This window comes from Conger conger, chromosome 8 (genome assembly GCF_963514075.1).
Source record: "Conger conger chromosome 8, fConCon1.1, whole genome shotgun sequence".
Taxonomy (NCBI): domain Eukaryota; kingdom Metazoa; phylum Chordata; class Actinopteri; order Anguilliformes; family Congridae; genus Conger; species Conger conger.
In genome coordinates, this window is record NC_083767.1 from 52,170,464 (window position 1) to 52,393,657 (window position 223,194).

Here is a 223,194-nt window from a genome sequence, read left to right on the forward strand (position 1 = left end):
GAACAGATGATGCTACTTATGCTTGCAGGATTGTATTACTGCTATTTATTGCACTGAAATGCTTTTAGCTTCCATTATTCGGAGTGAAATTGTTTGCATTATTACAAAATATTCCTTAGTATTCCACAGTTCATTGAATTATTGTTATCTCTATCTCTGTAATGTCTAAGGAAACTGGCCATGGCTAGTCCAGAGAATTTCACAGACTAAGGCCATCATTCTGGGCTGGTCTTTATCAATAATGAAATGTAATCATTTGTGACCTGCTCTATCAAAATCAGTTGCATTGACCCTAAAATGTATTTTGTTTTGAAAGTTATCTCTCTACTCCAGATATCAAGGGAGTTGTGTCCCGTTTCAATTTGAGTGCCACCATCTTATGTATAAACATTTTCATCTTATGTATAATCCCTTTAAAACAATATTCTTACTCTGAACATTTACTCTTGACATTAAGAGACATACAGACCATGAAAGCAAATACATTAACATGTTCACAAATGCAGCTGATGTGGTTGATCGTGACTGGTGAATGGTGACTGGCTAGCCTCAAAATGACACAACACTTTGTTACCATGTAATCTTCCATTTTAAACATTTAAAACGATGTTTTTTAACTGAATTCAACATGGAGACATACACATCTTGAAAGCCAACACATTAAAGTGGTCGCTAGTGGTCATGAGTGTGACTGCATAGAGACTGATGACTGGTGACAAGCTGGCTAGCCTCCAAACAATGCTCAACTCGGGGGTGTTACTTTCACTTTGACATCTTGCATTTAAAGGCTTAAAAACTAGATTTTTACTCTGAATAAGCCAAGATACTGTATTGTTCAACAAAATTAAGATGAAAGCCTAACAGCCAAAAATGAACATTTTTACATAAACATTGATTTGATAGAGCGTGTCACATATTTTCCTTTACTTCAGAATTTATACAACACTGTGTGTTTGCCAGCTCCTACCTGTACAATGAATGAAACATGCTTTGCAAGAATAATAACCTATGGAACTTGCATATGTTCTTTGAGATCTTTGACAGGCTACATTAGCTGTGATTTGAAATTCCACACACTGTGCAGAGGCCCACAGTTATTAAGAGGTATTCTACCATTTACTATAGGCTGAGCCAGAGACGACAGATCTTGTGTACAGAAGCCACCATGATAATTAAGGAACACTAAAAATAATCCTGGGAGAGAAGCAATAGAGAGAAGTTACCTGCCGCTGACTCAGCCATTTTGTTCTTAAGCTGCTTTGGGGCGCTGAGGTGCTGGGAGAAACTGGGCCTGTGGTAATGAGACCTCACTCCAGCCCGTTTTTATAAGCAGTGAGTATAATTACACTCAGAAAAAATGGTTCCAATAGGAACGCCGTGATATCATAAACGAACTCTATCTAGTTAGGGTCAGGCAAATTGTTCTTTGTCTGAGACATTTCACACTTCACACCTTTGATAGAGGGTTCCATTATGAGGTAAAAAGGGTTCCTCTGTGGAATCAAGTCAAAGAAGCATTTCAGAACCCTTTTTTAAAAGAGTGTAGCATAATATGCAGGATTTTTTTTAGCCCTGCTGTGGTCTAGTGTTTACAATCAGAGATGTCTCCTCCTCTGCTCCATCCTCAATCGTGCCGTCTCTCCTCAGTTTTTTTCGTTCAAATCCGTTTTACAGTTTCACACTGTTTGATAGCTGTCGCCAGCAAGGAAAAGCATTTTGGAGATTGACTGTGACCAGTCAGCTTGTCATTTCACTGCTGTACTTTTCCCTCCTCACCTCCACCATTGCAGTAGCTAACTAGCACCAAATGCTCTGCTGAAACCTGATCACATTGTCCCAAACACATTTTACAAAATCAAATACTGCGAAAGGACCTCAAATTTGGCAAAGTTGCACAAAAACAGAGATTGCCAGTGCATCATATTTATGCCATAACATTTTAGAACGATTTCAAGGTAAAAATCCTGAATCCTAAAAAGAAACACTGACACTGTTCAAGGAAAAGCAGTAGTTTATCCATCATGTTTAGAATATGATGCAGTTATTCATTATTATCGATATTTATGCAAAACCTTTGCTATCTCTTTAAAATATTGGCAAACCATGAACTATACAAAATTATTTGTAATGCAGCTATTCATTTTTTAGAATGTATTACTTACATGCTACATATGTACTTTATGCAAACACACACACACACACACACACACACACACACATCCACACAACGCAGCGAGACCTGTATTTTTTCTTTGTGCTATTTTTGTTATTTTCATCAGCAACATGACTTGCCAGCAAATGGAACAAGAAAATGTTCTGAATACTATTGGTCAGCTTCAAAAAGAAAAAAATACCTGATGATAAATTATTTGGAGTTTGGCCTCAGTAATGGCAGAACTGTGTGATCTCTCATCAAAGGCTCAGTGATTTGCCATTTGTCAGGCTGGTAGGGTCAGAGGGCTGCTTTTTGTTGTTAAACCAGAGCACTCTGCTTATTACAGATTAGGATTCTCTGTCATTGGGGCCTGATTTACTCAGATGCCTGTCTTGGGGCCTGTTGAAAATGCAGTATATTAGTGGGCAGCAGCTGTTGCCAGAGGTGCCTGCCAGGAAATGGATAAGGTGCCAACACACGTTCTACTGGAACAGTGGAACAATGGGGCAACATTGCAGAAATCACTTTTCAAATGATATTAAATTCAAACTTTGCCAGTATTGCCTGGGCATGTTGAATTATCAATACCTATTGCTATATAAATAAAACAAAACAAAAAAATCCTCAGATATTGCTGTGACAACAACCACGATGACCCTTGCTATTTGCCAATTCAATTGTGGCTTAAGGCACTGGATAAATTATAAATGCTATACAGTATAAGGGTGTTTATATATTTTTCTCCATGTAATGTGATATGTATTTATACAGTACAATGTGCAGACAGCAGTTAAGGTACAGCTAATCCATAGCTCTATAAAATACAATTAAGTATTCAATACACAAGGGCAAAAGTCCAATGATTTCTGACTGATTATTCCTTTTTCTGGCAGTAGCCGTTTTTGCTCAGCTCCCTGCTTTTTAACAAATACAGTATACTCTAGATGGAAGGGCATTCAAAGGAAACAGTAATTTTGAGAAAGTCTAAATGGAGAAAATTCCGTCCTGGCAGCTGACTGAAATTCAGAATTTTTTGTCTTTTAGAAAGGGCAAAGCCCTATAAATAATTGCAAAGCCCTATAAAAATGGCAAGCCCTATAGCTTCAGAGAGTATGTCCACCCACACAGTTTTACTTAGTCTTTAGACACCTTTGTTGGAATATTAGAGCCCTGTGTGTGAGCCATTATTTTTAACAGATGTACCATTAGAAAGCTGACAATTGGCTAGGAAGCACTTCCTGTCTTTATTTGAGAATGTTTTGTGGCTGCAGAGTTGCTCTGGATTGCAAATGCAGAACCATGGCTGTGAGCTGACATTTCTGTTTGTGGGTGGGGGCGGATGGGGGGGGGGGGGGGGGTGTTTGGTGGGTTGAGAATTTACAATGTACACCCTGGGGCTTGTGATTGTGTCAGCTTTGATTTCACTATCTGCTGCCATCTTTGTGCTGAATGGCTTATCTGAAGCTAATGGCAACTGCAGACAGGAAAAAGCAATATGGCAAATGTACACATCAGCAAATCTATGCATACTGGGGTATGGTGAATGGGTGTCACAGAGGATGGATGCATTGGTGCTAAATAGCATATTTCTGTATTTTCAGGTATAGAAGACCATAGGTTTAGGGATTGGATGGGCATAGATCTGTGATAGGGCAGAAGCTGAATATGTTCTGCTCATGCTGGAAATGACCTTGCAGTCATATGAATGACATATCACATGTGAAAATATTCCTACAGGAGCCATAAAGCTAGCACCACAGTTAGACTAGTCCCCATCCCCTGTGCTCTTCTCCCTGTGCCCAGTGGCCTTTACACACTGCCTTTAATTAAAGAAGATGAATGGCCGTCAGCCAAACCATGTGTTTGAGAGCAGATTTGCCTCTCTCCCTCTCCGAAAACCACGGCTGTAGGCATGAGAAAGCAAACAATTACTAGTAAAGTCCGATTTCAGTGGACTTCCTGTTACGTTGTGAGGGGCAACATATCATTTCTGAAATCTGAGATCTGAAATCTCAAGAAATTCCCTTTACCTACCTTTGTTACAGTAAAATACCTGGATGCTGAAACGTTTTTCCCATCCAATTGAATCAGGGATGAGAATTGTTTATCCATGTTAGAACAGAACATACAGATAAGCATAGGGGAGGGAACAGAAACGTGCAACATACACTAATATACATCTCAGAGTACAGCTTTGTTTTGGAGAACATAACTGATCTGGGGTGCTTTTGGATACTAAATGGAGATCCAGGTCAGATTCTGTTGAGTCATTAGCATGTTTTATCCAGTTGTTTACAATGAACTCCCAGGACACAGGCTCTGTTGGACCATGATAGAGGCGTGATGGTGGCTCCTCATGGGAGAATTATGGAAATGGAGTGCTGATTAGGATGAGCCTCTCGTTGTGGGATCACTGTAGGGTGACTGAATTGACAAAGTTCCAGGTTAAACCCAGAGGGATAGATAGAGAGGGAAATGGGGAGAGAAAGAGAGAGTGAGAACAAAGGAGTGACAGTAAAAGGAAGAGAGAGAAGGAGTTGGAGACTGAATGAGAAGAAAGAAGGGAAAGTAGCTTAGAGGGTGATAATATACTCTTCTTACTCTAACTGGTGATGGTCACCCAGCTCAGTTTGTCCACCAGCTAGTTAATCAACATGCTCAGAACTGATCAGGTTATTGATCAGGTTACCTTCAGTGGACTGACGAGCTACTTCCTCCTGTTGTTTGATCAGAATGAGTCACCAGTTCCACTTATTTTCCTCCTGGTGTTCAGATGTTTATTTAATGAATCACGGCCACAAAATTCAATTTAGTGAATCATTTCCACTGAGCAATGAGCATGTTGCCTTAAAAAGCCTCAACATGTGTAACATATGAAAACAGAAAAGGTATGATTCTTATGCTGGTAGAAGTCACTGGAAGTAATTTAATATGGTTTAATGGATCATTTGTTTGAATTATTTTTAAATGCTTTCAAGTACTTTTTTTAGTTGAAAGCATCAGAATGATACACTGCACAGTAAGAGACACAATTATCCATTCATAAATCATTGATTTGATTTAGTTACGCACTTGTACCTGTATTCACTCAATCTAAAACCCAATCCTTTGACCTGCGGCAGTAACAGAAAAATATGTCTTCCACAGCTAAATCACAATTCAGTTTTTTCTTTTTAAGTATACTGTAGAAAAGGAAAGTTGTCAATGTAGGTAAGAGACACAGACACAGCTATATTTAGCCAGTGCTCTGAAAGCTTTTCTTTTTATCTTCACAAAGAGAAGAATTGAGACAAGGTCTCCCCATGAGCAGAAGAGCTTTTTTCTGAGCAGTTATTGCACAGAGGGACTAGTAATAATCAATGTGATAATCGATCAGAGGTACATTAATGAGGTTGTTTTGCAGATTCGATTGGTCATTTCTGATCCCAAGTCATTTACATTGCAAATTGACAATGACAGTTCATCTCTGTCAGGCACTGTCAGGCAAAACATTATATTCTGATTTTTACATTTTAACCCTTTATAACATGTACACTTATTGTATACCTTAGCTCCATTTTGAGTCTGTTGAATTACGCAGTTAATATCATTTGGTGCATTAAGTCCAACATTTTGATTCACTGTAAACAAATTGGGTATCAGAATTCATCTTTGACCCACTCTGAAAGCGCATTACTCTAAATTATTTAGTGAAGTAGAAACAAATACGCACTTATAAGAATCAAGTTCTGGGGCAAAATCAATAGACTGCTTTATGTTGGTGAGCTGGAACATAATGAAAGGAGCCTCGCTCCAGGGAATTATACCACTTCTATTCCTGTAGTTCCATTTGCCCAATGCATACTAAATATGGCAGAATTTCTTTGGGTGTATTCTTAAAATACTGTACTTTAACAACCACTTCAGTAGGAATCATGCAATACAAATTATGATTTTTTGAAATGTTGAAATATCAGAGATTCTAATGTTTCATATGTCTACAAATTGGTTGATTAGTATCCTTGTTTTGTGCAGTTATTATTGTAAACCCCATCCATAACAATGTAGTTAAGATAGTTTTACAGTATGACTCAGGATCAATTGCAAATGTTTTTCCAAAGAAAAATAATACAACTCAAATTCCCAAAAAAGCTATTGTGTGGGAAGATTAGCAGATTTATTGAGAGTAAATTACATTTTGCTGGGCACTCAATAATCTAGCTGCTTACAGTATAAATATTATAACTGCCATCAATGCAGAAAGCAACCTTAATAATCTATGATTAACATTGAAAAAGATACATTTGTCTGTCAAAGTGATTCTTTGGAATCAGGCAGAATAACATGAAAATGTCACTTGGTTTTGCTGTTCGTTGTTTTTAGGATTATATTCTTGTCAGCCAAGTGCTCTTGCATATTGACTTTTAAATCCTCACTCTATTAATTAATTCTGAAAAGCAAATTTAAGCAAGTAATTTTTTTTTCTTTTCTGAAACAATATGAGATAGTGGTGGTTAACATCAACAGTGCTTCTTGTATAAGAAAGACATAGCCCTTTCTTAACTACATGCTGTCAAATTTAATGACAATGGCATCAATCTTGAATTAAAAAGAGGCCCCAGACTGCTTGTGGTTTCTTTTGTTTACCTCTGTCCCAGACATTTCCATTCTATGGTTTCTCTCCCATCTAAGCCCTGCTAGTAAACTAGGTTTCCTTCCTCCTAGTGAGGGGAAATAACCATCACTTATAGGGTAATAAAACCGCTCAAAGATAAGGTAGTGGTTATTTTATCACCATTTGATTTGTTGGTCCCTATGCAAGGTGCACTAATGAAAAGGACAGAGACACATTAAAACAACACCTTCTCAACGCACCCCATGGCTATGAAATGTTGTCCATCATTCAGAGATCCATGTGCACTTTGACCAGTATGGCTGGCTGTCACCAGTTCTACAGAGGCACTAGAGCATGCACTGCAGCCTTGAATTGAAAGGTCTGAGCCAGGGTTTTAAAACTCAAGTCCTGGGGGGCTGCGATGTCTGCATGTATTTGTGGTTACCTTTCAACCAGCAGTCAATAAGATTGAGAATAAGATGGATTCTCCAGCCAATCAATGACTTACAGTAAATGAATTACTGCTGCTGAAACACACCTAAACTGAGCAGACACTGAAGTCTTTTATGACTTCTGATACCCGTGGTCTAATCACACTGCATTTTACAGATCACTGCATTTTGTAGAATAGATCACATGCCCAAACACTCGTGTCCTCAAACACGGCAGTTCTTTGAATCATACAGTACAACTGTCTATGAGCTGTTCATTGAAGTAGCACCAGTAATTCAATCATGTCGGGAGATGAAAAGCAAAATGATCAGGGTTAAATCAATATGCGCCACATGTATCTCTCAGAGTTTAATGTATTTGATCAATGCAAATTTTATAATGAATATTGCTGTGTATGCATATTTTTGTGTATGTGCATATCGTCATCCATGTTTCTTTGTTTTATCAAAATCATGCTGCACCAAATCTTAATTTACCATTTGCATATCATTATGTAGATGTATTCTGTGTTATGTATTTTTGTCATAGCAAAGATGAGCAGGATAAATATGAACTGTGAAGTAACATAACCTCAACACAAGTCTGACATCTACTAAAGTGGTATCATGAAATGTAATTAAGCAAAGAACAATTATTTTTCAAGAGATCTAAGATGACCATAATTGAACTCAATTATTGGGAAGTGCAGTATAATTAGCTGAGAAAGGATATCATCATTGCTTCATTATTCCTCATATCACTGTCATTTTAGCGCCCAGAGAAAGCAGGAACATAGAGGTAATGCAGGTCACTCATATTAATGTACTTAGACTCTTTTCCACATTTTCAACCATGCCCAATATCTTTAGCATTCGTTGTTTCGTCAAGATATTAAGGCTGAGCTATATGCTGTCAGTTAATTAGATGCAAACTAGTTGCTAGGTAGTAATAAATCAGTTTATTCCAGAACGTAAAGTGTTTGCCAAGCCTCCACAGTGTGAGCTGTGAGCTAAATGATAATCAAAAACATTTCACTTTACAATATTAATTCTGCTTTGAAATATGGAATAACTGGAACTCTCCCTCCTTGAGCAATGCATCATGCTGCAGGACACCAGGGTATAGTAAGCACTGACCCAGACTCGGTTTCATTCAGCACATCATTCCACTTTAAGCTACTGCATTACTTGAATGTTTCAACCACAAGCTCGAGTTTGATCTCCTGACTTATTGTGGTGTTATAAATTTGTAACAAGTACAAATTCAATTAGCAACATGATGTTTCTTTGCAACCACATGCCCGTAAATGATCAACCATGGTTTGTGGGTTTGAATTCTTGTATACTCAACTTGTGTATTTGAATTCAGAGGTATTGCTGAGAAGAAATAGATAAATTACATTATATTACTGCCTTGTGTCCCTTTTTAAACTTCCATTAACATCCCAAGCCCGCATCCTCACCCATGTGTTAACATATCCAGTGGATGGATGTACTCAATAAATTAGCTAGCGTGTGATGTAGGCTTAAAAAGATCAGTTTGATGCGAAACCACAGAGTTTATGTAGTCAGAAACTGCAGTCAGATATAAGCTGTTGCAAGGAAGACTGCACAGAGCATCCCTTTAGTACCTGGTCAAGGGGTTCAAACTATGGAACTTTAAGTATTGGCTGATTGCTTTGTTACTATGCATTTTATGTTTTTAAGTACACATTCATTATCACAGAGCTCCACATCTGAATTCAATGATCTCACTGTGCATAGAGTGCTTAGGGAACGCACACTGATACAATAAGGTGAAGGATGTGAAGCATGTCAACATCTGGAATACGAATATTGAGAGCTAATCAGACGGAAAATTATGGTCGCTTGGTGAAATCTGGTTCTTGCTGTCTACTGGCAGACCAAGCCCTCTGCAGTAAGCAGAACAGAAGAATAAAAACCACAGCACACTGCAATGTGTTATACGTATTTTCTTGAGTATGCCAGGAGAATAGTACAATGCATCTACAGTACAGTACACAGCTCTGCAGAAATGGTTGGAAGTGGCATAGAATGTAAATTTATCACACAGTTAAGATAGGCAAGATAGGCAGTGCAAGATAGGCAGCCATTTTGTTGCCATAAAATGTAATGTAATTCTGTTGACAATGCAACTGCTTTCTGCTTAATTTACTATAGAATGTGCCTGTTTTGCATTTTGTATAAATGAGTGAAAACATTAAACATAGGTGTACTTCCATAGACTGGCTTATTTCTCCCCCATTTTAATTTTATTAGACTATGATCTAAAATACTGGAGAAATTGACTCTTTGAAAGAAATGCACACCTGTGCTTTAAATATATAATTCTGCCTTTGTGTGGCACTGGTTGTACTGTACCTGTATCATTTAATTTGTTTCTCATTTTCGATGGCCAACACATAGTAAACTCAGCGGAAAATGTATATTTATAAATAAGATTGGGGAAAAACATCTCCAAGAAGTACATACTTGAAATGCTTGTGAGGGATTACACTTGAAATGCTTGATTGTGTGTGATTACTATCAAGCATTAGTCAGTCACACTGATTTGTCATATAGAATATTGTGTTTTTTCCACAAACCAATTTCCTGTGTTTCTCTTGGTTTTTCATCTTGTACTGAGATGCAAATACATGCTTATTCCGTTGAAACATACTGTATTCAACTTTTTGTGTTGCTTCCTACTTTGCAGAAAGAATGGCTTTGTTTGAACTGCCAGACTCAGAGGGCCCTTGCTGGTCAGCTGGGGGACATGCCACCACCAATGCCTGCACCAACAAAGCCGGCGAACCAGCAGCCAGCACCCACCAAGCTTCAAACCTCTCCTACAAAGCAATCAGAACCGCAAATGGCTGAGCCAGTCACCACAGAGCCCAGCCCACCTAAACCTGCACCCGTCGAACAAAATGCAGTGAACACTGAGTCAGCTGCGCCTGCCAGTCCTGCTATGGCCCCTAAGCCTGCCACTTCCTCCCCTGCTAAGGAACCAACAAGGCTGGCCACAAATGATCAGACGCCACCCCAGAAACCTGCGGACATGGCTAGGACGGGTGAAATAACAGAAGGGGCAAAGAAAGCTGAAGCAGTAACCAGGGAGACCATAAAGGAGCCGACAGGCGAAACTGAGGTTAGCTTCGCGGCTGTCATCTTTGAGCACTACTGTATGCATGTTGGAAAATAAAGCTTATGTTATTTTATAGTTTACAGCACTTTTTGTGCATATTTTATGCACTCTAAATGGAGCAATAAAACAGAACATATTGATTTGTACAGAGAACTAGTTTTAAGTTTAATTGCTGCCTGAATATATCCTAATATATTGTTCATTACTCTTTTGCAGGAGAAAGCAGACAATAAATCTGAAATTTCAGTATCATCTGAGGTCATCACAGATTCCCTTGGCGAGACTCCCTCCATCATTCCGAGTGAAAAAAATGAACTATTGAAAGAACCTGTGAAGAAGGATGGAGATGCCCCAGAAACCAGTCCAACAAGTCCCTCTGACTTGGCCAAGTTAGAAAGTACAGTGCTTTCTATATTAGAGGCTCAGAAAAGCACAGACAAGAATGAGAATGCAAGCAACGTCCATGACCAGAAGCAAGACCAACACAGGCCAAAGACACTGCCAATATCAGCAGAATCATTCAGCTCGGAAGAGGGTGAGCTAGAAGATACCAGAGAGGTGGGTAAATCTGCAGTGAAAGATGCTCCCATTGTTACTGCCCCGAAGAAAGAGCGCAAGAAGCTACACGTACTGCCAGAGGGAAGGCAGCGCTATGACTCTGTGGAGGACAGCAGTGAGAGTGAGCCCTCACCTCTCCAGCAGAGGAGAAGGAAAATCAGCGCTGCATCAACCAGCAGTGAGGAATATAAACTGGATAGCCCTGGCTCTGGAGATGAAGAGGACTTTATTAGGAAACAGATCATGGAGATGAGTGCAGATGAGGATGCATCGGAGGATGAGGACAATTACATACGGAAACAGATCAAGGAAGAGGAGGAAAAGCGGGAGCAAGATGACAAGAAAGTTAAATGCAAAAGCACATCTGGGAAAAGCAAGCGACTCCTGAAAAAGAGCAGTGTCAGCCATGAGCTTGAGCCGGAGAGGCGCCATTCATGGCAAGAGAGTGAAGAGCAAGAGTGTGAGGAGAGTTCTGACTCTAAGAATAGGGAAACGAAGAGCCAGGAAGGGGAGGCTCCCTCCATTGATAGCGGAGGGGGACTCCGACGCTTCAAAACAATTGAGCTCAACAACACCACTGCCTCTCCATATAATGCAGGAGCCACAGTACGGCAGGGAACGGAGGAAGGGGAGCTGGAAATGGAGAGCCTCACTGATTCACCTGAAGACAGATCAAGAGGTGAGTCATCCAGTCTGCATGCATCCAGCTTCACCCCTGGAACATCCCCCACCTCAGTGTCCTCATTCGATGAGGACAGTGACAGCAGTCCGAGCCACAAAAGGACAAGTGGAGAGGGCAAGCAACACCGGAAGGCTAGGCACAGACAGCATGGTCAGGTGCTCCCAACTATCGAGGACTCCTCCGAAGAGGAGGAGATGCGAGAGGAGGAGGAACTTCTCAGGGAACAGGAAAAGCAGAGGGAGGTTGATCAACAGCAGGTGAAAAAGAGCTCCAGCAAAAAGTCCAAAAAAGACAAAGAGGAACTTCGGGCACAAAGGAGAAGAGAGCATCCTAAAACACCACCAAGTAATCTTTCCCCCATTGAGGATGCTTCCCCAACAGAGGAGTTGCGGCAAGCAGCAGAGATGGAAGAGCTTCACAAATCATCCTGCTCTGAATATTCCCCAAGTATCGAGTCGGAACCTGAGGGGTTTGAGATCCACCCAGACAAAATCATCGCTGTCCAAAAAGTGTACAAGCTGCCAACATCAGTCTCACTCTACTCTCCAACTGAAGAACAGAATACTGAAATGACCAATGACATGGATAAATCATTAAAAAGTGCAGATGAGGCCTATGAGGAGATGATGCAGAATGTTAAAACTCTTCAAGGTAAGAAGGAAACTGAAGAGCAACTTGAGAAAGAGCCTCTTTATGGTGGCATGCTGATCGAAGACTACATTTATGAGTCATTAGTTGAGAACAAGGTCACTGGAAACTATGTGGCCCAGAAACAAGAATCAAGCAAAATTTCTGTGCAAGAACCTGTGAAGAAACTGAAATCCCCAGACGAGGCCTATGAAGATATGCAGAAAAGGAAAGAAATTATTCTTAAAGAACAGGGACTTCAGCAAACACAACCAGTTAAGACACCATCTCAGCCACAGCAAGATATGGATTTGCCAGCCATCACTTGTAAGCCTACCTATGTGAATATTTCCACAACTCCGCCAACTAAGGATGGGAAACCACTACTGGATGCTGAGGCAGCTTATGAGGAACTAATGAAGCGACAAAGAGTTATTCTGACACCTGGAACAAGCCCAACCCAGCCAGTTCCTGAATTAAATGACATGGTTTTAACCCCCCCTGAAAGCGGTGCAGAAGACAATCAAGAGGGAGGTGTAATAGCTGAAGCTCTTGTTAGGAATAACACACACGACATGACTGTTTCTTTAGACACCTCTTCCAATAGGGCACTCTATCCTATACCAGACTTGAAAATAACCCAGTGTTCCTCCGGAGAAGAAGATGTTGAAGAGGAAGAAAGTATAGCCCAAAAACAGGAAAAGGTGAAACCAACTGAGGCCTCACAAGCTGGCGAGACTGTGATGAAAGAGCAAACATCTGTGGCGAGTAGTCCATCTCCAGTCTCTCCTTCAGCTCCATCTCCAGTTCAGGTTACAGCTCCAGCTGTGGCTCCGGCTCCAGCTCAAGCCGCAGTTGCAGCTTCAACGCCGGTGCCAGTTCAAGTCTCAGCACCAGAGGCAGCACCTGTTCCAATTTCAGTTCCAACTGAAATTGCCCCACCACCCCCTCCACCTCCACCACCATTGCCACCATCAGTCACAACGTCTCCAGCTATTACAGAAACACCACGTGTTTCTGCAGCTTGTGTCTCGAGTTCAGTTTCCACCCCATTGGACTTGACATCCTCACCCTCTGAGACTGCGCAACCTGCAGTTTTGGGTATAGAATCAATGGTAGAGGATCTTAGTAAACCAAGGTCTTCAATACATGAAAATGTTGTGTCAGGACATATTTCTAATATGCCAGCTACAGTTACTCCCCCTCTTTTACCTCTTGTCATGCAGTCTGCACAGGAACCTGTTGTGGCAAGTGATATATCAGTGACAAATATCTGCCCTGTAACTGGAGTTATTAGCCTTAAAACCAGTATTGCAAGTGTTTCCGCTATACCTACTGTACCCCATTATGCTCCTGCTGTTTCCAGCATAGTGTCAACTGCTGTTTCTGCCACTGTCTCTACAACTCATACACATACGTCTGCACCCCCAATACCCCCCAAACCGGCAGTGCTGCTCAGAGGGTCATCTCAGGAAAAGGCAGATATAGATAATGCTGTGCCACCCCCTCCTCCCCCTCCACCTCCACCTCTACCTCCCCCTACCCTGCCTAAGCCAGCTGTTTACCCTAAAAAGCCTTCCATTAGCACCCCACCAATCATACCAGCTGTTGCATCGGTGTCAGCTTCAACAGCTGTGACAGTGATACAAGCAACAATAACAACTCCAGACTCAACATTAAGGAATGCAGCGGCCCCTACTTACAGACACCATGTACCCCCACCCATACCACCAAAACCTGCATCCATCCCAGTAGGTTTAACATTCAGTCACAAACCAGGTGAAAGCGTGAAACCTCCTGTTGCTCCAAAACCTGCAGTGGTCCAACCAGCAAGTCAAGCAATAGCTATGATACAAGCAAGACCTGCACCCCCACCAAGCACAACTACTATGGCCCTGAATCTGAGCACCCCAGTTGAGTATAAGCCGAGTGCAACCTCACCCAGATCACCTTTGTCCCCAAGGTATGGGAACTCATTACATGAGACATATGTGGTCATTACGTTACCATCTGAGCCTGGTACTCCTGTTGAAGGCATTATTACCCAGGCTCCAATAAGTCCAGCTTTGGTTTCCCCAATGCAACATATAGCACAAGCAGCAGTACCACTTGCATATACGCACTATACAAATTCAGTAGAAATACAGGGGACTGATAAGGTAGTTTCAAGCATGAGTCAGATATACTCCTCAATGTCAACCTCAACACAGCCTGTGGTACCTCTGCCTAACCTTGTAGCCCAGGTTGTGACAACAGAAGTCCAAAGGACAACAGTATCTGTAGTTCGAGAAAAGATACCTGTGACACCTCTGGTGCCTGCTACAAGAACAGCCACTGAAGTTGTTACTGTTGCCCAAGGAACTCCAAAAGCACAACCAATACCAAAAGAGAATGGAAAGATCTACTACTCTGGGGATGTTGTTGATCTTCGTACATTGAAACAGGATGCTGAAATGACAGATAAAGGGTTGGATTTGTCTGCAACAGATTCAAGAGGCCACTCCATTTCAGCTGATGCCAGTGGGCATCAGACTAGTGCTGTGCAGTCAGTGGTTGTTAACCTAAGCACAGAAGCAACGCCATTGTCATCTTTGTCAATTGGGACTGATAACATAACCATTGTCACCTGCACAGCCACAATATCCTGTGCAGGCAACAGACCACTCAATCTAGGCCATACCACTTCAATGCCCCTACAGCTCACAACATCTAGATCATTTGAACCAGTTGCCCAGATAGTATATCGACCCATAGATTCACAACCTACAACTAATTTTAATACAGAAGCCCCCATTAATCTTTCCTTTGGAGCCATTACCAGTGCAGACACATCAAGGTCTCCTCTTACTCCAGCTTCCTTATCAGATCACATCAGTGGTCACCTTGCACACAATGAGGCTGGGCTTGCAAGTGCTGTAGACCTGACCACAACAAAGCCCATTCAAACGATGGTTGCTGTTAATGGGTCTAATTCTGCAGTGGTCACCACTGTCGTGGAAGATGATGGCAAACCTGTGGATCTTACTGCTGGGAAACGGGTCGTTTGCTGTGATGTTGTGTACAAGCTTCCTTTTGCTGGGAGCTGTACAACACAGCAGCCCACAACTGCACTACCTGAGGACCGGTTTGGATATAGAGATGATCATTACCAGTACAATCGCTCTGGACCCTACAGCATGAAAGGTTTTGGTGGAATGAAATCCTCTATGTCTGATACTAACTTAGCAGAGGCTGGGTTGTTCTTCTACAAAAGCAAAAATAGTTATGATTATCAAAATGGAGCAACAGAGGGTGCAGTAGACTTGACATCTGGGAAATTATCCACAGGTCAGTATGATTGTGGTGCAACAGATCTTTCATTGAAGTATCATTTTGAATTGCCTCCACTTATTCCTGGTTGATATTATTTCTTTATTTTTGCATTTTGTTTGGTTTTTGCATTTTTGTATCCTTTTGTATTTTGGACAGAAATATGATATACATAATTTGCCAAATATTTTTCTTTTTTTCTCAGTTTTTCCATGCATGCATATTACAATTTTTTTTTTTTCTGTTGCATGGTTCTAATCAGAATTGTGCTTTTTGCATGCTCTCTGACATTCTTTCCTTTGGATGTGCATGACTTTCGATCTACAGTTTTAAAAATGCATTGTTTTTTGAGGACTGAGCTATATGTGAACCTATTATTACAGGTGAAATTATGGACTACTCAAGCAGGGGCACTGGAGCATATCCTTCTATGACTGTTCCCCAATATTCCCAAGCCAGAATAACCCCTGTGGTGGGAACACACTTTGGTACCAATAGCATGTTACGGTCCTCGAATGGGGTTGTGTATTCATCCGTAGCAGCACCTGTTCCCTCCACATATGCCATCACCACCCAGCCAGGATCAATATTTAGTACGACATACAATTCTTTGTCTGGAATGCATACCAGTGACACTATGCCGTCTCTCTCAAGTCTGCAAGACCACCCCCTCCCAAGGTCTTACAGTTTCTTCACCACCACAGCAGCAGAGCAACAAGCAGCAGTAAGCCAGGAAATAGGTTTGTCAAAGGAAGGGCTTTCTCCAGCTTTCACAGAGGCTGTTCCAACAGCAACGACCATGCCTGGCTCATACACAGACGCATCACTGGAGGCAATCGCCGCATCTCTGGAAGCCCTGGCCTCACCGATGGTCCCAGGAACAGATGAAAGCACGCAGCAATATCAGATGGAACGTGAGTTCCTGGAGCTGGAGAAGATGAAGCAGCTACGTCTGGCGGAGGAGTTGGAGTGGGAACGACAGGAGATCCAACGGTTCCGTGAGCAGGAGCAGCTGATAGTTCAGAAGGAGCTGGAAGAGCTACAGACCATGAAGCAGCAGCTCCTCTTCCAGCAGGAGGAGGAGCGCCAGGCCCACCTGATGATGCAGCAGGAGACCTATGCCCAGCAGCAGCTCCAGTTGGAGCAGATCCAGCAGCTCCAACAGCAACTGCAGCAGCAGCTGGAAGAGCAGAAAATGAGGCAGATGTTTCCCTATGATCCACCAACCACTTCTGAGCAGGCCCTGCTAGATGCACATTATGCAGGGGGAGAAGGCAGCCAGTACTGGCCAGAGCAGGATCAAACTGGGGTTCCATCCAACGTTGCTGGCCTTGAGCTTCAACAAAATGCAACCTGGTACACCGTGCCCACTGAGGGTGTTGCCCAGTATATTTCTAATCTGCCAGAGTCTGAAATACCACTCAAAGAGTCGGAAGGGCAGGAACTTGCCATCCACACTGACAGGACACCTGGCCAATATGATGAGCATGGCACTGATGCACTCACCAGAAAAATAGTGGAAAGCGGTGTTCAAACTGATGAGGAGGAGGGGGCTGACAAGGCTTGTATAGGCAGGAGAAAGAGAAACAAGAGGAGTGTCGACTCCAGTGTTCAGACAGACGACGAGGACCAGGATGAATGGGACATCCCCGCCAGGAGTAGGCGCAGGTCTCGTTCCAGCAAGCAGGGGTCCAAGGTGTCCAGCATCGCCATCCAGACTGTGGCTGAGATCTCAGTACAGACGGACCATTCTGGAACTATCAAAAGACCATCAGTCAGAGCTCAAGTTGACACCAAGTTGGAGATTAAACAAATCTCCTCACCAGAGAAAACATATAGAGGAGGTAGCACAAGTTGCCAGACAGAAGTAGGCTCGGGTAAAACATCTCCTCAGAAGGATAAGAGGCGGCCCACTCCCTTAGAGATAGGGCACAGTACACACCTTAAAGCAGACTCCACCCTCCAAGTAGCCCCTTCTCCTCCAAAGTCCCCCAAAGTTCTGTACTCTCCCATCTCACCCTTGTCCCCAAGCAAATCCTTAGAATTTGTTCAGTATGAGAAATCTGTTGGTGACACAATACCGCAGAAAATGCTAACTGCAGAATCATCTAAACCTCCCACAAGTCCACGGACACTGAAAGCCATGCAGCGGTCATTGTCTGATCCCAAGCCACAGAGTCCTACATCAGAGGAGAGGACAGGATCCAATTTCCAGTATTCAGATGGATACTCAGTAAGTTACTTTTTATGAATAAACCAACATAAATAATGGTAGATATGGATGTACTTATGATCAGAAAAGAAATGATTTATTTATTGAAATAAAGTAATTAGAATATATAGAATACATTGGGAAAACATTGCAAACACATTGGTTCCAGTTTATACTTTTGCTTAAAATTTGTTTTGCATGAAATTTAATCCCGGTAGTTGATTTCAAACTTGCATAAATGTACTTTTTTTTTTGAATGAAGCTGGTTCTCTCTGCTGTTTCTAATTTTATGATCACGCCTACCTCCCTTCTGGTTTGACAGACTGAAAGTGTGGAGAGATGTTCTTGTGAAGCTGCAACTTTGCCCGTACAATTACAACACCCAGATATGATGCACAGTCTTCACTGACATCCCTAAAAGCAAAACACCGCTTCTAATTTATTTCCTGCTGCAAGCTTCACTTGAAACATAATTGCATTAGGAAACATAAAATAACATATTAGTATCAGGAACAACTGAAATATGTATGCAACAAATATGTAATCTAACAAACATGTAATATTTGTTAGATTGACTGCATGACAGGTATTGTGTGGCAGATTTTCTGTATAATGACACAAGGCTTCTCTGTGTCATATGTAGGTGTAAAGAGAAGTTTTCAGTAATTTGCCCACAGTGAGAAACAACACATTAACAGGCTGCAAATCATCCTTTCCAGTGTTCCCTGTGTCTCATGCAGCACAAACTTGCATAATTGACTATTTAATAGTTGACTTCAACTTCAAAAATTGACCTCTCCTGCTATGATTTCTTTGGGTTCATCTACAGTCTCATTAAAATGAAAAATCACAGTATTTGGTTTGTTGTGTAAAGTATTCACAGTCCTGTGTTGAATTATTGGTTTAATTAATGTAATTACTTTTATTTGTTTTTTCTTGCATCCTTATCTTTATTCATAGCACCAAAATATTATTTCACAGAGAAATTAATTATATGCTTCACTACAGTAATTTGGGTTAAGGCATTCAATTAGCAAATTCCCGTTAGCGCTCAGATGCATTATGAAAATAAGTCTGTCTGTGCCAATGACTATAATTTAAATTCTTTCTCTTTGTCTGTACCATACAATATACCTGTGTTCATGCCACAGGGAATCATATTATTGAAATATCACTGCTATTTTTCTGTTTTAGTGGGAATATCATCTCAATTTACTGTCCTTGTTAAAAGGACACTGAGAAAAACAAATGCCACTATGTGATAAGAATTTTGATACCAACCCACTCCAGTGATGTAGAAACTAGTTTTCTGCCTGAATGATCGGAGCTTGGAGCAAGCTGTTTCAACATATGAGGTGTAGAAAATGGCGGAGTGAAACCTGCGGGAAATTATGAACTTCCCATGGATCTATAGAGACTGAATACAGTACATTGAATTTACCTTTGTGAAAGTAATATTTGATAGGTATTCTGCATTGCCACAGTTGTGTAAAATGTACATTACCCTCTAAAACTCATTATTTTACAATAGTAGGCTTCTGTTTACAGATATAGGCAGGGCAAACAGACATTATAGTGACAAATTTGTAACTTTGGATTTCTATTCTGAACAGCAAATCACTCCATAATTTAACATGAATATAATTTAACAATTGAACACCTGTTCTTTACTATTAGCACTTTTTGGTTAATGTTTGTATTTCTATTCTTTCCCAGGGCAAAGGCTCACAGAGCAGCACTCCTTCAGGTACTCAGAAGAAAGTGAAACGCACTCTCCCCAACCCGCCACCAGAGGAGGAGTCGGCAGCCAGCCAAACAGGGTACAGCACTGGCTCAGCTCGCCGTCGCCTCTGCAGGAACACCACTATGGCTAGGGCCAAGATCCTACAGGACATTGACAGGGAGCTTGACCTTGTTGAGCGAGAATCCTCTAAGCTTCGAAAGAAGCAGGCTGAGCTTGATGAAGAGGAGAAGGAGATTGATGCCAAGCTGCGGTACCTCGAGATGGGCATCAACCGGAGGAAAGACGCCTTGCTTAAGGAGAGAGAAAAGAGAGAGAGGGCCTACCTGCAGGGCGTGGCAGAGGAGCGGGATTACATGTCCGACAGCGAGGTCAGCAACATTAGAGAGACGAGAGGGAATGGTCACGGACTGGAGCGGCCTAGAACGGCACCGCAGTCTGAATTCAACCAGTTCATCCCCCCACAGACCCAGCCTGAGGCTCAGTATGCCCAGTCAGGGGGTTCTTACACCCAGTATCCATATGCACCTCAGACCCAAGCCACCACCCAGTACCCCCAGCAAACCCTTTACCAGCAGCCCTCCTTATACCATCAGCAGGTCTCTCCATATCAGTCCCAGTCAATCTACTCCTCAGTGCCTAGTCTGTCCTATCCCCAATCCTCCCACCAGCAGTCCCAGCAGCAGAGCTACCAGCACACTTCGCAGATGCTCCTGATGCAGCAGAAAGCCAGGCAGACCACGCTTTCTGACCTGGAACCAAAGATCACTACAAACTATGAGGTCATACGCAGTCAGCCCCTCATGATGGGCTCCTCTTCCACGGATACCTCATATGCCGTCCCCCACCTTGCGGGCAAGTACAGCAGCCTAGACCTGAGGCTGGGCCTGGAGGAGAGGGGCAGCATGGCCAGCAGCCCCATGTCCAGTATATCAGCCGACTCCTTCTACGCCGACATCGACCACCACACACCCAGGAACTATGTCTTAATCGATGACATTGGTGAACTCACCAAAAGCTCTGCGGGGCTGTCATCCAGCTTCACCATTCCAGACAAGGACCTCGCCAAGGCTGACCGGCTCCTACGCGCCGCTGAGGCACGCCGTTCTGCCGAGGTGACAGACTACCTTGCGCCTTTGCAGGCATCTTCTAGGCTCCATTCCTACAACAAGCCAGAGGAGGATGCCATGGAGGAGCCCTATGAGCTGAAGCTGCTGAAACAACAGATCAAGCAGGAGTTCCGAAGGGGAACTGATTCTCTGGACCCTTTAACTGGTCTGCCACACTATTACCCAGGCGAGAGCAGCTACAGACACTTCCCAAAGACCGAGAAATACAGCATCAGCAGGCTGACTCTGGAGAAACAAGCCGCTAAGCAGCTTCCTGCTTCAGTGCTCTACCAGAAACAGGCCAAGCATAAAAAAGCCCTGATGGACCCTAAAATCACCAAATTCTCCCCCATCCAAGAAAGCAAAGATCTAGAACCGGATTACAGTAGCTACCTGGGATCCAGTGTCTCTTCAGTCAGTAGCCTGTCCTCAAGAGCACGGCTACTGCAGGATGAGCTCACATTTGGTTTGAGGAAGAACATCACTGAGCAACAGAAGTACCTGGGTTCTACCCTTGGGGCTAATCTTGCACAATCTCTCAATCTAGGGCAGAGCCTCAATCTGAGCCCAACTTTGCGATCCTCTCTTCAGGATGATACAGCATACCCCAGTGGCAGCAGATCCAGACCCTCTTCAAGGCCTTCCTCCGTTTATGGACTAGACCTCTCCTTAAAAAGAGACTTATCCAGTTCGTCTCTGCGTCTTAAAACAGAAGGAGATGCCTTAGACCCCTCTTTCACAACCCCTTCAGTGAGAACCAAGCCAACAAGTCTGCCCATAAGTCAAAGCAGGGGACGCATCCCAATTGTGGCACAGAACTCAGAGGAGGAGAGTCCCTTGAGTCCAGTCGGTCAGCCTATGGGCATGGCACGGGCCTCGGCCGGTCCCCTCCCACCTATATCGGCCGACTCAAGGGACCAGTTTGGCTCAAGCCACTCCCTCCCTGAAGTACAGCAGCATATGAGAGAGGAGTCCAGAACACGTGGCTATGACCGGGACATAGCCTTCATGATGGATGACTTGCAAGGAGCCATGTCTGATAGTGAAGGTAAATTTGATCTCAGAGTGTTATCACACCACCGCTCTGTGGATTTGCATTTCATGCATGTACCTGGTTGTGTCCATGTCTGTTTACGTAAGCTTTGATTTCTCCTGTTCTCGGTCTTGTTTCCCTTTTCTGTTTATTATGATTAAACCTAAACCTATTTCTTTCTGATTCTTTCTGATTTCATGTTTCCTTGACGCATGCCTTTGTCTGTGTGTGTTTTTCTTTTCTTAAAATTTATATGAAAATTGTTCACATATCGGCTACCAAGCTGTGTTTGCTAAATAAAAACAGAACAATTTACCTTTACATCTTCATAAACTAAAGAACCCAAGTGCCTCTCTCCTAAACTCAAAGTATGCTTAACAGTTGTTCTCATCAGATGGAAAAGGATTTAACGTTCTTCTTCTGAAGTGAGACAGTAATTCTATGCTAAGTTTGCCAAAGATGGAACACTGAAGTCACTCATATTCCACTTCACATTTAATCTAGAAATAAATCCTTTAAAATGTCTTAATTACAGACTGTCCAATCAAAATCTCTTAGTGCAGATACCACTAATGATGAATAAATATAAGCATTACCTTACATGTATTATTCGTGGTTAGCTATGTCCAACAAATGGGCAGTCACAGATCATTTTTGATCGGATTGGATTTTTAAAAGAATGTCATATTGACATTTTTATTTCTACACAATATTGTCATAGAGGACAGGCATTATTGTCATCATAGTATCCATTGCCTTTATGTAACTAGGTCAGCTCTTAAACAGGGTACATATGACCATATGCCATATGACCTGCAACCCTGAATTTCTATATGTATGTATTGCTCCTATATGTTTTTTAGCCTGATGAATTGTTGTCTAGTTTTTGTGATGGTATGTGTTTTTTCACAACTTTTGATAGAGATATTCAGGAATGCAAATATTGTCTTATTTTATTTTAGTGACTGTTTTGTCTTGGGCTAGAATTTCTGAATTGATATGACAATTTACAATTGTAAATATAGTCTTTCATGTGGATGGACAGAGATGTATTTATTTAGGTATTTGCTCTTTCAGATAGTTAATTTGTGTTTAGAATTTTATTGTTCAATGTGAAATTTTCAAACTCATAAACTCCATGCATATTAATATAAATTTCACTAACCCTTTCTGTCTACCGTTTCTAGAAAATGCATGTTGGTGTATGTAATATCAGTGTACATTTCAGTTTTAATAAAACATTCCTTTGCATGGCATTTACCTTTCATAGTGAGTTCTTGTTGATAACTTTGCATGATGCTGTTTGTTGATTGAAAAAAGTCATATTTACTCTTTCTGTTTATTCTTACCATGTATTTTTGAATCTAAAGCAGGGCTGCTGTTAATCTATGTGGATCTGAGCTAAAATAAATGTAGTTTTTATCAAGCACTGAGGCTAACCTGTCAAAACACATTTGACAACTTAATGGAAATGTGATGAAGTGACAAAGCAATAAGCACAGGCACTGAAAAGTAGGATATTCTAGGAAATCTCTCAGGTCCTAATTAATTGCATTTGATTAATTTTGAAAACACAATGCTGTACAAGGACCTGGATTAAATGATAATCCGTCCTTTAGTTTGAATTACAAATAAATGTTTATGTCACTTATGGCTTTATTCTGCACAACATTATTCTTCAAGAGCTTACCAACTAATCTTAAACAAAAAATGACAACTTAGTACTAAAAGTCACATTGCATGGTGGCTTTATTTAATCTGTGTCTGCTGTGAAAATATTTGCAGCCCTACTTTAACTGAGAAAAACAAGAAAATAATGCATACAACTACAGTCAACCTGAAGTTGTGAGTTTGACACCCTGTGGTGTTTGATATTGATACTTGTTGTGGTACGATGTTTGTTTATCACAAAGTTTTTCTTCAAAATCCTAATTTCTTACTTTTTCCCTTTTCTTGTTTTTATCATCTTTAAAGATGATTAAAGTATGACCATCCCATTTTATATGTGTTAATTGAGCATCATTTTGTGTTATTTGTTGTTTTTTGTATTGCTAGCCTTCTGCTGGATTGAAGAGAACTTTTTAATGTTCTCTCGTATGTCACTTAAAGCCCAGTAGATGATATAAAGGATATATAGGATAGGATATTCTAAATTTACTTTGGAACCTGAATCTAAAAATATGTAATTCTCTGCATGCTCTAGATTTGCTTTTAGTTGTTATCTTTAGTGTGTAGGCTCCAGAACAGGATAAATTGCTTTAAAGATTAAAACGTGAAATAACTGTCATATACACTATATAAAAAAGTATTAATTTGCCTTGGTTGCAGCATTAAGTGACTCCCTGGTGACTTTGAGCAGAGATGATCCAAGATACACTCATGAACATATGAAAGACGGTAGAGTATTAGTTATATTTTACACTGGACCATTACCTCTCACATAGACATCATCTACTGGAAAGTTAATACTTCATTATACATGTTGGTATACATTCTCACGGTGGTTAAATGTATAAAGGAGTTCCTCAAGCATTAAGAAGTACACTCACTGAGCACTTTATTAGGTAGACCTGTACGCGAGCTCGTTAATGCAAATATTTAATCAGCCAATCATGTGGCAGCAACTAAATGCATGAAAGCAGGCAGACATGGTCAAGCGGTTCAGCTGTTTCTGACCAAATGTCAGAATGTCCATGGAATGATTTTTAGTGCCAGACAGGGTGGTTTGAGTATCTCAGAAACTGCTGATCTCCTGGGATTTTTACGCAGACATGTCTCTAGAGTTTGCAGAGAATGTTGCGAAAAACAAAAAACATCAAGTGAGCAGCAGTTCTGTAGGCAAAAACGCCTTGTTAATGAGAGAGGCTAGTGGAGAAGGGCCAGTCAAAGCTGACAGGAAGGTACGGCAACTAACCACACATTACAACAGTGGTATGCTGAAGAGCATCTCTGAACACACAACGCGTTAAACCTATTAAGTGGGTAGGCTACAGCAGCAGAAGACCGATAAGTACAAAAATACTAAGTCTAATATATACCTAATAAAATGCTCACTGAATGTATGTTATGTGTTCCGCTATTTATGACTCTATAATTGCACTGTCCCTATGGCCTGAATAATAATAATTTTTACACTCTGCCTATTGGCAATGTAACCCATTTGAAAGACTACTTTCATGAATAAACCTTATACAGGAACGGAAGTAGCATTAAACTCACAGGAATCCTGTTATAGTGTATTTATAAAGTGTTCATAAACAACTGACATGCATATGTGAAAAACAAAACACGGCACATATTCTCACAATGTAGGTCCAAGAAAACAATGTTAATTATTTGTATGCATTACTGGAGTAAATGTCCTTCTTTTGTAGAAATTCATAAATTCATAGTTTCTAAAATATAACTTTGCCACTCAGCAGGAGGCTCCAGCTGGGATACAGAAGGTGAGAGTTACAATAACATCAGAACCCATAAAGCATAAATATACTCCTGCCATACAGTATGTTTCATGGTTTGAACTGCATCTCCGTGGAACATTTTCGACCCATGAGTATCCATAACCATGTGCACCCAAGCAATCCCCAGGGCTCTCTGACATCGCATAACTGATAAATTAATGCATTCCTGTTTTATCACAACAGGACATGTCTGAGCGCAAAATATATTTTAATAATATATGTTTTAAGGTCCCCCCCCCCACCCCCACCGCTGTCCATCTAAGCCATGTTTTCCCTGTTTGACTGATCCTATCATCTTATTAATGGAGGCTAATATAGTGTACGACTCCCTTTCCTTAGCTGAGTCTGTAGGAAAAGAGAAATCACTTAGTAATCCTGGCCAAAGAAACCAAATGCATGCATGTTTAGAGCTAAGCAATTAAATCAACTGGCCTTTTATTTTCACCAGTGTGACAATCTCCAAATCACCACAGGCATATTACACTAATCACAAACATAAAGACCTAATGCTGGCAGAGCATCTGTGCTGCTGATGTCTCACCAAATACCCACTTACAAATAAGTATGGTGTGTTTTGAGACCGCTTATTTAAAGCTTTATAGGCTTATGGTTTGTTACTGCACTGTGCTCCATGATACCAGTTGTAATAAACCTGCAGATTAGACTGCTGTTAACACTTATTTAAATAAAAGACACCCAACTGTAAAACAGATTGGTGCAAAACACATAAAAATGTAAAGTTCTGGAGAAATCCATGAAACATGTTAATTATAGGGAGGTGTTTACAATTTTCCTTCTACTACAGTTGAGAGTTAACATGTAGGCAACAATAGTACTACACCTTGATCAAATTCAAAGATGTCAACTAATAAGTAAGCCTGACTGAATGTTAGTTATCTAACCAAGAAATGCCAACTTTACAAATGCTCTAGGACTATTGTTAAGATAGCTGATAGTTGAAGTTGAATATGACACTAATCACTCAATGAAGGACTATAAAGTAGGCCAAGGCTATTTACTGTAACAAAAGTTGTTACGTTAAAACATCCATGCAGTATATTGTGTGTATTTTAGGTTTTCTTTCAGTTTTTATGAGAAGGTGGTGTGTGACAAATTCAACACACTTACATTTCTTTTGCCTCAAGGACAAATCATTTGTCTTCATTCTGGACGTAATTTATTTTGGCTTTCAGTTATTCATAGATTTTTGTTTTGGGGTGGGACAAAAGGATAGCAAAGATTCCAATGACCCTATGTTCCTACCCTTCCACTACAGTCTGTCTGCATCTCCAGTACTGTCTGAAATCTGTTTTCTATCATGCCTCGGTGTACTTGTCTGTTCCTTGCATGACGTGTTGCATCTGAGTGACTGGTCAGAGCACTGTGCATGTGCAGTCACTTTCAGCGATGTTGTGTGTCATTTCTTTGGCGTGAGTGATTGATTTTTCACCTGATTTTCTGAAGCGTATCATCTGAGACGAGAGGAGACTGACTGGTTCGACAAACCCCGTGAGGCACGGCTGGAAAACGGGCACGGGGTGGACCGCAGACAGGTGATGTGCAATCTGACCTTGTCCTCAAACAGACGTAGTGTAAGGGGCAGTGGTTGTATATAGTCGCAATTTATGACTGGAACAGAAAAATATGTCAATGGATACTGAGCACTAAGCTGTGGGAAAAACTAAATCTCTGTTGCACCACATTATTTGACCTAATGACATTCGCAGTTTGTATATTTCTTGTTTTGCCAGGATTAACTATGGATATCACATTTAGACAAGGAATATTATTACATAGGAATATTTTGTTTCTATTACAAACCACCAAACATAATACATAGTGTCTGTAAAATGAGAATAAAACAAGTAAAACAGAATACTTGCTAATAATCATTTCCCCACTGTTAAGAATAAGTCTCATTGCAGTTATGTGGAATCTGGGCCATCAACTGTGTTTTCTGTGTTCTCATAAATCACACAGCACATAATTGTTGCTAAATTATAGTCCATTAATGTGCTGTAATTTCTGTTGTCTATTTTTTTCCCCAGATTAAATCAATTCACTACCCTTTCCCTCATACCAGAATCAAACTGCTGAGGGATCCAAAAGATCATAGTGTATCAGGTAAAATACATTTACAAACAGGGTTATACTGTATAGTACATTAATATATTGGACATAACTACATACACATATAATGTGGTTCAGCCACAGAAGCAATATGAATTGTGGGATTTGTACACATTTAAAAATCATTCTGTGCAGCACCATAAATCAGAGCACAGGCAGTATTTTTACTGTCCGGGTGCCCTCTAGTATTCCCTATAACGGAAACATTTAAAAATATAAAGAAAGGTTCAGGCTCTGGCAGTGTCATAATGCTTTTGCATTTTAGTCAATACCATATACCGGTATTGTATCTTCTTTCTGTTTCTTGATAGCATTTATTTCTAAACTACATCCATAATGTAGAGGGGGCAGACAACATTTTTCATGGTGTTGCTTGCTTGGGATGGTTGACCAGATTTTTTTTTTTTTTACCACATACAATACCTGTAAGTAAAAAGCAGTGGTATACTGCAGTTGCCTGTTATGACATATTCAGCTTGGATGCAACAATCTTAGCAATCAAGTGTTTAGACCTTGACAGTGATTATACAGTTGTTATGGAGATATGTCATGCAGTCAAGCTGTAGGTAGACAGCATATACTGTAGCTATGGCTATACAATGCAAAGCCCCTACTTCAGTCCTTACAGACATTTACTTGTGTCAGGCAATCTTATCTTAACACACAATACAAATACAAACAAATATACCATACATATCAGAGCTGAGTTCTTCTTCTTTGTCATCTTCTTTCTTCTTCTTTCTTCTTCTTTCTTCTTCCTTCATTTCCTTCTTCTTCTATGAAATGATCAAGATGTTGCAGAGAACAAAGCATGTTATATGGATCTTTGACATGGTGCTGTGTTTCAGGTTTCAGGTTAATTTAGGCTCTAGACATAGGCTTATATTTCTACTACTGCTAATGAGCCATTGATGCCTTATTTCAATTTCAGTTTAATTTCCATGTCAGGTCATTTTACTGAATTAAATCATCCCATGGAGATTGAATCACATCTCAAAGAACTAGACATGTTGTTGTGGAGTCAAAATGCTAAAATTGAATATTATGACATTTCTCATTATGTTTTTTGCAATTTAATTATTGCTTGAGTAGGCTTAGGAGGTACAGGCAATAATTTGGAATTGTACACCATGCCACTCTCTTGTATCTTTCATGCAGGCAATGGGCTGGGTATCAGAGTAGTTGGTGGTAAAGACATTCCTGGGAACAATGGAGACATTGGAGCCTACATTGCAAAAGTTTTACCTGGAGGGGCCGCAGAACTGACCGGAAAGATTGTCGAAGGTAAGCTTTTGAGACTGAAACAGCCATTTCTTTCCATGGGTATGGAAACATCACTGCCCCGTCATGTGAGACATAGCAACCCAGGCGTGTTCATTCTTCCATGGAGAATTCCATCGGGCCAAGGAGACTGTGGTGTCCACTTTGATTAGCAAAGCAAAAGCTAGTTTAATCTGTGCCAGCTCTGGGGCTAGAACATTTTTAAGTGGTTGGATGGGCGGGACTGGGACATGAGCGTCCCCCAGAAAGCATCATTGCGGACTTGGTCTATTGTGCTGGCATGGCAACATCCTTTCAGCTTTAGTTAGTGCCCAGGGTGCAATAAAACAGACCTGGCAGTAGCTGGGGTCAGAGAAGCACACATATGTAATTATAAATGTCTAATAACATGAAAGACATAGCTGGAGAAATAGAATCACTAGTGATACAGGTAATGGCTGTTCTGTTGTGGATCTCCTGATGTTCTTCCACCAGTCATGGTATCTACAATTGAAACAATCACAGCCCCACAGCCACAATTTTTGTACCTTTCAAACATTAATTTTACATTTGCTATCACAAATAGAGATCTATTTATTGCATATTTTAATATTTATTTTCAGCATATATGCTTCTCTAGAGCATATGGTTTACAGTGTTTTTACTGCAATGATGTCATCACACTGTGTATTATAGTGTGAATGCTTTTGTCTAGCATTGCAATCACTCTTGTTCAGAGTAGAAGTCACTGACAGTAAGCAGAATTCACATGTGATTTACAGCTCTCAAGTGATTAAAGTCAACATGCAGTATGCAAAGCTGAAGGTAGAAGCTACCATAAATTACCCAGCATTTCCACAGAAATGGAGTTACTTATATATACTTCAGTACTTATGCAAAATTACTACAGCCACAAATGCCACAAATGCAAAATGCCTCTACAGGAGAAAATATAGCATTAGCATTTGTCTGCCTTTGACTGATGTGATTAATGCTGATGTTTGCAATGCAGAGGAATGTGAGAGTGCCACATTAAAACAGAACCTGCTTTGCATGACAATTTCCTTTATGACAGAGAGAAGGTCTTACTGGCATGTGCACTAAGACAAAAAAAATTAATATTTAAGATACCTGACAGCGTAATATTCTCATTATACAGTCTATGTCGTTAACGTTGGTCCATATTTGACCTAAACCAAGAAACGAAGCAACTTGCCATTGGGTGCTATTAGAATTTAAATAACATTGAGACTGCTAGATAAAGCCTTATGAGATATAAATGCTTCAGGAAAGTTCTCTTAATAAATCACATTTCCAGTCACTGCATTATATGAAGTTTGAAGAATTATAATTATGATTTAGTTTTTAACATCAAAGTAGATCTATGGAATAGAGGCAAATGTGTGATAACCCTTTGTGTTTTAATGGGAGAAAATCTGTTTTCTCCCATTGGCTAGCCTAATTGGATTTAAAGCAGCATTACATTACCACATACCAATGGCAGGAAGCTATGAGATAGCTGTGTTATGATTTTTGAAACATCTCCTTCAGTGCAGATGTCCAGTAAATAGATACTATAGATGACATTGCTTGTTACTGCATGTCCTGATAAATGCATCGTTGTAGTTCAGTGCAACAGGTGAAAATTAGTTGTGCAAGCAGTGCTAAAAACACATTATTTGATTCAGCGGAGACAGAAAATTGGCAGACACACAATGTGTCCTGCCCATTATATAAGCAGAGTATTCTGAAAAGGCAGGCAGCTGCAGCCTGTCACTGGGGAGTCAGGAGAGCCTGCCAGTGATTGGTGGACTGGGAACAGTTTCAGGTGAGGAGGGCAAGGAAAGACCTGAAAGGACCTGCCAGCACGCTCCAATAATGTGTGGAATTAAGATGGCCGCCTCCATGGATGTCCAACAATGCCTGAATAAAACAGTTACGTAGGTTTATCCACAAAAACACCCAGATGAACAATCAGATTAAATAATAAACCTGGTGTGCGTAGGTCACTTGTTGTGGCCATTGTGAAGTTCTGGCTTCTAGCATCCATCAATGTTTTGGATGCGTTTTACATTCTCATGCTGACCGTGGTGGTTTTTTCACATGGATAGTCGACAGTGAGTATAGAAATTTCTCAGGGGTGGGGGCGGGATGGCATAGGCATACATTCATGCGTGCGGAAAGAGGGTAGCGTGATGCGCAGCTTGTGGGCGCAGCGTGATTTAGCGCTGACATATGGCATGGGCGTGTCTGAATCAGATTACTGTTTACGTAGATAGCAGCTCTGTGCGGCCAAGTCCTACAGGAAGTACCCAGGGGGCCTACTGAACCTTTCACGGCATTTCCAGAAAAGCCAAAGCCGGCTTATTTATACAGAATAAAAAAGTTTTTGTTTGTTGTTTTTATATGAGTATTGATAGAAAGCAAGTGTTTTTGTAACATCATCTTTCAGACTCAGATCCCTGGAATGAATCTAATTTGCTGTATTGATCTGTTCTGATACATGGGAGGCCCTGCGACCAGCATTCAGTTCTAGACTAAAGTCATCTGTGGCAGTGGTGTTGCATGCAGGTGATTCAAAATGGGTGTCTCATTGGTGTCCCATTTTTTAGCATGCTGGCTATGAATTATAGGTGCCTCAACAAGGATAGTAAAACAAAGGTGAGGGAAAATGCGGCAAGCACGCTGCATCAGACGTAAAATGAATTTGTTATCTCTTTGAATTTATGACACCATACAGTAGCTGGGGTTACCCATAATTTCTGCTGTGTTTCAGCCAAATCTATGCTCCAGCAGTGCGAAATATACCCCCATATCTTTTACCTCTCCTCCAAAAGCCGTTTGTATCTGTAGTGCCAAAGCTGTTTTCTACTACTGTAAGACTGGAACACATTGATAAAAACCTGCCAGCACCATAGCTTCAAACTAAATAAACAATCTTATTGTTTGTGACTTTTGTCCAAAGTGGGAGACTAAGGTGTTCTATCATAACACTGGGCCAACAAACAAGATGAAGGGTGGCTGAACTTATTTTGTGTGTCAGTGATTTTAGTCAGAAATATTGTGAGCATCTCTCCATCATGTGAACCAAAATATATTCGTAGTATGGTATACTGTACAAGCAGAAGGCAGATTGACTTTCAACTTTCAATAAAGCCTTTTTCTTGCAGTCGTTTGTAACTGGAAATGGCAATTGCAAAAAATAAAAATAAAGAAATAGCTAATAATTACGTGAAAGGCTGTTTTTCAATTGCCTTTACAGATGCACTGTATTGTAGAGCTGACTTTTACAAAAACACTTGAAGTTTTAATACCCTGTAAACATTATAGTTCACAGGACTGTTCACCGCTGGACTGTGATCTTTTGGTTTAAAGAAGTCCTATCTTTGTACTCACACTCTACATCTCTCACACTTTCTCTCACTTTATTTACTCTGTCATATTCCCTGATCCCTCTTTCCAGAGTTTCTGTGATACAGTATAAAGGCCCCATATTTCCAGATTGAAGATACATGTCAGTCTAAACAAGCCATTCCCTTGTCATCCTCAGAAAACAGCAACTAATTTATAGGTTACAAGCTTAAGATTGCTCTTCAAAACTAACTACGTGATAACTTAAACTGAAGCTGTAACATTGTACAGCAACTGTATGCAGTTTGTATGGGACTTTGTATAGCATGTACTTGAGGCATGAGATAGCACTTCTAGCCTTAATACTTAAGTTGTACCAAAAATGCTTAACAACTTGTCTGTAGTTTGGTCTGAAGGACATCTCATTGTTTGTCACAGATTGTGAGTTGCGTCGTAATCAAAAGGCATATTTGAAGACACGCTTTCACTTGTGTAAGTGGTAACTTCCCGGGAGTGTTTTGTTTGCTGTGAAGATTTTTGTTTGTTTGCCTGCTTGTTTTACTGCATGCATTTTGGAGTTTCTGCTCTTTCTGGCAAGCATTCCAATACCCTTCTGAGTAGGCAGAATTTGTATTCAAAGCCATTGGTGGTAATTTGTTAGAAAGGAAAACAACAGGGGCCCTGATTCAAACACAGCTCTGAATAATGACTACAGGAGCATTTGTCTCTTTCCGCTAAGGTAAGTTTAACAATCCGGCCATGAATAAGTGACTGCCCTAAAGAGGGAGGTCGTTTGGAGATGTCAATCACACTGACATAAATACGTAGGACGAGAGCAGAAGGGGAATTTAAAATTTGTGTGTAGAGAGAGCAGCTACTGTCTCTACAGTCTGACCTGCACATCAGAGGTATGCATGTGCTTCAACTGATAATGACTGGACTGGTGACTACAGTGGTAACGCCAGGCAGACCTGGGAATTCTACAATAAATTGAGTAGGATTTCTTCTAGGGAACATCTAAAAGGTGCTTCATCTACAGTTAAGATCTGGAGCTTTCCAGTCAGTCCTAACAGGGTGCATTTCCAAAACAATTAAGAGTGAACCTTACAAGATATGAAAAGTTTGGTTAGAGGCTGTGTGCATTTACTGTATCCCCCACTGGATTAAAAAGGCCAGTGAAAGCTGCCAGATTCTTCAACGTCAACATTATATTCCTCTGCAACGGCTGAGACCTACAGGAAGTAATGGGGTGTGAAAGAGATCGATCAGGCCTGAAACACAATGCAATGGCCTTTTGATTCCGAGGCCCGGGGTGTAACGTGATCGGCACAGCCATCAGGCCAAGGGGAGGAATGACTGAACCCTCTGGCTGTTTTCAGGAATGCAGGTCCTGGAATGGAATGGTATTCCTCTGACTGGTAAAACCTATGAAGAGGTCCAGAGCCTGGTTGGTCAGCAGTGTGGGGAGGCTGAACTGTGTGTCAGACTGTAAGTTACCTCGCACCCCGCGTCTTCCACAATCCCTGCTCGCATTTCCCGAAAGTGTTTTAATGACTGATTTCAGTTTAACCAGAAGAAGCCATTTTCTTCTCAAGTTTACTTCGCTTTAGCATGCGTTTTGTCAAAAAATGTTGCAGTATGAAATGGCCTGTTTGGTCCTGTTTTAGTGTCCCTTTACCAGTTGAAATGCACCTGAGATTGAGTGGAATTGCAAATTTTGTCCAGTGCAATAGAGGGTTTGGCAATAAAAACTTTTGAGGGTGTGTCGACTATCATAGCTGCAATTCTGGTGAGTTGACAGTTTTATCAGTATCTTTATATTGAATCAATCCAATAAGAACAAGTACCATGTTGGTTATTTTGTGTTGATGGCTTTGAAGTTGATTGTGGTATGTTCATGCATCCAGGTACAGTATGACAATACATATATCTGGTACAACATATGGTATAGCAATCGGCACACCTAGCATATTCTTGTTTCTGTGTTAAGCTTAGCATGGGAGCTGCAGTGCATCTCATGGGCTTTCCTGTGCTGTTTCCTCTCTCTTTGGATGTCTCTCTTAAAGGGATTTGAACATGCTGTCGGATTCTGAACACCCTCAGCATTTGGAGCTGCACGACCAGACAAAGCCCGGTAAGTTCTCCCGTAATGCCCTTCTCCCCCGTTATCATCACACACTTGCCCTTGCTCTGGCTCACCGTTAATTAAGGGAGGACTGATAAGATAACAAGTTGGCTCTCTAGTCACACAGCAGCATTAGTGCACCATCAGTCCAGCATAAGCCTGGCACAGGTGAGCTGCCTGCCTGGTTGAGATTGTGCCGTCGTGACGGTGCCGGGCATTGGGGCTGCACGCGTATTTACCACCTTTCATTTCCAGATAAAAGGTGACCTCATTACTTCGTGACAGATACGCTCTACTTGACTGCTCTCGGAAAGGTTGGGATAGATTTGAAGATGGGGAGATTTGGAGGACTTGTTTTAGAACGCTTTTGAAATATGTGAAATATTCACAATCTTAATGGCAGGTTGGCGGGTTTACCTCAGGTGAGATAATGCAGTATAAGGCATGTCGAGGCCTGGGCTGTGTCTTTAGGAGACAAGCAGAGGTCCCCAGGAGTAGACCCTAAACAGCTGGCTGCAGAGCTCCAGAAGGTGTCTCAGCAGCAGACACCCTCCACAGTGCTGTCCGCGTCGGAGAAAGGCCCGCACATCCACTCCGGCACAGCATCGGCCGGCTCCAGCGCCGTGCCCAGCCCCGGCCAACCCGCCTCCCCGTCCGTCAGCAAAAAGAGGCACGGCAGCAAGGTACGAACCCCAGACACTGTCTGCACAGCGAAAAGGAGGAAGCTCACATTTCTGAGATAAAACTGCAGTGACACTCCGGCAAAAACACTGCCAATTCATCCACCCCAATCCATAACTCAGCAGACTGTGTTGGATATTTGCTTACCACCCTTAGACACTTCCAAATCTTACATTTGAATACTGGCAACAGCAGTGATGTGCAATTGCAATTCAAACCTGCAGCCATCCAAAATGTACTTTTAAGCAATTAGCTGGCAAACATGGGGGCATGCAGGCAGTGTAGGTTCAGGCAATGAACAGTACTGATGGTAAGTCAAACAAGGTCACAACCAGTCATAGCAGGCAATAATATTACAACATAAATTTAGATGCCATAGTAGGTGCAAGAGGGCAATAGAGAATGTACATTGTATAGGAAGAGGAATAATAAAGGATATAGTTTATTATAAGAATGGCTAGTAAACCCACGCAAAATGTTGAGTATTAGGTGTTTTAGTCATTTGTGTGTTCAGTGTTACATGAGCAAAAATGCAGTTTAAATATTTCATTCTGCAACACAACATGATTTCCTCTGATTCCAGTTCTTGCCAATTACAAAACTGGAGGTCCAGGACACATTTTCAAATACAAATAATTTACTACAGCATGGTCAGGATTATTATAGTGCCTGTTTTAAGTATATGCTAGAAGTCTCACTTTCCATACTTAATTTATTTGACGGTAATTAGACCTTAAATTGGGGAGGATTACTGCTTCACATGGGTTATTTGTGATTATGTTGGCCAGTATGTTCTCTTACTATAGAGTTCTGTTCTGCATCCAGATATTTGTTGCTATATAGCACAGGTGAGGCAAAATAATCTGTGTACTGTACTTGTCTGTGTGTGGCTGTATGTGTATGTGCATTATGCAATATGTTTTCATTCCCACAAACCTCACATTGCCAATTCATATCCACTGTGTTTTCCTTCATTTCCCCCTGACACTAAATCTTGTTAAGGCGCTGCAACAAATAAAATCAACATTTATTTTCCACAGTTGTCCTGCCACTCAAACTCAAATCCATTTTTCTCTCTACATGTTTCAGTTCAGAAAGCAGTGTTCTCTCTCTCCAACAATACCACCACCTTGATTCATACATATTTCAACACAGTACTTATCTATAAATAGGATTTTATGTTCAGGTCCTTGGTGGGGCTTGTTACAAGACCATCCATTATTTCTTGTATGCTTCAGGTGTGTTTTTGCAATGGCCTATAAATGTTTTGGACATATCATCATTTCTCTTTGCGTCTTTGATCCCCATCTTATTCTGACCTTGCCCTCTGTCTGAAGGTAGTGGGTTTGTCACATACCTCCAGTGCCTCATGGACACATATGCAGGAGCCAGTTGTATACGTCTGGCATTTAGCATTCAAATTTGACTAAAATGGATGTCCCAAAGACACCTGCAGGAAGGAGATAGCACCTCAGCAAATGAATAATGTATGCCCCCTTTTTCATTTCTGAAGAAGAAAATGGGTTTGTAATGGAAGTGTGCAATCATTGCTATCTGATGTATATCTGCTGGTGTCTACTTACCATGTGGCCCCATGAAACACCAGTGGCTTATACCAGAGTCTGATTAGCTCTGTGACCTGGAGTATCCTGTAAAGTCCGAGCAGGACCACTGAGCATATGGCTTTCTCGCTAATCCAGTAATGAAGGATTCTAAGCACTACTGCGGTTTCAGGGCCAAATATTGCATGAGGTGCCACTTTACTAGTGCACTTATCCTTACTTATGCACAGTCCCATAAGATACTATAGGTATACATTTTAATCAGTAGTCTGAAAAGGTTTTCAGTTAGAAATGCTTAGGTAAGCACACACTGTGCTGGATGCTAAATGATCTCTTCCTGCTGTTTTTCAGTCTGCAGAAGCTGTGAAGACTCAGTCACACCCAGTCTCAGGTGAAATACAGGTACAGTACAGTTCACTGACCTCATGTGCTTTAGCACATTCTCAAACAGGATTTCATTTTTTGAATGTGACACTATGGAGTTTTCATTGTGACATATTTTTTACCTATTAAGTAGACTGGTGTAGATGTTAAAGCCCAGGTACAGGTATATCAAATCACACTTTTTCCCCTAAAATTTCAATTCCTCAGCTCCAAATAAATTACGACAAGAATCTTGGAAACCTGATCGTCCATGTGCTGCAAGCAAGAAACCTGCCCCCAAGGGACAACAATGGCTACTCAGACCCTTTCGTTAAAGTTTATCTCCTGCCAGGCAGAGGGTAGGTGTCACCGTGAATAATGGCAAACAGCTCCTTAGATCAGGAGAGGGCTTACTGGGATATACAGGAAATTCTTTCCCATACGTTAAGTCGTGTCCCCATGAGAGTTATTATATAGGTCAGTACTGGCATAAAAGGGTTTACAGCATGAAGAAAGTGAAAATATGAAGAGTGTAATTGCAGTTTTACAGTAAATTTGAAGTTGATCCATGTCTGAGTGATTCAATAGCCTGGGGCTGCATGTGGTTTGTGTTTACTTTGGAAGGTGCTTATGTGGAGACTTGCCAAAAGCATAAGATAAATTATACAGAAAATAAGTTTACCTTCATGAAGGTGGTCATCTATTAAAAGATTTTTTGTTATCCGATAGCATTTTAAATGCGATTATTAACAAATTCAATAACTTGTCGGTTTTATAGTTTGAGAGGGACGAGTGTAATTTTTTCCTCCTTCCAATAGCCAAAAACACGAGGAAGGTCAAGTCTGTAATTCATCTCGCCTGACTGTTGTTCAGTGCTTACTTTTGTTTTCCTGCACACAAAAAGTTATTTTGCCATATTATGACATGTTTACTCTGCACTGTGTTATGAAATATTAATAAGGACTGGCACTTGGAAATACAGTTTAACATTGCTTTCCTTTCATAATGTAATATTTATCACAAAATGTCAGGCTTTTACCCAGAATCATTGCTCTGCAGCAGTTGAATGTCAAGTTAAGCAAACTATTCTTTCATTTATTTTTTGAAGAATGATTTCCTTCATTCTCGAAAACAAAGATATTCTTGTTTACTGTTCTTCATCAATTAAAGACAATTAAAGATTAATTTGATCTTTTCTAAAGGCAATCTCCACCATAACTTTGGCAGGTGTTGCTGCCTTTCAGGAACCAGTCTGTGAGCAAGCTGCAAAATCAATGTCTTCCAATTGCCTTGTAATAGTATCCTCAGTCTCAAAATGGAAAAATCTTTGTTGTTAATGTGATCATGATCAAACTACATTATATCTACCCTCTTTACCTTATTCTATTAAAGGACAATGCCGACAGGAGGGCCTTCAATTTCTGTTTGTCTCGGGCTCCGTTAAGGCTTATAACCCTGGTTTTTATTTCTTGCATGCCCTTCTTTATCTCCTTCTTGCTTCTCTGACTTATTTATTTGTCTAATTTGCATTTGCTGCAAATCATCGGACATATTTCCAGCCAAGTGATGGTTGTCCAGAACGCAAGGTAGTGTGGCGCTTCTCCTCCCTCTTTCGCACTGTGCTTCACATCCCTCAGCATTTCCCCTGCTATCAGTGGGCTTGTCTTCTCCTTGTGTAGCAAGGGAACCGGACCTCACTGCTCTCAAGCATCCTATGATTGTCTAATAGTGAACTCTGGTGCAATGAGAGATTAAAAAGGTCACAGAAGAAGACGTTTCAGTGATAAGGCCGATCACGATTGGTCAGTTGGATGGCGATATCTAACCGTGTAGTATTAGACAATCCCATTGCTTTCATTGCGTGTGCAACTGAAGTTAATATTAGATCTGTAATTCTATATCTCATCTCATTTCACAGTAGATCTGTTGTTTTCTTGGGAAGCTGTTTTCTTCACATATGTGTTCTCTTTGTGTCAGTGGAATGCTCAGACTAATAGCATTTCTTATACCATTTTATTTTCCTTTTTATGTCTGTATGTCGACAGTTCCTGTAAATTGTGATACTTGTATCAATATTTAATTCATTTCACTGCATTAACCTAAGATATAGCGCACTGCGATATGTCAATACAGGTGTGCAAACTTTCTCACGTTACACACCTTAAGAGATGAGGCTAACTGCAACATTTCTGATACATGTCCAGCACATCTGAAGTGCAGACTAGTGTTCCCTGAGTAAACTTTTATCTTCTCTGTTTAATCACAGTGCTGAGAACAAGAGAAGAACAAAGCATGCGCAGAAGAGCTTGAACCCAGAATGGAATCAGACTGTGATTTATAAAAACATCCACCTGGAGCAGGTAGATATTCTGTCACATATCTTTTGCAGAGGCTCTCTTTTTCAGTGATTTCTGACAGAGCAGCTGCATGAGCCAAAAGGCAATGTTCAGTGCAACTGATATCCACGCATTGCATGGCTAGATCAAATTAAAAGCTTCAAAAGAGCCAGGAGTCTGCCCCCTGTGTTCCACACTCATCTAGACGTTCAGGCTCAATCAGCGAGAGCTATGAGATCAAGTGTCATCGTTTCTGCCGAGTTGTTGCCTGTCATTTAAATTGAGTTTTTTGTGTGAGTGTTTTTACCTCAAAGGGATTTCCATGCATCTGTGATACACAGATGTTCAACAATTTCAGAAGAATTTCCCGACAGCATTTGTTTGTCCTATTATGATTTCTTATAGAAGACTCTGCTTTGGTTTGCCTCTACCACAAGGCCAATTAATAACAATCCTGAATGCTATGGCTTAATTTATCCTGAACGGCAGCCAGCAATGTGGACTTGTGGAGCACTTCTTAAGCGTGAAGTAGACATGGGAACTGGGGGAGATTCTTCTGAACATTTCCAGGGGGACACCCATACCCCAAAACAGTTTCCGGGTTGAAATCCTCCCTCAGGTTACCATAATCAATGCCTCAGACATGGCTCAATTTCCCCCAGTGCAAGGGGGACCTTGACCTTGGGAGTTTAAGTGAGGCCTATCAGTTACACTGATGCCTCGGGTGAAAACAATGACATTTTGGTGTTGTCCTTTGAGTCAATGTGAAAGCAGAGGAGAGTACTATTGCCCAAGTTGTTTTCCCTGTTAATTTTAATATGTCTGTAACTCTAGATCAAGAAGAAGACCCTCGAAGTGACAGTGTGGGACTATGACAGATTTTCATCCAATGACTTTCTTGGAGAAGTGAGTATAGACTTGTGGTCAGATTCTTAAATGGAAGGCCGGTTTGCAGTAAGGTCCAGACTTATTTAGTCACAACATCTTTTATTGATACCTAAAAACTAGCAAACCTCAATTTTTTTTATGTCACATTCATGAATGTGCTGTTGTGGTATAGAAAAATAAGCAGTACTAGAGCGATATATATGACCTAAACCTTCCTTTGTCAACCAATTATTTTCACACATGATTCAATTTATACTAGTATGAACAAACACTCTCAACCATATACATATACATAATGTACATGTACATAATGTCTCTCTCACACACACACACACACACACACATAAACACACACTACCTCTCCTCACCATAACAAACCGTTTGTTGCTTCCAGGTACTGATTGACCTGTCGAATACCGTCCAGCTGGACAACGTCCCACGCTGGTTCCCCCTGAAGGAGCAGAGTGAGAGCCAGGAGAGGTCCCACTCCAGCCAGGGCAGCCAGCAGTCCCCCAAGCCCTCTGTCATCAAGAGCCGGAGCCACGGCGTCTTCCCCGACCCCTCCAAGGGTAGGACGTCCTCATGCACTCAGCTCTTAAAAACACCCTACTTTTTCTTTCTTCGTATCATACATCCTAGCTTTTCGCACCATGCGTTTTTTTTTTTTTTTGGTGTGTACTCGTTTTGTTTATTTACGTCAACCCCATGCATACTCTCAGCCCAGAGTGCAGAATGCATCCTTTAGCCGTGGATATCACTGGCTCCATTCAAGGCTCTGCCGTGCAATGAATGAGGCCTGCACTGTAGAAACATGCTCCAGTGCTGAAGGAAATAACAGTGGAGAAGTTCAGGGGTCCTACATGCAGAGCGTACCGCTCAGTAGTGTCCCAACTCATGGCGGTGACACCCACTCCATCTGCACACAGCAAGCAGTGGAGAGAAGACTGCCGCCACTCAGCCTAAGGTGGCCATGTTTGCTTTGGTCAGAGGTTTCCAATTTTGGGTGTGTATTCAGACAGAAAGGGGGAGGGTTGATGAAGGTTAATGGAAAGGCATAGTGCAGAATGGGGGGGGGGGGGTTCTTGGCTTTAGAAAATATTCTATTAACAAAGGAGTGCCTGAAAAAAGTTTGGGATACCCTGTCTTAGGTCATGTCCTTTGTTCAGCAATGGCAGTCTCAAGGGTTTCATTTAGTTGAGGAACAATTGGCCCTTACAAACAAGGACATTGTGGGTGTGTGTAATTGTAAAAGACAACCATAAAAGTCGATGATAGTGGTATATTGCCTTATCTTGCTGTAATTAACTGATATGAAAAGCAGTTATTCCCTCCCACAAAGAACACATCCAAAGGGTATACTATAACAACACAGTGCAATATCTCTAAACGTACCTTCATAATGACTTTATTACTGTAAGTGCCATGTTATTTCCTTTCACAAATATTTCTTATTTAAAAATGGATAAATATAGAAGCTGGTAAGCAAAACTAAGACATGCTAACAATACATAAATAGAGCGCCCAGACTGCAGTGTAGAACAGAATGCAAATGTAAAATGAATATACCTGCAGGTTATTGGGCATAGGCGGTGACGCACAGAATGCGAGAACATGCATATGAATAAATAAAATCACATTTATACATCTACATATTGATACATGAGCATTGTAATTGGTTTGATGTTAAACTTAATGTTAAAGCCAATGACGGACCTGTTGTTTTAGACATGCAGGTGCCCACTATTGAGAAATCTCACAGTAGCCCCGGCAGTTCCAAGTCGTCCTCGGAGGGACACGCGCGCTCTCACGGACCGTCCCGCAGTCAGAGCAAAAGCAGCGTCACTCAGGCGCACCTCGAGGACGCGGGGGTCGCCATAGCAGCGGCCGAAGCAGCCGTTCAGCAGCTCCGCCTCCAACCAAGTAAACCACGCAAATAACTTCCTCAGCATGGCAGCTTCCATGTCATCTGTTGCTCCCCTTTGTTCTTTCGTTCTCGTTTCTTCTATTTATTTCCCCCCGTTCCTCTCTTTTTGGTTTCGCCCTTTGACTCTTGTGAACACTGGTCTGCTCACGGCTTTTTTTTCCCTTGTTTGTAATCACGTGTGTAGCTGGCCTTCCTCACCGAGCTCACCCTTGGCAAATTTAAGTAGTTCCTTTTTATTTACCAAAAACAGAGAGTGAAACTGGCTGTTTAAATGAAGGACATAATTGTAAATTCTCATCTATGAAGTAGTTCAGAGGAAACACAAGCCTGTAATATCGGCTTTATTTAAACTTGTTTATAAACCTAGGCTCTCTTCAGCTAAAATCTTGCCAAAGTGCCATAAAATAAATCAGATGACTCTATAGTTTATTTTAGGCTACTTATGTTTTTCACATAATTGTTGCCAAATTACATAGGTATGTCCAAAATTAAATGTTGTTTTTGTTGTGTAGTATTCTTTAAACCTAAAATGCCTTCAGAAAACAGCAGTTCAATAGCTCCTCAATAAACATTCAATAGCTCCTCTCAAATAGCTACTTTAAAACATAATGCTAATGCAATAATGCAGTTCTTTAAAATTTTAAATTGCGCTCTTTTAGATTTTTTGAAGCTCTTATCTTATTATATGCATCTACCTAATTAGCACAAAATGTGTGCTTGAGCACACCTAGGTAAGGGAGAGATGTTTATTTAAATACTACGTGTGAACGTGTTGGTGCAGTTCCTCAGCGTTGTGCCCTTAAGATCCCCACCCACCCCGAGTTTGTCTCCCCATCCCAAAGTTTAGAAGTCAGGATCGCACCTGCACAGCAAGACCGGTCCTTGCAATGCAAAAACAATCAAGAACATTTGAACTCTCACTGGACATCTATGCCCATTGCGTTGCTTTTTCTCTGAAGTTGCTGTACAATAAGGCTGTCACACGGCTATCACAGAATCCGCACATCTGTCAAACAGCCAGTTTTGAAACTGCTCGACCTTTTTGAGTTGCTGTGCATGCGGTCTCCCTTTTTTTGTGCCTACCGGACCACGACGCACCTTGGTTGAGACAATGACACAAAACCTCTGGGAAGGGAACACCTTGTGTTTTGCATGCGTTTTGACGCGTACAGTAAGCTGATTCCATGCGAGGATACATACTCTGGGTTTCCATTTCACCCTCACGTTTGGCGGCAGTTCATAAAAGCAGTCGCACCAAGAAGCACCACAGGCACAGCATAGCGGGAGTCCTGACAATTCACAGGACTCAGTCCGACTATCTCCCGGCGCCAGCCAATGAAATGAAAGACACAAGTCAGCTGACCATCAGGAAAATGATGTCTGAAGGAACGCCAAAGAAGGATGGAGGTGAGAAATATGCGTCTCGTCAAGAGACAAGAGGCGTAAAGTATAACTAGGATGACCATAGATTAATACATTAAAAAAAAAACTGTTTCCTCAATAATTCATGATGTGGACCATTTCTATGATTGGTTTGCTAATACCAGAAAGCGAATGTTGGATTTTAATCCAGCAGCTGTTCATCTGTTTTCATGTTTTAAATTGTAAATTTCAGACAGTACATGGAGGGAGGTTATCTGTGAGTGCATATGCTCAATAACCTCCAGGACTAAATAACTCATGAAATGGTATTAGTCCACACATTTTGGTTCAGATGTGAGAAAAGGCACACATGAATTATCCTGACGGGTCTCATGCCAACTCACACATTCCATATCATATTTCATACTTAATCTGCAGCAATTTTAATTAACCCATTAATTTTCTTTTAAACGTACTAACATTAATATGCCTGTGCAAGTATGCGGTTCTCTGTCAGAGTTCTAACTACATCTAAAGAATGTGATAAATGTGTCGAATCACAATACAGTTTTAAAATTCAAACAAGCCTCATAGGTATAACTGTAGATAAATTAAGTGACAATAAATTACGTGGGAAATTGCTTGACTGGGCTACATAACAATTAAACAGGACTGAAAGAACTTATTTTATGTAAATATAAGACACATAAAATAATTGCATGATAAACAACAATAAATGCATTGTCCTTTAAGGATGATAGATTGCCATCAATTAAATACTTTGGAATGTTGCATTTAATTTTGTATGAATATGTTTACTTTGCTGTGTGGCTTGTAGTGCATAATATTCATTTGTCTAATGTTTGTTTTCATTTATTAAGCTCATAAAATGTGCTTATGATTCGTCCATGCTTACTCTAATATAAGAATGAACTAATACCTAAAAACATGCGCATGTGCAAGTTGTGGCAGCACATTCAGTGTGTGTGTTCTTGGCATCCATGGCTATGTGTGCTTATTTTTGGAAAATTGTGAAGGTGCTGTCTATGCAACTGTCTTTTCCATGGAATTGATTAATCCAGCTTGAAAATGGAAGTTAATTCAATGGCTTGTTGCCATGCGATATTCAACGGGATACATGTGAGAGAAACAGGTGTGAACCTGCTCTTTATCGAGCTACAGACGGGCAGAACACACGACTGTACGCGCCTTCCTGCACGGCCTGGGGGGTCCCTCTCCACTAAAAGCCCCGTTACCCTCGGGCCCCGCGGGGCAGCCGGCGTGGTGGGCGCGGCCGCAGGCTCCCTCCGTTTACAGTGCTGTTCGTTCCCCGTGCAGCAAGGTCTGGCCACAGGGCGACGGACGCCACCGCGACGACCACGTCTTCCACCAGCAGCCTGGGGAGCAGCGGCCTGACCCTGGACGAGGAGGGCGGCACCAACGCCGTCGACAGCGCCATCTTCCAGGTCCCTCGCATGTGAGTCCCCGCCTCTCCTGATGCGCAGTCTTAGTGCTACCGGTGGAATAAATCCTGTCCACTTTCCAACTATGAACTTTAGAAAAATCCATCCTGTTTTAACTAAGCCCTCTGCAATTTACCCACATTACCATGAATCTAAAAGATATTGATATTTCATTTCTTTGTAACGAGCACATATCCTGGCCGTTGCTCTTGCTCTTGGTTTTGTAAGCAGATCAATACCACCAGCCTGCTGACAGCCTGCTGTAGGCTGCCTCTAATGCAAATGGCTAGATAAATGATCCTCATCCTCTCTCAACCTCAAGCTCATCCCGTTTTATTGAAGGGTCAGGGAAGAGCTGCATAACACTTCATAATTCTTCTTGTAAGCGATCTGAAATGTTTTAGGCTAGTTTATAACCATCAATATTAGATATATATATGTGTTGAAAATCATCATGGAAGTGTTGATGATTCATATTCGCATACTTATGTTCAGGACGAAATCAAAACGATAAACATTTTCACAATCTGGGCTTAAGAAAACTGCTAATAATGTTATGAGGTACAGTAGACATGCCTTGCGTCATAGATAGTAACGCAGATCATTTGTCATTTTGAATAGCGGGAAAACAATCCCAAACGGCACAGACAAGACACGGGGATCAGACCCTCTGAAGCCTTCCCTGGGCCTTGGTGATACAGAAGGTAAGAAAGCTGCACAAAAGGCTAGGCTAATATTATCACATTATCTGCAGTGTGCTTTGTCCAGGATATTAGTGATGAATGAGTTTAACCCTCAGAGTCCAAAGCATTTTGGCTACATTTCTTAGATTCTAAGCGCATTTCATGGTTCGAAAATATGTTAAGAAATGTTTGTTTTTTAACGTTTGAGTAGGATGAGTGCTTTATTTCCCAGTTTCAGAGGGTTGAGCAAGTGTCTCATGGGACAAGAAAATTGTAACAGAGAAGCTGAATATAGTTATTATATAGTTTGTATGATAGATATTTTCTCAAGAAGCACTTTTGATGGAGTGGGAGAAAAGGTGCAATTGCTTCAGACACTAGTGATGGTCCTGGCTGGGTGATACACAGTAGCTAATGTAGTAACTAATCTCTTTGGACTTTGGATGGTCCTAAAAAAAGTACTGATGAAACAAATCTAACACATTTGAGTAGATTCATTCATTCATTCATTATCCTAACCCGCTTATCCTGAACAGGGTCGCGGGGGGCTGGAACCTATCCCAACATACATTGGGCCAAAGGCAGGAATACACTCTGGACAGGTCGCCAGTCCATCGCAGGGCACACACACCATTCACTCACACACTCATACCCACGGGCAATTTAGACTCTCCAATCAGCCTAACCTGCATGTCTTTGGACTGTGGGAGGAAACTGGAGTACCCGGAGGAAACCCACACGAACACGGGAAGAAAAATGCAAACTCCACACAGAGAGGCCCCAGCCGACGGGGATTCGAACCCAGGACCTCCTTGCTGTGAGGCGGCAGTGCTACCTACTGCACCATCCGTGCCACCCATTTAAGTAGATATAAAATAAAAAATAGGTAGAAACACACATTTGCAGATATTTGTTAGTCAGTTTTAAGAACAGAGTGCTTTATATAGGAGAAGCTAATGCTTGCTTCATAAGCTAGTGCTACAGCAAGTCAGATGCTTAGTAGCTTGATAGTATGGGTGAATAGCTAGCATCATCCAACACTACCAAAATAAAAAATATTTACTATTGCTAATTATTGCTAATGATATTGCTAATTAGATACAAGCTTCACCGTGCTTGATCGCACATTGTAATCAAACAGCCAGTGGCTAACACATAACAAAATTGCACTTAGGCTTTGGGCCCCAGTTTGGCCAGAGGTGGCATTGATCGCCAGGCAGAAGCCCTTTCTGTGTGAATTACACAGTCAATGGTCATCTCTATTAGCACTGTGGAGAAAGCGTATCCTGAGGAAGAATAATCTCAAATAATGGGCTGGTATATGAGCTCCTCCCACTGAAGCTTCAGTCTTTCAGGGTGAAAGAACAGCCTGCACATCCTGTACAGCCTTAGAGAGCTATAGGAGACAAAGGGAAATGTAAAGTCAACATGCAATGTGGATTATGCTGACTGATCTTACAATTGCCGTGACCACGAGAATGTAACATTTAAATGTTTTGTTGTTGTTGATGGATCGGTTCAATTTGCCTCCAGCAGATCTGGAGCCCTTCCCAATGCTTAAAATCGTTTTCTGCACAGATTGCTAGGCATTTGGTTTCCATTAAATGAACAGCCTTTTGCTGTCGTGATTTTAAAAAAAAGGAAAAAAGAATTTGCACCCCTTTCTTGCCTTGGTACAATTATGAACACCTTAGTGACAATAGGCCGATGTATACTACCCCTGTAACCCCGGTAAACGGTAGATATAAACATACCAGGTAGGTACGGTATGTTGTATATGGGTTTAACATACATTGAGTTTGTGTACAAGCACACTAGGGGTGCATTTGGTACTACCACATGGTACACTACTCAAAAGGTACCTGGGAATATTTTTCTGTACCGGCAGCATGGCTCTTGTGTGGTCACATGCAATTTGCATATGTGCATGGTGCCTGAAGATTTGCTTCCTGTCGTGAAAAGGTTTTTTTTTAAATAAAGGGAAATTTTATTTAACAGCTTGGGTGGCATTTACAGCCTGCCTCTTTCATTTAAGGCTGTTTTGTCCAGAAATAACACAACAGTTGTTCCCCTAAATCCACTCGGATTACTGTGAAAAACTTTTTTTGAAACGGAGTATGGTTTATCATATTTTATTGGTTGTACAGCATAGAAGAATCAAATAGCTTTGATGTGTGTGTCTGGCTGGCACTGAGATAATAGTGGTAGAATGGTTATGAATCAGGAATTATCTGTAACACTAGTCCAAAAAGACCAAGCTTGATGGACAACCTGTCACTAAGGGCTCAGTCAAGTCTGATTCCAAACCATGTAACTGGCATCCAAGTCTAAACCAAGGCCAAGGGTATCAAGACAATTTTACAGATTCAGCTGTTTCGGTGATGTTCTGATCACAGTAGTTCGTAAAAAGTAAAAACCTTTGAAGTGAGCTTTTGCACAGAAACGCACTTGTTTTGATTGCCAAACTGTGCGATTGCCGAATTGGCCGGCTCACACTCGATCTCTCGGTTCTCAGCTTAGCCAGCTTGCTAATGGCATTTCTTCTACCTTTCTCTCCTTTCTCAGTGGGTGGTGCACAAACATTCTGTCACTCGGCAGGAGATGAGTTCTGCCAAAGACATGACGAGGACGTAGAGCATTCCAGGGTTTGCCAGGGTGAGCTTAGGTGGTGATTTTCCATCCAACATAAAATGTCATTCAGGCAGGCAGAGACCTCTAGGTGGAAGTAAGGAAAGAACGGATTGAACGTCATCGGCACAGCTATGATATGACAAGCTCTGAGCAGCGATGACAGGACCAAGGGATTTAATGTCGAGGGAGAAGACGATGGGACCATGAACTTAAACTTAGTGCTTAGGGTTTGGCAGCAGTAGCAGAACAGAACTAGGCCTGTAACCGCCAGGTTTCAAGTGTCCCAGCATAAACATGACTGCTTCACTCATGAGCATGGAAGCTACATTTACCCAGAACTGCTTCAGGAAATATCCGGCTGGGTCAATTGATAATATGTAAAATATGATCTATGTAAGTCACACGGGGCCGAGTAAATAATGGTGAACATGAATACATAGTAATGAAAAATGAAAAAAGAATGCTTTGTGATGGCCTACCCTGGGAATAGAAGCTCTATGTGCCGTTCCACGCCGCAAGCAGATAAGCCAGGAGCCAATACAGGTTTATCAAGCATGTCATGATCGTAATTCTCTGAGCTGTCAATGCTTTCAGCGGCAGACCCCGACTACGCACCGGCCCTGTATCTCCCCAGATGGGAAATTGCTTACTTGAGCGGCGGAGATACAGCCACAATTCTCCGCCTGTTTCCGCGATACGTCGCGTAGCGCTGATCCGCATCCAGGCGGCGGCTATTGGAGTAATCCCCCGAAAAGTCAGGATTCATCAGCGGCGTAATGAAGTCCGCGTTGGAAGGCGTGGGGGTTGGGCTGATAAGGGGATATCTGGCTATCGATCGCCCGCTCACTTTTCAGTGGAGTGGAGTGCAGATGCGATCGTTTCCTTTCTGCCGGTTGAGGGGAGGCGTTATTCATCGATTTAGCCTCTGGTGAATGTGTTTACCCTCCTTCCTCAAAGCCTGGACTGGAAGCTGTAGCGGGAGTAATGTCCCTGTGACATGCTGCTGTTGAGTTATGGTGCATAACTCATTTTCTCAGCAGACACCCTCATTCAGGGCACCATACATATTACAGTACAAAGAAGCTTATATATCCTGCTTTTTTACAGCTGGACAGTTACGGACACAGTTCAGCTTACGTGCTCTGCTCAGGGCTGTGACAACGGTATATCATACAGGATCCAGCCCCTCTCATTACAAGCACAGATCCCCACCCCTTTAGCCTCACTGATTCTAAGCATACCATTTTTATTTGTGTGCCTTAAGTCTAGGGTTTTCTGAGAACATTTGTCTGGATTATCAGTGGAGGCAGGGTTGTATTGGGTAACCACCTGGAAGAGGGATTCATAGCATAGGTAAGAAGTGATGAAAACTATTGGGAGGTTTACTCTTCTGGACAGCATGGTGCCCAAGCCCTGCTAAACCGACTGCAGCTGAAAAACCTGACCCGACCTGGCATCTCACATAGCCTTCAAACGGTTAAAAACCCACATTTCATTTTCTCACTTTCCATCTGGTTGCCACTGCTTCTTCTGTCGAGCGCTTTCTCGCCTGTGCGTGACACGAATGAACAACATCTGTGCAGATGTCACTTCAGATATCTATATTCCCTCTCTTTCAGTCAAGTGCTATTACCCATCTTCCTCAGAGAACGAGGGAAAGATTTCACTCATGAAATGACAGGCAATTTTAATGCTGCAAGCTATAACTAGCTGTAATTCTATTTAATGATTCTGAGAAGCTGTGGATGAGCTGGATGCTCGTAAATCAACAGAGTACATGCTTACAAGCGGCTCCTTGGAAGCTTGGGTTTTTAAAATCAGTCGCCATGAACACAGTCACAATCTGAGCCCGACACTGAACACAGAAGCCTGAATGTCACTGCATCAACACTGGCCTTTACAAAATGGAGTCCACCACAGCCAGACAGAATTGGGCATAACTGGGTTACTGCTCTGTGGCTTGCTGCAGGGCAGAAATGTCACTTGTGCGGATTACAAATTGGGATAAAAAGGGCGTGAAAAATACTTTCACAATGGAATGCGCTAAAAGCAAGTTTTACAAACAGGCGTTGATCAACTATGTAGATATTTTAACATTTAAATGTACATAATGTACAAATAATACCGGTTGAATCATTTTGACATAATTGCTTTAGTAAATATTTAGTGTATTTAACAAATATAGGCTATAGGAGGTCTTGTTTGTAGAGTCATATAATAGATTGATTGCTGAAAGGTAAAGTGAGGCTCTTTAGAGTGATGTAATAGATATGGAGCTCCCAGCCACAGGTGGCACTGGCACGGTCTAGATTTGATCTCAGCTAACTCAATAAGTCACCCAGAAGCCCCCAAGAAGAGGTTTTAACTACATCTGAAATAACCATAGAGATTTACTGGCAGTGCAGTTAAACATTCAACTAAAGTTGATGAGTCACTTGGAGAAAAATTACATTTTGTCGACACCTTGTGAATGTTCTTTGAAGGCAATTCATTTATCTGATTGTGATTATTAAATTGCATTGCCAATTGATTTAAATAAAGGCTTAATTCTATAATGGCTATTCTGTGACTACAATGCTTATCAAAGTTTGGCTTTTTATTAGGTTAGAGGATTTACAGCAGCGGGTATTGTAGTGATCTCAAGCTACATCCGAAATAAATTACAGGTTGAATACCCTCCTACCTCTCCTGTCAACACAGTCCTTACTAATGGTGTCCCGATTGTGTGTCAGAGATTTTTTATAAAACAGAAATTAATAAAATACCAATTTCAGTCACGACAACCTGGGCTGTTTTAGTCATGTTCAAAGGCAGACCTCATTATCACCAGTGACTGAAAAGGGAATCATCATTGTGACTTTTAAGAGCCGTCTGTTCAGAGCTGCTATATCCTGAGATGTCAGTGATTTCTCCTCCTCACACCAATAGCAGGTGCCAACTCAGTTTGCTTGAATGAAGCTTACGCCTACTTTGTCTTGGCATTACAGAATGCCTGCAATCAAATAAACTGCAAGTGGTACCTGCCTGGAGAAATCACATCTCATTCCTCATATTCATATTAAAAATGGTTTCCCATGTTTTTGCAGTCCAACATTTGTAACTACCTAAATGACAGATGCATTAAGAGGAGCATGCCACATCTGACCTATTTCAGTGCCCCTCAACCTCTCATTAAAGAATGTAGTGCTTATGCATTCCGTCTCTTAGCCTCGAAGATAGGGTGTGAATATAAACTGTTCATCAGTGCTGTTCAATGAAAATATTCTGCTCGAGAAATGTCATAATTATGTTTGAGAAAAAGAATTAGGGAGATGAATGATAAATGAAATGAATCAGGACATTCAAAGGACTGAATATGAAAGTGTGTGTGTGTGTGTGTGTATGTGTGTGTATGCATATGAAAGGACTGTATATTAAAGTGTTTGTGTGTGTGTGTGTGTGTGTGTGTGTGTGTGTGCATGCATATGAAAGGACTGTATATGAAAGTGTTTGTGTGTGTGTGTGTGTGTATGTGTATGTGTGTATGCATATGAAAGGACTGTATATGAAAGTGTTTGTGTGTGTGTGTATTTGTGTGTGTTTGCATGTGAATGGACTGTATATGAAAGTGTTTGTGTGTGTGTGTGTTTGTGTATGAAAGGACTATTTATGAAAGTGTTTGTGTGTGTGTATGAAAGGACTGTATATGAAAGTGTTTGTGTCTGTGTGTGTGTGTGTGTATGTGTGTGTTTTCGTGTGAAAGGACTGTATATGAAAGTGTTTGTGTATGTGTGTGTGTGTGTTTGCGTGTGAATGAACTGTATATGAAAGTGTGTGTGTGTGTGTGTGTGTGTGTGTGTGTGTGTTTGCGTGTGAATGAACTGTATATGAAAGTGTTTGTGTGTGTGTGTGTGTGTGTGTGTGTGTGAAAGCAGTCGAACACAAGTCGGGCCATGGGAGGCAGGGCTCTAAAAATAGGCCCACTGAGCGTGTGCAGATGGCTCCTGTAGTGAAGGTGGGGGTGCAGGGTAGACCCATCATTGGGCAGCGCACTCGCTGCCACTCCGGAAATGAGCTCCCTGTGGGGCGGCTCACCCGATTACAGCACCCTCAGAGCCCGCTGCACCTCGTTAGCATTAGCACTTAATGACCTTCCTGCCATCTCCAGGCTTCCCTCTGCACTCCTGCGGATACCAGCCTCGGTCCAAGATACTGGCCACTCAGATCAAATGCAGACGGGATCTAAGAGACCCGCACGGCGTGCCTCTGTATCTGCGGGGTCTTTGAAACAAAATGAAGAATATATAATTATGTGATTCTATCACATTCTTTTGTATTATTCCTTATTTTTATTCTATCCCCACAGCCCAATCCTCATTGTAGGCCCACCCCTGCACTGCAGCTTTCCACAGTTGTCTCAATGGAAGTGATGACTCACAATGAAATGCAGCTAGGCACGACTTCTTGTCGTTCTGCAGAACGCAGGAACTTGATCAACCGATCGTCACTACTGAATGTTAAAATAGGATAAACCCCTTTGACTTAAAGAGATAGTTCACTATTGTTATTTTATATATTATTTCAGTTAAGGAACTCAGTGTGTTCTGTGTTTCAAGCAACTCCAAAATAGCTTTTACAGAGATGTTATGTTTCCAGAGTATACTATTTCGGAGCAGATTAATGTAATACGGTCTATTCACATTTATAATGCAAAAGAAATTGTGTTGAACCTCATCATAATTGGAAACGTAACTGAATGACAGCATTGTCCAGTGATGAGAGTACCCACTAGTTTTTCTAAAATGAAAAGGGAAACCATTTCAGTATCCTCTTCACAAAAATAATGAATTAATCACATTTATATCAATACACTGTAATGCACCAAAGGAGGGTCATTCAGGGCTATAAAAATGGTTCGCAGTTTGAAGAGAAATGTTTTGTATTTTGTTCAAAACTGTTTTCAGTGATTCCACCTTCTGTTGCGTCAATGCAACATCCTGCACAGGACAAGCTGTTCTGTGGGAAGCAAATCATTATTTAATTATTTGGCATTTCTAAGGTGTGAAATAAACTGAAGCAGTTCTGGGTAAGTACCTGACTGGAGGGTAGAACAACAACCATGACCTCATTAGTTATGAAACCAGTTCTCCTGTCAATATGCTACACAGCTGGATGTATCACCACCGCTTTCACAGGTCTTGAGGCATGTGCCTTAATGGTGGTACTTAATTATTTGATTGTAAATGTTTACATTGTAAACTGGACTTGTATTTTAGGCTTTACATGAATGCTACATGAGTCCTCTGTAAAAAGCCAGCAATCCTTTGAAAAGAAAATTGGAATAAACACCTTTGAAATTGCATAATTTCCCTGGGACTTATTAGCCAGAGCTGGTGATGGCTGATGTCAAACTTTTTGCCTGCAATAGTTATGGTCAATATCATCGCCAATGTAGAAATTTAATTCCCATATTGAAATCCAACAAGAATTGTGTTTTTTTGTACTTACCTACTGTGTATTCATAAAGTGACATAGATATTTATATGTAATCCAGGTGTTGGGTAGGATCCATAGTCTCTATCCATAGATTGCACAGACTGTGGCCAGAGCCGCATGCTGACAGCATCACTTGAATATGCAGAGTATTCCCAACCTCAAACACAACCTCTCTTCTGATTGATCGGCCACTCAGTGCCACGGCTAGCTGCACCAGCTTAGCTGAGCAGTATTTGTGTGAGCAGACTAGTCACTGAATTGGCAGCTGTCTGCTTTTCAGATGACACAAATTCTAATGTATGTGCTCCAGAGCTGACAGAACACTTAGCAGGTTGACATGCTTGCAGGGGCCATTACAAAATGGAAAATAAAGGGGAAAAATTGGATAGAAATGTTTTTACCAAAACATCCACCACCACCACCACTGTCAGATGACATACATGCACTCCTGTCTGTCCTCTAAAGACTTGTAGGTAACACTTTACAATAACACTTTACAATAAGGATCCATGCATACTACTGAAAAGATAATCTGTACAGTTAATGTATTTGTACATAATTAATTCTTGTTAACTACATTAGTTATTGGCAATTCATATTGGAATTAAAAAGTTAGTTCATGTATTTGTTGATAGTTAACTAATCACAAGTTAATCCTATCATTTGCTAATGTATAAATATGAATATGAACAAATACATTAGTTAGTTAACAGATGCATTAATTAATGAAAAGTTAATTTCATGCTTAATGAAAGTATTTGTCCATCATTAATTGAACTACATTAGTTAATGCCAATTCATGAACCTTATTGTAAAGTGTGACCGACTATTAGCTGAGACTGAAGATGTGTATCTTACCTGCACATCAGAATGTGCTGCTTGAGTACCTGGGCGAGTACAGGCATAGCTCTGCATGGCTGAATGTTTATGAGCCTTTCTGCAGTCCTCTGTCCCTTTCTGACCACTGTGATCCTGAGCCTGCCATAAAGCAGGATTTGTCCTGTTCTTTGAGCTCCTGAACAAATACCGCAAGTATTGCCCTGGGGAAGAGCATGTCTCCAGTCAATCTATTTTAATCTGGGCGCTGGCTTAATTGTACGAAGGATATCAAATATTTATGGAGTCAGGATAGATGTTTGCATGCAGCTGTACAGGAGGACCGTTTCAGGAACAGAATAGAGTGCTTGCAGCTTTTTTCTGCTCCACAAATGTTGATTTCTTCTTCTTTTCTTTTTTGCAATTACCTTTAGCATCAATATATTTGTGCATCATCATCAATGTGATATATTTCTCACCAATACACTAAAATTCTGTTAAATTAAAGAAAATAAATAAAAATGTTTTTCCCCTGGTCTCATCTCATTTGTAGAAGGAAAATAAGTAAAAGTGAGTAAGTAGCTATTAGGATGTAATTTCTGTTGTGGGATGCTCCATGCTTTTGCTCAGAATTTTTCGATGTTAGGGGCACTTCCATTGCTCTCTCTGTTTGTCCACAGCACCTTCTGTTTGTCTTCATCTCTTGTTATCACTGAGGACTTTTAAAAGAGACCAGCACACCCCACCATTACATTAGAATAAAGCTGCAAAGCTGCATTGCCTGTTTTCACAGTACCTTCACAGTAGCTATTTTCAGATGAACTAATCCAAACTGGATACAGCATGGCATCCAGTATGTAGCCTGGGGGAGGCTCTGTATGGCTGTAGTTATGTTTCTATTTGAAGTAAATTCCTATGGTGCTGCTCAGATATAAACCAATGATGTAGTGGTTATATGAATTCACTTGAGTAGAAGAAATTATGTCAGATTTATGTACTTGTTTAACAGACTTGAGAGTGCTATTTGTTTATGTATTTGACAGTGGCAGGATATTCTCAGTCTCATAGTCTTCCAACCAACTTCAACCAGGTTTCTATCATAAATTAACTGTTATATAAACTCAGAAACAATCTGCTAAATTAAATAAGCCAATCAAATTTAGCTCTGTATATTAAATACAGCTGGGGAACTACTGCTGCTGCAGCCTAATGTCACAGGATATATTACTGATGCTGCCAGGCTTTTAATACCTCCATCGTTAAACTGACCACATCTGTGGGTATTTCAAACTATGGGTAATTATAGAAATTGTATTGGCTCTTTTTTTGAACCACAATGAGTTTTTTTCCTTCGTTGGATGCCATAAAGATGCCATAAAAAGTTAGACTCGTAAGTTTGAATAATTGCTGATTTCAGTGGGATCATTTTTGCAGTTTAAGTATCCAGATCATGCTAATTTCTCAGAGACCACCGCTAGAGGTCAGTACTCACCCAGTATTGGCTGTGGCACACTGCAGTTTGAAAGCACATTCCCACTATCAGACTGGCGTGGTCTTATTGTGTGAAATGTTTTCAGAGGCATATCACATGTTCCGCCCTGAGCCTTTTGGTTAGTATTCTATTGAGTGACGTCCATTTAGGCTCATCTTCCCTGCTGAAAAAAACAGCTGAAGCTAAGTTTTAAAACAGTTGGTAGCTGGTTGATCAGTTCAGACCAGCTCAAGCTATGCTTTGAAACAGCTCATTTCAAGCTGGTAATATCTGGATTTTACACCAGGGTTTATTGACATATTGCCCCTCTGCTTCACCAGTGGCCACACTTTTTAAGCGGGAGTTTTGTGTCTCCTTCAATGAGGAGAGTTAAGTACTGCAGTCTTTTGGCTTCCTCCTCCTCCTCCTCCTCATCCCTTCAGCAGTATTTTCCAGCTGGGCTGTAACCTCCCACTGTGACTGAAGCCTCAATTCAGTGTGCCATTCACACCAGCACATTCACCTGCTTCTAAAGCACTTTCACAAACAGTGCAGTCAGACAGATGCAGCCACTGATGCAGCGTCTCTTGAAGGCCTTTGATGCTTCATACAACAGGGACAGTACTCAACATGTGATGCTCTTCATAACCCAAAATGCAGACACTTTTGATCAGCACTAAAGCTTTTTATTTTACTTTGTTCTGGCCCTATATTGTGTCACAACTGTGCCAGGCAAGCTATTTCCACACAAGCTATTAGGTGCCAGATGTCATGCTTGGTTATGGTGAGTCACATCAAATGCAGTGGGTTTTCTGAGTTCCTATGTGTTTTGCTGCCTTGATGGCAGTTTCAAAGTGCAGCTTTTCACCAGATGTGTGATTTCTATATGACACTAGCTTCAGTGAAAATGTGTACTCTGTGTGCCATGCGAAGTGGCTTGCCTTTTTATTGTATAAATACTGTATTTTCTCAATGTTTTCCTCTGCTACAAATACAGCAGTGTGATTCAAATACAAATTATGAATGTTATCCCTAGTAAATGTATTTCTAGTCCCAGAGAACTTGTGTGTTTGTGCTAACTTAGTGGTTTTCCACTTCTCTCTCGCTCTCTCTCTCTCTCTCCCTTGCTCTCGCTCTCTCTCTCTACATCCTGTCCAGCAGGAAAAACACAGATGATGGGAGAGATTAAAATAGCACTGAAGAAGGAGATGAAGACAGAGGGAGAGCAGCTCATTGTAGAGATTCTGCAGTGTAGGAACATCACATACAAATTCAAGACACCGGATCACCTTCCAGGTAGGAACATTCCTACCAATGACTGACTATTTACAGAACCATGGTAATACATAATTAAACAAGGAAGCAAGTCATAATAAAAGCATTAAAACACTACATTAATAGCATGCAGGAAGGAGGCTGCATGGAAATTCATCAAAAACTGGGTCAGAGGCCTCTTAAGTGGTGGATCCAGCCAAAGCACTGGTTCTCACTCTGGTGATATGCTCCAGTGTCCAGAGTCTAATCTTGGCCTGGAATCCCATGGGCAGCACATAATTGACCTCAATGTTTTCAGCCAGCAGGGTGTTATAACAAAATGACTTCTCTGGTCAAAAGATTGCCTATGGTCTACATGTGTCAGTCCCAGCACAATTTATCTCAGCAGAGTGAAATGAAGTGGCTTCAAGCAACGCACCCTTCAAATGTAGTGGATGCTGGTCTGCACGCACTCAAAAGGGTTTTGAAAGAACTTTGGAACAGTGGGACAAGCCTACAAATAATTTGAGTCTTTGCAATTTGTGTCATTAATAATTCCAAATCTGGGATAAAATAAAAATGTATGGATTAAAAACAATAAAAAACAAACTGAGAAAATTAGCAAAGAACCAAAATAATAACAAACGGTAAAAACATTATTCCGCTCCAGACCTGTACATGAAGCTCTATGTGGTCAATGTGGCCACGCAGAAGAGGATCATTAAGAAGAAGACCAGGGTGTGCCGACACGACAGAGAGCCGTCCTTCAACGAGACGTTCCGCTTCAGCATGAACCCGGCTGGGCACTCCATCCAGGTAACATCCAGAGAGGGGTGTCCAGTCTAACCCGAAAAGAGCCAGTGTTGGTGCAGGTTTTTGTTTCAGCCCACCACTGAGACACCTGATTCTACTTATCAAGGTCTTAATTGAAGACCATGATTAGTTCATTTGTTGAATCAGGTGTGATAGTGTTGGGCAGAAACAAAAACCTGCTCCCACACCCATAAGATTGGACACCCCTGACCTCAGGACCGCAGGACTCTCACCTACACGTGCACTAGCTAATATATACTCGGCTGTCTAGCAAAAGCTAGCTCAAAGGCCAGAAATCTTTCCTTTAGGCAGGATATGTTGCTGTTATGTTGTAACAACATTGTGAGATTGCAACAGCATCACTCCAGTGTAATGGGGATTCAGTAGTATAAGTGACCACGTGAACACCTGCTACAGAAGGTGTCGTCACCACTCAAGAGGGCACTAAGCACCACAGGGACCTTGATCATTTTCTCAGCGGGTTTATCCTGTCTTTATTGTACAATGTGTTGTACAGTGAAACACCTTACAGTGAAAAACACCAGTGACATTATGTGTTATGCTAGCACGCACTTGGGGCAGCTTTTTTAAGTCTCAACCTTTTTTCTTTCATCAGCTCTTCCTGGTGTCCAATGGTGGAAAGTTTGTTAAGAAGACGTTGATCGGCGAGGCTTATATCTGGCTGGACAAGGTGGACCTACGAAAACGATCAGTCAGCTGGCACAAACTCCTGGCCAGCTCCACTCAGGCCAACTCTTAAGAGGGATGGATCCGGGGGCTTCTGGGGGACACGAGAGAGAGAGGGGGGTGACCTGGAGGCTATCGGCTAAATGTCGACTGCTGCCTTATAACTGGGGTAGAGGGGCAGAGTCTCAGAAAGCAGGCTGGGCTGAATTTATCCCCTGGAGGAACGCCAAGAACTCAGCTACTGTTATCTGTCCCAGTCAGATCAGTGCGAGTGAAAACATCGCAGCACAGCGCATGGGAAAATGGAGCTTGGGGTAAAGGGGATAAGTGCACACGAGAATCCTGGGTGGCAACAGAGCCAGGCAGTCGCCTCCCTGCAGGGAGAATGTATGCAGAACAGACTAGGTCCAGATATGATCTCTTTGCAGCTACAAACTGTCTAAGTGTTACAATGCCACCACCCCCCTCCCCCCACTGAAAAACAGAAGAGAATCAATCCAGAAAAACATCTATGATTTTATTTGCAACATTTCTTCTGCAACATAGTTTCTTGCTGTTTGTATTACAGTGTTAGTGAAAAGGCCAATTGGATTTAATTCCAACTTTTTTATTGTCACGATATTCTGTTAATTTGCAGTGTTTGCTGGGAATGGCATGAGTCACTCAGTGGAGATGCAGCCCATATGATATATCATTTATCTTTTATTGTCTCCATAATTTTGAAATATGGTAGATGAAAGAATATGGTTCAGGAATTTATACAGATATAATGATATAATTTATATAGTATATATTATATATTTATTATGATTTTCAGTTAATCTAAAAAGTTAAATAATATAGATGGATAGTGTTCCTTTATCTTGGATTATGGAAAAAATGCAGTAATTACACAGGTATTTATTTAAAGAAATTTGACTATTTTCTGCTATCCCCTCGTCCTCATTATATATGTATATTTAAATGTACATATCACAGAACTATTATAAAACCATAAAATGTACAAAGCATAAATTATCCAATTTCTTGGGTATAACAGGATGAGTAACACTTTAAACAAAGGCAAGTTTGGTGTGCATGAATGTCATAAATTATTGAATTTCCTCTTCAGAAAATCCCACTTCCATCAAGGAAAACTTGTATTATCAGTAAATGATACATATCTTGAAAAATTTAGACTTTGTACATAGTGGGGTTTTGTTGCTTGAGAATAGATATGTATAAATTAATGTCACAGACAATCCAGTATTAACAATTATTATGTACTGTAAAGTGTTTTGAATGTGAAACATTGAGCACAAATTGATTTAACTTCAATTTATGGGAATTTTCCTCAATGTAAACAATAGAATGAACCACCTTCAATGTTATATTAGATCACACAATGTTCTTGAAGTCAGATGGAGGTTTCAGATCAGACATTCACAAGGGAAATGATGCGTTCCTTAGATACACGTTGTTGTGCTTGTATTACTCAATGACTAGCTGCACTTTGTGATGCTATAGAATGTAGAAATGAGTACACCTAGTATGTCCCACTCAGAAAGGCCTTCAGACACCCAGATTTTAGAACTAAATTAAAATGGTGCTAGCATCAAGTGTTTTTCAATGAGAAATTAGATCAAATGAGGTACCTAGTCAAGCAAAATTTCTCTCTGCTGAATATAATGAATACATACAGTGTAAAATGAATCGATTCTATTTTTCCTCAAAAAAATAAGGAAAGAAATTAGGACAGCATGTGGAGGTTGTTTGTGTTTGTTTGAGCAAGTGGCTTGTGATCTGTTTGTTATTGTCTTTCACATTTGATCCAATGTTCCCCTGAGACCTATTGGGTTGTTAGAGTGAAACCTTGGTTTCCAGAATGATTTCCTTGTTGTCATGGAAATCCCAGACAGTGGCCCTGCCCATCTGCCATTAGCCAACAGTTGTTGGTAACTGGCATGACTGGATAGGCATCCAATGCCTAACACATTGTTTTATGACTAATAAACAAATAAAATCTTCCATTTTGTGTCAAGAGTTAAATGATTGCTCCTCAGATCTTGCCCTATGAAACAACATTCCATGTTAATGTTAAAATGTGTAAATGTCATGTAGATTGCATTTTCTGTGACTTCACAAAGCCAGAGGTTTACTAATGTTGTGATGCAAAAAATCTGGTCCAGATTTGTTAACGTTTAGTTGTCACTCTGTGTACTAAGTGTTATTTTACTGCTGCTGTTATTAATGTGTCAGCCCACCTGCAGTGTCGTTATACAGTATACAGTACAAGCAAGAGAATTGACTATATTTTGTCAATTTAATATCATAATTCACATCAGGTAATTAGGCACAGACAGCGCCCTCTATCACTGGACTGTGGCATTGCTTTGACGCCCTTTTATAATCTTTTTGTTTTGTTTTTGTTTCTTCCAATAAGAAAAATTTTAATTATTTTGATGTACACAGCTAATATTGTGTGTTCAAACTGGCAATGAGAAGAAAGAATAATGTATGAATTCATATTGTAATGTTATATCAGTGGTATAGCACTAAAGCCTGCAAAGACATAACAGACCACAAAGTGGACCCATCAGCTCAGACAGTGTTAAACGGTAAGAGGTTGGCGTCACAGAAAAAAAATCTTTTGACTTGTGCCAACCTAATTTTCTGACCAAATCCATAGGTTCTGTTGAATTCTATGCAACATTGACTTTGTGCTTTGAATGCATTTCCTTGACATATAAAATATCAATGAACATCATTGTCAAAATACCGCATTAGTAAACTAATTTTACTTTCTGTTTGTATATTATTGATTCATTCATTTCTGTTTGTATTTTTTTCCTTATGTTCTACAAAAAAACTGATTATTGTCTGTGAATTAGTGCACTTTAAATTTACATCACTCCAAATGTTTATTTTCCAATGTTCATTTAAGTTTGTTATATGCAAAGTACAGCACAAAGCCTTTAATTTAGTTGTTGAGCTATCAATAGTTAAATAAAAGAGGGAAAATTCAGAAAAAGGGCATTCTGTGGTCAGCAGTACAGCATATTGTGTTTACAGTGTTTTTAAAAATGATTTTCTTTTTCTGTGCTTAACATATGTTTATGCTATGGATAGCAAGTTATTTAGTTTATTATTTCACATCTATTCATGTCTAAGGAGACAATGTCCTGTTTGCCTCAGTATTTTTGAGACTTATTTCTTGATCTTTTTTCAGATTTTAATGTTTTTGGGCACTCCCAGTTTGTAAAAGTTGTATTTTTCCTATATATGTAAAATAATAATAAAAAAGATGTGACATATTCACATACTATTTTATTCAACAAATATATTTACATGAAACTGATTTTTTTGTTCTTTTTTTTCTAATAAACACATGTTTTGGACATGGTCTCCTTAAAATTCCACTTCTACCCGATCTTCAGGTTCCTTTGTCGCTCTGATGTTTACTGGTGTCTGGGAAACCAAGGAGTATTACAGTAGTTATCTTGGAAGTAAACTGTGCGAATGTTTCATTATTTGTATCCTGTAAATATATACTCTTCTTTTTCTACAAGAAGCGATTTAAATATTAATTTGGCTTGGAATTGAGCATGTGACTGTGGGGGAAAAAAATCAGTTCTCTTTAACTCTATTTGTATAGATGTTCAGTGGCGTGACCAGGTGATCATATAATTGGCTCAATAGAGTATTGCTGTCAACCCAGTGAAACTTGTACAGCTGACCCGAGTCTCACAAGACTGATAAAAATATACATATATCTAAACTTATTTAAATGTTTTCACATTGGATGTTGCATGTTTTGTTGGTGGTTTGTTAATATTTTTGTTTCCAAATTCTATATAAAAGAGAGAGAAAAAATGTATAAATTTATTTAAAGCAGTATGCTAACTGTACAAAGATATGCTTGTAAAATCTGTCTGGGTTTTCACTCTATGTAAAAATGAAAAATAAAAAATCTTATGTCATGGTTTTGTGGTTGTACACAGGATGTATTGAGATATTATGCAAATTGTGCTGTAAAAAACGGCTGTTTCCCTGAGTCTAAATAATAAATAATAAAAAAAGATTCTCATCCACATATGTATGGCTTGAAATGGTTTATATATTTTAGACTGTGTGTTGCTTCTTCAGCTGTTTAATTACAATAACTCTCTCAGCTCAGAATGAAGTAATTACAAAGCTACACTAACTTCTCTTCACAATATGAGTTAATTACACATACTACTGTATATTGTTTGGCTGCCTACATTAAAACTGCATGGTATAATGTAAACCTACACTTTAATGACTTGTCTGTAGGATATGAGGTATAAAATATAGCCATGAGATGGAAACTTTTAATCATGTAAAGGTCTGGTCAGTAAACAAAATATCTTTGTTTAAAATATTGAGAAACAAACCCTACTCAGAGCTGAACTAATTTATGCTGCTCCTAGCCATTTTAGGGCAAAATTTGATATGGCTCAAGTAACATAATAACATTATTTTATAACAATTAATTAATAAATCAAAATAATGTACCCTAACCTCAACCCTAATCTCGCCTCAACGCAAACGCTAATTTAAATTACCTTAATCCTAACTTTAAACCCTACCCCAAACACAAACAGATCAACAGGTTTCAGTGCAGTAAATGATTCAGTGTAGTAAACGATTCTTAAGATTGAGACCAAAGATTCATGTCCTACAATTGACAAAAAAATATGAGGATATACCCAGACGTAGCCTAGCCCAAAACATCATACAGATATTTTTTAGAAAACAAACACATAACCAAGAAACAATGTTTTTGTCTGAAGAGAGAGGACAGTCCTGAGATTTTCACAAGCCACTGCAGAACTGGAGTGCATCATGGGGTCCTTGAAGGGAGACACATTGTTTCAGACTGCAACAGTGAATACTACAGGGTAAATACATAGACCGTTTGCTCAATCCACTGTCCACTAAACACGACAGCCACATTAAACACACTAACTGTATAACTGCATAAACACCTATAGTCAGTACCACAATAAGCCACCCTGTTCCCCATAGACACTGAAAGCCTATATAAAACACAGACATAGCAGCAGGAGTAACTGCTGTAAAAATGTGGATGGATAACAGTCAACAACTTTCCTACAACTTCCAGAAATCAGCCTCACTAAGACTCCAGCTTTGAATTCAATAAAGACTTTCTTTTTTTTTACATATACAGGTAGAGCTGTGGGTAAAGAATTTGGTCTTGCCAACACTAACATTTCCATGGCCTATTGGTTTAGAAAAATGCCCCAAACTACCCAGTACCGACTTATGATTCATTTTATTTGAGGTATATTATCATCTTCATTAACAAATGTTTGGCTTTTAAAACCTGCATCAGAACAAATCCTTAGTTTTGTTGCATTTTGTTCAATAGATGATTTCAGAGGTAAAGTAAAGTGAAAACTAACTGTACTTTGCATCCACCAGGGGGCACCATATTCCAACTTATTACCGAGTAAACAGTACAAAATCTTGCATTGCAAAATGCAAAACACTTTTGTTCACACAATTGGGGAATACTGGAGGGAAAAATAAACCATAGCAACAAAATGGCTGGGTTCAGCCTTCATTGTGAGTTTGTCATCTTCAACAGGAGAAAAAAATAAATAAATAAAAATAACAAATAGTTACCATTAGCCAAGATAAACTGCCTGGATGAGCCAATTCGGAGTAGGAAAGGCTTGTTCATATATTTTCATATATTATTATGTTGAAGAATGAACACATCCAAGACTTTGTATATATAGAGTATATTAAGTGATCACGTTATTAGCACTTTAATTAGGGACACCGGTACACCAGCTTGTTTATCTCAAAAATATTGTTTTTATGGCACTCAAAATGTCATAAGTTTTCCCATGGAAACCAGCATGTGGCAGTGGTAGATGCAAGTGGAGGTGCAACCAAAAGCTGCTTTTTTCTCTCACTGTGGTTTATTCCAGTTCTGTGTGCTGCCCTATAGCTTGAGCAATGCACAGGGCACTTTCCAGAGGCTTGCAAAAATCATCTGGCCTTGCAAAAAAGACTGCACTGTTAATCACTTGTTTACAAATTGTATATACAAGGGAAACAATCCCTTGAAACAGGAAGAGCATAGCAAACCCATTAGTTGCTGGTTTCATTGAAATGTATAACGACAGATTTTTTTGTTTCACGCATCACTATACACATTAAAGGGTTAGTGCTAATTCAACTCTAACAGAATAGATATCAGTTCAATGTACTGAAACAGTTGATTTAACAATACACATTGTACTGTATATGCAGCCGTGTATGTTCATAGCTAGCCTAACCACATTGTATTATCTGCTCCTCACCTATGGTTTTGGCTGCTTTTCTACTTTACCTTATGTATGGAATGATCACTTGTATAGGTGATTTGTGAAACAGTATATTCACATTTAAGTTTATGTACATTCAGAGAACATTATTATTAGGTATTTATTATACTTATTTATTGACTCAAACCACCTTGTCAATCCACAATCAATCATTCCACTGTCAAAGGCAGGTAGATCACATTTTTCTTTTGTAGCAAAATGTAAGAAATTGTATTACACATATTACAATTTTGTAGGGGTAAAACACTGTACAGTATTTTGGCATGTGACAACATTGGCATGTGACAACATTAACAATTAAGTTATTCACAGATTATCTGAGACGACATGCTTAAAATGCTACATCAATGTTTAAAAACTATTTTTAAGCCTCCAGTATGCATAATTAAAGGGCCATAACTGAATTAGAAAGAACGCACAAAAAAGCATTTTTAGAGACTGGGCTGTCTAAGCATATCCAAGTGAATTACATAGCCAGATAAGTTATAATAAGCCATCCTATTAGGCTTTGTGAGGGGATTCAAAGCTTGTTCATGAGCATGCTGCTTTTAGGATATTTATTCATTCATACATACATTTTATAAATCATGTGTATGCACTTCTTCAGAACTGACTGCATGCTCAAATAGTATGGAACCCATGCACATTCTATAAACAAGGTCCCAGAAGTGTAAAACGGAGCATGTTTGTCATGTGTAGCTTGCAATGACGTCTTTATTCATTCAACCAGGAATATAGTTGTGGCGCGGCTTTGGGATTCTGCCTCGCTAGCCATGAATAAAGATGACTGAACAGGACCTTTATCAGGCTTCTATTTATAGCTGCCGCATTGAAATCAAGCAGAATGCGTTCTGTTTCTTGACATTTCTCTGAGTGTCTTTGCTTATCTCACTTCGGACTAATGCTCTTGAGGCACTAGGCAAACCCACTCTAAAACACCATTACTGCAAATCAGTTCATTAATGCTGCTTATCCGCTCTGCTACGAAAACTGTAATATTTTTCTGCAGGGCCTCCTGTGATAAACATGGATATATACACCCACTGAGCACCTATATATCTATATCTATACCTACTTATTCATGTGATCATGTGATCATGATCTAATCAGCCAATTGTGTGGCAGCAGTGCAATGCATACAATCATGCAGACACTGGTCAGGAGCTTCAATTAATGTTCACACCAACTATTAGAATGGAGGAAAATGTGATCTAAGTTACTTTGACCGTGGTATGATTGTTGGTGCCAGACAGGGTGGTTTAAGTATCTCTGAAACTGCTGATCTTCTACGATTTTCACGCACAACAGTTTCTAGAGTTTGCAGAGAATGGTGTGAAAAACAGAAAACATCCAGTCAGCAGCAGTTCTGTGGGCAGGAACTGAGAGGTCTGAGAAATTTGGCCAGACTGACAAAAGCTGACAGGAAGGTGACAGTAACACAAATAACCACACATTACAACAGTGGTTTGCAGAAGAGCACCTGTGAACACACAAATAATAAATTGCATATAACACGCACTAAATATATGCTAGCTGTACACCTGTAAATTGGTTTAAGGATGCACAAGACAATTAAGTTCATTCATTCATTCATTATCCTAACCCGCTTATCCTGAGCAGGGTCACGGGGGGCTGGAGCCTATCCCAGCATACATTGGGCGAAGGGCAGGAATACACCCTGGACAGGTCGCCAGTCCATCGCAGGGCACACACACCATTCACTCACACCGGAAACCGGAGTACCCAGAGGAAACCCATGGGAACACGGGGAGAACATGCAAACTCCACACAGAGAGGCCCCGGCCGATGGGGATTCGAACCCAGGACCTCCTTGCTGCGAGGCGGCAGTGCTACCCACTGCACCATCCGTGCCGCCCAACAAGTTCATTTAAATAAATTATAATTTAGTAAATTTTATTCTTAAAAAATTACCCGTATTTTCTCAACATCCTCTGTCAATTTTGGAGAACAAAGACAAGTGCACCTTCTCTTTCTATAACACATGTCAACGTGCTATGACTTTCACCCTATGCTATGGCCACCACCAGTCCACCAGGTACCCGGCTCAGACATTTTGTCCTACTTGTGTAGGCAGTCTTTGAGCAGTGATTGTTTTGAGTTATTGTTTTGAGAGATGTGATGCTACAACCAGTGCTGCTAAAAGCCTGGATTCAATATGAGACCATGGGGTCCAACCTCAGGATGAACCACCCAGCAGTCTGTATTGACTGTTACTCAGACTTCGCTGTGAACATCTGATGAACTACATCCTAAGTTACAGATGTTAAAAGAAGAATTGCAGACATCTGTATGATATTTACGTACATAAATCAAGATCATTGGATAGAATTGGATTTTTCTTGTGAGAAATTGATTGGATTCACACACAAGCTGACGAGAGCATTCAGTCGATTTTTTCAACTGGAAAATTATTCATTGCTGCTTGCATTTTGTCATCTCTTGTAAGCGGTCACTGCACTGAACAGAATAGATCTCTCCGAGGTCATTGTCATTGTTAGTGTTGAGTGCAACAAACAAGAAATAAAGTGACTCAGTATTGGGGTGAGGTAGCCAAGCATGCCTCATGCATACACAGATCAAGCCCAATATCAACTGACTCTCCAAATGAACAGTGCACTGCATAATCAGGCCTCTCTTAAAGGGAAACTCAACCAACAAATATTAACATGGCCTACGGGCACAATGCTGTTTCCAACCAATGTATACTCAAACCATGTCCCATTTGATCACCAGATTCATTATTAGCCATGATTGATGTCCCTGATGCTATCATTAGTTTTCCATCTGAGTCACTGGTAATTTCAATGATTTTTAACTCCTCTGTTAATTCTCCTGCAAGAGTTCACACCTCCACTCCACTCCACTGTAATTAGACGGTGTTATTTCTGACCTGATAGAAGCAGATATCCCACAGCCATTCTTTCACTGTGTAACATAATGTTGTCAACCTGCTGTTTGATTATTAGAGGTGAAGCAGTTTATTTTGTGTCATCATGGAGATGCTGATGAACTCTCAGAAGTTTCAACTGATCTATTCCATCATGCCTACATTACGTGAAATGTTGCAGCAATGCATCTCTGATACCTGTGTTGAGTAATCAGAATTAAGATATTCGGCAAGATCCAGCTGAGGACATGTCAGCGAGGAGTCTAAAGACGTGTACATGTACAAATACTGTTTATACTATGAGAATAAAGCTATTCAATTTTGCCGTTCAGAGTTCTACCATGCAGAACTTTAATCTTTCTCCTTTAAGATGTGCTCACAAAGCGTAGAATTCCACACTTGTCACCAGGGGACAGTACCGGACATGTAGATTCCACTTCTGCATAATATTCAATGTCCGTGTTTACCAACACGCTAATATTCAGATGTTATCCTGAATATTCAAGCATTCCATTTGTGACTTGAGTCATGTACACACCTTATTCTAATAACCATAAGCTGAATATCCTGGTTATGAGTAACCAGTATAAGACATATTTGATATTATTATATTAAACAGAATATTGAGTCATGTTAGCACCTAGTTTGGAATAGATATCTCCTGATGTCCGTATTTCCTATTTCCTATCTTTGGTCATAATTCACTCACTAGGTGGTTGTCATGGTGAATAAAAAAATTGTAGTCACTGTAAAACATATTTCTGTGTCATGGTTATGAAATTCATGAATATAATATTATTTCTGGACAGAAAAAAGTAATACCACAGCATGGGCCACTGATTGTTTCTTTCACAATCTGGTCACCCTGCTCTCACTGACAGCAACCTCCCCAAACCCCCCACCCATACTGTACACTGAAACACACACACATATCCCCAGGTAAGCCCTTACTCAACTAAACAGATGCCTCGTATCCTCAGGAGATCGGCACACCTCTGCGCTGATACATGAATGCGGCATAGTGGCTCCAGCAAACAGTTTATTCTGCTATATGCTGGGGATTTCAAAATTCAGAACCTCTCTTCATTTCAGGTGCATTTTGGCGATGAATCATCTTCAATTCTAATCCATTAAGAAAGTGTTACAGCGAGATGTTCATCTTAATGCCCTTAAAGATAACTTTCCCTCATTACCTTCTCTGGCTGTATTGATGGGCAGCCATGCCAAATATCTCAGTACTAGCGTTGCATCTTGCCATTTATAGTTTGCATTATGGGTTGGTTAAATTGCTTTATGAAATTGCTAAATAAATTCTAGTTTTGCTTTTTATGTTTGGGTCTTGATGCAAACACTTTTTTAACAGGCCAAGTGGTGTCTGACTTCACAATTTTGGTTTTGTCTATTGTTTCATAACGTTTTTGGCCAGCAGGGGGCGATGGCTTCACATCTCCTCATGCAGAAAAAGTTCAATGAAGAGACAGCGGTTGATTTTCTCTCTTCTCTGTCTGCTCCTGCACTCACCTGAGGGAAACATCAGAACCCCCAGCAGCATTATCAATGATAATCTATATTACATGTCAAGCCCAACATGTGAGATATGAAAGAGAAAATGCAAAAAGCATATATTTTACAGATAGGAGAAGTATTCATAATAAAGTATTAATAATGAAGGCAGACTGCGGTCAGTGCATGTTCTCCATTTGGCCTGAGGAGGTAATCCAGTTACATAACAGAATGAATCAGTCAATTTATGTCCAAATTGTACAAATCTTAAAGTTAGAAATGACAGGGGCAGTGGTTGGATAGCCAAAACCATAATATATATATATATATATATATATATATATATATATATATATATATATATATATATATATATTTTAAACTAAAATAATTAATTCAACACAGACAGTTTTTATGTTACTACATCCAACTACATTATTCATCAAGTTGTAATCGTTTTATTATTTACATTTAGTAAATTCTAAAAATATGTATATATTATATATTTCTAAATATACACACACAGTGGATTCGAGTGATAACCTAACATGCTGGGGACTGATCTGTAATGCAACCAGATGCTCGTTGTACCTGCAGACCTATATCAGTGCTATATACTCTGCCAGTCCAGACATCTGCTGAATCCAAGCACTGGTAACTGGCTGATTCGGCCTCCCGTGTCGTTTCTGGTCATTTAGTCTCCATGCGTTCACTTAAAATGATACTACATGGAATGACACTTCATGGAAAAGAGTTGTGTTTACACATTGTATACCAGTGTGGTTTAATGGTTAACGGTTAAGGAACCACATATCTCCATTAATATCCAGGGCTAATACTTTTAAAATGAGTAAATTGTTAGTTAGCCTTGATTGAAGTGTCGATAGAAACATATAATTTTGGGGGAAACGGTTTATTTCTGTCTGGTTTACACTTGAAATAATGGGTGTTACAAAAAATGTTTTGTGTCAAACATAAATGATTTGCTATGGATCATTTCTCACTTAGTTGTAATTGTTCTGTGCATTCAGGTGTTTGAAATCTGACCCACAGTTGCTTTCCCCTAAGTGCAATGTAATATTTTATATGTCAGACATTGAACAGCTGGATTGCTCACTAAATCAACACACCGACCGCCTTACAATAGTCTGACCCGTCGCGCCTCAAGGCTATGAGGTAAACACGATTTGCGACGCATATTTATTTAGCCTTACATTTTATCAGGTTTGTAAACCTGACAATTCATTCAAATGCATTGGTTTCCACAGAGGGCTATGTTAATATAATCCCCCATTTGATATCCCGGAAATGTTCACTTGTTGGCTATGAATTAATAATAAACCGATGTGTACTGCTGTTGGAATCAACAAAGCCTGCTCGAATCATTGTGTGTCCTGGGCAGCATGGTATTATCCCTGCACCCGTAAAGTCAGCTTTCCTTCCAATTCGTAATTGCGACATTGCCTTAAAAGATGCTCAGCAGTTTCCTTTATAGTTGTCATTTCACATATATCTCATTAGCACCTGATATTGATCATATGTGTCTGTTACAATGCTCACAAGTCAAAGGGGCTGATATATACAGTACACACACAACCCATGCTTCAATGTCAAGTGGCCTTAACCAAGCTGATACTGTGTAACATAACCAATTTCTCACAGAGCCATGGTTGGTGAAAGTTTCATGAATCACCATGTCAAACTTATGCCTTATCCTCATTGTGTGTGAAGTTCAGTTAAAGCCATACTCTATATTAGTCACATTCTTTAACCTCCCTCCGCAGCTGTACCAGACGCACTTCGAGAGAGAGAGCCCACTATTATAGAGACAGATCTTCCGCCCACGCGGATGCCATGTGACTTATTGTTCAGTCTCGGGGGATGGCACACTAATTAAAACCTTACCTCTCTTCCCCACAGCCCTAAGCCTATTGTGGCTTCCCCCGTAACACACTTCCGCAACGGATGATGGATGGAGGCATTGTTGGGGGGGTGGCAGTGGTGCACGGTGAAATTACAACAGGCCACATAATCACTGAGCTCAATGTTGGCGGGGAAGGATTGTGTCTACCAATCTTTCAATTGGGCGCAGGTTGTCATGGGGACAAAGTGCTGCGGTGGCCCTAAAAGTAGCGAATGGCCCACCGGTGTATCATCATATCGCTACCGTACCTGCCAACTCCTGGTGCCAGATAACTGGTGCCTCCTCATAAAGAATTTCTATTGAATATAATTTAATATGAATGGATTATCTTATGTTGCTTCGGGAGGTACATTTGATGAGGCACCAAAAAGCCCATTATCCTTTCCTGGAAGGACAGAGTTTGTAAAGGGCCTGGAGGAGTGACCAGGAGGGACAGGCACCAAGGCCTGATTACAGCACACTATTGGCTACACTCTTTTGATCTGAAACACCTGTCACTCTGTCTGCTGTTGGGCAGCCATTGATACCCTTATTGCATTGAAAGCAAGAACAAGAGAAAACGACTTCAAGGGAGTTTCATTGCCTTTGTCCTGAAAGGTGACTCGCACTGATTTTGTTTATTTATCGTTGGATGCTTGTCTGTTCAGAGATTGCATTAAATGCACTGCTATCTTTTCAGCTATGTTCCCATGGGGATGCTCTCAATATTCCTACTGCTGTGACATCGGCAAGTTCATACATTAGAAGGAAATGACAATCACTAATACGACAATGATCCAAACTGCATTACTCTACGGTGAAAAAAGTGAAAGTAAAAAAAATGTGCCAGAACTTCATTGATCAATATATTGGCAGCATACCCAGTGGACACCCAGGACCAGGCTTGAAAAATACTGCTCAACTGGTCGCAGATGTTCTTTGAGCAATGAACTGTCTCCTCCATTCACTTAGCGAATGCCTGCTACTGACAAGCTTTTTAAAATTCTGCCTTACAGCAAGCCAGAGGGCTGTCTCTGTTCCGGTCATCAGGAATGTAAGGAATGGCTTGCACATCGGTGAGTCACTTTCTTTTCCCCAAACAGTTGCCTTTGAGCATCACTCCTGTCCTGTCTCACTTTGCAGATCGAGATGTGCGAGACGGCCATTCCGCTTTCGTAATCAATAGCCTCCAATAAACTGGACGGCTGGCGATTCCTCTCAGCTTTGATCAGGCAAAGAATACCTTCCTCTGCAAAGACGATCCGAAATGGCAGAGACACAGCAGTGTTTCTGCAGTGTTTCCCTTTGTTTTCATGAGCAAAGCATGCTGGGTGTTCAGGATTCATAGCAGCACAGCCGCAAGCTTGCATCTGACAGATTCACTTGCTAAATGTTTTAGCACAGCCGGTAATATTCAGTAGAGCAGACTTTTTGATGAGTTTTTTCTTCAGTGCTGGAGATTGCCTTCTAGTCTTGCCACCGGGCACATGTTGTTCACAGTAGCAGCAGGCATTTGTTTGCTGTTTACCATGTTGCTGATCTATGCCATTTACATATACTTCATTATTAATTCACCAGAACACTTGATAGGTCAAATTGTTGACAACCAGTTCAACAAATTCATTGCCTTGTATTTTGTTCCTTTCCAGACAAATGCGCTAAAGGCTATTTTGAGGCACTTTCCTGCCCTGTGGTAATATGGTGAAAACTTAATTTAAAAAATGAATATAGGTACACTGCTCTATATACATGCATACATACATACACTTGGTAACCTCTTTATTAGGTATTTAGAATATATACTTCATACTATTGATATTTATTTTTCTACTTATTGGTCCTCTGCTGCTGTATCTTATCCAACTTCATGGTTCGACATGTGTGTTCAGAGATGCTCTTCTGCCTACCGTGAGTTACTGTTGGCTTCCTGTCAGCTTGAACCAGCCTCCACTGACCTCTCTCATTAACAAGCCGTTTTTGCCCACAGAACTGCCACTCACTGGATGTCTTGTTTTTTTCCACCATTCTCAAGAGACTGCTGTACATGAAAACAAAACCTAATGAGTGTACCTAATAAAGTGAGCCTATACTGTATATATGAAACAAAGTTTTGGTAATGAATATTTATCTGTCAAACAAAATTTTGTATAGCGAACAAAAATCACACAAAGTGCTCATTTTCATGGAACAGCAGATAGCTAATGGCTCCAGCTCAACTGAATCTAGGTCAAAGAAGATTTTTCAGCAGCTTCTACAAAGTAAAAACATGCCTGATATTTGTAATATTGCAATTCAGCAGAATAAAAAAATGGTATATTTCCTCTATTTGAGTTCTGTTTGTGACTGCAGTAGTTACAGATTAGAATAATTATCTGTACAATAACCCATTTAAGCTCCATCTGCATTATTGGCGCAGATAATTTAAAAATCACATTTTCACATCTTTCTGTGATATGGAATGTCCGCACACAAGCATTTACATTTACATTTTAGTCATTTGGCAGACGCTTTTAATCCAAAGCGACTTACAAGTGCATAGGTTCTACCACAAGTCAAAGCATCACATCCAGAACTAGGAAAATACACCTGGACTGCTGTTCTAAACATATAGTCGTCATCATAAGTGCAATTTTATTTATTTATTTATTTATTTATTTTTGGGGGGGGGGGTTAGACAGGGATAGGGGTATCAGAAGGGGGGGGCGGGGTAAATCAGGAGGGAGGACTAAGGTAGAGTTTGAAGAGGTGTGTTTTGAGTCTGCGTCGAAATAGGGGGAGGGATTCTGCTGTCCTGACAGTGGTAGGCAAGTCATTCCACCACTGAGGAACCAGAACGGAAAACAGGCGTGAACGTGCAGCTCGACCGCCAGGTGCCCGTAGAGAGGGAACCGTAAGGCGACCAGAGCTGGCAGACCGGAGTGGTCTAGCTGGGGAGTAGGGAGTGATCAGGGATTGTATGTAATGTGGGGCAGTCCCCTTAGCAGCCTGAAATGCCAACACTAGGGCCTTGAATCGGATGCGTGCGGCAATAGGAAGCCAGTGGAGGCCAATGAGAAGCGGAAGCATCCTGATTAACAGGCAAAAGCTCAAACTCGAGACCAAGAGCAGAATATCCTCAAACCCAGCACTGACGCAGAAAAGCTAATCCCCTGGGATCTGCTTCAAAAGGCCAAAAAAAAAACCTTACAGTGATTCACTGGGCCGTTTTACCCATTGTAACTTTTATTGCACTGTCCCTTACTTGCACTGTCCTGTGTCACCTTAGACTACGTGTGGTCCTCTTGTCATGTATTGTCTCATACTCCAGATAATGTGCAGTGAATGGATTGGTATGACAATAAAGCATTATAAGTTTAAGTCTATGGATCCAGGACAGTGATCATTGGTTTTACTCCTCTCTTTCTTTAATCGTGTTTCAAATGAGGTAAACTCACGAGTGAAATTTGGGAAATCTTCCCCCAGCCTTCCTTCTGGTGCATTGATATGTTTTCCTTGCAACTCTTTTGAAAGGGACGGATAGCTTTGTACATGTTTAAGAGAGCAGACTTGCCAAGCAGAACTCCTGCTATTCAACACCGGTGAAAGATTTGCTGAGCTGCACTTCAATATTTAGCACAGTCATTGAACAGAATTAGATTTCCTCCTGTTGCAAAACACAAAAGACAACGGTCACCCACCCACACTCCACCAAGAATCACGATCCACAATTTCTAGTTCTTATGTTACACAGATTACTTTTTAGTCCATATTCTTTGAGACAATATAAAATGACAAAATAATAAATAAATGCCGGCCAACTGTCACCAGTGGGTAAAGTCACTTTTGCAAAATATAACCAGGACACAACAGAAAATAACAATGGTTCCATCAACAGTCTTTTATCAGATTAAAAATATATTTAAAATTGCAAAGGCCTCTAGCATGTTTTCAGACTATAATTAATAAAGAATGATTTTAATAAAATGTTAATTGTTCCATTGCCCTACAAGAGCAATTTAATGAGAATTCATACTTTTTTAAAGCATATTTTTTCAATATGCTTTTACACTATTTTTCCTTTGACTATGCATAGAAGCTGTGCGTCACATCTGATCTGTGTTGATATCAAAGGCCCTTTCATTTTCATCCTTTAATCTCCAGTCTACCATTCAGCACAACCTTTCTGTGAACCCAGCGCCTTACCTGTCACATTGAACACAGCATTATTAATGCCGCTGAGATTAGAAAAAGCCTTTCTATCCTTTAGACCATTGTGGGCAAGTTATCAGCAGAATGCGCAATTCAAAAACCTGCATGCTCTGAAACGCTGGCTGTTTCAGCCATTAGTGCATCAGTCCTGTTTGTGAGCCAGTGAAAGGAATAGTACAGGCCTTACTAATGTCTCTTTGAAGGCCTTTCTTTCACCCTCTTCCCCCCCTTTTCTGTATTCCATTTCTCATTCCTGCTAGTGCGGTGCAGATCCTGGTCTCTAAGGTGCGTCTGCTCACTCAATACCCGCTTGTGATGTGTGAAGATGCCGAGCGGTTGCCAGGCAACGACTGAAAACCAAATCCCACGGCAGCTTGCTTGCGCAGGCCCACCTGCCCCCGTGCTCACTATTTATATAATTAAAAATGCACAATGATGAATTAAACACACAACCCCCAAAGCTTTTCATTTACACTGCATATGACAACATCCTCAGACCGAATGCCCTGAATTTATTAATGTAAAAGTCTAGGGTTCCTCTAGTTAAATCACATTTTCTGGACACTTTGGGGAAAAAAAGATGAAGTACTGTAGCCTACTTACACAAACTGTGCAGGTTAGAAGAAAGCATTCTACAATCAGAATATATCAAAAGCAACACTAATTCACACAGAGCAGATAGACATAGGCTTTGGCCTACTCTTGTTTAGGCCTTCAACTGGTATGGCACAATATGTACTGTTTGTCCGTGTGTGTGTGTGTTTATTCATGTACTGTATGTCTGTATGTATGCACATATCTTTACATGTACATATATGCACATGCACATATATGGGTTTTTGGACAGTGACTCAATTTTGTTTTGGCTTTGGTAATTGGACAATTGGCTACTCAGCTGTTTCTTGGCCAGTTCCATGGCCAACTGTGTGTTGTTGCATCATTTGCTAATATCCAAATGTCCAAATATTTGCATGATGTGTGTGTCTGTAAGTATTTGTTCAGTGATACTAGCGCCTGAACGAATGATGAAATCCAATGTGAGGTTATCCTACAACAATATTATATACTGCCATTGTTTACAGTATGTAACAAATGGCAGTATATATTTAGGTGATGCTCATGAATGCAAACATCACCTAAAAGCAGAATAAAAAAAATATATGATGATTATATGACGAATATATGACATAAACAGTTAATCAGTTTAACAATATAAATTTGCAACAAATGTCTTATTGACAAAATGAGGCAGTCCGGTTATAAAACACTCCAGGCACAGAAAATGTAATGTGTTTCATTTGAATACAGACATTTTAAACCAGGATTTTTGTAATTCCCAGAAAGTATGTAAATAATATTTAATCCTGCTAATTCAGGTATTTAGTTTGCCATATGATCACAGATTAGGATTAAAAGGGATGTGATGCAGCATTAGGGATAAGATTTGTGCTCATAGTGACCTACAAATTAAATATGCTCTTGATGTTCAAAAAGTAGCTTGATATCTTTTAACTGTCTGCAGAAATAAAGTCACACTTCACTGGTTTTAAAACAGTATCCTAGTGCTAAGACGCCAGTGTTATACTCAATTTCTAAATTGGACTATGACACATACAATGTGTTAAAAGCAATGCCAGTCGCTAACATTATAATTTTATATTTATCATAATTTCATTTTAGGTTAGGCTGAAATAAGGCTTCATGATCTTTGCAGCCAACTATAAACATAAGCATTGCTTTTGGTGTGATATATGGCAAACATAACACAACCGAGGTACAGTAATGCGGCTTCTGCAAAGAGGGAAAAACAGTTGGAGAATGTTTTTGGTTTGTGTACTTGAGGAGGACACAGTGTATCTACAGTGCACACTGAAAGCTCTGCACATTCTTGCTAGCCTTTTATGTGGCAGCGAAGATGGCTCGCTGTTTATCAACACAGCATGCAACTTACTGCCAACTTGTGATGGTTTCCCTCATGCATAATTCACAAGACCAAACAATAACAACACAAAAAGCATCAACAACCTACACTCATACCAGGAAGAGGGGGTTCCACAATCCTACCTACCTCCCAGTGCTGAAAAAATGCTGGGAGATCGAAACCCCTACAGTGTTTATTCCTGTTTATTCTTCCTTTTTCAAGACTTTTCCGACTGCTATACCCAGCCATTGTTGTCCATAAGCCCTCTATTCTTCATACCTTCTGGTCATGTATGCCATCTGACTCCAAATGCAATCTCCACAAAGAAAACAAAAGCTAAAACCAAGACTCACACTGATTTTTTATGCGTGATCAAATCCATGCAAAAGGAAACACCTGAGCAACAGTTAATATCTGTCAGTTATCCAAAGCAAAACACTGATGAAAAATCCAGGAACCTTCTATTAACTTTCAAGTAATGGACATTAATGCACACTAAAAGAACATTTACACCACATTTCTTGGATAAATAGTTGGCACTATAATGGTATAAAATGTATGTCATCATACTGACAGTGGAGATGATATTACATTTTTATTGTATGAATATCTGACCTTGCAATTATAAATCTAATACCTTTATCAGTATTCAAATGCTTGTTCAATACAAAAGTAAAACTAAATAAAAGAATAATCCATAATTTTGTATTCTTTCTCATCAATATGGAGAATGCAAAATAAGATTAATCAACACTATCCATTTTTATGCCTGGGGTTTCATATACTGCTTGAGGGCGGATAGGCCAAATCATTGAACTGAGGAGCCACAGAATATGAATGATAGAATGTGCAGTACATGTCCATATTTTCAAACATAACTTCCACTTTTGCAAATTACTGTCCTGAAGTAATTTGAAGCAAAACAACCACACTGTAATTTATTACTGGATTGATTTAAACAGTATAGGCATAAAGCAAGAACAATTACAAAATTATAACATCATAAATTTAAAGATTTTTTGTATTAATGTATGCTGTGTGGCTATTAGCCAAGTTTGGTTCTCTGAGTATTTGGATATAGATTCAGTGGCGAGGTGCAGTTGTTTTAAATGAATTTTAAATTTGTTTTAAATTGTTTAAAATGAATCATCTGAGAAGCGAAGAACCACATTAGTGAGTTCTCTCTTTCATCTCCTTTGCATTTTTCATCTAAAACATTCATGAATTCATACGCCAAGTAATTCAAGGCTTAAACACAGTACGTGTCCTCTCTCAAGTATGGTTCCTTTAAGAGATAAAATTAGAGAACCAATGCATTTTTTCTAGACTTGTAGATATTTGCTTTTCTCAAAAATTTCTTATATATGCTCATCTAAATTATGCAGGTTGACAATGGCTATTAATACATGCAGATTTTTTGAGGATTATATACTAATCATTACATTTGTTGCCATGGTTTAAATGAATATCAAATTACATACAGTAGTGATATTTACATTTTTAATTTGATTATTAATCAATTTTATAAAAGTGAATTCACAATTGACATTAGTCAATCCGTGGTAAGGGAATCCAACAGCATGTACCCTTATAAACAGTGTTGGAATTGCAACGGACTATGCCTATTTATCAAGAGCAAAGTAACTGAAAACAGAGATGAGTGAATTATTGGTAAAATGTGTCTACCCAGATGTTGGTCAGGTCATTCTCAAAAGAAGCTGGATAGGCAGATGGATCTGGCAGAAATTCTGAATGACAAATTTAAGATTTTAGGAGCACTGTTTAATACCAATAGCATTTTCACACCATTGTTTGTGTAATAAATCCGAAGATTAGGAGTTTTTGTCAGGAGAACTTGTTTGGATCCAGGGACCCCATGCTCAGCACTCAAAGGCATGCTTTCTCCTCAGCACCTAATTTAATTTCATTGTTTTTGTCGAACATGTTTGTATTATTTTATAGTTTGTTCATTGATTTTACAATTTAGACAATGTACTTACCATTTTCAAACAGGCAATCTGCTGATTCTGAGCTCCTGAACACCAGTGAGGCCTGAACACTGGATCCTGGCATCCATCCCACCCTTTTTCTGGGCCTGACCCTCAGCCATCCATCCAGTGCGCTCATCTTTTCTTGCTTTCTGCGGCAGGAAGTTATGTTGGAGCAGCAGGGGAGTTGCCACTCTGTCGTTTTCCTCTGGCTTTTGGTATCAGGCTGGGTATCTGCCAAAGGCAAAATGTCTGCCATCAGCTCTGGACTGTCGGATCTCTCCACGGGACCGTACGTTTTCAACATCAATTCCTCACACTGCAACGATCTTAGCGTTCATGCTAAGGCTATGACATCTCAAGTCCTGTGAGATCTTCATCTTTCTTCTTGAGGTGGACTGTGCAGCCATTCCAGTGCAATAAATGCTGCCAGCATTTGTTGAAACTATGAAACTGAATGCCAAAGAATCACTCTGGAGGACCACATTTCCTTGCTAAAAGAAATACTTGCATAAGGGAAGCATTCAAAGCTACACTGCATTGGCTGATGCTCGTAGGAGAGGATACAGGCAATTGGTGCTTCATGACACCCTACCCCCCTCCTTGCATGAAGAAGACAAGACAAGATCTCCACTGAAACTGTCCGTCCAACTTGTGATGTAACACAAACAGTAAACAGCAGGCAAGGTGGTAGCAGTCCAGTTTATTCCATCCAACTGATAAACCCATGCCTCCAACATGTCACCAGTGGGGAGCTGGAAAGAGCTTTGTGGAAAGGGGTTTGTGTGAGTACTCAGTTTGGGTTGGGACAGAGGATGAGGTCAGACAGAGCCAGAGTGAGTGAACAGTGTGAGGGCTGCCTCCTTGTGTTCCAGATATAGCACAGCTTGCACTTTATGTACTTGGAAGGTACAGTACATTACTCTACTGTGGTACTAAACAAACTAGTGTTTAAGTGATTCTGAGTGGCTTGTGCCTTCTTGTGGGGGGTACAAACAGAAAGGACATTGTGGTAATTTGTGATTTCATCAGCACACTTTGTGATCCAGCCGTCTCATTCAGATGGAACTACTGATGTGCATTTTATTCAGAAAACCAAGTGATGTCTCTGCCCTTAAAATATGAGAAATAGTGTAGCAATGTAGCATTTAGCTACAGCATGTTATCGAATCACTACAGGCTAGCTCAATGCACAGTAAGATTGCTAAATCTGGACCTCAGCCAGAGGTGTGTAGACTAGCTCACGTAATGTACAGGAGCTGGTGTTTAATGTGTCAGTTTGAGTAAAATGGCTCAATTTTACTTGTAGTTGAGATAGATTCTAGCAGCAACCAGCTTTTAAACATGATGGCTCTCATGTGCAATGGTACACTACAAATACTGAACAGGATTGTTTTGCAATATGATTCTCAACAGCCCTCTTAATACATTTTATTCACACAAAATTACTAGTGGCTAATGGCCATACAAAAGCTGATGTTGTTTTTGTCCATTAAAATGACTACAATGCCCTTCTGTATCGAAACAGTGGCTATCTAGAAACAGAGATAGCAATAGAATAGAATATAAATCTGTCCTGACTAAGCAGCCTACAGTAGTACAACTTTGTTGAATAAAACTTTTCTGCAAATGAGTTAAAATAGGCTACAGAACAGGATTACACAGTGCGGCATTCAAATGTGCAAACACACACGAATACACTCAAATAACCACCAATAATGTGTGAACTGGTAAGCTCCAAAAATAGGCAAAAATAATTAATGCAGAGACACACACAACAGTTAGGACAAATTGCAAAGTGCATACATTGCACAACAGCACAGCAATGCTCTAACATAAGCAAGACACATTAGATGAAGGTTACAACAAATATAAATAAATAAATGCAGCTGCTACATAAATCAGAAGGTGCTGCAAGTCATGGTGGAACCCTCCAGAGGATGTTCACAGAGTGAAATTCCATGTTTTCGTATTGCTGCTTTGTAAATACTACATATTCTTCAACAACAACAAAAAAAATCCACTAGCATCCACTGAATGCAAACCCCTTCAAAGAAAAAAATAAATACAAATACAAAATTTAAAAATATATCTGTAACATACAGTAGCTCTGTTATTATGTTTACCTTGTTTCCCAATACATTTTTAAAATAAAAAAATAAAATAAAACTTTATTGGTGGCTTTAAAGAGTATCATCATAGCCTGAAGTGTATGGTTCTCGAGTTGCCGGCCAAATATACCTCGACACAATGGGGCAGACACAGAACTTCTGCAGCAGTATACAATCCTTTTCAGAGTAAATACAATGAGTATGAATGCATTTGGACAACTACTGTTTTCAAAGCTGAGCACTATGCCAATACCATACAAGCAGAAGGAAGCTCAGCGAAAGCTAAATAACTTATGTACATTGTGGTTTTAATGGCCATTTGGGCTCAGAAAAAGTTAAAATTGCCTCTCTCCTGTGGGAAGGAACTGCATATGCACAACATCAGTTTACACCAGTGCAGCGACATATTCCACAAGCAGAGATCCCCAATGAGCCATGTTAATGTGGCTGAGACTGACATCTGATATTTGCTAAGCGCAGTGCACACACAGTGTTTGTATTGACAGTACATCCCTCATATACGTAACAGATGGCAAGGGAAAGGGCACCTCCCTACCGCAGCCAATCTGAAATGTAATGTGAATCCCTTAATATCTGCTAAGGTTATGCTAAGGTTGGAAAAATAACATTTGCATATTAATTTTAAACCACACTTCAGAATACAAGTGGCTTCTTTGCTGTCTCCAGGAAAGAAATCTATTAATAAATCAATGTTGGCTGGAACTTTAAGTGACTGACTTATCTGCAGTTAAGTACTGAATCTGTGAATACTGCATTCCCCAGCCTCCCTAAGTAACAGTTTTACAGATCTCAGGTCTACAGGTCTCACAAATAAAACATGCATTTTATCTACTTTTAAAATGTTTATTTTATCATTAGAGGCTCAAACATTAATGATTTTACAAGCCTTGCACTACATTTCTCCTAACAGACACGGAAGAGCAGCATACATACAGTAAAGAAACCAGATTAAAGCTATGCTATACATTTTGCCATAATTATGGAAAATGCAGAGTTTGCATCCCTGGGGTTGCAGCATGGGTTCTTAGAGGCTTCAAGTAACCTGTGATTTCATCCTTTAATTTGTTCATATTGGGATAATCATGGTTGATTAACCATTGTGTTTGTGTATTACTGCTATAGGCTATTAGAAGTGAACACAATGATTGAGTGCATCTTCTTTTTACGGGCAACTAACTTTAAATTCTCAAAATGTGTGTTCATTTTATTTAAGCAATAAATAAGGAACTTCACACCCTTCTGTATGAACTTCTGTTATACAGAAATTGCAAATGGATCACAACATGGGTCACCATGTATAATCATTCTATTAGCCTCCATTGAGAACTTTCATACAGTATTTATATAGACTCTTGCCTTCAAGATGGAGAAAAGACCGCTTGTACCTTTAAGCCTTCAAGTTTGCAACGGGTTTATATCAGGTGGCTTGGTGCTGAATCTGATAAAAAGCCGACGTTGGACTGGATCAGCCCGTTACCGAGTTGGTGAGTCTCTCTTCCATGTATGGAAGGCATTGCATGATCATCGTCGACCGAAGGGGGTGGGGGGACTGTTACAGACTGAACTAGTGTGGGGGGATCTGACAAGCGCTTCTCATCGCAGACTGGAGATAAGGACACCACCCTCTCTACCATAATAAACACATGCTATGGGCATCTCTGAAAATTAATCGGCGAATTGAAACACTTGTGAAACCAAACAAAGGAAAGCTTCAGCAGAAATGTATCAGCTGAGATATGTTTCAAAGTAGCCCCGATGGCGTCTGATCAGATTAGCTAGCTAGCTTTTATCTGGGGGGAAAAGTCACTGTACAAGTCGCTGTTGACTTTGTTTCACTGTTTCTTTCGTGTCAGTCACTATCTGGACCGGTTTAATTTTTTTTCTGTGCTTGGAATCCTGCCGAACCATGGATACTTACAGGATATCCGTCACCTTGGTTTTACTCCTTTCAACGTTGTACAGCTTTTCTTCAGAACAGTTTCCGAATCAAGTCATGTAAGTAGCAGCGAGGTTTAATCCTTCAGTAGGATGTATGAGACTACCAGCTGCTGGTCCGCGGCGTCACTGACCGTGGTATAAGAAAAACATGGAACTGGAAATTCAATGGGCAGTAACCACGTTGAATGTAGCGTACATTTACGGTAAATAAGATGATGAAACGCAGTCTAACGTAGGTTTTTAAATGAATGAAATTAAACGAATGATTCCAGATTCAAATAATAATACTGATTTGATATAGGAAATACTGAGTGCACACGCCAAATCGCAGAAATAGATTTAAAAATAAATAGCAACGAGCCTTTATTCTTGATGCTTGACTGAATGAAATTTATAAGCAAGCAGGCAACTTTGCTTTGCACCGTTTAGCTAATCGCGGGGGTTTCCCAAGGCTACAGGTTATAGGCTACTGTATTTGGGCTTAAATCCAGCGGACCTTAGCCAACTTGTATTCTTTGAGTTGGATCCTATTAAGGAATACTCTTCAGGTCAATTAACATACATTTTAATGTCTTCTCGTAGTTATCGTTTTCCTTTTCAGTTCTGGCGATAGAGCTTTATTTTACCCCATGTGTGAATTTGCTGTGGGTTTATGTAAAACGGTTACTTGAAAACATTTCCTTTCTGTTATCGATGTCTGCTGTTATGATTTAGCTATTTGTAGCACTGTCTCAGAAAAAACACTTTTTCAAATTGACATCTTATGCCTGGTTCAAATGAGATGAAATTGGCATTGAGGGAATATAACTATTAAAAATGTGAGTTAGCCTACACAAATATTCGTATCGCATGGACAAGCAATTCCAGAGTATCTCTTGGGTAAATCAAGACATTTTTCAATGAATTAATTTAGATTATTTCAAATGGACTATGACTATGGTGTCAACAATTTCCATGTTTCTGTGAGCATCCTCTGTATGTCTGTATCCAACTGATCTATAGACAAAATCTCAGACCGGCAGTTTACAGTATTGGTCTCATTAGTAGAGATTTTGTTACAGCATTGTGCCTGCCAGGAGTGAATGATAAAGTCATTCAGAATGATGTATTACTCTGGGTTAGTACAAAGCCCCGTCCACACATGCATCTTAACCCATGTCTGTGTGTGTGTCATGCAAACAGAGCTGGTTTCGATTTCCCCTGTAATTTGTCTGGTCAACACCTAGTAAAATTTAAGAAAATCTCCTGTCACAGCATAGTGTGAACAGAATTTTTTTTATGCCACAATTTATTTAATAAATACTTTACAAAATCTGTCTTCTCAATCAAATGAGCCATTGCATGTATGATATTGGAACTGCATTGTGTGTTTTTTCTTGAACATTTATTTCAGGAATGGAATAAACTGTATTGTCTTTGCTTGACAGATGAACACCATTATGACTTGTGCGCTATATACTGGAATTATTCTTCTACCTGGTATCACTCTCTGAAAAAATACTTCCAAAAAGCTCCTCTCTGTCTCCGTAGGAGAACCCTATCTTGTTCAATGGTTCCTTGTTGGACAAAATGGTTAAATCATGGGAGCTTTCACACTATTCTCACTGACCATAGAGGGTTCCATAAAAAACTAAAAAGGGTTCCTCTATAGAGACAAGAACTCTTTTTCTGATAATGTAGATCTAAACATTTATGTTGGGCTCTTCCGTTTTTAAGTTGCAAATCAGTGGCAAATATATCTCATTATTTAAAGGTCCCATATTGTACACATTTCCAGTGTTTTATTTTACGTTAAGATGTTTGTGTGGTCTCTATCCAGTTTTACATGTCCATTCTCCAGCACCTCTCATGAGGTTTACCAAGAACAGGCTTTTTTTAGTGACTTTGTCTTTAATTAAGGCTCATTAATATCAATGAACCACTATTCTGATTGGCTGGCTAGCTCCGCAAGGAACTGAAATCTGTCGGTACCCAGTGATTGGATTTTTTCTACTATGAGGCAGACTTATTCAAATCAGCGAACAGTTGTGATGTCATAAAGTTATGGAAGGCCAAATGGCTTGTTTAAATGCACGGTTTCTTAATATTGATTGTGTTTATTTCTTTAAAGACTGTTCATTTTGAAACTTTCACAGTGTGTTTATAGCACCTACAACTCCTTTATATCCATATAGCATATAGCAATATTGTTTCCACAATATATTTTAATTTAACTGAGAACAATACATGCCAGTAGCCTATTGATTTTTAGCTAATAAGCCATGCTTCCATTGTTTAACGGGTGTTAGCCATTTGGGATCATACTGGGCCTAACTGAGCAGTATTGATGAAATATGTTACCATAAGCTATATTAAAACTATCCCTTCTCAACTATGTTTTGTTGGATGGAGTTATATAGCTGATAAAAAATCTAATTCAGCAATATACCTGGCTGGTTTAAAGATGAGCTCGCTGAATGTTAACCTCCTGTATTGCTTCAGAGTAGAGATTCTGCCTTGCCTATTATCTATCTGGAATGGTCATGTCATGTGAACAGACTCCTTTCCACATAGGTATGTATGAAAGTGGAAAACCACTACCTGACCCAGATAATTGGACCCGGCATTGTTGCGGAGAAAGCAGTTGTTAGTCATCTAGGAATGACTTTATCTTCCGCTTGTTAATGGTGAATGAGAGGACTGTTTTGCTCCAATTTTGCCTAATTATGTGAAAGCCTGGATGACGGTCCATGACCGTCTCACTGCATGCTTTATTTAGCCGATGCTGATTCAGACATGCTGCTGCTCCAGTGCAGCGCTAGAGAACCACACGCTGACAAAAACAAAGCCTGTTTCCACAGACCAAAATAACACTTCACAATAATGAAAGGGCAGTAAACCACATAGTCACGCCACACACAGAAGCAATGCTTAATTGTATAAAAAGGCCTTTATGGTGGCTTTGGGGCCATCCAGTTTGTGCTATATTTCACATAAACTGTGCACAGATCCCGCTGTTTGGATGTGACTGCAACATCACGCTGGGGCTGTGATCCCCCTTCCCGCTTACACAGGAGCAGTGTCTCCATGGATTTGCTGTGGGCTTATTATTATTATTTTTTTCAATCTTCAAAAGAATATTAAACCGTTGCCTTTAAAAGGCACACAGATGCCCTGTCTATTATGTTATTATCAAATGATTTTAACAATCATTGCCACATTTCATATTTTGTTCCTTGCTAAATATGAAGTACTTGCCCCGTAATTTCTGAACTTAAATACAAACTCACACACACATTTACTAGCAGCGCTGTTTCATGGGAGGCATCAGAGGAGGGAGAGTAAGTGCGAGTGAGGGCCAGAGGTTGCATTTAGCATGCTATGTGGCTGGGGGCAGATGATTAAAGTCAGGGAATCTGAAACGCAGTGCTTATGCTTCAGATTCTGCCCCGGGTGCCTTTGCAGACAGAGCAGACAGAAGCTGTCTATGTGTTTGCGGTCCTTTGGCCACTCTTCCCTTTTGTGTCTATTAGCCTTCATGATCCGCTGGCCACGGCGCAGTAGAACCTGTCATATTAATCGGGGAGTCCAAAGTACATTGCAAGGCTGAGAGTGAAAAGCTCCCTCGAGTGTGGCTGTGAGCATAATTTTAGCTGCGTACGATGACTATCTACCACTGACCATCACCAGAGGAAAAACGGCTGAAATGGTGAAGACTTGCTGACCCTTCTTCTGGACATGTAGCACAGAAGGTGCTGAGAGAAGTGAATATAGAGGAGGTTCAGACGGTCTTCTTTAGAACATATGGCTCCGTGTCTGCTTGCAGCAAGAGTCAGTGCTGCCCAGCTCCCATTGAGGAGAGGGAGAGGGAGAGGGAGCTTGTGTATGAGCATAAGAGCATATGCGCACGTGTGTGTGTCTGCACATGTACGTGTTTGAAGTGCTATATTCATCAGCCATGTTGACACCTTCCATAACACGTTGGAAATGTGCCATCCGTATCAATGTTACTTTGCATATATGGAATGTAATGCACATATCTACAGTTTGTGAACGTACAGTATCTGTACAGACATTGCTCCATAAACCACAGGCCTTAATTGTGCTGCTGCTGGTAAGATCCACCCACGCGTTTAACAGAGATGCCAAAGAGCGGATGCATGGGGATGGTGCTGCTACAGCAAATAAGCTTCAGGTTAATCAAAGTAATTTACAGTAGTGACAGTCACTAACACACTGTTGCATGTTGCCACTGTGTGTACTGTTCCATACAGTAAGCACCGCATAAGTACCACAAATAAATTGTTGTCGCATTTTAGAAGCAGCCCCTCCTGCTCGCGCTCCGCCGTTGGGGGTGTGGGTTCATAGCCTCACCCTCTCGGAGCTGACAGCCACGCTCACGGAGTGGAACGGTGGTTTGAAGAAGGCGTTTAGAAGTGTCGGGAGGCAGAAGCGGCATTGACTGGACGGGGGACAGGAGCGCGTCGCCGTGTGAAAGGCGCACCCCGCGAACGGCAGCCGAGCTTCATCGTTTAACACCGCACGCCCTCCACAGGTCTCTGCAACAGGCCCCGTGGATCTGCACAAACATCTGCTCTACCCCTCATTGTTCCTGTCCCACCATTTAATACTACCATCCTTGGGATTCATTTGGAGTTTAATTGCCTCCATTAATTTCTGCGAGCTCCACAGTTTTTCGCTATGAGCTAGCATCAGGTAGGCTCATTATCCGAACGCATGCTGGAGCAGGCATCTCCGCATGCTTGTTTTAGGATAATAATACTTACTTTTCCACGGTTTAAGCAGCTGAGGGTTATTTCTGTCAGCCCCATCTGGGTGCTGAGGCTTGGCACTGAGGGCATGTGTTCACGCTCTGTGGTGCACTCTCTCTCTCATGACAGGTGTAAGGAGAGATCTATATATAGTCAACGTGCACACGTCATAACAGTGGGGTGGGGGTTTGACTCAGCCGTCCTTTCCCGTCTGTGGTATCTCAGCAACCGTTCAAAATACACACACAGTTCTAGACCCCCTCCCCAAAATATTTATTTCTTCTTTGTTTATCCAGTCATAATGTAACCTGTTGGAAGGCTCTGGTCTTCTAGTGCAATGGCAATTGGGAACTGGATGCTTGCGTGCAAGTTTTCTCTCTGTCTCCAAACTTTTTTGGCCCATTTTCTTAGGCCCCTCACCGGGCCAGATCCTGCTCTCACTAAATGAAATATGGATCCTATTGATCTGTTTGCAGGCACTTGTTCATGTTGCTGTGTTCACAGCTCTGCCAACTGATGCCTCCCTTTTTTAAAAGAAAGAAACCATGAGCCTAACAATGTTCTTAAACTAAGGTACACATAATGCGAGGGGTATTGTATTAATCTGCAGCTGACTCCATCAGTCATGTTAATGTTGCAGTCTGACATAGTGAGTAATATCTGTTGTGGTCCCACCACTCCAACCCATTTTAAGTGTGCAATTAATGTGACTTGAAAAATCTGTGTGCAGAAATAGCATTTCTCTACTTCCTACACAACAGTGTGCGATATTTCAGGAAAATAAAGAAAAACTATTATTTTATTAAAACCGGTTACATAATTGTGGGTATTTTTAGTATCACACATTGAATGAATTTCTTTCTCACTGCCTGCTGGTGTTTACATGTGTATGCAAGGGGAAAGTGGTAACTACGGTCATGCATGTTTAACAATCTCAAGATTTCATTTAGACTGGACATATGTGCCTGTGGCTCTCTTTTCAACCCCAAAGCGATGTTTCAATCCCAGACTCCCGCGGTATTTCTAATATAAGCTTGGGCTCTTGCCTGCCCACTGTAGAACAACATCTGCATATAACTCAGTTTTTTCATCATGTCTTCATTTTGACCATGTGATCCATTTTCTCATGGCAGATGTGCAGGCCTTGCACAGTAGAGTGCAGTATACCAGTTTATAATTGTAATGTCAGTTTAACTTTCAATAAAAAAATGGCATAGGATTTTCTAATAGTCACTGCTTATCCATTCTCTTAGAGGATGGTTACTTTTCTATCAATAAAATATTTATTTTATGAGGGTAGATGATGATATTTCCATTGCAATAACTGTGAAGAGCATTACAATGCTGGAGCAATGCTGACAATGTTAATGTACAACACATTTTAAAATATTTTTTCTAAAACTGGATGCTGCCCATTATCCTTTTCAGATCAGAATCTTAATGATGTCTGTATCCTACTTGGAATGCATTAGCCTTCTGTTACAGCTCTACAAGTCTGAAAATGGCTCCACTTAAATACATGGACCATTTCAGTAAGCCACAGGACCAAAGCGAGAGTGTTGAGATTAAAAAAACAAAAAAAACTATAGTAACAGTATGAACAAATTTACCTAGACAAGAACAACAACCAAAAAAGCAATAAATCAAGCGCATAAATTAATCAAAACTTACCAAGACAATAATGTATTGGCCGAAAATGTATAGGCTGAAGCCTTAGCTTATACCTATCTTTCACAATTAGAAATTATATAGACGAACAAAATAACTCGTACCACACCTTACATAAAACAAATAAACCACCTATACACATATATAAACATTTTAGACCTGAACAAAAATGAATATTGCGAACAAAAGTGAACCATACAAACCAAAAGACCATAACCAATCTGTACTTACAATCAATCTGTGTTTCACATTGAAAATGACTGGACTTTCAAGCACAGCATGGGTCATTTAGGCCCAATGCCAAATCACAATTGGTTCTGTCACGACAAGAGCATGGTTTGAGGTTGGTTCAGTCAAGGTGACGCCAAGTCACATTTTGTTCAGTCGTGACTAGACCGCGGTTTATTTATTTATTTTGCCAGGAGTGGTGCGTATCATACCATGGGATTGAACGGGGTTGTATTTTAGTGTGGTGCCGGGAAGGAGATCAGTGGAGACAGGTTGGAATGCCAAAGGAGATGCCTCCCATGTTGAAGCCAGTGGGAGGCAGCACGCATGTAACTTGATAGGAAGAAGCTGAATTCGCTCACATCGATTTCAGCCGATGGCGCTGTTATTTATTGTTTAAGGGTATTGTTTATACCATCTGTCATTACAAATAATTGATGTGCATTCTCCATTTCCGTTTCCTCAAAGCTTTGACATATGTTGTTTTCTATTAAAAAATAAATTGTTGCAGTACTCTTTGCTGCGGCTATTTAGATTTTACAGCAAGATCGTTGTAGCCTTCGGGTCAGGAAACTGGATCTGTTTTCGAAATGAGAATCCTCCCAAATGCTGTCTAGACTGATCTGAATTGTGCTGCTTTTTAAAATAAACACTGTCATGCTGATATAACTTTGCATCAGATATGATTCCCAGAAATGTTATCTTGTGTATTTGGATCTCAAATCTCATCTTGCCATTTGCTGCATTGAGGGAGAAGTGAAGAAATGACCATTTAAGACCGCAGTATACACGGCACCATCAACCTTACCTCACATGGCAAAGGGATTACTTTACAGAGAGTTAATTTGACGTGACGCTGTGAAGGACTGATACTCTGAGAGATGTTATATTTGTCAGGTCATATAATTGCCACCTCACAAGTGATGAGACTATAACCCCCGCTGAGGAAAAGGGGTCATGAGAACAGGCAGTCAACAGGGAGGGTACGCAGAAGGTGACAAACATGGCTGTTGGCCAAAATACAGTTTTAATTCTCGCTCTCAGCTTATGCCTGCTAAGACGGGAGTGACAAATGCACAAAAGTTTTAATTAGTCTCACAAAGATGCTCCCAGGTTCAGAAACTTCAAAGATCATCAGTAGTGAAGTAGAAATTATATGAAAGAACTGTAACATACTAGGCTATTCTGGAATGGAATGCAGATGGAATACAAATGGAGTTTCTCTGTTCTGTTCAGAAGCTGTGCCAGATACATTGAGATTATGTGGACTTTTTCCCCCACTAGTTTCCTCCCTGGGTCTGCACATATCCGTTACCTAGCTAATCAGGAAGGCAAGCAACCAATAGCTCAAAACATATCAGAGAATATATTTTTAATTGCTTAAGTTTAGTAACAATAACTTTTAAAACTGAATGTTTTTAAAGCTGGAAATGTTGAGGAAATCTATTTTTAGCACCAAATATTTATCTGATTGCTGGTTGGAATGCACATCAGATGGTTCAATTGAATTCAGTGTTGCCACACCGTTTTTGCTAGGTGGGTGATAGGAAAACACCTCCTTGATTACGTGTACTGTTAATAATGTGTGGACAAATTAGTTTACATTCATGACATATGTTCTATTTTTATGGACGCTGCATTTGCTCACACTGTAAGCAGAGTAGGCCGGGCTCCTTTGTGGCTGATCTAGTGAATAGGCCACACTACTGAATTTAGACTATTATTGCTGACTATGGCCAGCAGCTGTAGTGTTCTTCATAATTAGCCATAGCCTGAGGCCCATCCTTTATTAAGCAGAAGGGCCACCTTTCCACTGAGAGGTACTACTTAAGGTATCTGTGAAAGGCTAGAGGATGTTACATGAAAAAGCAGATGAGACGGTGCGTTGTCTAGGGAACGATACAAGTAAAAGTATAAGGAAGACCGCACTCCATTTCATTATTTCATTGTACTGGACCAAGAAATAAACTGTGCAAATGTTTTAACATTACATTTTAGGAAAAATAAATGGTATACTGAAAAACAAATGAAAAATCAAAAGCACGTGATGGACCTACAACCAATTAATTCCGCTTAAATCCCATTCTTCACGTCTCAGTAATTTCTTATCTAAATCCCCACCTCTAACCCCCTGTAAAACATCTATATCCGTGCATCATGGACTCGCTAATGGGTGTGCATGTTCATAAAAATTTTTGGATACAGAAGAGCGTTTACCCTTTCTCCTAATCGCGGTCTTGTGCTGATACGTGCTTTGAGCGGTCTGAAAGTTTTGCCTACATATCCATGCCCACAGAGGATGTTACAGGAAATGTCTTGAATGATGGTTAGTTATGTAATTAGTGTGAGACAGGAAGTTCTCATTTTTACAGTGCTGAGAACTTTGTGGATCAAAAATGAAGCCATTTCAGCTTGTGGAACACCTTTCAAAAACTTGATCATTACTTGTAGGTCTAAGGGTTTAAGGTTCTCATTTTAATGGTAACTGTCTTGGGAACTGACAGAAATGTCAGTTAAAATGAGAAATGATATAGAATGTATTTTATTTATTCTTTTCCAGTATGGACAGATTACTCAGCTATAAAACGACCATTGCACACAAAAGAGATTAGCAATGATGAACTTTCTGCAGTGTAACCAATATAACTGCACTGTGCACAGCTCAAGTTTCTTTTCTCATACTGTTTGTAAATACTAAATAAAATTGTGCATAAGCATGCAAAGGGATAACTTGGAACTCTTTCAAGAAAGCCTTGTTGACCTACATGTAGAATGGTAAATATTTAATGGCATCAGAGTGCTTTATCTGTAATTTGGTAGGGTAAATTATTTTGAAAAATTCAGTGCTGTAAATGACCCACCCTTCCCTGTCCAGGTTGATGCCTAGATTGTAGGTTAGTGATTGTATCTCTCCCTTTATTTCTGGTGGGCTCATTTTCACAATCTCCAACACACATTTACTGTAGCAGTGCATTCTTGGCCTTCCCCAGGTGACTGACTCCATAATGACACAGCTGCATCTGCATCCCATTGCATTTTCCCCAGTGATGCCATCCTGATCATATCTGCAGAGCAGCACTGGATAGAGCCTGCATATTGTATATGAAAATCATATATATATAGGGTTGGCCATTAACTCAGTTTCCTTAAATGCTATTTTTTGATGGAGCTCCACATTTTACATCTTTAATTATTTAATTTAAATCTTAAATTGTAGACCTAGATCTACAGTAGATCTTTGAACAGTAGTTGTTTGGGTTCTTTCTTGAGGAGATGATTTGTCTCAGGCTTGCAGTCAGTATGTTATATTGTAACTAGCCTTTAAATTTTACTCTGTGTGTTTGACAAAAATGTATTATTTGGCATTATATTTATAATTTATTCATTATAATTTCTTGCATTATACCCATGTGTTTACTTGTTTATTTATTGATTGAGGCATTTATAATTTATTGTTACATAATATAATATGATGTAATGAGAGAAAGCTACAAGTATATGTATGCTTTCATCTCATTAGAGACACAACTATTTTTTCCGTTCACAGGTATTTCTGGTGGCTGATAATGACTATTTTAGTGCAGTCATTGTGCTTATATTTATTGAGGGCCAAAGCGGAGCCTTGTCTCAAGAAGAACATTTCAGTCAGGTCAAGCGCAGTCATTATTTGAATTCAAAATGAATGTTTAACATCATTGCCAGTACGTTCATACAGTTTACTCATACGCTGCATTTCTCCAAGTTGCCTTATTCCACTTTATGGCACACGGTTGGAGTGCCTTTCTGAAGGTGAGTAAGTGAATGGGATGAATGCTCCACCAGTTAAAACTCTGCGCACAGCTGCTGTTCAGCTCCAGCTCAGTGACGAACGGCTACAGCCTTCCTGACCTTTTCCCTCGTATCACGCCTGTTCTCACCGTGCCCACTGCAATGGTGCCATTCACCTTCCACTGTCCTTTCAATCTTTAATGCTGTGCTTTCAAGACTACCACAAGTGCGAACGACAGCTGGCTCCATTTCAGGGAGTTTTTTTTACGACAGCAGGAAGGGAGAAGGATTGGCAAAATGGCTTTTGTTTACCCACAGTGGCCCTGCTGTGTCACAAATGCTGGATGACAAAGAGATTGTGAGATTGCAGCTGACAGGTGCATCAACAGTACCTTTCCGGATGTTTTCAAGCAGCGTGTTCTGTATGTTTAGATATTGGACGGGGTTTTTTATATTTTTATAATAATACCAGATTTATGTTTTCCAATATGCTCTTTGAAGTCTTAAATATGAATTTTTTTTCCCATTTTAAACTGTTTCATAATAAGTACGTAACCACTACGTGTGAGATCTCGCTCAATCTTGGAGAATTGGCAACGGCAATGTGAACCACAGCAAAGTGCTGAGTTCAATCCCCAACCCTCACCCAGCCGATAATCTTCTGGTGTCCTTAAAAGGATTAAAAGCCTAATTTAAGAATACATAGTAGAAAGCCGCAGCTTGAATGAGCTGGAAAATGTTGGCTGCATTACCAGACTGCTAACTGGATTAAGTCCTTAAGTCATTGACAAATTTGGCATGGTAAGAGCTAAGAAAGGTTTGTTCATGGGCTACTGTACCACAGCATTTGAATAGGAGATTATAGTTTTTCACTATGGAATTCTCAGACTGTAGGGGCTTTATTTTTAAAGCCACACAGTGATCCAGCCTTTTGGAATATCTGGTAAAGCTGTGTATTGGCATTGTGAACATTATATTTTGTAAGCGGCATCTTGTATGGGTTCAGCACAGAAATGCAGAAATACAACAGAGCCCTCATACTCCCCTGAATAGCTAATGCGCATTTTCTACCATGTTCTGTAGCTGAAGCTGCAAAGTGACAGTGAATTATTTTGGTTCAGGAGGCAATCTTTGGACTGGCTCTGCTCTCCCCCCTCCAGCAGAGACTGGCTGTCCAGTGCATGGGTATGGGGAGAGGGAAAAGCAGGATAAATAATCGATGTGCTTTTCAATGCTCCCATTTCATACTAATACCATTTGTGTTTCTGCTGTTTTAATATTTTCCTATGAGAGAGTGAATTGGATCAACTGCTAGGCTTTGCTTAATGGATTTTCTTCAAAGAGAAATCTTCAGATGCTGTTGCCACTTGTATTTCAGGACTAATTTTGTTCAGCCAAAGACAGATGAAAGCAGACGTGCATTTTCCTCTGTCATGCTGGCACCGTTGATGCAGCCCAGTGAGGATGCAGTTTTATGAGGTGCCTGCATATTGTATGATGCCAACGCATGATGGTAAAGGGTCTTTTCATTGTTTATATTCCCGTCGTTGTAAAATATAGTGGGCTCCATGTGTGTAATGATGGTGCAACACTGGTTTTGAGCATGCTGGAAGTGTTCAAGGCCTAATTAGGTGGTTTCCAAAATGAAAGCACATTGTGGGAGCGGTTTTCTAGTCAATCCCCTCCCCCTGCAGACCTAATTACCGCCATTCGCGGTATCTGAATCCGCTTGTTTATAGAGCAGAGTAGACAGATTTCATGACGTTGGGAAGACAGATCTCACATTTTTCACCCAGGCATCCACAGCCATTAAGCACATAGCCGCCACTCCTGTACCATGAGGTTGGATGTCTTAGCCTCCTGGCAGGAAGGCAATGACTCTGTGCAGGCAATTTAAGATTGTTGCTAACCTCTTGACATTTGTGAGGCAGGTAATTTTTCTGTTTTTTTCCCCCCTCATTTAATTTATCGAAATCTTATCCTATGCAAAGATGAGATGCCTTTGGTCTAGGATCTAGGGTGTCCCCCTCATTTAAAATGCCTCTTCCACGGGACGTCTATCCCTCCCCTTTATTTGATTTATTGAACATCAATGCAACTTCTCAGATCACCTCATACGTTTTCAATATGCATTTTCACCACACTCCGCATGCATCGTGCTGCCTCTCTTCCCTGGTACATGGCTCCTGGGTTCTCCCTCTCTGTATCGATGGTTTGGGGAGCTCCAGCACTGCAATGTGTGAGCACTGAGCATACTGTATGTTCAATTCAACTCTCCCACCTCATGCAGTTCAGCAGACCCACTCTTCCCACCCGATTCAGGACAATGGTGAGAGCGGGGAGGAAGGAAAGACACTCATCCCAATGGAATGGAAGCACACTCAGACACTGTTAGGCCTTCAGACTATTGACTATGAAACCATTCAGGAAGATCAGAAGCTTTAGAAACACAATGTTCTGTGTCACTGGCATGTGTGAACAGAAGCATGAGATTTTCTGTGTAAGATGAGCTAGATCGGGTTCTAGTAAGAAACCTTCCACTAGTGTGCTCCAGTGTGAACGAAAGCAGCAACTTTCCCTGGTAAAGCACGCAAATGGTTAGCTTGACAGGCAAGCAACAAATCCCAACTAGTGCTAGATTGTTAAAATAATGTTAGCTAGCTGACTGGCGCTAATGGTAAAACCAAAGAAGAAAGTTAATCTAAAACTGGTAATGATAGTTGATGTTCATCTTACACCAAAGTTGCCAGCTCATGAGACTCATGCTTTCTCATGTCAACATGTGACCTGAACACGTCATGCTAAATACACTGAAAGCAAAGCCTCCTGATTAACACATTATGTATCCATTTTGTGGTTCATAAATATTAGAAAGAAGATGATTGTCTAACTATTTTTGATTACATGCAATCTGGTTGATAACATTTGAGAAAGTCTTTGAAAAAGTGTTCTATTTCATAAGAAAGAGTATTATGATGTTTACAAGGTGTTTCTTACATTTTATGAAAAACCTAGTCTTATCTACCCGGAACAGTCATGTCATGTGTTGACTGACAGAATTTTTCTGTGTAGGAGACCTGATTGTGAACACAAAAAAACACGTAACCTGGATAATGTTGTGGTTTCCATGTGTAAAGGGGCTTTAGGTGTCTCTCACTGAGAGTGGTAATCTGCTGATAACCAGCTGGCCCATTATGGAACGCTCAACTATTGATCTAAGTAGATGCTTGGTTAAAGTGCAGTTGGAGCATGCTGCATTTAAAATAGGTAATGCAAAGGACCATTTGCTTTAGGTCTATGGCTATACTTAAGAAGAGTACCTAATTGTAATTATTATTATGCATACTGCGGCCACTATATTTACGGAATTTATTGTAGTGTGGGCTGAATGTCAAATTCAGTCCTCATGCCTCAATGGAGGAAGAACAATTTAACTTATACAGTATAATATTGTACTTTATGTATAATATGCGGCTGGTGCACCTCTTCTTTTCTCTAAATTACTTTTTGTGTCCATGGAGAATTTCTGCCTTCCCCCTAGAACAGTGTCTGGGTGTCAAAACAAGATTTCTAATTAAGTTAAAAATATGGCCTGCCAAAATGTGTAAGTGCATTACCATATTTTTTGACAATAAAGTAAGCTGTAGGGTCATGGTCCTTTTATTAACACACTCTTAATGAGCACTTACTGAGATTGCCGCCTACTTTTTCATACTGTCAAATTTAGCACCTCCCACCTTACACGCATGAATCAATTTTATTTCCACTGCTGTCATCGGAAAACTGTTCGGAAAGCCGTCAATTATAATCAGACTTCTTCTATCTGCCCATTTTTCATGCAACAGCAGATTTACGAGATTTATCATAGCAACAATATCTGGCAAATGGCAAAGGCTCTGTAAATCATTTTAGATATCACAATTTGCAGGACAATTAAGTTATTGGATATTGCAAAAGTGTAAGCTGTGCCTTCTCCATCATTACTCACGTTTAGTAGAACATTTGGAATGCATTTCTTTATTTTATGTATCCCTTAATTTGACATTGGACAATATGGAGTACGCAGTCATATGTGTAAGCCCATCGGTAAGATGTCCATCATGGGTTCGGGAGGGTGCAGACTTCTCCTCTCAGTCCCCCAGTTTCACTGTGCAGTCTGGATGACTGCACATTCCCCACATCCTGTACAGCTCATTCAGACAGGTCACAGGAGCCTCACTGACCCGAGGTGCTGCTCCATTTCTCCGTGAGGGCGAGAGAGTACCCTGCTAATTTAACCCTGTCACCAGTGCGGTGCCGATGCTATGGCTCATTCCCGTTAAGTTCACATTCAGTAATGGCCTCTAAAAATCAAATTAAGAGTTGAAATGAAGACTCGAATTCTCATGTGTTGTTGATTCTGCCTCTCTAAACTGGGCCCCACAAACAGCAGTGTCCCACAGATGATTTAAATGCGTAATTCTTGGTTTCCTACATCCCGCCCGCTAAAGGTTACACCACAAAGAATAGGCTCGTCACGAATACCTCCATACCACAAAATGTGATGCCAGTTTTTATGGTTATGGCGGGAGAAAATGAGAAAAGGAGAAAATGTGTAGAAAATACTGTTGAATGAATGGCATCTTTATCACAGTGACATAATATGTTACTGTGTTGCAGTGAGAGAGCGGTCAGTATCTAAACCCTTTTCAGGAATATCCATGGTGTAATGTAATGCTAGCTGTCTATAAAGAGAATGACAGCAGCACACTATTTGGGCTGAACTCCCCCGGCACCGAGATGAAAGCGTAAATTAGCCAGCAGCTGAAGATGATTAGTACTCTGCAGCTTTATTTGTGGTAATGTTGATTAAATGCTATTGTAAATAAATGCACTTCTAAACTGCAATATGTTCTTGCCTGACTGTCTAATTTAATTGTATGCTTTATTGTTCAATTAAATGAATTGAACTCATGCCATATAATAGAGGTTTGAGCACCAAATGTATAATGCTGTGTGCAGAAGCACAGGAGTCATCTCAATAAATCTAATGCAGTGGCTGAGGGGGGGTTAGGGCATTGTTCAGGTACCCCACCTCTCCTAGAAGGCCCGAGAGTCTCCCAAAATGTGTCAACTGCTCCCTGATACCTGCGAGTGGACAGCAATAGGCCCCCACAGGCAGAACAAATGATCATCATCCTGTTGGGGATTTATGAACAGTCACAAATTGAGGAATCAAAAATATGTAGGGGACTAATTCCCCCCAGGTCACATGATTTGCAGGGGACTATGTGAGGTATTCCCTGGCAATCACAAAAACACTCATTACACTTACTGTTGTTAGTATACATGTGTTCAAATGTTTGCTAAACCTGAAAAGAGTATACTTTTCACTTTGACATTGTGCCTACAAAGCGTGCAGCAATTATTTTCACCATATGGGCAAGGATACGTCACTGCATACCAGTACGCAGACAAAGCGTAAAGGGATTTCCTTCCTCATTTTTGGTTGCTGACATCCAATTCCAATCAAAATTGGAGTGGTGTACTCTTATAAATGAGATTTGTTTTGCCTTAAATGTTCATGTGCTGAATACCAACACCTCAGGTTTCATAATGTATTAGAAATTTCCCATTCCCATTGTTTTTTTGTATCAGTGTAGCATCATGAGTTGTTTCCATTACATAGTAGGGTGCTGTGGGAATGCTGTGTGTGAAATCAGGCTTGGCTTCAGAATCATGAACTGATGTAATCGGAAGGTAACCGTGTAATTTGAGGTAGCGTCACTCACTTGTTAGTGTTCACTCCCTTAGAACAGGTGTCAGGGAGGAAAGTGAACGTATTGCATGGGCTGCGGTGGCCCTAGACTCACAAACAGAGACCACATAGTGGAATATAATAAATAAGCGGTTTTAATGTATAGAAATGTAAATTATATATATATATATATCTATATGTATAAAATGCCAACATGAAAAAATACTTTATACATGTGCTTTATAAATGTTTCAATGGAACAAACCAAAATCAAACATCAATTCAATAAAAAAACTGAACCTCTAATGCTTGAAAGTTAAGGAACACATTAGGAGGGATTTTGGACCATTCCACTGTCCATGCAAGATCCATCACATTCTGGTACATCAACTGCCCTCTTCAGTTCAGCCCACGGGTTTTCGATCGGATTAAGGTCCAGCCCCTCAGATGGCCATTGTAGTGGTAGTGGGCCAGTGTTTCGTTTGATTTTGGTTGGTTCTATTGAAACATTTATAAAGTACAATATTTTTCACATATTGGCATTTTGAGTTTATTTAGATTATTATATTGTTTCTTTTTTGAAGTATATTTTGTGCATTTCGAGTCAGGGGTGCCAATAATTTCGGAGCCCACTGTACATGTGTATTTTACTGTGCACTGGCTACCTTGCCATCTCAACTAATAGTTCCCTGCATATATAATTACTTCTGGCTTTAATTATCAGGTCAGGCAGGCCTACAGTATGAATAAATAAACAATGACTGAATAATATATGATGAAATACTTATCGCCATTTTACATGTGTGCTCACACATACACACACATTACATTTTACATTTTTACATTTTTGTCAATTGGCAGACAGGTGTGCTTGTGTGTGTTTGTGTTATTTTTCATGTGACTCTTTTGGGAAAGGTTAATCTGGGTTTTGTGAGAGTTGAGAGAGATATCACATGCACCTCCAACAAAACATTTGCATTTGTAAGTAAAAACATAAAAGACAATGTACCCTTTTGTAGAGTGCCCTTACGGATTACAAGTGTCCCTGCTTTTTGTTGAAAAAAAATGCTTTTGCTTAAAAAAAAAATGTGTTCTACTCACCTCCATTTGACATTGACAGAAGTCATGCTGATCTTTGCTTCAGTCTGCTGAGAAAAACATGATAAGGGACCTGTATCAGAAAGACATGTTTGCTTTGTTCAGAGACACAGTCCTTGTTTTCAAAAGGCACAATTTTGAACAAATGGAAAGCCATTGAAACTGTGACTCCTCCTGCCAGGTCTGTGTACTGCAGTGGTAATTCTGTATGCTGCTCCTCAAAAAACGAAACACTTACAATACAATTTGCAATACGCAATTCATGTAACACTTTTGAATAATGTTGCAGGAAAATGGCATTATCTAACGTAGTTGCTAACTAACTACTGATACTCTATCTATACAGCCTTGTTGATGTATTTCCTGTTAACAACTACATTACATTAGTTAATGACAATTCATATTGTAATGAAAAAGAAATGGTTAATATGCAGTATTTGTTAATGGTTAACGACATAACATTTTTCTATAGTTTGCAAATGTAGACGTATTCGTGTACATTAGTTAGTACTTAAGAAATACATTAAGTAATGAAAACTTACTTTCATGCATAATTATTGTATTGGTACATCATTAATTCTTGTTCACATCTACATTAGTTAATGCCAGTTCATGTAACCTTATTGGAAAGTGTGACTTAAAGATGCAATAAAAACTTAAAGGTACATTGTGTACTTTATCCCAGTCTTTTGTAGAACTTGCATTAAAAGAATAAAGGCCCACTGTTAACACCTGTAAGCATTGGTTCTGAAGCTTCTGATGCAGATGGTGAACTTTTGGCACGACGGGACTTTGATCTACAGGGAGCCATTTGGTCCATGGAAGCACCATCAACATCAATAGTGCTCAGGAGACAGGGTGTCAGGCCTCACATATGCCCGATTGGACACAGACTTTATTTACTTTTTTTTTTTTTTTTTTTTCTTCCCCCAGAGTGAAGGAATGGGTGATGCAGATGCAGCAGGACCTGGTAAACCTGGTGGAAACAGCGAGTGGGGTAACCAGCCTCCCCCAGGTGGGTTTTCGCTCTTTAAAGGCGGGACACTGGGCAGAAAGGTGGAGTGTGAATCCTGAAGCTCTTTTATTAGCATTGCAGTGTGCTCTGGCCTTGACTGTGTTCCTGCCTTTATTCAGAGTTTTCATTCATTCAAATCAATGGCATTAGAGTAATATGTCCTTTCAACTGCATTGCAGTTAGATTGAATTGTGGACAGTCTTGCTTGGATTCCTTTTTCTGGTAACTTTTAGAAACGACTAAAAGGAATTCATGCTTGTAGCCATAGTAATTTTCCCTTTTCTGTTCAGAAATTTAGTCCTACACTGTAGGTTATATGCTTGGATTTGGACTTACATTTAATGAACAAATATTGTAGTGCTTAATGACCAATAACGGCTATTGTTTATTGTGTTAATCAATGATACAAAACAAAAATTTGAAATGTCACCGACCACTCACCAATTTAAAAGGCGGGGTTCAGTTTAAAACAGAGAAGAAAAAGAAAGAAGAAGAAAAAAAAAGCTTTGTTTATGAGCTGTCTTGTCCGGACACATTGTACAATTTCAGCAACACCAAGTGCTGAACCAATCACCCATGTATAACCTCCAGCTGATAAGGGATGCTAGATGGCTGCTTTTTGTGATTGATAACCCTGTTGACAGCTACCTCTCCAGGGCTGCGAGAAACGGGTGAGCTGTCAGTGATAAAGTGGAGCTGAGACACATTCACAGTCAACTTTATTCCTGTCTGACACCTCGTATTCAAAATCATCAACACAAATACCATAATTCCTGCTTCATTTAGAAGGAAATGCCTTGTGGCGTGGCAGCTTCATAGAAGGGGGATAGAACAAACTTGCGGAGAGGTTTTAGAACGCGGCATGTGATATCTGGAGTGAAATGTTTTGGGGCCGAGTTTCCTAGCGTTTTAACAGTGGCTCTTATTTTTACCTTGTAGATCTACTTGAATAATAGCAAGTACTTCAGTGTGGAAGTGAACAACGCAGCCCAGCTGGTGCACTGCGCGTCCAGCAACATCGAGAAGCTCCTGCTGAAGAGAGCGAAGGCTCTGGAGGTAGGCATCCTTTAAATAATTCATGTCACTCCCACAGGTCCTTACTTTGTGTCACTTAGATGCATATTGCCATTCCCAGCTTGTTTATGCAGCTTGGCGGTGTGTGGATTGGTGTCTTCCAGGCTCTCTCACGGTCATTCTGCTAATGAGCCATCACTAGGGCTTATGCAGTGTGTTAGATTGGCATTCATATGCCCGCTACCTTCAAATGATGCACTTTTTAACTTGAATTGCTACTTTCTAATTTCATAGCTAGCTTCTTTACTGGTAACTGATTTTTTTATTTTTTTTTATCAGTGCACTAATTGTACTGTATCCTTATACCTGATTCAGAATGTTTTCATTGACATTAGTTGCATGTGCAAATGGGCCTGTAGGTTAGAGCATCAGATTAACATAAGCATAAAGGAAGTGGAAGAGTGCCCAGAAGGAGGCAGGTTGGAATGAAATTACCCACTGCTTCTGTGAGTATTCTTGGGTGAACTTTGAGGCATCTGAGCCAGCCTGAAAACACATTGTTTGCTAAGAAATTGGAGCGGTAATGATGTAAGTAAAGATTTATGCATCTGTTTGTGGTCCAGATCCTGACAGCACACCACCTGCATGATTATTATTTCATTATTATCACCACTATCATTTTTATGATATTATTATTATCATCTCCACCTAACATTGGCTGATAACAGAGAAAGACTTTGATGTACATATAGCTGTATGCTTTGCATCAAGTTGGAAAAGTACTGCTGGCAAGACTGGCTTCAGGCACTGGCTAAGTTAAACTGATTGTTGTTTGCAAACATTAGCCAGGTCGCAAGCCAGCATGATAGCTAATTCTGGTTTAGGAAGCAAATGTTATTGACCAGTTATTGTTATTAAAGCTAGGTACTATAAATGCCTGCAAAACATGAAGTAGGGTTAGAAAAGTTATTGCTGCAGTGAAAACTGTGTTGCTAGGCAACTTTCAGCCTTGCCCACTTCTTGCCTTCAAGCTGGAAATGGATATTTTCTTGGCCATTATTTCTCCTTTGAAAACAGAGTTATTTAGATGTGGAATCCAAGCAGACATATTGAGCGGCAGCATCTCTGAAGGCTGAATCCTGTTCTGTCTTGACTATGTGGTTGACTGTCCAGGAGTACACTGTGACAGGAAGCAGTCAGCTTTGTTTTCCTGGGAGTTGTAGGCTTGTCAGCCAGAGGTCTCCAGTCATTACTGCACTAGTATCTGAGAACTACCTACCGAACGTCCGAAGGTTACCAGTCGTGTGTGACTGATTCTTGCTCTCATCCCACATAGCAACCGAGTGATGACTCAGTGCTAGCCCATACTTATTACCACTTAAATTGGCCCACATAGATTATCACCATTGATATTACAGTTGGTTGCAAACCTTCTGGCCCACAATGTACTTGCCATTGCCATAACTGATCCTTAAGCGCCTAAACTCAAAGATTTTTGACCTGGAATTGTCAGCTATCTGGGATGTAGTACGTTGCATACCTTGTCATGAACATTTGAGGTTGTGTGCACGTATTGGACTGGGGCATGCATTCATTACATTACATTATATTAATGGCATTTGGCAGACGCTCTTATCCAGAGCGACGTACAACAAAGTGCATACCCATAACCAGGGATAAGTGCGCTAAAAGACCCTAGAGGGAAGTACAATTTCAACTGCTACCTGCACAACAAAGATAAGGACCAGGGCCAATTTTGTTATTTATTTTATTTATTTATTTATTCATTTTTTTCCTTCTTCTTAAAACCACAACACGCAAATGTATGAATAACCCCTTAACTAGCCAAACACTGCTTACCTAGCCAAACTAAAAATACTGATACACAGAAAGTAAATCACAGAAAGACAGCAATTAAGGTTCGCAGGGAGGTAGGGAGGGACGGGGAGAGGTGCTCGTTGAAGAGGTCCGTCTTCAGTTTGTGCATTCAGCTGCAGGTCTCATGATGCATGGGACTTGGAACCATGCTTCAATCAATTAAATGGCACAAATTTCTTTTTACTTTTATGGTATCTCCTGCTTCCAGATTTCGCTTGGTTATCCTCATTAATTTATTAATATGACTCATTTTACAAAGATTCCACACTTCTGTGGAAATGTAAAGAGTAGAGACCAAGGACTGCAGTCTTACTTATAAACATGGAGTATGTATTTTTTATTTTTTTATTTTCCTGGCCGTAGAGGCACCCTGTTTCCATAATTTACAAGTCCTGTTTGGCACATGGCACTTAGAAATGGAAACAACCACAATCACATCACATCTTATCGCCATTTGCACTGTCTTAGAGAGGGCAATCTTCCCGTGTCCCTTTTATACTCGGATGTCTGATATCGGTGGTTTGAAAGGAGAAAGCTGGAAGTGAGCTGACTTGAGCTTGCATTAAAGCCATCTGTTTGTACTAAATGCATGTTAAGCCTGAGTGCAAAGTAATGTTTGGAGTAACCCTCGGGGGACAGATCACGTAGAGTTATATGCTGCCGCGGATATCAAAAACGCAAACAGACTGCCCCCCCTCATCCCCCTCTCTCTTTGGTCCCCTCACTGCACAAGTGCTTTGTTTTAACCATACTGGAAGCAATGTCTGGCCATAGTGAATTTTCCCTGAGGTCCACAGGGGTGCTTCCAATGTACTCTGGAGGCATTTGCTTTAGTGTTATATACTGTGTATGACCAGCTCACAGTGGGGAACCTGCTCACCCCACTGTAACGAGAGGATAATACCAAGGAATCTAAGGACATAAAGGGTCGGCTCTTGCCTGCTGGCTGGCATGGTTCATGGAAGCACGGGGTAATTTTGTATGCCTTATGGCGTGGCAGATGCCACACGGTGACTTGTGAAACAGTCCTGATAGCTTCTGGGCATGGGCACAGGCTGCAGATGTGCAGGACTGTCCCCTGGCAGCTGTCCCCCAGATCCACACGTCCCCCGGATGGTACGCCAACACCCCCCGGGAAGCCAGCAGTCAGCCCCTCCTGCAGTAGCACCCAGTTCTCCATTATAATGTTGTCAGTGATCGCACTCTCTTATTGCCACAGCCACGGTCACAAAACCACTTGATGTTCACAGATGGCATTGATAGCAAGTGTTTTAGAGGCGTCAGGAAGTGAAATATGGTCTTTTTCTTGCTAAATGTCCCCAGTATTTGCCAAGTGTCATTTGTACGAAGACATGTTCCTCCTTGCATTTGGCCTTCCTTGCTCCCCATTTTCTCTGACACTTGGCTACACCAGCAGTTGAGTGCATTGGCAGCCAGTGTCTCACATTGGTGGAGAGGTCAGAACTAATCTTGTGAAGGGAAATGGGAGCATCCAATTCCTAATGCTTTCCCCCTTCCCAGACGTATGTGAAGATGAGACAGGAATTCATGTGGGGGTACGAAATTCCAAACTTTGGAAAGGACAAAACCAGGATTGGGATTTCAGGTTATTATCAACGTCCATATATTCTGCATGCATCTTTAGCATTTCAGAGAGGGTTTGAAACCTGAAACCCCTCCTTGACTTGGCTACATCTACAACATGTGCATTCCCTTGGCGACTGCTGGTAGAGTGCATGTAGTCATTGGCCATAGTGCAGAGTAGCAGAGTAGATTACTACTACAGTAGTGCACTGTTTAGGCTGCATTCTTTGAATTTAGTGATGATCCATTAACACCACCTGCTAGTTAATTGCCATTAATGAAAAACATAATTTTCAAAAAATGCAGACGTCAGCAAAGGAGACAAAATTGTGGATGATTGGGAAACTGTCTGAAAAACTAAATTTGACCTTGCTTTCAAATAGTTTTCAAGGAAAGGCTACATATGGAGATGGGGATACTTGTTTCCTGTAAAACAGATGTGTTCCTTTAGAACATGTCTATACTGATGACAAGAAAGTTCTTATTTTAACAGACTCAACTTTTCTCTTTGTGTTCTGAGCCCTTTGATATTGCAGATAAAACAGAGGATGTGTCACTCAATTCTTTCTGTCGATGGCTACATTTCATTATATTTTCTTAACCATAAGCTTCCCTTGAGAACTTGCTAGTCTGGCTTTTTTTTATTTTTTTTATACAGCTTTTCTGGATTTTTCCTATGGAGTTTTACTCCATGAATCGCAGACTGTGAGGAAGACCATGAATACTAAGCATAACCCACTTTTTAGTAAAATCTTCACTGGAAACTAGTGCCACATTTGGATTGGAAGAAATACAAACCTCCCTGGTAAAAGGGAACCGGCCGATTAAAGTCTTTCCTTATACATTGTGACATACTCTTCCATTTTACTGTTCACTTATGTATTGTTTTTTTTCTCTTAGTAGACTGTTAGTAGTTTTATTGGCAATCAGGGTGCAAATGGTATTTACTTCTGAATATGAATAATTTTTCTAAGGCTCTGGCTACCGAGTAATGCAGTCCACCTCCGCCACTTATCCAATCATGTTTGACCAAGGTATCATTTCACAGCTTACTTCGATATTTTTAGAAAGCCACCACAAACTGCATCTTTATGCATGCTGCTGTTTGTCCGATTGCAATGACTTCCAGATCAGCTTTGGTTTTTGTGTGTGTGTAAAGTATAATTCCTTTCATTTTCATAAAAACTTGGTAGGGGTCACACGCAGTTGCGTACAGTCATACGCAAGTCATTTCAGCATACAGTGAAATGGTAATAGTGCTCCACTGTGACATTGTGGTGGGGAGGCTGTTGCTAACAAGAGGCTATGAACTGGGCAGGCGGTGGTGTTCGGACCATCATGAGCTAACTGGTACAATTCACATCAATCAAAGTGTTTTAGTGTCTGGGGTAATCAATAAGCAACCATAATCATAAACCGCATTCCTCAGGAGAAAAAGTACCATTGAACAGACATAAACTTCTGGTGGAAGAGTTTTCATTAGCTGTTTGTTTTAGTGAAGATATGCCTCTTTAACATGCTTTCATATCATAATTTCTGTGTTTTACTGGGACAGAGATTTATTGGTGCTCCCACTAGCTCTATTAGAATGTCACTTATGTCATGTATATTGATCTGGTCTCCTGCAGTTGGCTAAGGTCCTAGATGTGTAGTGTCATTCTTGGTTAGCTCTCTCATTCTCTGTATTCACTGGCATGAATTATTTAGCATTCTCTTCAGCCACATGGCAGGGGTCTGTGTATTTACTGCCTTTGCAGTAAAAACAGCACCTCCTCTCCCCCACCCCCACTTCATAACGCAGGGTCCCGTGGGGCGACATCCGGGTGAGATTTGCCGGGCCGCCATGCTCTTAGGGAAAGACTCTCATCCTACGACAGCGTAGAGATCATTTTTCTTATCCAGAATCAAAGGCCTGTGCTTGTATATGGGCAATGACGACCCAGAGTTACTTACTGACAACAGTAGGACTTCTCATGCCTCAGTGTGTTCATTAAATAAGTGGGTATCAGGTGGGGAATGGAATAAGAGAGGTGCATTGTGGGATGGATGGTATTCATCATTGTTTGCCGAATAAATAATAATAAGTACAAATTCAGAAAACAAGGAATATTTTTTTATCCTCATTCAGCTATAAAACAAAACTAAATAAACTTTTGAATATGTTCTTTCCAATAACACAATTATATGGTGATATAATTTTAACCTGACAATAAATTCTGCTCTGCTAAAACCACGTGATTATAGTGCTGCCGGGAACTCACTGTGAATAATTATTGGAATTTTAATTTGGGATATGCATGGCAGAGATATATAGTTGTATATAATATTGTTTCAGTAAAGTCACACTGTCTCAATAACTGCACTGTTTGTCTTGTAAGCAAAACACTGGCTTGACTTAAACCAAGTCTATGCACATAAAAAGTAGCCTTTTTAAATGTCATATTGATTTATCCAAAATACTTGTACTGCAGTGCATTACAGTTGAGTCTGCCATCGTGTCCACGTAGACTTATAGAGTTGGAACATAAATGTAAGTTAACCTATTGAAGAGATAAAAGCAGAGGGCTCTTACAGTTGATGTAAATGAAATAGTGTGGGATGTAATATCAAGTCCTTCCATAGATTCCAAGGTCATTTTTACACCCGGCATGCCACCTATCCTCCTTAAATGATGCTGTGGCGCCTCAGGCTCAATCATTCTGACAACTGTCACAAACTGCTTCACTTTTCTAATGTTAAGATGCTTTTCCCATAAATTTTACTCTGTGTCTGACAATGGGTATGTGCTGCTGGAAAATAGATTTATTTTGTTGACCAGAATGGATATTTCACTGTGTCTGTCCTCTCTGTCTCGGGTCTAAATCGACAACTAGAGTTGATAAATGTTTCAGGAGGCGCTGAAGCCTGGTCAGCTGTTTCTATGAATACTACTAGTGAAGCAAAGCAGTACAGAGATTTCAGACCTGCATTACATCGTCTTACTCCATGTATTACCTAATAAGGTGATGTTGCTGACAATGTTGCTAAGCAAAATGTGTTTTAATCTGCAATTACTGCATAATTAATGAAAAAACCGTAGCTGTGCCCAGACCAAAGGTCCGTAGTTAATAAAAATGGACAAACGTGGATTATCCTGTCAACATGGACCAGCCACTATTCAAATCCTGAGCCATAAATAACAAGGCGATGCAATTTGCTGCATGTGGACAAATCCAAATGTTGCTTTCTTGGTTCTTTAAACACATACTATTGGAACAGATTTAAGTAACATTATGTCCAACAGATAAGTAAAGGTGTAGGAAACGATACATATTTGCTTCATTTACTCGTAAATAGCTTCAGTGGATATCCAGCTGTCGTGGTGATAGTATTGTGAAGTGTACAATACGGACAATTGCTGCTCATACTGCTATAAATCACAATAGAAAAGACAATGAGGAGAAAGAAGAATAGCTGGAATCAAGCTTGCCTTGTGTGTTGTGGTGATTGTTATACTGTAACAAAGGCTGCCTGCATAGAGATTGCTGGGAGGATTCTTGGTTGCTATGATACCCTTTCATTATGAACATCTAAGTCCCAGGGCTCCATCTAAATGATGGAGCACTTGCATTGTGTAAAAAAATAAACCAACCATTCTTTAGCTGTTGAGAATCTCTGTTTGCTTACAGACAGTCCTGTATTAAAAAATGTTCCTCTCCATTCATTTCTGTCAGTTTACAGCAAACAATGCTTATATCCTCATTTTTGCATCTTGTCTGACGTTTGTTATTATAACTCTCTGGAACCCTTTATTTATTTGGCAGAAGCTACTTCAGAATTGCATTATTACAGAATCTTCTATTTGTGATTTACCAAATCAACATTTCTATTCATTGTTTATTGTTATTCTTTCATTAGAATTCATACTAACTTTATTTGCAGTCTGTTGAATTCCCTTCAGTTTGTGAGTGTTATTAGCATGTGTTGTGCTGCTACACTTCCTGGTCTAGTGTGTGTATGCAGGGGGAGGTGACCACCCACAAGATGGACCTGGGACATTTAAGTTCACATTTTTATGAACAACAACCAATTTACGCATCTACTATCTACTTTACCACCTTCAAATTTCAACATCTCATCATACAGCTGTGCTGTCCTGCTAGGCCTTGCTAGGTCCCACACTTCTACAACACAACATTTTTAAAAAGTCATAACCTGGCTTTGCCAGGAGGCTCTGTCTCCATTGAGAATAAAGGCACATTATCCTAGCCTAGGAAGTGGAAAGTCAACTTAAATTAAACAAGTATATTAGTAAAAAAACATAATTTGCACCTCAATATTGTGTTATTATTGATTGTCTGAAACTGAAAGCCAGAAGGGACATAAATACAGAAGTGTTCTGTATTCTGCTTGTGTTCTGTATTCTGTGTAGCAGTAGCAAGTTGTTGGCTTGAAATAAAGGTCTCATATCTTTAAACAAATGATTGCTCTCAACCAATTTCCACTCAACCTATTCCTTGAATATGAAGAACCTAATTCGCTGAATAATCAATAGCAATTGGTTTAGCATCCCAATTTTATTTTGTGTAATATTTCCCTTTAGCCGCAGACTATCAAAATGGTTGGGAAAAGTTTTTAAGTCCTGTGTCCTGAATTCAAGGAATATTGACTGTGTAGATATCCGTTATCTGATTTGTGTAGATAAGGTAGTTTAATGTGTGTTAAAAGCTGTGAAGTTTTTGGTTGTAAGCCTGTATTGTGTTCAGAGCTGTTGCCTACTTCTATTAATAGTGTAGCCTATTATTCAAATGGAATTTTGTTGATTTTGCCTGAGTTAAACTCTTTATTGCCACTTACGTTCTGAAATGTGAGGAGAAGAAAGCTTACACTACAATGAGAAACGCGATTAAGTGAAAGCTTTGAGATTACTTGAGAATCTTGTTGAAACCCGCGCCACATGCTGGTGTGCATTGTGTTCTGTTTGGTGATGAGAGGTGTACTGTCTATGGTCTGCCTTCATAGTGAAGGAGTACAACACAACTGGCTGTGGCAGCGGCATGGACAGACTTTTTAAACACACAACAAGGACGGCAGTTATTTCATCTATAAAAGGCATCTACAGTATACCTTTATATCATGTTATTACTCATGATTTAGTGACACACAAGACCGTTTTTTTCCTGTGCTGAAGTAACTACTTACTGTCTCTATTTGAAGCTTTAGATATAAGCCACAGTGCTCTATATAATCAGATGCAGCACACAAATTCTAATATCATTACAAATGAATGTGAAGTCCTGGTTTTAAGCATCATTAAATCATTGCACAATGCTGTTGTTCATTTTTGTTCATGTTCTTTCTTTCTTTTTAATATTTATGATTGGTAGGATTCATAATAAATATGACACCAGAAGTCACTTTATCTTGAGAGATAAATGAACGTGAAGTAAAATACTGTAGTCCTGTAATATAGCTGGGGGAGTCTGCAGTCTGCAGTTGCAGGACACAAATGAATCAGTGATCCTTGCACTGGGGCTTGGTATATAGGCACCCACAATGCGCACAGTGCCTTGAGCCAAAATGACTGATTTCATATCTCACTCCCTCTGCCCCCCCCCCCCCCCCCCACACTTCCATACAAAGCCAGGGTGAAGCATATTATGTGACCCACGTTATGACTGTATCCAGAATTTTAGAGTGGGTGTACTCCTGTTTTTCTTCTGTCTGTGCTTGTCTGCTCCAGGGTAGAAGTGGAGCTTTGGTAATAATTGGTTGCCAGGACAACCTTCCTCTACTCCAGGGAAACCCCAACTTCAAACCACTGCTTAAAAAGTACTTTTAATATATTCCTTATTAATATGTTAAACTGGTTAATTAGATGGAGGATAAAAGATTAAATGTTTTTCGTACCCCATTGTAGCCCATGTGTGTGTTTTTGTATTATTTTAGCAAGTTTAACATTCTTGAAATATAAAGCACAGGCCTGGAACTGTCTCTGTGGCTGTTAGGCCTACTCACTGAAAATTATTTTAATGCAAACCAGTAGCCCCTATTTATTTGGTATTTCTACAGTTTTTTTCAAAGATGCTTCATGAACTCAAGATATCAAGCTATTTTTATATTCATGGCTTGACCTAAAGTTTTATTAATCGGCCATCCTCCTTTGTTCAGCTGCCAACGCTCCTTGTTTCCGCCGAGAAGGAAGAGTCTGTGAGCAGCCAGAGATTGTTAAGCTCTCTGTGTTCTCCTGTTCTCACAGTCTTTGGATTGGTGATACATGCGTCAAGTCAGCCAGTTCCTCTGTAGCAAGGTCTGTAATGTGGCTGAGGACGTGATGAGGATGGCTAAAAGAAGCAGAGCACTCTTGCTTCATGTTGACAAAGATAGAGGCCAAAGGCATTATTATGACTCACAAAATGTCCCCCATCCTTGCCCATTTCACTCTGAAAATCCAGCCGGCACAGGAGCACGGCTGCATGGATACTTAACATTAATTATTGCAAAATCCGTACAAACAGCATCTGCTAATGACACAACCAGGATAAAAGGGCACCTTTTTTTCTCCATGGCACAAACGGAAGCTAAGTTTTCAATCTTTATTTATTGTGCAGGGCATCTTCTGAATACAGGGATATGTGTGTCCATCTGAATTATTGATGAGGGCCTTGTGTTGGGTAAGAGAAATTGGCATCAGGCTTAACTGAGAGAGAAAGCTATCACACATAAACTCTCTGGTGGTTATACTACCATGGGAAAGGATCCCTCAGGGAATGTTATGCTCTTATTTTTCATTGAAGAAACACTATATTATTTTAAGAATAATTGGTGGGTACGTACATGCATTGTACATTGCAGTATTGCAGTTTTGGATATTTCTTGCTGACCTTTTAATAGAACTGGTGAAAGGGTTACTGGCCATTAAAGATGGATGCTCTGTATGGTTCTGCAATAAATCACAATGGTTCTGGTCATGGTAGTGTGACCGGGATCTCGATTTCTCATTTATTACCAGAAGGTCAGACTAGATCACAACAATAATAAAAAAATAATAATAATAATGTCTGGTTACATAAATATGCTAAACATTGCACACTAACCAATACGGTGTCTAATAAGCAGCTATACAATTCAGTGTTTGTTTAATATTATTAATGCTTTTTTGCAAAATAATTTCAATATCTTAGTTGATACTTCTATGACAAGAAAGGAGCACTAGTATATGGCCTTTGCAGAGAGCTGCCCATAATGCATACCTTGATGCCCCATTCTAAGAATCATACACAGCCCGTCTTTTTCTGTGGTTTTCCTCTGGTATGGTAGAAAGTGCTCCACTGAAGGCAGGCGCATTGTGTGCAGAGTGTGATATGTTAAATGTGGTCTGGCCATTCAGGCAGTGAAAGTGGTCGGTTTGCCAGAGGCGTAATCCAATTCCGTTGACATGCCACATCACGCAGCTTCCCATTTCTCCCTGTTTTTGTTCTCATTCCAAGCCGGTCAGGAGTTTCCGGAGTAATTAAAACCTGAATAATTGAAAGCGGTTCAGACAGATTAGTTCTAGGTGACAGGGAGATGGACTGTCCTGTGTGTCTCTCTCCTGTTTCTGTCAGCTTGTGGAGGTCTTTACTGTGTTGTTTGGATCCGTACACTACCAATCCAGGCCACATGACTCCTCTCCAGTGGACACAATAAAACAACAGCATGCTGGCTTCAAGTCATTGGAAGGTAGCTACTATCCTCTGCATATTGGTCCCTTTTTTGGTCAAAATTATTTTGTTACATTCAATATTATTAATAAATATTTTGTGAAATGCTTTTTACTTAAACTCGTACAGTATATGGGAATGGTTTACACTTCTACCATATAAAAATGATCCAGCTTTGTTGTCTATGCTATTGACAATGCTATGGGCATTCTTCTGTCTTTGGCTCTACAGTACCGCTTTGCCATTCATTCTGCGTGAGACTGAAAATCAGAATGCACTGAGCTTCTACAGTCGCAGACTTTTGAATCTTACAGGCACTGCGCTGAATACCTGTTCAGAAAATACAGTTCATTGCTCCTGGTGTCAGCCTTGCTGTTTTACATTGCTTTGTATTTTATAATCTGTGACCGTGCCCATGCACCAACCCTCCCATCCCCTGTGAATTTTGAGGGAAGATTTCCCCTGGAAGCACATGGACAAATTTGAACTTGATTTATACCCAGTCTAATGGGTCTGCATTGCTTCAAGGAACTCTTAAATAAACCATTCCTTAACGGTTAACAGTTTAGAAGTCTTTGAAGAATTGGTGGATTTTTAAGTAGCCTGAAAAAAATGAGAAAGCGGAATTTTTTCGCTGCTGTGCTTGGTGGGAGTTGTGCGCGGATTACCCGGTGATTGGGGCTCTGTGGTTGACGTGATATCACTTCTCATAAAGGCATTGCAGAGAACACCCTGAAAAGCACTTTCTTATTGTTGGTTGTGTATCATCTGACAGAAAAGGACACATACTTGTGTTTGTATTTATATTATGCAATTGCATAATATGCAATTAAGATTCTGCTGAAAGACATCAGCCACCTTGTGAATTTTACATTTGGAGCAATTTTAGTTATAATATCTAGCACAGTGATTGCTGACTGAATTAGTATTACTTGTTTCTATTATTAATTATAAGAATTATATAAATAATTGTAATTATTTTTGTTGATGTATTAGTTTCTGCCCTTAGGGTGTAAGCAGATACTATATCTCTCTGACTCAAATTGATTGGCTATATGGTTTAATTTTTTTTTCTTCTTCCCATTTCATATTTTGGATTTTTGAAAAGTATGCAAAGACAGTAAGAAAGTCAAATTCTAGCAAAGCTTGTTTTCAGACTTTTTGAACTTTCTATCAGAGCGTAAACTTCTGTCTGGAAGGCAGCCTCTGCCAGGCTGTGCAGTCTACTTGAAAGATAATCTGATTCTAGTGACTGCTGGGTTCTTCTGAAAAAGAGATCCAAGAAAATCCAACAATAAAAACCAGGTAGAAGTTTTTTTTCTCTCTCCCTCTTCTCCTGTTATTCAATTGTGTATCTCACAGTTGGTCTTTTGGGTTATTTTTCCGAAGAGCAAATCTTAAAGCTCTATTCCATTTTGTTGCCATACAGTGTAGAATTCTAAGTGCTTACATTAGGTTGTGTTCAAAATACCAACATATCTGGTCATATCTTAGCATATATTTCCATGCATATATATCTTATGTATATCTTTTTCAGTGTAAAATACAATTTATTTGTAATTTGTCATATGTTTGTGTGCATCTGTGTCAGACACCTGTTCCTGTTCCTGTTCCTTGTTCATGTCATGTCATGTCATGTCCTGTCCGTGTAGCGTAGTGTTTAAGGTGCATGACTGGGACCTGTGAGGTCGGTGATTTGATCCCTGGTCTAGCCACAATAACATCTGCACAGCCATTGGGCCCTTGAGCAAGGCCCTTAACCCTGCACTGCTCTAGGGGAGGATTGTCTCCTGCTTAGTCGAATCAACTGTACGTCATTTTGGATAAAAGCGTCAGCCAAATGCCATTGATGTAATGTATTGAAAGGGTATTCTGTTTTTGCATTAGATATTCATGGTTACATTACATAAACATTTTTTCACTGATGCTTTCATCCAAAGTGGCTACAGCGGGGCTTGTACCACCAACCTTTCTGGGTCCCATTCATGCACCTTAGCCACTATGCTACAGGCTGCCCCCTTAGTCCCCATTCACCAGGAGCCTCACACGGTGAATGGTCTGAGACTACTTCATATGATATTTATGTTTTATTGGTTTTACTGCATTATTTAGTTGGATGCTGAAAATATTTGGTTCATGTAGACTCACATCACCACAAAGTTACACAACTAATGCAGATCAGCAATCTTCTGAATGGCAAAATAAACTAATTTTATTTCATTCTTTTTCTCAGGCCAATATTAAATGTTGTTATAATTTTGTAGTGTTAAATTTTGGCAGCAGCAATATACATGGTCGATCAGTATGTTGCATGCAATAGTACATAGAAGTTACTTATCTGTGAAGGTGAGGGAAACCATATTCATGACTGAAATTAATTAGAAACTGAGTCATGCTTCGTGTTTGAATCTGGATCATTTCTGAGCTTTCCAAGGGAGGTGAGATTTTATAAAATCCTTTATTTATACTGGTTGGCTTATTGAGATTAAAATAGCTTTTGCAAGAGACCTGTTCAAGAGGCAGGAGTCATGCACTCATTTCGTATTACCAGCTTTTCGTTCTCTAAATATTTATTTCCACATTGAAGTCAAATGACATATTACCAAAACACACAGGAAAGGCTTGCACTGATAACTTGTGCTGTCAGTCTTCCAGAGCACTTATACGGTAACCTTAAACTAGAATAATAAGCAGGACTTAAAGGACTTACTCCTCAGAGAAATGAGTGGGGATAGTGGGATGGCTGATCTGAATCACACTGTACGTGTTATTACTGTACTCTCTACACAATGATGCTATGACCTGGTGCTAAGGTTTTTCCTTCAGAAAGCAGTTATGACTGGAACAGAGCCAGCCGCTGGCATAAACACTCAATGCAGTCGTTTAGGGCCACTACCATCCCTAGGCCACACAACAGAATTTCATCCTGCCAAAGCGTGGAAACACTGTCATCTTTCCATGGACTGCTATAAGCAAGTAAGCGATTTCATTCATTCTGCTGTTAAGTGGTGGGAATGATTTATGCTGGAGCACTTGGGAACCACAACAACGCTCTTGTTTAGGGTCACCAAATCCCTAGGGCTGGCTTTGGACCGGAATACCCAATTCCTCGCAGAACACATTCTTATTTCTCTCCATGCCAAAATGGAGTTTAGCATAGATCATAGCATCTGGTAGTGGAAGATGAAAGGCCGTCAGTATGAAACGTTTCTCTGTTGATATTAACGGCTAATCTGTCACGCAGATGCTAAGGGAGCTTACCCTTTAGTGTTTAATGGCCTGTTAGATTTGCGGTCTCTGCGTAAGGTGGGCAGAGTGTGCACCGGCCAGCTTGGCAAGTCCCTCATTTCTTCCACACATGGCTGCATCGCTATTTGGTTTATCACCAGCACTTGTGCACAGCCAAGGGGAGAGCAGTAACCCGGGGTCAGTTGCTATATATTTTGTGCTCTGAGCCAAGAAAAGCGGGGCCATCTGTGCCAAGTGTACTTCAGTCCTTTGGAGCCTCCAACCAGGCTGACTTGGAGCTGTGGAGTGTGCTGTAACTCGCCCTGATATGTTATCATGGAGCACTGTCAAGAAATTGCTGTGTGGTGGCGGATTGGTTTCATTATGTGCAATCAGTTCAGCCACATTCTTTCCCTTTAATGCCTGCGCATTAGAGCCAATGGAGAACAGCGAACTGGCAGCTTCATACATTCTCATGTATGCTGTGCTTGTGTGTGAGAGGAATAACCATGTGTATTTATGGCACCACAAAAAGGAAGCATTATGGGCGTGTGATGTTGTGGAGATAGCCTGCGAGCTAGAGGAAAAAGCTGTGCCATGCTTGCATCAGCTGCATATAAGCATAAATATTGATTCATCGCTCCTAATTTATTTCATTTTTTATTATGAATCGTAATGGTACTAAATCACTGTTTATAGTTTACCAGACCTATATATCAGACAATGTAAATACTGTCCACTTTAATTGCATAGCATTGATGCACTTGCAGTGCTCACTTGGTCCATAATGCTGGTTTTCAGGCAGTCTTAACAACTCCATGTTGTTTCTGTCAGTGAATTCAGTGGCTAAGCATTATGCCATCCAGTGGCATACTTGGCCACTGCCAGCTATGTCTAAGGTTGAAAGTTTTGTTGGATTCTTGAGTGAATGAAAAATTCAAGCCATAATGGGAGAGAGATTTGTCTTCCCAGCTGGCCTGCCCATGGACATAGATTTCCACAAGACCCTGTAAAAAGACTGTAAGTTGTGTAAGTCATTCTAGATAGGAGCATCCAATAAATGGTAATCACATGCACAACATCAAAAGTGCCCTGCCTATGGACACAATTTAGAGGATCTGGGTACGATTCAGTGCAAATTGATTGTTTGTTTCAATTGGTCAACAGCTGGATCCAGATGAATGGATTGAGCAGTCCAGACAGATTGTTCATAAAAACACAGTAACAGCAAACACAGAAGTGAATTGAGCCTTATGAGGCATTTTCAGTTTTCAAAATAAGGTTTTACAGTTGGCCTTGTTATGGTTTCTAAATAAACATGAAAGATTGTAATATTTTCAAGTATTTTACAAATGAATTACTTTATAAGCAATTATTCACTGGTTTTAAGGACAGTAACATTTGGTGAACATCACCAATATGGATTCATTTAACTTCTGCATCTGCTTGGAACAGTTGACTACTTGACCTGAGCCTCCAGGTAGCTTGGTTTTAACATACTTTAACATTATATTTATGATGCGTGTCAACTTTTCAACTTACTGAGAAGGATTTGATTGAAGTGTTGCCAGAATTAACAGATGCTCATGTTTTGAATTTCCCCTGTGAATACTACCAACATCAAAACAAACTGAATGCATGTTTCTGCTCATAACGGCCAGATTGTTATCCTCATAATGAACTAAGTGCGTTGCTTTTGGAAGTAAGTCAGAATATATATTGTCATATGATTGTTTTGCGCCAGCAACCCAAACACTGAGAAATGTGAAAGCTTATTTTTCAGGCATCCTGATAAAATATAGACAACTCCGTGTCTATACATTTTAGGTCAACATACTGTATTTGCTAAATTCATTCATCCATCCATCCATTATCTTAACCTGCTTATCCTGAACACGGTCGCAGGGGGGCTGGAGCCTATCCCAGCATACATTGGGCGAAAGGCAGGAATACACCCTGGACAGGTTGCCAGTCCATCGCAGGGCACACACACCATTCACTCACACACTCATACCTACGGGCAATTTAGACTCTCCAATCAGCCTAACCTGCATGTCTTTGGACTGTGGGAGGAAACCGGAGTACCTGGAGGAAACCCACGCAAACACGGGGAGAACATGCAAACTCCACACAGAGGGATTCAAACCCAGGACCTCCTTGCTGTGAGGCGGCAGTGCTACCCACTGTACCATCCATGCCGCCTAAATTCATTAATTTACTTCCATTTTTCTTGGTTACTATCTATTTCAGTGAAAATGGCAAATAGGATATACAGTAAGTGCACAAGTTTACGATGTGGAAAACAGGTAAAAGTGGTAGCACACCTTTTATGTTTCTCAAGACCTGTACCCCTTTACCTGTACACCTACTTGAACTATACTATAAACTATATACTGTACTGTACAATACAATGTTTTTGCCCTTTTTAGAATTTTTGGGAATCCTTCATGCATTCATGGTTATTTACACAGTATGTACACAATAGATACTGAAATGCTCCTTTTTATTTGAATTTTCTTTTAATATAGTTGCGCAAAAATACAAATATTTCAGGAAATTATAATTGTGATAGTAAATTTCTAAAATTGGAGGAAACATTTTTTAGCCTTTTTATTTTCTGATTGGCCACAATATTTTATGATTGACCAGCCTTTGAACAACTTTTGTCAGACTTTGCTAAGCTTTGGATAAACATAAAATATACAGTTAAAGTATTTAGCATCCTGGTCATATTTAGCATGTTTCCCAGAATCAATAGTAGGTAAACTACTATTCTCTAAGGATTCTCTATGCAACACATGTATAGCATACTAAACTGATTTCCTTGGTGGATTAGTGCACAGGGAAAATAGGAACCCATTCAGTGTTTTCAATCTATCTTATAAATCAACACAATGGTACAGCTCTCACAATACCTGTCTCAAATTTAGCATTTCAGGCATGTAGTATCCACGCTGCAGTACTAATGAACACAGCTGCTGTATGCCACTTCTGAATGAAAACAGAAGACATGGAACAATTCCTGGGAGCCTCAGTGCACATCCACATTAGCTGAACTAATGGAGCTCAAGCAATCAGCTGGCATGCTACAGTAATATTAGTGGATGTGAGTATCAGAGCAGTACCGCAAAAAAAATAAAAAATAAGAATCATTTCTCAGGAACATATAATAAAAGATGCTCCTCTGAGAATGCTTGGGGTCAGGGCTGGCACAATAAATCTCCAGGGCTGTCTTGCCCCTAACTCAGCCAGGGGCGCACATTCAAAATTGGGCAGTTTACATTCTCTTCCTGCTGCAGGGAAGAGGCACTGAGGCGGAAGTCCATGTGGAACAGAGTCCTGCACTCTCACACTGACAGATTCCCAGAGCGAAAACTCTGGAATGCAGAGTGTGTGCGACTCTTTCAGGAGTATGAGGGACGCTTGCTTTCATTTCTCTTGAAAAGAAATGGCCATCTGAGGTGCCGGACCTCAATCCAATTCAAAACCTGTGGGCTGAGCTGAAGAGGGCAGGTGATAAGGTGATGAAGGGTCTTGTACAGTGCCAATAATTCTGGGGCTTACTGTATGTCCCGGTGTTCTGCGTAAGTATGGTCGTGAGTTGCTTTGTGTCGTGGAGGTGTGCCACGGCTGTTGCTGTTATGTTTATTCTATTCTTGGAACAATAATGGGTAAATTGTTGGTATTAATGCAGATGAAAGAGTTCTACATGAAGGAGACTAAGAAGCAAAGGAGCTAAACTGTGAAAAACAGGTACTAACAATGAGAGTCAATGAAGGCGGCCAGATTGATTACCAAATTGCAGCAGTGGGAAGGAGGTCATCAATAAATCCTGGCTCAGCTCTGATGTTCCCTATGCTACACCCCACCTACCCTAAAAAAGTGAATCTCTCTCACAGACAGGTGTTCCTCTAGAATTGATGGTATCATTATTGTTTCATTAGATGCAGTGATGCAACTCGCTCTTCAGCTATTTAGTTTAAGCTATTTATTTTAGCTGTTCATCAATTGCGTGCTCTTATTTGCCGAGTGCTCTAATTGGATTGCAGCCCCTGGTTGAGACTGTACACATTTGGAAACTGTTGCTTGGTCTTGATAGCAAGATCACTTTTTGCAAGTACACAGCACTTAGCATTCTGAATTAGCCTCTTGGTCAAATAAAAGGTTTTGTCACTTAGGTCTTTATTATATCCTTTATTTGTGTTGTGATATTTGTAAATGGATTTGGAGCAACTGGTCTTTTCTGTTTTATTTTATATTGCACAGAATATTTCATTAAATTGAAATTGAGTTCCAAAACCATCATGCTGTGAAAATACTGAGAAAGAAGCTAGATATGCCTTCAAGTTCTCCCTTAAGTTTGAACGTAAAGCTTACACTACAGACTTAGTAGCCACTAGTTAGTTTTACCACTCGGCTGCTACTAAAAGTGGTTGCACCATATGTCCTTAACACAGGGCGTAAGCTCTTCGCAAATTAATTTGCAGTCAGACAAAATTACATCAATGTTGATTAATCTAATCTGTGAACTCGTGCTGTCAACATGTTATTAATTATGCTGTTATTCCTGTTCAATGGCTTGCGTAAATTGTGTACACATAAGGTTGCTTTCAAACTATGTTGTGTGGTGCAACGTTTTATTTTAGTAGTGCATAAGTTGTAACTTAGTCGTAATTCATGTTGTAACTAGGCTTAGTTCTTACTTATTCACTGCTGGTGCAACCGGCCCCTGATCACTAGCTGGTTCCTGGCCCTCTGTTTGGTCTTAGTCCCCCCAGAGAGTGCTTGAATAAGCACAAAGTCCAGCTCTACCAGCTATGGGCTGCTAGCTGTGACCGTGGCCTGTGGCTGCGTCCTCATTTCCGCTATAACTTCTCACCTTCTCCTTTTTAAAAGTGATTTAAATCATGACCACAGGGCATGGTCCTATTGCAAGGACTGTAAAAGGAAAGTGAAGTCTATTTCCATTTTCAAATCTGTTCTGGAACAGGATTATAGAATTTGGTAAGGGATTAGCTATGATTTGTTTTTCATTGATTTATTTAAATGGAAAAAAAATGCTAACTTACATACCAAATGAAGTAAACACATTTGTGTTTTTAATCACAAGATTAGCTTGTTTGGGTGTCTAATAACATTGGCTTCTGGTCACCAATTGATTTATGATAATAAGTAATTCATGCAATGCTTGACTTGCAAATAGATACATTCTTGTACTTGAGCATGGGTGGTTTCTGTGGTCTCTGATTGAGGAATAAAGGCATGCTTGTGTGAGTTTGGGAGCGCTGGTGGTTTCTGCGGTCTCTGATTGAGGAATAAACACATGCTTGTGTGAGTTTGGGAGCGCTGATACATTATGAGTCTGAAAGATGACGGCTGTAGTAAACAGCAGTGTAACACTGAGGCTAGCCCCCATGGGAGGGATGATTGACAGCCAGCCCGGCCCCTCCCTTCGCCTGAGTGCATAGGCGGCGGCAGCAGCCGTTAAACTGACTGGGAGTTCAGACAGGGTGTGGGGAGCGTGGGGATGTTTATTCATTTAAGTGTGCTGTTGAAAAATGGCACTTGACAGGTTTAGGATTCGCACAAACAGCCGAAATATAGCTCTGTTGCAAAAGTCTTGTAATATTGATGTAAATATTAATATTGATGAACTTTGTATGCCCAAAATCAAACAGAATTTATTTCATACATTTGCTTTCAATTGCATTTTGTGTGTACTAACCAAAAGAAACCATAACCAAGAGCTCACATTTTAATATTTATTGGTTTGCTTATTCATGCTTATTCAAAAAAATGTATTCAGTGTACCATTATTTATGGACCTCCGTTAGATAATCAGTCAGCCATTTCATCAAAGGCACTTCCGAAACATAATGGGAAATGCTCACAGGTGGCTTGTTGATAAAAGGGGTCTGTATCTGTGTCTCTGCAAGTGTGTGTGTGTGTGTGTGTGTATGTGTGTGTGTGCTTGTGTGTGTAGCAAATTGATTCACATTGCAGAACATATTCAATCTTTTTTGGTCCCTTGCCAACGTGGTATTAAAATCCCACCTCTTGGTCTTCATCGGGTGAACAAAAGCTGCATTTGTGATGAGAAGGATTTCAGAATTGCTCCACTGCTTCAGATATCTGCAAGAAAAGAAAAGGACACTAGCATAAATTCAGAATTTACCAGTATGTATCATTCATTTTATATTTGCTTAAATGAAAATAAGGTTATTGTAAGGAAATCCATAAACAGTAAATCTCGAAGAACATTTATTTGTAAATGTCTACTGTATTATACGGGTGTGACTTTATCCATGCAACCGTTTTTTTTATCATTGTTTCTTTTTTATCATGTTATTTTAAAAGCTCAGTTTTTTGTTACTAAGCAGATTACCTTATTTTTAACCCATTTGAGATCTTCCGATACAGTTTATTAGCTCTCTGCTTCTAGCTCCAATTAAAATGAAGTGGGCATTTCTGTCTGCTGTAGGTATTGAATATACAGTGACGGCTTAAATATGGGAAGCTCTGAATGTCAGTCTCCCAGGCTCCGCTTTGGTCATCCTTTGAGACTGCAATATATTCTGACAGCTTCTCAGCTGCTGTCGGACGAACTAAAAGAACCAGGGGAAATTTCTAGTATCTGTCAGGGAAGCAGATGCATGATAAAACATTTTCTCAAGCAATGTAAGGTTTTGATAGTGGAGTTTTCACTTAATCAATAAACTCTTTGTGAACCTCTTGCTTATGTTTTTTGAATGATTTAATCCTTTGACTAAGTGAAAAGTTTGCTGGACTACGCCTTTTGACAGTAACAGGATGCATAACTTGTGATTTGAAGTAGAAGACGTGGTGGTTTTGGTGATATAGATAGTTGCATGCAACAGCACATGCACATGCAACATTGCTCAACGAAGCCTGGTAGTTGTCCCACAGTTTGGAAAAGAAGTTTATGTGTCCGCAGAATCCCCCCACTTGCCTCAATAGAATGTTGGAATGTAAACTGTGCCTGTTGCTTGGGCTTGTGGTGAATGCAATTTAACAGCTAGCATGTGCAGTACACTGAAAATCCATATTTTTTTATTAGCTGAAAAGGAGCTCTGCAGACTCAAGGGTCCTTGGTGGACATTATGTTTTGCCTGCTTTGTTGAAGTAGTGACTGCTTGTTCGTATGGATAGTCCTTGCCACTCATTCAAAACATGCTAACCAATGGCCTAAGCTGACCCCTGCCTTACAGTACATTGCTTGGATAACAGCACGTAAAATAACAGGACAGATTCTATTTTCTGTCCAATTTGGAATGCCCAATGGTGCCTCTTCAGTCACTGTGCCATTCATACAGCTACGCAGAACGCTGCATTCATACCTCTCATGTCTTCGCCTGCATATCAGTGACTTTGCCATACACTGCGGGCCACGGCACTATAGGATGTACTGTAGCTGTAATCATAAGAGAGGTGTATCATATGCCACTACTGCTGCACATGAATAGTCTTAGTCGGAGACCATATGGAAAGAAATATTAAGGATCCTTAATATGTGATCTTCAATCTTAGTTCTAATGTGTGGATGAGTGCTGGAAATGCCTGTTTTCTCCTATACCTTTGTTTCAGGCATGTAAACAGCGCTCATGCTTCTGGTTAGACCTGGAATGGCTCAAACTGCTATGCTTTGGGAGTATCTGTTCCTGCCTTTGGTCAGTGGTTCAATCTGTGGTTTAACACATAATCTGCAGGAAATACTGTATAATGACAAACCAATCTGCTGTGATGACCATGGGTCGACATGGCTTTGTTCAGTAAGTAGTCTCCATGCCACAGCAAGACAGATCAATGAGCTTAATTAGCGATGGCTTTAACATGGAACACAAAGGAGAGAAACAGTGTGACAAGGAAATATTAGGAATTTTTCTGTTTTATTTTATTTCAGATGTGATGGTTGTCTTTTAGTGAGAATGTTTGTTTTTATTGATGCTCCGTAAATCCTTAGATTTGTTAAATATGTGAATCCAGTGCTCGTCTGATGGCAGATAGTGGAAAAACACATAAATAACAGTGGAATATTATCGGGCGGTATTTGGGTTGAAGGCTTGTCAGAGTAGCTGATTATGCTGCTGGCACATTAGACCCTCCAGTCAGAATAAGATGAATGTCTTAATGTGAGCACAGTCGCCAAAACATTGCTTACATTGTCCGTTTTGGTAATTGTTGAATCATTAAGCTCTGGTGTGATAGATTATTTTCTTTCATTTGGAAAGATGATAGATTGCTCCTGCAGCCTCTCATTGCATTTATCATCCCATTGAGATTTTATCTTCTGTTGATACGCTGGTAATTCGCTGATTCGCAGACAATGATGCAAAGCGAATTAAGATGGTAACTTTTTTTCTGCAAGTCTGGTAGACTAAAAGGAATCTGAGCCTGTATCCAAAATGACTCTTTTTTTTTTTTCTTTTTTTTTATTATTTGGATTTATTCATGAGTTCCTGTGTCCTGCATTTTTCCTTGAGTCCCATGACAGCTGTGTAATTTGATTGGCTGTCCAGGTGAGGTGGTGATGAAGAGTGAACTCCATCAGTTTGGACAGCGACACAGATCGGTCAGACCCCAGTCCCACTTGTTTTTGTCCCCTGTCTATCATCCTGAGCGTGGATGTCAGTCTCCATGTCTCCCCCCCTCCCCTGCGCAGTGTCCCAGACGCCCTGCCAAAGACCGTTACAGGTCTATTTACCAAAGTCACCGCTAGAGCTGTTCAAATATTAAGGCTGACAGTACATGCTCCAGCTGCATGCTACTGTATGTAGATGTATTCTTTACTGTTTCCTTAAGTGGTGTGAATACAATAGGAAATTGCCTTATTTTTTTGCTCTTTTGAGGCATAGCTATATTTTTATTTATCTAGGAGAGAAGTCATTTTATTGATTCTCCCCCCACATACTCTGCTCTCAGGCTATCACTTTAACACTGCATCAGGTTGGTATCCTAACCTTGTATGAAAAAAGTTGAGACTGAGAGATTGTGAAAGTTTTTAAATGCTTCCAGAGGGGGGGGGGGTGGGTGTCTGGCTAACGAAAGTGAGAGCATTATTATTTTTTTAAAGTGAATGAAGTGGCCATGGACCAATTTGCTGCAAGCTGTGTTTGGGAGAGTGCAAAACAAGTGGGACATGGAGTGCTTGGCTGAATATTTTGAATGGTCTTTAAAGCATGCTCTGAAATCATAATGGTGCTATTTGATTAAACCCAAGTGTGGCTATTCAAATGGGTTTTATAAATTGACAGAGGGAAGCCTGCAGTAATGTTTTGCAATGCATAAACTTAATAGGACATGATTTTTACCTCGAAGGTAAGTACCTCTGGGAGTCTAAGAGGACACTGAACAAATAGCCAAGCATAGTATCTTCAGTAATGGTGCCATTCACAGCAAAGCACCTGTGGATATACCGTGCTACAATAACTGACATTTGCCCTCTGTGTATTCTGAACTTGTTATATTTCACTATGAATTTAGTAGAAATAATGTCATCATTTTACTGTGTCATGCACAGAATGGAGTTTGTCAGTCAATGAAATGAACATGGAATGGAGACCATTAATGGTTACTGGCATAGATGGTCTAGGACTCCGACCAAACCAATGTGCCCTGACTGATAGTGATTCAAACCGCTCTGGATAAGTAAATGGGTAATTATGATATTTGGATGGGCAGGAATGTGTCTATAAATATTTGTGAGGCAATGAACATTTCTCCCTTGGATTCATACTCTGTTCCTGGAGATGGGGAATGAGTATTATGCCAGCATAGTAAACAGTCTGCACTGTCTCCAAGCTGAGCACCCTCTCAAACCTAGTCACAAAAACTGTTAATTAAATACACACGTCTGAAGGAAAAGGTGCCAGGCTTCAAAGGAGTGTGTGTGACGGGGTAAAGATGTAATGTCACATAACTCGCTTTGCCCTGCCGTTGTGCACTCAGTGGGCCCTACCTCTTTGACAGCAAGAGGAAGGATTTTTAATAACAGCTTTACTTTAATGAGGCCCAACCAGAGGAGTTGTTATGGCAACATGATGTTTTCTCTTCTGCACAAACACCATGCATATTTGCCTAAGTGCAGAAATTACAGTGGCCAGTCAAGCACAGAGTGATATTTTCAGAAGTGGATAAAATATTTTGATATTAATGCCGCTTTGTAAATAAGTTTCAATTTAAATGGACATGTAACAATGTTACTGAAAAAAATAATAATAATCCAGGTGAAAACAAATGAAATATTTTACAATATGCAGATCCTTGACGCATTTTTACTAGACTAGTTTTAGGCATTCCCAGAAAGCTGTTTACAAGGGAGGCATTCAAATGAATCCAGTATAAAATGGATAGATTTATGAAATGCATCCAGTTTTTCCCAGTTATCTATACAATTAATGTTGAGCGTGCTGACTGATCAAACTTAATTACTGCTGTTGGATGTGTGATCCGATGAGAATAGTTTGCTAGTTGGCAATGTATGGCAATCGCATGTTATTAACCTAAAACAAAGGCAGTACACCCTGTTTTCTTTTCTCCTGCACATTGTGTACCAAAACCCAAGACCTTTGATAAAATATCATTCAAATCCTTGGAGTTGGTACATTTTGAACTAGTTTGATTTAATGCTACCTTCATGTTGTCACCCATAGACAGAGATGCTGAAACAAAGTGACTTACTTACTTGTGCTGTGATTCATTCATATTTGATACAAATGCACTCTGTGAGCACTTTTGTGTATTTATTAGACTTTGTATTGTTTACATTTATTAAGTCTTCTGCTGCTGTAGCCTATCCACTTAGAGGTTTGATGCGTTGTGTGCTCCGAGATGTTCTTCTGCATACCACTGTTGTAATGTGTGGTTATTTGCGTTACTGTCACTTTCCTGTCAGCTTTGACCAGTCTGGCCCTCTCCTCTGACGTCTCTCATTAACAACGCATTTCTGCCTACAGACCTGCAAGTCACTGGATGGTTTTTGTTTTTCTCTGCAAACTGTAGAGACTGTTGTGTGTGAAAATCCCAGGAGATCAGCAGTTCCTGAGATACTCAATCCACTCTGTCTGGCACTAACAACCCTTCCATAGTCAAAATCAATTAGATCACATTTCTTCCCCATTCTGATATTTAGTCTGAAAAAGAGCTGAACCGCTTGACCATATCTGCATGCTTTTATGCATTTAGTTGCTGCCACATGATTGGCTGATTAAATATTTTCATTAACAAGCTGGTGTCCATGTCTACCTAATAACGTGCTCAGTGTGTGCATAATTCAATTTCCACTTTGTAAATAGATAGCTAGATAGATAGACAGACAGACATCCTATGAGAATATCCTCGAAGGAATTGAATCCTAGTTGCATTGGCCAAGGCTTCAGTCATTACCTCAATTTTTATCTTCTTTAGTACCAAGGAAGATAAAAGAAGTCCTGTGCCCTGAGGTAATGCAGTAGCAAGCTTGCATATTTGTCATAGACCCAAGTAACAGGAAGTAAATCAAATTAGCGTATGGCAGAAAGGAAGAAAATACTTCTTGAGGGTTGGTCAGAAGCAGTTATCGCTGTTGTTTGTCAGGATCTAATCAAGCAAACAAAATAATGGAAACAAAATGCTCAGAGGCCTGTGATTTTTTTGTTTTTTTTGTTTTATAGCTTAGCTAATATTTGAGACTATGCCTCTCATCTCATTTGTCTGAGTAAAATCATTTTTATTTATATTTAAATATACATAAACTGAAAAACAGGTATTGATATCAAATTAACGTTTCGTTTTTCTCATTTTGGCTCACAGATAGGCTGCTGGAATAATGATAATGAGTGGAACTGAATGACCAGCCCATGAACCTCTTTAGTATTTCTTACTTGATTTCTCAATTCATACAATTGGACCATTTCAAATGAATGATTTTTAAGTAAAAAGTACTACTTACATTACATTGCATTACATTAAAAAGACAAGCTACAGGGAGCCGGTTCAATTTCTTTTTTGCTTGTTTCTACATTGGTTATGAAGTAGACTGCACCACATTGCTGCCAGGTATCAGGTCTGATTTGTTTTCTTGATGTCAGTACTAAACTGTAGTAGTATACTGTAGATGTTTTTGGGTTAAAATTGTACTAGCTTAGCATCACACAACTACTTGTATGATATGCTTTGATAATACTGGTAATCTGTATTTCATGCCCATAAAGTGAAATTAATTTAATTGAATGAATAAGAGAAACAGAGAGAGACGCAGAGAGACGCAGAGAGAAGCAGAGAGAGACGCAGAGAGACAGACTGAGACAGAGAGAGACACAGCAACTAAGAGACAGCGACTGAGAGACAGAGACAGAGACTGAGAGAGAGAGACAGAGACTGAGAGAGAGAGAGAGAGAGAGAGAGTGTGCTGGTCGGGGGGTTTGTGGACAGCTGGACCCTGGTGTATTTTTAGGCACTCACAGCCAGTACGGCATGAAGGCCGGGACACGGGGGGGTGGGGGGGGGGGGTGGGATCAGCACGGCCACAGGTGCCGCACTCAGTGGTTGGGCTGTCTGTCTGTCTGTCTCTCAGCAGCTGCTCTGTGTGTAGCTGTGTAGTGCAGGCAGGGGAGGGAGTGAGGGTGGGGGCGCTCACTTTGCAGTCAGGGCTAAAAATAGAGACAGGCCCTGAATTGCTTGACCCCCACCCTGCTCCTGATGAGAAGGGGCCGACAGGAGACGCTCTGCCCCGAGGGCTCTGCCTCCTCTCTGTTTATTTAAGGGAAGGACGGCCTGGTGTGACTGGGCCTGGGGGCATGCCTGGAATCTCCACAGTGATGACCCCAGGCTCCTCCCAGGCCAGTGTTACTGGACGTCAGAAGCAGCTGTCTGCCGCTACTATTAAACGCAAAAATAAAATCATTGCACTCCCAATAATTAATCCACATTCAACAGCAATACATGCCTTAATTAATAGTGTGCTCTGGGCATATAGTACATCAAATGGCTGTACTGGTATTTATGTCATGGTATACCTCATTATGAAGCAAAATTTGATAAACAAACATACTGACCATTGCCATTGCCCATGGTTCCATTATCCTTTTTGTCAGGTTTTCAGCACCAACATCAACAGCAGCTACCAAAGTACTCCTGGCTCCGGGCTATGGCTTGTACAGTAACTATCTTCCCAAAACCTGGCACTTTACCAACAAAAAAACTACTTTATATACAGTATAAGGCCTTCTTCAGAGCAATGGCTATAGGTTGAACAATAGATCATCTTATTTGATGTTATATATTTACCTACGCCAAGGAGGTTATGTAATGATGTCAGTCCCTGTCAGTTTGTCCATTCATGGCAGATACTGTATATCTGAAAATGTAACAGCTGTAATGCCATGTAATTCGCTATACAGATTCGTGTTCCCAAGCGGAGGAAGCCTATTAATTTTGGTGACCCAGTGACCTTTTTTCTAGCACCACCATCAGAACCAAACGTGTATCTTGGTGGGCTGACAGGACTGCAAGCAGGGCATGAATCCAGGCTCTGTTCCGAAAGTGGGATGACTAAGCCAGCAGTTACATTCTGTCCATCCAATAAACCTTTTCAGACCGATTCAGCTCCCTGGCCTTTCAAAGAGAATGTGTTCTGAATCCCTTCACTTTTTTTTCTGGATTTCCCCTCTAATTCACAAGAAAGACTGATCCTCGCTGACATAAACTGACAAAATGTACCTCAGAAGAATCACAGAGGCCTCGCATGCACATGCAAGGTATGAGTGAGTCAAAGCTGAAGAGGCACATGAAATGATACGTTCATGGTGTCAAAAAGAGGGAAAGTCTCATTTTTCATTCTGGTAATATGTGCTGGTCATCCCCAGATTATTGGCACCTTTGATAAATATGCACCAAAAAAAACAATACCATTAAATGGAAACCAAAGTATTACATTAAAAAATAAAAAATAAAACTCTTTCCCCAAAAAAAGGTTTCACAATTATTGGCACCCCTGGTTTAATACTTTGTGCAACCACCCCTGGCAAAGATGACAGCTATGAGTGTTTTCCAATAATTTGTCACAAGGTTAGAGAAGACATTTGGAGGGATTTTGACCATTCCTTCAGGGATAACTTTTAAAGATAAGGTCATTGATATCCTTGGGTTTGTGCTCATGGTCAGTTCAGACCACAGGTTTGTGATGGGATTTAAGTCTGGAGACTGAGCTGGCCATTGCAGAACATGGATGTTGTTTTCTCTTCACCAGTTCTGTGTGGATTGTGATGTACGGTATGTTTGGACTCATTGTCCTGCTGGAAAATCCACCGAGCCTCAGCTTCCTAGCAGAGCTACTGATCTTAAATAGTGCCCCTGGAGGAGTGGCAGTAAACATCTTCAAAACATCAATGGCACCCCTGGTATGGGGTGGTGTTTTATGGTCCTTTTTCAGACTTGGTGACCCCAAACTCTGCAATTCTTAAACCGTGATCATTGGGTTCTTTATAGCCTCCCTAACTATCTTCCGTCCGTGGGGACAACCTGCACCTACGTCCTCTTCCTGCCAAGTTTGCAATAATTCCATATATTGTACATTATTGCCCTTACAGTGCTAAGTGTAATGTTAAATAAGTAATTTAGCTTCGACCATAGACTAAATAGCATGTTAGTGTGGTACCACAGGTGTTGGATGTCAATGATTATTTCCTGTTCCTATAACGATCTCTGCTACCTACATTGTCCTATTTCAGCATTGCGGTACAAGATGGCCCTTACGTATATGTTCCAGGATTATCAATTTTGCTTGGATATGCAGCAAGATCACCTATTTCTTTCACCAGGTGTAATTTACAGGTGGAGCAAAAGACTCTTGTTTATGGGGAGGATGGTGCAGAAATTAGACTTCACACTTCCCTGGGGAAATTGGTATTACAGACTATTTCTCTCAATCAGTAGAGATGAAAAGAAATCCCCCATTATGTTGCTATTTAGAAAGTCATTAGAGTGAATCTTTAGAGGAGTGGGAAAACTGAGAACCTGTATTTGACAGAAATTCAGTACTGCATCACATATCGTGCTGTCGTGCTGTCCTAATTTCTCTCTTCATGGTACGTGATTGAAATAAAGCATTTCCTAATGATAATACTAATCTTGCATTTCGATTTTGAGTAATAGGCATACTGATTGAATTCCTTGGCCATAAAATTGAATTGGAGAAGGAATAGCTATTCTGATGACATACCGAAAACAGTGAATGAGACCTTCCAGTGGGGGTATAAAGTTTAATAACAGCATATAGGTTGATATGCACATGATAACTGCTGACATGAACCGATATGTTAAACTTCTAAAGGTAATCACCTAATCATTTGTCATTGAAAAGCTCCTAATGACAAAATAACATTCATGCAATGTTGAAATGATGGTCTGTTTCTGTGTTTTCAGACTCTAGCAACAGCAGCAGAGGACTTCCAGAAGGGACACGGGTGGAAAAATGAGTTTGCGGTAAGCAGCGGATGCTATTTATTTTCTGCTATTAATATGCTGAAATGTACTCTGTGCCTAATGTAACATTGCTAATGTTGTTGCCAAAATAGTCTGACATTTGAGTCATCGTGATATATGTATATTACTGTATGGCAGTGTCCTGATTTGCACATCTAACTGCCCAGACTTTGTTACCATGGGAATAAGTATGTGCTGATTGTGCTATGATTAGATTGTAGTGATAAAGCAAATGAGAATCATTCATCTGAAGTGCCTGTTGGCATTGGGGGATTTAGATTGTTTGACTTTTTTCCTACTTCCAATGACTCTGCTGTAGTTTGTGTGATAGATACCCTCTGCAGAGTTCTTGGTGTAAGGGTTTTAGCTGTTCACCTCCTGCAGTGAGCAATGAGACTGGCGATTAATCAAGAAGCACCAAGCCAGGTCCACTCTCTGGAAGAACTTCTTAAACTTCCAGCACTGCAAAAGGCTCTTTCGGTATTATTGCAATGACTGCATAAGGCTGTTTAGTTATTGCTGTACAGTGAAATTTGGACGCAAAAAGATTTGTATTTAACCCCCCCTATTATGTTTGGGATCAGTTCGACCCCATTTAGTGTTTGACATCTCTTGAGAATCAGCTAACCTTGTTTCATATTGATAATGTATGATTTAATAAATAAAAAATACTGCTATGCTGCTAAGTCCTGTACCTGTACCAACTTTGCATACACATGTGTGGTGTGGGGTTGACCCTCTGTAACTGTATACAATGTAAGAAAATATACACATCTCAGATTTCTTTGACTCTGGTGGGACTTTCCCAAACAGGTGCCCAACTTTCTCTTACTGTACCTCAGGCTCTAAAATGAGATCTTTCCCACTGATTTTTTTTAAAGGCTAATCATTTGGGAAAAAATAAGAAGGTGGCAATCAAAGTGTCCATAATATTTCTATTACAATAATTGTGTGTTTATGTAAACATTTGGGCTCAATTTGATCCTAAACATAAAAGCAGTCATAAAATCTTATAAAGAATAGGAGGGTTAAAGAATTATTGCCTGTTAAATGGGTTTTATTTGGATCAAAATAAAGAAAAAAAATTTTCTTTTCTTTTTTACCAAGCTCTGTGATATGCATTTCAATTTATTGCATTTTTCTCCATTTAAGCAAATAATAACTCTCACACATAAATTATCATCACATTAACATCACATTAATTCACTTTTAACTGTACCAGACAGTTATTTCCATATCTGACAGCCCATAAGTAGGGTTCAGGAAATAATTTCATTGTATTGAAACTACCTGACAATGACATGTCTCACCTACGCACAAACACACACACACACACACACACACACACGCGACACGTAATAATATTATAATGGATTAAATTATGATGGAAATAAGGACTTCATTTCCCAGTTTATGACTTTATATTGTCAATGATCACAATGACCAAAAATAGTTGACAGCCACCTCTCACAACACAATGATTCAGTTCCTTGTCTATCCTCCTTGTCTGTGCCCAATAACTGGACTCAAATTATGCATGACCAAATGTTCATGTACAGTAATAGCCAAATAATGGATATGGATCGTCTGTGGAATTACAAAATTACTATGGAAGTAATGGTTACAGAGAGACAAGTTTGGTGAGGAGCCAGGTTAAAGTGGAAAAAAAAGAAAACTTTGGAAAATGGGATGTAGGCCTATCACAGCTTCCTTGGCTCTATTTGTTCTACTTGGCTCAGTATTGAAGCATCCCTGAAGTTCAGAATACTGGGTATTTGAGTCTTAATGTTTACATCCCGAGCTGTTTAATTGGCTAGAATGTGATGGTACTGCTTATCAATAGGATAGGAAGTAACTCACACATACTCACTTGTGGGGGAGTGAGGAGGGCTGATATTAACTGATAAGCTAATGGTCTGTTCAGAGTCTTATTTAAATTAGTTACTGTAATGCTTCAGAATTCATGACTAAATTCAGTCTGGCTACATCTGCCCTGTCATTTTTGTAGAAAGTTGCCAAGTGTAACTAGTTTTACCTTCTGATGTTTAATAAACCCATTTTGTTATAAACCCTGTTTCTACAAAGACTCTTGAACACAAAGTTAATTTGCAACACATTTTGCCAATCTATTTTTCTGTATGTTGTGGTGGATAAGTATGAAAACAATCAATTGATCAAAATGGATCTAATGGTATGAACATCTCATTTTAATTTATTCATAAAATGTTTATTTTCTTTTATTTAGAGATCATAAATGAGAATCCAACTGGACCAGCAATAAATACAAAGTAAAAATATACTATTTGATTTCCTTTGGCTGGAATATTCAATCACGTTTCTCAATACCCCATTCACTTTAATAGAGCCTAGCTACAGGCCTTAGTTCAGCTTGTAATGAGTTTTCTGTGCTATAAGTTTCTTAATTGATGCAGCCTCGCGCATTTGATTTTGACGACTGTGGTCGAAATTGAAGGTGTTGAGGAGGAATTAATTTCGCTAGTTTGTGAATTATGTCGCTCGGCTCGCTTTAATGTGATGTTTGATTGCGCTGTGATGCTTGGTTAGTTAACATGATTACCTCCACGGAGGGGTCACCAGTGTAAATGGCCTCTACATGCTTTAAAACAAGTCAATATTGTCTGTATTAGTTTAGACCAATTAAAACAGAATTAACAGATAGATATATCACCTTCTGGCTTAATGTCTGGTTGCCTCTTGGCAATAATTTATATTGCAGATTGGAACAAAATGGGGAATGTGAATGGGAAGGTGGCAATAAAAAATATATAAATTTTATATTTGGTCTTCGTTTATGGTAGCACGAAAAAGAAAATGCGGCCAGAAAATATTTTTGCCCCTGAGAATTTCTCCGAGGACACTCTTCAGTTTGGCAGAGCAAATGACACCCCCACATGTACTGATGGCATTTCAGCTGAATTTCCCCCACTTGCCTTGACCTTAAAGGTCCACAGTAAGTGTAGATAATCACCTGGGTTATTTGTCCAGTTGAAATGAGCAAAATCTAAGGCCTCCATTTTTCAGACATTTTCCTTTAGTTTTTCTCTTCTCTTGTTGAAAACGGTACTAGATGTACAAATACTATGATTTACCCACATCTTCTCTGGGATGTCTAGATATAATTATTACGGTTGAAATATACCACATGAACAGCAAGCAATTTGGTTGTAAAACCTGGTTGGCTTTCAGACTGTGACGATGTTAGCCTACAGTATGTGTTTGTGCATTCTGCTTGTAACCGAAACTCCTTGGCTTACTTTTGCTACGGTCCTGCTGTGGTTGCATTATTAAAAACCTGATCAGTAAAAATAGTATCCAGGGGGCATGCATCTAAGGTAGACATTCGTGTGACCTATTTCTGGATGATCCACATGAGTGTCATCCAGGTTATTTATTCTTCAGCCTGCCATGTGCTCTCGAAAAGGGACTCAGAGACTCTAGAGGATGGCCGGGGGTTTTGGGGGCTTTTGCAGTCCTTATCATTAAGAGTCTGTGAGGAAGAGTGTTTTTAAAGAGCTCAGAGACAGTCTTTGTGGGAAGGCATTGTTTCCCTTACTTTGCTCAGTTGTGGAGACTTTGGTCCGTTCTGGCCAACTTCTTCATTTCCACCAGCATAACCCTGGGTGAACTTGGCCTGTGTCCTCACCGGTCTGTTAATAGCCTTTAAGAGCGCGGGCGATGTATTACATTTCAGCGGCCACACGCGCGACATGTCTGTGAGGAGGTCGCGCTGGCCCCTTTCAACCACCCACCTCCCCCACACGCTCCCCCCCCCCAGCCTCATACCGTACATGTCTGATCAACAGGCTCGTGGCCTCGGGTGGAGCCTCCACTCATAGGCACACTGTCGTTTGTCAGCTTTAATGACTTCATTCAGGAGGAGGCCATTTTCTGGCCTTGTCTCTAATGAGCTCATGCACTTCTCACAGCCCTGGCTGACAACCGTCTACCGCCATCTTAAAAGTATGCTGGCACTGCCAGGAGGTAGCAGATAGGGAATAAGTAATGGGCTTGGAACATCCCTGTGCCCATCTTCAAGCATGATCACCTTCCTCGTGGCTCAAATTTACGATTCATGCAAGTCAGCATTTGGAGGGAAATGGCTATGTGCTTTTTTTTGCTCAAAACAAGGGCTTGGTCTACCTTTTCCCGGAAAAATGTCAATGCTTTTAAAATCGAGACCATAGAATTATAAGGTTTGGCAATTATCATATAAGGTTCTAACTGACATTTTTGTCAAAAATGACTTGGTGTCGCAAATATGTTGTTCATAGGACAATTTGATAGGATTTTGATATTGAACATTCAGAGTACTTTTAGGGTATCTGTCATTTTGATCTATGAAGAACTGCCCTCCATTTCAGTTTTGCTGTGTTAGGAACTGAGAGCATTGAAGCTCAATATTTAAAAACTACTCAGAACACAGAACGCCAGAATGCCAGAAAACCATATAATTCCAAAGTTTTTGCTACTTGGTGGGTCATCCTGTTTAAGGCATTGTGCATGGATGAGCCCCATGGTCTGTATCGAATCTGGATGTATCCGGCAGCCCAGCTGGACAATGCAAAATTGGTTCTAGCATCACGCAGGGATGGGAGGATTTTAATTGACAGGGCAGTTCATGTCTCACTGCATGCCAGCAACCTTCTCTGGTTGATTGGGCACCTGAAAGTCCCCCTATCGACCTGAATAGAAAGCATCTTCCCGGAATATTGTCTGTGTTACCCTGACTTCAAATAGCTGTGTGTTAAGAAGTAACGGCTGTCATTGTGTGTTTTGGAGGGAAGAAAATGTTTGTCTGTTCTCCCACAAATCTACAGTTGTGATCACGATGTGACTATAATTATGCCTTCTAGATTGTGGAGAAAAATCTTTTTTTTTTTCTTTAATTTTACCATTTCAATGTAACTATGTTCATCTCACATGGAGAGATGTATACTGTTTTTTGCAGCTATAGTGGGCTATTAAATGTATGGTGTGTATCCAAACTCAGTCATGGCCCAAATCTCTCATGATGTCCTTTTATGTAAAGCAGACAGAAACGGTGCAGGTGTGCATAACATCACTTAGACTGAGCTAATTGGCTAGCGTTTACAGGTGTAGCTGGCATTGGCCAGGACCCAGGTGCCCTTGTGTTTGCGGTAATGTGATACAGCAGTGCTGGAGCAGCAGGACTGGTGGGATATGCAGTGATCCGTCTCCGTGTCTCCAGGGCCTCCATATGTCAGAGCCTGAGTGTGCTTGTTAGCACCTTCCTCATGCTCACAGTGACAGCGCGCTCACAGTATGGGGAAGACTGTGCTTTTCAAAAAGGCCCCTCATTTTTTAAATGTGGCCACCACCCCGCCCCCCAAAAAAGTAATTGCTCTCAAACCCAGGGAACTGTTCGGTTGGACATGGAGTACAACATTTTTTAAATTCAGCTCTTAGAGCCAAATTATTCGTTTAGCTTTAATAAAGCTCCAGCAAAAGTCCTTCCGTGACTTTTTAAAAATGACTTAATTAAATCTGACAATATAAAATTTTTTCGTATTTGTGAGAAAAATCACTGTATTGTAAAGTACTAACCGTTCAAACAGCATTTTTCCCTTCAAGGAAGTTTAGCAAGTATAATGCAAATATACTAATTAATTTTTTTTCTCTCCTTGCAGGATGATGATATTGTGTATTACAACGCAAAGGACAAGGTAAGCAGGGGGAAGCCAATTATGGGGCATATTATAGTTTTTATTATGATTGAGTTTAGAGCTGTGGAACTGTGGAACAGGTATACACGCGCTCAGTATTCAAGACCACTGACCACCTGTGAAGAGTAACTGGAGAACGTCTTAGGCCTGGGGTATGAATACACTCTGGGGAGCTTCACCACTTCACTCACAGACAGCCATTTCAGCCAGCTGTAGCAAGGAGAAGTACAAGTTCACACTTATTCATCAGGCACTAATTGGGGCCTGCCTGTGGAACTGTGTGCTGTGTGACTCTCGCCTCTAATTGACAGATGAGATTTGTTCTCTGGAGGGCGGGGGGGGGGGGGGTTATGCCTGTTCACATGAGGGGGAGAAGTGCAATAGCCCATGTCACACCATGTCACTCTGTCTGCTCCTCTGATGCAGGACCGCGCATGCTGGCTACACACACCCCAATGCGCTGCCTTAGAATGGAGTTTCATTTTACATACATTAAGTTTGTTAAGCTGTCAGGTAGGATGTTTCAGTAAATGTCTCTGAAAATGGGGTGAATAATCTCTCCACCGATGTCCACTGACATGACAAATGCTATGTTGAGTTGATGGGTTACCGCATCTGCCACCACACAGGTAAAAGGTATTATACAACGAAATGTAATATACAGTAAAAGCTACATGATTATGTTTTTTTTTTTAGATAGCATCCTTGTTTGTGGGTCAGTTCTGGGACTTAGTTCAGGTTCTTCAGGTTCTGCTTTCCGATCTGTTATTGGTGGGCACACAGTCGAGGTCCCTGGCTATGAGAATCCCTCATTAGTGTGAGTCTGCAGGCCTGACTTTCAGAAATGGCCCCTTCATGCAAGGTCCTTCTGACCATATTTCAGAAGTGCTTTTTGTGGCGTGGGTCTTCTGAATGGCTTCTCATCTTTCCCTTTGCTGAATTGTGTAATTTATTGATCAAAAGACTCAATTAAATGTAAGTGTGATAACTTTGCAATCAATTATAACAAAATGCAATAAACTGGAAGCTAAATGTTATTATATTGGAATCCTCATTAGAATGAGTCTTAGCGTCCATGCTTATTTCCACTAAAATTAAAATTATTTTTCTTTCCTGCTGTAGGCCTATGCTGGCAGCTTGCACCAAGCGAGCATATACACGTTATACACATGCTATTCTGTGACGCAGACAGTATTTGACGGTTTAAACAAATCATCTTTTGAAACTTTTTCAAATGTGACTGAACTATGTGACAAGGCAAACATTTCTTTTGAGTTTTGTCTGGCTTTCTATGACAACATGGATGGAACTGCTGTTACACTGGAGATGCAGCTGACTTTAAATAAACTAAAGCAAATCTCTCATCTGTCCTTCCCATGAGACTTTGTTTCTTTTGACTTTGAATTTTTATTGTAGTTTGTTGACGGCTTGAGAAACTGAGTCCAATTCATTGTGGAAAGGGATCACGCAGACTGCTGTATTGCACTGTATTACCTCTGCTGCTTAAGAGCTTTTAGTGTCCCATAGCTGCAGTTCTGTCTGATGGAGGTGAGAGGGAGGATCAGTGTCTAATTCCACCCCACAAATCCCTGATATATTCAACAGCTTGAGCTCTCTGAATGCAAATGTCAGGTTTGTTATAGTTGACGAGGCTGGCTGAAGACTGCCTATGTTTATCAATGGAGGTGTCTGAGGAATTATGCTTATACCAGTCATAGCAATGAGCGGACAATTTACTGCCATTTATCTATTCAGGCTCTTTCACGGTGCATGTTGGGAAATGTCTGATAAAGCCATGATATTTATTGTGAAACTATCAATTAAAACCTACTCCAGCTGAGCAGAAGTCTTCTCACTCTCTGATTTGTTGGTGATATCCACATGCATTATTTTACTACCACACTGGTGCCTGGCCTGCTGGCTTCCCAGTCTGTGTTATTCTCCAGACTTTTAAATTCTCAGCATTGCCTCACCTCCAGTAACCTCAGCGCACCCATTTCTGCATTCACACAGTTGGAGTAATTCAGCTGTAAGTTATAAGATGGTGGAGCGCCATGCTAAGTACATCAGGGCTTACGCTATTGCACTGAGTCCAGAGCTTCTCAGCCTCTGGTTCATTTGTATGTTAATGTGCGGGTTTGTTTTCCTAACGTCTGATTGAAAAAAGTCTTGTGGCATATCCAAATTCATAGTTTAATTTATTCCCTTATGTAGTAATAATGGGTCATAAGGAATGCCATTATGAAGCATTTAATTATCACCAGCATTAATAATTCATGGGGGAAATTTTCAATTATTATTATTTTTTTTATAAAAAATTAAAAAAGCCTGTTCAGATGGAATGAAAACATGCTCAGTTTAAGTGAATTTGCACAGACTTGGCATCCAACGCTTTACTGCTCTGACCTGCAGCTGAATGAGACGGACGGGCGGAAGAACCGGATCAGTCCAGTTTTTAAGGAGGACCCAGCCTTTAAGCGCCAAATATCATACAACCACACAGCCGTCCACATCCCTACAGACATCTATGAGGGCTGTAAGTATGCATTTAACTGTCACTTATCTACTTTAGTTATTATTCAAATGTTTATTTCATCTTTATGTTTGAAATAAAGGTTCCACTACAAGAATGTGACAAACCAATGTGGTTGATCTGTGAATGTCTACTTCCTGTCGTAACACTTCCTATGGTGTTCTTTGATAGTTTCAGAATCTTTGTTTTCTCCATGTCTGCACAAGATAGTGTCTTTGTATATTCATATTTTATGAACTACATAACATATAGTATGTGTTTGACAAAAATAAAGTTTCACTCTATATTATTGTACTTTAGTGTAATATCAAACCAGGGGTCTCAAAGCGAACACTGGAAGCAGTGAAATTGTGAAGGCTAAATTCAGACTTCTGCCTCAGGACTGTGTGCCATCAGCCTGAGGAGCTTCATGCCACCCTCTGTGAGCACAATTTTCAAGTATCAGGCTTGGTACTGCAACTTTGTATGCTTCATTGAGAGATGACTTTTGTCTGTGCGTGTGTGCGTGTGTGTGTGTGTGTCTTGGGCTCTGAGAACACATCAAATGAAAGAAGGTTATTTTGCATTCTGAAACACTGCTATATCTAAATCCCTGAGGGGCCTGTGGTATGTATAGGGTAAGTACCATTTCTAATAATGTTAGAAAGCACACTGTAAGCCATAGGGATTACAGCATATGTAATGCACTAAATCATGTTGCGTTTGGAATATTATAATAGGTGAATTGTAACCATTGATTTCTTTTGAGGAAGATTGTTTTATTACGAGTTGTAAGAGAACCAGCATGATGTTAGAATTATAATATGTGATGTATTTACTGACTAATGCTGTTGATTGGGGTGCAGGTGTTGTAAATCTAATAAAGATTGGTCTGGCACTGTTCTTCAGTGCTGGCGCGGCTGTTGATGGGAACAGTGATAGTGGTTTGGATGTGATTCTGACTCCCATGTTCATTTTAATCACCATGGTACATTTCATTCGCAGTGTTGTTGTATGGTCATGATATGAGGACACTGAAGTGAAAACCTCCACAGATGGAGAGAGGGTGGTGATTGGTTTGGCCAAAACAAATTTATATTCCACAAAAACAAATGGGAATTCAAACTTCTTGCTTCAGAAAAGTGAATATCCTTTTTGTTTTTGCTGTGCATTGCATAGTCGGTACATTTCTCCAAATTAATGAAACTTGTTCTCTAAATATTCTAATTTATTCGATTTTATATTTGGTATTCATATTGGGCAGGATATTGATTGTCAAGATAGTGTTTCTCTGTGGGGAAAATGGATTAAAGGATATTTTTTAGAATTTGTGAAGGGCCAAATTTGTAAAACATGTAATGTATTGCATACACTTTGAGGGAAAAAATATATTGTTTCATTTCCCTTAGCAAGGATAATGGGCTATTATCTGGGAAATGTATGTAATTATGTCATTTCGAGTCATTTTATGTTTCTCTTAAACTTTTCATTTTTTGCCATCTGAAAAAGGCGAGGGATTTCTTTGAATATTAAACCGTAGAAAAGTGAAGGAGGAGGGAGAAGAGGAGCCCTTTCATTAAAGTATCTTCAGTTGGGAAGTATTTATTGGCAAAGTTTGTTCCACTCAGTTTGAAAGGTCAGTAAAAGAGACCTTCAGCCGACAAATTATTAGCAGCTTAAAAGGGCTTTCAGCATTTCCACCTCCTGATCGCATGCTGATTAAAATCTGAATTAGCCAAGTCCTGTCCCGCCATTTCTTTGAAGCCATTACAGCTTAATAGAGCTGTACCTTCCCTTCAGCTAGTATTTGTCAGACAATGGAGTCCAATTATTTCACCTGTAGTTCCAAGACAGAATTGTGCGACAGGTTTAGCAGTCCCTCTAGTGCAGCAATGAGCTGGTCATTAGCTGTAGGAAAAGTTCCGAACATGCTTTTCAAGTGGTGACGGAAAGAAGGGTTGCTTTTAAGAAAATGTTTAATGGAGTAGAGCAGGAGGACCACAAACGAGAAGTTCAGGTTCCCCTCTCACCTCTTCCTGAGCTGAAAACATTAACCTTGCTGGAATCCTCTTTCAGTTGCACCATGTGGATTTGCAACAACAGCAAAGTGGCAATTTCAGGCTGTAGATGAATACCTGCTGTATGTGGAGGGAACTGCCTGATTAAATGACTTACTACTGGCTACAGACTCTTGATCAGCAAGGTAATGCAGTTTGGTGCATATCATTGTGGCTGATTAGTTTTCCAGTAAACCTCTTGAGTTGCATTGCATCCTGTTTATCATGTGTGCAGAGGTTTTAGTTCAGTTTGCAGTCTGAGAAGATTAAGATTGTGCCATGAATTTTAAATTTTTCACCTTCAGTGTGTTTTGTCCTTGAGAAAAAACCTTAGGGAAATATTCAGAAAAGAAGAATTTGCCAGATGTACAGTAAGCGATGTATATACTATCCTTGTATAGTGGAAGAAGCCTTCTGTGAATTATTCAGGTGTAGCAAATCTTGAATGCTTAATGAGTGCAGTGTATCACACTCATTTGTGTATTGAAATATAATTACTTTCAGTATATAGTGCTGCATTTAATGGTTAATATATTGATTGACTAAAGTCTAATGTTACAGAGAGTTTTGAGGGAAGTCTAAGTGTAGGGCTCCTCAGCCATTTCCCATTGCTCCTCCATGTCCATATCATATACCTTCTATTTCCTTCTCCTGTGTGCCCACCAGACCGTCGATCACAGAGCTGATCGCCTTTCTTCATTTACACATTCAGGCAGCCATGCTGGGCCCTGCTGAACCTGCTGCTGTTTATAATTCAAGGCTGCAGGAGTTAGACACAAGAGGGACGTTGCCTCCTGCTGTAACTCTGTGCTGTTTTTCGGTGGGGCTTTTTGGCAACATTGTCCTTGTGTATGTAAATGGAAAGGTCTTTTGGAGGTGCATTTTACATTAAATTTGTCAATGAATGTTGCAAACGTTACACTGTATGTTATTGCAAAATACGTGACATGTAATTATGTCCTTTGTGGTGGATTCCTTATGCATTTATTATGCTCTGGGCTTTCATATTCCAATTGAATGGTTCAAGCCATAAATATTCATTGAGAAGATTCATTGAGAAGATTCATTGAGAAGATTCGTTGAGAAGATTCATTGGAATTCATTGAGAAAGTGTCTCTCACTCAGGGAGGTGACACAATGACCATGTGAAGAATTCACTGTTTTGGCATGCTGAATGCCAGCTGTGCTCCCGTCTGGACCTTCTCTGAGTGTAGTCTCCTCTCTCCTGACCTTTGCTCATTGAGACTCCCAGACAGACTTTGGGATAGTTCAATTCATCATCCATATTTTGCAGAGGCTGCATTGCCAGCTTTTTCTAGGCTGACTGGAGTTACCTCTTGACTTGAGAAATCTGTCTGTACACGTATGTGAAATATTGGGGGGGCCTGTTTTGTTCTGTTTGGCTAGTATGGAAACTGTTTGGAAACTGGGCACAGTATCGTAGCTCTAAGCATGTGCTCTATGGAACTGCAAATTTTAAAAAAGTTTAACAAAAGGAAAAGAGCTTTGAGTTGGTTCTGAGATTTTTGATTGTATTTGAAATTGTGTTTGAATAAATATTGAGGATTTCATGTACGATAGGGCTACTGTGGCATTGTTACCTACAGTGCATGAGAGAATTTTGTAAGACATTGATTATCATTTTTTTGTGTGTATGTGTTTTTTTTAGCAAAATAGTGAGAAGTTATGACGTGCAACGTGTTCAATGTGAAGATTTGGCCCAGAAAGTACAAGATTTTCCATTATATCAAAATTATATATTACTGTTTATAAAAATGAGAATTTATGCAGAAATACTGCTTTCAATGTGTTAGCTGGAATACCTTCCTGAATAGTGAATAGTATTGTAAGAGGAAAAGCTCAGAACAAAAGGAAGAAAAGGGCGACCGTGTATTGTATGTAGACAACGTATTAATCTCTGTATGCCCGCCGAGGAAACAGTACTTCAGCCTCCAAATTATAACTGAGGAAAAATGTGCTTGAAGCAGCAGAGACAAATAGGCCTGTTGTCTCATTATATAAACCATATTAAGAATGTGAATTTTCTTCTTGCCGTTTTCACCATTTCGCCATTTCGCTATGTGCTTGCAGTCCAGCTGAAGTCCTTGCATGGCATTATCCAGAATTAGACCTACAGTAGGTGATGCTGCTCAGATTAAATATGAAATAAAACGGCGTGCTCTGGGCAAACACTGACGTTGGGATGAATGTAATCACTTTTTGCTCGGAGCTGTTTCTCTTAAATCGTTCCCATGTGACACTATTTTGGGGCTCCTCTCGCCACACGTAGCTCCCAACCATGATGATTTCCTGAAACTGGCTGTTTGATGAGATACTTCACATGTAGCTGCGTCAATCCTGAGATCTCTGAAGTGGAATGATGGGTGGTGACAGCCAGTCACAAGCTTTGTTCGGAAACTTCAAATAACAGGTTTTTGTTGTTTTGTGGTTTGCTGTTTTTGTTTGCTGTGTTATTCTACGTATGAATGAAAAGCTGACTGAAATGCTGAGAGAGAGAGCCCTTGGGGGCCAGGGTTCTGACCCTTTTGTACAGTAAAACTGCTGATGAATATGCTATGTGAACACGAGACAGTCCTCTATTGCTTAATGTGCTTGGTACATTGTGCTGGACAGTATGTAGGTAGCATTGAGGAAGGTGCTTTACTTTGAATCAGGTGAATATTGAACTGTGAAGTTGTGTAAGCCACCCAGGATGAGGTGACTTTCAGGAATATGTGAAATGTGCAATAGCTTTTTATGGAACACACATTTGTTTTACATGATGTGTTTGTGTCCTTATTGCTAATAATCAGTGGTGAGAACACCACCATTCAGTGGCTTCACACTTGCACATTGCGTTGCTTTACGTACAGTTCCACTGATACATGCACCCGCAATACTTCTCCATGACCACAGCCTGCACTTTGAAGTTAATGTTTAAGGAAGTGTACAGGCAACACATGTAATGAACACAAGTGGGGCTGTACTATCCAGGGAAAAACATTAGCATCGCTGTCATCGAGAATCATCAGGATTATTAGAGTGCGAAATCAAAGAATGAACTCTCTACATTTGCAATGAAGGCGTCGGCTTTCTTTTAATGAAGGGAGTAATTACAACTCTTGAGACATGTGAGGAGCCTTATTCATTCCCAAATGACTGAGCTGTATCCTACTGGCAGGCAAACAACATGTAGTCTAAGAGAAATTAAAAAATAATGGAATTACAAAAACGGCAGTCCTTCCCTTCCCTGAATCAAATTTGTGTTGGGCTTTGTGTTGCTAATGGGATGAGGGTTACGCCTGGAGCCAGGATATTTCTGTTCGTCTCGCTTCTCGTCCTGTCGGTTAGCACGGCGTGTGTCTGTATTACTCATTCTCCGCATCGGGAAGACAGCGCATTAATTCAATTCTAATCAACTGCTGTTGTCGCCGTCGCCACGGTAACGGAATTGAATCGTGTTGGCCATCCGAGCGACTCAAAGGTGGTAACCTAATTATTGGATCTCGCCTGGAGAGGGAAGTGTCCTTGTGTTTCAGTGCCTCAGGATTGCTTTATCTTGCTCTTCTCCAATAAAGAATACTAATATAATAAAAGTGACAAATAGAAGACAGTGGCTTTCTATCCCTCCTCGCTGATCCAAATTGGCTCTAATTAGTTTAGACCGAGTAATTCATTATGTGTGTTCTCCAATCCGGGGTAATTAAGAAAATTGGCTTGTCAATGATTAGAGAAGCTGCAGTGAGTGTGTGAAGCCTGAGGTTGCTGTGATATTCTTGTATGCTGTTCTGATCCAGGGAAGATGGTGGTGCTGAAGACCAGTGGCCTGTACTCAGACATTCAAGGCCCCCACGGCTGCATATTGATCTCAGCTCGGTCGAAGGCCGGGCTTCAATACCTGCTCCAGTTCCTTTAGAGCAAGTGCTTTTCCTAAGTAGAAATTATATAGTGGGTTTTTTTTGCTCATTTTCTTTTGTCTCAACGAAACATTGATGTCTGATGCTGATGACGAGGAGCAAAGAAAATAAACTCCTTCTGCTTCTCATCGGGAACAATTGCAGTGGTTACTCCATTTTAAATGCCCGGACATCCACCTCACAGGTTGCGGCTTGTGAGCATTGGATAAAACCATTGGAGAGGGATTGGATCAGTCCACTCCTTCTGTTTACTGCCTGTAGGCTGAATTTAGCTTGCTTGGTTGGGCTCCTGAGTAATTGCACTGTGGGCATGGTGGACACCCCCATATCTTGGCCAGAGTAGGCTTGATAATTATCCTGGGTGGTTTCACTGTTTGATTGCTTGGCTCTCACTCTCTTGCTGTCTCAATGAAGATGTGCCTTTGAAGCTTCTTCTTCTGTAGGTCCATGCCTTGCAGCTCACCCACTCTTGGCAGATCTTGTTGGCAGCATACAGATTGCAAATTCACAGTGCCTCTGTCTGCAGTCATATGTCCCCTGCCCCTCCCAGCGATATGGACTGTTGCCATGTTTGAAACCGGAATTATTGGCGTTTTCAGGAACCGTCCTTCCAGGACCCATTCATCAACAGCACAATGTCTCCTCGGGCCTTAGACTGCATGCTCACTCGAATGACGATTCCAGGTCCTAATGTGTGCCAACTGTTGGAGAAAGACCATATGCAAAATATCACCTTGGGTTTGTTCTGAACCACTGTACAAAAAGCAGTGAGAGATTTGCCATCTCCCCATTACCTTAATCATGTCTGTGAAAGATTTGCATAATTATACCGAAAAGATTTACGTAACCATTTCCACAAAACCCATGAATTTGAAACACAATCAAGATATTTGGGGATTAAAGGTATTGAATGAAAGCGCTGTGTTTAGTGGGGTGTATTAGAGCAATTAGGAAAGTAGACTTTGGGGCACTAATGCTGCCAATTAAATTGCTACTTAACTGGCATTGCTTCAGTTAACACTCTGCTGTATGATTGGATAAGGGTGGAAAATGGACACCGTGTAAATTGCCCTAAGCCGAATGTAATGAGAGCCAAAACGTTACCATAAAGGATGGAATTCTTGAGGAAACACCACTACAACCCCATCCCCTGGCAGCCGGAAGAGGATCGACAAGCCTTCTTCAAGCCGCATGGTCTTATTACATTATTGGCATTTGGCAGACACTCTTATCCAGAGCGACGTACAGTTGATTAGACTAAGCAGGAGACAATCCTCCCCTGGAGCAATGCAGGGTTAAGGGGCCAACGGCTGTGCGGATCTTATTGTGGCTACACCGGGATTAGAACCACTGACCTTGCGTATCCCAGTCATTTACCTTAACCACTACGCTACAGGCCGCCCTTATGCTCCGGACCATGAACGTGGGGCAGTCCTGGGCACTTTTTGTATGTGGTGATCCTCCCCGCCAAGTGCCTTGCAGCTCACCAACTCTGGGCAGATCTTGTTGGCAGTATACAGATAGCAAATTTACACCGGGACGTGAACCCAGGTCCTCGGTGTGCAACTGCATCGAACCGATGCCCGCATCAAAGTCCAATGCCTTAACCGTGAACCACCACAGGGCCTCTACGTCTAAACAACTTAACTGAGAGCCAAAGTTGCTCCTGTTCATCATTTAGTCCTTTTTGTCTGCTTTTTGAGCACTGTTTTTCCCCTTTTATGAAGTGAAATGAAATGTTGCGACGGACCGGCCCGCTCTATTTGGGCAAGTGGAGCAGGAGGAAGCCGGGCATAATGGTCTGTAATGACGCTGTGGGTTTTAAACAGACACAGGACCCGCAGAGCTTTTTCCAGACCCCCCGTTTCCATTCCGCCTGACCGCCGCGCGCCTCCGCCCGAGAGCCTGCTCTCGTCACGTCTCGGCCGCCGCGGCGCTAATTCGCGGCTCGTCGTCAGAGGTCCCGCTGCCAGACGCACCTCCACTCGGGGGCCTGGGCCGGAGCCAGGGCGAGGGCTGAAGTGCCTTTCACCGAGGGGAAAAAGACTGCTAACGCGTAATTCGTTTACAGGTTTCGGCCGGCTCTGACCTAACCTTGCGTGGAGAGGGAAGGAAAAAGCCGGAATGTGCCAGGAATCCACATGTCCCAATTAATCCGCTGATTAGTTCTGTGCGGAGAAAGCCAACTTCTCCGTGTCTATTGATGACGACTGCGGCTCAGTGAGAACATGCGCATGTTGGTAATTAAGGGGAAATCGCCTCTGCTAGCTTGTGTGAGTGAAGTAATTAGGCCTTGTATTGATTAGCATCTTTGCGAGCATACCTGTACGATAACCTATGGATCTTTGTCTGTGGTGTATTTACATGGGACTGTTCTAGAGTTCACTGCCAGGTACAAGCATATCCAATATGAGGAATTCTAGGACTAGCACAAATATTATCTCCATTTCAATACTTGATATTAGTACCAGATACTTAGCTTGGAAAATATGACGTATTTCAAGATTTACCAGTGTCTGATAATGCTGGTTACATTTAATTAATATTATGGACATTTTGTTTTTCCCTCCCCAACTCACAATCACTGTGATTAGCCTTAGACCGTAATGGCACTTGTATAGGTATTGTTGTTTTTATTGGCTGTTGTTGTATTCTAGCTGCCAACAGTGGTATGCTAGTTTGAATGTTGATTGTACTCTTCAAGGGTTCTGAATTTCTGTATGTTTACACTAGGACTCGGAACTGTACTGTCCTCTCAGGTCTACTTTTGCACTTGTTCTTGTGATTGATTTGCACTTTGTTGTACGTCGCTCTGGATAAGAGCGTCTGCTAAATGCCATGTAATGTAATGTAATGTAATGTAATGTTTTCTTCGATTTGTACCCCAGTGATTTGGGCTTGGTACTACAGTGTTTTACACATTGGCTGTGATCCTAATACCTCCACATGTGTATCTAATCTCAGTGTTTAGTCTCAATCTGTTTGTTTCAAATATCAGAGGTGGAAAATAATCCTTGGAAAATAATGAGACATGTCCCTAAACTACACTGGAGCTCAGACGAGACCAAGTCTTCTTACTAATGGGCTCCACTGTTGGAATATATGTTCCCAAAGTCGAGCATTACTCTACTGTGAAACGGAAGAGGCTGATGGAGAATTGGAAAAGTGATCTTGTGAAACTGGCGAAAATTGGCTTGAGCAGGTCCTCATTACTCGTCGACATCTCAAAGCCCTACTTATTCGCCTTAACCAAGTGCACTTGCTCTCAGGAGCCAGAAATGAGAGCCGGGTTAATACAGAGAGGACAGTAATAGCCAGACCAGGCAGAAAATTGGCTTTTCCAGGAAAAGGTAGTCAGCACAATGCAGGATCATCTGGGCTTGCAGTGACATATTGAAATATAGTAAAAGCCCAGCTCATTAGAGAAACAGACATCAAACCAAACAATAGAAGAATTGCTTTTCCTCTGCTGAAATTGCGCTTGACATAGTAGTAGGGAGCAGCCATTCAATTTCAGGAATGAAATACGGTATTGGACTGGGTGTATAATCTATGTGTGCCATTTCCCCCAGTCTCTGGTTCAAATTTGAACTGATCAGTCTTCCAACTCTGATTTTGGGCTTTTCTCTTTCTGTGTGATGCTGCTTCCACCTCAGCTATGTGTGTGTGTGTGTGTGTGTGTGTGTGTGTGTGTATCGGCACGTGTGAATTTTCGAGTGTGAGCACCACTTTGGTGTTTTGTGATTTGTTGCCCTAGCTCTGTGTGATCACCCTGTGCAGAAGATGAGAGGAGGGCATGGGTGGCCATCCCTTGATTGAGCCATTAATGCCACCCTCCAGCTGTCAAAGGGAGCTGATGGGCTCTCTCCCTTCACGGGGTCTGAGAACATCACTGAGGTCCCAAATGAAGCCAGTGGTCCCACAGGCATCTCCCTGTTCGTAGTTCCTCCAAGTACATTGTGCGCAGGCTCTTAGTGTAGTCATTCGCATGGTTTATAGAACGCACAGTGCCACACTTTTTTTACATCTTTGCACGGACCCCTTCATTCAAGTTCTGCTGATGAAAATGCACAGGAAATTCTGTGAACTCGCTTGGAAATAATCATTATTCATCATTGATAATTATGGTTCATTCTGGTCTTATAGTAATATTTGTTTTTTTGAGCATGTGAATTACAGTATATTAACTTCCTGAATAAACCTTCATCCTTTTACTCATAATGGATTTGGTTTCCATTTTAACAGGCAGGAGATGATAACAGGGTAATGGTGGGCGGGGTACAGTAGGTGTTCTGTTGTGCCTTGGGCCTCTGTTATTTTAGACCAGAAAATAGATTGGTCAGATACAGTGTGTTGTTAGGCCACGTGCAGTTTTGCCACGCCACACACACCCTCCGCCCTTAGGAATAACTCCCAGCAGTTGACGTGATCAGAGACGTGATTGGACAGAAGCATCACCGTGCCACTGCACCCTGCAATGATTACAGGTGTCATGCAGCGTCACTCTTGCGGGCAACCCCGCAATTAACCGCGGGAACTGAATCGAACCTCCCAACCCCCACTGCGGTCCAGCTAAGACGCTGCCAACCCTGATCAGCTCCACGTTTTACACACTAAGTCCACCCCACAGAGCTTAAACAGCAGTCAGACCATCACATCAGCTCTTCTGTACTGTATCTTTCTGCTCTTGCACAGAAGCCCTTTCGGGTGGATGATTCAGAATGCGACGCAGCTTTTTCACCTTCGTCATTTTGCTGTTTGGCATTTGAAATGATTGTTCATTCAATCATCTGCCATTAGCTTCTTTATTAATGTGATGACACGGTTGGCCTCTCAGCTCTATGACTAATTGAATAAGTGCTGTAGAGGCCGCCATTTTCTGCTCTGTGAGGGACATGGCACGCTCTCAGCACTCAACCAACAGTAACTGCAGTTAACGGTGTCTTTCGGCCTATCCTGAAATGACCAGCCCAATTTAGCAAGAAAGAAAGTAGGTAATTAATTGTCTGTTATGTTGCTGCACAGATCTGATATTGTTAAAATATGCCATTTTATGCAATGACTCAATTTCACTGTTCGTCCAGAAATAATACTATATAGTTGAACCCGATACTGTATATCCCATTGACAGCTGTTGCTTAAAACTAACAAAGTCAAAAGGACAAGCACAAATCCTCTTAGTTTTAAAGCTGAAAGATTTAATATATTACAGCATAGTGTTGACATAGTTAAAACGAATGACACTGCACTTAGCAGGCTTACTGTAGCTCATTTGTATACATTCTCAAATAAGCTGATCAACTTGTCCTAGAGAAAACAGTAGGGTACGGTGTGCAGCTGCCAGTCCAGACACTGAAGTGCAGTATCTGTAGCACAGTGCTGTCAGACCATGAGCTCTGTTCAATCCATGATTTAATCACTTTTTGAAAGGCATTTTGTAGATGACTTTTGAAGGGTCAGTAATCTCCAGTTTATGATTCGATCAGCGAATCTAATAGAGTGCGCACACAGACGTACTCTGTGACGAACTCACAGAAGCGACCCTGCCTCTGATAGATAAGGCAGAGATGGTGTCCCTACGCTGCACCTGATGTGAGAGGATGTTGACTGTCCTCTCTCGGGGGGGGGGGGGTTGAGTGATTGATAGGCTGCACTGCTAGGGGACACGTCCATTCTGCCCCATGCGTTGCAGGGACGAATGGCCATCAGTGATTTAATGTCATGCCACCAAAAGCCCAAGCCAAAGCCAGATGGATGAGTCTGGCTGGGATTCAAGGAAATGGCTGTTAGCCACAGACTCCTCCGTCTTTATTAGGGCCGAACAGACCATCGCGGGGGTGGAGTACGTGAGCGTGTCTGGAGAACGCGCAGGAATTTGTGCTGCCGGAGATTATTACCCCACTGTTTCGCTCTCATTAGCCACTGGTCTGGCTTGATCTGTTCAGTTAGTGCTGATTACTCCTGCCCAGGATGTACTTTTCTGTTTTCTTTTTCAGGAAGACTGCGATCGATTATTTCAATTACGCGCAACAGTCTCTGTCGATAGGTAGGGTAGTTGGAGCGCATTTACATACCCGCATCTCTGGGGAGAGGAAATAATGAACCAACGGCTGCCAAACCGTGGATGGAAGATGGATCTTTTTCCTTTATGGGAAGGAGTATTTTTAATTTAGCATTTCTGTTTCAAAGGCTCAATTGTTTTCTATATCAAGCAGGTCCTGGCCTCTAAAATGGCGCAGACACCAAAATGGCCATCTCTTCCACGTTTGTTGTTAATCATCATATTGTGACTCAGAGAGAGGAGGATTTGCCTCCTTGGCTGAATTCTCTCACAGCCATCTATAATGTAAATTGCCCCATTGAGATTCCTGAAGTCATGGAATATCAAGGCTGCTCATGGCACGCATGGTCTCACAAATGGTCTGGTCCTGGGGACACCCTGTCCCTGCTAGCGGGAGCAATGCTTTGAGTCTCTGCCCCCTCCATGTTTTGGACATGGGTACTGCAGCCTGGAACACAAGCCCACCCAGGTACTGGCCTGAGGCCAGGATGCTCAGCGGGTGGAATCTCCATTCCAACGTGTAGTAGAAGGGACACTGTTACAGGCCTGCAACAGTTCAGTTCAGGTCTAAAATCCAGCTTTGACCCGCTCGAAATGCCAGCTACCAGCTGTTTCAAAACATAGCTTGAACTGGTCATACCATGTCGAGTATAGAGTTGGTCTGACTGGTCAACCACCTACCAGCTTTTTTCAAAACCTAGCTTGAATTGTAGTTTTTTTCAGCATGGGTGACCGGTCCTGAACTCAGAGGCACTGAGCTCTGTCCTCCACTCATCTGTCGTCTTCTTGAACCTACGATGTATCACGTGTTGGCTGTGTACTGCACATGAAATTAATGGAGAACTGTGGCCTTTCAGACGCCATTCTGTCTCCGTTTGAGGTTTTTTGTTTTGGTGGGAGGTAATTATAACCTGCACAAATCAAGATAATCCCGTAGTGTGTTTGGGGAAATGGATCCCTGACACTTACGGTGCATATGCCGTAATTACAGCAGCACGCTGCCTCTGGGGTATTATAAGACGTTCAGACACCTGAGATCCGAGCAAGTCATTATTAATCCGATGTATAATCAAGGAGAAATAAGTGCTCAAACTGAAAGGTTCTAATTAATGTTTAATTGCATGGAAACAAGAACATGGTTTAAAGAGTTTAAATATTTATCAGTCTTTATGTGCCTCCTAGCATGCTTCTTAAAGTTTAAACACCTACGTGCCTAGGCTGCATGTAGTACATTTTATGTGCGGGACATAAATCATGCTTGTGAAAATCATAACAGTAATTATTTTGACATAGCTGATATTTTACACATTTATGATGCTATACATTTATGTATACATTTATCATGTAGACGGGTTATTATTATGAGTCTCTTTAGACATCCTCTATTTATTACATGTATTATATTTTTGTGAACACTGGTGTATGTAATGTATAGATACCAAGAAACATTGAGACCTTGCATTTTTATTGAGGCCCTTTTTGAAGGTTTGTTCTTGCGTTTATCATTGCCGTATTACTGCCGTTATACCGTCCTGTAACTTTCACCTGCTGTTTAGCTGAAGCTTCATGCGGTTCGGCTTGGTTGGCTCTGAGGCTCGAGATCTCTTGGGGAAACCGGGGTGCTGCTAAAACTGGTATTTCCTGCTGCGAGCCAAGAAGACTTCTAAGCAGCATTTCACAGCACTTGTACAGAGGACACAGTGACTATACTGAGCATGGGAGGAGAATCCCAACACCTGGAGCTTTCATCATTATCTGTGTGCGTTAAGAGAGCCCACGGCAAACATTTCAAAGAGCAAAGAATGCTATGCTGTCGTTCGTCACTGAACCTGCTGAAACTTTGCCAAACCATCAACAGTGTCACTCTTTAATAAAATACAAGAACATATAAGCTAAGCAAATCAATAATAATGCCCCAATCAATCTATTGGAATATCTCCTCCCTTTTATTCCATATTTAAAGAAATGTCACACGTTGACAAAGCTCTAGCATAGACAACATCTGAAGTGAATTAAGATGGGCGTCGCTCTGGAATGAAATCACACCTGACATGCCCGCGGAGCCCAATAAAGCTCTATAAGAGCGTCATTCCTGTTCATTAGCCGCGGCCCTTCGGCGGCCTGGTCTGCGCTGATGAATGTTGCCGCTCTCTGCTCTCCAGCTGCTGCTATGTCACCCTGAGTGCTGCTATGACAGTAGATCATAGTTACACAGCGCTCAGCAGTAAGTGAGACGAGTGGGGCCGACTGCCGGCACTCTCAGGTGTCTGAATTCTGCACGCTGGTGGGAGACCATATTGAGTTAGCGTGGCATGTCTGGGACAGGGGGGTGTGTGGCAGATACCCTGAAGGGGGGGGGAGTGCTGCAATTATGTATCATTGGAGGCTGGAGGGTCCCTTCCTCCATTCGGAGATCCCAGGTTTTTTTTTTTTGGGGTTTTTTTAAAGATATTTTTTAGGCCTTTTTCAGCTTTGTTGGACAGTATAGTACAGAGAGACAGGAAGAATGGGAGCGAGAGAGAGGGGAAGACATGCGACAAATTGTCGGACGGTCGGATTCGAACCGTCGACGTCGCGGCTCGCAATGAGCATGCGGTCAGTGCTCTACAGGCTGCGCCACCGAGACACCGATCCCACGCTTTTTGACTAAATCCTTTTTCCCAAGTTCGTTTGAATGTACTGTACTTGCTGTGTGTAAAATGAGGATAGTGAGGTAAACTTACTGTACTTCAGTATTAAATCTGTGCTGTAAACTGTATGGATCTAAGTATTCTGCAGGTTTACTCTGTGGGCGGGGGGGTTAAAGATAACATTTCACAAATGGGCAATTTTCTGTTTGCAAACATAGCAATATGGAGAAAAATAAAATGGTTTGTTAATTGACTGACTGGAAGAGGACAGGAAACATAAATTATTTGGAGTTGGATGTGTAATTATCAGGGTAAAGGTCCAGCAAAAAGCTTGATGAATTTCATATCTGCAACATCATTTCATTCACTTGAAATACATTTATTTCTGTATATTTGGAAAATATACAAAACAGTTCTAATGGACTTTAAATGTAGCCATGCCACAAGGCAAGAGTTTCGTAAGACAGCATATACGTAGATGTTTTACAAAGGAAAGGACAAAGAGCCCTGTGCAAGGATGAAGTCATCTCCGCTAGACACCATTTTGTAAAGAGCTACGGTCATGTGACGCGTGAAAGTGAAGTTTGATTTAATGTGGGCAGGCAGACATGAAACTAAGAGCATCTCAGGAGACAAGCAGCAGTAATGCCACACAGGAGTGCTGGGGGCTGTCCCTCTGCTACCTCATGCCATCAGAAGACTGAGTCACCACCAAATGCAGAGGTGACTGCTGAAAGGTTTCTGATGCTGAAAGTCTTTTCCAACCAAATTGGCTTCTTCCGGAAGGGAAAGGTTTTCATCTTAACCTGTTATGCCCTGCATTCCAGGGTCTGTGCTTCTTTTTCAGTCTAAAGTGAATTTAGAGGTGAGTAACAATTTGGGCTGAATTTCACTTATCCAATCTATTCATATTTTACAAATTTGTCATATAGACCATCGAGAAATGGCACAGTTTCTGATCTATTAACAGCTGACATATTACTTACAAAATAACTTCAGGTTGCTTCTGTATAGCACGGGGAAGTTTGGAAAAGATCAATAATACAGTATATTGGCCTCATACATTTTTATTGGTTGTTCTGCCTCGCAAGCATCCAGCAGGGTTCAGCCCCTGAAATCTGCATGGATCTATCGGCCTTCAGCAGTGAAACAGGATTCAATGGTTAAAGAATGAAATCTGCACCCACTATTAAAATCAGCTAAATATGACATGAAGAAAATGAGCAGTTTTAGCTATTCATATACTATGGCAAGATGAAAATATAATGGAATTATAATTCAGGCTATGAGTCACTCATGACATTTGGGTGTTTGTCATTTCCTTGAGGTTAAGGCTGCCATTTCCACAAAATTAAATATCCACAAGATTAAATATCCACTAGTCAAATCCTGTCAGCTGAAGATGAACTCCTTTCCTCATGCCCCTTCATACTGTGTAAATTGGTATGCGGATTATGGACCAACCCGCATATAAAATAGGTTATGAATGCATTGCAGAAAGCAGTTACGGAGGACAGGTCACTGGTCATTTTTATTTTAGAACCCTGTCATTCATATAGAGCAACAGCACTCGTAGAGGAAACTACTACATGAGAACAGGAGGCTGTCAGACAGGCTGAGGCAGTGAAGCTCCAGGTGATCCCAAACACACTTAAAGCCAGGTAACCCAGCCAGGCAGGGCACGAGCGCAGTCATCTACACTCTGCGGAAATTAGGAAATGGTTGTAGCAATGGTGTGGCCTACCGCTGTGACATTGTTATCGATCTGACAGTAGGATGTAAAACTGCTGAAGGTTAACTGCAGCTTCCCTCTCCGCACCTGAGCACAGTCTGTCTGCTGGGCTGCAGACGCCCCCACAGTCCCACCTACAGTACTGTACGTGTAGGCAGAGAAAGGTCGTCATGGGGTCGTGTGAGGCCAAGCATTCCTCCTTGCTGAAAATGATGAACGGCAAAACGCTGTCTAGTTTCACCACCTTTGCCTTACTGTGTTTTTTTGGGGGGGAGGTGAGGTGTGACCTGTGGACTTTCTGTCAAACGTTTGTGTGGTGATACAACAGCACAGTGAAAAACCGCTTGCTGTCAGTGTGTAAATAAAGCCTGGCGTTTGGTGCTGGAAGGCCATCTGCAGCCATTCAGTTTGAAAGGTGTCTTAAATTACATTTATGGCTCAGTTCAGCCAAGGAGTGGGATGCAATTTTAGCCTGGATTTACATATATGTCCATGTTTTTACTGTCGATTTTGTGCTCTGTATTAATGAAGTGATGAGGGCTCCTCTCAATCCTCTTGATGGATCCACGTGACCGAAAGTGGATTTTATGGAGGGGATTGACTGTTTTACACCAGAAATGAGATAGATAAAGGGCCTATTGAGATGAAGATGTACGCCTATCTCTTGCTGTGAAAGTATAGGCATAGAGCATAAATCATAAACGGATCTTTCTGCAGTGTTTAAAGTGAGCAAGAGGGTGATGGAGAGGGGCTGTGGAATTTTCTATTGATTCCAGCGGGAGTGTGAAATTGAGTTGGGTGGCTGGTCAAGGCTTTCGGGGGTGGTGTGCGGAAGGAGCAGTGGAAACAGAATGCCGGGTCGGTGAAGTGTTATCACAGGCAGATTGATATCTTTGTGAATACGGCAAGGAACGCCTTTCTCATTGCTGATAAGTGGCGTGGCGGAAATGGCAATGGATTCATCCACTTCCAATGGGAAGGAGAATGGTCGAGTGGCCTGGCTTTACGATAGCGGTCCTAGATGTGCTAAGTGAAGCGTATCAAAAATATTCATATCACGCATATCAGCCACGCATATTTCACATTGTATGTTCAGATTCCACAGTGAACTGTGACGTGGAATTATGTCAAAGAGCTTCTCTGGGATTTTGATCAGCAGTGATCAGAATATATGAATATATGATTTATGAGAGAATCCTTTTCTGGTGGAAGAAATATCACCAATTTACCGAATGTACACTGTTGCTGTAGCAAGAGCCGATATAATTCCAGGTAAACTATACGTGCATGGATCGGCAAAACAGTGTTTTTATCAGAGTCTCAGTAGTTTAATTCTCTGTAGCCTGTAAGTTATTTTAATAAAGAAAAATATGTTCCTGGATCCAAATATATTTGTTGGCGCAGGACCGATATTTCAGATACAGCGGTTCTAATAAAGCCCTGTGCTGTGCCCTTGAAGATTCTGCTTACATTTTTATTTTAGTCAAGGTTGGCGGAACATACACATACACCCGGGTGGCTAAAAACAAAACAACAGAACAAGCATATCTTCCCGGGAAAATTGTATCATAACAAAATCCTCTGTTAATCCCAGAAACAAATTTGATTACTGTTGCAGCTTTTTGAAATCTGTCTGGATAATTAAAGATGGGGTGCTGAAATCCATAGAGTGGGCACTTAATAAGGCATTATATTCTGTTGTCTAAACCCGGGGATTTAGTTTAAATAACCACATATATATGTTAAAACAACATAAACAATAATTATGTTATCTACATTATCATAAGTAATGTCCGCAGTTGTTTACAAAACAGTTCAGAAAGCAGTTTATTTGTTCACTCCGAGAACTTGTTCTCCATTCACAGTGTCAAGAGGTGCTCTCTTTACCAAACTTATTGTCATGGTAAATGTTACATTTGGACAGTGTAATGACTGAAACTGTATTGCTTCAGTACAGACTAATCAAACTGACTCCTGTCCTCTCCATCCAGCCACGATCATTCTGAACGAGCTGAACTGGACTGAAGCACTAGAAGATGTCTTCAAGAAGAACCGGGAGGATGACCCCACGTTACTGTGGCAGGTGTTTGGCAGTGCCACTGGGCTGGCTCGGTACTACCCAGGTGAGGGTCTCATAGCAAATACACACAGTAAGTGAGACTTAACATCAGGGATAACCAAGCTTCACACAGGAGAGCTGCTGTCATTAATATCCCAAGATTATTTTCATAATAGGTGTAGTCTAGCATTGTGGGTAATCAGGCAAGTTATTTTGGGTTAGTGTATAAAATATAGTTTCGTAAGCTGTAATTGGGCTTTTTTTATACAAGTTAGTCACTTGGTGTTGTGTGTAGCTTCTTAATGAAGCTGCTGTCGAGGTTTGAAGTTTCCTGCAGTCTGTTCCAGACTTCTACAGTACCATTATTAGCTGCATGGCAGCTGTCTATTTTTATTCTTTGATGAAACATGACCTTTCTCTGTCACACCTTAATAAACCCTGAGACAATACTTTACCCCTTCCAATACCACGACTATGAAATAGTGCTGGCAAAAAGTTTAATCACCATTTTCAATGAGTGCACAATTGGATTACAATGATGTTTTCGCGGGTAAGCCGCTGTATGAGCGGGATAATAACCTTGGGGCCGTGAATTACGCAGTTTGAATGCCCTTCACAGAGGGGAATTTACCACCGCTATGTCAGGCATTCAAACTGCGTAATGCCCATACGCTCAGTCATTATATTATTATTACACACACACACACACACACACACAAACACACGCACACACATTATTAGAGAGCGAAAGAGAGAGATGGTATAAGCACTCGTATGCACCAAAAAATGAATGCCGTTCTTCCAGTGAAGAACCACTCTGTCATTGCTTCCTGTCAGCAAAGCAGGGAGGAAGTGATGACACAGCTTATGGCCTTTCTTCACGAGAGCGCCGTCGCTGCGCTTCAGTCTTTAGCACCTGCGCTGCCGACGATCACCAGACACAACAGCCCCCCGACAGTCTCTCCTCGGCTGTCTAATGAGCCCCTCCGTGGGACGCGGGGCGCACATCCAGCTGCTGTCAGGAGTGTAGCCCAGCGAGGCGAGCCAGGTGGGCTGGGGAAAAGCTCAGTTAATTAGGATGTAAGAGTACAATCAGCAGGGTGACATGGCCGCCCCCATGTCTCCGCTCAAGAAACGCCGGTGTTCCTCAGCACACCATTAGGAAATCCTCAAAGCCCAGCTCTCCTTTGGGGCTGTGTATGTGCCTGCATGTCTGTCTGCGCTGCTATTTCCAGACCCCTCTGAACTGGCTTCACACCAGCCCCCACCGATCTACAACCTTAGCCACTTTATCCCCCCACGCAGCCTTTGTAGAATAGCCAGAATTACATGATCTGCACAGCAGAAACTATGCACCCAATCTCTAAACACCAACAGCTGATAACATTTTTACCATTCTGTTTGCTTGAAATATGTGATAAAAATACTTCCAAGGTGCAGAACATGAACCAGAAAGTTAGTAAAAGTAAATATAGATAATGTGGAGCTGCCAGACTGTATAGTATATTTATCACAACCACCAGTAAAGGCTCTGGTGTTGGTATAACAGGTGTCACGACGTCACAACCCCATGTGAGGCGACGTACTGTTCTACTCGTTTGTACCTTTTCGTGTGCACAGTGTCAATACTACTTTAACTAAGACTTATGATGAGCAAACTTTGCTAAGCTTCAGAGACAGCTCCTCAGACCTAACCACTACATTTGCTGACTCAGACCTTACTGATGCAGTAGTTCTTCCTGCGGGGAAAAACTCTGCAGCCGGAGAAGAGGAAGGAGGAGAGTCCTGGAGAGATTGAGATGGCCTCCACTACCTGACATTTTCCTGGCTAATTGAGAGGAGGGGTCTGACAGTGTCAGTCATGCAAATCAAATATGGGGTGGTTTGTCATCTGTCAGACACATGAGCGTCTGAATATTGGTATTTGAAAATTGCATTTTATATAGTTTTAAGTATTTTCATTATTTTAAAATGATGACGGTTTTGGTTCTGCTGTCCCCAGACATGAATATAATTGAAAATATTCAGGGAAATCTCAAATATGCAACATAGCTTAAGAAAGTGTCACAGCTAAAAGTTCTACAAAGAAGAGTGAGAATAGCAAGACAGGAACCAGGAAATGTTTGAAAGTTGGCAGAGGGGTTATTACTAAGGGCGCACAGACTTTACATGTGCCATGATCTGTTTATTATTATGAATCAGAAATAAATGCAAATAAAGAGTAATCATGCGTTAACATTTGCAGAATGTTGCTATATAATTTTATAAAACAACTGTATGGCCAGATTTAATTTAACTGTGTGTGCTCATGGAAATCTATTTTTGACTCTTTTTTAAAAAAAATATTTGTCTAAAAACATTTTATATATGTATTGTAAGTATTGAAGCACATTTCATATTTTGACATGTTGAGGTGAAATGATACAGCGGAGCATACAATGAAAAAAAAAAAAAAAAAAGGCAAGTTCTCCAACATGCGTGGAGCTCTCAGAGAAGTGATGCAGTTTTAACACCGAAGGGTGTTTACAAATGTTTTTGATTTGATTCAGTTTCTGATACTATTCTGCCAAATTACTAAAAATTTAGTGTAAAATGTATAGTACGTGGGCGGCACAGATGGTGCTGTGGGTAGCACTGATGCAGCAAGGAGGTCCTGGGTTTGAATCCCCATCGGTCGGGGCCTCTCTGTGCGGAGTTTGCATGTTCTCCCCGTGTTTGCGTGGGTTTCCTCCCACAGTCCAAAGACATGCAGGTTAGTCTAAATTGCCCGTAGGTATGAGTGTGTGAGTGAATGGTGTGTGTGCCCTGCGATGGACTGGCGACCTGTCCAGGGTGTATTCCTGCCTTTTGCCCAGTGTATGCTGGGATAGGCTCCAGGGACCCTGTTCAGAATAAGCAGGTTAGGATAATGAATGAATGAATGAATGTATAGTACGTTTCATTTAATTATTTTTTAAAGAATCTTATCTGTACAGAATGTTATACAGGTGCCTAAGACTTTTGCACAGTACTGTATATAGAAAATATTATTTATTAAAGAAATTAATAAGACAGAAATTAAAACATATTTATGTCAACTTTATATCACCACCTAAAGTTTTTATTTGACTAGCAGGTTTCAAATCGCTGTGAAGGGCACTTCCTCATGTATACAGTGAGGAGGCTGCTTTGCCCATGGCTCATTCCAGTAGAGTTGACCTCTGACCTCTGATCTTATGAGCCCACGTAGCACGCAGTGCCAGCCAGCACCCATAATGCAGCTCGATTTACTCAAGGTTTGCAAATGAACGCTTGAGTCACGCTCCCCTAACTGCCTGCGAGGAACCTCCCTGCTCAAGAAGTAGAAATGATCAACTGTCATCTGCAGATGCACACGACAGTCTTATCTGCACCACTGACACGTGAGAGAGTGTATAGATTCTGCTCAGGTTTAATTGGGATCTGCAACACTGAAGCCAGAAGGAAACAAACAACAGCCATGGCAGGGCTATCAAACCCATTCTTCCCATTTTCATAGCTATGTGGTGTAAAGTTTGTATACAAATGAATTAATGTAAACCATGAAGTCTCTACTGTATGTATTTGGACAGTGACGCATGTTTGGTGTCTAAATATACAAAACTGACATATTAGCTTAAGAGTTAAGCAAATGTGGCCTGTGATTCAAACCTGCTGCCTTTCTGTTTACAAGTCTAAGTTTAGAGATTAGAATGAGACTACAGTGCTGTCTGTGTGTATTGCAGTGTTGTATTTTATACAGCACATTGTGTCAGATTTCATTAGCAGTGAAGCACAAGGACTGGTCAAACTTCAAATGAAAGGGAAAAACAGGATGTTTAATCCCAGCGGAAGATTTGTAGCATTTACCTAAGGCCTGCTTTGGTCTTTTTTGTTTTACACTGGTATTTCTTCCAAAGAGGGACAGATACTTCAGTGGCACTGAGCCTATGGGCTGTAAATGCACTGAGCAAATAAAGTCACTGAGGCTAAAAATGGAGTGTAGCGTTAATGCAAACCTAATGACACATCCTGTTCAATTGTAGCGTCTCCTTGGATGGACACCGCAAAGATGCCCAGCAAAATTGATTTGTACGACGTTCGGCGGCGACCGTGGTAAGCAGCCGGGATCGCGAGCGAATATTGCCTCGCCTCAGCTAATTTGGTGTCCAATGTGCTGTGACTCTCGATACCACAACTTTCATCCAAACAAGGCATCCTATCTGCTCTCGTCCTTAAGCTGTGCATGTTCCACATTAACTGAGAGACAGAGGAGCAAGCACAAACACTTGATTTTTTCCAAGACCCAATGTAAGCTTGATACAGTAGGCAATACAGCATGCTAACATAAGTAGGTAAAGTGTATATAAAACATCTTAATTCATATTGATTCTCATCATGCTGTTGCTCGATAAGCACATCTGAATGAAAACCTTATATCATCTTATACTTCATTGTAGCGGCTTCTGTTGATAGACAATATCTGCTGTGTACTCATGTGATTTTTGTGTTCTTAGGTATATACAAGGTGCTGCTTCACCAAAGGACATGCTGATTCTTGTGGATGCGTGAGTGATCTTGTAATTATATAGTTCTTAAAGGGATAGCTCACTTTCTGGAATATTATTTCAGTCTTTGTGTATGTGCCAAGACTGTTATGTGCACTTCAGGATATTTTGGATACCTGCAGAAGTAGCTGGTTTTACAGTGGCTGGTGTAGGGCACTTGGGGCTTTGTGGTCTAAAGCAAGAATATACACGTCAAATAACTCCAAAGCAGGTTAATCAGCAACATTGTTTCCTGAGGCTCTACTGTACAAACACATTATAAAATTAAACATCTGTTTTTATTGTATTACTGCACACACATATAGCACTGTGTATATATAACATAAGTATGTATTGGGTAAAACAGCCCTGGGGTAAGACATCCCCCCCCCTCCCCCTTAATTGTCTTCCTGAAAAATAAATTGAACCTCATTTCATCTCAACACATTTATTGAAGGCCTGCCCTTCTGAATTCTGCCATTTCATCTGCCTCACCACATTTGTCTGATTTATTCTCCCAAAACCTTTGTGATGTAAACTAATGTCATTTTTGAAACTGTGATGACACTGTGTGTCTTAACTAAGTCTTAACCGACTATGATTGTTTGTAAAGTAAATCAGGTAATAATAATGTGTTTCATTAAATGGTGCAAGCCCTTGCCTTGCCTTTTTTGTCCTTGTAATGAAAGTGATGTTTTGAGTGAAGGTGTCACTCTGTCTGCTGCTGTACTATGCGGTGTGAGATGCTACTGATTAAACGCTGGATGTAACTGGGCATGCCAAGAATAAATGACGACGAAAAAAATTCTAATCAATGCTTGCCTTCTAATTTAACGTTTTATAGATAAGTGCTAGACTTGATTGATGGGCTTTTAAACATAAAAGCTATACTTCTGTCTTTTTCATGACAAAATATGAAAACTTTCCCGGCATGTTCTGTTCCTTCGCTGTGTGATTACCACTGCTCTTTAATTGGCAGTGAGTAATTGCTATATATAGAATGTGTCCTTTGGCGATATTAGAATTTCACAACCTTTTTAGCTCAGCACATTGTCTGCACCCGGCTTTATGTTTAAGAGAATAGTATTCCTTGAATATGTAATCCGTCCGAGCTATCAAAAGACTTTTTAAAATGTAAAAGATCAAAGTATAAAGAATTCCCATGTCAGTTTGTCCTGAGACAGCTTAATAGAACTTCCCATTTCAGTTTTACTACTAACCACTTATGCGGCTGTAATATTAATGACCCATTTTGCACCTCACTTTCACAAGCTTCAAAACTATAGCGATATAACAATTATTTCGTGTGTCTTCATTTTCTCCCCCTCATTATTTTCTCTGTTTGCCACTGGAAACAAGGAGAGGACAATTTAATCCAGTGCTGCATAAAAGTATCGCTGTGAAATAATATCTAACATGTTAATTGTTTTGTACTCTGGCATGTGATTTGGTTGTTATTAGTCGTGAGTCTAACTGTGACTAGATGTTATATGATTATATTATTAGATACAGTGGTGTGCAAAAATGTGGACACCCCTGGTCAAAAAGCCTTTTACAATTAATATCTAAGTGAACAGAAGCGAATCTGACTTCTAAATGGTACAAAGTTAAACTTGACACATCTCTTCAAATTTTAAATTTTTTACAGTTGGATACTTTAAAAAGCATGGAATTACTTCAGAATAAAAAGTTCAGCCCTGGAATTATACTCACCTGACTCATTGAAGCCCTAACGAGTACATGACATGGGTCTGAGCCTTGGTAATCATCTTCTTAAAAAGTAACAAAGAATAATCCAAAAGGGTTCCTAAACTTTTGCACAGGGCCTTTTTTCCTTTTTTTATATAATTTATAAACCATAAAAAATAAAAATTAAAAGCAATCTTGCTTTAAAATTTGCAGAAAGGTCTCATGTTTAAGTGGGGTGCCCACATTTTTGCACCCCACTGTAAACCTATTAATTAGTGCTTTATTAAGTTAATTTTAAAATGTTAACAGTGAATTAGACTGATAAGCTATGAAGGTATTTGAATGTGAAGTGTATGTATGACTCTTATGTACTCTTATAGTGCCTCTGGCCTTTGTTTTCTCCCTGGCAGGAGCGGCAGTGTCTCTGGTCTGACACTCAAACTCATCCGCACCTCTGTCAGTGAGATGTTGGAAACCTTGTCCGATGATGACTATGTGAATGTAGTTTATGTGAGTATCCCCTATTTGCCTCTGATCAGTACTGCAATTTCACGTTTATCTTAATAATATAAACAGTTCTGTTGAGAAATGAATTGTGTCATACAGTCTTTGGAATTCAATTCAATCCCATTTTATTTGTATAGCACTTTTCACAGCAGACTGTCACAAAGACGCTTTACATAGTAAACAGAAGGGAATAAAAATGGGAAATATCAGCCCTAAGCCCCAAATAGCATATGAGGTAAACGACTCCCTAGTAGGAGAAAAACACTCAAACAGTGGTGAGAAAAAACTCCCAAATGGGAAGAAATCCGGAGAGGAACCCGGCTATCAGGGGATGCCCATCCTCCGCTGGCCTATGATAGCAGTTCTTGTGCATGCTTGTGCATGTCAGTCAATTATTTTCACATATCTCTGTATTTGTATAGATGGAAAGAAACTCGTTATTGAAAAACATACAGTATTCTTAGAAATTTTACTTTTTTTCACCTAGCCTTTCAACCTAGTTACAGAAAAATCTTTAGACAGCACCAACATTTATATGTACAAGGAATAGCCAGAAACAGAATGATGAATGTGGTAATTGCCAGTGAATCCTACCGATTGGCACTCAGGTCTTTCCTCAATGACCTCAATGCAATTTCACAATGGAAATCATTTATCGTCTCAGAAATCACACTTAACCTGCCATGCCGTATTTCTACTTAATTCACTAGTTCCACAAGACAGATAATGGATGTGGAGTCTGCCATATGTGTCTTAAATATTGAGACGTATCTCTGAATGAGAGACCCTATGTTTCTGGTGAAAAGGATGAGACCGTTGAGAAATAATGAAATATGGATTTGACTTGAGTTCTCTGCCTGAAAACAGGAGTTTAATGAAATTGCTACCATCTCATCTTGTGAACCAAATTGAAAATTCTGTCAGCAAACCAAATCACAAGAACCTGGCAGAGGGTCTTAGAAATCGCCATCCATCATGTTTCACACTGTAGCTCCAAAAGATTTTCCAAGAAGCTTTCAGATTATTTTTAGTCCATTCCAATATTCCAATATAATAAAAATGAGCCACAATTCATATCAGTCATTTCCCGTTAGTCATCCATTTTCAACATACATTCAATTTATTAGTGTTTGAAATAGAAATGTGGGTATTTATTAGGATAAATATTTCAATGATGTGCCAATGAAATATAATTTGAACAACCGTGTTTCTAAATGAATGTTATGCCAGGTGTAAGGTTTCGTCTCATTACTGGCGATGTCCTTCATAATATGAGCTTGTTTATTTTTCACTCATCTATAATTACTTGACAAGGCATAGGCCACTAATGAAATTACCTGGTGGTGCCTTAAGTGTACTTATGGCTATGTGCCAACAGTGAAGCTTCAAATGAACTGACATTCAGTATATGTATGTGCCGTACATTGTTCTGAAGCTCAAATTGCAATTGCTTTGATGAGAAAACTGAGAAGTCCTCAGTTTCAGCACTGCGGTCATGAAAGTTTTTGGGGCGATTGGTTTTGTTTGAGCTGATGACAGAAGTAAAAGTTTAACCTGAGAACACGATGGTGGTTAGATAAGTGATTAATGCGGCTCGTGTTTCCATTGAATCGAGTTAGGCACCTAGATAGATGCTTTAGAAGGACAATAGTGCTCAGAATGAAATCCCAGCAGGTTGGAATTTCAGGACCCAGCGTACAATTGGGGCTTTTACAATTTTAAGATTGTGAGGTGACGTCTGTTGCAGATTGGAGAGAGAGAGCACCAACTCTGCAATTAAAACCCAAATGGTGGATTGATTGACAATGTGGTGTGGTGGACCAACTGGGAATCTGACTTATCCCTTGTGATATGTGTTGTGTATACTCTGCAGTCTCGTTTCCTAAAGTTTTAACCCAATTGCCAATCTGCTGCAAATTTACCTCGAAGATAAATTCATTCAGACATACATTTAGGTGTACCGGATTTGGCAGGAATGCGGCTGCGTTTGGAGAAGGTTAGTTCAACAAGGGCCTTCTCATTGAACTCCTTCACAGATGGCATGCCTGATTTTTCAGCCCCCCGAGAGTTATTAACTCTGCTGCCTCATGTCGAAACCCGATCCTAAATCATTCATCATGGAAATTACCCATAAGGCCCTTCTCATTAAAGCCCACCCTGGGATTGAGATGACATTTGGATGGTCTCCCATTTGGCTGTTCGTTATATGAGGGAACATTGATCTGTATGCCACATTGGTTCAGTGATGGTTAGTGAACAATCACCAGCACTATCAATCAACCCCTACTTAATTCCTTTGTTAGACTTCTGTGTTTTCTCTTTCTAATTTCTAGGCAAACAGGTGTAATAATGAAGTTATATGCTCTGTTGATGCTCATCCAATAAAACACAAGACACTCCACAGCTCAATATCTAGCCATCATTGAGTTAACTGATTCTATTTTAGAACTGTATAATAAAAGTTATTTTTTTTAAATGAGAGCCCAATATGCACAACTTTCATACAGCCAACTGCTTTGGCTCTCATTATCCAACCGGTCCATTTGAAGAAATTGTGGTTAAATTTGTTCTGCTCATTAGAGAAAGTCTTGAGTTAGTGCAAGTTTTATAAAGCTGCAGTGGGTCTGCTCTGACTATGGTGGTCATAAAATAGCATGGTCATGGATGGCGCTTTTCGCTATAATGACGGCTTCAACAATTAGGAACTCAAGCCACGTGTCCTACTACCTTATTGGTTTACTCTATTTGTCACATTTATTTTCTCACGCAGATTCATTTCATTATCAGTTGCATTGTGTATATTGTGCATCACATTTGTAATTTACAAAGCACATCAATCATTTTACAGCCATCACTGTACCATATTGTATGTACAGCAATGCATTTGAAGTATGCAAGGTAATTGCAATTATGTGCAATGGAAAAATACGTACACCCAAGGAGACATTGTTTTCATTTTGTAACCCATAGCCCCGGATCATATGAACAGGGTGAGGGGTAATCCACCCGTTTTACTGTGGGAGATGAAGGAAAATGTAAACCATTTAAACCAAACGCGCTTCTGGAAGTGTAGTAAACAACTGACAGATAGAACATAATGACATTGTATTAATCTATTGATTTTTAATCCATAGAAATTATAGTAACAATGTAAAATATTATTTATACAATACACAAAAGTGTACTTTATGTTTTCAGGGATGTTATAAACAGATTCATATAATTAATGGCATACTACATTACATTACATTACATTAATGGCATTTGGCAGACGCTCTTATCCAGAACGACGTACAACAAAGTGCATACCCATAACCAGGGACTACAAGGTTTGACTGAACCGGTTTTTGTGTTCTGAGAATTCACATTTGAGTTTGGGAACTAGTCAGAGTGTGTCACCTTGTTAAGTAAGCTTTGTGACCCACTTCTTTTGAAATAAGCAGTGTGGTAGAATGGTGGTTGATGAGATTAGCTTCTCCCTGAAATCCGAACCAGCTTTGTGCTATTGGCTGTGTCCATAGGGCTCCAGTAATGGGATCACAAGGGTTAATCCCTCCTGACCAACGTCAGGGCTACACAGCTCCCAGGGACGCTCCCATGGACCGGCAGTCGGTGATTATCTCTAATGCCACTGCTCCGTATCAGAAACAGTATCGCTGACATGGATCTGCCAGATGAAAGAAAGGGAACTATGTCCGTAACTTAAAAGTCAATCATAGCATACAGAGCCTTTAAGAGGGCTAACAGCCCTTTAATGTTACATGTCAGTTCTCAGATCTTCAGGTGACACAAAAGCCTCATTCAGTAAATGTGATCAGCCTTTGGTCCTGGATCACAGACAAGCATGTATTACTTAAGAAGCAGTACAAAAGTGCCACACCACAGCAAACACTTCACCTCTGATTGCTTATTGTGCATTCAGCCCAGGTCCTGTCCATTGGATGACCCACTCAGCAAGAAAGGATTGAGTTGCTTGTGTTAGTACATGCTGTGCTTCCTATAATGTCTCTGACTTGAATTTATTTAGTGAGAGATTGAGGGCCCTATAGCTGACTACCTTTTGGCTTCTGCGTCATTTCCCTGTCAAGGCCTGACTTAGCCTTCTGTTTAAAATTATACCTCTCAATGCGTCACATCAGTCTCCACATAGGCCTTCCTCTTTATTCTCTGTAATCGGGAACTGTAATCATGTCCTCACCACCCTACTCCTAATTATGTATAATTTCTCCCACTTAAGAGAATCTGCTGACATTGCTCCTCTTAGAAGAAGATCTGTGGAGTATGTTGCCAACAGAGAGAAGCACTGAATGGGATTTAATCACAGCTCATTTGCAACTCATGCTAGTGTCAAGGCCTGTGTTTTCTCAAAAATTAAAGAAGAGATTTTATTTATGCCTTACATTATATCCATGCGATGCCATGACATTATAGTTACTTCTGTCATGGCCCCTGTGCCCAATTTCAATGGTGTTGTGAATGCTTACTTTGATAGTAATGTTGTCACAATTCCAATTCCAGCAGATGCCACCAGTTCCCTAGCCCTAGTCTTTCCTTAGCCTCTTCAGTCATTGTATTTTTGGTCTGCTTATTGTTTTCACCCGTGCCTCATTAGTTCATTTAGTTTGTCTGTTTTATTGGTGTATTTAAGTCCTTTGTGTTCTGCTTGTCTTTTGGATGCTTACCTGACTAGTTATTGCCTGTTAATGGAGTCTCTTGTGTTCATTCCTGTTTGTTGTTTCCCTTTCATGTTTTGGTAAAGTTCCTTGTTTATTCACTTACCTTAGTCTCTCGTGTTTCATCTCTGAGCTCGAGTCGCACCATTACCCCGTGTGTCAATTGTTTCATTGTACTGTAGCTTGTGAAAATGTGCCTGTGCTCAGAAAGCTAAATCGTTATTCCTATCCCATTGGGAGTGTGCATGCATATGAAACAAATGTCTCTGAGCCGTTTTCCGTTGAGATGTTGGCCTTTCAGGGTGGGGTGCTGACAGTTATTCATTTTTGCACAAAACCGAGGGGTGAATCTGATTGGGAAATGAGGAGAGGCCTTTTGTGCCATTTCTCCCTGCCGTTCTTATGGGATACAGAGTTCAGCAGCCTGAGTCTTCCGGTGTCTCACAGTCTATCGTACACGTTCTGACAGCTTCTCCAGCCAGCTTAAAATAACTCTAGTGGCACAGAGGTCCGCACATACTCTCAGACTCTCATTTCCATGTGCTACTCCCTGTCTCATTCAGTCTTAACTGTGCCTCTGGGCAGGAAGGCTTATGGTCTAGAGGAAAGCTCAGGGTTGACTTTAGGTTCTGTTTAAATGTGTCTGGCATTCGAGTGTCGCCCAGTACTCAGGATAAAAGTAAGCCATCCTAACTTTTAACGGTTGCTTTCTGACAGTCGTGTCGCAAACTTCCATGCTTTTCAGAGGAGAAGAGGAAATTGTTTTTGTTTTTAATGAGCTTTGGGATTGATGAAAGTGTTTTTTTGAGGTGCTCTATACATAGACTAATACTTTCTGGCATAGATACATCTATTTCGAGCCAGAGGAGGATGGACTCCTTCCAAGATTTCTGCTTGTTGCCCACCTGGGAATTTTCCTTTGCAACTGTCAACCTATACTTGCTTTTTATGGCAGTATGCTGTGAAACATATTGTGACAAATGTTTTCTGAAACGTGTGATCCCATTTAAGATGTTAAAAAATAAATAATGTCACACGGTGACTGTCTCCATTTTACTCTGTAGCCTAACTTATTGTTTGATGAAGTTACATTCGGATTATTGAGGGTACATATGTCCACCGCCATTTTTTGACTTGCTAATGCAGCACCTGCCACCTCTTAATCTGCAGTAAGGTGTATCATGCTCTTGACCAGAGTGGGGGGAACTAATTTGTGAAAACCAGTGTAGTGATAGTTTGGAATGAAGACCTGCATACTCTCGGCCCTCCATAGCACACGATTGGGCACCCCTGATACAGACCTTCAGTGAAGAGGGACCTTGATGTCTGCCGTGCAGTTGGCCCTTGTGTGGGTGCCAGAGCAGAAGCTAGGAGGTCACGCTTTCGGCAACGAATGGATGAAACCATTGAGCTGGAAACTTAGCTGAGCCTTTAAATGAAGGCTGCAACACTCCTTAATGACAGGGGTGACGCTTCTGTTCGTGCTCTCTCACACCTCGGTGAACTCCTCTTTCGCTGCCATCTCATTAGAGCGACAGTTCTACTCATCCATCTGAACATATCGAGACACCATCAGAGAAGCTATTCGCTGAAGGCTTCTGCCTTTTCATGAAGCTCAGATGAGAATTCATACAATTGGGGTTTATATATCCTGATGAACAGCCAATAATAGATCTATTGGAGGCACGTTGAAAACAGCACTTACCAAATTTAAAAAATTGTGAATTGCTGTTTTCAACTTGATGTCATTTTATGAATGCATGTGATATAGGAAATTCCTAAGACATTTGGCTGGCTAATATTATGTGTTATTGTCTTGCTGCTGTTTAAGGGCTGTCATAAAATCAAGGAAAAACTTTGCAGTTGATCATGTGTAAGGTGCAGCTGCAAAGCATGCTTGATGGATATGAGTCTAGTTAGGTCAGATATCAGTCAAGTTTTAATAAACCCTATATCTTGCTCTGGTTGAATGAGGTTAACTCAGAAAGCAGTGACCAACCAGTTGTTACTGTGACAAAGATCCTGCTCTTCATTCAAAATGTGTTTTTATGCTTCTGTATGTTGAGCTGTTAATATAAAATATGCCCACGATCATGGACTTGTGTGTAACTGCGGGATTTGTCTGTGTTTCAGTTCAACATGGAGGTGAACAATACCGACTGCTTTGATCATCTAGTGCAGGCGAACGTCCGCAACAAGAAGAAGCTGAAGGACGCGGTTCAGAAGATCTCAGCCAAGGGCATCACTAACTACAAAAGGGGCTTTGAATTCGCCTTCGAGCAGCTTTTGTTTGTGAGTGCCAGCTCCCCATTCACTGGCCTCCAACAGCAACCGCTTCATTAGCCCTTCTCTACAGGCTCCAGAGAACGATGGGGTCACAGTTCACAGATGATGGAGTCTATGCATTCAGAGTCAAACCCCACATACAGTTAAGAGGGAGATGGATGAACTTGAATAATGATAATGACACAAAACACAAAATGGATTATTTGCCGTAGCAACTTTATCCCTGATGCCACGCCAATGGACATTTACAGTCTTGTTAAATATTGCCATCTGCTGGCTGTGAAGAATACCGTACACTTTGCTTTACTTGTTTTAAATGCTATGGTAATTACCCCAAGACTTTCAGAAAGCATGTCTTTGTACTGTAGATAGTAATAAGAAACCAAGTAAACATTTAAACATTTGATCATGTGCGTTTGATCGAGCATGACACAATAATTGCAGAGACCTGTGTGAAATGAAATGCCACTGATTTGTTCTGTTTCTGCCTGTCCCAGTCCAACGTGACCCGTGCCAACTGCAACAAGATCATCATGCTGTTTACTGACGGGGGGGAGGAGAGGGCTCAGGAGATCTTCGAGAAGTACAACTCAGGAAAGGAGGTACGATGACTTTTTGAAACAGGGATGTGATTTTCATATCAGAGTACTCTGTGAAATATAGGATTAAATATTCAAGCACGGCATTTTCCACCTCCGCAAACAGGCTTTCTGTGTAAATAATTGCTGGAAATAGATTAGCATTTATTTAGACTGTCAGCCAGGAAAATGAATAACGTCAGGGAATTAATTTATACAGGGTTCCCAGGCTCTCCTTCATGAATGTTGATTACATTAAGTCTTGAGAAATCGGGATTATTCTTTGTTTTGTTCGTAAACAATACTTTTATGCTGATACTCCTACAAAAAATTGATTACTGACCTTCGGGTTAAATAAACAAATTCTGAGGTCATTAAAATAATTAGAAATCTCATCTAGCCTAAAGCACCATGAACAACCCTACAGTATCTCATCTAGCAAATAAATAATCGCATACATGCACGCAAGTTTACAGTATGCTCTCAGAAGATATTCAGTTACAGAAATAAACAAACCCCCTTGAATCAGTGGTCTCCCATATGACCCTCTCAAAAAAAAAGATTGCAAAAGAGATAGTATGCCTGCCCATTCAGATAGATTTTAACCTTAGATTTATGTTGCCAGAAGCTTTGAAAACTTTTGTTTTGTCAAACTTTGTGTCTTCTAATTAGCGCCCTCCTCTGATGGGTCTTTATACTCGGTGTTCTTTCAACATCAAGCGCACTACAGATGCCTGCCGTGAGAATGCACCTGGTTCTGATTCATGCCCTTCCATTGTTTTGCACCATGTGTGCCCTTGAATCCCGTTGTCTCCTCCAGCCTCGGACTGTAAGATGTTGAGCAAGGCTGCACCTGCTGTTTGTATGCTTTCTTTTGATATGCATTCATGCTGTTTGGAACACCCGCTGCAACTCTCATTAAAATCCCAGCGTCAGACGTCTCCCAACTCGCACAAGCCACCTCCAATTAACGGAAAAGCTCCTTTTTATGGGTGTCACATCCATGAAGATCCCCCTCCTTAGTAAATGAGTGCTGTGACATCTGGTCCTGTCCCCCTCCCTGGGTAGAGGGGGGGGGGTCCCACTGGCAAATGTGTGAATACCTGCCTGGCATAGAGAGATGCTAGTGTCATTTTTGAGAACAGGTACGCCTCTGAATTTGAGATTGTGTTTTGTGAGCACTTGTGTGTACTGTAATATCTGAAATACCATTGTGCTCATGTTTTGTAGGTTCTCTGTGAAATATTTCATATCTAACAAGCTTGTTTGATATGATTATTTTCATGGATGTATGATAATATAGGGGTTCGTATTGTTTTGGCTGATAATGGCTTCAAACTACCTCATCATTATTGTTCTATGCTAAGATTATGGCCAATATGATTGGCAGACTTTATAATGCAACATAAATGCATCTTTAATGCTATAAATGAAGTGAAAATATCATGCTGATATAGTCAGCTGGACTTCTTTTCCTTATTTTTTTTTATTTTTTTATTTTTAGCAGTCAAACAAAGCTGTCCGAGATGGTAATCTCCACCACCCCCAGGCCATGATCCTGATCTCCCCCTGTGCCCCACTCCTCTCTTGCCATAATGCTTTAATGTAATATTCAGGGAGCTATCAGCTTTAGCATCAGCTCGCCTGGCCAGTCAAACATAGCTCGAGAATTTCCATATCATGTATCCCTAATTATTTTTCATGCCAATGGATGAAAAATAAAAATCAAGTTTTATTCTTGCAGGTGCGCATATTTACCTTTTCTGTTGGCCAACACAACTATGACAAAGGACCAATACAATGGATGGCCTGCAACAACAAAGGTATTTGCTTTTCCGTATGGGTTAATGCTAAAAATGGAAAATGCAGTTTTCCTGCTTTGCATTCAGGACTGGTTTGTGGAATAATCCAGAAAATAGTGTCATTTGTTTGCATTGGATGGTGATGGTAGTTCAGCTCAGTGATGTCATGTGTACATTTAGATTCATAAGTTAAAGGTTCAGGTATGATCGGTATTCATACCAAAACAACTTCATTTTTTGCTATTTCACATTCTGAATTAATGTATGGAATCAACAAACTGCATCCATTGTGTTTCTTCCAGGATATTATTACGAGATTCCATCTATTGGAGCCATTAGGATCAACACACAGGTAACAATAATATATTTTTTGTATTCAGTTATGCCTGTACACATTCATTGTATAGACTATGAATGTGGTCCTTTGCAGGAGTACTTGGATGTACTAGGAAGACCAATGGTCCTGGCAGACAAGAAGGCCAAGCAGGTCCAATGGACCAATGTCTACCTAGATGCACTGGTATGTATTGCCGTATTGGTACTGCATGTCAAGTCACCATGTATCCAAATGTTATGGTTATTTAGCTATATTTACATAATTCAAAATATAACAGTGTGATTATGGTAAAATATGGATGTTATCAGACCAATTAGGATATCAGTAACTGCTCTTAGTTTTCACAGGGTTTCACAGTGTTCACAGGGACATATTTTTGGGATACTGGTTGATGCTTAGTGTGATTTTTTAGTTTGTTAATAATAATAACTACAAGGGTGTTGCTTTGGAAATTTTTTTTTAAATTAAATATGAATCTCCTTTCAAATTTTGATATGAAGCACAACTTCAATCTATGTCTGCCTTGTGTATGTTTATATTATATAAACAATTACTTTCCAATGGCATTTGTTATGTTGTTGTTCCTAATTATGTAGAATGTGTGTAGCCAATCAGAACATGGAGGTCTGCTATTTCATGCAATGTCACTCGTAACTACGCATACCGTAACTGCTTACGTGCGTATGGTCATTATCATCGGAGCCTTAATGCTCCTCTTATCTCTGGTATTCTCTCAGTTTCCGTTACTCTTTTAGTGCAATAAGTGATTGATAATCTTGCTCTGAATAAGTTACCATAATGAAATGACTCCCCACAGTCAGTATCTCTGGTCAGTAGGATGTTGAACTGGTATTTGTTGTTTTCTTCTCCTTACTGGAAACTGAACAGATGTTCGCCCGGCAGAGCCACTATGGACGCAGCATAGTGCAGGCTGATGGTTTCTGTCTGTTTTTAATGCGGTTAAGGAGATGTTGTCATACACACAGTGACAGCTGGCATCAACATTTTAAAGGCACATTTGTAGGTTTGGTGTGTGTTATAAATAAGAGTAGAACACTGTTCTCTGTGTTTGTATGTATATCTATGATTCATTTGTCCTTTGCAGGAACTTGGCCTTGTTATCACGGGGACACTGCCAGTTTTCAACAAGACGCTCTCAAAAGATGAAAAGGGCGGAACCACAAAAAAGGTACTGTCTGGAATATTAGGCACTGCAAGAGGACCTTGGTCTGGCTTTGTCGTTAACTTTGACTTTTAATTTGATTCTGTCAGGCAACAGCCTTTGATTTATTCTTCAAATGTTTGGCAAAGTTCATTTTCGCAGTCGTTGAATTGGCTAGATTGTGTTTGTATAGATAAGGGGCAAAAGCTTGAACTTGCTATCATGAGTCAGCATTATTAAGGTTAAATATTGATTGAGTGCAGGCCCTGAGTTGTAACAGGCGTGTTTACACACATGCCTGGTCCTTATCTCTGCCTGAGGAATGTCAGCTTTCATGTGAACATCAAGTTTTGTTGTGCTGTTTATCACGCATCTGTTCATTCCTGCTGTTGGTAGCTAATCATGCTATGTTTAGCTGGAGAATTATTTTAAAATGAAAACATCCTTGAAGACGGGGCTGAAAAGAAGTGAAGAGGTTTGTTTGAATTAACACTGTTGCGGTTAAGAGGAAAATTGTATCAAGCGCATATATTACTTCATCCTGTTCTGTTAAAGTCCATTTGTACAGAGGGCCCTGACTCATTGGGGAAATACCACAGCTAAACTGGAACCTTGAGTGCTATGTTATGTGGAATCAAGTCACTTTCCCTTCCATAAAGCACCAGATTGCATATCCAAACATCCTTATGGTCAGCCACATGCCAGTTTTACCAGTTTTCTTTTCATCACAGTCATAGATTTTTTTGTGTTTTGTTGAGCTGCAGAATCAATTGACCCTAGGAGTGATGGGCGTGGATGTATCCCTGGATGACATTAAGAAGCTAACTCCGCGGTTCACTGTAAGTGCCTCGTAAATTAACACAAGCACACGTTTAATGTGTGTCTTTACCAATGTAATTTATAGAGGACATATTAGAAGTGCAGTTAAACTGCAATGCACCATATGCCATAACAGATAATTAGGGTAGTTTTATTGGTTAGCACTGGTAAATGTGATTTTCATGCAATTACCTCTAGCCAATGGAGAGGATAATGGCATTATATTCTTCTGTTCAGTATCAAACTATCAAACTGCTCAATAAAGATTTTGTGGTTCAGTGTCCTTTTGGATAGAAGCACCCATAGCACCAATTACCAGTACACTAGAATGCATCGTAAATACAACATGCATTTTAACATTTATAATTTTCTAGATACTGGAAAACGAATTCTGAATACTGTAAACAGATTATTCAGCCTTTTCTTTTTACAAATTATTTCCAATCAAGTGCATCTGGTTGTGTAAAATAAAAATAAATAACGACAAATTTTAGACTATGACACTGAACATAATTTGTTACCTAAATTCTACATTTATTTTTTAAAGTCCACTAAAAAAATGTGGCAATAACACTTGTTTCGTCCCACCTTACATCTCAGAGTTTAAAGAGGAAGTAAGGCCTAAATGCTCTGCCTCTCCAATTAAAAAGGCATCTGTATGTATTTATTTTTGCCCTATAAGTGATTGTGATCTGCACTTAGCCCACACAACTGTTTCCAGATGAGAAAACAGTGTCCCAGAATGATTTAAATGCCTTCTGTAGAATTTAATTAGATAATGCATTTTTATGTTTTAAATGGGCCTAGCCTATGCAGGGAAGGGAGTCCACCAGTTTGAGAATGGCAGCAGCCATCTTTCTCACAAACTCTCTTTCTCTCCAAAGATCGGCCCCAATGGATATTATTTCGCAATCAACCCCAATGGCTATGTGCTGCTCCATCCCAACCTGCAACCAAAGGTACGTTCGACTTTTTCGTTAATGCCAAATCAAAGGCAGAATGATTTCTGGATGAATAAGGGAAGAGCTGAGTAAAGTCCGAAATATCATCAGGCTGCATCCGGCCTGTGTTTTGTTTGGCATGCTGTTGCCATCTTTTTCCGGTTTCTTACGGGATGTGACGTGTCTGTGGGTTTTCAGTACAAATATTGCGGTCTGAAAGTGATTAAGCAATAAAGTGATTCTAATCCTCTGGCATTTCTTAGCTTGTCACCAGAGAGAAGACACATAGGTTAACATGTGTTTTTACTATATTCAAAGATACACTTTTTGTCTATGGTGCGAGGATTAAAGTTGACCTTTTACCATCTGTATGGAAATTTTTGCTTTGCTTTTTTCAGCTTTTCTTCATGTATTTCCTCTGCAGTGTTCTGTTATGAATTTAACTCAGCACCTGAATTTCACCATTTGTCTGTATGTGCTCTGCATGTTGCATGTAACTAATGACGCATGTTTTTGTCTGAGATTCTGTATGCATCAGAATAACACACATGCGTGTTATGACTGACTGGAGCTGTGCCATGCGTTTTCTCTGATTGCAGATGAACACAGAAATGTGGTACACACACTTTTAAGCAATCCATTTCTCTGTAATTTTACTCATTTATTTCATATCACGTTGGTTACACAACAGACTATTTCGAAATTTTCAAAATCAGTATATGGCAGGATTGACCCCAGTGAAGCAAGCAAATATATTTATCCTTATATGTATATTTTTCACAAATATACTATCCATATACATTTTTTTTCATTTGTTTTATTTTTTGTCTGAACATCGAGGGGCCATTATTTCTATAATAACAAATGTGCTATTTTAATTTGTTTCGTGTGTTTCAAAGATTCATATGAACAATATATAGACATATATCTAAAACTCAATTTTATTAACATGACATTGTTGATACATGAACGCCATCCAGAGGGCAATAAAAATGTATGATACAGCACATATTGAAAAAACTAGGTTAAGAAATATTGTAAACATCCACCTTGAGACTGACTTTTGGATCAGAACCTACTAAAAATGTAATTAGTGTGTAAATATATCCCACTTGCCTTCAAAAAGCCTTTGAGAGAAAGATCAAAAGATGAAAATGAATGATTTTCTTCACGTTCTGCAAGGAATATAGTCATGACATCATGTGAACTGAGGAATTGCTACAGCTGGGAAGGTTTTCTGGAATCATGCAACATCCAGTGTTCTCTGCGAGCCTCCAGTCTTTGGGTCAGTGTGTGGCCTGGATCAGTTTTTCAAGCCAAAATAATGAAGTCTACTGAAAACTAACCTGCTATTACCATAGTACACTTAAACCATTTGCAAAGGTTATTTCAGTATGCTTTACATCAGTGTACTTGAGGAAATGCTTCTATGCTGTTTCCCAACATTGTCCCTTTGTTGTACTTGGTTGGCTAAATTCCTGTATAGCTTGCACATCTCTGAGGAAAGCTTATTATTTTGTCTGCCATAAAACAATGCTGTTTCAGAACATTAGGCCAGTTCTCTTGGCCAGGATGAAATATACATTTCGCATTAACTTTCACTTACTAATAAATTATAATGTTGCAAACATATGCATTTATATGTCAGATTTCCATCTTCCACATTGTCCTTTTTATTTAATGCATTGACTGGTACTCATATTTATATGTACTCCGAGGTTAATGGGTGCAATGATAATCAATCACATAGGAATCCCCATGGTCTGCCTTGGAAACACAATTACTTGCGAGTAAATATTACACAATAGATGAGTCATGATGAGTTGACGTGAAAAAAGCCTGGCACTTCAAAAACATCACGTTTCTATCTCTGTGGATGAATGTGCAACACTCGGTGTCTGTTCTCAATTTTCTGCCGACCAGAAATGTCAGCCAGTCTGTTTTTCATGAATTCTAATAATATTATAATTCCAACCACCACAAACTTTTCTTTGGAAACCCTGAGTGTTTATGACCGGTTTGAGATTGTGCCAGTTTTTTTTTGTCTGTACCCATGTGTCCCGTGTTCACACTAACAGCATATACCGTATATGGTTTCATTTGTTTATTTTTTGTTAGAAAAGGATACGTAACCGTCGGATCAGGCTTTATAACAAATTTGCAGTAACGTTCCACGAGGTGAGGAGGCACTTCAGAGACAGAGATGTGCCACTCTGGGATGGGTTCTTCAGCTGGAATCTTAATCCCACAGTCCTGCAGTGGTGGATTAGGACAGTCACTTCAATGAATGAGTGTTCTGACATTAAAAGGGCAGTTCCCGCAGTAGAAGAAATAGTAATCGATTAAAATGTGCATTTTCAGCTTGGTTGATGTTCGCAAGTAACTGACTTTATTTGGGAAGAGACTAGAATATGCTTTTTTTAGAGATCCGTCAAATTCTTCTCTGTTGAAAAGTGGAGACACTTCACTTTGATTTTAATGTGAACTGCCCCTTTAAAGACATTCACAAAAGTGTAATTTTCCGAGTTACAGATAAATAATTTGGCATGGTACCTATCGGACCATGTGCATGTCAATTATACAACAATTGCAGATGCCCATATTTGCATGGATGCTGACAGCAAGTTGTTGATAATACTATACAGCAGGGGTGGCCAACCTGGTCCTGGTGAGCCACAGGGACTGCTGGTTTTTCTTGTTTCCCAGCACTAATCGATCCATTAAAGCAGTCCATTGCACAGTTAACTCGGCTCACCTGGTTTCTTGGGGCTGAAGTGTTTTTTGTTGTTCAGGTGAAAACAAAAACCAGCAGACCCTGCGGCTCCCCAGGACCAGGGTTGGCCACCTCTGCTATACAGCATGCAGGGTCATCCACAAAAACACTGTCAGCACTCCCAGCTGAAGGACCCATCCCAGCATGAGGGTTCTCTCGTGTTGTAGCCTGTCAGGAGCTATGTACAGTAGTGGGTAGTGGCTTCCCTCTAGGAGTGAAGGAGTGATGTGTCCTGTCTGTGGTAACACTGGGTAGCCAGCAATAATTTAACCAATTGAGCCAATTTCCAAAGACCCCCCTATTCAGTGCAGTCTTCAAAAAGGAAAGACTGATGGTTGGACAGGAACTGAAATTGTTTAGTATTCCATATCAGTCATTTTATATTTTAGAGTGCGTGGATATGCTTTTACCTGATCATAGCATTTTCCGATAAAGGAACCTCACAGCCAGTATCTTGCACAGATCTGTCATCTGTCATAAATGGGAGCTGATAATGTTTGGAGAGAGGCCTGTGGGACTGCCCTGGGCAGAGCGTGACAGGGATAATTCTGCTCTATCGCTAAATTGTGAGGTCTGCTCATTCAAACCAGACTGGGTGAGCACAGTCCAGCAAACAAGACGCCATCTCTGTGAAGAGAGGTCAAATTAGTGTCTAGTTTTAGATTTTGTTGTGGCCACTGCATCAACTGTGAAATCAGCATGTTCTGTGGGTGGACTTAACTAATTAGTCACATCAGCATTTAACACCTGTAGCTCATATTCAAAGCCTGATGTTGCCAAATTTGGATAAATCAATTGAATGATATACGTTGATACAGGCGTATGGATTGTGTGTCTGTAGCATATTCAGGTCATTAATGTAATTTTTATGAAATAAGGTTGTGTGTTCAGAAACCATTTTTATTGATCAAATGTTAGTATTTTTAAAGATAAACCATCAACAATATCTTCATTCCGCAGTCAGCACTTTAGTTTTAATAACTACTGGCATGACTGCAGTTATTGTTTAAAGGCATTTCTAAGTCAGTGTGGAAAGGCTTTTTCCAAAGACTCCAATCATATGTCTTTCATTTTCTAAAGAAACATTGTGCACAAGTGCACACCACAACACATTCTGTTGATTGAAATTTTGAAACTATCCACCAAAAAATCCATTGTAAACCTTTAAAGTTTTCCATTGCTTACTTGCCTGGATGCAAAACCACATAATTTTTATTTATTTTTTTATCTGCCCCCTGCAACATTTTTCCAAGTGACTTATCCCAAAGTCACTTACAGTGTAATAAACATACCTGGCAACACTTACTGTATGTCAGGGGGTTATAATTAAGTTTTCTCCGATTTTAGCAATATTTACCAATCTTAAATCAGGTCTTACGGCTTATATGCAATTTCCATTTCTCTCCTCTGACATTTTGGTGGTCCTACATTTTTAACCCATCAAATTACAAACACATTAAGACAAATGGGAATTGCCCCATTTCATTCATCGTACCATCACAAAAAGTACTTGTGCTCCCTTAATAGTTAACGAATGCCATAATTATACAGGTTGCACACGCTCTGTGGCCTTGAAAAATCTGCTTTCAGTTTAAATGCTAAGTGGAACATCTGTCTTTGAACTACAAATCAATACATCACACTGACGCAATAGAATTTAACCTTTACTACACAAAGTTAAAGTTCAAAGCACTATTTGTTTTTCGCATTTCTCAAGTAATTGAGAAATACAGTCCTTATCAGATTTCTCCATTTGTTAATACAAATGACTGTTATGCATATTCTTGTGTATCACACTATCACTCAAACACTACTGAGACCACTTCCTATTCAAGTGCATTTCTGTGTGTTGCAAGCTTGTGTCACGTGAAATATTAAAACCTGCTAAACATCGGTTATTTCACTGTTTTCTGCTGGCCAAATGTGTAGTAGACAGCTGTTGTAAAAGCCTTGCCTTTGCTTGTATTGCATTGCATTGCATTGAATAGTCTGTCCCACATTATGCTCTGAGTATGCTCACTCAGTGCAATATTGATTTATTGTGCAACTTAATAATCATGTAGCCTAGAGTCATTTTAATCTCTAAAGAGGGAGTACTGTACGTGGGTGTGTTTTTATTAATATGATGCCTTTTGTCTTTTCATTTCATTGCCTCTGACTCTCTTCTTTTCCCCCTCTCCATGGCCTGGTGCTTGGGACGAATCTGTCTTCAACCTGTTTCCTTCCACATCTCTCCTCTCATGCATGTTTGGTCTGACCTTTCGTTCTTTTATTCATTGCATGTAAGAACCCGACTCTATCACCGTATTTTCTCTTTTTATGTCCCTGCTGGTCATGCCGTTTCCTTTCTCACTCATTGACTTATTGTAGTTTGAAGGAAATCATTCTGAATTGGCTGTCTGATGAATGACTCAAATCATTGTTTTTTTTATTTTCATCTGAGCTACTGTACAGTATACGGATAGTTATTGTCTGGTTGCCTTGCTGCTGCTTTTCATTTAGTCATTCTCTGGTAATGAAGGGGTCATAACTGAAGTACCAGCCGCCTTTTTTTATCTTGGTCATCCCGTAGGACTGTGACAAAAGCCAGACAAGTATGGGTTTATGAGTCATGCCATTTATAATAGCGAGACATGTAGTCTAGGCTATTATAAATGGCAAACAACAAGATAAAATTAGATTTTGGATAGGCTAATCTTTAGACAGGAGGAGGAGAGGAGACCTCCTAATAACTCTCTCTAATAACTTTTAATAAATTAATCACATGACCTTAAAACAAATATATGATTTTTATTTTATTCTCTGTTTGTTTTTATGATGCACTTTGCAGGTTTTAATTTATTTTATGAACTATGTCTTTATACAGTTTGGCACAGTAGAATACTCAGTGATTCTTCTACTACACAGTTTTTGGCCAATCCATTGAGAATGTTTAAATTACGCTTTGTATTAAATTGCAACATACTTCTCTGACCTCTCTTTCATCAACCCAAACTCTCCACTCCTGTCACAGAATCCTAAATTCCAGGAGCCAGTTACCCTGGATTTCCTGGATGCTGAGCTGGAGAACGAAATTAAAGTGTGGGTACGTACATGAGGCGCTGTTCATTTCCGAGGTTGTGTTTATATCCGTTCTCTGCTGATGAACAAATGTTTATTAAAGTTCTAGATAGCGTTTATAAATAAAGTGCAGGGATGCACAGCCTCTCTCGTGTACAGTGCCCATGCGCATATTATTCAGCTGGCAGTATGGCCTGTGTGTACAGCTGATGCACTGTACAGTGTGTGGCAGCTGTTAACAATCTTCCCACCGCTGTTTATTCTCTGGAAACAGCAGTGTGGGGGCAAATAAAGATGGAGAAGAATACAGACCTGAGGATACAATGAGGATTTTAATGATAAACACATTGCTACAGACTGTCTTTTGTGCACAGCATTATCAGGGCCTCTCCCTCCAGTAAGGAGAGCTGGCTGTTCTGGGCTCAGGAGAGCCCTCCATCAGATCACACAGCAGGGTGTGGGGTTTGGACCAGGGCTGTACTGAGATCAGTTCCAGTTGGCTCCTGTCTTGGGCGGGAATATGATCACAGGATTGAGTATGAAGTTACATTCACTGTAACCTGAGAATTATACATGCAAGACATAATATGTCTTTGTATTGTAGTCTGCTTCAAAATAATGTGGACTTTGAATCTTTTCAAGGTACAAACTACTAATACATATAAAGGCTTTGTGATGCACTGACAGCCCTGTGGATTACTCACACAGCACTATGGCCTTGTGGCATCATGGGATAAAAGGCACTATTATCTAGGGAGAGCAGCAGAAAGGAAAAAGTAGAAATATTTCAACTTTCTCGACACTTCTCACGCCCGCTGCCTAGCTAAGCCATTCATGTCTGAAGGGGATTTATTGAAATCCGTTCTTTAAAAAACATAGTGGATAATCAGACGGTATGAAATCAGAAAGACAAATAGCTTTTTTGTTTTAAGAACTGTACTTGATTTAGGTTGAGTGTTTTCCAATCTGTGATTCATCGCCTGGTTAGCTGGTGAAGTAGACATTCATTACCACAGGGGTGTCAAACTCCTGGCCTGGAGAGCCACAATGTCTACTGGCGTTTGTGGTTTCCTTTAAATCAGCCAGTTAAGGCCTTGAGAACAAGAAGTGTGGAGCCCTAATATACACGTAATCCAGCCAATCAATGACTTAAATGAATTACTTTTGCTGAAATGCACTGAAAACCAGGACTGCTGCAGTCACCCCATGCTATTTCAGTGGTTTAAATGGTTTTTCACCATGACCAAATGAGAATTTTATCTTCAATAAGAATTTCCTATCACCTAGATTTATTTAATCAATGAAGGACCTTCTATCACTCTGTTTAATTTGCAGATCAGAAGAGATATGATTGATGGACTGACAGGAAATAGAACAATCAACACTCTGGTGAAATCTCAGGATGAGGTGAGTGAGGAACAGCTAACAACTAATGTAAGATGTCACTTGAGAAATGTTCAATCTTGCATCTGGAAAAATGGGACCTACTGTAGGCTATTTCTTGAAGTCAAATAAAATGCTCTGGATATAGATATAGCAGTTCAGAAAATCAATTAAAAGCAATACTATTTTATAGTAAATCATAACCAGACAGTCTGGCTCATTATTTATCACTATTTTGCGTGTTCTTTGGTAGAGGTACATCGACAGAGGTGTCCGGACCTACACATGGGCTCCTGTCAATGGCACAGACTACAGGTGAGTACACGAGCTGTTGCCATGGCATTGTGGGAATTTATAGCAGATGTAAAGCAACCATCGGTGTTCTTATGCTCAGCGGTATAAATTTCAGTCCTACACAAAGTATCTTCTTACGGCATCGCACACACTGATGGCTGTAGTCATGTGTCACACTGACGGCTGTAGTCGTGTGTGTGCTCATAATTGCACATAATTTTGACCTTCAACAAGTTTGTTTGATTGACTTCTAAAAGTAGAAAAACTATGCTTGTACACATCTCAAACACACAGTGAGAAGGTGTGTGTCCCTGACAAATTTCACCAGTAGGGGTCACTCTGCCCATCGCAAATGGATAGAATTCATGTGGTTTATGCTCTTGGCAATTACTTTCAAGACTGGTGTATTGGCTCTGTATAGTATAGCAGGAAAGGGAAAATCCGAAAAAGCCATAATGCTTTTCCTTCCCCGTTTAATTCCAGTCTTTTTCTGATAAGTTTGTGGTTCAAATGCTCACCATATCTGACTTGAGTTTAAACACAGCAGAGAGGTTCTACGTGAACTGGTTTCTTTTGTACAAAGTCAAATGTAATGCTATTTAGAAATTCAAGGCACCAAAAGTATATATTTGAAATACTGGAAATAGGAGATTGAAATTGTTAAAATAGTGAGAGATTCTGGGAGGGGGGGGGGGTCTCTCTTTAGAGAGTAGGATTCCTGGAAAGAGTACAGTGAAAAATGTGGCCTAGATCCAAAGGCTTGAACTGTTTCCATGTGAACTTATAATGACTGGTCAGAAGGATTCTTTGCAAGGGAACATTTATTTCCACTGCATTGCTGTGCTTGGGAGTGTCAAAGTGCATACAACAACGAACGGAAGTGATGAAACATATCAGCAGCTGTAGGTGCACTGAAAGCTTTGGCTGCATTCTTTGGTCACAGATTCCAGCTCTCAAGCAGCATCAACATTTGTATGTAAATGAGCCATCTGACACTAAAAATAGCAATATATATTTTTTTACTGATTTCCTTGACTAACTTCATGTGACATGCAGCTCACCACTAATTTTTTCCTGGCAAACACCAAATCAGAGCCTTCAGCCAAGTGTTATTTATGCAATTAAAATGTGAGCTCATATTATTTCTTTGTTAATTTGCTCGCTGTGTTTTTCCACTGGAGAACTTCAAGGCACAAACCTGTAAACACACACAGTAAACTGTGAAGGGAGCCAGGAGCTGGGAAAGGGTTCTAACTTGGTGCATGCTTTGATGCGTGATGTTTTTGAAAACTTTTTGCATGTCATGAATTTTGGGAAACTGAATACAGTACCTTGTCAGGCTTTATCACTTGTCTTCCTGAAGTGCTGTAAAATGACATGAAAGTGTTTGTATTTTCAGCCTGGCGCTGGTATTGCCTGAATACAGTTTGCACTATATTCAAGCAAGAATAGGAGATACGATTACACAGGCAAAATGTGAGTATTGTAGAGTTTACGATTTGGATGTGCTTGTGATTGAATTGATTGAAAACTGTGGTTTAAATGCAGGAATATAATTTATAGTCAATTACTATGCCTCTACAGTAATGACAAAAGGTAATGTCCTTTCAACATTGTTAATGTGGTTAAAAGCACGTGATAGCATACAGTATGTTGATTTTCAACACATGGTTTGTTTCCACGTTACAAGGTCAGAACCCACAATTTTCCCTCCTGGTGTGTCGCTGTAGCATTGATCTTCTGTTACGGTGCTCTGCACCTTACCAGACAAGTAGTTTCCTGAATAAACAGCATCCATAATCATGCTCTATAAATGTTTTAACTTCACTGGTACCAAAGGTATGTGTTCTCCAGGAAATGCAAGTGACTCCTGTGAAATCTTCCACAGTGGGATGAAATTTAAGATCTGTTTAAGGTCTACACCTGCAGATATGCCAGTTGTGTTGAATCTTTTCGGCTGTTAAGTCAAAAGAATATCAACAAAATGTCTGAAGAAACAAACAAACAGACCACTGTGCAGGTTTTTCTGGTAAACTGAAGACTGGCTGTTTGTGAACACGCAGTGCTGCCAGCTTTTTACCTCTGCCTTTCATCCTGGCTGCTCTTCAGTGGGGATAGAACTGCTTAACCAATCTAACCTGATCCCTAGCTGGAAACACACCTTGTCTTCTTTGCTCTCTCTCCTCTCACTCTCCCTTATTCTCTCTCTCTTTCTCTCTCTCTCAAATTCCTGATTGAGACTAAAATCTCTCTCTCTCAAATTCAAATTTCAGATTGAGACTACTTTTTTGTCTGGAATCACCCATATATCTAGACAGTGTGTGCTGTGTGACAAAATGATGTATTATACAGTACATGTAAAAGCCAGTGGTCCAGGCCCTGTAGATGCAAAGACCCATACTACCTGTACCACATGTGGTGTGACAAGATTGACAAGATGTGACAAGATTCAGTAGAACTGAAAGACACATTTTTAAGTACTATCCAGTCATTTAGGTACAGTAGAGTGTTTTGTTGTGTTTCAGGATGTCTATGAATTGATTCCTGAGAATGTACACTATTGTTCAACCGTTTGGGGTCACCTTTTCTGATTTAATATTTTATTTTCTCTGTTTCTAATAAAACAGTCATTCATATGTGGTCAAAGCGCAGACTCAGAGCTTTTATTGAAGAGTATTTTTATACATTTCGGTTTCACAATGTAGTAATTACAGCACTTTTTTATATGTATTATAATGTTTGAGATGAATGAGTCATGTTTTGTTTTTGGTTACATATCCTTTGCATGCCATGACTTCTTGAGTCTGTGACCCATCAACATAATTTAGATTATCTTATTCTCAGGCTGTCCTACATGCAATACTAAAACTCTGTGCATTTGAATGGATCTCAATGGGGATGCTGATACAGTATGGAACACATTTGTTGGGTAAATGGCTTTAAGTAATCAAGGGTCCAAGGTATCAAATGAGCCTCAAACCATCATGCTACAATAATTTAGGGGACCCCAAACATTTGAACGGTAGTGTATATCTATGTATACCTAGATAAGGCAAGGATAGAGAATAAAGGTGGCATGTTCTGGACCTTTTGTCTGATTACAATATTCTTATTCAAGACTTGTGGTGAATAAAATATTGTGGAGAGTAATCCCTTACGTTTTACCCTGTTTTATCCCCCTCGGCCCTATTTCTTTCTCACTTGCTTTCTCTCTCACTCTCCATCTGTTTGTTAATGTCCCTCAGCAACACTAGGCAAGTATTCTCATGTTGTGTCTGTACTAATAAGGTTATTCCGTGTCTGACATCTTTTCTGTTTGTTTCACACTTAATCTTGCGATCCACTAACTGCCCGTGATTGTGTTTGCTGCATGTCTGCCTCCAGTGTAATGTAGCTTGTTAAAATGACTGTTAGTCTGTTAGTTTCACTGGTCTTAAATAATCTTCCTGTTTCTTTGCATGCAGTGGCGTTTTAAAGTAAAGTGTTTAATGAGAGTGGTTAACGACAAGGCTGTAGTCTTGCTATCATGCACTCTTGACATCAATTAGATTTTACCATCTCTTGCAAGTGGTATTAAAGGTAATTACACAAGGGCTGAATGATTTCAGTAAAATCACAATTAGCTACATTTATATTGAAACTGATATGTGAATTCAGAATGAATTTTCCCCCATATGCATGTGCCTACATATCTCTATTAAGTGGTGTTAGACGCTGACCATAAGGAGAAAAACTGGTTGTTCATCAGTCTAAAGTCTTTGGGCTTCTGCACAAGTTAATTACATTAACTTAAGAGGATGTGTCCCCACAGAACCTCTGTCTTGGTTCATAATGTCAGATACTGTCCAATAGGATTCAAAGTCAAACAGTATTTAGCCAATCAGAAGTAACAGTATTTCAACGATTGAGCCCTGTACCAGTTTGTTGATGTGACAAGGATGATTCAACAAAATGTCTACGCTGTTCTAAAATGATTGAATTTGGTCAGAAGGTAGCAGTGTACATACTGTATGATCAGACAAAGCTGCTAAAATAAGGGCAACTTGACACGCTGTATTTTGAAGTGTTTAATGTAAGTGGTTAACCACAAGGATGGCGTGTGTAGCCCTCATCCAATAGAGTTGCATTTGTGGCTGGTCTTGCGTGCACCTACAGAACCTGTCCACCTCTCCACTGTGGATGTGCTTTTGTACTGGCCTGAGCAGTAACAGCTATGGCGGTGATTTCATTGCTTTGACATAAAACTGTAATAATGCGCAGGAAATTGGGGGATTACCTTATTGTCTGAATCATTCCTCATTAAAGGCACTGAAACAGGTCTACAAACTCCTATAGGAGAACCCTACATCGTTCCGTTGAAATGAAGAGAAATGTGTTTGCAGTATTCTGTAGAATTAGTCTTGTCCAAAACTGTCCTGGATTATTTTACTGTCAGTGCGGTCCGACTCAAATACGTCAGAGTGTATACAGTGATTCAAAACAGAGTTTACTGTATATGTTCAGACATCAACATCAGTCAGAAATAATATGCTACTTGAGGAAATGAATTATTAGTGTAGGTTTCTCTTATGTTTTGAAGGCCTTCACAATGAAAGGATTAAAGGATTCACAGATGATTTTTTTATAAAGCTCGTCAGTACCACACCAGCCTCCTCCTTCTCCTCCTGTGTGTTCCAGCCTGTTCCTTGTCCCTTGTGCTTATTGTAGCAATAGCAATCTAGCCCAAAAACATATCACATTATGACAAGTCTTTAGCTATTTCCATGAATACTGAACTGGAATTTCAAACTGTAGAAGTATTTAGAGATGTAGTAAATCATAACATGCATTTGCTTAGAGATGTAGTAAATCATACATTTGCCGCAAAACAACATGGGAATGCTTTGCTGACAAGAAAAATTAAGTAATTGACATCAGTAAACTGTAAATCTCAAGTTGGATACAGTGTGTATATCCAAATGGCTGACACTCCATCTAAATGATTAAAAGCGAATGGACGGTGGGAGTAATGCCCAATGTGTTTTTTTTCCAACCAAAATTATTCACACGCTTTAGACTACATGGCATGTGCTGCTGTTCATTGTTGCAGCTGACAACCGTTTATGTTGTAGCACATTGATCATTTCTGTTATTGTTACGCTACCAAAACATACCACGTACAAAACAAATCAGAAACCTTTAAGTCTCCTTTTCACACCTGCACCCTGGTAACATTTTTATTCTCCCAACTTCAATAAGACTGCAATATTTTTATTCAATGCTTGTTTTTTGAATAAAATATTGTCAACAGTGACCCCTTGTAGTTTTACCCTCTTTTTCTTTTTCCCTCCAATTGCTCTCTCTCTCTCTCTCTCTCTAATGGAATTTCACAACAGGGGAAGAGGGCAAGTATTCTCCAAATGGTCTTTCTCCGGTGTCTGTTCCTTCCCCCCCTGCTCCCTGCATGCCAAACGCAACCCTTTCACTGCGACCTCTGACCTGCTGTTCATACCTGTCTCAGACCTCCAGCTCTCTAACCATCAGTGTCCTTCTTCTTTATGTGTGACACAACATTTTCCTCACTAACGCTGTTTCTAGCACTTCAACTTGTCACCTTAATGGCCACCCTTGAGCTGAAACAGGTCCAGAGCCCGTTATGAAGTCAGCATGTGAAAACTTTGTGAGCAAAATGGTTGTCTCTCTGAGACAGGAAGCGACACTGACAGTAAACAGAGTGTGCAACGCCATCTCCAAATTGGCTGGTGTTTAAAATGAGGTTTTCACAAACTGAAAGACTGCATGATGTCTGTGGAGCTGTAATTTAGAGTTGTATGTCCTGCAATATATATACAAACATGTGTTATTCACTAACAGATGCAAACTAACCACAGAAAATACTCTACAGTTTATGCAAAGCTACAGTAAATCTGAGGTTCTAAATATCTAGAAATCTGAAATCTAAATAAAAGTACCTCATATCTGATGAATAAATTCTAAATAATTTTAACCTTGGACATTATTTCCCCAAATGTTATATAATTGTGCAGTAACACTGGGAATGTATTGGGCAAAATCATCCAGCATATTATGGTAGAATGTTTTTATTAATAAATGTACAGAAAACCTGTGGGTAAGGGAAGATGTTAACTATATTCCAACTGTAGAGAATTGTCTTGTTCACTCATGCTCGAAGTTGAAGCTTTTTGTCATCACTCACCAGTTCACTTTCCAGTGCTGCCCTGCACCCAGCGCTCTACGTTATCTCTCTCTCGCTTTCTCACAGCAAGTCCTGCTTGCGAGCTGGAGTGATCTGTCATTTGTCTAGGCTTTGAACGTGCCTTTTTCCACTCCTCAGTTTCTGAGACCATGCAGCTGGAGAACTTTGATGAGTATGGATACACATTCATCGCACCCAGGTGAGTGTGCGGCCTCTATCTATGCTCCACATGTTGACAGCACACTCAGACGCTTGAGTAAACTGCGGAGGAAAGGCTTCGGCTCTCCCCTCGTGTGGGGCGCGGCATTAGAAACCGGAGCACGCCCGTGTTTATGTGCGGAATGTGCGCAGGTGACCGAGGTGCGATCCATCATGGCTGTCTGTCCACTATCTCCAGCGCTGCGGCTGCTGGGCTGGGGGCAGGCCGCCTTCCCTAATGCACTGTGACACATCTGAGACTCTCCTAACAGCCCCCCGAGGAACGGAGGAGAGACCTCAGAATTCACTCAAGTGATTATCTGTGACAGATTCACAGCCCTCGTCTCCGGACACAATGGGTCTTTGAAGGCTTGTAAATTTACACGACACGCCGTTTTGGCTTCATTTATGTGGCTATTTGATCACTCCGGCAACAAAGTCAGGGTGAAAACGACACCGCAGTTAAGTTGTTTTCAGCGTCTGTATGTGCTGTGGCTAGAGTGCCGACTGATGACTGTACACCAGAGTGGAATGCCACCTACAGGCCTCTATTTACGTGCACTGTTGTCCTTTTGGAAATCTGCAGATGATATTCTGTTCATAACTGTGACGGTATTTTGTGTAAATTGTGGCTACAGAAACAGCTCAGTATTCTTGTATTCTGAAAGTGTATCCTTTCTGCAGAGAGTACTGCGTAGACCTGAAGGTGTCGGACAACAACACTGAGTTCCTGATGGAGTTCAACAAGTACATTGACACGAAAACGCCCAACAACCCCACATGTGAGTGCCACAGAAACAGTGTACAAGCAGTGCCCTTGGATACCTTCAAAAAGCTTGTGTGGGGTTCTTGCCAGGGGAACGTTTTAAAAAATTTAGAAAAATGACCACCCTTCCTGGGCTGTCTTTGATCTTGCTGGCTTAGCACGTCACAAATGAAACTTCACACTAGTATTATGTTAATTACGCAGCTGGACACACAGATGTGTTGACCCTGTAGCTGTAATTTACACTGGTGCTATATTCCCTGTTTACTAGCTATGCTCAGTGGTCCAATTACAGTGTGTCTGTGAGTAAAAGCAGGTCATGTCAAGAAAAGAACAAAAGCTGTGAAGTAACAAATCGGTTTGAAAATGATTCAGGCCGAGCAATGCCTTTTTCAGACACAGCACACTGTTCCTCAAGGAACATTTCATAAATGTTCTACCGTGATTTGTTCATTCCTTTTATGTTTCCGTTTCTGTAGATTCATATTTTATAACAATTGACATTAACTGACTACTCTGTTCAATTCAGGCAATAAGTCAAGGTACTAATGTATATTACTCCATTTTAAAATTCTATATTATCTTGCGTCCTGAGCATATAGTATACTTAGTTCTGTTCAATAGAGCGGGTAGATTCCCTTAAAAATCCATGACTGTGTTCAATCAGTTTTGATTGGAAACATATAGAGACTATAAAAGTGTTACACCTGGTGTTTTCTGCACTGTGCTGTGCGGTTTAGAGTCGTTCTACAATGTTTTACAGGTCTTGTCAGTAATGGACTGGTGGAGGGTCTGAAAAGTATATTAAAATGCAAGAAACTAGGGCTGTTAATCTGCTGACTTTTGTCACAAAATGTGCATTGGGTAACAAACATCAGTCTGTTTATGTCCTCCAAATACACGTCTAGTATTTCAGCTTAGATGTGCAGAGATGAGCGCATCTCTGTGTTCCAATTACGCAAACAGGAATTTCATTACAATTTGTGTGCTTTAATACCTTATCTGACGCTCCCGATCGATAAAATTCCTCTACAGTCTCTTGAATCGATCTGGTTTTGAAAGCCCACCCCCATTAAAGCGAATGCGTAATGCGGATCTGCCTCAGTGACTCATCACCGTCCCACACAGTGGTCAGTTTCCCAAGGACAATGACATGCTTACTTCAAGATGAATCACTCCCATTAGATTTGTCTGGGGTAACATTAGCCCATTCCCCAATATCTCTATCGCGATCTGACCATTTCTTACTCTGACTCATCACTTGTTTTTCTTTTCCACCATAGTCATCTGCTATGGACCTGTGCCATTGGTGCCTGTAGATCTAGTTGCCAAACACAGAGAAACATTACATTACATTATTATTATGGTTATTGTGGTCAATTGTGTAGTTGTTTGTAACTGAAGAAGCACACGTAATGTAGATTTAGCTTGTTGAATCTCACAAATGCCTGGTGAACATCAAGAAAATGCTGGAAAGGAGCAAACATGCCCCACTTCTCTGCGACACCTTTGTTCCATTAATATGATGAAGGCGAGACAAAGTCAATACCCTGTTGCTCCCCATCTGAGTAATGGCTTGATAAGCCAAGCACTATCTGCCAGTGACAGACCATGATCCGGGAGAGCACAAACTCAGCATTTCGCCAAGGTCGTCAAGGTCAATTGTAAACTTGAATCTTTCTGTGCTGTGGTAGAGGGTATTCTTTTGCATTTTATTGTAGCAGGTTGTTAGGAATGATTGTCTTCTCTTCATTCTGTCAGTCTGTTCAGTTTTGTAAGCAGCAGTCTGGTTTAAGAACATAGTTCTCCTGACTTGCAATACTGTAGCTGCAGTGCAGTCGATACGTATTTGGAAAGTGGTAGAATTTCTTTATTATTAACTCTATGTTTATCACTTCTCTTCATAGAATATGGTTACACATTAACAATTAACGTATTTATTCTTTGCACTGTCCTGTGCTGAATTCCTAAGCTAACATGGTGGGTTCTTGTCTTTCAGGCAATGTTTCTCTTGTAAACAGACTGTTGCTGGATGCTGGACTGACCACAGACCTGGTCAAGCTCTGGAAGGATCAGAATCTGTGAGTTACAGTAGAGTACACATCATATTGAACATACCACGATGCCCTCCATTACATTATATTACATTACATTCATTTTGCAGAGTGAGTTAAGAACCTCATCGTTAGTTTTGGGAATCTGTGATATTACCAAGTGGCCACAGAATGCACATATAAGGGATACTTGTAAAGCTAATCCAAAAATTAATTTTGTAAACAAAAATGGAATACCTATATGATTAAACATAGCAGAAATCCTAAATCCTTGCACCATTACAAATGGAAATCCAAAAATATAGAAAGCTGAGAGCTAAAGAGGGTCAAGGCTGCCGTGGATCAGTCTGGATATGAGGTTCTTCAGTCTGCTTTGGTAGACGGGTCGGGTGTCTTCTGGCCTGACCACAGTGAGATGCTCATTCCACCACTGGGGGGCCAGAACAGATGTGACCGGTGCATGCACACATTGGGGGGCAGGTGCCCAGACAGCTGGATGGAAAAGCCTGTCTGGTACGTGGGGTCTGGTGAGATTATAGGATGGAGCAGTCTAAGAGCTGGGAGGCGGCAAGAGCTTGTGTTCTCCGATGAGCAGTTGAATGAGAGGATATCAGGAGAGATGGAATTGCTAATCCATGCTTAATTAATGTAAATAAGGGAAGCGGTACGTTGTGGTAAATTGTTGTAAATTGTTGTAATCGTGATTATCTTGGTAAATCTAACTAAATCATGTAAATCTTGGTAAATCAATGTAAGCCATGAGTAAATTATGGTAAATGATGGTCAAGGCAGTTGCATTATAGTTGTTATACAGTGCAGAAAGGGAAATGGTAATTCTGCTTAACAACTTTTGGCTTGTTTTTATGTAAATGGGGAATGAAATACGTCCTAGAATTATGCATTCTACCTCTGATAAGAAGCCAGCTGTAATAGAAAACAAAGGTGATGGCTTCTCAAAAACAGTGTTATATATTATGCAGGACAGAACTGGCTCCTTGTCCGAGCCTGCGGGGCCTGCCCCAAGCACCACCCTCATTCATGTCTGTCTGTCTTCTCATTCATGTCTGTCTGTCTTCTGTCCAACTGCAGAAGCGGAGTGCAAGCCAGGTTCGTGGCCACCGACGGGGGAATCACACGCGTTTACCCGAGAAGGTACGCTTAAACTGTTAGGGTCCAGTGGACAATCATCTCCTTACATGTTTATAAGTCATGCCTTGGCTGTGGACAGAGTTGTTTTTGGCCTGTGACTGTCTGTTGTTCTTGGCCCATGGCCTATGACTGTCTGTTCACTGCTCTCTGTCACCGTAACACAGACCTGAGGCCCCATTCAAACGACCACCCGCACCTGGTTCCAGTCATTGGAACTGAAACTAGCCCACATATGGACCACCTCTGTCCCTCTGTTTCTCTTACCTGACCCTTTCCTCTCCTCTTCTCTGTGTGTTTCCTTTTTTTGTGTGTGCTTTTTATTTTTGAAGTAAGAAGTAAAACCTCAAAGTTGTGGACTTACTAGAATTGCATGCATAATTGTGCCAATTATGCAAGATCAAGCACTGTGCCCTAAAGTTCATTAGTGCACAGTTAATATAAAAACCAACAGTCTGCAAGAAAGGTTAGGGAAAAATGATCTTATCTGACTGATTTCAATATGATTGCTTAAGTTTTGGAATTAGTATTTAAAAAGGCTGAGGACTGCAGTGGAGCAATGTACTATGGGATTGCTGCAGCCCTAATGTTATGTTTTTAATGAAAAAACGTATCTTAACATCTACATGAAGGGGACTTCAGAACTCTCTCTAATGAGATATAATGTGTTTATTGTAAATTATGAGTTCTCTCTCCCTCTTTCTCTCACACACACGCTTGCATGAGCACACACACAAATGCACACATACACATTAATTCCGCCGCTAACTACTGAAAACTAAACCCAGCTGTTATATATCAAGTAGCCCTACTTTGGGAGAAACTTGTAGAGTATCCATTTGCTCTTTTGCCATTCCCCTGTTTTGGGGCCAGAGAGACGACAAGTTCTCCATTGGCGCAGAAAACTCAGTGCTGCTGGCTATCTTCATAGACATTTTGTCCAAATGCTGTTTATTGGATGTGGTCTGCACAGATGCCCAAGTATAATTTTCTCTGTGTAACTCCTTCTCTGTTTGATCTCCTTGTAATGAATTCTTGTTAGCTGAATGTTGTATTAGTACTTAAGTGCAGCTGGTTGTAACGACACCCCCCCCTCCCTGTTTGTATCTGATTGAGCGTGTTTGGCTGTAGCAGGAGTAAGCCATGGTGGAATGTGATACACACCCTTTGTAGAGTGTTTGAAGTCATGCGCTCTCTTTCTGATTCAGTTTCATCAGTGTGACTATGTTTGGGTGTACTGATAGACCTGGAACATTTCAGCCTTTTTGTGTTTGTTTGCAGTGCTGGTGAGGAATGGACAGAGAACCCAGAGACGTATGAATCAAGCTTCTACAAGAGGAGTCTGGACAATGACATCTACATCTTCACTGCACCACCTTCCAACAGTACGTCAACCCTGGCCCTATATGACAAATATGTATGGCCCCTCTTCGTCATCCGTCTGCACACACACACGCACGCCAGACCGGGGTCAATTACATTGTTTAGGATTCAAATACTTTTATAAGCTTTACTGAGCATGTCTGGCGTAATGGAACCTATGAAGTACTCTCAAAAAGTGCAAACCCGGCCTTCTGTTCCTCTTGGCTGCACCAGACAAGATCAATTGAGCATAGAAAGTCATTTGAATCCAAAACAATTGTGTAATTGACCCAGATCTTTTTATATAAAAAGATCTGACGTACACGCATACGCACAGACGTGCACACACGCACACACGTACATGTCGGACATGTTGTGTTGGCACACATCGTAGTGTTGTGGCCTTACAGAGCATATTTCAGTGGCATTGTGGGATAGCACAGCACATGCTGTAAGCTGAGGCCTTAGGCTGTTTCTCACTTCAGCTAGCGTGCGGTGCGCAAGAGCCTCCCTCTGAGCCGAGAGCGCAGCTGCCTTTCAGCTCAGCCAGACCTCGCACTTCTGCAGGAGAAAGCTAGCTCGAGGTCCCGGTGGAAATCAGGGCTTGCCGACACACAAGAACGACTCTGCCTGGCTTCTGAAGCCGTCTGGAGCCGTCTGGAGCTAGCTGCACACGCTGAGCGCTAAGGGACAGACATCAGCACAGGGACCCCGGCTCTGTCTTTCATGTTTCACTCTGATCTCAGTAGCAGGGCCGCTGTTCACCCCAAAGAAAAAAAAGAGTCTTTTTAGCTAAAGAGCTAAAACAGTGCTGTCGACACTTCTTTAATGTGACCTCATCTCCCTTTCTTCTCCTGGCTCAGAAAGCGGGGAGACTGACATTGATTCTGGCATCTTGGTCAGCAGGGCTGTCGATCTGAACATCGACGGCGTGAAGCTGAAGCCTGCTGGTAAGGACAAGCTTGCAGTTCAAAACAGAAAGTCACCACACAAAGTCTTTTCCCTCCTGACATTGCAACTATTCTATTTCCCACTCATCAGTTTTTTTAGTTCATGTAGTGCTACCCTTTCATAATGTTTGGAATCTACTGAACAAAAATTAGCACAATGTAAGCATCCAGATGGTGAGGAAAATGGCCTCTGATTTGCTCTTACTCACTCTATGTGTTTGCAGTGGTCGGTGTGAAGCTTAACATCACCGCCTGGATGCTGAGTTTCATGAACGCCACAATGAAGACAAACGTAAGAAAGAACGCTCATTCTAAAGGATGTAACCCTGCTTGGCAGAGTGGAGCAGTGTTTACATTGGGCCTATAGCCAGGCAACTCCAATGGGGTATTGCTGTTGTACCACTGAGCAACATAACCTGAATTGATCTGTAACTCATCCAATTAATTCAGTGCCTATTATTTTAAAATATGGATGATGGCTGATAAAGCAATAATTTTGCAAACAGTAAACTGTACAATAACTCAAATAGCATTTGCTATTGAAATAATATGTTCTATTTTCTCATGTTGTTCTGAAGTAGGTGCATAATGACTGTTCACAGAAAAAGAAACGTATTGCTTATTGCTCTTTCCCCTGCAGTGCAAGGATGAGATCTGTGGTTGTGTGCGGAACAGTCAGGTACGGTGAGACTCACGCTTTTCTGAACACAAGAACACGACTCCCTTAGTCTGTCCCCTTTGACCGTGGAAAACTCTTCTCCATTTCAGAATGTTGACTGTGTTATCCTCGACGATGGCGGGTTTCTATTGATGTCCAATAAGGATGCCTATATCACCCAGGTAAGCTGCCTATAGCACGGGGCAGGTTAAGTAGCCTTGTGCTGAACACTGTAGCATCCCTGCCCCTTTATTCCCCACTGATGGAGGAAACCAAATTTATATTCTATCGACACCAATAACGGACAGGCTAATCATGGTCCAGTGAGTTGTAAATATATCACTGCCTTAATATTTGCCAGGGTTAATAAAATGGGAGCCAGGGGTCATGTTTTGAAAGAGGTCCGTACACTAAAGAGAATTAAAGTAAGAGACAGTGAGGACAGGAACACTCTGAAAATAGCAGTGGCTGTTAATTTATTATTCACATTTTTGAAGTTATACTTTCCATATTTCCTGGTGGACTTTATAGGTCACTCCACACGTTGGATTTCCCAGCAATCTGATTTCCCAATACGTAGGGTGGGGCCTGTAGGCCATTTCATCCTGAGTAAGTTAGAATAAACAGCAATCTTTCCAGTGCTGCATCTGTATCACAGATGTGTTTACTATCCCCAGTGCTCTGTACACATTGCTAATGAGAATATTGAGGGATGTGCGTTTAAACTATGTTCTGTCTGTTTGGAAAATGAAAATACACCAAGTGGAAAAGATTTCAAAATCCACCACAAATAGGACCTTTTCATTTTCCCGATTCGGAGCGTTGTTGTGGAGTTAGGTGGTTACCTTTCGTTACAAAGAGATGTGAGTTTGCACATTCACCGCCGGCCCTCTTCCCCCCCCCCCCCTGTGCAGATCGGCCAGTTCTTCGGCGAGATCGACCCCAACCTGATGAAGAGCCTGGTGAACGCTTCGGTGTACTCGTACAACAAGACGTATGACTACCAGTCGGTGTGCGACCCGCAGCGGGAGATCAAGGCCGCCGCGGGGCTGCGCTCCGTCTACGTGGTGAGTTAGCCGCCGCAGTGAAAGGAGATTCAGCGTGATTCACCGGCGGGAACCCGCCATGGAGCAGCAGGCTCGCATGCGAGTCCTAATCACAACCGCCTGCTCCTAATTAAGACCAGAGCCCAGCCGCTGTTGTTTCGTTTACTTTCATTTCGGGTTCTTTAATGGCTCCACGTTTACTCCACATTTATTCACCCTCCACTGCAGCGTTCCTGTGATTATTTTTAATCTCTTGTGATTTTATATGTTTTGTCAAAAGTTCATTACGTGTTTCAAAATCCTATTTTCCCTTAGAGCATTCGTGTATAACAGAGAAAATAGGAAGGGGCACCCTACCCAGACAAAGTGCTCACTAGTGCTTAACATTATACGTTAGGTTGCCCTTTCCTTGTCAGTGTTTCATTAGTGCTGGGTCTATTTCCTTCACAGCCTACAATAGCAGACATGCTGAGTATTGGATGGTGGGCTTCAGCTGCAGCCTGGTGAGTTCAGCGATGTTCGGGAAGCAATTTTTTTATATTTTTCAATCTCCTGAAACAACAAAAAGTGGGTCTGCTGTACAGCAGGACCCCCGAAGCCCTACACAAACAGGAAAGAGATGATCACACATTTTAGTATGTGTACAAGAAAACATGAAAACATGGAAAGGGTGGTGTTATCTGTCTGGGAACCATGTTCTCTGTGTATTCCAATCAGCTTTATTAGACTGTAATATCTCTTGTCTGGAGGGACAGTCTCAAAGGGTTTGTTCACCATTATAAGCCCGAAAGGATTGCGTCTTTTTGCCCATCTATAAATACAGTCACTTTAGGTTTGAGGATAATTATTTTACAGTCTCCTCTGATCAAGTTCATTGCAGAACTGCAGGAGCCTAATATATCCTGAACATGCCTAGTCATGATTTGTCTTTTTATTTGATTGTGTGTTTATTTGATTGTGTGTGCTAAATGAACATTACTGCCTTTTTTCCATGCCAGGTCCATATTGCAGCAGCTATTTCTTAGTTTATCATTTCCTCAATTCCTCGAAGCAGGTGAGATCACTTCCTAATAATGTATTTTGAAATAGTTTCATACCCATTTATGTTAGACCCTGGAAAGCAGAAAAGGAATCGTGACATTTCAAGCATAACATTTGTCTTCTCAGAGAAAGCATAGTATTCTCATCACTTGGTGAAGGCTCTGTAATTTGTAAGTGTTTACACTGAACAGACCCATCACAGGGCCCTCTCTAGTATCACTGAGTTTGTTATGGTTCATATCACTTGCTTTGACTCTGTGTACATCTTGGTGATTTATGTCTGTGAACTATACACTGTGGAACTGCATTTTGTTCTTTGGTGTATTTGCAAAACTGATCGTTTTTTACCAGTAGGTCATATTTTTCATTTATCTGCTGTTACTCTCCTATACATTGAGGGGTGTGTATGTGCGTGCCTCATGCGTACATGTGTGCGTGCGTATGTCTGTGTGTTTCCCACAGCTGATATGGAAGATGACCTGACAGATGCTCTCTCCAAGGAGAGCTGCATCACGGAGCAGACGCAGTACTTCTTCGACAGCAATGATTTGAAGTCCATTAAAGGAATACTGGACTGTGTGAACTGCTCCAGGTAGGGGTCCGCCCAGAGAGGAGAAGAACCCGCACATTAACCGTTTGTCCCGAGCACAACTGGCCGGCCCAGTCATATCGAGTGCAGTTTGGACAGGAGTCTTTGAAACCCGAAAGGCCTGGCCTTCGAGGTCAAATGAGTGATTTAGCAGGAGCAGGATGGAGACATGGACATGAAGGGGTGAGATGCTGTAAGAGGATCTCCAGTAAGTGCAGGTCCTAGAATGTCAGGGTTCCGCTGGGACTGGGTCTGGAATGTGATTTGTTTCCTGGTTTGTAGAAGCAGTGCGTAGCGCTGGTATTTTAATATGCTTGAAACTCACCCAAATCTGTTTAAAAACAAAGTCTTAACGCAGCACCCCATCAAGCGCAAATGTAACATGTCATGAATTTCACGTAAACCCACTGAAGGGGGAACTGTCAGGGGGATTACAAAAGTGCCATTTTTAAGGTCTGCACGTGCAGTTGTGTGCCTGCTGTATTTCATTCTTCTACATTAAACACTTTGGACATGTAAACTTTAACTACTGCAATAAAGAAACTTCAATTTCCAGGCAAGTGCACAGGTTCCTTGGGTTTCAGCATGTCATTTAATCTAGGCCTTGCACAAAACCACAGCCTTCTCTCTGGTTATTACGGCCAAACAAGCACATACATTTTAATGGCACCCAGGAATAACCCAGGGAAAATATTTGATAGTATATCCAAATAATTATATATATGCGTTATCAGGACTGTTGACCTAGGACTTTGTAGGCATGTCCAGCTGTCTCTAGATTTCCTTCAAATTCATGGTGACATTACTAGCTTCAGTTTGCCACACATATTAAATTGTTGTAAGACAATTTATCAAAGAAAGTATATATGCTGCTACTTACACAGTAAAATGTCAATTGTTAGTTCAACTCTAACAGAGTTAAATGAACTCTTACAGTGTCTACTGGATGAGTACCCTCTGGCCTTACAGTAGTGGACTCTGTAAGAGTTGATTTTCTGTCACAGTGAACATTTTGCTGTATAGATAACCTAAAGACTATTACAAGCATTTACGTCAAACAAATGTGTATGTTTCCCTGTTCTATCATGGCCTACACATGGTTACAGTACTGAAAGTGTATGCATTACATTACATTACATTACATTAAAGGCATTTGGCAGACACTCTTATCATACAGTTGATTAGACTAAGCAGGAGACAATCCTCCCCTGGAGCAATGCAGGATTAAGGGCCTTGTTCAAGGGCCCAACGGCTGTGTGGATCTTATTGTGGCTACACCGGGGCCAAATACCTGTAATTTATTTCAATAGTAAAAAAGTATTTTCTTTTTTGTAAGTTCTGACGTTCTGACCCATGTCATTTAAGATTTTGTTGTTTTCAACCATGCTGGGAAAACGTTTCTGAAGTGAACCCATTTTTTCACTTGTTTGTTTTGGTAGAGATACATGAAACCAACTCTCTTGAAGCAATAATCTATTCCCAGAGGGGCACTCTTCCATGCGTGAAGGAGACTTGTTTTGATGCCAGGATATTTAGCATTCCGTCTCTTCCTTTGATTACAGACCAGGAAAGGTCAGACAGTCGCCATGGCAAACTAAAGACATCGATGAGATTTTCTGATGCCGTTTGAATTCATAGGGATAGGGCTGCATGATCCACTAAGGGTTTTTGGACAAACTGTACAAAAACTGTGGACAGTTCAAAAACAAAAAGACAAAGGGGTTGTGGTACAAACTCAGTTGTATTTTTAATGCCTTGACTTAAAATGGGTAGGGTGGCACCCGTTGTCACCTGTAATAGAATGAGCTCAAGATGACCTCCTTATTTTGGTCAATGTCATTGTATTTGGGTGTCACGCAAGTGCGTTTCTTTTCCAGAATGTACCATGGAGAAAAAATTGTGAACACAAACCTGCTGTTCCTCATTGTCGATGCCAAGGACACCTGTACGCCATGTGACAGCAAAAAGTTGTTCCAAGCAGAGCAACCATGTATCCTTCAACAGTAGCATGTATGCACAGCATGACTCGTAATAATGAAAACAAATTCATATGATTAATATTAACTGTAGGCGGCACGGATGGTGCAGTGGGTAGCACTGGCGCCTTACAGCAAGGAGGTCCCTGGTTCGAATCCCCGTCGGCCGGGGCCTCTCAGTGCGGAGTTTGCATGTTCTCCCCGTGTTTGCGTGGGTTTCCTCCGGGTACTTCCTCCCACAGTCCAAAGATATGCAGGTTAGGCTGATTGGAGAGTCTAAATTGCCCATAGGTATGAGTGTATGAGTGAATGGTGTGTGTGCCCTGTAATGGACTGCCGACCTGTCCAGGGTGTATTCCTGCCTTTCGCCCAATGTATGCTGGGATAGGCTCCAGCCCCCCTGCGACCCTGTTCAGGATAAGTGGATAGGATGAATATTAACTGTCTTTTTTTATCAATTTATGCATATCATGGGTAGTTTTTTCCCTGTTTTCTTTGTAATACAGTAATAATAATAATAATAAAAAGTATTAAATCAGCCATACATGTGACACTCACACTATACATTCGCCATACATAAGGGTTAACGTTTTAAACCTGGTTACATTGCTTTTTGTTTTATTTCCCTGGTGATAGATTTCATTATTTAATGATCTCCTCTTAGTTCTTCCATTATTTTATACGGGTAGCCACAAACAGGGAAAGGCCATTATAGCTTAAGCAATAAATATGCCAAGTGCACTTTAAAATGAAGAGGCTTCAGAAGTTTGCTTGTTTCCTGAGCGTGCTGCGTTAGCCCTGGGCCCAGACCCCTGTGAGCTGGCACAGAATCCCAGGTACAGGAAAGGACCAGATGTCTGTTTTGACAACGATGAAAGAGTAAGTCACTGCCATCTGAAACGGGGTATTCTTATCTTCTGTGTAGGGATATATTATTAATCCATCATTTCCAATGTCCTGTCAATGTAGCAAAATGACTGATTTTTGTTTATGCAGTTCATATTAACATATTTTAATCAGTACACATGCTTTGTAAATTCTGAACTGTTGAATGCTGCTACTTGTTTATAAGAATGGCTGCCTTTGTCTATATAATAAGTGATTATTTTCAGCTTTCGCACAGTAAGGCTTATGTTTTGCAATATTAATCCTTATTATTTATTATTCTGTCTAGGCCAAGCCTTCAAGCCTTAGTGTGTGAAATCTGGATGCTTGCTCGCTTGATGTGTTTTTTGAAGTAGTCTTCTTACTCGTGTCTCTTCCTGTTTTCGTCATTTTGTAAGAGTTTTAACTTTATATGTGATACTTACTCTGCCTTTCTCTTCTGTTCTTCATCTGCCTTGCACATTAACTCTGCTAACTGCCGGATCAGATGTCGCATGTCTCTCTCATCTTTTCTTTACCACCTCTCTTTGTGTTCTGTTCCCATCCTGCCTTTCGATTGGCCACTCATCACTTCCTGCTTTGCGATTGGCCGCTCGCGCTGCTTTATTAATAGGATGAGCCTATATGCACGACGAGTCGTGGCTCTGCCTTGGCCTCGACTCCTCTCTTCATTTTACTGCAAGTGTTCATGTGCTTTCAAGGGTCAGTCTCATCTCTTTTCTGTTATGTTCTTAAGATGGCCTTAGGTGTGTATGCGTGTGTGTTTGTGTGAACGCAAGTCTGCTCATGTAGGTGTGCGTTAAAAACAGCAGAATAATTTTTGAAGGGTTTGTTTCATATTTTTCATTTGTCTGTTTATTTATACAGGGACGGGGGGGATTTGTGAGTCCAAAATATACATGTGCAAAAATATGTTTAAGATATATGAAAAGATTTCAGTCCCTGAAAGTAAAACTAACATAAGTAACTAATTGGATTTCCTAAAGACAGCAAACGAGTAACATTGCATATTGGATGTTTTTGTAATGCATCAAAATGAATTTCTCCTGCTCTTGGTTCATGTATTGATTATCACTGTGAATGTGTGCTGTTGTAAAATGTGTGTGCGTGTGTGTGTGTGTGTGTGTGTGTGTGTGTGTGTGTGGAGACTCCCGTTGGAGGAGACGTTTATTTTACTGCAGAACAGACTGACTGAAGACAGAAAAATGGGATGGCACATACTAGTTATTCCACTGCAAAATCAGGGAAAGAGGAAGGGGCCACAGCCTCCTCCTCTCTCATTTGGCAGGAGAAAGTTAATTTTTGGAATGCGATCCTTTTGGAGAGATATTTTCCTTGGAATAAACATAGGAAGCGGCAGACGTGCTTCCTGACTTTTGACAGTGTCCAGTAGATTACTACCTCCAAGCTTATAAACAGACGAGACCATCCTTTCAATTTACATGAGGCAAGAGCTTCCCCAAGGCCTCCACTGGAGCTCACCGACCAGTGCAGTCACAGAGCAGTGCAGCATTTAGACTGATGGGCTCACAGGAATTATATGGCAGGACCGTACGTAAGAGTCACAGGCCAAGCTACGCTGCAGACAGACTCGGCTTGCTTATATTGAGTGGTTACATGTTGCGTGTGTAAGTCTTAGCATTCACAATGTGAGAATCGGGTACGCAGGTCTGTACTGTAGAGTAAAGGCTGGTTTATACTCAGTCGGGCGACCGTCGCAGTAACATTCGGTTTATACTTCATAAATTAAATATATTTTAAATTAAACAAAGGCCATAGTCAATGTTGGGTTAGCTTAGAACGTTCATGAACATCGAGTGACAGGTTATAAACCAGCCTTGAGAGAGTGGGTCCTAAAGCAGCTGTATGTCACTGACTCTACTCCGTTTGCCTCTGTGGTGACAGGAGGATGATAGTGACTGTGGTGGGGGGTCCGGTTTGAGCCCGTCACTCTGGACCACGTTTGGCTTGCAGCTGGTTCTCCTCTGGGTCCTGGCCGGACCGAGACACTACCCGTCATGACCTGAGAGCCCACGGATTGTCCACCGCTGTCCTCCCATACATTTCAGGATCCTGCCAGATTTTCTTTCTGAGATTCTACATTGACCGGAGCGGGGTGGAGGCGACATCACCACCCTGGAAGTGAGACTGATAGCGTGTGTTCCCAGGTCTTGCTCTGTGGGCCGACGGGACGGCTGTTACGGATTAACGTGGAGCTATCTCAAGCCTAGTGTGTCCTGCAGAGGCAACCGAGAAGACTGCCTTATCCCGGAAGGGGAGAGTGGAGATTAAACTACTTCATTTATGTTGTAGGTTTTTTGGTGTGCTATGTAAAGATAAAAAAAAAAAATACATCAAAGTCATCAAATTGAATTACACTGCCAGATATTTCAAACAGAAAGTGCTGCCCCTAGCTGTTGTACCGTGGTATTTATATTTATTTGTTAGGTCTTGTTTTTACTTGATTGTGTATATTGAAAGGTTTGGGATGGCTAGTGACCGATTTATGACTCAGATTTCTCCTACAAGCATAGCAGAAAAAAGAAAAGTAAAAAAGAAACGTGTGGCATTCTCTTCCACCACATGTCAGAGCAGACACATCTCTTAACAGTCTACTCATAATGAAACATTTACAAAATCTGTTCAAAAGAAAAATCTCATTGAGCTGATGTACACGATGCACAGATGGAGGGCATGACTGCGTTTCCAGAGGTAGTCAAATATGCATTTTTGTTTGCAGACTGCAGTGCATTTTACCTGCAGTGCATTTTTTTAGCCCTGAGAATACAGGGAATTTCTGCCAGTCTCTACTTCACTCTGTACACAAACAGGGCCTTGCGGCTTTGTGATACCATGCCAAAGGGCACACTTTCACCTCAGCCGCTGCGCATTGTGCCAGCCCATTGGCTTTCTTTATTGTGCGATTTAATATTGAGCTAGCCAAATCTTTTCATTTGTATTTATTTATTTATTTCAATTCTTAAAGGCCATTGCAAGAAAACGGTTTTCAGTGCAATGTTCTAGATTTTCATCTATATATTTATACTTAAGTACCCTTTTCCTTGGCCTTTCTGCATGTTTTTGCTGTTTAATTTAGGTTTCTTTTTATGGTTTTGATATTAAGTGTTTATGCAAAAAAAGGTTACTTAGTCAAAAGGACAGGGGACATCAGTGCATAATGGTATGTGTGCAAACTATGGAAATGCTTGTTTAAAGAAAATGCACAATACCCATGAATGTCTGAAAGCACGGATCTTTAAATGTGAACCTGGGTGAAAACGGTGTTTTTCACAATTCAATACAGCACAAACTTTTAAATGGGTTTTGTCAACTCTATACTAAATTTTAGTATAAAAACCGGACGATATTCTTCAGGCAGGTTGCTTTGTCTGTTTTCCTATTGTCATTATAGGTCCCTGTTCAGATTTTTGATTCCATCAGATGAGCATGCTTTTTAAAAAAACCATAATACATGGTTGAGACTGTCTCCAGGTCAGCTATGGAGAAGAGCTGGGGAAGGAGAAAGGACTTGTCTGTTGTATTCAAACAGTGTCCCCTGCCAGTAATGTACTGCAGGCACAGTATATTTGTGAATATCAATAAACCCAATATTCCAAAGAAAATATAGATTATGATCAATTGGAAGTCTTGATTATCATATACCATTTAAATAACTACGACATGTATTTTTGTAAAAATAAGCAAGATTTAACACAATTATGTGGTGGAGAAGACTTCCATTGAATGAAAGAAATAGCAATATTTGTTTATATTTATCCAAATAGCACAAGGAGGTTAATGAGTTATTGATGTACTGCTATTTGGAACATTAGTTTGAAACTTTGTGCATAAAAGCTATACATCTCCGTTCTAAGCACTACATCAGCATTCATAAGTCAAAATTGATGCAGCAAGTGACATTACTATGACATGCCAAGTGAAATGACATAAGGTTATTGTGTTATTCCAATTTGTATGTCATAGTAATGTCACTTGCTGCATCAATGCTGACATAACGTATGTAGTGCTTATGAAGGAGTTATGTAGCTCTATTTAGGACCCTTCAAATATAGTGTTACCAAAAAATGTTTGCTGCTGCAAATGTTTTTATTCAGATTCTTCATTGCTTTAACATTAGCCGACATGGGGTGGTTTGTAATGTTCTTTCTAATAACCCTCCTACATTGAAGTTATGTACCTGAACATGAAAACCACTTTTCCTGCTCTATACATGGAGATGGTTGGGGCCTGATTGTTGATTCCTGCAGTCACACAGAGGAATTTGCATAAATATTTGACTTACTCGTGGATTCAGTGGTAGGACCACTGTTCATTACAGAAATTTTGTCATTATATTCTCTCCATATACTGGTTCAAGATAGAAAAATTATAACGACTTGTGTGATTGATGGATGTTGGGTTGAGTTTGTAGCAGACAACAAATCTTTTATAACTGTCTGAAATCAAGGGAGATATCAAAAGAGTTTGCATCTTGCATCCAGAGACTATGGACATGGGAAATTTTAACAGATACCTAAGAAATGCAGGAAATTTAGATCTCAAAATCACACAATTATGCAAAGACTTTATTCCCGTTCATTAGAATTGCATTAGTTAGACATGTGAATACATATAAGCATCACATGGAATCAATCCGTGGTTTTTCATGATTAGAATAATAGACAGTGGTGGAAATATTGGCCCTAATTGTACACTATTTGGTAGTTATTGACCACACATAAGGGCTACAGTTGTACAGATCCAATGCTTGCTTCTGCTTGGGAAATTTCAACCGCCAAAGTTAAATCTCCATTTCAATGATATGATATGAGGTTGGTACAGTTGGTAAACTTTTTTGTAAACAGTTGGTAAAGTTTTTGTCTTCTCTGCACTTGTTGGAAAAAGCAATGTAATCGAGACCAATTGCATTTCATATTCAAAAAGTGACATTAAGTGCCATAGGCCTTTTTCATCTGTTACAGTATCTACAAAAAAAATGTGTTTGGAGTGGTAACTCCAACACAGCGTGAAGGCCAGTTTTGTTGACATTGTTCCCTAAATGCATGATATGATATCAGTGACGGACAATAATCCTACTTAGGTATTCATTTTACAGAAGTATAATACAGTGAATATTATATAAAGCCTTTGTTCTTAATATGGATCAGCGCTACTGCCGTTTTACTGAAAGAGACAGCATTTGTTTTTTAACACATTATAATGACCATCTTATAAGAGGTGACTATAACCAGATGTGGATTAATGGAACAGTCAGTCTAAAGCTCAAACCTTGAAAATGAAGCCCAAGGTAAACCCAGTTAGTTTCTCCAGCAGTTTACTTGAATAGAAATACAGTTTAGTTTGAAAGTGTCAAATGCACTGTAAACAAGTGTGGAGGGCTGAAATCTAAAATTACTTCCACTCATTGAAGGACTTTGTTTTTCTATTTCTGCTGTCGTTCTCAGTGCTAAACTCAGATGCTGTCGTTTCAGGATCCAATACTGCGATGTGATTGGAAGTGTGTTTAATGCTGTCAATGCGCTTTGTGCAGGTCGTCTGGGTCATGCTTTTTTCTGGACTGTTCTATGGAGACTGCTCGATGTGTGTTTAAATGGAGGGGTCTGGTGCCTGCTGCCCCAGTGCTAGTAACCAGCGGGTCTTTCTGTTAATATCCCTTGATTGTGCTTTAAATACAATACACTTTTGTGGAGCTTGACTAGCCTGAATTTTGTATAAATTTGTACCATAATGTTATTAAACAAAAAACAAAGAATAATGTTTATAATCATAGAAATGTGGTAATTCTTGTGCAAATACAGTATATTCAGAATAAAAGTCTATCATTATTATCTGTGGCATGGACTCTGATTGTGCAGCCTCCCATTAGAAACACCTACACACCTCAGTGTGGAAACATAATGTTGGAATGTGTACAATGCTTTTTCTGTACCTTCTATAACAGTTGAGAGGAAAGGTAATTGGACTGAAGGCAGAGACACATTTCGAAAAACAGGATCACAGTGTCGCGTTGACTGATTTTAATGTGTGTGCTGATGAAAGCCAATATAGTTGATGACAGTTTTTAAAATGACTCCTTTTGCCATACTGTAATCTGTTAAGGCATGCCCAAAGGCCCGAGGGACATTTACCCATTACCCGGTCAGACATTATGTCATTTTCAGATTGGATTATAATATTCAACAAATCGCTCTGAAATGACTAAATTAGCAGCAGTCATAGAATATAATTCAGTTTCCAGTTATTCTTTTCTCATAAAAAAAACTTCTGAATGGCTTTTGTAGTCAGAAAAAGTATGTATTGCAATCCAGTTAGAGGAAAATTACATAGTAATAACAGCCAACCGATTATTAAACGCAGACTGTTTTAAAGGAATGTTTCTAATAAGAAATGGAGAAAATGACCACTGTTGCTCATATGTCATGTAAGCTAGCATGTTTTTGTAAAATTCCATTGTGTAATGATAATACATCTGGTATTTTGGTAAGAGTGGGCAATAGCCACTTAAAATTCCAGGGAGAGCTAAAGTAGGGTTTCATCAGCCACAGCTAGGTTGTCCCTCTGTTGACTCAAAGGGTATTTCCTCAGTCGAAAGCTGGCAGACATGTTCAGGAAATGCTTCATCCTGTTCTCCCAGCACTAATAAAGGGATTGATCCTCAGGATGGCTTGTTCACAGGCAGAATGCAGTAGGCTGTTCACAATAGATTTACAGCTGCAGAAGAAGGGAGCCCTTTGACAAGAAAAATGATTCAGGCTATGACCAAAGACACCAGGGAAGACCATCTGTAACTTGGCTCCGCCAGCACAGGAATGCCCACACAAGACGACGGCTTGAGGGTCAAAAGAAGCACGACAAAGTTGTTTCCTGTTTTCTGGTGCCCCAGAATCAAGAAAACTTTGGAGGATCTTCCTGATCGCCACAGAAAGCACTTCAGATAAAAAGCAGAATGATTTGATGTGACATGGCACTTACCTTCTTTCAGATTCGTAAAAAGAAAATGTCTGTTCTCCACTGGGTTGTCAGCTTGCCAATTTGAGAACTATTTGAAAGGAAAGTAATAGGTTGTTCATATCAATTCAATAATTTGGTTGTCTAGATTCATTACTCCTTGGCCATGCCCTGAGTTGCCAGAGTATAGTTCTATTGAGGGTTTTTTGGGGGTTTATTATGATTATCTGCCAAAGAGGCTGTGCCATGGAGCATAGGCAGCCGTCTCTGGTCAAAGATCATCTTTTTGGGGTCGATGTAAAACGATACCCCTGTCAAGCAGGGAAGGGTCATAGCCCTTTCATGTCTCTCCCTTTCTGCCACATGGTCGACCCTCTTTAAAAACCGGAAAACACAGAGCAAACCAAATAGTTGTTCCCTTAAGGTCATGGCCTTAATCAAATACACAGGACCTCACCAAGCCAAAGAAATTTGACGATGACTGCTAGGACGTTCTCGTTTCATGCAAAGATAGCTTGACCGAGAAAATGCTTTTTCTATTCTTTCAATCAAGAGGAATGCCTATTGTAGTGGGCTTTCCTGATGAAAAGTGAAAAGTAAAGCTTTGTTCATGGATGGGGGAAACCACAATTTTCAACCTCAACCACCATTTAAGGGGAGAGAAGGACAGTTTGGGTTTTCCAGGGGCTTTGTTGCGGAATTGGTGGAATTGTGGGTCTAATTCAGTATTGCACATTGTTTTTCTTCTGAAGCATTAACGTATGTGAGTACTCAAATGAAGAATCTTATGAAGGATCCACTGGTTTATATTATAGAGTTCTGAACATGCTTAACTGCTACATGTCTGGGCAGTCACTGATTGTGGTATTCAGCCTTCAGACGAGACTGGATAACTCAAAACAAATTTACTAGTAACCTCATCAAACGAACAAAATTCCAGACATATAATGTTCTTTTAAGTATTCGTTTTGACTTAATCTGTGTTGTTCCAATATATTGTAGCTGACCTGTGCCCCAATAATATGTAACTGGCAACAGTTGAAGCTGTTTGGTTATCATTAAGGCAATCAGCTTCCCATAAAGACAGTTATGTTCTTGTTACAATATTACCACAATGCTTTTTTATGCAAGCCAGTGGGGGTCACTGTGTTTGTGTGAGAGGTCTTAACTTTCTTAAAGGGCAAATCCCAAGTCCCCAAAATATCAGTTTTCCATTTTACTGTTTATTTGGCAAATTGAGCCTTATAATCAGTTGTAAACTGTTTCCAACATAGGTGTCAAACTCCAGTCCTAGAAGGCTACAGTGTGTGTACGTTTTTTGATTGATCCCTGCAATATAACTTCATCAGGTTGCCTGTGACAGCTGCGTTATACAGTAGTGTAGCAACTGAGGCACGTTCACTAAGAAAACATTTTGCTAAGTTTCCTGACAACAGTTTGCAAGAAGCTTTCACATATGTTTGCTCTTATTTGTTGGGTGTGTCGGGGGTGGAGCCGGAATCAATAATGGCATAGGCCTATGCTTTAAAGCTCGGAGAATGTACAGAATGGCCTTCTCAGATGCCATACCAACAAACAGTACTTACGTCTGTCAGTTACAGGGTGTTCTCTGGTTCAACACACCACTGTTTCCGTTTAAATAAACAATTTGCTATGTTTTCGGGTCTGAACGTGACCCTGGTCTTAGAACTACAAAGTTGTGGGTTTGAGTCCTAGATGAAGAACTGCTGCATACCCTTGTGTAGGGTAATAAATGAGAACTGTTCCAGTGAATTTCCATCCATAAAAGTGTCACATAATCAAACAAATCATAAACTGTGTAAGTCACTCTGCTAAAAGCTTAATAAAAAGTAAATGTCTTTTCACACTTCATTGGTTGCCTGTTATTTTTTTACATCAATTTAAAACTTTTCTACGAGCAGTTACTTGAACAGCTCCACCACTCATCCAATCAATCATCATATACGGCACCATGGTCAGATTCTTCTTCTCCACAACCTCAGACAATGGTCTCCACTCTTGTATAGCCGGACCTCAGTCATGATGCCTGTCTGTAATGGAAGAAATATTCTCAGGGAGGTCAGAACAGGGGATTCATTGCCCATATTCTTACTGAATACCCACCACTTTAGACTGCCTTGGATCCCCTCCTACTCCCACCCACTAACACTCCTATCTTTTGTACTAGTTCAGGTCCTGGTATTTTCATGGTTATACAATGTGGGTTTGTTATGAATGTAATCTGTACATGTTCATAGTTATTTTGTATTTGTGCTGAGTGATGTTACATATACCTGTGAGCCTGAGCATGCTGTTAGTTACTGTTTCTCATGTAAATCAGGTGAATGAATGCAATCTGAATACAACATTTTATTTTCAAAGACTTCATAGCTTAGCTTTTGAATTTCACACACAAGTTTTCTGAATCAGGAAACATTTAACTGAAGTTTATCCTCAGGCTTATGCCAAGCACCAATAAATGAGCCTGAGACAGCAGATAGATAATTATTCAAAAAGAAAATTATATCTCGCTATACGTAAGTCCTGGATCTTTTGATGATTGCCCTCAAAATATGATGTCAAGTGGAGTAAAGACCAGAGTCAAAATTGTTTGCATTGAAGGGTTACCAGCTGCTCATTTAAATTACTGAAATTAGTACCGTTTAAACTTAATATGTATTCAAGGAGCAGTCAGACACATCCAATGGAAGTTCCAGACCTTGAAATGTAAAAGGGGCATGTGCGTGAGTGTTTTTTATGTTACTCAATAAAAGTTCAGTGCAAGAGATTGCATAGAAATTGCTGCACCATCTGCTTGCACCATCAGCACACTCCAATCACGAAGGTAACTTTAAGACCACACAGACATCACCCAAAGACACATGAGCATGACCACACAATCACTTGTCTGTACTCCTATTAGGGGTTACAATATGGATTCTCAACCATGATCCCAGTGCAGCTTTCTGTATGGCATTCTTCATCTGATGTACTGCTTGGCCATTCCAATAACACGCCATGCTCTGTTTATGTTTCTGTGGCTGCTTTCTTACTCCCATATTCCTCAGGTACCATTTATAATGTTGAGTCATTGCATTCCAGCCAGAACTCCCTTCTCATTGCCAGAAGAAGGAACATCTGACAGCCAGGTACGCTGCCTGTCTCCCCGAGTGATGGGGAATTGGATGCAGACAGTTCATGTTGTTTTTAATACTGATAAACGGTGTAAAAGAAGCCATGGTGGTGGGGATAATACAGCTGCTTCATGCATGTGTTGCAGGATCCCATATGGAAAAAGGTAAAGCAATATCTGCCTGAACATGTCTGCCAATGTCTGACTGACATTGGACCAAACAGTGTGTCAGTTTCACTTGCTTGTTTTTTTTTTGTGAAATGTGCACATTTTCCTGTGCCTTTTACGCTTGACAGCAGTGATTCAAGTTAGTAAGATTAGGGAAAGGTAATATTCGTTTTAGGGGAAAACGATCCTAACGATTAAGAATATAATTTAAGCCATTTGAGCTTCCAAAGTCCCATGTTTATTTTTCTTGAAAATTACGTAATCATATAAACCTCCAAGCATCTCTCTGTAATTCTAACAAAAATCAAGAATATTGTGACACTGTCATGTTTGGCCCAAACAGTTTGATGTCTCACGTGACTGCAATACTGAGGTCAAAAAGGACAAAGTTAATCGTTTCAGCGAAACACGTTCCATTCTCCAATAGATGGATAAATCAAAATGGTGGCTTTGCTTGTGAAATCAAGTACTGCAGTGTTTTTTTCTCTTTTTGGCTCATGTTATTTTTAAACAAACACCATAGAATTTCTCTTGGAGCCAGGATGTATATGATAATAAATACCCCTGTCTGGTGACTAGCAGCTGAGCGCTCTGAGAATTGAGAGGAATCCAGGGCAAAACCGGAAGCAGCTCAGGCCCTTTTGATGAGGCTGCTGAGCCGGGAGGCGATGGAAGACCCATGGAGGAGTCCTGGCATTCGTTGAAAGGATGCCAGTCAGCAGATGGTGCGTCGGGGGGGCTGAAGTGGGTGCAGCTCGTGCGTGGAGGTGTGGCAGTGGGGCAAACGATGCCTCAGCAGCTGCTGTCTGGACACAGCCTGGGACCCCCCCCCCCCCACTCCCCCTCACCCTGCATCACACAGGCCACACAGGTGACTAAAACCACGGGGTGAAGTGGAGTGTCCCTCCCCCCGCCAGCAGCAGCTGTGCGGACCGCGGGGTAGCCGGGGGCTTTGAGACCTGTAGAGCGGGGCCCTAATGACTCATATGTTGGTCATTTAACGCATTCGCCGCTGCAGCCTGTAGCAGGACCCTCGAGCCCACCCCCGTTCCGTCTTTGCGTCCTTTCAAGTTACCCGCCGTGAAAGTGAATCACGTTGACTGGGAGGGGGAAGTTCTCACAGATGTCCTGGGCCCTGCTTCATCAAGAAGTAATCAGGCAAAAAAGGTTTGATATGGATGTGGTTTCCATTAAGAAAACAAAAAGCATGAGCTGACTGATGTTATATGTGATCCCCCTAGTTTGCTACAGGAGTGGGAGGCCAACACTTACGGAGCACAGCAGGTCATAGCAGGTCCATGGACATGCAGTTAAAAGTATCTAGGGCTGTTTTTCAACTCTAAAAGATCTATGCCCCTGGCAGCTGCTTAACGTGTTTTGGACCTGGCTGGTATTAAAGAACTAATTACGCATTTGCAGTCCAATGAGACATGCGTTATGATAGCTGTCTTAAAAGGAAAGCTAGTGGGTGTGAAAATTAGCAGGTTGCTTACCAGACAAAACAGCTAAAGTGTCAGCAGATGTTTTGTATGAAAACTGCAGATGAGCTGACTTCAGAAAATCTTGTTTATCATGCCATTCCCTTTCAAGTGCACAGAGTGAAAGTGAAAACCAAACTATGACAGTTGATGCAGGTTGATTCTTGATTAACTATGTTTGTCAAGGACTGTTTTTCTGAAATATGGTCCTCTCATAAGATGAACATTTAGTTTATATTCTGATCTTCCTGAAAACATTAGTATAACAATATTACATACATCATCAAAGGGATTTCAATAGCTGGGAATGATCATTTAATCCAAACTAGTAACTGAAATAAATAAGCATGGCTACAACAAGATTATACATCTGGAAACTGAAGCTGTTTGCAAATGTTCTTGTGCTATGTGGCATCAGATAGCCAAAGACATAGGGATTGTACTGCTAGATAAATTCTTTGGAATATGACACATGCTAAAGGTCTGTGACAATGTGTCATGATACACACTGTGGTTGATTGCACCATAAAAATACACAGGATATAAATTGTACCACATAAATGACCTTTCAGAAAAGCTATAGGTATAAATACTTGCTTGACAGACCAATTCATTATGAAAAAGCACACGGAAACAGTGAAAAGTGAAGGACTAAAATAAATATTGGGAGCTTCAGCTAATGTTCACATCAACCATCAGAATGGGGTAAAAATGTGATCTAAGTTACTTTGACCGTGGAATGATTGTTGGTGGCAGACAGAGTGGTTTGAGTATCTCAGAAACTGCTGATCTCCTGGGATTTTCACACACATTATTCTCTAGAGTTAACAAAGATGGTGCAAAATGGTGCAGAAAGCTAAAACAAATCCAGTGAGCAGCAGTTCTGCAGACAGAAATGTCTTGTTAATGAAAGGCGTCAGAGGAGAAGGGCCAGACTGGTCAAAGCTGATGGGAAGGTGACAGTAACACAAATAACCACACATCACAATAGTGGTATGCAGAACAGCATCTCGAAAAACACATCATAACTCTAAGTGAATAGGTTACAGCAGTAGAAGTCTGAAAAATAAGTCTAATAAATAGCTAATAAAGTGCATGGTGAGTGTATAACACTGCACTGTTCCTTATGCAATGAACTGAAATCGATTGTTATGGTACAGCTGCCTCCAGATGGGTTCCTGGCACAAGATGAAAGGCACAAGGCAAAAAAAGAGGTCTCTCCTTCTAACTTAAGGTTCAAATGTTGTTTGTAGCAATTCAGTAACTCAATAAATCTTAAAAAATAATCTTTACATACATAAAAAGTAAAGGTCAAAACATTTAAACAGTCATGACTCAAGAAACATGAAATGCAAATATTAATACACAATTACCAAACACTTTAGTGCATCTGAGTATGCCATAAAAATATTGTTATATAATATTAATTGCTCAAGTTTAAAATGGTGTACTCCACTTAATATTCCACATGATGAATGAATCAAAATCAAGTAATTAATTTTATCAATATAGATTTCATAACAGATGAGTAATTTAAAATAGATTCTTTGTTTCAGCGCTTTTTAATGTCCAATGGTGACTAATGTACGTATGAAGCAAGCGTTTTGTTTTTGGAAAGATTCGTACACGCAATAGCCACCTTTACAACATCTGGACTCATAGCTGCCGGCAGCTGTTTGTTTTTATGCTGGTGTTCTTGCCTGCTTCTTGTCACATACCTGACTCATCCTGACCTTGTCTTCCATGAACACCCCACACACACACACACACACACGCACACACATCATCCCCGCCCTTCTCTCAGCAGCTCTTTAATGGTGGGCACACTCTCCAGGCAGGCGGGTGGGAGAGGGGGAGGTCAGCTGAAGGTCCAGGTAATTTGCCGCAGAGGAAATACTACACCAGCTCAAGGACCTGCATGACAAACCTCAAAGCTGCAGGAAATCTATTAGCACCCTGAGGGTTTCCCTCTCACTGCTACAGATTTAATAACACCGTAACGAACGGAGGGGGGGGAAGGAGAATTACAATTCTACACAGCTGGAATCCAAAAGTGTAACAGTGGAACAAGAGCTTGAACTTTATTTGTTGAGTGATGTCACATGTGGCATTAGTTAACCTGCAATGAGGGTGTCAACTGGTCCTGCAGCCACAACACTAACACTATTGTCATGTTTTTATTGTGTACTGAGGCCACAAATAGACTTTTCAGGTCTTTTACCTGTCACACTTTTGTGGAGGTCGGGTTTCACATTACTAGGGTGTTTCTTTAGGAGGTGCCATCAACCACTGTATTGAGTGCCTTATGATCAAGTGTTAATGATGGCCCATATATGGAAAGTCTCCATTTTATGTTCATGATATCTGGTGAAACTGTTACATGTGACTTACTGTAGGACTGGAAGCTGTGTGTTTGTCTATAGCCTTGCAGTAAATGTATGTGAAGACCTTACTTGAACTCATAGGTCTTTCTCTCCTTGATGATATGTTATGTAAACCTACAGTGCATCCAGAAAGTTTTTTTTGCAAATTTATTAAAAATAAAAAACTATGAAATCACATGTACATAAGTATTCACAGCCTTTGCTCAATACTTTGTTGATGCACCTTTGGCAGCAATTACAGCCTCAAGTCTTTTTGAATATGATGCCATAAGCTTGGCACACCTATCTTTGGGCAGTTTCGCCCATTCCTCTTTGCAGCACCTCTCAAGCTCCATCAGGTTGGATGGGGAGCGTCAGTGCACAGCCATTTTCAGATCTCTCCAGAGATGTTCAATCGGATTCAAGTCTGGGCTCTGGCTGGGCCACTCAAGGACATTCACAGAGTTGTCCTGAAGCCACTCCTTTGATATCTTGGCTGTGTGCTTAGGGTCGTTGTCCTGCTGAAAGATGAACCGTCGCCCCAGTCTGTGGTCAAGAGCGCTCTGGAGCAGGTTTTTATCCAGGATGTCTCTGTACATTGCTGCATTCATCTTTCCCTCAATCCTGACTAGTCTCCCAGTTCCTGCCGCTGAAAAACATCCGCACAGCATGATGCTGCCACCACCATGCTTCACTGTAGGGATGGTATTGGCCAGGTGATGAGCTTCCTCCAAACATGATGCCTGGCATTCACGCCAAAGAGTTCAATCTTTGTCTCATCAGACCAGAGAACTTTGTTTCTCATGGTCTGAGAATCCTTCAGGTGCCTTTTGGCAAACTCCAGGCGGGCTGCCATGTGCCTTTTACTAAGGAGTGGCTTCCGTCTGGCCACTCTACCATACAGGCCTGATTGGTGGATTGCTGCAGAGATGGTTGTCCTTCTGGAAGGTTCTCCTCTCTCCACAAAGGAACGCTGGAGCTCTGACAGAGTGACCATCGGGTTCTTGGTCACCTCCCTGACTAAGGCCCTTCTCACCCGATTGCTCAGTTTAGACGGGCGGCCAGCTCTAGGAAGAGTCCTGGTGGTTCCGAACCTCTTCCATTTACGGATGATGGAGGCCACTGTGCTCATTGGGACCTTCAAAGCAGCAGAAATTTTTCTGTACCCTTCCCCAGATTTGTGCCTCGAGACAATCCTGTCTCGGAGGTCTGCAGAAAATTCCTTTGACTTCATGCTTGGTTTGTGCTCCGACATGCACTGTCAACTGTGGGACCTTATATAGACAGGTGTGTGCCTTTCCAAATCATGTCCAATCAACTGAATTTACCACAGGACTCCAATTAAGCTGTAGAAACATCTCAAGGTTGATCAGTAGAAACAGGATGCACCTGATCTCAATTTTGAGCTTCATGGCAAAGGCTGTGAATACTTATGTACATGTGATTTCTTAGTTTTTTATTTTTAATAAATTTGCAAAAATTTCCAAAAAACTTCTTTCATGTTGTCATTATGGGGTGTTGTGTGTAGAATTTTGAGGAAAAAAATGAATTTATTCCATTATGGAATAAGGCTGTAACATAACAAAATGTGGGAAAAGTGAAGCGCTGTGAATACTTTCCGGATGCACTGTATAATATGCTTTATCAGTAACTTTTAGCAATGTGTTTATGTACAGTTAGGTGGGGGTACTCTACAATGCCTTCTCAATCATCGTTTCTGAATTACATAACTACGTGCCTGTCATGTTTGTTGAATATTGACAGCATTATCATTACAGTCATTCCACTAAATAAATGTGCGATCACATTAGAAAAAAGCATGGGATGGGGATCCCAAGGTGATCCAATGTTTTTTTTTTCTAATGTGATGTATGAACCGGCTTCCTGTATTACATCATTAAAACATAATTGCAGTGGCTATACCTGTAAATGGAAAAGAGATGAGTCGGAGGAAGTTACTGGGGAGAGGTATGTCTGGGCCGCTATGCTTAACCTGTTGCCACCATAACACTGACATGGATTATGTGGTTAGAAAATAGATGGATGGATGGATGGATCCAGAGCATCTCAGCTGGGCAAGAGATTTTCCTTGTCTGTACATTAACTCCATGGGACTTCAGTAAGAGACAGGTGTCACTGAGACTCCTTATGTCCTAATATCACTGAGTTCCCACAGAGACAACTGTCCCATGACACGGGATGTGTTTGTTATTCCGGAACAGCTGGAGATCTCCCTGAGCGTCTGCTTCCTGAGAGTAATGACCAATATGGCCGCCAATGATTCCCTGTGCTGCTAAAAAGCCAACATGAGAACGGGGCAGCAGTCACCCAACTCTCCCAAGCAATGACAGGGGCCAGTCGTAGAATTAGAGACTGTGACACTAGCAACCCAAAGCAGGACACATCTCCACATATCCCACATCTTTCTATTAACATACCGCCCCACCTTACAGGAGGTCCTATAGAATACCTTCTTCAAACAAACAGACATCCTTCTCACACTCCTGTCACTGTGAACAAACCTTTCAGTTACATTCAGTGCATTGCAGGTGCACACACCTAAAGACTAAAAAGCATATCTAATGTACAGGAAGGTGGAGCCATTTCTAATAAAAGCAGACTGCTTTACAGACTTTACACAGTTTATGATGCGTTTTTTCTTTCAGTTGGCGGTCACACTTTTGTCCTGTGGGAATCCTGCATGCAAAGAGACCCAACTTAACAAAGCTAGATAAGACATTTGCCAGGTTCATATTATATAGTAGAAACTGATTGGCACTCATTTTCCGTTTCAATAATTTGAGCTACATATCAGAGTGATGATAATCCAAAAATCTTTGGAACCTCCACCATGTCAATTTTCCATTTGTACTATTCCACATGCGTCCAAAGACAGCATATTTCATTTTAATTGGTTTTAAATGGGAGGGTTACAAGCCCTCATACTTTCTCTATCCAAACAATTTAATAGATTACAGGTGTATGCTTAGGCTACAGCACTCTGTTAATTATGTTTTAATATAATTCTGTTTAAACACTATAATAAATACATTACAGTATTTTGGCGAAGGGGCTTTTAACCACTCTGCATGACTACACAAACACTAGTTCAACAGGAGATTATTTTGGTCTGTCATACTCCTCAATTTAGCAATGAACCACAATCATCCACCAAACCAACATCAATATTTCTTTCAAAATGAGAGGAGAATTCAGAGCACATCAGATTAGATTACAATTACTTTTTGACTTTGACTGACATGATATTATACCCCATGGGAAACCAATGATAGCCATCATTTATACAGTGCATGTTTCACAGCTCCATTAAAACAAACATTGTGTCAGATGTTTTGTGACTATTAGGATCTTTGAATCTTCATGCAACTTAATATGCAACACGTCTCTATGTTTTACCTTAGCCCCTGTTTTCTCAGTTTCTCTGGAGAACACATATAAATCCTGTTAATGACAAAAGTGTGGACCCTTGTAAAATAATGACGAAGGGCGTCCTCCCTGGAGCGCATGCCTAAACTCAGGAACACTTAGTAAAACAAAGGCCACAGGCTCATAGCTAAGAGGGATTTCACACAGCTGCATTTGGCACGGAACCTATGATCACTTTTCTGACCACTTCATCACTGAAAACATGCAATCAAAGGGCAATGAAAATGACCAAATTGATACTGCAAGGTTTAATTGCGTCTTCATATTTCATTCACTGATGGTGTACATTTATTTTAAAATTCATCGACATCATTTTCTCCAACAGCGTTCTTTTTAGACAGCTATGAGTATGTGGAAGTGACCCACTAACATTGTTTTGTTTATTTTAACTTTGTGAATAGCTGTATTGGTGACTACGGCCATATAAAAACACATATTGGCCCATATTCAATCAACATCTGTTCATCATTTTGACTTACTATTATCACAAGAATGAACTCCCCAAAATTTGTGTGTGAAACATATCCTTTTAATTAAGTGTTGTATTCAGAATTAGTAACAAATACTTACTGAATCCATATGACAATTTACAATTTACCCGTATCTTAGCAGGTTCTCTTTTAATCTGATCTGATCAGAAGAGACAGTGCTATTGTCATATGTCATGGTCATTGGTTTATGTATTCAGAGGTTGGGATAAGATAAATAATGAAACTGTGAGGATCTGATTTTCAAGAAGCATAATCCATCAGCTGTCACTCAGTTCCGGATTCAGACATGTTGCATGTTGCAGGGATCTATGGCTAAGACAGTCTCTCTAGAATCAATATTAACATCCCATCAATATCTTGTACATAAATTATACATTTGAAGTAATCAGCTACATGCCTGTTTTGCCAAAAAGCTTAATGTCTTATCTAAATGGGATCAGTACATATCTGG

At 40.5% G+C, this 223,194-nt stretch overlaps 2 protein-coding genes across 3 annotated transcripts in view; both read left to right on the forward strand.

Moving 5' to 3' along the window:
• The window catches only part of pcloa (piccolo presynaptic cytomatrix protein a), a 76,731-nt gene extending 14,326 nt beyond the window's left edge, over window positions 1–62,405 (forward strand). Inside the window, exons 4-27 of the mRNA XM_061250694.1 lie at window positions 6,208–6,210; window positions 9,897–10,331; window positions 10,545–12,705; window positions 12,787–15,522; window positions 15,888–17,737; window positions 19,433–21,614; window positions 26,525–26,652; window positions 27,109–27,184; window positions 28,349–28,474; window positions 33,181–33,289; window positions 33,868–33,935; window positions 34,398–34,609; window positions 36,521–36,571; window positions 36,761–36,891; window positions 38,092–38,118; window positions 38,799–38,892; window positions 39,703–39,774; window positions 40,151–40,325; window positions 41,482–41,685; window positions 44,381–44,519; window positions 45,127–45,209; window positions 56,740–56,877; window positions 57,506–57,651; window positions 58,265–62,405. Coding sequence (XP_061106678.1) covers window positions 6,208–6,210; window positions 9,897–10,331; window positions 10,545–12,705; window positions 12,787–15,522; window positions 15,888–17,737; window positions 19,433–21,614; window positions 26,525–26,652; window positions 27,109–27,184; window positions 28,349–28,474; window positions 33,181–33,289; window positions 33,868–33,935; window positions 34,398–34,609; window positions 36,521–36,571; window positions 36,761–36,891; window positions 38,092–38,118; window positions 38,799–38,892; window positions 39,703–39,774; window positions 40,151–40,325; window positions 41,482–41,685; window positions 44,381–44,519; window positions 45,127–45,209; window positions 56,740–56,877; window positions 57,506–57,651; window positions 58,265–58,408 — 11,490 coding nt within the window. The 3' untranslated portion in view covers window positions 58,409–62,405. The remainder of the gene's footprint in view (window positions 1–6,207; window positions 6,211–9,896; window positions 10,332–10,544; window positions 12,706–12,786; window positions 15,523–15,887; window positions 17,738–19,432; window positions 21,615–26,524; window positions 26,653–27,108; window positions 27,185–28,348; window positions 28,475–33,180; window positions 33,290–33,867; window positions 33,936–34,397; window positions 34,610–36,520; window positions 36,572–36,760; window positions 36,892–38,091; window positions 38,119–38,798; window positions 38,893–39,702; window positions 39,775–40,150; window positions 40,326–41,481; window positions 41,686–44,380; window positions 44,520–45,126; window positions 45,210–56,739; window positions 56,878–57,505; window positions 57,652–58,264) is intronic.
• Window positions 62,406–82,796: 20,391 nt separating this feature from the next.
• Window positions 82,797–210,543, forward strand: LOC133135728 (voltage-dependent calcium channel subunit alpha-2/delta-1). Of its 2 annotated transcripts, none has more exons than XM_061252958.1 (38): window positions 82,797–83,232; window positions 101,359–101,440; window positions 102,380–102,496; window positions 132,247–132,306; window positions 137,976–138,011; window positions 140,424–140,547; window positions 158,912–159,043; window positions 163,023–163,092; window positions 163,494–163,544; window positions 165,623–165,722; window positions 172,526–172,684; window positions 173,176–173,280; window positions 175,001–175,079; window positions 175,361–175,410; window positions 175,489–175,578; window positions 176,501–176,584; window positions 177,322–177,396; window positions 178,261–178,335; window positions 184,104–184,175; window positions 185,486–185,557; window positions 185,787–185,848; window positions 187,227–187,303; window positions 192,162–192,222; window positions 192,906–193,003; window positions 194,987–195,068; window positions 196,131–196,193; window positions 197,469–197,572; window positions 198,413–198,499; window positions 198,724–198,791; window positions 199,140–199,178; window positions 199,268–199,339; window positions 200,072–200,224; window positions 200,654–200,706; window positions 201,202–201,257; window positions 201,707–201,836; window positions 203,711–203,823; window positions 204,606–204,688; window positions 206,600–210,543. In XM_061252958.1, the coding sequence occupies exons 1-38, from the start codon at window positions 83,144–83,146 to the stop codon at window positions 206,714–206,716; spliced, it is 3,240 nt and encodes a 1,079-aa protein (XP_061108942.1). In that variant the 5' UTR covers window positions 82,797–83,143; the 3' UTR covers window positions 206,717–210,543. The 2 variants fall into 2 exon arrangements, with proteins under 2 accessions (XP_061108942.1, XP_061108944.1); XM_061252960.1 differs by having other exon boundaries at window positions 184,119–184,175.
• Window positions 210,544–223,194: the final 12,651 nt, after the last annotated feature.

Bases quoted from the DNA above. Each gene is read 5' to 3' on its own strand.
- LOC133135728 (XM_061252958.1), top strand. From the start codon at position 83,144: ATGGATACTTACAGGATATCCGTCACCTTGGTTTTACTCCTTTCAACG. The intron at 101,441-102,379 runs GTGGGTTTTCGC...TTTACCTTGTAG, and splicing joins GGGTAACCAGCCTCCCCCAG to ATCTACTTGAATAATAGCAA. The intron at 198,792-199,139 runs GTAAGAAAGAAC...TTTCCCCTGCAG, and splicing joins ACGCCACAATGAAGACAAAC to TGCAAGGATGAGATCTGTGG.